Source organism: Bemisia tabaci, chromosome 5 (genome assembly GCF_918797505.1).
Source record: "Bemisia tabaci chromosome 5, PGI_BMITA_v3".
In the NCBI taxonomy this organism is placed as follows: Eukaryota; Metazoa; Arthropoda; class Insecta; order Hemiptera; family Aleyrodidae; genus Bemisia; species Bemisia tabaci.
In genome coordinates this window covers 16,111,119-16,399,476 of record NC_092797.1, presented here as the reverse complement: position 1 = coordinate 16,399,476, position 288,358 = coordinate 16,111,119, and the positions used below count along the sequence as shown (strand labels likewise).

The 288,358-nt window shown below is 40.0% G+C and overlaps 3 protein-coding genes and 1 non-coding gene across 7 annotated transcripts in view; all 4 read right to left on the bottom strand.

Moving 5' to 3' along the window:
• Positions 1–69,413: 69,413 nt before the first annotated feature.
• LOC109042198 (uncharacterized) lies at positions 69,414–267,423 on the bottom strand. 4 transcript variants are annotated; one of them, XM_072300351.1, is made up of 19 exons: positions 267,090–267,423; positions 227,630–227,703; positions 211,118–211,148; positions 189,111–189,140; positions 144,500–146,911; positions 121,472–121,559; positions 117,600–117,703; positions 85,206–85,409; positions 82,769–82,908; positions 79,672–80,125; positions 78,621–78,827; positions 76,307–76,522; positions 75,779–75,961; positions 74,941–75,112; positions 74,047–74,251; positions 73,292–73,551; positions 72,474–72,615; positions 71,433–71,637; positions 69,414–70,522 (listed from the first exon to the last, which is right to left on the bottom strand). In XM_072300351.1, the coding sequence occupies exons 5-19, from the start codon at positions 146,811–146,813 to the stop codon at positions 70,353–70,355; spliced, it is 5,064 nt and encodes a 1,687-aa protein (XP_072156452.1). In that variant the 5' UTR covers positions 146,814–146,911; positions 189,111–189,140; positions 211,118–211,148; positions 227,630–227,703; positions 267,090–267,423; the 3' UTR covers positions 69,414–70,352. The 4 variants fall into 4 exon arrangements, with proteins under 4 accessions (XP_072156452.1, XP_018914371.2, XP_018914373.2 ...); XM_019058826.2 differs by lacking the exon at positions 227,630–227,703; XM_019058828.2 differs by lacking the exons at positions 85,206–85,409; positions 227,630–227,703.
• On the bottom strand, positions 221,651–221,722 carry TRNAQ-UUG (transfer RNA glutamine (anticodon UUG)). The gene has a single exon. It is a non-coding gene; the product is annotated as a tRNA-Gln (tRNA).
• A 4,675-nt stretch (positions 267,424–272,098) lies between the features above and the next one.
• Positions 272,099–278,203, bottom strand: LOC109042197 (uncharacterized). Its single transcript, XM_019058825.2, has 2 exons — positions 277,830–278,203; positions 272,099–276,659 (listed from the first exon to the last, which is right to left on the bottom strand). The coding sequence occupies exons 1-2, from the start codon at positions 278,200–278,202 to the stop codon at positions 276,358–276,360; spliced, it is 675 nt and encodes a 224-aa protein (XP_018914370.2). The 5' UTR covers position 278,203; the 3' UTR covers positions 272,099–276,357.
• Positions 278,204–288,127: 9,924 nt separating this feature from the next.
• The window catches only part of LOC109042195 (uncharacterized), a 4,829-nt gene continuing 4,598 nt past the window's right edge, over positions 288,128–288,358 (bottom strand). The window contains exon 3 of the mRNA XM_019058824.2: positions 288,128–288,358. This exon is cut by the window's right edge and continues 170 nt beyond it. Coding sequence (XP_018914369.2) covers positions 288,245–288,358 — 114 coding nt within the window. The 3' untranslated portion in view covers positions 288,128–288,244.

The window sequence follows — 288,358 nt, the reverse complement described above, 5'->3', positions numbered from 1 at the left end:
TATTGAAGGAAGAATACCCGAGACAAAAGGGGTTCTTAGAGGGTGCTAAGGGATCCTAGGGTCCTCCATTATTAACAACATGTATGTAAAGACCAAGTTTAAAAAGTACTAACCAAGTCTTACCGGCTACCCTAGTGTCATTCATTTTTTTCATGTCACTTTACAACACTGCAAATTAGATTGCAGCACTCAGAGTGGGTCTTCACAGCGCGTGAGCGTTTGAGTTGCGGAAACAACTTGTTCTATTCTTCTCAGAGAAAGTGAATTTCGGCCGAATTTCGTAGAAGTCAGCCGAACTCTACATCCATAGTCATTACCAATTTACCAATGATGAAAGTCCGGTGATAAAAGTCATAACGAGGTGGTAAAATATAGTGCAAGGTCCACACTAGTTTGCATGGAAACAAGGCCAAAAATTTCGATTTGAGTAAAAAATTTTGAGCTCTAATGAGTACCAGCACAACACAGGAAAAAAACACACTGGATCTAGAGTCCAGACTCTTAAAAACATCGACAAGAAAATATATTCTTGATTCAATCAGATTTAAGCTTGAATCAAGAACCAAGCCTCTTAATTTGAGCGGATTCCCTTTTGATTTAAGCTTAAATCTGATTGAATCAAGAGTATTTTTTCTTGTCAATGTTTTCAAGAGTCTGGACTCTAGATCCAATGTATTTTTTTTCCAGTGAAGCACCGAAAAATAGTGTGGACGTGGACCCGGCACTATTTTACCACCTTGTTACTTTTAGTTCTGGCCACGTCTCTCAGTGTTTTTTTTCTCGTTTATACTTATATCAAGAACGTGCCAAATTTTTATGGACCGAAAAAATTTTTACAATTTTTTTAGTCTCTATGAATTTATTTGTACGTTTCTGTCGAATACAAATTGATGGAGGCATGCGAGGTCACACTAGTTGTAAGACGTTGCGGATCGGGCGAGAGATTGGAGGAAATCACCGAAGCGCGTAGAATTGAGACATGAAGGAAGTTGGTCCCTTTAAATTTGCACCTTGCCAAGAGGAAGGGGGCCTCCCCCGCGCTGTCGTACCTTCGTTATTCGGGCGCGGCGGATATACGTTTACATACAAATCATTGCATTTGATTTCCCGCAGCATTGTTGCCGGACCGTCTCTCCAAAGCTCTCATTTAGATAGCAAATTTTATACTAATTGTAAGAGAGCTTTAAAGCCCGCGGTTGGGTTGTTTGAGTCTCGGCTTTTTATTTTGATGGTTGTAGCTGTGAGTAGAGGCTAAAATTGTTTCTTCGGAGAAACAAATGTACGGAGACAAATACAAATTAAAAGTTTTTTTTTTTTTTATACTTACCATGCGGACCAAGTGTTGAAATTGATAGTCAAAGCAACAAATAAAGCAGCCACACTGGAAATGAAGCGATCTTATGGGTTGAAATGGGTGGTTGCTACAGACTGATGAGGGGAAAATGATGGACTAACTATATGGACTGTATTTTGCAATTTAGAACTATAAATTCTGGCTCCTCTGGAAAAACACTTATGCGCGTAGGGAAACTAATGGCACATACGTTGTTTTTAAACCGGGCTAGAATTTATAGTTCCAAATTGCAAAATGTAGTCCATATAGTCTGTCTTGGTTCGCGCTTAATTTCTGTCATCGCAACCATCCGCTTCCGCTCCTTTTGTCCTCTTTGTCTATAGCTGCGTCTATTGATTTCAATAATCAGCCAGCTGCTTGCCAAAGATAGACGGATAAGCGGAAACATAGACGGATTTCACCAGAATTTGGCTAACTACATCTGACGTTGCATAATTTCTTCTCGCGTTTTATTTTATTACTACAAAACTATGCAATGTTTTATCTTGAAATTTTGTTAGAACATTTTTCATAATTGAAGAACTATATCTAGAGAAAGTATTGGCATTGTGTTGTCTAGCTCTCCTTTAAAAAAATAAAACTTGAGAAGAAATTATAGGCAACGTGAAATGCAGTTAAGCCGATTTTGGTTACATCCGTCCTTGCAAATTTAAAAAAAAGCAACCTGAAAACTTTACGGATTTTTTCACGTTCCCGTCGAAAGATTTTCCGTGTGACACCAGCCGAAGCTCCGACTCTCCGACACGGGTTGGACAATGAAGTGGCGGTAGCGGCCATTTTGGAAATCGCTTGACGACCGGTCGCCCTCGCCACGCTCGGGCGGTGCAGCAAGCTCCGAAAACGCAAAGGCCATCGGTACGTATTTCTGCCAAACGGAACTACGTGCATCATGACGTGAGCCCTGCTATGCCTATATTCTTACGGGTCTTAGGGCTCATGTTTCAACGCACATAGCTCCGTTTGGCGGAAATACGTCCATCGGGAATCCGCTGACTCACGGGAGAAAATTGAATCGAAATTTAGGCGGAGGTCCCGTCGTGGAGAGACACGAGATAGCGCTGCCGTGAAAAGGAAGAACGCCGTATGAGTATTCGAGAGTTGCCAAATTTCCTTCGATAAAATGTTTATTTCTTAGGAAAATTTTGAATATTTTTCCCTCTAATTTTCAGACGTTTTAGATCAAATCACGAACAAAATTATCCGCGAAATTGGTAGGCAAAGATTCAATAATTTTCCTGAAAATTAGTGACTTGTCAGAGGGAATTTGGCAACGTCGGAAGGTTCATACGGTGTTTTTCCTTAGCACGGCAGAGCGAGGCACGGCGGAAGACCCCGTGGCAAAACCACCTAACTGCACCGAGTTACGCGCGCAGTTGCGGGGTTCCTGCTCACGCTTCGGTGGCCCGGGCGATTTCTAAGAAAGTTAACGCCGGCGATGGGAGGATGGTCACGGCCGGATTCGACTAATGACCGGCCCGGAAGTATGGACTCCCGACTGCATTCGGAAAGCTCATCAGTCCGAAATCATCTGGGTCCGGATCGAGATTCGAGATTGATCTGCCCGGTTCCGCCGCCCGTCCGAGTCGGGCCCGGCGCCCGGGAATCGCAGATTAGCCTCGATCTCTCCCTGGATCCCCGTCGCCTGCTCCTCGAGGAAATGCATTCGTTAGCTTTATGAAACTTTCTATTTTACCCGTCCAATTGGATCTAATTCGACGAAAAAAAGCCGATCCTTATTCTGCCGTGCTAAGAAATAACGCCGTATGAGCCTCCAGGCGTTACCAAATTTCCTCTGATAAAATACAAATTTATTGGGTAAAGTGTAAATATTTTTCTTCCGATTTTTCAGACTATTTTGTTCGCAATTTATTCTAAAATATCTGGACATTTTAAGGAAAAATATACAAAAATTTCGTCACAAATACATGTTTTATCCTGGTAAATTTGGCAACTCTCGAATGTTCATACGGCGTTCTTCCTTGGTCCTTTAGCTCTGATGCAGTGTCTGAGAAATTGCGATGAATATATGATCCATGAATTTTTTTCAACTGGTGGGCGATTGATCTAAGCGCTCCATGAATGAGGGGGAGATGAGTATTGAGGATGTCCTGCAACCTGGAAGAATACCCCCGAAAACGTTTGAATATTTAGAAACACTATGAAATATTTACTGCATTAAATGCTTTCTGTTTCTTTGTTTAAATCTTTTGTCACAATCGTTTGTTGTCTTTGTTGCGATCTTTGCCATTAGGGGAATATTACACTTAAAAAAAAGGTTGGTAGAAGAAAGGAAAACGTTACTATATACCGGTACAGGTAACCATTCCTCTGGCAGAACTGACATTGAATTCACGCTGTGTGAAATGCAGTGTGAAGGAATGGTAAATTCTACCAATCTTTCTTTTCAGTGTATTAGAGGTAGCATCAGTAGGGGAAAAAATTCTTGGAAAGTCGTTGAAAACCTGAAAAAGTCCGGGAATCGCGTTCCGAAACCTTTGACATTAAACCACACATTTGACATCCACCTTGGAAAAATTGACATAAACTCTACGGCACTCACACGCTCTAATGACGAAAATTAGAATTCGGAAATTAAAAAATTATAATCAATTGCAGCATTTGCTTTTGAACTCTCACATTTTGATCTTTCCCCCCATTTTGCTCTACAAAATGTTTGTGAATTGGGACCTTAATGAGAAATCATGGCAAACCATCAAAAAGCCATGGAACAGTCAGGGAATTTTATGTTCGAAAATTGAGATCCAACCTAAGAGTTTCATTTGACGTGAACTTTGGGTCTCTAGCACGAATTTTTTTTTCTCCGTGTTGCGCAGTTTTGTGCGCGTCTATTGAAAAAGTGTTCCGCAGAGTTGGCCCCTTTATAAGAAAGGGTTCAATTACTCACCAATGTCAACGTATCAATTGAATGTTGAATGCAGTTTTTTCCGGTGCATGTCGGAGTTACTCATCCATCTATTATCCACCCTGAAACAAATGATGCGCAGTGTCTGTACCATCTTTTCCGAGACCTCACAATCAGACGGGTTATCCACCGTTATTACTCCGTGCATCAAAGCTGCTGCACAAGCTGAATCAACCTCATGATTCATTGGTACCCAGACCCAAGTCTACTGAGATGCATCGTTAAAAACGCATTATTATAGACCACCGAGACTTTTCAGCCGACAACCTCCTAAAACCTCCCACATCCCATGCTTTTGAATCGATACTCTAAATACGCTATATTTTAGAACGTGAAGTGTGTCTTAACATAGATACTGCCATGCTAAGGATAAACGCCGTATTAACATTCGAGAGTTGCCAAATTTCCTTTCGTAAAATGTTCATTTTTGAGGAAATTGATGATTATTTTTCAGGAACTTTGGGTGAAGTCGCGAACGAAATTATCGGAAAAATTGGAAGAAAAATGTTCATATTATAAGTTTAACGGGAATGTGTTTTATAAAAGGAAATTTGGCAACTCCTGAAGGTTAATACGGCGTTTTTCCTCAGCACGGCAGGATAGCTGACCTCCTATTTGCTGAAATTTCTCCAATCGGAGATTTTAACACAGATCTCTTTATTCAGTGAGATGTACATTAGGAATATTACACTGAGCGAGAAAATTACTCCCGACAGCAATGGTGTTGTTCTCTTGTCGCTGATAAACGCGTAACCATGAATTTCTCTTAGTTTCTCAGTATGATTACTTTTTATGACAATGCGAACAAGTGAGAAGGAATTAAAGTCTCGGAGATTAACGGTTTCCGCTCTAAAAGTATATAGATGTTCGTGCGAGATGTAGAACATTGACATGCTGTTGCGACTCCTCTGCATGGCACGGTAATAATGTACTCAGCGTCATTTTGATCGCTAAATGCTGAAAACACGTAACTCAATTACAGCGTTTGGAAACCTTCCTCATTGCCCCCCCCCCCCCCGACCACTCCATCTTTTCTGAAGAATATCATGGTTTGACATACTTACGGGATAATAACGAGTTGTGTTCCTCCAGAAAATAAAATTCGAGAGGAAATTCGCGACGTCATATTTCAAGTTGCGCGTTTTTTTAGTATTATTTTTTAGTTACTATACCATCGATTGCGCCCTAAAGTGCAGTCATGATATTTTTTCTAGAATTTACCCTCGAGTCCCTCGTTACCCACTTTGTGAAGACATGTCCATACATGCGATCGTATTTTTCCCCGGTTAATCTCCCAAATCTTCTAATCGAAAGTTTTGAAACTTTCAAGCGTGAATTAGATTTTGAAGGAAAATAATTCAACCTTACTGCATGGAATTTTTCAAATTTTTCTGTATTCACCCCATGCCGTGGTCCACAGTCATCCGTTAAAAATTCCAACTGGTTTTACAACCCTCCGACAGATACTATGATATGCGTCGGAATGTTGAAACACTGCAATGGAGAAGACACCTAACTGTGCAGACAAACTATCAATTGAACTTAATTTTACAACACCTATGGACTTACAATTCATGGCTCATACCTAAAAACACCTATCTGCATAGGAAAACTAATGGCTCTGTTTTTTCTTGAGTAAACTACAAATTCTAGTTCCCAATTGCAAAATGCAGTCTAATTTTTTTCATATGTGTCTTATCAGTGGGAAGACTCCGCGACCAAAATCATCAATGGACTATATTTTGAAATTTGGAATTATTAATTCTAGCCCAGTTTAAAAACAACGTATGTGCCATTAGTTTCCCTATGCACATAATTGTTTTTCCAGACGAGCCAGAATTTAAAGTTCCAAATTGCAAAATGCAGTCCAAATTGACATCAGTGAAAAAACTGCCTCGCAATTGTAACTTCATTCGGGGATGCCACGCATGAGGACCCGTGTTGTTGGACGGCGAGTTTTTTCTTCTTTCGCAATGGCACACTCACTCATGCACCGATGGGTTATTCGACGGCGCATGTCCTCTCCTCGGAGAAAGCACCGGTCAAGAAGAAACTAGGGGTGTCATTGACTGAGTTCTCTCGGTCTTCTGTCACTCGTCTAGACGAATGTCATAACTCAGCTCCGAGGCGGAGGACATTGCCTTCGCTTCGGGGGCAAGTTGCAACATCGGCCAGCAAGTCCGCCGTGCTAAGTAAGAACGCCGTATAAGCCATCAGGCGTTGCCAAATTTCCCTCGAAAAATCGTAAATTTCCTGGAATATTTGCGAGTATTTCTACCACGATTTTTCACGAGATTTTGTTCGTGATTTGATCAAAAAAGTCTGAAAATTGTCATGAAAATTATTCATAATTTTCTTCACAAATAAATATTTTCCAAGGAATAAATTTGGCAACATTCGAATGTTTATACGGCGTTTTTACCTAGCACGGCAGAAGTGTTCGCAGGTCTACGTCGCCGCCGTTCACGTGTTCTCGCTGTCAGTCCGATTTTTTTTCCTTCTCAAAAAAAGAAGGAAAAAAACCTAGACTTCACGGTCATTAAGTTAAATAAGTCTGAAATTTTGTAGGCGGTAGCTAATGAAGCTTTTAGCACTTGGAACCTAACTGGAGACAGTATATTTCTAAGACCCCGCACTAGCAATCGAAGCGATCGGGTGCGGTGAAAGTTAGGCTCGGTGGTCACCGTTACTTGATGATTGATGAGCAACTTTTTGCGCAAAAAGTTCGCCTATTAATGATTGATTGATTTGGCGGTAAAACCTCTTCTAGGCTCTTGTTTCTAAAAATGTGGTAAGGATTGCTAAACTAGTCGCTCAGATCTTCGGTTATCAATCATCAATATGCATTGCCTTGAGGCAACAGTATACCTTAGTTATCGGGAAAAAAGGGATGTGGGGTTTCTGAAATATATATATATATATATATATATATATATATATATATATATATATATATATGAGATAGCCCTAGATGCTGATCGTCGTTAAATAAAATTAACTAACTAACTATATAATAATACATAATATGTATATATGCCTGCGGGCTGATTATTGAAATTGATAGATAAAGCGATGGACAAAGAAGACGTAGGGAGTTTAAGCGATCCTGTTGGTTGAAGCGGGTGGTCTTCAAAGACTAATGAGGGAAATGATGGACCAACCGCACGGAGAAAAAAACTTCGTGCATGCGACCCGAAGTTGAGGTCATATGGATCTCTGAAGTTTTTGGATCACGCATCCGAAAACTTGAGGTCCAACTGCCGAAGTTCAGGTCAGACTTCTGAAGTACATCGGTATATACCGAGGGGTTCAGGTCACACATCTGAAGGACTCCGGTACATACCGAGAGCTTCAGATGTCTGACCCGAACTTTGGCAGTTGGACCTCAAGTTTTCGGATGCGTGATCCGAAAACTTCAGAGATCCATATGACCTCAACCTCCATATGATGGAGTTTTTTCCTCCGTGTGTAGGGTCTCTAGTCGATTGGCGTTAGTTTATCTATTACTTTCTTCCTTTCTAATTTGCAACCACTCGCTTCCACCGATAGAATCGCTTCATTTTCCCTCTGTCTTTTATGTCTATCAACTTCAAAATTCAGCCTGCTGGGTGCTTTTGTCTAAATATTTCGGCAGAAGTTAGCTGTTTAAACATTTTCGGCAAAAGTTTACTTGGTGCTTTTGTCCAAATATTTTCGGCCAACGTTGGCTTATCAGACCCATCGATCCGAGCCCTGTTCACCGAACGCCCTCTCAGAGCCACTTCCAATACCTCGGATCCCTGCGCGTGCATGCACTTTTCATCTCATAACCGCACCAAGTCCGAGTATTTGATTTCCAGCCGGGCGTAATTGACTGAGGTGAACCGCGGCTGGAGTTCTATTCTAATTTTTTCCTGCCCACAACCGCGTGCTCTAATAGGTCTCTCTCGTGCTTGTGGCTAATTCGGCCACTTTGCCGACTCAAATTAGCGCACCGATGCCGAGCCGCCGACCGTTCCCTCAAGAGCACCGGTAACTCCGGGGCCATTCCGCGTGGAAGATGGCAACGCTCGAATGGCCCGATATCGGTGACTGATAAATTGCTCATGCAAATCAGTGTTTTCCTGATTTGGTCTGGCCATGCACTTTCCCTCCTCGGCTCTCATGTGCCCGCTTCGTGCTGTCATCCTTCTTTTCTCTTTTGTGTCCGCGCATGCGCATGCGCGCACTTATCTCGGGGTTGCCGTTTTTTGGAAATGGTTCCCTTCAGGAATGACGTCACTGTTATGCTACCGTGCTAAGGAAGAAAGCCGTATGAACCTTCAGGAGTTTTCATATTTCATTGGATATAACACGAATTTATCGGGATAATGGAGATGTTGCATATGTGAGGAATTTGCGATTTGACTGTTGATTCCTATGTAAAAGTTCGCGAGAAACACGATGGTCCCACTGGTTTTCTCTGAAACCAACTCCCAAGCTCAAAAAAAGCTCTCAAGTTGAGGCTAAAATGGAGGGGATATCCCACGCTATCCTGAGAGTCCACCTCTACATCAAGACATACTCTCCATGCAAAGATAGGGAGCAAATACATTACAAAGGTCAATTGTTTTCAATTTTAGAGTCCCCAAATAAAATGGCAGCCCTGTCTATGCATTTGCTCCCTATCTTTGCATGGAGAGTTTGTTTTGATGGAGAGGTGGACTCTCAGGATAGCGTGGGGTATCCCCTCCATTTTGGCCTCAATTTGAGAGCTTTTTTGAGCTTGGGAGTTGATTTCAGAGAAAACTAGTGGCACCATCGTGTTTCTCGCAAACTTTTAAATAAGCATCAATAGTCAAATCGCAAATTCTTCACACATGCAACATCTGCATTTGTAAACACTTCCCTTCCAATTTTTCAGAGAAATTTGTTCCACATTTGATCTTAATAGTCTGAAATTTTCAAGGATGATGAACACGCATGTAAATGCAATGCAAGGGAAAAGCTTAACTTTAAGAGCTTGTCAGATTTGTTACAGTTTCATTTGTCTTTTCATAATTCAACGAGGAAAAGGAGGACAAATATGAGTAATTTGGGGACAAGAACCAGAGTCATGAATACAGCCTGATCGTGCGCAGAGGCTCCTACTTAAGTGGGGTCCAGTCGTGGTCTTAATGATCACCTGATTGCCGGTGCTCTGTACTGCCCGGGTCCGGGGTTCGAGGCCCGGGATCCGCCCGCGGGTGGGACAATCGGACGTGTCATTAAGTCGTAATGAGGCCAGCTAAAATATAGGGGACGACACAGTCGGGCCGCAAAATTGAAAGCCAGCACCGCCGCACGGTGGATCGAGGTCATAGGAGAGGTCGGACAAAATTTGGAAACTTTAAAAGCTTATAACTCCGTGCGTACAAAATTTTGAGGTTCTAAAAGTGTTTCCATTGGGTGAAGTTTTCTTTTAGAAACACCTCTTGAAGTTTAAAATGTGACGAATTCAACCTCAAAATTTGCAGTTGTAGTTAAAATTGTATGTCCGACCTCTCTTAATGACTCGATCCACTGTGCGCCGCGGATCGCGGAGACCTGCTGGCCAAAAATCAGGTCTCTCGGCAGCTCTTCGTGGTCACGTAATCAAAGTTGTCAGGATGTCAACTTCCCCATGCATATGGACTACATTTGGACGTATTTCTGCCAACCAGAACTATGTGCATCGAGACATGAGCCCTGAGACCCATAAGAATATATGCACCACAGGACTCACGTCATAATGCACATAGTTCCGTTTGACAGAAATACGTCCATTTTTCAAAAAGAAACCACTATGTCTGGCAACTCTTGGAACCATCGTATGTGCCATTAGTTTCCTCATACAGATAGGTGATTTTATGGTATAGGCGGATAGGGGCGTTGCGTGAATGGGGAGAGGGGGCGTAAGCCCCCGTTTGCCCGGAAAGAAGGGGGACGAAATAGAGAAGGAAGAAAAAGGGAGGAAAGAAGAGGGAAACACGTTTACAATTGGCAATTATTATTAATGACAAAATTGACTCAAACTGCACATTAGATGCTTTAGGAATTCAAAAATTTTCTGGAGGAGGTCCCCGGACCCCTCTTTCCCCCTCCCCCTCCACGTTAGGGTGTCTGGATCCGCCTATGGATGATGTTGCGTCACCGTTACCATAGAAATGCAGTTTTGAGCATCTTTTTAGTATGTATCAGAGTAGAGGTTTAAGTGGTTCATGGATTACCCTTGTTACGTACATTTTCTACCCTTTCATCCTTCTTGAGTCAAGATATCTCCAGTCTGTCATGTTTGGTATTTGTCATTTTAGTTTCTGTCATTAAACTACGTGTGTTTCTGTAAGTCAATTGTAATATTTCTTATGGTATTATAGCACTAAAGCTCTTGTTCTTAGCATGAGATTGGAAATTGGAGGTAACCGCATCTTTTTGAAATAAAACATGGAGAAACAGATGAATTAGAAATAGTATATTCCTAGTTAGATGAAGAGATGCTCTCTTTTTTGCAAATTGTACTTCAAGGACCGCTGCTCAGCGTTGCGAATACCCATATTCAGTTTTAAAAATACGTTTTAGCACGGAAATCGCCCAAATATATAAAATCAAAAAAATGTATCAGGAGTGGTAAAACCACAGTAAACAAACCTACTTTTGACAAAAAGCCATTCCATCATTGATGTGCCATAAATCATGCCTCTTACTCGTACAAAAATGAATGAAGCTGCTTGCAACTCGTTGTTAGTAAGTGATACATGAGTGACTATTATCCATCCGAAACTCAAAGTCAACCTTGCAATCCAATTTGAGATTTCTGTCCTTTGAAATTCGCCAATCAATGGTGTCAACCCAGCAAGCCTCAATGGAAGCGGCCAACATTTTGTTTCCTGTCCATAATTGTCAACTCCTGAAATTTCGTCATGAGAACGCCAACTCCGGCTTACTGTTCGCCGCACTGTCAGAATCAGACAATGGACAGCCAGCGAAATTGCCTCAAAGAGGAGGGGGGGGGGAGTTTTGGCTCCATACCTCGACCGCGATTCGACCCACTGAAATTCGAGTTATTCTCCACGATGGATACGCCTTCTATCGAAGGGAACATCGATAGCTCGCTGTCGATTTGCGCGGTCATTGCTCTCTCAGCCGCATTTGGAAAGCCCTCCTCCGGCCTGGCCCAAAAAAACCATCATTTACCTTTTGGTTTCAAAACACTCAGGATGTAACGAGTCGTTCTTTTTTTTGGAACAAATACATGGAGTCAGTTGCATTACGGCGCCGCCGTACTGCCCATTGTGGGTTTTGCAACGAAGAGTGAGGTAATTTGTCGCTGATGAGGCCCATGTTGCGTTCACATTTCTGTTTTGAAAAGTGACATTCAGGCAAAGTGTCCTCCACGAGGACTTTCGACTGCACTCTCTGATCCATGTGTATACTGTCTGCATGCCAAGGAAAAACGCCGTGTGAACCTTCAGGAGTTGCCAAATTTCCTCTGATAAAATACGAAATTTATTGGGGGAATTGTGAATATTTTCCCTCCACTTTTTCAGACTATTTTTTTCGCAATTTGATCGAAATTATCTGAAAATTTCAAGAGAAAATATGCATAAATTTCGTCCAAAATACATGTTCTATCTGAGGAAATTTGGCAACTCTCGAATGTTCATACGGCGTTCTTCCTTAGCACGGCGGTACTGACCTCCCTTGATCGTGGATGGGCCCACATCATCGTTTCTCTGGCGTAAGGGTGTATTTCAAGGGTGCGTCAGTGTGTCACGGGGCAATCCACGTGAGCTCCAGGAAGCAGGGAGTTATTTTGGACAATTTACCCAAAATAGAGTTGCGAATTAAATAAATTATTACCCCTTCCCCTTCCCCCAGGAGTTACGCTCTGACGTCAGAGAAGAGACTATCGCTGTTTTAGCGGCTCTGGTGCTTGCACTAGAGCTGCTATTCCGGACGGTCCCAGCTGGGGAGTATCAATGCAGCATGTTACATTGTAGAGACCGCGCGTTGGTTGATGGGAATCGGCGCCATTTTCGGCTATGTTCCTTGTCATGACTTTATTTTATTGCATACTGTTTTATTGTTAGTCAATGCTATGTTGTGTATTGTATTTTTGGAATCATGGTGATACAGTCAACAATTCAAAACTTGTTTGTGCTTTTATCTCGTGATGGAAAAAATGTACTTTACGTTCAAAATTTGAAAATTTGAATTTTAAAGTTTTCGCGGTTAAGGAAGCTTTAACCACTGGGTTGGAGCTTCCTAGTCATTTACTCGATATCAGCTGATAGCAAACAAAGGTTACCAGGGAAACCGTAAACGTCTAACAACTATCGTGGCCATTGGGGCGATTATTGAAATGATATCGACTTTATGTCGCCGCTTACGACAGGACATAGCCCTATCTTAACTGTGTAATATATCGCAATTCGATATTGTTTTGATTTTTAAAAGGAGCAATTCATTCATACAGTTCCGATTAGTTTTGGCGAACGGGCCCTTAGCCTGCTTAGTACGTATAATCCCAAAACGCAGGAAAATAGATTGTAGGAAAATATTTGCATCGGAAAATCGTAACAATTTTCCCCTCGATGTCTTCCATTCCGGGTACATATTTATTGAAAAAGGCGACTTTTTCAACAGTCCTATTTTTATCTACAACATCTGAGTGGCCCTTCATAATCATTTAATTTTGGCCCCTGGCCAGAAAAAGGTTCGGAAATTGCAGTGATTTTGCCGAAAATGCTGAAGTAAGTAAATTTGGGCATTTTTTTTTCCTTCTTCAAACTCTGTGGAGAAGCACTTCTCCTCCAGTACATCTATTTTTTTACTTATCTCTCGCAAGGTACATTTACAGAAGGTGTGTTCCAGTATTAACAGTTCAGATTCGTTGTTTTTTTATTATAACGCTTATTTCGGAAAGCAATTATTACATTGTTCAATTCTACTGACTTTCAACACTCGATTATACTCCCGGCAAATTCTGCAGCAGCGTTTCAAATGTTGACTCTAATGCTTCCAACAGCCATCCGATGTCTAAGAGTTTATTCCTAGATTTAGGGATTTTCCGGAATTTCCAGGGATTTAGGGATTTTTCAGGAAATCTAGGGATTTTTTTTTGATGAGGTAAAGTTACCAAAAATCAACTTTTTAACCTCAATTCTAGCTTCGACAATCGAAAACATTTTTTCATCTATATTTTGTAGGCCTTTTTGGCAACACTATTTTCCCCGCAAATAAGCCGGAAATTAAAACGATTGCGTCCTTCGATGTACTTGACATTCAACTGCATTCAACCTGTTAATAATAAGAAATCAACTAATATTCTTTCATTTTATTGGTCTGGATTAGCACTGCTTTCAGAGAGCGCCAAAATTCAAACGAGCCAATCAGATTTAAATATTGCAAATCGCTACATCGAATGACATCATGATTCTTCATAAAAAAATGGCGCTTTTTGCAAAATCTAGGGATTTTTTAAGTATATTTGAGCAAATCTGGGGATTTAGGGATTTTTAGCGAAATCTAGGCATTTTTTTTCTTCCCCGCTAGGGATTTAATATCGGAAGACTGGCTTCCAGTATCGTAGCGTTGATCGTCGCTGATGTCGAAATGGAACCTAATGCCGGACTTACTGTAACACCTCCATTCCTCAATTCCGGTGAGGAATACGTCTCTACCCTTAACTCAATATAAATATACAAATTGATAAGTCAGTGCTTTAGTCTCCTGAAAACAGAATTGCGAAACTTAAAATTGGAGAAAAATGATGAGTAAATGAAAAAATGAAACCAATTGATGGGATATGTCGCATGCCATTCTGACACAAAATATGGCGTCTATCGAATCACCTTAACTAAATAAAATAACCAAATTTTCAACTCTCAAACTATCAACTATCAACTATCAAATTTCAAACTATCAAAATTTCCAACAATGACAAAAATGATTGTAATATACCTATAATGTAATGAAATATACACGCTCTAATCATTTAATTTGTATTACCTTTATGTTATGTACCTACATGTTATACTATTTTTATAATAAATTTTGCCAACATGCTTTTCAATTCAGTCTACAACATTTCATTCCGACGTGGCAATAATGATTTATAATGCCCCTAATCCATTAAAATGAATTACAATAGTAATGCCGCATTATAATGTCGTATTATACATCGCAACGATTCATGTCCTACTGATTATTGATTATTGTAAGATGAATTCTGTTTTCTCTGATTGTATGTTTCATACGTGCGAAGCAAGTACGGGTCACTAGAAACGTGGTTCGTACGGGTGGCTGATGAAATTGATCTTCGAATACCTTTTGATGAGCTAGGGAAATGGAACCATCTGCATCTCATGGACAATAAATAGTTGCCGTAATTAAGGTCATCCCGTGATTAAGGTGCCGTGATTTAAGTCATAAATTCTTCATCTAATTCTTGATTCATCTCCAAAATGTCTGCTAAAGCTTTCATGCGCTTCTCCTTGAATGCATGAATGAGCAAATTGGGTATCGAACAAGCGGACACTTTTTGAAAATTTAGATGATTCTGGACAATATCGTACAGAAGTCCACGAGCTGCAGATAGAACCATTACCTCTAGCTCATCAAAAGTTATTCGAAGATCATTCAACAACCTCTTTGACAAGTTGCAAAAACTTTTCGTTAACTATAGTGTCACACGGTACTAGGAATATTTACTATTTAACGAACCTTATATTTCCCTGATTCAGTCCTAAATTATAGAAGTATGCGTTACTTTTCCAGCAATCCAAAAAAACAATTATACAAAAAACCAATACCTACACTTTCAGATATAAAAATGCAAATTTTTTGCAGCCTCGCTAAACGACTTATCAACCAGAGATTTTTTAGGAAGCGGACCTCCAAAGAGCTTTCAAAATTAAAAGTATATACAACAAGTGATAATGCCATGTATTCGCCATATCAAAGCCCAATACACATTTATACACCGGCTACGTAAATCTGCTAAGTTACAAAACATGAATCGACAGTTGTCGGATTGTACATCAATGACAAAATGTGTCTAGGCCCTCATTCTTGACTACAACTACTGCCCCCAGAGCCGCTCTCCGACGCCAATGCGTTGGAGCTTCCTGCTTGTTTTTTTTTTCAATTTGGGGAGTTTGTAGTGGTGCGGACGTGATGCGTGACGAACAAGACAAAGTCAATCCACGGTGACTTTAGTGGTTTCTATTTTTAAACTCTTGTCGCGTCGTTCATTAAATTGAAGAGAGAAAAAAAATCAAATTTGACAATTGAGATTGAAATCAAAAGGGCGGAGGAGAAAGGAAAACTGGACGAAAATCGAGTCAAAATGTGAAAATATGATGTATCCCCCGCACGTTTTCCCAATTCTCATTATTTAAATCACAGACGCCAGAAAAAAAGAGAAAAAAATCTAATCATACATATTGAGACCATTTTTTGACGCATTCGGAGGATTGAAATTAGTTTTTACAGTCATGTGCATCATGATTGCGCATTCGATTTCAGTTCCGATCCTCCGCTTTGGTGACGTTGCGTCGTAGTGTAGCAAGTTCCTGAGGGATTAGTTCAGAGCTTTCGAATAATGGAGGTATCCTATTGGTTGAAACGGGTCGTTGCTAGGGGTGAAGGGGGGACATGAAGGACTAACCATAATGCCGTGCCAAAGAAGAACGCCGTACGAGCGGTCAGAAGTTGTCAAATTTCCTCCAACAAAAAATGAATTTGGGGACTCTAAAACTGAAAACACGGCATCACTGCTAATGTATTTGCTCCCTATCTTTGCATGGAGGGTTTGTCTTGATGTAGAGGTGGACTCTCAGGGTAGCGTTGGATATCCCCTCCATGCTGGCCTCAACTTGAGAGCTTTTTTTGAGCTTGGGAGTTGATTTCAGAGAAGACCAGTGGAACCATCGTGTTTCTCGCGAACTTTAAGAATCAACAGTCAAATCGCAAATTCCTCACACATGCATCATCTCCATCATCTGAAAAATTGGAAGAAAAATATTCACAAGTTCACTAGGAAATTCGTAGGCTTATCCAATGAAATTTGGCAACGCCTGAAGGTTCACACGGCGTTTTTCCTTAGCACGGCAGCCTAGCGGGATGTGGATAGGTGCGATCTGACACTTGGACGCGGTGGCGGTCTTGAGTGACAACTTTCACTCGCATGCAACCCGCTGACGTGTGCGTGCGGCTGGTGCGCCCGCCGCCACCGTAAGTGCACTTCTCTATGAGCCATGCCCAGCACATACTCTTATGTATCTCGAGGCCCATCCCAGATTCCATTCACGCTTCTCTTCCGACCTTGCGTCCGTTCGTCCGAGTCATTGACTCCGAGGCCCCCGGAGCACCTAGAGCACCTTTGTAGAGAGAGTGTGGATACCGGGTGCCTCCAGCCGGCTCATTATTGGCATTGATAGACAGAGTGATAGACAAAAAGACGAATGGAATATGCAGAAATCCCTCCAGTGGAAGCACCTTTGTAGAGAGAGTGCGGGATTTGGGTGCCACCAGCGGAGTGACGATTGGAATCGATCGACGAAACCAGGGTGTCTACAATCCGGAATTTAAAGTCCGGAAATAGTGCTGATTTTTTCAGGGCGGTTCGGAAGTACTGAAAAAGTGCGGAATTTCCGCAAGGAGGTCCGGAAGTTTTTCATTTTTGTCGCAATTTGAGCGAGAAATTCAAAATTTCAAAATTTTCCGAAGTTCGTCCGATGGCGATACTGACAAAGTCCTGAATTTTTCTGTCGAGGAGGTACTGAAGTTTTTGGGAATTCGCTGAAATTGTAAAGTAAAAGTACTTTAAGGACTAAAGGACTTAAGTACTAAAGGATCGCTCCATACTCCCTATGTCCTCTTTGTCTATCGCTTTGTCTATCAGTTTCAATAATCGGCCCGCTGAGCGCGAGTAAGGGAGATCTCCGCAACGATCGACAAGTCTTTCGTGTTCAATCGAATTGCATTGCAGACAACTCTCTTCCGTGCGGCCGGAAAAACGCCGCATGAGCATTCGAACGTTGCCAAATTTCCTCTCAGAAAATACTTATTTTCGAGGAAAGTAAAGAATGTTTTTTCTTGACATTTTCCGACACCTCAAATCAAATTACGAACAAAATTCTTTGCGCCACCGTAAGAAAAACACTTTAAAATTTCTTCGAAAATTCGTTATTAATCAGAAGAAATTTGGCAACGTCTGATGGTTCATTCGGCGTTTTTCCTCAGCGAGGTAGCTCTCTCCTCGGATCCGCGATTGCCGTTGGCCAAATTCCACGGTGCCGTGCTAAGGAAGAAAGCCGTATGAACATTCGAGAGTTGCCAAATTTCCGTCGATAAAATGTTTATTATGAAAGAAAGTTATGGATAATTTCCCTGGAAATTTTCAGGAACTTCAGCAGAGACTGCGAGAAAAATTAGAAGAAAACTATTCAAAAGTTTACCAAGAAATTTGTGATTTATCGAAGGAAATTTGGCAACGCCTGAAGGTTCATACGGCGTTTTTCCTCAGCACGGTAGCACGGTGCGGTGTGTCCTAGAGCAGAAGTAAGATTCCGGCAGCGGGAGCGCAACGGAGCCGCGTCTAATTTTAACGCTTCCGTGGAACCGGAGGGGAAGGGTCAAGGTTGATTGTCTCAAAAAATCAGCGAGTCTGAGGAGTCTAATCAGTCCGGCAGCCGACCTGTTAGTCAGCATTTTTCGCATGACTTGCTCATCGCGAGTCTGCCATTAAGTGCTGCGTCGCTAATTACTCTCACCTTTTCGTCTGGATCGGAATATCGGACCCTTCGCGATTGACACGGAGGTTCCGAGTGATTCCGGAGGTGCCGTCATCTCTTGGGTTTGCACTCTCCAGTCTTCTGGTTTAGTGGTGAGAGCGATGCGGTTGGCGTGAGAAAATCACAAGGGGAGTTAGTTTGGCTGGATCACTATAATCAGATGCGGAAACTAAATTTTCAAATTAGGGACATTAATAAAATTAATAGAAACAAACCCCACAACACACAAACGTACGCGGATCCGAACACTTTAAACGGGATGGTGGTGAGGGGTGGGGGTGGGAGGGTTTCTGGGGTTTCTCCCAGAAAATTTTCGACATTTTAAAGCAAATGCTAAGCGGTTTGAGTCAATTTCGCCATGATTAATTACCACATATAAGCGTCTTTCCTTCTTCTTTCCTACGTTCCTCCCCTCTTTCTCTCTTCCCTTTCTATCCGCCTTTTTTTTGGTCCGGGGGGGGGGGGCGTACGCACCTTACGCCCTTCCCCTTGAATACTCCTTTTTTTTTTTTAACCGCGATTTAGATGCCTTAATGGGTTCATCTTAGGAAAAGACGAGGAGGTTGCCCAGTAAGAGGGCGAGGCCAAGGGGTTTACGAGATTTGAGAGATGAGGGAGTACCAACTCCCTGATGAGCTGTGGGAGGATTTGACACTGTGGCGGTTAAGCGTCGCAGAGCGTCAAAGATTGCTATGATAGCGGCTCTTTTGTATGTAATTTGAATACTCCTCCAGGAGTAATATGCCCCCAACGTTCACATTCAAAAACGAAACTCGAGCAACCTTTTTTTGAGACTATCAAACCTGGGAGTACCTTGGACTCACGGATCTTAGAGCCAGCGCTACGATGATGCTTTTAAGCTTAAAAGCTATCCCTTAACAAATTTCAAACCGAAAACCGAAAAATTGTCGATTCGAAAACTGGAATGATATTCATTGTTCGCCTCGCCGTTCAACTATTTCAGTCATGCATTTTTCGTCAAAGTTTTCTGGAGTTTATTGCAGAGCAGTGGCTTTTAAGCTCCAAATCCAAATTCACCAACACCCGTGTCATTTTTATCTGCATTTTTTATCGGGGATTTTTTGCCGTTTTCCTGTGCAATTATGGTCGAGTGAGCCCGAAATGTAGTTTAATGCTCGTCTGGCTGTGACAAGGCCAGACGTAGAAAAAACTGTTCAACTTTAAAAAGTCGCGGTTACCTATAACGACTGTTTTTTCTTCCAGTTTTTAGAGTTAATTTAAGGTGAGAGGTCTCACATTTTATCGAATGCACTAAGATTCTGAGAATAGAGAATGCGTTATCTGTAATGCATTTATATAATGAGGACACTTTCATAGTGAATTTTGGAAGCGTTGAAAAGTATATCAATGAGATCCACTCTCGTTGTTTTTTTACACGCTTTGGTTTTTTAAAGGTGCGCTATTTTTTTGTTCTACTCCGGGCATTTTTATACCACCACATGAGCGCATGACCCATTAATTGAGCATACACAGACGAGAAATACTAATTTGAAGAGGCAGCATGTACGAAGAAAAATTGCATTTTAACGATGTAAAGATTACAATGAAATCCTTGGATTTTTTCCTCTTTCCGCTGACAGATTTATCCGTGGATTATGGGGGGAAAAAGAAATACAGACACAAGAAAAAAATAACTGGCCTCGATCCATGATCAACTAAACTTTGAAATTCCTTTTTTTTTCTTTTCTAAGACGCACATTTCGTTAAAGAAACGTTAAATGCCAAACGTACCCGCAGATCTGCCCGTAAATTAAAGAGAAAGAGAAAAAATTCACCGAGGAAAAAATCTGCTTTTGAGTTACTTGCAAAGATGAGAGTGTCAGAGTAATACCATGATAGTAAATTACCAGGCACAGGGTGGGAAATCACCAAACATTTAGATGTGGTGACAAACTGTTTAATAGCAGTCACAAAAAATGTGTCACTGCAACAGTAACACTTTTTCAGTAAATCTGTACAACCCGAAAGCATTGAATCATTCAGGGCTCACAGTCCTTTCATAGCTGTAATTATTTCTTTTTCCTTGCCAGGGCATTTTTAAAAAAAATCGTATGGAAGAAAATGAATAAAAACTTAAGAAAGAAAGAAAAAAAAAACCAAAGTAAAGAAAACAAAATAAAACCCCTCCACAGTTACAACTTAAGACTCTTTTTTACCTTAACCCTTTATTGTATAGCGTTGCATGTAGGCAGCAAATGGTTTTCAACTTTATTTCCTATGCTGGAGTATTAAATTGAAGCAAAGCAAGAAATGATTTTTGGGGAACATTTTAAGTCTGACCCCTTACTTAAAAAAACCCATGAAATCGATTCCAACCGACTCTATTGTCGAAAAAATACTGCACAATGTAGATTTTCTCTCCGTAATCAACGATTAGCTCATGCAACAAAGGGTCAACATTTCTTAATTCATACAGAGTCTGGATGACACTCTTTTAATTAATTAAATCGAACCAAAATTCATTGTGCTTTCTTCACCTTTCAAGTCTGATCTCCTTACTTAAAAAACCTATAAAAATCGATTCCAACCGACTCTATCTTCGAAAAAATACCGTACAATGTAGATTTTCTCTCCATAATCAACGATTAGCTCATGCAACAAAGGGTTAGCATTTCTTAATTCATACAGAGTCGGGATAACACTCTTTTAATTAATTAAGTCGAACCAAAATTCATTGTGCTTTTTTCACGGCGACGTAATTCTTTCCTGGAAGAGCTGGAGTCTGAAAGGCACTTAGGACATTTCTACAGAGAGCTTGTGATTCAGCTCATTAGCTACTTAGTAACTGGACCGGGGTGTGGCGCCTATCCCAGGAGGAAGGGGGGGGGGGGGGGAGATGGAATTAGACAAAGAATGGTCGCGCGGCAGAGGCGATTAGTTGCGCGAGATGACCCTAGGAGCCTGCCGCCATTATACGGAGGAGGAAACTATTTCGTCATTTACAACATTGCATCCACTTCCCATTTCCGCATGCCGACCAGCGCCGCGCGCCGCGATGCCGGATTCACCGCCAACCGTCACGGACCGGTGGAGAATGTTCCTCGTGACGATGGCGGACGTATTTTCCATTGCGAAGTTGCATTTTTCCCGCACTGGAAAAAAAAATAAAAATAAAAACCGCATTGAATCTAGAGTCCAGACTCTCGAAAACATTGAAAAGAAAACTGACTCTTGATTCAATCAGATTTAAGCTTACCTAAATCAAAAGGTAATCCGCTCAAATTAAGAGGCTTGGTTCTTGATTTAAGCTTAAATCTGATTGAATCAAGAGTATTTTTTCTTGTCGATGTTTTTAAGAGTCTGGACTCTAGATCCAATGTGTTTTTTTTTTCCAGTGCGCCATGGAGGCCGTCTATAAGCGAACTAAATTTTTAAAGTTCTGAACCTCCTCGGGAAGCTTTGCTCTAGACCATGATACGGAGCAGGGTGTCTACAACTCCGGAATTTCCGGAAAGTCCGGAAATAGTACTGATTTTTTAAGGGCGGTCCGGAAGTACTGAAAAAGTGCGGAAATTCCGCACAAAGGTCCGGAATTTTGTTGAAATTTTTTGTCATTTTTGTAGAATTTTGCACTTTTTGAAATTCTTCTAATTTCATCAAGTGGAGGAACTGAAAAGTACTGTGAAAGTACTGATTTTTGGTCAGTCTGTTTTAGCAGACACCCTGCGGAGGATAGCAGTGCGGCGTCTGAAATGGACTGTATTTTGCAATTAGGAACTTCAAATTCCGGCCCGGTTTCTGCAACAACCAACAAATTTTTGCGAGGCTTGAAATTTTGGGAAAAGATGAGGCATTGTCTGGTGAATGAATAGGGCAAGTCTCAAAGGTATCCGCCCCGAGCCCCAAATGGCCCGTTTTGTACTTACCCCTTTCTGCAAATATGAATTCAAATACGTGCAATACTTTCGACGAGTCGTGACAATTGTAAATTCTCCTGGATAATTTGAATGCATAGGTTGTCTCTCCTTTTGGGCTTTAAAAGCTCTATGACCAAACCTCAAAATTACCTTCTGCTCGTACCCTCCCCACGTAGGTATTATATCGAAATGGGCTTTAAATGACGCGAAGCTTCCTTCAGCGGGGGTTGGACCGTGAAGCGACCACGGGGGAACAACTTCCCTAGTTTTCTCTGTCTTTAGCGTCGATTTTTTCTATTTTTCAGCCGTCAATCGGCGGTATTTCTCCGAGTCGGCCTGGCAACCGGGGGTTCCCGGCGGCAGATCGCGCTACGGTCGAAGTAATTAACCAACTGCGACCGTTTCCAATTACATGGGCGGGGACCGGAGGAGCATCCGCGAGAGATCCGAGCCGCGTTTCGGCGGAGCGATTAAAACTGGCTCGCTTCCCGGTCCCCAGCCCTGCGGTCCCCGGCCCGAGTCGAAGGGCCTCCCGAAAATTCCCCGGGAAACGACAGGAATTCGGGGACGGAGCCTCGGAGCTCCCGGAAGAATAACCGTCTCCATCGGGAGATTCCGTGGCGTCGTCAAGGATGAAGACTGAGAGCTCCGCGCTGCCGTGCTAAGGAAAAACGCCGTATGAACATTCGAGAGTTGCCAAGTTTCTTTCGATAAAACCTTATTATATTGGGAAAATCGTGTAGCTTTTTCTTCAATTGTTTTTCAGAAAATTTTGTTCACAATTTCGTCTAAAATGTCTGAAATTCTCAAGGAAAAAGAGGCATAATCGTACTCAAAAATACACGTTTTATCCGGGGCAATTTGGCAACTCACAAATGTTCATACGGCGTTTTTCCTCAGCACGTCAGCATGGCACGCTGAGGGAAAACGTCGTATGAGCCGTTGAGTGATGCCAAATCTTCCATCGTAAAATACGAATTTTCCGGGGTTTTGAATAATTGTCTGGACGATGGAGCGTAACTCCATTCCAATGTTGCAAAATTGACCCGATTAATTTTAGTTTTTGCACGGAAATGACTGTGCAATTTTTCGTTTCCCGCACGGAGGAACGTAATAAAAATCTTTTAAAAAAATACGATTTATGAACGAATCTCGTAAGTTTTTATTCTTGAACGGTTCAGAAATATTAATGCGCGGTTTAATCTAACGTATCTAATAACAAGGGGAACATTGAGAAAATTCCTAGAACCCAGTGGAATGTCAAACAATAATTGTTCTTCTTTTTGTGGTAATATGCTGAGAATACTAGCCACTTTTACATTTATTGCATTCTAAAAAAAACATTAATCTCCATAGTCATCCAGTGCGCCTTCAATTAAGAACGTATACTTCCCCCGCTCCTAGACGTTAAAATAGTTGCATGGATCGTATCTTCGCGCCGAGGAAGACGCTACACGTGCCTAGGGAGTGGACGCGAGTGAACTTTAGTAGTGACAACGAGAGTATTCCTATTGTGATGTTATTTGTATAATTGTGCTGAACTAACTGAAACAATTCGAAAACTAACAGACGCAGAAATTCGATGAGATATTAATTTATCACCTTACGACTGACCTGCAAATCAAGCAGCTCAGTCATCTTCGAGGATACAAAATTCAATTCAAACCATCAACCAAACTGAAATAACAATGAATTGTACGTATTTCTGCCAAATGGAACTATGGGCATTAAGACATGAGCCCTAAGACCCTCAAGAATATGTGCATAAAAGGGCTCACGTCATAATATACATAGTTCCGTTTGATATAAATACATCCAATGGAGAATTTGCACGCAATTTTTTTATTGCTTCATCTGAAAGTGCCTAATGAGCTGAGTTCGCAATATTTTTCATAATTTTTTTCTGACATGGGAAATTGGAGAAAAATTGATTTAAAAGTGAGAAAATGCGCCGCCTTGTGACGTCATCTGGCGGCATTTCCCATTTAAACACATGTATTTTAGCAGAATCGGTTATTTTGTCATATCTCCTCTAATAATCGCTCAATTTATGAATCAAGGGTATCTTCGTGTTCAGTTCACTCAGAGGATTCCACTTAAACAGGAAATTCATCAAATTTCAGACCCTTGCAAATTCTCCATTGTTGAACAATCACTTCGCGGCGTCCTCAGTGATGTTAGTCTTGCATGTTTAACCAAAACGAAAAATCAGATACAGACATACGTGGGCGAACGCTAAGTGGTGAACCACCTGCGGGAAGCATCACTTATCATTTTATCCATCGCGTAAATGCATTCAATGACTTTTAAAATGTGAAGGCATGGCCTCTGAAAAGTCGACTCCTACTTGAATGACAATGGCTACATCTATTATATCGTTCAACTCGATCAGTTTACCTTTAAAATAAAGGTCTAGAGCCCGTCTCGCACCGTACCTCGTTGAGGTTGAGTAGGTGGACGTCTTCTCGTATGTACCTACTTTGTTTAAGAGTGCAGTGTCGGTAATTTGTAATCTAAAGGCATGATGATTTTACAGGAGGTTAAGGTGATTCATCGAGGCTTCTGGTGTGGTCGAACTTAATCTAGAAAATCTAGGCAGATTTTGAATTTTTAGCCCGAAAAATATGACAGCCCCTGCGCGTGTCCGTGAGCCTGAAGAATCATTTTAAACCAAAAAATGTCCAAAATTTAAAGAAATGAACGCAGAATCCTTTTTGGAAAAACCTCGCATTCGATACAATTATAGATTTTCATTTCGAGGGCGAGGTTTTTTCCCAAAGCGATTCTGCTTTCATTTCTCTGAATTTTGGCAATTTTTTGGAATGATTTTTTAGGCGCATGCACAGATGTTGTCGTTCTTCGTTTGGATGAAAATTTAAAGTCTGCCAAGACTTTTGACATAATCGATGAGATATAGCGCACATGTACAAAGACATGATACATGATGCATGTACAAAGACAGTTATGCACACTTGTGGATGCATGTACAAAAACAGTTATGCACACTTGTGGATGCATGCACAAAGACAGTTATGCACACTTGTGGATGCATGTATAAGTGATTTAGACCGTTGTACATAAATAACGAATATACTGCCGTGCTAAGGGAAAATTCCGTGTGAGCCTCCAGGCGTTGCCAAATTTCCTTTGACAAATCTTTAATTTTCTGAAAAAGCTATGAATAATTTTTCTCCCAATTTTTCAGGTACTTTTGTTCGTAATTAGGTCTAAAATGTCTGAAAATTCCAAGGAAAAATATTCACAATTTTCCTAAAAAATAGACATTTTATCGGAGGAAATTTGGCAACATCTAATGGTTTATACGGCGTTTTTACTTAACACGGCAGCGTAATGTTGCATCGAAGGTTTTATCGATTTTTCCCTGTACTTTTATTGAGAGTAATGTTACATAAAAATTTATATTGAACCTTCGGTTTCTGTTCGATCAAAATCATGAGATTCGGAAATGGTAACCTTTCTCGATGCCTACACTGAAAAAAAATTCTCGGCGTTTTTACCACGGTCAAGTACCATCTCACTTTTTTTCACCAATTATTGGTAATTTTACCAAGACAGACTGGTATAAGCTTACCTAAAAACCGGTATTTTCACTGTTTTTTTCAGGTAAGAATACCACTTTTATTGCTAATCAATTCCCGGTAACTTTGCCATTTTATCTCAGTAATTCTACCACAGTCGATAAAAAATATTGGCGTTTTTATCAAGGTCCAGCAAAATTACCAAGAAAGTTCAATAATTTTACCGAGATTTCTCGGTAAAATTACCAATTCCATAAATGGTAATTTTACTAAGAAAAAACTGGGATCAAATATAGAACCCTGAATTCTTGGTAATTTCACGCTTTTCTTAGTAAATACACCAATATTTTTTCTTCAGTGTAGCACCGATCCTGACGTCAAGATCGGAAAAACGTCGACGAATGCACGATGAAAACAAACGAAAAAACGGAATGATCTGACGCAGGAACGAAGGTCAAAGGGCACGTCTTCACCTCCTCGGACGGGGACTAATTCGGGACAAATTCAAATTTATAATTGATTGTAGTGGTGGGCGCCAGTGCCGCGCCGCTGGGTCATTTTTCCTTCCTTGATTAGCGCAGAAATTACAAACGATGTCGCGCTTGATTTATGATAAGACCGCAGCACGGGGCGCGGTGCGTAGGACCTCCGAACCCTCCTCCCCCCCCCGTCCGTCACCGCGATTACGATTAAATTAGGGTTTAAAAATGTATTTGGGGCCTAGTTGCCGATCGTCATCGAAATTTTTCTAATTACTACTAAATCTAACCCAAATCTACTTATCGTTTCCTTCCAAAACTGAAAACTGGCTGCCATTCTCTAATTTCCCGGAAATTTTGCACTTTCGGCGAAGAAAAAATAAAGGAGACGGTCGTAATAATCGACCTGCTTGATGGTATGAAAAGTAAATTTTTTTCCTCCTTTTTTTTGCTGAAGAAATAATGAAATCAACAGTTCGCATTCTGGGTGGGACGCAGATGTGGTATGGGCGGAACTATGAACTTTTCTTTGAGGGTGAGGAAGGCTGAAAGGTACATCAACATGGGAAGGGGAGGTCTAGGGGGATACTAAAACATTCAACTAAGAGGGCTCGGCCCGAATCTACGGAGCTATCCTTTCTCCAAATGAGAGTTCAAAGAATTTTAGCTTTACGGGGGGTTCGGAGCGCAATTTTTCTTTGAAAATTCGAGTCGTCTCATGAGCAATTTTAAGCTGTTCTCACCGAAAAATTGATCCAATTCCAATTTCCAAGATGCAAGATGTGTCATGCACTCACCAAGCAAAGTCCCTCACATTTTTTAGAAGGGGCCAAGCAGATTTGTGGTGGGGGCCAAGTAGATTTGTGGTGGGGGCCAAGTAGATTTGTGGTGGGGGCCAAGTAGATTTGTGGTGGGGGCCAAGTAGATTTGTGGTGGGGGCCAAGTAGATTTGTGGTGGGGGCCAAGCCCCCGGTCCCCCTATTTCCCCCCGGTTGGACCCCCAAATGTAAAAGTTTCCAACTGTCGCCAAGAGGTTAATCTATCTCGTGCAGATGATCCCCAAACTGACGTCATCCCGGCTGAACCACCATATCGAAGCACAACTTGACAGCCGCACTGCGTGCGATACAGAATGCACGGAGCCCAGAATGGGGGGGGGGGGGGGGCTTTTGATAAATGAAGCGTGGTCCGATGAATAATAGATTCGGCGTTAGCGTTCTCGCGTCGCTCGACGGCGCTCTTGCCTGGCGGGTCCCGAGCCCGCTGGGATCCCGCCTGACGTCCGGATATTTTCCCCGTCGAATCGGCAACCCCGCATGGCTCATATGCCGTGACGCCTTACGCACCAACTTGACATTGTCTCCGCCCGGGTGGTGCGTGTGCGTGCGTAAAGCGGGTGAGCTGTGAGCATCACTCAAAAATTTCATCAAGGCCCTCCCGACGGAGGCGCCGTGAGGGCACCTGAACGCCAGCCAAGACGCTCTGTACCGACGCGGCGCGACGCAACACACGCGCCGCGGGTGACAAAAGATTCGCCGTTTGAATATTCATGCCCTCGTCGGATTTCCTGGCAGACACGTCGGTTTCATCCAGCGAGAGATGAAACAACCCGAAAGTCCGGTTGATACGCACGGAGAAAAACGACTTTGCGCTGAGCCCTATCACTTTAGGTGAAGCAGCGCCAACAGGGTGTCTACAAGTCCGGAATTTCCGGAAAGTTTGGAAACAGTACTTATTTTTTAAGGGCGGTCCGGAAGTATTGAAAAAGTGCGGAAAATCTGCTAGAGGGTCCGGAATTTTTTCCATTTTTGACGCAATTCGAGCGAAAAATTCAAATTTTTGAAATATTTCGAATTTCGTCAAAATTGGAGGTACTGAATAAGTACTGAATTTTTCTGTCGAGGAGGTACTGATTTCTTGGGAATGTACAGAAAAATAACTGTAGAAGTTCTGATTTTTGGCCAGCCTGTTCTAGTAGACACCGTGTCGTTGAGATCGGCAGACGAAGCCATAGAAAGAGGTGACAAAAAGGACATGGAGGGATCCGGATCCTTTTGGCGGAAGTGGGTGATTGTAATGGACAAAGGCTAGGTAGTTAATAAACTAACTAATGGCAACCCACGAGAGAGCTTTTAGTCAGTCCATTTTCTCTCTAAGTCGACAAGAAGCATTCATTTCAACCATGGGATCGTTTCGTACTGCCCATGTCTTCCTTATCTATCGCTTTGTCTATGAATGTCAACAATCAGCCTCCTGCAGGCAGTAGCGCTGAGCCGCATGTTCGAATGTTCGTACGGCGTTTTTCCTTAGGACGACAGCAATGTAGAGGTAAATGCGTCTATCCACCCCTGCAGTCGACGAATCCGTTGCATAATTTCCTTCAATCTGCCGGTTATGCAACACGCGTGCATTGATGTTTGAATTGCGGTATCACATAGTTTCATCCGAGAAAAGACATGATCTCAATTTAACTGTCTCCAACTAATGGAGAGCTGTTCAAAAAGGAACTAATGTATTCATTACGACTTTTATATTCATAGAGTACGACCATTACCTTCCAGGACGATTACGCTGTGCGGAGGACTGTATTTTTCTTACACGACAGTAAGTTCTGATAAAACATTCCGTGTCAAACAACATTGAAGTGGCTGAACTTAACAATGCGAACTGTAAACCGTTTAACCAATGATAACAATTTCCTTGTTATTAGAGAGTACGAAAGTTTGACAACTTCCATCAAAAATTGACTGATCGGTAGGACACCGAATTATACCCTGTATCGGACTTTTAGAGCAGAATTTCCTGGATGCGAAACTTGGAAACCTTGAAACAATAGAAGGTCATTTGATCGAGTATTCAAATCATACGCTTCTTCGAAGGGACTTTCCTTCTTCTTCCTCCGAGAAGAGTTTTCCGTTCAATTCGAGGAACTTTCCCCGGTTCGTGAACCCTGTCTTTATGCAGCGTTGCCAAGATGATCGGGAAAGCATCCCCATTTTAAATGTGCGATTCAGGTCGGGGGTTTTCGAGGAAATCGTGCGATTGCACCAAAGGGCGGGCCTTATTTTGACCGCTGCGCGGTTCATCATTCAAAAGGGCTCCACAGTCAGCGGCCGTAAAGTGCTTTATTGCTCTCTCGAAAACTTTTCACTCAGGAGAGATCCGTTTTCACAAATCCGGTCGAAAATGCACCGTGCGGGAGTCCTCTTCTGTGGCGAGGAAAAGCGCCGTAACCTCACTCAGACCTTGCTGAATTTCTCCGTTAAAATATTTGATTTTGCGGAAACTCATGATATTGTCTCAGATATTTTCCGACATTTTGGATAAGATTCTCTGAAGAATTGAAAGGAACATATTCTGAAGTTGATGGAAATTCGTTTATTTTATCGCAATAATGCGACAACGTCTGAAGGCTCATGGAGAGTATGGATTCGTCTGATGGCCTGTGTCACACTATCAAAACTAGCCATAAAAATATCAAGGTCAGGTGTTGTGATTGTTTTATTTGATGACTCGGACCAATCACAGCACTTGACTTGGACATTTTGATAGAGTATTTTGATAGTGTGACACAGGCTGATCGGATCATGGGCTTCTTAGGGTCCGAAAAGGCAACCAACCCATGAATTCCAATCGCCCATATTTATAACAATTGATACTAGGTACCTATCGTTTCAAAAATTATTAAAGCATGTAGCACTGTATCAAAACTCATTTCTTGCGTAAATGTCCTCGATTTTGCAGAAAGACACGCGTTGATAAACATTCTTGGCCATCTCGGTTTGAAATTTCAATTTGAAGATTGTCAACTGCATTTTTGTGGTGTTTTTCGTGCGAAAAGGTTGATTGGGCAATGAAAGCTCCATGTTACAAAATGTCCAAGCTAGACTCATGTCGTGCTCTTCTTCCGCACAGCAGACTCAGTGCATGGCGAGGCGTGAATGATCGATTATCAATATTATCCCATTAGAAGCCGTGGTTAAGAATCGATTTCTAAACGAACACCCTGTTTATCGATTATTTCCCATAAGTTTAAATGGCAGATCAATCAAAATATTGCAAAGCACATCACGCCCAGGATTGCAATTTTTCATGAAAAATAAAATATTGATATTTCACTTGAAATTTTTCATGAAATTTCAGTAAAAGGTGAAAAATATTTTCCGAAATTAAATGCAAAATTAAATGAAAGGCAACTGGTTTTTGCTTGTTGGTGGTTTTTTACTGCTTGTTGCATACCCAGCCCCTGAAAGTGTGTTTCATATTTTTCATATGATTTACAACTTTGTGAAATTTCATGAATTATTTCAATATTTCGTATTTTTCATTTCACTCGTGCAACCCTGACCACGTCACTGACCACGATCGAACTCCGTGGACCAGTTTGAGCCTTGTAGCAAGTTTAAAAACAACCGATTCGCAGTCAGATCCCAACTTCAGAGGACTTACCCAGGAGACTCATGATTTCCACGAAACACTTCCGACTTTGTTGGCAAATGGCAACGTGGCACTTATCCAGAACCCATTGTTCCTGCTTTTACCCACAAAACTCACTCAGCCAGACAGGTCTGCAGTCGCGAATGTCAAAACTTTTCGCCCGATTCGTTTCGACCGGACATCTATTATTGATGCCGATCAATATCCAGCCGTTAGTTCGAATTTTTCCGCCGACCCGCCTACTGCCTACTTTGAATGGGGACGTCTGGCCCGGCGAATCGCCTGCACATCAATTAGGAAATGAACGGAGCAACGGCTTCGAAATGGGTCGAGTCCGTCGGAAAGGAATCAGCCCACCCTAACAATCCATAAACATTTTATCGAAGGAAATTTGGCGACTCTCGAATGTTCTTACGACGTTTTTCCTTAGCGAGGCAGAATACGTTCTCATCAGGCTGGGCTACATTTTTTCTGTGCCCCACCAAAGCCATGTTGTATTGTAAAGCAACGTCAATTTTATTACCCTTCGTATGCAATTAGACTTCCTTCAGAATAAAAAAGAATCCATAAATTAAGGGACGCAACTTCTCTCTCGCACCTCGATTGCAGACCTCAGATTTGAACGCGAGAAACTTATCGAGTTATGAGACAAAAAATTCGAGTACTGACGTCGATTATCGCTGCAATTAGCAATTGCTGGAATGGTCTCAAACCGGGCGTGAAGGACTCGAGAGAAAGGTCAGTGTTCACTGCACACTGCTTGCACACGTGCATTTCGAGTAACGATACGTTCCCTTAGTAATCAGACTCTATTAGTTCTATTCAGTGTAACGCATTTGCATAATCTGACAGACCAGTGTCTTTCTTCAAGCACGCTCGTTTAGATTTACGGCCGTAGATACATAGCAGGCGACGAATTAAACGCATTCCGTAAACGTTAAGGACAGGAAGACGAAAAAAAAATGATGAAATAATAATAATAATAATAAGCATATCGACGGTGAAACTACCAAACCACGTATCTCGGTTTGCGACGTCGCAGACTTCCTGTCATACTTTATTTTTTAAATGAAAAACTACTCAACGTCCAGTCTTGAAAATTTCTGTGATTTTTCCTCTTCGCGCGGAGAAAATTCTGTGAAAATTTCAAGGAATGATATTCATTTGGTCTACTGCAAAAAAATAAAATGCGAGCGTAGATTTTTAAACACCGCAAACGAGATACGTGGTTTGGTAGTTTCACCGTCGATATGTGAGACATGACAGAATAATGTGTTGGTTTGAATCAACTCGAAGAGAGAGGTGAGACATGAAGCGATAATGCACATTTTTACCTACAAATAGAATGATCTGACTGATCTGAGGGAATCATTTTCCGAGGATTATAGTGACTTCTTGATGTTTGATGACTATTGTATGTAACAATTGTGTGCATGAAAGGGTCAAAATGATGTGTTGGTTTGAATTAACTCGATAATATAAGTAGAACATGCGAATTTTTCGCTGCATAGCACGATTTGAGGAAATCCGAGGATTATGGTGACTTCTTAATTTCAGAAGACCGTTGTTTGTAATAATCGGAGTCAGTCCAGAGAAAAAGTGAATGGATTGCGGATGAAGAAGAGACTTGAGCTCTGTTTACTTAAATGGAAGGTTTTTTCTCTCCGCTTCGCGAATGAAAGATAAAAATAGGTCGGTTAGTGGGTTAATGGTCAACCACAGAGTTTCAGTTTATACCAAGTTCGACCGAGAGTAAAGCGAAATGTGATTGGCTCGTAGAGTTTTAACTCCCGTGTTGCAAATTTTGTAGGTCAATTTATTTTTTGCCAAAATTGAATATCTTTGTAGGTAGTATGTAAGTTTAACCGGCTTTAGAGCTCAAAATTTTTGACTCTAATTGAAATTTTTGAACTTTTTTGCCTTATTTTTGTCGCAAAATAAAGCGATCCCAGCTCTATTTTACCACCTTGTTACATACTGTTGAGACTTGGCAACCCCTTATCAGCTGATCTTCCAAGCTCAAAATTTGCATACGTACTTGCTATTCAATAACCTGTTATCCAGTTCAACTTTCAGAAAATGGTATGAAAAACTATTGATAAAACGATTTCAGTTTTATTTGTTTTATATTTGAATCATTTTATTATATGATTTAAGTATTGTTGAGCGTAGCTTAACACATACTGTTTGAGCTTCGTGTTTTAGAGTTTTTTTTGTAAGTTTAACCAGTCCTTATAAGTCAGGGTGTCTACAAAGCGGAATTTCCGGAAAGTCCGGAAATAGTACTGATTTTTTAAGAGCGGTCCGGAAGTACTGAAAAAGTGCGGAAATTCTGTAAGATGGTACGAAATTTGTTCATTTTTTGTCATTTTTGTCGCATTTTGAGCTAGAAATTCAAAATTTTGAAATTTATCTAATTTCGTCAATAATTGGGGGTACTGAAAAAGTACCGAATTTTTCTATTAAGGAGGTACTGGATTTCTGGGGAATGCACTGAAAAAGAACTGTAAAAGTACTTATTTTTGGTCAGCCTGTTATAGTAGACACCCTGTGAGTGGTTATTGGAATTACTTCTCTGAATATAACTCAGCATTTATGATAATTATTATTGAATCTCATCTTCGGATGAATAGCGGAGGATTTTCTAACGGATAAAATCTGTGTTGCAGGTCCATGAAGTGGAGGATTGGGGTCAGCTGCAGTTATTGGCGGAGCTGAGCGACTACGCGGTCTACGTCTCGCTGAACGCCAAGAACCAGCTGCGGGCGCCCACCGAATTCGGCCTGTGCTTGCGCCCCAACCGCGTGCGCGCCCACTCGGCTCCCTCGACGCCCCCGACGCCCGGGGCCGCAGATAACACGGAGGGCCTTCTCTGTCTCGCCTGCGAATCCGAGAGAATTCGCACTTGCTGGGCCACGGCCATGCGCCTAGCTAAGGTAACACCAGACACCACCATTCTCCTATGCTATAAGGAAAAACGCCGTATGGAACCATCAGGCGTTGCGAAATTTCCTCTGATAAAACATGAATTTCCTGGTAAACATACACCGGAAAAAAAAACACATTGGATCTTTCCCATGCATTTCTCCCGTCGTGGAGGCCGTCTATAAGCGAGTTAAATTTTTAAAGTTCTGAACCTCCTCGCGAAGCTTTGCTCTAGATCATGGTACGGAGCAGGGTGCACTGGAAAAAAACACATTGGATCTAGAGTCCAGACTCTAGAAAACATTGACAAGAAAATTGACTCTTGATTGAATCAGATTTAAGCTTAAATCAAAAGGAAATCCGCTCAAATTAAGAGGCTTGGTTCTTGATTTAAGCTTAAATCTGATGGAATCAGGAGTATTGTGTCGATGTTTTTAAGAGTCTGGACTCTAGATCCAATGTGTTTTTTCCAGTGTGGGACAATTTTTCTTCCAAAGTTTCAGATAATTTTGTATGTTATTTCACCTAGAGTTCCTGAAAATTTCAAGGAAAAATATGCATAACTTGCCTCAAAAATAAACATTTTATAGAAGGACATTTGGCAACTCTTGAATGTTCGTACGGCGTTCTTCCTTAGCACAACTGCACTCACCGTTTCTCCTGCCCTACTAGCGTACCAAAAAACAAGTTTTAAAACTTTACATTTTGAGCTTTTAGAAACAAATTTTTAAGAATCCATGCATGCAAAAGTAGTTATTTTCTCTTTAGATGCTCTAGTTTTTCCCCGTTTTGAAAGACTAACCCTTGATAAAATTTTAGGGTGGGTTTTTCTGTGGCTCATCCATACGAGATTGTGCCGGCATGGCAATTTTGGTTCCGATGGACTTACCTCTTTTTGTAAAAAAAAAAAAAAAAAAAAAAAAAAAAAAAAAAAAAAAAAATTATTCAAATCAGTGGAGCTGTCTCCAGCATCAAATTAAAAACATTAACGCTATTTCTGTGATAATTTGAAGTGTTGAATCTAAAATTTTTCTCGCAAACATTTGCCAGCTTTGTCTTTAATGGGCTCAGCGATCCTACTGTACATGCATGGATTCTTTTAACCGCGGTATTATCAACTCTTGATACTATGTAACGAACCTGAAATTTTAAGATGTACGATTCGAAAAGTTCAGAGATCTATATGACCTGAACCCCTCGGGTCCCAATCAGAAAGATTTTTTCTCCGTAAACTTACAAGTATGATTATTGCCGCGCTGAAATCGAGAGGAAGTCTGGTTTTTCCATGCAGTGATCACGCAGTTGCGCAATACTTTTAAATTATTAAGGGCCCTCCCAGCCGCGCAACCATGCATGTGCCAAAAATAACCCTCGGATTTTGCAGAAGTGGTCAAGCTCTATTTTAAGGAAAAGGATCTGGCGCGATGCAAAGATGAGAGCATCCGTAAAAGGGGTCGGATTTACTGGTTTGCATTCTCCATTCGCGCGAACAAATTTGCATGGATAAAATTAAGCTGATTTTCTCAATGAAAATACGAGAGCTCATCGGGTGATCAATCTCTACAGGTTCACCACCTGCTCCGATGAGACCGAGAATCCCAGTCGCCAGATTTCGCTGAAAATCAGCATTATTTCCGCAAGACTCAATGTCATAAATGCTGATTATTCAGAAATACCCGGTAACAATGCCCAGAATCCGCCTCTGCGGTAGGGTACGATTCAATCTAAGTAGAAAGATTTATTGGCTACGTCATTCGATGTGTACCCCTGTTCGATGTTTCAAATGTAAACAAATACATAACCTCAGTGCATTTACGCTAGGCTGGTGTATTACGCCAACGCCAAGTGTTCTCGCGATCAAAATTCCCCAAAGTTTAAGGGGTCATAAATTAATTTATGATATTTTATCAATGACAAGTTTGCCGTGAAGTAACATAATGATTATTGAACCCAGAATTTTGATTGGAAGTTATACAAAGAACTTATCTTTCGCTTTTGGTTCCTGCTCACACTTCTCTTACCCTTCATAACGAACGCACACACGTAGACTTGAATAAAACATTAAAATAATTCATCTAATCTTATATTATCTCGGAAAAATCGCTGCAGTTTTAAAGTGCTCAATTGGTTTACCCGCATTAAATAGGTTGTGGAAAACTTGCAACGTCGCAAGTTTAGGTATGAATATTTTTTATCTCACTGTCGGTAATGAGAAAAGGTATAACTGCGCTCAAGCTAAAGTGTAATTTCAGCGGTAATCGTGACCTTCCGCCCTCAAGTCGAAGCCATACTGTAAAAGGCGCTCCGAGCAACTATTCCACCACAGCAGTATTGCACAGTATCTGACGAAAATGAAGGCGCACTAACGTGTTTAATTTACGGCATCGTTTACCACCGTGCTGAGTCCTAATGATCCTACGATACGCGCTTCCTGTTTGATCGATTTTCGTGAAACTTGGTACCAGAAGGTATGTTTTGACGGGAAACTTGATTCTCAACTCAAAACCTCAAAATTCTAAAATCCAAGATGTTGGATGTGGTTTAAAATCCTATTTCTGCTCCTATAGGATCTATCTTTGTGAAACTTAGTTTCCATGGGTATTTTGACGTGGAAGTCGAATTTTCAAAATTCAAAAATCCATTGAATTCAAAAAATCTGCATAGCATGGCTTTGAAGCCTTAAAAACTGCAACTTTATGAAGATGACACGATGTTGCTTTGCTAAGCACCGCGTTGATTTTCGTATTCCTATTGATATTTTCCCTGCTGATACTCATCAATTATTAAGTTCCATCAAAAGTTTTCAATTTCTATACGAACTTGAAACATTGAATTAAAGTGATCCTGGTCGTTATCACTCAAATTTTCTCCCCACAAACCCGCAGTTCGGATCTTTGACGTTTTTCGGCTCGTATGCCCGAGAATTGGCGCACGAGTCAATAGTAGAGGTCGGACCAAATTTGGAAACTTTAAACGCTTATAACTCCGTTCATACAGAACGTTGAGAATCTAAAAATATTACTTTTGGTTTCCTCGTAAAATTTTCTACTAGGAGCACCCTTTGAACTTCAAAATGTGACGAAATAAACATGAAAATTCGCGGTTTTTGTCAAAAATTTCATGCCCGACCTCTCTAATCGACTCGGTCCACTGTGTGGCGGTCGAGCTGCCGAAGTTCGGGTCCTACATCTCAAGTTCCGTCGTTCTTTCGGTTGAAACGTTTATAAAGTCAACCGAACTTCAGATATGTGATCCACGATACGGGAGCTGTGCTTACCGTAAGTTTTTGAACGCATAATCCGAAAACACGGGGGATCCATAAGACCCGAACTTCGTGTGTCACGCATATTTTTTACGGAAACTTAGTAATTTTACGGAAACATTTTGGACAGATCTCGCCCTGAAATGAGGTTAAGTCGTCCGAAATATTTTTAAAGAACAACATCACACCATTGAAAATACAGACAAAGATTGGGAAAATGAGACAACTCAACTGGATTCGGCAATACCAAATACAACCCATCAATCTCTTTCAGCGCTTAAATGACACTGGTCAAAATTTTAGCGCTGAAGATCATTTAAAGGTCGAAAATATGTCCAGAGTGACAGCAATAAATAGTCGTTCACAGCAGTAATTAAAATAGATGACGGAAGGGCTCGAAAGACGCATTCCTGTTGCCAAACTTAGTGTAAAAATCCCTATTTTCAATGCTTCAGATCAATATTTTCATCCTAAGAAACAAGAAACATCCTGAATCAAGGGGGCTCATTCTGCGTATTGTACACTTCAGGCATGCAAGTAGTGGCACATGGTCTAATTTCCATGGTGAACGGCCAAGCTTTTCCTCTTAAATTGAAATGACTCAGCCATTCAAAAATCCGTTATGTATAATCTTGTTCTCAGACGCTCTAAATTTAGTGATTTACACTTGAAAATTCGCAGAAGAAATATCGACGAAAAAGTCGAATTCATGAATCGAAAGAGCGCTAACGACGACGTTAGAGTCTCATTCGAATTTCAGATGCTGAAGCGAGCCTGAAATTAGTTGTAGCGGATACCAAGAATGGTACGCTGGCTCCCGGAGGTGTACGCCGACAATTCCTCGAAAACGTTTCTGGAGGTTTGCATAGAAACAACCGTTTCATTTAAATCATCATCCCCTGGAAAACGACTTGCCCGGAATGCTAATGAAATTCTAACTTTATTGCTCCATGCTCGCGCGGAACCCCGCGCCGAAGTGTCTTGGAAGATCGTTTCCCCAATTCCAGCGTACAGCTCATCGTTTTTCAGACGAAAGGACGCAGCCACATCCAAACGTTGCAAATTTTTCACTCGCAAATTGTGAATTTTTCACAGAAAACTGTTGGCAATTCGTAATTGAGTATTCATTCATTAAATGTTTGTTCTGATGAATCAGCCGTATTGTGGATGGGATAATATTTACTATTCAGTCATATTCTCGTTAAAAATTGAATCCTATTATGCCATGCTAAGGAAGAACGCCGCATGAGCTTCCAGACGTTGCCAAGTTTCCTTCGATAAAAACCGCATTTACCGGGGAAATTGTGAATATTTTTTCTCATCGTTTTCAGACAATGTTGGACAAAATTTAATCTAAAATATCTGAAAATTTCTAGGGGAAATATGCATGAATGTCGTCAAATATACATGCTTTATCATGGGAAATTTGGCAACTCACGAATGTTCATATGGCGTTCTTCCTTAGCACGGCAGTATTCAAGTCAATTTTGCAACTTTGGAATGGAGCGCGTTCCTGCATTTGGGAAACGAAGATTTTTGCCGTGCCAAAAAACGTTGTCGCAGATAAAAATGAGGTAGGGGCTGTTGGATGACAAGGGCATTCCTAGTTAATTGTGATAATACCCTGATAAATTAGGTTACTAACCCAATTTAGGTTACTATTACAATCAGCTGGAAATGCCCGTACCACCCAACAAATCGGGATGGTACCACCATTTTAGGGGATGTCCCCCAACACTTTTTTGTCCGTGCGAATATTCGGGCGTTGCAAAATCTTTTCGGACAAAATATTTATTCACGATTGAGATAATACTTATTTCTTTACAAGAATTTTAAATTAAATTTTGAATTTAATTCTGTGAAAAAATTAAAGATAAACGCTCATAAATTCGCAGAAACCCCGTTTGGTACGCCAACAATTTTTCAAGAATTAAGAGGTAATAATACGGGGTTTTCCTCACTCTGAAAAAAAGTCCAGTTATTTATGAACGGTAATTACGGTGTATTATATCGGCTGTTCTATTCGGTTCATGGAACCATACTCTCAATTCATGCAACCGAGCCGAACTTAAGCTCGATTGCATGAACCGAATACTATGGCTGAAACGCAACACCGTTAGTTACGGTTCAAAATACCAATTTTTCCCCCACTGCAGTGCAGAAGAATCCCAACCGGTGGCTTATATGTAAGCTTCCTGTGAAAAGCCAACAAGTTCCAGCCCAACCCGAGCTTTCGGTCCAGCGTCAAGCACACAGGGAAATGAATCGGTCAAAAAACTGTCAAGACGAGTGCAGAGCAAACGAACTCACTCTCTCCGCGATGAAGCATCTGCGTGTAGGTCGATGATTAAAGCTCAGAAGTCCATTTCGTTATGAGCCTTGAACCTCACAAGAATGCTCTCACCGTAGGGCTCATGAGATTATGGACACGTTCGGTTTTAAATATAGACGGATTCTTGTATGGAAATGCTCTGTAAATTCAATTTCTTTCGGTCGTTGGAATAAATTTACCTTTCGACGGAAGGCGTCTCTGGACCTGAAGATAGTTTGCCCGAGATGAATCTCTTCGTGACAAGCGCCCTAGGTCACGGGTACGGTATCCTCTGAGCGGGTCCTCCCGAGTGAGATATTCCGACATCTGTCGCCGCTATTTTAGTCAAGTGAAACAACCCTTTCCATTCGTCCTTGCCCGGTAAATTGGACGTGTTTCTACCAAACAGAACTATGTGCATTAAGACATGACCCCTGAAACCCATAATAATATATGCATAACAGGGCTCACGTCATAATGCACATAGCTCCGTTTTCCAGGAATAGTCCAATTAGAAATGCCAAGTCGCCGGCTCCGCAACACGGAAGCACAGAACTGCCGTGCTAAGGGAAAACGCCGTATGAACCTTCAGGTGTTGCAAAATTTCCTTTGATAAAACACGAATTTCCTGGCAACTTATGAATATTTTCCTTTGAATTTCTCAGATAATTTTGTTCGCAATTTCACCTAAAGTCCCTAAAAACTCAAGGAAAAATATGCATGACTTTCCTCAAAAATAAACATTTTATTTACGTAATTTGGCAACTCTCGAATAAGGCGTTTTTCCTTAGCAGATTATGACGCAAAAAACACTTTCAAAAAATCTTCTTAGGAGGGGCTGTTGCTCGTTCGTTTTCATTCGCGTCAAATTCGCCTTTTTCCAGCCCAAAGAACTTACGTAAATTTGTTTCAATGCTGCAAAATTTACACCCGCAATGTATTTTCACCTGCAAATTATAAAAGGTAGTATATTGCGAATTTATCTGAGTTTTCCACAGATTGCAGGCAAAATTCATCAAATTTTTCCCATGAAACAGTTTGAACAGTTATAAGGCGGACCTACCCCTTGTTGGCTGTCGAGTATGCCTGATTACTGCTTTAGAAGCTCCGGATAAAGCCGTGCGCCAAGCAAGCCTATCAAACACCGGCTTGTTTGCCAAACAAATTGTTCGGCAAGTCGCTCAACAGCCAACAATGAGATCGGTCAACAGATGAATGTCGGTGTCGCGAAAGTAAAAGCTTTCGCCGTCACCAAGATACCAGGATGAAGGCTATTTCCATTTAAATCTTCCGTCACATTCATACGGCACAATGATACAACTATTTGAACTGTCCGAAATGCGCGAGGTATCACGCCGCATTTGAAGGCGTTTTCAAAATAGCTTAATTCCGATACCCGGATTATCGTTTTGCATAGTTCATATTCTTTTGTTATATTCCGTACCACTCGTTTATCCTTAATCCCCGTAGAAAAACCACCCATTTGTAAATACAATTCTAGCTGAAGCGCGCTTCAGCTATGCATTCACCACCGCAAAAATTTCAGAGGAAATCGAAAAGCCCAGCGTGCATGGAGGCTATCTCCATTTAAATCTTCCGACACATTCTTACGGCGCAATGATACAACTATTTGAACTCTTCGGAATGCGTGAGGTATCACGCCGCATTTGAAGGCGTTTTCAAAACAGCCAAGTTCCGTTATCGGAATAATCGTTTTGCATAGTTCATATTCTTTTGTTTACATTTCTAACCACTTGTTTATTTATAATCCTCCTATTAAAATTACCCATTTACTATATACAATTCTAGCTGGAGCGCACTTCAGCTATGCATTCACCACTGCAAAAATGTCAAAGGAAGTCGACAAGAACAGCGTGCATGAAGCCAGGGGAAGGTCTTAATTCTAAGTCCCATCTCAATGTTTTAATCTAATTTTGTTTTTTTGGTTTTTTACAGTATGGCAAGCAATTACGGAAGAATTATCTGGCGTTCAGAAATAAGCAAGATCCCATTAATTCTAAGGAATACAATAGATACACCGTGCCAAATGTAAGTATTTATGCATTATTGTTGTAACGAACAATGTGGCTAAGAAAGTTCAACATTTTATAATTTTCTTTATACTGCCGTCCAAAGTTAAAACGCCGGATCTCCATTCAACACTTTTTCAATTCTTTTCTGACAAAATGCTGTTTTATAGAAAACCTAAGAAATATTCATCCTCCATATTTTCAATACAACTCTGCCACGCCATTAGGAACTAAAAATGAAAAAATGATGCCTTGTCGCAATTGCATTTTCATGTAAAAGAGCAGTAAGTGCTAGAAAAAGGAAAAAATGTTGAGTGGAGTCACCGCGTCTTTGTGGGCAGCAGTTTGAAGTCCGGAATTTCCAGAAAGTCCGGAAATAGTACTCATCTTTTAAGGGCGGTCGGGAAGTACTGAAAAAGTGCGGAAATTTTGCAAGAAAGTCCGGAACTTTTTTCATTTTTGTCGCAATGTGAGCGGGAAATTCAAATTGTTGAAATTTTTCGAATTTCGTCAGTTGAAGGTATTGAAAAAGTACTGAATTTTTCTGTTGAGGAGGTACTGAATTTCATCGGGAATGTACTGAAAAAAGTACTATTAAAACACTGATTTTTGGCCAGCCTGTTTTAGTAGACACCCTGGAAAGGGGTGCTAGTTAGGTTTTCCCATGGTTTTCTTATGGATCTCGGCCTTTTTGAAGAGATTCGTCGAAGCATCTCACGAATTTACACGATGAGTTCGGGCGGAATTGCATTGAGTCGCGTCGAGGTTGAAGGGGTGTCCTTGAATTTCCAATTTATCGGTTCACTCAACTCGTCGAAATCAGCTCGGCGATGGTGGAACTGTTTTCTGCGAGTCATCAAAGATTTATTCAAAGCCGGAAAATTTACGAGCTGCACTCGGGAGACCGAGATGGAGCGGCAAGGCTGTCGCTCCGGCTCGAAGTGGGCCACCGCTCGGCGCATCGCAACGCTGCGCTGGAGAGTATGAGCAATGAGCCTCGCGCGTTATCTCCTCCGATAACGGCATATCCGAATGCAATTGAACTGCTTCAATTGCCTCTTTGAAAGAGCTAAATTTAGCGCCACACACCTGTGTCTTAGGTTCAAAAATCAAAGATCTCTGTGAATGAAATTCTTTTCCCGGAACCTCACAAATGGACTACATTTTCAGGGTGTCTACAAGTCCGGAATTTCCGGAAAGTCCGGAAATAGTGCTGATTTTTTAAGGGCGGTCCGGAAATACTGATAAAGTGCGGAAATTCCGCAAGTAGGTCCGGAATTTTTTTCAATTTTTGTCATTTTCGTCGCAATTTGAGCGGTAAATTCAAATTTTTGAAATTTTTCGAATTTTGTCAATTGGAGGCACTGAAGAAGTACTTAATTTGTCAGTTGAAGAGGTACTACATTTCTTGGGAATGTGCTGGAAAAGCACTGTAAAAGTACTGATTTTTGGCCAGCCTGTTTTAGTAGACACCGTGGATGCAATTAAGGACTGCTATTTCTGATTTGCCCACATAAGCACCTATCATGCCTTTTTGTTTGTGAAACGAGCCAAAATAGCACTTCCACATTGCAAATTGTGGTCCAAACATCTATCAAATACATAGGGAGGGGTTGTAAAATAAGCACTGCACGTGATCTCTCATATTCTCACGTATGCAACTTTGACTTTCCTCGAGCAGGAATAGTTGCATCATCGAGGCGTACTCATGCCTAACAATAAGAGAGAACCCTATTTTGTCTCTTAGAACCCCCTTTGTTTCATCGAACATCAACCTAGACTTGAACTAAATTTTCAGAGAGCTCCTTGGTAAAAATTGGCGATAAAAGCTGCGTTTCAAAATACCATAGGAGTTCTTATGCTATTGAAAATCATATAGCTGGCTTTAGAAAGCGGAGCAAATCATATAGCCGGGCTACACGAAGCTATAAAAAAGTATACAGTCGGGCTATAGTTCCTATCGCCGGGCTTTACACTTTATCGCCATTGGCTAAAAAAGGCTATAAGAAATTGTGTAGAAATTCGTGTGCTTTGGAAATCGTTAAGTTTGATACGGAACTACCTGCATATTTACAAAACGCACATTATATTTTCCTTTAAAACGTAGTTTTTTTTCCATCAATTTAAATGAGAAAAGTCCATACAGAGTGTGCGAACATTTCAAAATCATGAGTTGAAAAACGCTGACTCCGCGAGATTAAATATTAGAGCCTAACACAAAGCGGAGCGGCGACACACTGGCGCCTACAAACCTAACAGGGACACTTCACGCATTGCGCAATGCGTGAAGTATCCCTGTTAGGTTTGTAGGCGTCAATGCGCGTTTCGTATTCTCTGCCCGCCCGCCCGTCGCGCCGCGCCGCAGCGTGCCACGGCGTCTGAAGCAACTATTTCACACCAGAGGTATTGCACAGTATCATAACAAATTGAAGGCGCTCCAACATACTAAGAATGACAGGCATCCTTCAAAAGTACGGAGCTTTCCTCGCAAAATAAATCAAGATATTACGGCACAAACAGAGAGCGGTAGTCCAAAAACTAGCCAAGTCCTGATATCCGTATTTAGTAACGTTTAGTATAAACTTTATCGTCTGGCTGTTGCTTAATCGCCATCGGCTATAAAAGGCTATAAAAGGCTATAAGAAATCGTGCAGCCGGCTACAGAAGCTATTGGAAATCTTACAGCCGGATTTAGGTCTATGGTATTTTGGAACACAGATTCTACTGCCAATTTTTACCAGGGCTACTATTTCTGATTCTGTCATAAAAGCATCTATCCACGCCGGAAAAATAATGACAAACTTAATGTTTCCAAAATGGGCCGAACATATTTGTAGTAGCTTCTTATTGCACAATATCACCCAATTTCCCGTCAGATTGATAATTTGCGAATATTATCAATAGACTTTTATCTAGAATCACCGCCTCACGGGCAGGTCCGGAATAATGCACCAAAAACTTGAAATGTCGTGATGAAACGTCATCAAAATCAAGGCTCAGAACTCAAATAACATACGTCAAAGTTATAAAATGTTAGTGTAAATTCTGAGAAATTCTGAGAATCTTTCGCTGCATCAGAGGAAATTCCTCTATACAATTAGTGTTAAAACTATTTTCTAAATTAAAATACAGAGCTTGGCAGTAAAATTCCTCTGAAAGGATTTCTTTCTACCAAACCCCTCAAAGATTCATAAAAACTCATCCGTCAAACATGTTCGAGGGCTTTGACAACTAGCCCCGAATCTTGAAATTAAATCTACCAGAACATGCAGTGCGGCGTGGATGACCACATCTTTACCCAGTGACGTCACTGTTGTAACAATCTCTGTTGGCAACACTATCCGAGTTGCCAGATTTGATGGAAATCAAGTGAATCCCACAAAGATTTGGATGAAAAGACCCGCGATGATGCAACCCCGCGGAGGGAAGAAAACGTTGCAAGAAAGAGCCTCCGTGCATCCTGCCGTGTTACGGAAAAGAGCAATAGTCCAGTCTGGAATGAGCCTCGAGACACATCAAAGCATGTGCTAACTATGGCTCATGCAGAAAACGCACTTACGGCTCTCCTCAGTAACACAGCAGCGTCCACGGCCTCGAGATGATAGTCCGTCAGCGCAGAGCCTAGCTGCCAACCTCGTGAAAATCATCCGATAGGCGCCTCCATCCACAAGCGCAGAACCGCTCAACTCCAAAAGAAAACTTGCGTACGTACGTGATTTTGACCCAATGGGCGTCTCTCATCGCGGCTGGCAACACTCGCGGGTGCAGTGCTGCGGTGTGGGTAGGAAGTGGGTCCACGACTTAGCTACCTCTGACGGAAGGATGTAACTCTATCTCCGCATGAGCCGTGGATAGTGTGGAGGTACATGGACAGTAGGGCTCTTGTGTAAAATCAGTTAGGTTCTTACGCCAGAGGAGGGACGACAATGGGTCGTGAAATATTATCGTTAATTATTCGGACGTTAATGGAGACTTCACGATCTGATCTGTTATGGAAGTGCTGGCCTCTCGGACTGCAATCAGCGCCCTTTGCAGGCGCGTCACGGGAGATCAGACCGAAATTAAGGCGACAGAAGCTGTGCATTCTGCGATGTCCCCCTTCTGACCCTCCTCCTCGCGTTCTATTTCTTCTTCTTCCTCTCCTTCTTCTTCTTCCTTTGGATTGTGCCTTGAAATTGCGAGACGCGGATGGACAGAGGCAGTTAGACATTAGCCTGATTAAACTGATTTTCTTTTATTCTGTAGCCGGATGTGTGCTCTGTCTTTACAGTGCTTACGTTAAAATCAGATTCGCAATACTGCCCTGCCGCGCTAAGGAAGAACGCCGTATGAAAATTCGAGAGTTGCAAGATTTCCCATGACAGGGCATATATTTTTGACGGCATTCGTGCACATTTTTCTTAGAAATTTTCGGATACTTTAGATCAAATTGCGTATGAAATTGTCTGAAAATTTTGGAAAAAAATATTCAAAACTTTCCCCGTAAATTCGGTTTTTATCGGAGGAAATTTGGTAACGTCTGACGGCAGAATACCGTCGTGTTAAGGAATATAGCCGAATGAGCATTCTAATGTTGCCAAATTTCCTCTCGATAAGTATTTACTTTTAAAGAAAGTCATGCATATTTCTTATTGAAATTTCAGATGTTTTAGATCAAATTACAGACAAAAGAAATGATTTACACATTTTCTCGAAGATTCGTGTTTCGTCAAAGAAAATTTGGAAATATCTGAAGGCTCATACAGCGTTCCTTCTTAGCACGGCAAAATAGATAGATGTGAAATTGAAAGTAGCCCCAACGTCAGAGGTATCATCTGTTTGACGTCTTTATAACATTAGGATATAGTAGAGGGATTTATTACTCCGATCAAAGCTTTCATCATATTGAGGTAATGGCATCATGATATAGATCAAGGTCAAATGAAACTGCACGTGTACGATGATAATCCGAAATCGCGTATGTTTCCGTGTCCGGCGCCAGATTATTTTAAAATACGAGTTGCCAAAATGTTCATTGCTTCTTAAGTTCGATCTGGAGGAAACGCATTTTCTGTTTGGATAGCATCTCACGATCGTGTCAGAATAAAACCTCCTCAGAATTGGCAGTGTGCCCGTAAATACATTCAATTTCCATCAAACCTGAAAGACCTTTTTACAATCAGGAATATTGACGTATAGTGGTCAAAAGTATATAGTGAAATTGGGTAACCCCGCTAAAAGAACAGTCTCCGAAATGGCAGTCAAAATCAAATTAAAATTTTCCTCGGAATTTTCAATTAATGCAGCCCCTGACCCCCCTTTCAAATTTCGAAAAACTCGCAGGTCTTAAGCACGGTTGGTTAGCCTGCACTGCAATTAAAACCTTGGGCATTAATTTAAAAAAAATAATGTTGCACACCGATCACTAGATTTCTGTTTACAGATAATCCCCGGGAAATCAAGTAGCTAGCATTAGGTTATTCTGACAGTGCATTTCACACGGTTTTGGTCGCTTCAACGTAAAGATTTGGTCGATTTGAGATTTGACACATAGAAAACTGACTCAAAAAAATTAACCAACTGCCTGTGTTACTTTGTATTTACCTACTCCCCATATTAACACACAATGCTGGTTCCTTTTCCTTACTGTGCACTTCCCTTTTACTCTTACGATGATCTTTCTGAGCTCGTATGCCCCACTATTTTGGCGCGTATACGTAGTATACCGCCTTTGCGATCGTTTCGAACCCTGCTCGATACAATAACCGAGTCCCTTAGTTCCTTACCGAAAAGTGACTACCGCGAACTTCTGAGATTTTCCAAAGCGTGTAAAAAGTTTATTTATCCATCAATAATTATGATTTAAAGTTGTTTCTCATTCTGGGGGTCTCTAGTTTATGTGCAGTGAATACCAAGAGTCTACGTTACTTGGTTTTTTTAAAAAAAGCCTAAGAATGCGACGCGCTGATTTAAAATATGCATATATAAGAAGAATCAAGCGAATTGATTCGAGGATGGCTGAGCAGGTCGGCACTCTCGGAATGAGAATTTAACTCCTCCGTTTTGTTCAAAACGTTGCTTTGACAGATCTGTAACCTCGGTTATAATTTTCAAAAGTTGGTACCCGTGCTCTGATAGTGCAATCTGTGTAAGTGCAATCTGTGATGAGCCTCGAGACTCATTAGACCATTAGCTAAACGTGGCTCATACAGGAATCCACTTACCCTTCTCTTCCCCACGCTCCTGCTCACTGCGTCGGCGTCTCGACGAACAATAGCTAATGACGGTCGCCAAGCGACGATCCTCAGCCCCTCGCCCAATAGATCGTATTCGATACATCAAACGGGTGAGATTGTATCGATATCGATTGGTTCAAAACATAAACATAGCCTCAAAAGTAAATTCAGAAATCTGAGAGAACGGATCTTTTGAAACAGATTTTTTATTCTTTTGAGTACCAAATGCCAATGCAAAGTGAAATTGTCAGGAAATTTCTCATTTTCAGCTTATCCAATTAAAATCCTTGCAGTTTGGTTTGAGGTTATGTTCTATTGTTTTGAACCAAACGATACATCGAACCGTTATCGAATACGGTCTATTACTTACGCTTCATTAACCATTTCACCGTCACGCTAGGATTCGTCCAATTTTCAAAGAAAATTGTTTCGCGAGTTTTTAGCAATTTTTTCCTTCCTCTCCGTTAAAACACGAATTAAAAGAGGTCTCATTCATGAAAATCGGCCAAATAGAAGAGAAGTTACAGTATTCGAAATCCGAAGAAATCAACAAAACTTCTCCAAACAAAAAATAAAATGAAGGGGGAAAAAAGAAATGTATAAATTACAATTTAATATGATTGACCTCAGAATGTGACAAGCAATTCAATTATAAAAAGGAGAAAAAATTGAGTGAAATTACAAAAAATTAGCCTCTTGCACGGGGCTTCCTTGTATGAGTTTTGACCTGAGGACAAGTAAATCCCGTTATATTATTAAAACGAAATTGACTCCATAGTTTAATGCCTTAGTTTCTTGAATGCAATTATTTTAAGCACTCGAACATTTATACCAGCAATTTTACCCATGGGGTGATTTCCTAAGAGCCGATAATATCACGAATTTCTCATAGAGCCCTTCAAAAATGGCTTGCTTTTTGGGCAGCCGATTCGGCCATCAAACCGGAGTTTAAATGGAAGCTGATTACAACACAAAGCTCTGAGAAAAATTTTGAGATGAGTATAGGAACGGTTTGTAAATTACGAGGAGATGCGAGCATTCTGTTCAGCGTATCGATACATAAGTATTTTCACACGTAGAATTTAATTTTCACGTCAGGGAGTCGACATATTTTGATTTTTTCGATTTTATACGGAAAATTTATGGTTTTTCGGGATTGAAATTACTAACAATTGTTTCATGAAAAATGAATGCACCCAAAATGACTATAGCATTTTGACTTTCACATACGTGTACTCACTAAATTGATTGGTAAATTCAAAGAGTGCACCGAAAAAAATAATATGCTGTTTTAGCACCTAGGATGCTGAAAATGTGTCTGGTGATCTCAAGATGCTGCCTTAACTGCCTACAGAGTTAAAGTTGTATTCACAGGATGTAAAGTTAACTGCGAGGCCAGTAAGGACAACAACTCCGGATCACCAGACACATTTTTAACATCCTAGGTGCTAAAACAGCATATTATTTTTTTCGGTGTGGGTACATCGACCTGGTATATCAAGTTTCTGCGATTTTTTACGGCAAATCGGTATATTTTCGGGATGTGGATTGCTTACATTCAATTCATGAATGAATAAAGCATGGACATGGTTGAGCTTCTTTGCATGAAAAGGCGTTTAAAATAACAAAATCAAGACATATTTAATACAATTGCATTTATATCGAGTCAATTTCTTTTCAATAATATAACGGGATTTATAATACCGGTGATTCTGGTATTTTAGCCCCAAAATACCTTTAAATCGACTTTACCTTCTAGGAGTTCGACAGAATTTTTCCTTTCTTCGCTTAAATTTTTCCGTAGCACTTTTCTTCAAGAATCTGATAAGATTTTGCTTGAGACAGATCAAAAAACTTAAATTTGTTCGAATAGCTTTCTAGATTCACAATACACGGTCTCGTCAAGGTGCGTCGTTGACCTTGCAGTGTTGGATCGTGAATTCTCTTGTTGTGCTGCTTGCCTTTTTTTGAAATCTCTGTAAATGAAAACTAAAGGGTTTGATATGTGCGAGTTAATGACGCGCCTTATCAACACATTGTGTTGGAGTTCACTGCTTGTTTTGGCTTTCATTTTATTCCATTTTTGTATTCTTAAATTATTCAAACCACTTCCTCAACCCGCTGATTTTTAAGACCTACAATGGTAACCTTATTGAGTTCACCAAGTGGGTGCCTCTTGTCTCCGTTGAGGCTTACGTTAAAGTGTGCCCTCAATTGCACGTAAAATAAAGACGGCAGATTAACCATCGTCTCGAGCGAGGGAGAGGGAAAATAAGTTGTGGGAGGTGGTAATGGTGAAGGGGGGACGAAGGGAGGGGGGGGGGGGGCTCAATGCCACACTTCCAGTAGCCATGGAGAACTTGAAGGAGTCGTATATTTCCATGGACTGGATTGTGGTTACAGGAACAGGTTTCTCTCCGTCGCACTGTGGGAGAAGATTCTATTGTTGCAGTGAAAATCGTTCTCAAATCGTTTTTCCGTGTCTATTTTTCGAGCAATAGTAAAAAAATGAACTTTGGGGTGCTTGTTTGGACTGAGTAGGTACCGAAGGAATTTTAAAGAATCTAATTTTAATGCTCGTTAAAATTGACGACTTCTGACGGAGGTCCCAGGTATGTCCCTCGAGCCAAATCGTTACTCTGCTGAAGCCGCTAAACTTTGAGATAACATGTATGTTTTACCCGCAGAATATCATGCATTTATCAAGAATGTGTTCAGTCCTCTCTAGAAATATTTGAAGTTCTTTGATTATAAGTATTATTTGCCAATTCAAGGGACTAGTAAAGGAAAGACGGAGGGCACAGCATTTAGACCCGTCATCTTTGCAACCTTGCGCGGCAAATATCTTTGCAGCGACAGATGAACACTTATATTCACACAAATGTACTCAAATCGATCAATGAACAAAAATACTCCCAATTCTCACGAAAAGTCCAAAAATGTCAATATTCATTATATAATACATAACATGTCTCCGGCCTTTGTTAAGGCACCTTCGCAGAACAGAAATTTACCTCCTCCCCCTCTCCTTCTTGATTTTTCATCTTCAGAAGTACATCTTTAGGCATGTTTGAACGAAACTTTAATTTCGTTTTCGAATCGTACTTTTTGTCCAATATCACCATCATGTAATCATAATCATGGAAACCACTTGCCATTTCTTGAGAAAGTAAAATGTGACCGAGTGTCTGCAATTCCGAAAACCGAGATTCGCGGATCGGTGGTTTCTCCATATGAAACGAGTCCATTCCGCCGTGCTAAGGAAGAACGCCGTATGAACGTTCGAGAGTTGCCAAATTTCCCTCGATAGAACATGTGTTTTTGACAACATTCACGCATAGTTTTCCTTGAAATTTTCAAATATTTCAGATTAAATTGCGTACGAAATCGTCCGAAAATTTTGGAAAATAATATTCACAATTTTTCGAGTAAATTCGGTTTTTATCGGAGGAAACTTGGCAACGTCTGAAGGCTCATACGGCGTTCTCCCTTAGCGCGGCAGCATTGCGGAACTCTGTGCAAAAGCTCCGAAAGCTCAAACGCAGCCACCTCCGCCCTGATCGCTCCCACTGTGCAAGATGCCCTCTTCTGCCTCTTCTTTTTCTTCTTACTCCATCTGATTCCTCTCCTCCTTTTTCTTCTTATTCTTCTTCTTGTGGCTCCTCTCGTACTCAGCTTCACGTGTCGGTTGTACGAAGTCGCGCGCATGCGCTCGTGCCCTTCTCTGACGCTCCCGCTCTCTGACCTACGGCTCGTTCGTCCGATTTGAGCTTCTGCCTTGTTGCCGTTTTACGTGCAGAAAAAAGTGATATCCTGATGCAGTGGCGATTTTTACAAATTAGCAACACTGCTTTTTCTCCGCATAAACCCATTTCAAACAGGGTGTCTAGCATCAGGATTTTCCCGATTCTATCGAGATTTGAGGTCAATCAGGATTTAATCCCGATTTCATCAGGATTTGAGGAAAAATTGGTCGTAAAATCAGGATTTGAGAAAAGTCGGCCGTCCGATGGGATTTTATTTATCGAGCTATTTATATGAAGTTACTTTCGCAAATTTTCCTCCAATTTTTCTCCGCAAAAAATCAGGATTTGGGACAATTGTGATATCAGGATTTTGCATTCAAAAATCAGGAAAAATCAGGATTTTCCACAATGAACCCTCTGAACGCGGATCCGTTCCTTTTGAAATTGTACGTTGTTGAATCGCCATCGAAGTTGTAGGAGCGACTTCAATGTATGTATGTCTATATGAATCGGATAGCCCACGCTCGTGCAGGGACATAATAGAGAATTTGCAGGTGTTTTAAATTTTGTGAATTTCATCTTTAAAATGATACTACTAGGAAAACTGGTACGAGGATATCCTTGGTTTCTAAATTGGACAATTATAGGATCAAAATCGAATTGCATTCTTTTGTACAGTGCAATAACGTTTCAGATCGTCTGATACTGCCGTGCTAAGGAAGAACGCTGTACGAACCTTTGTGCGTTGCCAAATTTCTTTTGAGAAAATACGAATTTTCAGGAAAACTTGTGAAAATTTTCCGCCCAATTTCCCAGAGAATTTTCTTCGCAACTTGATCCAAATTATCAGCAAATTTCAAGTAGAAATATTCATTTTTTGTCTCAAAAATCATCATTCGAAGAGGAGGAATTTTGGCAACTCTCGGATGCTCATACGGCGTTTTTCTTCAGCACGGCAGAATAGACATGCAAATTATGCCCAATTTTTAGCCAATTTGACAAATGGCCTCGTCAAGCCGGCTATAGCCTGACAACCGCGCCAGTCGCTCAAACAAGATGCTGGGCGTGAGAATATTTCATCCGTTTGTACTCGTTTTGTGGCCCACGCAAAATAGCTGAATGTGTTAGCGACAGACTGTTTGACGTGTGACGAAACTCTTGCCGCAGTGAAACACCGTCGCCACGCCGCACTCGACGTAAAACAACTCGACTTTTAATGGGAACAGTTAAAAATCCGACGGATCAACCTTAAAATGAACGTAATTCCATCAAACGGAACTGTGTGCATTGTGACGTGAGCTCTGTTATGCACATATTCTTATGGGTTTCAGGGGTCATATCTTAATGCACATAGTTCCGTTCGATAGAAATACGTCCAAATTACAGGCTTATCGAAAAGAAGGAGCACAGTAATTACGCAGTTAAAGTCCTCCCGCACGAATTAATTGTTGATGACCTTATGTCGGTGTGTTTGATCGTAATTAGGTCGATAAAGCAGGAAAATTTGATTGAATTCAAACGCGGGAGCTGTGTACTTATCAATCAGTTCAAGCACATTCCGGTCGGTAACTCAAGCAGCTTGAACTGTGCAAAGTGAATTTTAAGAATAATGAGGATGAGAGATTTAGTTATCACCCCAATTTGATTGCGAATCAATGCGGCTGTTCTCATTTGTATTTTGTGAAGATACGTGAAGTTTCAAAGTCATTCGAAATTTCCACGCCCAAGTAAAGTTTTGCGACTCTTAAAAATTCATTCAACACGTACCGAATGTGAATGTCATTGTCAAGCCTTTCAAAACTGAAATTCAAGAGGTTAAATTCTGCCGCGTAATTACGAAGATTGTACGGATCACTCGGTCTACCACTTAGAATGGAAGTTTTAAGCGATTTGTACAGATCTTCAAATTAAGCGAATTAAAGCCAAGAGAAAATTTTTCCCCATGTTACTTGTTGAACGCTATCATATGAATGTAGAACTTTGTATAATTAAGGTCAATTTGCTCCATAGCTTTTCAACACTGCTGTGACATTTTTTATTTTATAGGCCCCCAGTAGGTAATATCCTAACATTTTATAATGAGCAGTGCTAGTTGTAATCCCATGATTACAGCTGTGGTATGATTTACGGGGGGCGATTTGTTTTTATGTCGTTCATTTCTCAGGTTTACTGCCTCATTCATTTATTCCATTTATGTTTTAAGTGCAAGATTATGCTTTAATACACACTGTTCAGCCGTGGTCTAATTAAACATCGCGCTGGCTAAATAAGTCGGACACAGTTCTCAGATGACCTGTGGTGCGTTATCTGAGTCGTCGACTTGAGAATGCAGCCTGTAATTACCTCCTTGCATAACGCGTTTGACTTTCAAGGTAGCCGAAGATAGCACAATCAATTGTTAAGATACCGCGGTATTCTCGACGAATTTCATTGTGAGTACAGCTCTCAGGTCGAGATCCATCTGGGATACTTTTTTCCGCAGACTCACAATCAGACTTGTCAGAGCTTAGTCATGACACAGTGCACTTTGAAGTGGTGGCAGTTTCATGATATGTGAGGAATAAAATTAAACTGAAACCAAAAACTAAACCTAACGGTGTTTATACAAAAAAAAGTAACTGACAACGAAAATGGTTACTATTCGCCTTTTTAAGGATGAAAAAAGACTCTATAGGTTATTTTAAAGAAAAGTTCCTTTCCTCCCAAGAAGTTTTCCCAGATTCGAGGTAAAGTTTCCTTCAAGAAATTTATTTCTACAGAGCAAAAGAACTTTCCTTTATAGCGCAAGGAGAACATTTTTTTTCAAAAGTAAAGCTGCGTTTTTTAAACAATAGTTTCTCCCCGTGAACGTTTTTCTCTGTTTAGATGCTAGTTGACGAAATGGTTTAAATCCAAACAGTCAACTATTCGCACATAGAGGTGAGGTATTTTGCCTATCTTACAGTTTGAAGGGTCCTCTCCTATCCGTCTGCGTTTCTCGGCGGCTTTTTAGTACAGTTCTGTCAAACTTATTATTAGTGCTCTAGATAACGACACCGGCTGTAAATGAAACATATCTCACGGTGCCCATCGCTTACTGATAGTAAACATGGTGGCTTTAATGGTGCAAAAGAGGTTTTGAAAATTTTCGTAGTGTTCTCCATAACTTTGAATGAGGAAATGTCTTGCTGTGCAAAGTGAATCTAAGTAATCCAGGGACGAGATTCGTTAGGAGTGCAATTTACTCATTTATGCAGAAGGTTTCTCGTAACAAAATATTCCTGACCATCTTGCTTTGATTTTGGAATCTAAAGATCGGTCGCGCCATTTTTCTAGCGTAATTTGTGGAAGAGGGTTGGCTGCCCTTTTGAACCCCAAGAGCTCCATATTTTGATGTATCCGTTAGATACTCTAAGCATGAGTACGTCTACTTAATTTACCTTATTTTACCTTAGTTCACCATAATTCTCATCCTGCCCTGCGGGCTGATTATTGAAATTGATGGACAAAGCGATAGACAAAGCGGACATAGGGAGTAGAAAGTGATCCTATTGGTTGGAATAGGGGCTCCTATAGATTAAGGGAGAAAATTGTGGACTAACTATCGGTTCCCTAGTGGTTTGCCGTTCCATAGTCTATTACCCGCCTTCTTTGTCCATTGCAACCACCCGCTTTCACCAATATGACCCCTCCATATCTCTTTTGTCTTCTTTGTCCATAGCTTTGTCCATCAATTTCAATAATTGGCCCGCTGTGGCTCTTGGTTCGGGCTATCCACGATTTTCAGTTGTCCGCGATTGATCAGCGGGCTGATTATTATTGAAATTGATAGACAAAGCTATAGACAAAGAGGACATAGGGATTAGAGAGTGATCCTGTTGGTTGGAATGGAGGCTCCTATAGATTAAGGGAGACAATTATGGACTAACTATCGGGTCCCTCGAGGGTTGCCGTTACTTAGTCTATTATCTACCCTCTTTGTCCATTGCAACCACCCGCTTCCAACTAATATGACCCCTCCATATCTCTTTTGTCTTCTTTGTCCATAGCTTCGTCCATCAATTTCAATAATCGGCCCGCTGTGGCTCTTGGTTCGGGCTATCCACGATTTTCAGTTGTCCGCGATTGATCAGCGGGCTGATTATTATTGAAATTGATAGACAAAGCGATAGACAAAGAGGACATAGGGATTAGAGAGTGATCCTGTTGGTTGGAATGGAGGCTCCTATAGATTAAGGGAGACAATTATGGACTAACTATCGGGTCCCTCGTGGGTTGCCGTTACTTAGTCTATTACCTCTCTCCTTTGTCCATTGCAACCACCCGCTTCCAGCAATAGGACCCTTCCGTATCTCTTTTGTCTTCTTTGTCTGCAGCTTTGTCCAGGGCGTCTGGAGTCCGGAATTTCCGGAAAGTCCGGAAATAGTGTTGATTTTTTAAGGGCGGTCCGAAAGTACTGGAAAAGTGCAAAAATTCCGCCAGAGGGTCCGGAATTTTTGTCATTTTCGTCGCAATTCAAGCGAAAAATTCAAATTTTTGAAATTTTTCGAATTTCGTTAAATGAAGGTCCTGAAAAAGTACTGAATTTTTTCGTTGAGGAGGTACTGAATTTCTCGGGAATGTACTGAACAAGTACTGTAAAAGCACTGATTTCTGGTCTGCCTGTTTTAGTAGACACCCTGTTTGTCTATCGATTTCAATAATCGGCCCGCTGTGGCCGCTTCTCCGCGTCCTGGCTCCCGTCGTTTTCCCCTCCAGACGGATTTCCGTCAAAATTTCCAACGTCAAAGTGCGGAGCGTGCGTCTGGTCAAGTCACGTCATGGCCGCGGGCAGCGACTTCGCGACTCAAGGCTGCCCGCCGCCGCCGCCGACTCGGATTGACCCGTTCCACGATTTATTTCCAATCAATTTCATAGCCGTCCGTCGCTCGTCGTCCGTCTAGCCGCATTTCCTAGACAGCCGCTCGCACGCGGATCAGGCTCCGGCCCGGATCGCAATAATCCATTTTAACGTCACATTATCAACAGTAAATCTCGACAAAGGGGGGTTTTTTCCCCGCAACCTGCAAAAAAGGCGACCGCAAGTTGCCCGGGCAGTAGGCCTGAGTCCCGATGCCCTGACGTGACAAATTCCCCATTGTTTTTGTCAACGTGATATGAGCCGTGGAACCGCACGGATAAAAAATTGAAAAAACAATCGTTGATGTTTGACGTGTAGCGGGCTGGTTGCTGAAATCGGTGGATAAAGTGATAGACAATGAAGACAACGAAGACAACAGGGATATGGAGGGATCCTATTGGTGGAAGCGGATGGTTCCAATAGACAAAGGAAGCAGCTAATAGTCTAACTGACGGCAATCCAAGATACCAGATAGTTAGTCCATCATTTTCTCCCTCTGTTTAGAGGAACCACCCATCTCAACCAATAGGATCGCTGCATGCTCCCTATGCCTTCTCTGTCTATAGCTTTGTCTATCAATTTCAACAATCAGCCCGCAGGATTTGCAAAACTCGCTAATGTTCGGGAAGCATCCAGGAATGAAAAGTATCTAAGAGAACAACATAGGCGGATCCAAACAATTCGAGCGGGATGGGGTTGAAGAAGGGGGAGGGAGGCCTCCCTCAGAAAATTTTCTGGGATTTCAAAGCATCTACTATGAAATCTGAGTCCAATTCGACATGAATAATTTCCAATTATAGGCGCCCTTCCTTCTTTCCTACATTTCTTCCTTCTCTCTTTCTTCCAGTTTTCTTCCTCTCTTTTCTCGGGCGAACGAGGGGAGCTCACGCCCCCTACTCTCCCCTCCCTGAAACCGCCTATGGAGAAAAATTGGGGAATTCGTCGTGAAATCAGAGTCAAAATCCGGAAAAGTCATAAACGTTTCCTGTAAACTGCAGAAATATGCTCTGAACAGGATCTCTTTCTCTTCCTCTATCGTACCAAGGAAAAACGCCGTATGAGCATTCGAGAGTTGCTAAATCTCCTTTGATAAAATGTCGATTTTTGAGGAAAGCTATGAATATTTTTCCTTGAAATTTTCAGGATCCTTCGGTGGAATCGCGAACAAAATTTTCTGAAAAATTGGAAGTAAAATATTCACAAATTTTCCCCTCAAATTCGTGATTTACTGAGAGAAATTTGGCAACGCCTAAAGGTTCACACGGCGTTTTTCCATAGCACGGCAGTCTTCGGTTTTGTCAGTTTAGTATTTTCAGAAATCAAACTCATTCTCCACCTTGGCAATCGTCTCGTAACGCTAGGAGTTTTAACGACTTTCTTAAGTCCCATAGGGCTCTCATTTTTCTCCTCTCTGTCTTTCATAAAGATTTTGTTCATTCTCTCCTCTTCATTTCAAGGGAGCTGCAGAAACAGGTCCTCGCCCCCGCCGTTCAGTGATTCCGTCATGGACTACATTTTGCTATAAGGAACTACAATTTTTGGCTCATTTCAGAAACAACCATTAGTTTACTTGTGCCATTAGTTTCTCGATGTAGATAGGTGCAGAGGTGCTATCCCACTGAGGGGCCAGATTTTTCAGTTCCTAATTGCAAAATGACGTCCATTCCTGACGTTATAATTTATGATTTTTGGGGCTTTCGGCCGCGAGTAAAACCCGATATCGATGAAGCCGACACGATAGAGATGACTCACGGAGGTAAATATTGTTCCATAGACTCGCTGAACCACACAATACACACAGCGTTGCTATTATGCCTGGGAAATTGCACGTTTCCCTTTTAATCATCTGCAAACTTACGCAACACGAAATCGGAATGAGGTATGGATGTGACAGCATAGACTCAAGGTCTTATTTCGCAGCCGGGCCAACTTCTGCCCCCCTCCTAAATTTACAAACGGCTCCTCTTACCGCATTATATCCGCTGAATGTCTATGCCGAATCGCCGATTATGAGTCTCGTCATGACATTCGCGATGCATTTTCCCCTCGCTCTCGATGCGTTGATGTATCGTCACCTTCCGGCCAAAGTATCACAAGCGCCATGCGACGTTTAACAATTTCCGCCGCCATTTTATTTTGTTACAGAGAAATTTTTCAACGAAGCTGTCTGAAAATTTCATTGAATTTTCTTTGTGCTGCCTACACAATTCAGTGAAATTTTCACACGGATTAAATCGACAGGAGGTACGGCAAGGAACAAATGAAATGTGATTGGTAATGGTAACGGAGACAGGAATTCGGGAATGGGTTGATCAAAGATTACAGAAAACGTTCAATTTGTGTAATCTTTATTCCCGTTTGTGACATCCTCAAGCCGTGTTGTCTAAACTCTCTCTGTAAAGGGACTCCAACCTCGTCGCTAGTGGTCCATTCATAAGATACTACTATTCGAACTCGGAAGCACGCTTGGTGCATAACCGATTAATTGAAGGAGTTTCGACTTGATACCTGGAAATCTATGAATTTCACTCAAGTGGTCCCTGTCATAAGATACCACTATTCGAACTCGGAAGCACGCTTGGTGCATAAGCAATGAATTGAAGGAGTTTTGACTGGCCGTCTGGAAATCGATGAATTTCACTCAAGTGGTCCATTCATAAGATACCACTATTCGAACTCGGAAGCACGCTTGGTGCATAACCGATGAATTGAAGGAGTTTTGACTGGCTACCTGGAAATCGATGAATTGCACTCAAGTGGTCCGTTCATAAGATACCACAATTGGATTGCATTTTGCAAAAAGGAACCACTAGCAATACAATGATGCTAAGATTGTGCAACTTCATCCTCTACAATAAAATTACGGAAATCATGAAAAACTATGAAATTTAGATGGTAATTTTTGTCTTAAATTTACAGTTTTTAGCGAGTAAAATCGAAACTATTAATGTATAATCGGGTTTTTCCTCCAAGACGAAAGAAGTTGCACACTCTCAGCAACATTGCAATGCTAGTGGTTCCTTTTTGCAAAATGCAATCCAATTCGAACTCGGAAGCTTGCTTGGTGCATAACCGATGAATTGAAGGAGTTTTGACTAGCTACCTGGAAATGGATGAATTTCACTTGACTGATGGGTGGTTCTTGTGTTGTTTCAGGAGAGTGTGCGGTCTAGGGTGGCGATGGACTTCACGGGGAGCGTGGGGCGGATCGTGGAGGACCCGAAGGAGGCGAAGGCCATCGCGGTGGCCGAGGGCAACAGCTGGCGACGGCGCTGGCGGACCAACCCGCGGCCCTCCGTCTCCCGCTCTGGCTCCGGCCTCGGGCAGGCCCTCGAGCCCGGCATCCACGTCACGCAGCCCTGGTTCCACAGCGGCATGTCCAGGGACCACGCCGCTCAACTCATCCAAACCTACGGCACGGTCGATGGGTAAGTCTCACCAAGTTAACAGGTTACGCGTAAAACGATAAACAGTGGAGTCTCCATTATCCGCGGTGACCGGGACCAGAGCTATCGCGGATAATCGAAAATCTTGGTTGAAAATACTGTATTTTTAAACTCTCTACTAAAACATTCATCACATATTAGACGTAAGCGTAAAACCATAATCAGTGGAGACTCGATTATCCGCGGTGACTGAAACCAGAGCTATCGCGGATAATCCGAAATTAAGTTATTCAGAGAAAAATGGTTGGAAATACTGTATTTTTAAACTCTCTACTGAAACATTCATCACATACTAGACGTAAGCGTAAAACGAAAATCTGTGGAGTCTCGATTATCCGCGGTGACTGGGACCAGAGCTATCGCGGATAATCGAAAATCGTGGATAAACCGAAATTAAGTTATTTAGGGAAAAGCGGTTGAAAATACTGTATTTTTAAACTCTCTACTAAAATATTAACCACATATTAGACGTAAGCGTAAAACGATAATCAGTGGAGTCTCGATTATCCGCGGTGGCTGGGACCAGAGCTATCGCGGATAATCAAGAATCGTGGATAATCCGAAATTAAATTATTCAGGGAAAAGTGGTCGAAAATACTGGATTTCAAACTCTCTACTAAAACATTAATCACATATTAGATGTAAGCGTAAAACGATAAACAGTGGAGTCTCCGTTATCCGCGGTGATTGGGAGCAGGGGGCCGATTATGGACATTGATAGACAAACCAGACATGAGGGTTGTGGAGGGGTCCTATTGGTAGCAGCTGGTGGCTGCAATGGACAAAGGAGGGAGGTAATAGACTAACTAAAGGCAACCCACGAGAGACTCTCCAGTAAGTCCACCATTTTCTCCCTTAGTCTATAGGAGCCCCCATTCCAACCAATAGGATTGCTCCATACTCCCTATATCCTCCTTGTCTATCGCTTTGTCCATCAGTTTCAATAATCAGCCCGCTAATCAATCGCGGACAACTGAAAATCGTGGACAGTCCGAAACCAAGTTATTTAGGGAAAAGTGATCGAAAAATCTGTATTTTAAAACACTCATCAAATATAAGACAGAAATGTGATTATTAGTTTAACATGAAAAAGTTATACTTGAAAAAAGTTATTTTTGCAAATATGACATCTCTTACTTTATCATGGATTGTAGTGTTTCCGAAGTATTTCTGTGACAGGTCACAAATATGCCACCGAAAAAAGCGCGGATAAACCGATTCGCGGATACTTGAGACTCACCTACACACATATGATCAAAAAGTCCAAATTTCATCTAATTGTGAAAATAGCCACACGATGATAAGTAGAACTCTTCAAGTAAATACAAATAAATTGTCTATAATAAATGTTGGGGCTTTAGAGGGAGAATAATTTACCCCTAAAATTTTGGGGAGTTTTTAAGTAACAGACTAAAATGAGAAAAATGAATTCAATATAAGATTTGAGCAGTGAAACTCCACTGAGCGTTCAACAATTCGCTGTTTTTCTAATTAAATGTGTCCTCCCGATAAACGTATGAAGTTACAGCATTAAAGTGCAACAAAACTCATCATTGATTGTATCCGAATGCAGTCACAGAAAGCGTCATCTGGTTCTTTCTTGAAATTTTTGGAGAATAGAACTAGTATGAGGTTGAAACGATACTACATTGACTCATTTTCCTCACAACTTCCATGGAATGAAATGGCAAAAACTTCAGAATTGCAACTAATTAAGAAGAAAAGAAAAGAAAATCATTTCCTCCCAGAATTGGACGTATTTCTATCAAACAGACCTATGTGAAGGTGAGAAATATGGGGTGTGCGTATTTCTCGGTGGACGTAAGAGTGAATGAGAATAATAAAGCGCCAGTGACGTCAGCGGCAATGATCGAGCCCGCGGGCGGAGGCGCGATCTTCGTCGGGGAGCATTAACTCATGAGCCTTGTTCACAACGCTCTCGTGCCATGCCCGCGGCTCATGAATTCCGCATTCAGATGGCACATAGGTCTGTTTGATAGAATGTAATATCCCGCTTTTCCAATTCTTCAAAAGGAATCACGCCCACTGACCACATTGCTTCCTATGCAGCTTCGACGAGCACACCCCATATTCCTCACTTGCATATAGGTCTGTTTGGTAGAAATACGTCCAATTGAAGCTCACCTTTTTCGATTCAAGATGTATTCGGAAAAGTTATAATACATTAATCTCTTTTATGTTTTCAGTGTGTTCCTAGTTCGTGAAAGTCGCAGTAGTCCTGGTTCATTCGTTTTAACTTTCAAGTGTGGCTCAAAAGTGATTCACTCTCACATACAACCAGTCAGGGTAAACAATGTAAGTATTTACAAGTCTTATCCTCTTCGCACCAGAATGTGTGTCTGTCCTTATTACTCTGTATGACCCAATTGTATTCATGGGTGTTTGAGAGAATATTAAAAATGAAGATGATATTTTAAAGAACTTTCGAAAATTGAGGAAGCCTGCATTCTCCAAATCATCGACCCCTAGAGAAATGATTCCTGAAAAAACTTGAAAATTTTAAAAAGACAGCTCATGAACAGGGCCGGATTTAGGTGGTGGCCACATAGGCCGCGGCCCCTGGCAGCAAATTTTGCAATTTTTTCAAATGTAGGTATCAAAAAAAAAAATCGGATTCAGAAAAAAATTACAATCGAGAAAAGGCGACAAAATCTCTCATTTCCTAAAAGTTAAAGTATAGTAATTTCTAATTTATTCATCTTCCGGTAATACAAGAGACAGCACCTTTCATTAGTCTAGTTGAGAGGGAAATCAAACACGCAATTTGGCCTGGAGCGGCGCGACGTAGAGAGCAATGATGACGAGGACTTGAGATGAAAAGGAGAAACCCGCGGTGCGGCGGTCGGCATGTAACACATATTAGCGCCTACAAGACTCCATGAATACTTCACGCACTGCGTCAATCGTGGTGCGGTCAGCAGCGGTTGGCGTGAAACGCATAGCGTCTACAAGACTGCATGAATACTTCACGCATTGCGTCAAAAACAGTGCGGTCAGCAGCGGTCGGATTTTAAAGATAATATTCTCTAGTATTAAATGGTCCGCTAGGCTGCCAAATTTTTTTTGTATTTCACATCCTAATTTTTAAGGAAGGATAATTTTCTAAAAACTTAAATCAAACGCAACAGTTTGAAAAATAAAATACTGCCTGAAAATGTACCCATCTCTTCAAGCTATATTTCATGTATTAATTGTTTTGTTTCAGACAATTGATCCTTCCTCTGAGGCGGTTTGTTTCTCCCTGGACAATGGAGCGACCAAATTCTATGACTTGCTGCAGCTCGTTGAGTTTTACCAACTCAATGCTGGGTGTTTACCCACGAGACTCACACACTATATTGTGCAGTCCTCTGCTGGTCCACGTTATTCAGATAAATCCAGTACAGAATCTTTTTAGTCGGCATGTGTTTTTGATGTTTACTTAGGTGACTTTGATTTTGGAATCCATCCGCCATACTGTGGGAAGAATAGTTCATGAAATTTGATCCCTCACTCTCATCAGAGTTCGATCTATTTGTGTCCTTTTATCGATGTCCGATTGAGAACTCTGTAATGATTAGGAAGGATGCACACAGTGAGTTCCTCAAAGATACCCAGCTAAGGAAGAACGCTGTGTGAGCCTTTGAACGTTGCAAAATTTCCTTCATGAACCTGAGAATTTTCTAGGAGACTCGCAGATATTTTTCTTCCAATTATTCCGAAAATTTCATTCAGAAATTAGTCTAGAGTATCTGAAAATGTCAAGGAATAAATGGACGTATTTCTATCAAACGGAACTAAGGCCATATGGCAATATGGAGGAAGGGAGAGGGGGGGCTTGGATTGGCGGGTGTTGCGGAACGCGATGCTCGTTCCGTCCTGTATTCGCAATGCTTTTTCCATGGCGCTTAGTTCCGTTTGACAGAACGCGCTATCCGGGATCCTAAAATCCGCAAAAGGGACTCGATATGGCGCTTAGTTCCGTTTAACAGAAATACGTCCAAATATTCCTAACTTTTTTCAAAAATTAATATTTCATTGGAGATTAGACAACATCCGAAGGTTCACACATCGGTTTTCCTTAGCATGGCAGAATGTGACAGAACACCATAAATCAATCATTCTAGTTATCTGTCATGCTACAACAATATATTTTTTGAATATGCCTGATCTCTGACTATTGTGATTGACTTATGCTATTGAAATTTCAGAAAGTAGCTTTCTGAAATCATCCTAAAAAATCAGTGTGTATTAAGCACTGCAGGATCATAAGGTTTTCTTCGGGGGTAAGTGATAAAAGAATCTTGTCAGAATGTCCTTGGTGATCATAGCCTGGAGATTCTCACCAAAATTTGCTGCATCATTCGGTCAGCTCATTGAGCCCAATTTAAAATTTTCAGTCATCCATGTGTGGTATGAAGTTAAGCACGGTATTCATTACAAAAGCAAAAAAAAAAAAGGAAAAAAAATTAGAAAGTTGTAAATATTCACCAAAGTTACTTTCTCACACTTTTCTGATAATAAGTAAGGATTGTTGAACCGTAAAATTATACTGAAAAATTTTCAAGCCATTTACTCTGGTAGCAACAACTGTTAAAAAAACCCTTTAAAAACTTGTAAATTCTGAAAAGAAAACTCTTAAAAAATTGTTAAAATGTTTGTTTTAATGAATCTTTTATTGAATTTTTTAAAGTACGAGAGGCAGTAAATGGGCCTAATTGACTCATGAAATATCAACTGTAGCTTTTCAACACCAATGTCTGAACTTTTTTATAAGAAAAAACTTTAAAAAGTAGTCATTTTTCTGAGGACTTTTTTTAAATTCAATCTCACAAAGATTTAAATTTCACTTCATTTTAACAATTTTATAAGAGTTTTTAAAAATTGCCACTTAAGTGTCATTGCTTATTAGGGTAACCCATACTATCCTTCGTATAAGCTTTATATTGTAAACGTTTAAGTGGCAGGGAATATAAATTGTGTGCAGCAATTTTGGTGTGCTTTTTATGTTGAAAACAATAGTTTTGTTTTAGCATTTAACTGGAGTCATACCTACCCAACACGGGAAGGCAGGCTAAAGAAGCAATGATATTCATTAAAAATCTACGAATGGAAGGACCACAATTTCATTTATACCACCTATTGTGGATAAATAACTTCCTGTTTTATCCACTCCCCCTTTGCCTGCGCATCTGCTTTGCTTATAATTACTCAAAATATACCTTTTACCTAAGGTAGTTTTCTACGGAAGTATTCTTTCTCCTTTTTATCGGATAAGATTTGATGGTGATACATAGGTACATTTTATTTTAAATGTTATTTAATCTATCGGTGATATTAATATACAATACTAAGCAACCATAAGTTGTTTGTCAATTTTTTTTGCAAGCAATACGCTATTTTCTAATTATTTCTAACACTCATCTTTTTGTGTAATTTATGATTCTGTTTGAAGTACCCCTATTCTCCTCATATATATATACTATCTTTCCCTCTCTATTTTCTAACGATCACAGATATAACTCAGGAAAATTTAAAGTATGGGAAAGTGGGACCTAAAATTATGACGGAGCCATTCATAAAATCAATTCATTTACATAGACTTATAAAAATGTTTTTAGTTCCTCAGCTCAGCTCCTCTCAATTTTATTTTTTCAATTTGGCGACGCATACTATGCTTCAAAATTTCCATTTAAATTTTGTCCAAGGGTGCTTATTCTCATTTCTTCCATGCTATTAGGCAGGGAGATAGTATCTTTCATCACCTGCCTGTTTTTTATTTTTCTTTTCAGTCTAGTCTCATTTTTTGGCAAATGCAAGTATGAGAAGCTGAAGTCCAAGATAGCTAGACATTCTGTTTTGTTTTACAACATTTTTCACCATGAGCATACACAAAAAAAGTAGGATGTCATGTCGATGCATCCAAGTGTAAAAGCATGTGGGAAAAGTAACGGCACATGCTTGCTTGGTAATCTCTGATGGTAAATTTTATTTACGAACCATGGGTGTCTGAAACAAATATGTAATTGTTTCATGGAACTGTTAAGATCATGTTCACTTGAGTGTGTTGCAAAGTTTTCCTACTCAGGTACATTGAAGCAATGTGCTCATTTTTATTTTTATGTGTGGAAACAAAAAAATATCTCCTGGAAACTTACCTTTTAACTTCACGTCCTTACCTGGAGCGAAAACTTTTGTCATCCACAAAATGAGAAGTAGTTTTTAAGAATTATCCTCTAACAGAGCTATTCATTGTTATTTATTGGCTCATAGTTAATAGTCTTAAGAGTTTCAATCAGTAAAAACTTGTCTCAATGTAACAGAAATTTTTGAAGGACCATGAACATGTCAAGACTGTTTTGTCTTGATACAGAGTAGCATTGAAGTTTTAACTTTTCAGGATATAGGTACCTTTTTTCTTCTTCTTTTTCCCCTCTAAAATGTAATTAAAGTCAATGTAACCAAAAAGTAACATGGCCTTGTTCAGGATATAATCTACGAAATTTTAGATTGCTCTTGAACGGTCTGTCAGAAGTTTCAGTTAACTGGCTTAAAATTGTGTTTTGTTGGTTGCGTTAGAAGGAGCACTGATTTGACGGTCTTTAGAGATTAAGTGGCAAACTTTCAAATGCACTACAAGAATGAATTAATGGGAATTGCCTTCACCCATTTCTAATTCTTGCAAAGATAAAAAAAAATGTAGCAATAACAAGAGGAAACGAGGAGGTGTCAAAAAGTAACTTTTTCAATTTCTCTGGTCCGTTTAGCTGTTTTCACCTCTGTTAACCATTTGATTTCTACCTGCCAAACTATATTTTCGTGAACCTATTTTTTTCTTTTTTTGTAATAAAAAAAAAGAAAGAAAAGCGAAAGAAAGATAGAGAAAAATTATGATAAAATAATAATATGATAATAAGTGTCTCTGTAAATGTCTCTGTGATTTTTTATTATTTATAAAGTTTATTTATTATATTTTAGTATACGAAAGTATCTCAATGTGTATGTGTGGTAGAGCGAGAGCTAGTTTGTAAAAAATCCAAAAAGTAGCCATAATAGAGCTGGTGTGTTTATTTTTGTATTTTTTACATTGCTATAATGGTGAAAGAGTATTGTGCTGAAGGTATTTTCTGACCAATGCCTTTTTAGTAGAAATTTTGTACATGCCCTTATTGGATTCAGTAAGGTTAAGTTTCAGCAGTAGTAGTACCACGTGTTAAGGTTGACATAAATTGGGAGTTGAAAGACTGCATGAGCAGGTCTGCTATCCTTTAAATCGATTTACTCCAAAATATTTCATGATGTCTCATCGCTTTCTTCTCCAGAAAAAAATTTGCTCTATTAATTAGGGCTAACTAAGCAAGTCTATTCAGGGCTTAATTTTAAAAGGAGTCAGTTACATGGTCGTTTCTCATTGCTTGTTAGATTACTTTTTTCAATTCTGCGATCGTTTTTTCTCAAAACATTTTTGCATGCTTACGGTTAGAATTTTTGTGATTTTTTAGTTTGTATTTTGAAAATATGAAAACCCCTATTTGTTCGACATTCTACATGTCCCTTCTTCATCAGAAAATGCTTCTCATCTAATCAGAACAGAGTGAAACAATGAATTCTGTCCCCTAATGATTCTTCCAGCAATGATATTTTGAAATTCATGCCAAGGCATCAAGATGCTTGTAAGCAATTTTTTGTGACAAGATATCGATTGTATAATAGATAGTTTTAATTTCAAAATTATGAAAACTCAATTACATTGGAGTAGAATAACTATAGCATGGATATTAAACTGGGTATGATTTGGAGAACTTATGAAGAAAAATCAGGATTAAAGGGAGAAAAATTTCTTAGGAAAAAAGCAAAGTGAAAATAGAGGAGTTAGGTATTCATAAAAAAAGTTGTTGAATTTTCAGTTCCTCCAACGAATTATATTTTAACTGGCCTAGTTTTCCCATTTTACGCCTTGAATTTCAAAGGTATTTTAAGAGTAAGGGCGGCACCCAAAAAGTAAATTATTGAAGTAAGTTACAACAAGGCTATTTATCTCATTTTCGATACTTATGCAGTACTGAAAAGAGAATAAAACTAGAGCTGAAACAGAGAAGTTTTTATCCGTGTCTTTTTAGGAGTTATAGTCGTAAAAATTTTGAGAGGCTTCTGAAGCACAATAATGATTTTGGCATTTTATGTTGCTGAAAAAGTTTGATGTGTCGAGTTCAGCTGCTTAAAACACTCTTCTGATGAGAACTTGAATGGAGCTCTTGTGAGTATCAGAAATTTGCGATTTAGGCACTTCCTCACATGTAAAATTTTGCAAAAAAATAGATCAGTTCCACTGGTTATCTCTGAACTGGCAAGGGATCCTCTCAACTTTGAGAGCCTTTTTGAGCTTATGAGTTCAATCAGAAAAAACCTGTGATTCCATTCTGTTTTTCGCAAAATTTTACAAAAGGATAAATGCTTAAATTGCAAATCCCTGACACGTGCAGGAGCTCCATTTTAACAAACCATCTTACATGCTCTCTCTTGACCGATCGATTTTAGAGAAGAGGGATATGTTGGTCTTATTTCCAATGGCTTGATTGTTATTGTTATTATAATTGTTGTTGTTGTTATTTTTTTTAATTTTATTGTCATCATGCTAATTTATTTTGGATCCTAAGTCAGACTGTGACAAGAGGCATGCATGCCTCCAACGATTGACATCGCATGTGATAGGTGTCGCTTGTCAGTTGCTATTATTTCTCTGAATTCAGGAATAGCTCTTTGAGGTTTGCAAAGACTCTAAATAATCATTCAGAGATATTGTTGCTATCCTGACGTGAGAGAGGCTCTTTGATCGGAGCCTTATTGTCCATGCAACTCCATGTGTTTCGAGGTCCCTTACGTCACAGTAGCAACAGTATATCCTTTGCTGAGAGTCAATCAACAAATTTGAAGTTGAGGTGCCAATTATGAAGTCTCCAATTATCACTTCTAACAGTTAGGAGACGGTAAGAACTTTCTTTCCTCAAAAATTATCACGCTTCAAACATTAACCAAGCGCAAATTTGCTCGAAAGAGCTTTTTTTGTCGGACTTTATGAATGTGACACATGATAACTTTTTGCTTGGATACTTGTGAGTTTATTTTTCATCTTTAAATGCTGAAAAATTTGTTGAAATCGTTTATCCTCAGTTTTACAAAAAGTGAATGTAATTAATTATTATTTTTTTTTTATTTTTTCAATGCAGCCAAGTTTGAAATGCTGAGATAAAAGGGAAAAGAGCTAATGTAGCGCAGACCTAATTTAATTCCACCAAATCACAAGCCGATCATTAGAATTTGTCACAGCAATTTAGGACCTAGATCTTTTCTCAATCATTCTGATTTCATTTCCATGATCATGTGGTCGAAGATAAGCCATCGATATTTTATAGTCTCTGTCATCATTTCTTTTTGTACTTTCTAATTTTAATTCACTTAATATAAGTATACTTTAACTGTCCAAAACAAATTCAGTCTCATCTCTCCACTAACTTTTAATTTTATTGGGTACCAATGAGATTTAGTGTAAGAAAATTTGCACTCTTTATATGTTAAAGAACATTCTCAGTATTATGAAGCAACAACCAAAAAATGTACGAGTCTTTTAAGTATATTTAGCTTAGCACGTTAGAATATCTTTTTTGTACAGATCTTTTGAATTAAAGGCTGTAAGAATTTTCTCCTTCCTCTTTGCGTAACGAGTAGAGAATTTTCAAGGGCCTTTCAAACCTTGGCTTTCAAAATATTTGTTTTCGGAGATCTTTAATTTTCTCTGCTTCTATTTGTGTTTCTTTGCCACTCTCACCCACAGCAATTTCATCCAAATTTTTAATTTTTAACTTATTTAGGTGTGTAATTTTCCCCCTCTTTTTTTAAAAGAAAAAAATAGATGTTTAAGTTTAGAAAATTTATCACTAACAATGTAAAAAATTTCTATGTATGACAAATGATTAAAATTTTGATCTCATAAAACTTCGTTTTGTTGAAATTACATTCTATTTCCTGAAAATGTATGAATTCATGAATAAGAGCTCCGCCAGCTCAATAAATCCAGTTTTTGGATTTTTTCTTTTTTCGTCATTAAGATAATTCTATGGGTTAAGTATTTGCAGTATCTGCACGTATGGATGAAGGATACTTCACAGGTTGAGTTCAATACTTAATTGGAAATGATAAAAGAAAACTCCAGAGTGTTAACAATGAATACCCATCTGTTATTCTTTAAATTCAAAGAAAGAATGCTAGAGTTGACACATGATACTTTACAAAGAATTTACAATTATTATTTCTATTCATTACAGTGTTTATTAAAAAAGGCTTGAAATTTAAAATGCTATTCAAGATGCAAAAATGAAAAAAATGAATTAAAAAAATTGAAAGTGTAATATATTGACTTAAAGCTGTCAGGAAACACATAATCCAAATAATCGCACTTTCGGTATGAATGTTCCTTTTATTACCGGAAGGAATGAATAAAATATGGAATGGATTTGTTTGTTCTGTGGAATTTTTACTACTTACTGGGTAGGTACTTCTTTATAAAAGTTCATTGTATGCAGTTGAACATTATGGCACAAACATGTGTTCTTGATATTCTCTTCAATCTAATCAGCTAACTTCTAATCCCACAAAAATCCAAGTACATTACAGGTGTTTTAAAAAAAACCAAGCACTTTCAAGGCCTTGAAAAAAAAAAAACTTTTGAAATCAAGCAGTGAATTTTTCAACGCTGTACAAACCATGTTTTTTTGTGAATGGATCCTTCATTAATCAACTGAAAATTATCAGAGGGGTTTTTTCCCCCTTTTTAAAATATTTTCAAAGGAAATAGAAAAGCAAGTTTGAAAGAGAGACCATCGCACACCCTGTAGCTTAGTCTGATTGTTGTCTCACCACAAAAGCCATACTAGAGACTGCAAAAAGAACATATAAAAATAACTTCAAATTTAAATACAAAATGACTTGAACAGAAGGTTTATAATTTAAACAATTTATAAGTTTCTTATATAAAACTTAAATCACAGTATCACAAATTAAACATAACAATAATTTAATCTTCATTTTGTCTTAAAAAGAGTAGACTAAACATTTGAAAAAAGAAACAAAAACAAAGAAAAAGTTTTGGCGTTTTACTAGGTCTTTTTCCGTTGCATGGATTGTAAATAATTCCCAGATAATGCTAGCAGTCGATAGCGAACTTTCAAATTCCTTGCCCGAGTGTGGGCTGACACTATCTCTGAGGTGTGATTTGCTGGGAACCATCCTTTCTCCCCATCACGAATTCTTTCGCCATGGTACCATCCTGAAAAAGAAAAAATTAAATTGAACATTTTCAAGGGAACATGAGAATTCGAACACATGCTTTCCATTGTGCTTTCCTTCGAATTAAAAAGAAAATATATTTTACAGTGAGTTTGAGACCTGCATTTTGCCACAGATTCAATATAGAAGCACTAGGTACGAGTCGGGCTCTTCTCGGTTGCAGTGTTTTGATTGGACTCTCATCCCTGCTAATTCATGTCTTGGACACAGTCGAAAAGAATTTTACTCATCAGGAAAAATCACGAATTGATTTTTCCAGAATTTTTTCTGACTGAAAACATATTGCAGGATAATAAAAGATTCAGTAAAAATTTTAATTAAATGCATGGGTTCACTTTCCTAACAGAAATTGAATTATTAGAGGGGATTCTGAAATACTGCAACTAGGAAAGGCACTTCTCCCACACAGGGCATTGTAAACATTTATCTCACCACATTCTGAGCTAAGGAATCGGATTTTTAAAGCTGTTTTTTCTGCCTTATAATTCTTGGTCATTTCATAGGACGCAGCTGCTTGGAGGAAGGTGACATCTTGGTGTCGCCTGAAAAAATACGTCCAAGTTCAGTCCAATCCACTGATGAGACTTTACAATTTTTAAGGCAAAAATTCCGTCAGTAATATAACTGGCAATTTCTTTTTCTGCACCACTAGTAGAAAAAAATGGAGAAATGAATGTCTGTAACATGTACCAAAAGCCTCACCTACTAGGTACAGTCCAGAAAATCAAGACACCTATATTTGAAGGCACTGCAAGCGGATGGATTTGAAAAGTTATTTTTCTTCATAGAGACAAATACACACCCTTGTATTAAGATTTTTTGCATCACTCTCTTCTTTGATCTTAAGCTATGGGAAAGGAAAAAGTGCACCTATATGATAAAATTCTTACCATCGGCCGTTTTTCGGCAAACGTTGACAATGTCTCCACTTTGGAGCGACAACTCATCCGGCTGATCGGCAGCATAATCATGAGTGGCAACTACTTGAGGACAATCCCACTGTTCGTAAAGGGTTTCCTCAGGATTCGAGGATTGAGGACTAGAAAGAGCTTCCAGCCACCGCTGACGAGAAGATTCACTATCACAAGCAAGAACCTGAAACATAAAATAGGCCCATGAAAATTAAAAAAATAAATAAAGAACTTAACAGTACCAATATATCATAGAATTTCATCTATTCCAATTGTGAAATTGGAAAACCAGGCAGGTATCATGGTTTGCAGAGGAACCCAATTAAGCATCTTTTTTGACAGCCTCTCTTCTGTCATCCTATTGACATGACTGTACCAGACAAGCGGTTTGATCATAACGTCGAACACGATGTCATTTTCGACTTCCATTATCTGACACACTCTATCATAACGGACCCGATCATCTCTCCTAGAAAGTCCTGTTGACCTCCTCCAAAAATCCATCTCTGTTGCTCTTAGCTTATCCTGTGTCCGTTAGGTAATGTGTGTTTTTCAAGAAATTTGTGCTAATATTTCTCTGGCCGAGGTATACGCTGTTTAAATATGTACATTTGGAAAGATCAAAACGTGTTCACTCGCCTATATTTTTCAGATGAACTCCACCATCCAAAGACTCTTGTTTCCAAGCCACTATTCCCTCAATTTGCTTAGATAACCAAGCTATGTAACCTCAGCTAGGTAATGTACGAAAATTTTGAAATGTATGTACTACTTACCTAAGTAAAATGTTCATTTGGGGTAAAAATTGCTCTTTTATGGCATGTTTGTGAGGAGAAGATAATTACAATTAAAATACATTTCGTAGCAATGAATTGATTGAGTATGGTTAATAACTAACTTGTTCACCCCTACTAATTGGGCCGTAAAAGGTCATCCGAACCTCCTTCTGAAGTTTTTAAACAGAAATATTACAAATAAAGTGGATCATGGGTAAAATTTGAGATTTTAAGAGTATCTTACCATTTCTATAGTCTTGCCTTCATGGTTCTCGAGCATGGTGAGCATGATTAAAAATTTTGAGGAAGGCACGAGAGGATCTTTTAACTCAGTCATCTGGATCAGATTTCGAGCGCAGTAATCAATCACAGAATAATTCTCCTCGCTGAAATAAAGCACAGAGAATGATATTGAGTCACGGAAGGTGAATACAATGCCATCAACAATTAAGAGTGTTACAAGTGTTCTCATTATACAAATCTCACTATTCAAACATTTTTTGGACAAACAGCAACAAGAACTTATGAAAATTTTGGCAAGTTTTCATTCTTTGATAGGTTGATATGAACATTCCCTACGTAACTTTTGATTCATTATTGATTATTCAGATCTGACTGTGCACAAATAGTACGAAAACTGCTAATATCCAATTTACACCAGGTACATCCATGAGTTTTAATTTTTCAACTTTCTTAGAAAATATTGCAGTATTTTAGTCTTTTCAGGAATTTCGAAGATATCAAATAACTTTGCACGTAACTTCGAGATTTTCATATGTCATGCAACAACAGATACTGTTCAGTAACTTTTGTTTGAATTTCTCTATTCGAGCTAGTAGAGGGGATAGAAACGTTTATGGATCCTTTTTGACAATTTACTTCTGTTATAATCAGCCTTTAAACACTTTTTAATCTAGTAACTAAAAGGCCTGTAGAGTTTTTGCAGTTTTCTCAAAACAACAAGTAACAGTAGATTGCACTTGTTTCAAACAGTGCAATTCCAATGAAATGAAAATGAATTATTCATCACTGAATTATTCACAGTTGAATATAATTGCTCACCTTTTCTTCTTGGTGATAACAAGAAGATCGGTGAAAAGGAACAGATGAAGTTTCACATGCCGATTGAGTTTCCGGCTAAAAGTAGTTTTTGATTCCACGTTGATATGCATCATATGACCAGACCGGACAAGCCACCGTGAACTGGATACGACAGGGAGGGCTTTCATGTCTTTTCTTGAGAAATCCAGCTGCCGACTTAAGAGTAACATTTCTTCATAACGCTCAAACTTTCGAGCACCTTCATTACACTCCTCTACGATCTGGCATGAAAAAGATGGATAGGAAAAATTAGAAAAAGTTTAAAAAATTTCAAAAGAGGAAGACCTTCTACTTCAAAATTGAATAAATTGAGTATTTTGAAGCTTGATTCATTTATTTCAACTTATTAAGGGCATTGTAAACTTGGTCAAGGCATCATTTTTTCTTAAAAAACATACATACCTATTTATTCAAAAGTAAAAAACCTAAGAATCAAGCTCCATGCTTTAAACTTATTACAGATACTTTTCAAAGAAATTTTTTTCTGAGGATGGTTTTTATCATTTACTTTCTACATTCACATCTCATACATTGAAAGTAAAAACTCATTTTCACTCGTCTTACCGTAATTTTCATGGGCATGAGCTAACAAGGTAAAATGAGAATATTTATGTCTGGAGGAAAAAATGACTAGACTCAAAAAAGGTAAAGAGCATTATTTGGGATATTCAGAGATGCGCTCTGGAATCAAAAACAATGGATGCTTAATTGCTTACCTTATTTAAAGTTGCTAAGGTGATTTGAACAGTCTGAAATTCTTCATCATCTGATTCTATTCGAGATAGTATTGCGTCTATTAGAAGAGGTAAGCGCGTTATTCGCTGCATTGGTAACATGAGGAAAGAGTGTAGACTCAACGATTGACAAATCGGATCACTTTCTATCTGACTGAGAGCTTCATTAAATCTAGAATTACGTTCCCTGTAAGAAGATAAACCATTTAAAATGAGTTCCATAAAACTTAATAAATAAAAGAGCATGACTGATTTATCGCGAAGGAAAAAAAATTCTAGCAACCACACATTCATTTTTAAAAATGAGTATTGTTTAAATGTGTTTCTTCTTTGTCTGAAGTTTTAGATAAGGATTTTTTTTCAAACTTTTATAAGGAGAAACATGTTTGAGCCAATAACTTACATTGATAAGACAAAGTTCAACATGTTCTTTGAATGTTTTTATTTAAAAAAAGAAGGGTATGGACTTTTTAATTTTCTTTTTCACAATTTTATTATAAATTTTAAAAATCTTTAAAAATCGTTTTTGTCATTGAAATACTTAAGCTTCATGCTGTTTTAAATTTCTTACTTTGTGTTGTGACATATTTTGAAAAGTTTTAGTACTTATTTAGTTAATTGTTATTTTTCTAATTTATTTTCTGATCATGAGTGAAAACTCTTAGATGAGTTTTCTACTGAGAAGACCATTATTATTGGTATTTCTTCAAAAAATGACCATTGAGGACCATAAGTTTGTGAACACTAAGATAAGAAATTTTGCTGCTTTTCGATTGTGAAAACATATTGACGACAAGAAAAAGAGGTAGCGAGGAAAACTTCTTGGATTACTAGGTAATTAAGAAAAGACAGAACAAAAGTGATAGAGACACTTACTTCAAATTTTTTAAAGTACGATCTAAGTAAACTTGATTTGAGCAATATTTTATGTAAATACTGAAGTTTTTATTCGCATGATGCAATACAGCATCACAAACCCCATTCATCATAATACTTTCTTGCCAGCAGTTTTCCAATGATGCTAAGAGCTTTTCTGAACATTTTCGCACTGTAACATAAAAGAGAAATATTTGCGATCACTTGAAATGATAAAGTAACTTAGCTGCGATACCTTACTCAGCAGTGGTTTTTCTTTAAAAACTTCTTTTTAAAATTTTCTCATAAAATACCTTAGGTATTATCCAATATTCCACAAAAGAAAGATAAACACAAGGACATACAAAAAGGTACTCTGTCGGTCAATTTTATATAATGATTGGTAGCTAATTCAGGAAAAATACAATCCCTCTATGTACGCATAGAATAGGTTTCTGCTAAAAAAACAAAAATATGACAAGAAGTCAGGAACCTTACAAATCAAGATGACAGATTTAAATATGGGTTACAATTATGTATCAAAAATAAAAGAGAGCAAAGGCAGACTTGTTGATCATAAAAAAAGAGAATCCTGTTATTTTCACAGGAATTCGATTTTTTACCCTAATTTTTTGAGGAACTTAATGTATCTCCAAGATGTTTATTTTAAGCCGAAACCTGAATTTTTGGGGACACTTTCTTTTTAATAAGGAGGACGGTTTTGCATATTTCACTATCTCTTTGGAGGGACCCTTGTCAACCATTATTGGCAAGTAAAGCAGTTGAACCTGAAAACTGAATATACTTCCGAGAAGCGAGCACTTATCAATTAATTGATATGCGCTGAGTGTGAATTTACCTGCTGCAACATTCCCAAAAAGAATTCTGCGCTCATTCTTTGTTAGCACAGCTTCATCATTCAGGAGTGGACTCTGAACAAAATGCTTGTCCAGAACAGTCAAGGATTTGAAGTAAGATGCCTCTGACTGTATAACTTCAAATCTGGCTTCTTGTAATTTCCTCTGAGCAGGTTCTAGGGATCCTGGAAAGGGAGAAAAAAATTAATTAACATGGATTGAACAGGAATAAATAATAAAAAACACGGCATCTTGTCATGGGCTGCAGAGCATCTACCATATCTCAGGAATAAATAATATTGAGTCAATGATGGAAGATGGCTTGTTAATATGAATCAGATATTAAGGGGAATGGTAGCTCTAGACCTTGTAAAATTATAAAAGATGTCTATCGATTTTGGGAGGAAAAAAAGACACATAAGGAATTTATTTTGATAGCCTCGATTACCATTTTTATGATATGAGAGATTAGAACTGTAAGAAAGCAACGAAAGTAGGTGATTTGAATAGACATGTTTTTAAGTACATACCTAAAATTCCTGAATCCTGAACTTCAGGTAGTTCACACCAAAGTGAGCGATGTTGAGCAAGTTCTAGAGCTGTCGGTCTTAAGGTTCCAATTTCTTCGTAACCATCAAAATCATCATCCAAGCCTTGCCTGGCTAGTTCAGCTATATCTGCAGTGTAAAACTGATACAGAGGCTCATCTGCGAATCTCAGGTGCAGGTCTGATCCTGGGCTTGATCCTACACCAACAAAAACGCCGATTAGAACAATGCCGGTAAGAAAATACAAAAAACAAAGGATGTAAAAAGTTACTAGAGCAAGTACGTCATATTATATTTAGTGTATGGAAAAAACTCATAGCAAAACCATTGGACCGATTATTCCACCCCCTGCTTGCTGGCAAAAATAAAAAAAATTGTGCAGTCAGTGAAATGATTTTACAATTTGAGACACCCATTAAAATATTCTCCACCGTCTTAAAATATCAATAAGAAATTGAAACAAATTTGATTAGACTACGGCTGGATGCATTAAAAAACAGGTTATCAATGTATTAATTTTCTTCCAAGTCCTTGGCTTAATTCAGTTATCAGACCTTCTTATTTTCCTTTAGTGGTCAAATAAGGTGTATTTAACCTTGTTCTCCTTTTAACATTACTTCATATAAATGTTGGTTGATACTAATAATCACAAATAATTCATCTTTCCAGGGCCGGATTTACTTACTTCCCGCCCATGGGCCGCCTGTATTTTGCCGCCCCCCTTCTCATTCGTTTTGAAAAATCAATAACGAACGTGCCGAAGGGGGAGGGGTGGAGGGGTGCATAAGACGCGTTTACTCGTGTTTGACATATTTTTTGCAAAAGCCCGTCAACACTACTGGCAAAAGTTCACAGAACTTGGCGCGAAAGTTAAGTTCCATAAACCTATCTCTGTGTGGACGAGGCCTTCCATGTATATGAAATGAACGAAAAAATTATGAAAAAACAATCATAAATGTGGTTTAATTATTTTAACTTCCGCCGCCGCGCCGCGCTGACCGCACTGTGTTTGGCGCAACGCGTAAAGTATTCCTATAGTCTTGCATGCGCTATGCGTCCGCTGCTGTACGCACTCCGTTAGACGCAATGCGTGAAGTATTCAAGCAGTTTTGCAGGCGCTGTGCGTTTCACGCCGCGCGCCGCCCGCTGCTAACCGCAGCGACCGCACTGTTTTTGATGCGATGCGAGAAGTATTCGTACAGTCTTGTAGGCGCTAATAAGTGGTACATGCCGACCGCCGCGCCGAGGGCTTCTCCTTTCCATCTCAAGTCCTCCTCATCATTTCTCTCTCAGTCCCGCCGCGCCGTTCCTGGCCAAATTGCGTGTTTGGCCTCACTCTTAACTCGATTAATTAAAGGTGCTGTTTCTTGTATCACCGAAAGACGACAAAATTAGATATTACTACACTCTCAGGAAATGAGAGATTTTGTTTTTGTTTTTTTTTTGTAATTTTTTTCTAAATCCGATTTTTTTTTGTACCTACATTTAAAAAAATTGCAAAATTTGCCGCCTCCTAGATTTGCCGCCATGGGCCGCGGCCCATGTGGCCACCCCCTTAATCCGGCCCTGAGTAGAACGATATCCAGTGAAAAATTGGAGGAGAACTATTCACGAATTTTCATGGGAATTCGCGATTTTTCAAAGGAATTTAGGCAACGCCTGATGACTCATACGGCGTTCTTACTCAGCACGGCCGTAGAGACCGCTGCACCGTCAGATTTTAATTGCAGGAAGCCGAGTTTTTACATTCGATCAAATCAGAAGCCCATTATGCGCAGATTATTTTGGTAATTCCTCTCTTATGACGCAACGCGTGAAGTATTCATGCAGTCTTGTAGGCGCTAATATGTGTTAAATGCCGACCGCCGCGTCGCGGGTTTCTCCTTTTCATCTCAAGTTCTCGTCATCATTGCTCTCTGCGCCGCGCCGTTCCAGGTCAAATTCCGTATTCGGTTTCTCTCTTAGTCTTCACTCGACTAATTATAGGTGCCGTGTATTGTATCACAGAAAGACGACAAAATTAGAGATACCCTCTCAGAAAATGAGAGATTTTGTCACCTATTCTCGTTTGGAATTTTTTTTCTGAATACGATTTTTCTTTACAGCTACATTTAAAAAAAAATGCAAAATTTGCCGCCCCCTAAATTTGCCGCCATGGGCCGCGGCCTATGTGGCTACCTCCTAAATCCGGCCCTGCACCTTTCACGGGTATGTGAATCACCGAGTCCTAGTTTGTTGTTTTCATTCTTCAAATGGGTTAAATGGTAAAATCAACAATCAAAAACAAACTATTTACCTTGGTCAGACATGGAATCATGAATGCTGTTGGAGTTTGAGGAATCCCATAGCTTTGAATCAGAGTATATATTTGAATAAATCTGATTATTTTCAGAAAATCCAGAGAAAGGCTTCATTGACGGATCAAAAAGACTCAATTCTGCATACCAAGATGGATTATTGGCCTCAGTTTTATTGTTCTGCAGCTTAGTAGCAGACTTTTCGCCTAGAGCAAAAAAAGAAAGAGGTTAGTGATTGGTCACAAATAAGGTTTTTAAAAAACTTAAAAAACCATTCAGGTGCTTCAGAAAAAAATTAGAACTTGAAGGTGCTTTAATTGCAAAACATGATGGATAGGGGCTGATTATAAAATATGTAACGCTCTGAGGTGGGCCTGCATTACGGGTACGTTCAGGGCTGGGCTGCCATTGGTAACGCGAGAATGGGCGCGTGATGCCAATTTGTCGAAAATCTAGGGTGAAAAATTGACTCGAATTGGTAATTTTTCATCCACAATTAATCAACAAACGTTAATTTGAGGGTGGTCACTTGGTCAGACAAAACGTTCCAATGGCCTTATGACCATTTGTCCCTGTTTTAACCATGTTTGTCAAGAAAAAATACTCAAGAAGGGGTTGAAAGCGGGGTTGTGTGAAATGAAATGGCAGATCTTAAAGATTGGAAATTTCCGAAAAATATTTTATGGAAATCACAAAGTCGTGAAAATATGAAACTTACTTTCAGGGGCTGGGTATGCAACACGCACTAAAAAATGCCGATAAGCAATTAAAAACTATTTGCCCTTCATTTAACTTTGTATATTTAATTTCAAAGAATATTTTTCAAGCTATTTCATATCTGTCAGAAATTTAATGAAAAATGTCCCTTGAACAGGGTGTCTAGTATTTTTTAGTTTTGAAAAATCCCGAGATTTTCCTGATATTTTCCCGATTTTTTTGAGATGGGCCAACATTCTTGATATTTTTCGGTTTTTCCTGATGCTAGACACCCTGTTGAAATTTCAAGATTTTATTTTTCGTGAAAAATTGAAACTCCGGTTGACCTCTTACCTCTTGCCGGTCTAACGGGCGGAGGGGGTGGCGGCGGGGAGCTGGGCCTGGCGGTGCTGAGGCGACGAGGGTCCGGCGGGGGCCTTTCGGCGGGGAGGGGGAGCTCCTCGCTTCTGGGGGGCAGGCTGAGGGGGAGGGGCGGGGCGGTGGCGTCGCTGGGCTCATCGTTGAGATAGAAGGTTGAGGTAGAGTGCGTGGGGTTGCGGAACTTGCTCTTGAAGGAGGACCAGCGACGGCGGTTGAGGCCGTTGCCGTTGGCTGCCCCGTTGGTGGTGGCGCCCGAGGTGGGCGGGTACGGGTCCTTCGGGGGCTGCGGGAACGGCACCGCGCCGATGCTCATTTTCCGGATTCGGTTGAGCCCCAGCGAGCTCAGCGACCAGTGCTTCCGCATTCGCTTCCCGGCTTGCTTCACCAGGCCGTAGATGTTCTGCGTCGCGTGCGGTGGCTCCGGCAACTGAAACAAACCACAAAATGAATGGTAAAAAATAACAGGATAACAACATCAGGGTGATATCATGACCAAGCAATTGGTATGATATGGGCATGTGCAGAGAATGGCTGATATACCAGGTTGCCGAAGAAGGTGTTGGAGTGGGTCCCCCCAGGTAGGCGACGGAGAGGGCGTCCAGCCAAACGGTGGGTAGAAGGCATCCGTGAAGAGATGGAGAGATACCAACTTCCGGAGGATCTCTACCATGACAGATTCCTGTGGAGAGTAGGCGTCGCAGAGCGCCCTAGCGTGCCGTAAAAGCGGCTTATACATACATGCATACAACATCAGGGTGTCTACTAAAATAGGCTGGCCAAAAATCAGTACTTTTTCAGTACATTCCCGAGAAATTTAGTGCCTTCTTTACAGAAAAATCCAGTACTTTTACAGTACATTCAATCAACGAAATTCGAAGAATTTTAAAGATTTGAATTTCTAGCTCGAATTGCGACCAAAATGACAAAAAATGAAAAAAAAAAATCCGGACCTTCTTGCGGAATTTCCGCACTTTTTCAGTACTTCCGGACCGCCCTTGAAAAATCAGTACTATTTCCGGACTTGTAGACACCCTGGTTTAACACGTTTGGCGTATGATTTTCAATTTTGATGAGGAATCATGTGGTCAGTCTGTACAGATCCTTGTCGTGTCTAGATCCTTTATGATCCTTTGGGGTGACCCTATCTTATACCAGCATCTATTTTGGTTTTTTGGCCATCCAGAGATTTATGTTCTTATTTTACCAGGGTGTGGTATTGTGTCTCATTTAATTAGTAGTGAAGCCGGGAAACTGGAAGTATCCGGAAGGTTGGGTATAATTTATGCTTTTTAATAACTATTGGTATTTTAGGTTTTATTGTTTCATTGTTTGTCTCGTTGTCAGTTCAGTGAGACTCTCAGATTGCTGGAGATTTTTTTTTGTTGAGAATTTCAATACTCTAGAATATTAAAGATTCTACAAGTTAATCCGTGGAGCAATCGATATAATTGCAACAGACTGTTTGCTTCCAATAAATTTGCAATATTGTGACGAGAATAGCAAAAACTAATTAGACTCAGCTTTTACTGTGACCGAGCGTACAGAAATTTCTTTTTCTTTATTCCTTCACTGGACGGCGTGAAGTTGCACCAATGAAAAATTCAAAGAATTTTGTAGGTATTTGTTTGCACTAGACAGAGAATTCAAAACTTTCACAAGAATATCAACTCAGCGTTTACGAGTGTAGATTGCGCGCTACAATATTCTAATTTTCTCTTTCGCTCTGCATGAGCATATTAAATTTCATAGCACAGCTCGGTGATGGTTGTGAGCCGGTATTCAACTAATTCAGTCGGAAAGATAAAGACTTTACCTCCGACGTAAAATATGTAGGCCTTACATGTTCACAACCACGCAGTGACATATGGATGTAGATAAGACGCCTTCTTTCATTCCCATGCACTTTCAGGTGTCACACGTTGACATTCTGGTCTGCTTCACTTTGCATTCGTCGAATGTGTCCGATCAAAGTAAAGCAGCCTACTACATTTAGTTTCCTGACAATCCTTAATATCTAGCACTCCTTAAGTGAGGCACTAGAATGAATACCATTCATTTGCCTACGTAAAACGATAACAAAAATAATTGAAAAAAAGAAAGAAAGGAAAAGAAAACTCTCCTCGACTTACAGCATACTTGGTAATTTTTTCGTCAAATTGTATTTGATGGGGATAAAAATGATCAACATTATCTCTAGAAATTTTCTAATTTGATTTTTTTGTGCTTTAATCATCAATATTTTCATATCGAACCAAAATTGAGATGACAACTTTTAGGGAGCCACAGCTTTGTCTAGATTGGAAGGCAAACGACAAATCAATGGCTACATGCAGTCAAAAACTGCGTACATGCGATTGCAACGTTGCAAGTCTCCGTTCATGTTTTATATTTTTAGAAGAAGAATAATCAACAGCTGTGTCTTTTGCTGTTTCTACCAAAAAAAAAAAAAAAAAAAAAGTCAGGATGAAAGTTTAGTATCTCACCACACAGTGGATCGAGTCAAAACTAGGAAAGGCCGGACAAAATTCGGAAACTTTAAACGCTCATAACTCCGTTACTACAAACTTCTGAGGTTCTGAAAGTAGTTCCACTGGTTTCTCCGTGAAATTTTCTTCTAGGAGCTTCCCTTAAAATTTGAAATGTGACGAAATAAACATCAAAATTTGCTGTTTCGGTCAAAAATTTGATGTCCGACCTCTCTAATTGACTCGATCCACTGTGCGCTGATCCCGAAGGTTTTCAGTGATTCAGGCGCCATGCACTGGGAAAAAAACACATTGGATCTAAAGTCCAGACTCTTAAACACGTCGACAAGAAAAAGTACTCTTGATTCAATCAGAATCTAGCTTAAATCAAGAACCAAGTCTCTTAATTTAAGCGGATTTCGTTTTAATTCAAGCAAAAATCTAGAGTATTTTTTTCTTGTCAATGTTTTCAAGAGTCTGGACTCTAGATCCAATGTGTTTTTTTTCCAGTGTGTTTGAATAGAGCGCAGAATTTATTCGAGATATCCCTGACCTATAAGACCGAGGAGAGGAGTGAGTAGGTTGAAAAGAATGGGATACGATACCTTCTCGGGCAGTTTCTGATCGCTTTCGAAAGAGGAGTCCGAGTCGAAAGAGTCATCGTAATCCTCTTCGCTGAAATCCTCCTCGAGGGTCTCCACATTCACGTACGTGTTTTGCTCGATCGAACCATTTTCGTCTCCAACTGAAACAGATCGACAATAAAATTGAAAACGGATGGATTCAAAGGGAGATTGAAAGAAAAAAAATTCACCTAGCCTGGACGCGCCACCCTGATTAAAAGGAATGACTTCAAGGAGCGCCAAAAAAGGGGAAAAGTATACTGGGACTTTACAATCATCAGTGACCTCTTTGAACCTGAAGTAATGAGACTAAGTGCGTTAAACTATGTTGCCGCATTTCATCATTTATCGCCGTCACTTTTTCTGGGTCTGTTTCCTCTCAGAATTTTTAAATGATTTGGCTATCAATTTTGGATATACTTTTTTACTCGGATAATTTATGTTTTTGAAATTATTTTTGTTTCTCTGTTGGGCTTAGATCACTCAGTTTTTCATTGATATCGTATGTTCATCGGTAGCTTAATTACTTTCGTGGGTGGTACTAACGTTGACAGGTATTGTTTCGACTCGATATACTTACAGTTTACTAGATAAGCCATTAATGGATGAACATGCATGAAATCTATTCAACTTCTCAGACCAATTTGAAAGGTAGTACTTAAATAGGCATTGAAATACGAAATTACCGGATACGAAATTCTTTAGGCACTAGCAAATTATACAATTTTGGCACAAAATTAAATTTTTACTTAAAATTTAACAAGAACTACAATTTTTTTTAATAAAAGGCTTGAGCAATGACAAAAATTGCAGAGTAAGCAAATGCATCGGTACGCAGATAAGCAATGACGTTTCAAATGGCTTCCTCTAAAGAATCCATGCAATACTCGCCTCGAAAAATGTTTCGAGTCTTAAGAATTAAATTACGCAGAAGAGATCTAACTGCAGGAAGTTAAAAATTCGTAACTGAGTGTTATGGATGACGTTTTTTAAGTGGTTTTTGCGAACTCTCCTCGTCTCTCTCCACGGCACATCGTTTTGATCCTCCTTGTGCCGTATAAGTTAATTTTTATTAAATGTTAATAGTCATGAACTATTGCGAATTATGTCTTTTTTTCGAAAATTTCAATCCAGATAGACTTTTTTTGCATAAATGCGTCCAAATAACGTGCAGGTACCAAAAAATACAAGAAAATCAAAATAGATAGTCTACGGCTTGCAAGCTATCTAACGAAGGAGAAAGCCAGCGGATAGTTGTTAATCAATAAACATGCTATCATGCAAAACAAGCGGTCCAATAGGACGAGCGTGCGATGAAAAAAAAGCAAGCACGGTGTAATAAACAGACGTGCAAAGGAAGATAGACGTACGAGCATCTGAGTGTTGCCAAATTTCCCAGAATAAAGTATTTATTTTCACTTGACAGGTAATCATACTCAACTTGTTATATACTGTGAGGTAAAGTACACCGAAAAAAAAGATGCTGTAGTAACATATCGGATGTTACGGTTGTTAAAAAAATGTGCGACAACTCTGGGATGTCGCTATTAACACTCTGGCAGTTAACGTAGCATGATAGCATGATAGGATGTAAAAGTAACATCCTACGATGTTTCTTCAACAGCCAGAGTGATAATGACAACATCCAAGAGTTGTCGCACATTTTTTTAACATCCAGGATGTTACTACAGCACCTCTTTTTTTTCGGTGACAAAAATTGTCACCTTCTGGCCAAAGTATCATAAGCACCATTCGATGTTTCAAAATTTCCGCCGCTATGTTAGTTTTTTACAGAGAAATTGTTGGTTGAATCCGTTTGAAAATTTTCACCGAATTTTATCGGCAGCCAAAAGATTTCAGGGACATTTTCGGACAGCTTCGTTGAACAATTACACTGTAAAAAAATCAAATGGCGGCGGAAATTTTGAAACGTCGCATGGAGCTTGTGATACTTCGGCGGGAAGGTGACGAATGGCGATAAGGACCGCGTCAAACAGAAGGGAACCAAGCCACATCAGCTATGCCAAATTCAAGTGGGCAATTTAATTTTTGACATGGAAACGATTGTATGCGGATTTTCGAGCAAATTTTAGTAAATTTTCTCCATAGTACGAAGCAAATTCCTTACACATTTCAAAGAAATCCGCCTAAACGTTCTCTCGCAAAAAAAAAAAAAAAAAAAAAAAAAAAATCCAGTTAAATATAGCGACAGCTGATGTGGCTTGGTTCCTTTCTGTTAAACGCGGTCCATATATTCCTCCGTAAAATGAAAATTAAAGAAAAATACAAATCACCCTGAATATTCGAATTTTATCCAGGGAGATCCGGCAACGTCAGGATGCAGATACGACGTTTTTCTTTCGCACGGTGTAATAAAGCCCCGAAGGTGAGTGCGTTGTGTGGTGTTGCGCGGGATTACCTTCTTTTTCGCAGTACACGGCGAGCTCTTGAGCCTCGTACTTGTGGTCGCAGCTGTAGGCCGATCGCGCGAGCACCATGTTGTAGTTGTGCACTTCCGGAAGGCGGCCCTCGGGCGCGCGGGCAGGCGCATTCTGGTCCTCCCAGGAGCATATCCCGCTATCCCGGTCCGAGAAGTACACCGATGAGCAGGATGAGATCCCGACTATAACCCACAAACACCGGCAATTACCTCATCGGTCAACAACTGTTACGTTGATTCGTTGCAAGCAGAGACAATAGGTTACATGCACCCCGCTTCACTGGAAAAAAAACACATTGGATCTAGAATCCAGACTCTTGAAAACATCGACAAGAAAAAGGACTCTCGATTCGATCAGATTTAAGCTTAAATCAAGAACCAAGCCTCTTAATTTGAGCGGATTTCCTTTTGATTTAAGCTTAATCTGATTGAATCAAGAGTCCTTTTTCTTGTCAATGTTTTCAAGAGTCTGGACTCTAGATCCAATGTGTTTTCTTCCAGTGTTTGCTAATCTCATGAGGCCTGGATACACGCTTCAATTTCCGATCAAATGGTGACTGGTGCGCACCATCGACCACCAAATTTTTGCAGCCTGCAAAAATTTGACCGCCATTTTTGTCATCATTTTGATCGGAAATTGACAGCTTGAGCGTGTATTCAGGCCTAAAGGGTTGGCAGAGGTGACTGGTGAAGTTCGGAAGTCGACACAAATTTTCGCCACATTATGCTTGATGCAGTGGTGATTCTTGAAAGTTGGCAACGCTGTTTTTCCTCTATTTAAATGTAAATCGATTTTTGGTGAGCTTTCCTCGCCCTAATCGATATTTTTAATGGACTTAAAAGATTTGATAGTTAAATGATAGTTAGTTTGATCAAGCATTTTGTCACGGCATGGTCACGACAATGGCGTGGTGTGCTTCACGATACATCAATTGATTAGCCATTTGAACCGATTGAAAAGGATCGATAAACAGGTTATACCTTAATAATCGATTCTTTGCCACAGCTTCAAATAGATAAATATCGATAATCGATCATTCATGCCTCGCCACTGGGTCACGAGCAGTATTTGCGAGAGCGCTAAGAAAATGTGGAAGTGGAATATTGAGGCTACAACGGAGGGATTACTACCTAAAACCATCGGAACATCTAGGCTCAGATAATGGACGACTGATTAAAGATGGATTAGCTGTCGGGCAGTATAGCAGCTGACACGCTGACGTAGAAGAAAAGAGGCGATTGTAGGTGCACTCGTGAGGGGGGAAGGTGATGAAGGGGTCAAATAAGCCCGCACAGGAGTTAAATAACACAGGAACATGATATTTTCCTAGGAAACCTTTTAAATGTTCTCGACGGAGTCTGCTTTGTGGACTGTAATGTGAGGGTCGATTACGTGTTAGTTAAATTCGAGTTTTATAATAGACCGATTTAGTGGTTACGTTGCTGAGTCCATCGACATTGTAGAGTGTGGCGCCCTTAAAAGCGTGCCGATCGATATCAAAACAACCAATTTTTTCGGGTGGAACCGTAAGTCGAAAGACGTGGTCACTGAATCAGTCCTTTATCAAGGGGTCCTACCCTGAACCCCTCACCGCTGCGCAACTCGACCAGTTTTCTTCGACCTCAGAGACCAAGGCAATTAAGAAGAAATCTAAAAAAGAGGGCACGATTTTACATGAATCGAGTAAGCCGATACAAATCGCAAGTATTTCTTTTGAGTTTTTTCGTGTTCAATGACAATGATTATTTTCTCGTATATTAAATTCAAAAGTAAGGGTGTCTACTAAAACAGGCGGGCCAAAAATCAGTACTTTTACAGTACTTTTTCAGTAAATTTCCAGAAAAGTCAGTACCTCCTCAACAGAGAAATTCAGTACTTTTTCAGTACCTTCCATTTGAAGAAATTCGAAGTATTTCGAAAATTTGAATTCCTCGCTCAAAGTGGGACAAAAATGCCAAAAAAATGAAAACAAAATTCCGAACTCCTAGCGTTTCCGCACTTTTTCAGTTGTTCCTCCAGACCGCCCTTAAAAAATCAGTACTTTTTCCGGACTTGCAAACACCCTGAAAGTTTCAAATGTTTCACTTTTCCGAATGACAGTTTCAATGTTCCGACCAAGCTTGGTACGTTAATCTTTGAAAAACGGTGCGGACAGAAAACCTGATGGATTTGCCCATGATTTACCGTAATTGAATCGGTTTTTGTTGGATGGGCGTGAGACGTCCGTAAGTCTAAAAACTCTTGAGCCCTGGCTTTCGCAGGACGCTATGGCTCCTGCATTTCTTGAGATACGCCCGTCTAACAGAAACCAATTCAATTTCAAGAGCTACATTTATTGCATAAATTATGGGCATTCGATTTTTCAATTCAATTCGAAGTATTCTTATCACATCTACAACAGTTCAGATTTTCTGAGCACATACTTGCAGACTTGTACACACCTCAATGATATTATTCTCAGCTAAAACCGTTGAATTGCTGGGCGGAGAAATGGGTGCCCTTCCTGGGTGGGTAGTCCCTCTTCTTTATGCAGGTATTTACATTCGGAATAATTGCTCTTGACATGTTCGCACGTAAAAGGGCTACAAACTCGGTTATTATTCTACACCACGTCGCGAATAAGAGTATATTGAGTTACTCTGATTTCGATCTTGTTAATCGCTGTAATGATGATGGACCGACTGAGGTGGAAGCCCATTAAAGCACCGGTTTATCTCACGTCTAACAGGGGTACCTTGTAAGAACGCAGAGCTCCGAGTGACTTTAATTTGTCTGGTTGATAAGAGAGGAGCTCTATCGCTGTTTACTATCCGCTTAAAAAGCCATTCGCTACTTTTCAAAATGTTTCAAAAGCATTTCACACGCATTGTGTTTTTTCAGAAAGCTATTTTTTTTTTTTTTTTTTTGTATTTTGGAGTGTTATCTACTTTATTTACCGCGGCGTTTTAAATTTAAAAATAAAAATAAAAAACACGATAATTTATTGACAAAATAACCGACTTTTCAAAAACTTTCTGTTGGCGTATCCTATTGTGAATATCCAGTTATAAAAACAAATTGAGAGTTTGTCTAAAAACGTATTAAACTTGTGTAATTATCGCCCAATAAATTGTAAAAATATAACAAAGATATTAAAGTTCGGTTCGGTGTTGTAGAGCGCCAAGAAGCGCTGAACCGAATGTAAAGCAAACTTAAATGTACGTATGCATGAGTCCCCCCCCCCCCCTCCAAAAAAGGAAAAAAATTACACGGTATGGATTGTAATAGGGGGCTTTAAACCCGAGGAGAATAGCCTCATTAAATGTTATTACGCAATACAGAGGCAAAGGTCATTTGCTACTCTGTCGGAAATCGTAAGTAACGATTTTGAACCTTAGCCTCACTAAATAGCATGATATTGCATGCACAGACCATTCATTCTCGAATCTGTGACATTTTATAGAGTTGAGCCTAGTTTTTCGGTGTTCCATACTTGGTTTTAAAAGAAAATTCACTCGAGTATGCAGCCAATGGTAGCCCTATACGCTGAATAAATAGATAAATAAATAAAAGGACAAACAAACTCGCTTACTTTACTCTGAATCTTGATTGATAGATGAGGAGTACACGCGCAAAAGTGTAACATAAACATGGCAACACTATTTGGAAAGGCAGGTGAACTGCCATGCCCGAACGTGATTTTTAGACCCCGCTCGTCTCAGCGCGGGAAAAGGCAGATTTTAATGGATACTGGAGCCCCGCGATAAGACGGATGATTACTGGCTAGTTCCTCGTTGTGACGGTTGCCAACTTCCTGCGGAACATGAGCCGAGTGTCCGTAGCTTAAAATGGGCTAATTCTGAGCAAAATGGCAACGCTGGTTCATGCACGTTCAAATGGCGGCTTCTCGTGCAAGCTCAAGCTCACCTGCCGCATTTTCTGTGGCTGGAACTCTAGGTCGATGTTGAGCTTGGATATTCCGAGCTCCAGGTTCCCGCAGAAATGAGGATATAGAATTTCTTGGCTTCTCTTAAGTTTTCGTTGCCGATTTTTTGGAGCAGCTGTGCATTTCTGAGAATGGGCTAAGCGATTTTCATCGAAAAAATATAGTCTACCGAAAATAATATTGAGGTCGGGGGGTTAACAATTTGGTCATACATACATCAGTTAGATCTACAAAATTATGGTTGTTTTAAGTGACCCCACTCATCTACTACCGTACCAAGGAAAAACCTCGTATGAACATTAAAAAGTTGCCTAGATAAAAAGTTATCTAGATAAAACATGAATATTTGAGGAAAGTTATGCATATTTTTCCTTGAAATTTTCAGATACTTTAGATTATAGCGCGAACAAAATTTTCTGACAAATTTGAAGAAAAGTATTCAAAATTTTCCCAGTAAACTCGTATTTTAATTGAAGGAAATATGACAACGTCTGAAGGCTCATACGGCGTTCTATCTTAGCACGGCAGTCTACCCTTAATAATTTTTTACGATTCTTCATTTTATGGTGCGTGAAATTGTTGGAAGAAGGAACCGAGTAAAGTGGAATTTTGAGCACGAACTTTCGCGAAATATTTCCGGCAAAACTATAGAGACACTTTGGTCACATTTAAGTTTAGTGCCATTAAATATTATGAATATGACGTACGGTCTAGAATCTATTTAGAAGAAATTTTAAGAAGACAGTATTGGTTGGTTTACACAATTTATTGTGCCCTAACATTAGAATCAACGAGTTCCACACATTGAGAGAAGTTTTAACGATTCTGTCCGCTTCAAAGAACCTTAAACTACCATTGAGGAATTCTTTCCCTCTAAAAATATACTTCAAAAATTGTTCAATAGTTATATCTTTTTTAAAAGATGTTAGGCGTATAGACGCGAAATGTTCACTGATCAGAGAGTGTTTTGTAGCCATAACTAAGTGAGCTCATCTCAACATGTTGTTATTTTTAAAAAAAGGATTTCTTAAATTTTTGACAGTGTTAAGGCTCAATTTTGAATTTTTTTGCTGCGCAACAGCGAGAGACAGTAGTTTCATCTGTATTTTTGAAAGTTCAAAAAGCTGAATATCTGATTTGGCAATGCTGGATGATGAGGAATAGGAGAAGCTGACAAATTAAGACAAAACCTGCCTTGTTTTGCATTTAACTGAATGAGAAATCAGGTTATTTAAAACAAATGTAATATTGTGTCTCATGCCGTATGCCAGCTTTACGCTTTATTCGCGCATGCAGAACTTTGACTCCGAGGAAAAGAGAAGAGCAACTGAGTTACGGAGTGAGGTGATTGAGAGAAAGCCCGCAAAAAATACCCCCTTCCCTCCGTCAGTCAAGTCACCGGTTACATTCGGATTTTTTTCTGAAACCGCATTCGACATCATTTCTGCGATGCATGCCTTGCCCTTGTTGTTCGCTTGCATGATTTTTTTTTACCTCACCAGACGTTTTTTGGCTGCTTGATTTAGACAGCGTTCGGATACGTGCCAGAAATAACTTCTGCTCGAAAATTTCAGGATTTCACCGTGTCACCTACAAAATACCTTCTCGGGACCTTTAATTGTTCAAAGCATGGCAGGCATGTCCGACAAAGGAATTAGTAGATTTGAAAGTGAAAACTAAAGTAGGAAAAAAAGTATACGGTAAATAGCATAGTACCATAAAAGGTACTTTCCAACTTTAAGTTGAGTCGGCTTGAAAGTTCATTATTTGTGTGTTACGAGTTCATATACATATACAAGAATACGGGCTAAAATAACGAGGTGAGCGAAACCGCAAAATTGGCACTCGTTTCGGCAATTACATTGCTACTCATTCGATGAACATGGATATTTGATATCGATTTCGCCGGTATTTTAGGAAACAGTTGTCGCATTTTTATTTTTATAGCTGTGTCAGCTCAAAATGTTGAATGGGTAAGTATAGTTGCGTTACAAATTGAAAATACCCCATTTGAAGCGTTAAGGACAAAATATTGATTTGATTGGCGGTATTTTGGCGATGCGGACGACGCGGTGGGGAATGTCGACAACACGTAGCTGAAATTAGCATTTTCGGGGCATGACGTTTCAGAAAAGGTTGGAAGAATTTTATAGTGCCAAGGTGAATTTACTAATGACGTCACGTTCATCTCAAAAAAAATTGGTGGGAATATAGTCACCAACATCATGTTGTTACATCGCTTTGTTAAGCGATGATAAATCCTTCATCATGAATAACCATCATCGATGTTGAGGAGGGCCAAAGAGGGAAATTTTATTCTGCACATACTTAGGATACTCTAGATTCACGAACAGCAAAAACATTGACTGAATTCTCACTTGTGTCCTTGATTCGGTATAGTTTTACAATAATTCTGTGAACACACCTTTTTCCCCTTCATTTTGAAAAACTGGCAGGGCATTGTACGGCAGTTTCAGCCTCTACACCTAGGCGTCCATGAGTAAAATGGGCTTAAATTGCGAAAATCACAGACTGTAAGAAGGTATCATCTGCAAAAGTGCACATGTCCTGTCCCAGTCTAATTCTTAACCAGGATTAGGAAAAATAAAAACTATCTCTTGTGACGCTTTCTCAGCCTTCACTGAATACTTTTTTAAAAATTTAAACGAATAAAGCTATTTAATACTCAGTTTCACCGAAGCATTTTCTATTGTTACGAAATATATCAATTCAATCAATAAGGTTATTTTCCAGCTGCAACGTCATATAGACAACGACGGTTGGCGGCACGGAGCTATCCTGATGCCGTGCAAAGGAAAAACGCCGTATGAGCTTTCAATCGTTGCCAGATTTCTCCTGGCAAATAACTAATTATCAGGAAAATTTTTGAATATTTTTCTGAACAATTACCCAAATAATTTTGTTTATAATTTGATCTAAAACTTCTGCAAATTTCAAGGAAAAATATTCACAATTATCCTCAAAAATGAAAATTTTATCGAGGGAAATTCGACAACTCTCGAATGTTCATAAGATGTTCCTCCTTAGCACTGCAGTATCATGCAGCGCACCCCTGAAACTGATACTAATCCATCGAAATGACGTCGTGTTAAGCAGAGGTGCTATGAACGATTAGACTACCAGAATTGGCAACAGCGTTTCGGATCGGCTCGGTGCAGAGGTTGAGTAACCGGGAATAACTCGAGCGAATCAAGGTGACAATCAAGAAGTCGGATTAGTGACGTCATCACCCACTTTTATGAGTCGTCGCGGCGGTGGACGTCGAGCGCCAGACACGAGCCCGGACTCACGTCTTCGTGTTTCGGACCGAAAATGACGATTTTGACTTCACATACGCGAGCGATTGCAACCGGCGATTGTCGGTTGCGGGTGACATTGTCTTGCGGACTTATCGCCGAAATTCGATTGTCTCTACCAGCCCATTGAAAGCGGTTTCTTTGTTCCAATCGCATTAGTTGCACGTGTCTATGAGATATGATCTACTGGATGATACCAACAAATTATCTAAAAATAATGGCAGTGGCGATTCCAGCAAGTCGGCAACACATTTAATCCTCCATTGAAATCCATTGAATATATCGATTCTAGGTGAGGCAGGCTGTCTCGGCAATACTCGTTTTACATTCATTTTAGGGGAGGAAAAAAAGTGTTGCGAACTTACAAGAATCGTCACTGAAAAATAGCGTTCACGTGAACACACGAGTTGCATGGTTGGTTTCCCGACATCATGGTTTATATGGTTAACGGAATGGATAGCATTATTCATCAGGGTCTCACAGGCAATACCTCCGTAAGTAAAAGCTGTGGTGATTTTCATTTTGAGAGAATTGTGCAACTTATTGGCTAAGTTGCCTTAAAAATAGGGCTGAATTTAGCGTAAGGACTGGATTTTGGAGGATGATTAATTTGGAGAGGCAATGGTCCTCTCATCAGAAATGGTCCATGTGCTTTGTGGAAAAAAATATTTTCCAAAGCCTTCATTTAAATACAAAAAAGTAACGATTAAAATCACAAAAAGTCGCTTCAAGCGAAACCACCGCTGAACTGTTATCATCATAAAACGACAGTAGAAATTCAATAACAAATTAAAATAAGTGTGTGTGGAGGGGGGGGGGGGGTTAGTGAACGAGAACTCAACTTGAGGAAAATGCAGACATTCAAGTATTTCCAATAAGAAATCGTTAGAACTTTTCTTTAAGCCCACTCACGATAAGCGCCGACTTCATGAATAGCCGCGGAGACTTAAACGCAAGGCTAGAAAAGTAAGCGATACGTTTCAAGGAGAAAGGGCGTTATAGCGAGATACGACCTTCCTAGGAATGATGCGAAAGGAAAGAAAACGAGTGAATCAACATACAGATCAATACAAACCAGACAGAAAATGATCTGGATACTTCAAAGGGAACTAATGTTTTGTAGAAGTTGGTATCGAGGAAGTAAAGATCGCTCGAGATGATGGCATTATCACAGCGAATCTTTTCTTTCGAAAATGAGTAGACGGTTAAAAAAAGTTAGACGAAATAGTAGGTCTGAATCATCGATATGTCCTTGAGAGGCTACCCCCGCTGATCGAACAGGAGAAAAGACTGATTGTTTGAACATAGAACTGAAAGATACCACTATTCGAACCTTGAAGTGCGCTTTTCGCATAACCGACTAATTGAAGGAAATTTAGTCCCCTTGCAATATTTAGCATCCTTAAAACCATTTATAGTCCTTTTAAGACAAATTACCCCACATCCCTGAATACATTTGCCTCATTGCCTCATTTTCTTCTTTGTCTATAGATTTTTCTATCAATTTTAATAATCAGCCCGTGGGGTCATATAGACGTTGTAAGCTACACTGAGAAAAAACTATGGTTTATAAACCTATTAGAGGTAAATATGGAACACCACTAATAGTAGTACCTCTACATATAATAATAGCACATATACCTTAGTTATGGTCTCTGTACCTTAATTAGGTACAGAGACCTTAGTATGGTTCACAGACCGAGAATCATTAGTTTATTTACGACTATTATAGGTGTTCCATATTTACCTCTAATAGGTTTATAAACCATAGTTTTTTCTCAGTGTACCAATATCCGCAAAAATCCTGGAATTCGATAACGTGAATCGTTCACCCAAGAGTTTACCCTGATCCACGAATCCTACTTTTTTCTTCATGGTTTGGAATACCAGAGAGGTCGAGCTCTCTACGCAGCGTCCAGCCCACGTATGTACCAGAGGCTTCAAAGAGGCTCATCAATGACTTTTCCGCCTCTATCATTGGCCAGCGGTGCAAGGCGGGGTAATCGATGAGTCTTTTTGAAACCTTAGTTCGTACGTGGGCATTTGTCTCTGCTGTCACCAGTGACGTGGACAAGATGTCCGCGAGGAGATAACGGACACCACCTTGAGTTGCTTCCTCGTCCTCGTGCGCGCGGGAAGAATGTCAAACACCTATCCCGTTGATGGCGGCGGGGAATGCGACGCGGGTAGTTATTACGTGGCTCCGTAACCAGCGTCCGTTGCTCGCGAGGAGTGTAATCTCGTGACGAGATAAGGGGCGACGCCGCGTGGATGCGGACGCGGATCGAGGATCTTCTTCTGTCCGCGGTCCGTCTTCATCGCCGCGGTCGGGGCACGCGGAACGGACGGACCCGGACGGACCCAGCGACTCCGGAAACTTGCGCAACTTTCCACGGACGGCGGCGGCGGCGGCGGCGGATCCGCGGCAACAGGATGCTTTCCGCCGCCAACTACCGCCGAGGTGCGCTGCTCAGATACGCATAACGCACCGAGCTCCAAGACCGCACGGCGCCGTGCGAAGGGAGATCGCTGCGAAAATGTTTGCATGTTGCCAAATTTCCTCCCATTAATGGAGAATTTGCGGGTGTCTGAAATTTGATGAATTCCGTGTTTGAATAGATGCCACCAAATGAGCTGAACACGAAGATACACTTGCTTCATCAATTGAACAATTATTGGAGGAGAAATGACGAAATGAAAAATGATCGAATCTGCTAAAATACAAGCGTTTAAATGGAAAATGTCGCCAGATGACGTCACTAGGCGGCGCATTTTCTCACATTTAAATATATTTTTAGAGTGTTTGTATTTCCCACACGGAGAGAAAAACTTCGTGCATGGGACCCGAAGTTGAGGTCATATGGATCTCTGATGTTTTCTGATCACGCACCTGTAAACTTGAGGTCGAGCTGCCGAAGTTCGGGTCAGACCATCGAGGCACTTCGGTACGTACCGGAGTACTTCAGATGTGATCCGAATCCTTCGGTATATATCGAAGTACTTCAAATGTCTGACCCGAACTTCGGCAGCTCGACCTCGAGTTTTTAGATACGTGATCCGAAAACTTCAGAGATCCATATGACCTCAACTTCGGGTCCCACGCACGAAGTTTTTTTCTCCGTGCACAGCGGAAAAGTTATAAAAAGTACTGCAAAATCAGCTCTTTAGGCACTTTCAGATGAAGCAATAAAAAATTTCCGTTCAAATTCTCCATTATTTTTACGTATACATAATGGCGGTTGTTCATAAAATGTGACCGGATCTGTGAAAATCGACCTTTTTCCGGGTGCAAATTGTCCAGGAGAGCTAAAATTATTAAAAAAAATTGGCGGTTTTGGATTCTTTAGGTGCGATATATCGCATGACAGTTCGACCACGCAAGGAACCGTGACGAATCAGCTTAACGAGAAACGCTTTCTAGAGGCACTGAAAACTCCTAGAGCCTAGCACTCAAAATCGCCAATTTTTTGTTTTTTTCTGAATTTAGGTATCTTGGATAATTTTCTTCCGGAAAATGAGGTCCTTTTTCACAGATCCTGTCACATTATATGAACGGCTACCAGTATAATTATAAATACTCGATCGGAGAAAATTCTCTCATCACACAGGGCGTTGGTTGCTCCTTTTTTGTGTTCCTCTGTGCACTCATGTCAGAATTCTTAACCTAATTTCAATCTGAAAAATGTGACCCGTGCCGTATGATTGGAGGGTCAAATTTTAAATTCAAAAGAAAATCCTAATAATCCGATCATGAAGCTAAGCACAGAACAATTTCTCAAAATCATCATTGAATTTGGTTACTGCCGTTTTGGATTGAAAAATGTTCGATGAAAATAGAGCATCAAAATTTGTTCAACCGCCAAAACTACGGAAAAATCCACATTCGCGAGGAGGCCGGATAACACTGATATTTTCCGGCAGGAATTCCAGTCCGCTAGATCACACAGATCCCGCGGTTGGTTACTCACAGCACAGTTGTCCCTAAGGTCGCATGATTCTGCACAGGTCCTTCATCTCACGGTTGCTGTTCACACGTAATCAAAATTTCCCGCTTAGAGTTAGAAATTTACGTTGCATGTCACTGAATCGAGCTTGAAATGCAATCAAATCAGAGAAAACGCTACGTTGACGCATGAAAGTGAGTTGAACTGACTGACATTAATTTATTGCTAAGAGATGAGAAAAATGACTCATCGCTCATCCACTCGGTCAAATTTTGCATTGATCGCTTTGTGTCATTTTTTTTTCCGTATCGCGAGACCAGTCTACATCTGCTTCTCATATTCATGTCTTCTGCCGGTTTTTTTCACTTGAAGGAGATAGAAAGAGAGAGAGGAGTAAGAGTATCTTGTAAGTTGTAGAGTGAGTAAAATGAAAGAAATTAAAATGTGTCCCCTAGAACTTTTTATCCTTCGTTATGTCGAAATTAGCTCTGATTATACCATAACTCAGATGTAATTTTCTTCAAATTAGATTTTAACACTCAAACAGTTTTATGTATTAATACACGAAAATGACGCCACATTTATAGGCAGAGATACTGATAAATTTCATTAACCTAACAGTTACGGTAAATTTGTTTACATCAAACTTTCGTTAAAAAAATGCGTCAAGACGAAAATTCATAGGATAACCATAAATTCATCGAGAAGTAATACATGCACTGCCGTATAGGGAAAAACGCCTTGTGAACATCCGAATGATGCAACATTTCCCCACCTAATAAATTAATTTTGGAAGAAAGTTATGCATATTTTTCCTTGACATTTCCAGATATTTTAAATTAAACTGCGCATAAAATTGTCCAGAAAATTGTAAGAAAAATCTTTACAACTTCCCAAATAAACGAGGAAAAAACGCTAAGAAATTCCGAATGGGTTCGAATTATGTATCTAACAAGGTAGTAAAATAGTGCTAGGTCCGCACCATTTCGCGTAACAAACACTTACTGAACTTGCGGAACTCTCGGAAAGCACATGCTTTTAAGCCTTAATACTTTTGTTTTTCCCGCAAAATAGTGTGGACCCAGCACTAATTTCCTCAATATATTCGTTTTTATCGAAGAAAATTTGGCTGAGGGCTCATACTATGTTTTTTCTTCGCACATTAGTGTAAAGCTGACGAGATAGAACACGCTTTCGCTACGTCAAGTAGTCACGTGGGCGGCTTATACTAGAAGGATGGGCGTGTTAATAAATGGTGTCTCATAATGTATTCTGCCCCCGTCTCCAGCGGCTTCCAGTTCAAAAGTAGCCAACATTATTCGGTACCAGCTTGGTATCCTGGTCTCGTGCGTGGTTCTCAACTTCAGCCAAAAACATTATTAAATTGCAAAGCTTAGAGCGCGCACAGAACGGCCAAATTCTAATGTACTCTATGACTTAACTTAAATACATTTTAAGAAAGAAACTATTAATGAATCGGAACGTGCGAAAAACGCTAATGTCCATGTTTCCAGTCTTAAGTTTTTGGAGTTCATAATACTTTTCGGAGTTGGTTGCAATCACGAAAGAGGCGTAAAAACTCGTCTTCGGGTTTCCTTCATCCAAAAACCAGTCCTTTCGTCGCTTTTATGGTTGTATCAACTCTTAAAAGTATTATGAACTCAAAAAAACTTAAGACTGGAAAAATGGACATTAGCAATTTTTGCACGTCTCGATTCAAATAATGTCTGATCCAAAAAAAGGTAAATTGTTACTGAAATTTTTTAGAAAAATTGAATGAAACACTGGAAAAAAAACACATTGGATCTAGAGTCCAGACTCTTAAAAACATCGACAAGAAAAAATACTCATGATTTAATCGGGTTTTCTCTTAAATCAAGAACCAAGCCTCTTAATTTGAGCGGATTTCCTTTTGATTTAAGAAAAAATCTGATTGCATCAAGAGTATTTTTCTTGTCAATGTTTTCAAGAGTCTGGACTCTAGATCCAATGTGTTTTTTTTCCAGTGAAAAACATGTGTGTGTATTTTTTTTAACAGAGGCGCTATCAGAACATATCACATTAAAGGTCAGCATTTGGGTCATGTCTCGGGTGTAAAAATTACATAAAGGTTAACAGCAAGCTTCATTAAAGTCGAAGACGAAAACGAAATTATTCAATCGACTTGCCACGAACACGCTGCCTAGTTTGGCAACCACGTTATTTCGTGTTCCTCCCATTCCCCCATCTCAAAATACGCTCATTGCACGTTTACCCGTACTTCAGTGCTCTAGTTCGTCAAAGCCAATTATTCCGGCCACACAAAATGTGCCGACAGGTAAATATTTGAATGGGTATTATATTCTTCCAGTATTTTCGTCGCCTGTGCGCTTCTCATCGCGTACCGAGGAACACGCTTAATATTCTCGTTACGTAATATTTGCACACAACACCCATGTGCAGAGGATATTTTTCGCGGATTCTCATTAAAGCAGTCGAACTGAGTACTAAATGAGCAAGAATTTTAACGTGTCAGGCGCATCTTTTCATACGCATCCGCTCGTGTGGTACCTATATATTTGTATATGAACGCGAGCTATTCCTCACATTTCTGATCATTCATTATTAGCGGTAATTTTTGAGGATCAATTAGACACGATACTGCCGTGCTATGAAAAATGCAGTATGCACACTCGATTGTTGCTAATTGGTCAGTTGCGCTGGTCACAGAATTGTGTTTTGGTGTTTGATTCTTGAGGATTAGTTGTAAATAAAAAATAAAAAAAACCCCGCAACTTTCTACGTTCAATATTAACAGAGGTATCGGGCTTTGAAACATTCGGTTTATGATGTCATCCACCGCGATACCCTGGGTTTCTTCCACTTTCCTTTCATCAATCAGTAAGACATACATTTACTCTAGTTACTTAACGTGATAATGATGATAATATTCAATTTTAGAATTTTAGTGTCATTACGGTCTTGGAACCCTTGATAAAGGGTCAGAATTGTGTTTTGATGCTAGATTCTTGAAGATTTTGAAATCCGAGTTTCACATTGAGTGACAAGTGCAAAAGAGTGTCTCATTGTTAGACGGAACCAAGGTGGAAGAAACCAAGGGTGTCAATGCCACAGTGGATGACGTCATAAACCGAATTTTCCAATACATAATATTTTGGGTATTATTGAACAAAGAGAGCTATTTTTGGGCAGATCTTATTATTTTTGGCAAATCTATAAGAATATATCATCAAAACACGATTCTGAGACCAGCGCAACTGACCCATCACCAGAGACGTTTAATTTGATACCACTCTGCCTTCCACAATTAGACATTACAGACTTTAGATCATTGTCCGGATCACACATCTAAAGTAATTTTCTGTTTTGTTCCTGTATTTTGACTCTAACTTATTTCGATATAAAACCAGCCAGAACACCGACCTCTTAAAATTTCCCATGTTTAACGAGCAAATGGCGTGACCCCTTTCGACACCGACCGTAATCCATTCTATTAAGAAACGAATCGAAAGTAAACGATACAATCATATTTCGAGGATGCTCAAATGAGAGGCTGAGCCTGATTGCTGAAGGACTCGCCGGATGCGGCAAGCGCAAGACGACTTTCACCTCGAAAACAATTCCTATCAGTTCTCCGCTCCCCCAACTATAAAATTGGCCGCATCAAAACTGCCAGGCTTCGGGAGGAAGGGACGGATAATTGCGGTGCTTGGAAGCTCAGCCACTTTGGAGAAATGCTGTTCGCCCGCAATCATACTCGTCGAAGTTTTTCGAACATGATTTGAGGTTTATTAACGGAATAATTATAGGGGCGAAGCGCTTTTTTCTAACCGGCCGCATTTCTTAATTGAAAGGGACATTTGAGCCTTGGATATTTCAGATTTGACCTGGTGGGGAAGTAAGAAGAGCTGCGGGCTGATTGTTGAGGCTGATAGACAAAGTCTACAAAAAGGATATGGAGGGATCCTATTGGTGGAAGCGGGTGGTTGCAATGGACATATGAGGTAAGCAATAGACTAACTTAGGGCAACCCACTAAAAACCCTACAGTTAGCCCAGCATTTCCCACCCTCGTCTATAAAAACCGCCCATTTCAACCAATGGGATCGCTCTATACTCCCTATGTCTTCTTAGTCCATCGCTTTGTCTATCAATTTCAAAAATAAACCCGCAGGTCCTACCGCCAGTCAATTCGATTATGAAGGGTTAATCTGGCAGTAAACTTTCACGAGCGATCGAAGAAATCCATTGACCACGGGGAGAACAGGTGGTCTGCCTCCGCCGCTTCCATCTTCCAAACTTTGAAACTTTCGAGGAAAAATATTCATAACTTTCGTCAAAAATGTACATCTTCTGAAAGGAAATTTGGCAACATTCGAATGCTCATTCGGCGTTTTTCATTTGGACTGCATTTTTAAATTTGGAGCTATAAATTCTAACTTATCAGAAAAAACACTTACAAGCATGGGGAAACTAATGGTATACATACGTTGTTTTTAAACCGGGCCAAACTTTATAGTGCTAAATTACAAAATTTTGTAAGAATGGTAGAAAAGGTATGATGAAATAAAGTAGGGTTTATGAATTGGACTCATTGTTGAAAGAAATCCAATATTTTCTAAAGAAATATTTTCTCTCAATCCCATCATGAAATCATGAAACTGGGTCAATTTGTTTATTTTCTAGGGAAATGTTCCTTATCGCGGACTTAACAGGGTCCCGCAACATGATCCTCGGCACGAACAAGACATCAAATGATTCGGACTGCGTGCAAGCATCGAGAATAATAGGATCGCGCTAAGATAAAACCGCGTACATACTTCGAGATTCTGGTGGCGTTGCGTGGTTCTTTTTACGCATGCCATTGTGCATGGATAATATGAGCTTTGAGCTTGATGCGCGTAGTTGCTCACACACTTCCAATTTCCGACTCGTGATAACTTGATAACGATCCGCCCTGTTTCAGACACCTTCCTGAGACGTGCTTTAGCTCGCTGATTGTGAAGCTGCGTCGCTCTTAAATTAGTTCCTCGAGTGGGCTGCGTGTTTAATTGTCCGTTTCCAGATGGAACGCAACGCAATCTCGATTCATTCAGGTTTCTCCCCCATCGAGAAGGTGTGGATTTTGGTTCGTGTTATAGATTTTAGAAACTAGAGAATATCTCGTTGTGTTGCTTGGACACTTCTTTGAAATTAACGTCTTCTTTCATGAGATGCGTTCGTGATAGTTTATGGTGCACGCTTTGAATTTTTAATTGGGGTTAAAATATAACGTATGTGTCTTCCGCCGTCTATGGTCCGGGGCAAAATTCATGCCAGCTCGAAGTTAAAAATTAGAAGTCATAAAAATATAAATACTCAATTAACTTAAATTAACTTAACTCACTTAAACTCAACTACCTCATTAACTCATTCCTATTCCATTTCAACCAATTTCCAAAGATTATTACTGAAAAAAGTGTTCGTAAATAGAAATATACTGACAAAAAGAAACCAAAATCATTAAGATAATCAAAACCTTCAAATTAAAACAACTAATAGGAACCTGCATACCCGCAACCTACCGTAAGATTTTAGAGGATGGTTATTTTGAAAGTGCGATAGTCTGCTCATTGGAAATGATCAGCGAAGCCTCTGCGTTTAGGAGCGTTTTGGGGGAAAAAATCTGCCCCAAAACCTTAATTATAATATGAAACTAACGATACCTTCAATCAAAAGCACCTCTGAATTTTGTTACTATCATAAAATGACGATAGAGGAGGCCCGAGGACAAATAAACATAAGTGTGTGTGTGGCGGGGGGGGGGGGGGGGGGGGGGGGGAGGGGGGGTGCTAGAAAATGAGAACTTAACTTTCAGAAAAATTAACGTATTCGCTTGTTTTTAATGAGTAATTGTTAGAACTTTTCCATTTTCACTCATAACAAGCGTGAGTTCATCAATAGCCTTGGAGACTTTAACGCAAGGCTAGAAAAGTAAGCGATGCGTTCCAAAGAGGAGAGGGCGTAATTGGAAGACATAACCTTTCGAAGAATGATGTGAGAGGAAAGAAAAAGAGTAAATCAGTACATAGATCAATAAAAATTGGGGAGAAAATAATCTGGATACATTAAAATCCAATAAAAATGTTGTAGAAAATGGTATCGAGGGAGTAAAAACCTCTCAAGATAATGCTTTCAAAGCGGATTTTCACTTTTGAAAATTAGCAAACGGTTAAAGAAAAAAGTTAGACGGTCTTTGTCATTTTTTCCCCTTGACGACGCCTCTTCGATCCCTCACGCTGATTGAGACTGGAGGACGAGGTGATTGTTGGAACATGAAACTGAACGATACCACTATTCGAACTTCAGAGTACGCTTGTTGCATTACCGACTAATTGAAGGAACTTTAATTCCTCTTCAATCTATAGCATCGATACAATATATTAAAGTGTGCTTTACGCTTTTAAAGTACTCTCTCACCCGCGGCAGCGGCGCAGCTAGGAATTCTTTAAGGGGGGAGGGTCCATTCAAAAACGTGACGGTAAATTTACTTTATTTTGTGTACGTTCCTAAAAATATTTTATTTCTGCCCTCCAAAAGTAAAAAAAAGGTACACTAAACGAGGCTGGGAAGGGGGGTTTGGTCCAGACCCCCTGGACCCTTGCCCCTTTGTCTACGCCACTATCACCCGGTTTACTTCAAAATTCGCGCGAATTCAAAGAAACATTGGATCTTGAAGGTGCAGACCGAGCGTTGCAAAGGACCGTTCGTGCCGCGCCGCCGTTAACATACGTCCAGGTTATACAACTGCCGCATTCACATCCGTGACTAGGAAATGTATCTCTCCCACTCCCCCCTGCCCGGGTCAGGGCATGAACGGGCCATTTCGCCCACAACCACATCCAACGTCCAACGTAGTTACGGTGCACAGTGGACCGAGCCGACAGGAGAGGTCGGACAAAATTTGGAAACTTCAAAAAGCTTACTACTCCGTTTTTACAAAACTTTGAGGTTTTAAAAGTGGTTTCATTGGTTTCCCCGTATACTGCCGTGCTAAGGAAAAACGCCGTATGAATATTTGAGAGTTGCCAAATTTCCTTCGATAAAACATTCATTTACAAGGGAACTAATGAATATTTTTCCTTGAGTTCTTCAGGACCTTTAGGTGAAATTGCTAAAAAAAATTATCCGAAAATTATCGGAAAAATATTCATAAGTTCAATGGTAAATTCATGTTTAATCAAATACAATTTGACAACGCCAGAAGGTTCATACGGCGTTTTTCCTCAGCACGGCAGTATAACTGTTTTCTCAAAACTCCCTTTGAAATTTAAAATGTGACAAAATAAACATCAAAATTTGCAGTTTGAGTCAAAAATTTTATGTCGGACCTCTCTAATTGACTCGATCCGCACTGTGCGGCGGAGAACCGACACGAAGTCTTGCCCGCTCGCTGCCGTCGAGATAAAAATCTCTCCTCTCGTTTTCTGGAGCCCAAAACGAGCTGAAATCCGTGGCCTCCTGTACTTACTAGAACCGAGCAACGGATCGCGGTGACTAGGATTTGTGGGTCCCAATCGGAGCGCTTAAAATCGGACGTAGAGCATGGATTCGTGATGAGGGTTTTTAAGAGGAGTGTTCAAAAAATTGAACTACCGCGCGCGCCGGTGGCAGCGCGGTTCTCCAGCACTGCCCTCCTGAAGAAAAACACCGTATAAACCTTCAGACGTGGCAGAATTTCCTCCGATGAGACACGAATTTCCTAGTAAAATTATGAGTATGTTTCGCAAAATTTATCAGACAATTCGTCGTTCCCCACACGAAAGAACATAATAACATTTCATTATTGCCACATTTACCAGCACAGATTGTATTTTAACCAGAAGGATCTTGGACATTTCTAACTGAGAATTTGACCGATTCTTCTTCTGATCTCATACAAAAATCAGAATAAATTGTGGAAGAAAATTATATGGATACATTCTAGTAAAAAATTAAATTGTTTGATTCAATTCTGCAACCTCGGAATGGAGTTATGTTCCTTCGTGCGGAAATCGACGAATTTTTTTCGCAATGTCTTCTAAAGTTTCTGAAAATTTCAGGAAAAAATGTTCATAACTTTTCTCAAAAATAAACATTTCATCGAAGGAAATTTGGTAGCTCTCGAATGTGTTTCCAGCGTTCTTCCTCAGCACAGCAGTGTAGCTCAGGGAGCCAAATAAACTACATTTTGTAGTTCGGGACCACTATTTTCAGCTCATTTCACAAAGAACATTTGTATGATAGTTTGCCTGTGCGGAAAGGTGCTGTTACTGATGAGCTAGAAATAGTGGTGCCTCGTCAAAATATTTAAAAACCATAACGATAAGCAGCACAGTGCCGATCCTCGAGAGTTGGCAACACTGGAGTCCGTCCAATCAAACGCTTGTAAAGTAATCGATAATTTATAATGGATTTAAATGGAGTAAAAATCAGCGTTACCAACTTGCAGCGATTGCCACAGGCGCGGTGATCTATCGTCAACGACGCCACTCAAGCTGAAAATTAAGTGGCCCGTGAACTTTATGGATTCATCGATGGTGTTAGGGCTCGGACATATTTTCCTCTTTATCCCGTGGCTAGTGGCTGGCCGTTTCTGGATTTGTAATTTGATTTGTTTGATGTGAAATTTTACGATATACGTTGAAAATTCGCTACTTAACGGTTTCAAATTTGGGGCCATTATGGGCTCCTTATACCGTTGCAATATAGAAGGCTCGCTCCCGCTATAATTGGTCACGTTCTATGCAGAATATGAGCAGGGTTGCCATGATAATGAATTTAAAGAGCTTTTTAGACAGTTCTCGCCTAGGAGCAAAACTCTAAATAAGATTAAATGTTTAAAACAAAAAAACTAGCAACAACAATAGATCTGATATTTTAAAAATATTCATAAAACTGTAAGCTTCTAAATCATTCTCGTTTTCTCAGTTTCGAAGTTGTATTTTGTACTTCTCCTTTAATTTGCTGTGAGATGTACGCAAGTATAATAATTTGTCTGTATTAATAAAGAAAAGGTACGATTTTGATCGACTTGATGTAGCTAACCAACTCAACTTAGAACGACTAACTTAGATTTGCTCTTAGAGGGTAAAATTTTGAAATTCTTCAGTTTTCTTTGCGTTGAATGAGACAGAATTGGATTGAATTTTGGAATTAAGAACTAAAAGTTCTGGTTCAGTTAAAAAAAACAACATACGTAACATTAGTTTCCCAATGCACATGAGAGTTTATACCGATGATCCAATTGTGGTCCAGATAGCAAAATTCAGTCTAATTAGAACTAGGGAAAGAAAAGAAGATACAAAAGTCACATCAGCCTGGATGCATCAATCATCAGTTGATCCATTGGTTAGCATGTAAATATCTGTTGAATGGTACAATTTTTGGATGTGACATTTGTCTCTTCTTTTCTTTCCCCAGTTCTATCTCTTCTGAGCTGAGGCTGAGTTACCACACACTGGAAAAAAAACTCATTGGATCTAGAGTCCAGACTCTTGAAAACGTTGACAAGAAAAAGGACTCTTGATTCAATCAGATTTAAGCTTAAATCAAAAGGAAATCCGCTCACATTAAGAGGCTTGGTCCTTGATTTAAGCTTAAATCTGATTGAATCAAGAGTATTTTTTCTTGTCGATGTTTTTAAGAGTCTGGACTCTAGATCCAATTTGTTTTTTTTCCAGTGCAGTTCATTTTCTTCCCACCTCATGAACCTTTTTGCCTGATTCTACACATAATTTTCTTAACAGACAAGGTCAGCATTGAGTCACATTATTACCTACGGCCCACCATGTGATACACATAACCAACTTTCCCTAGCGAGCGGAGTTCCGCCCTCCATCATACACTCCGGTAGGGTGTTTCCCCGTAGACAGGGTCATAAACTAGGAACTAAAGACAGGGGAAGTCAAACCTTGTTCGGCGCAGGGGCGTCTCCTCCTGAATCGGTAGAGAGAAGTGTTGGTGTTGTTGGACGCCGACGACACGGAGGAAGAGGATCGGGAGGACACCGAGTTAGGTCGAGGCGGGGTCGGCGGTAGCGGAGGCAAAGGGCCGTTCATTGCTCCGGAACGCCGCCAGGGGCGCGCAAGTCGAGGCTCCCAAAAGTTCCCCCTCACAGTTCCGCACCATTGTGCACGCACCCCCCGCAAGCACCATCCACCGTTCCACTCGGGTATCCACACAGCACTGAGTCGTATCCGATTTGAAATGGGATTCCTTCGGGCTTCCTTATCGTTCTTGGAGCACTTGAACTTTTTAGTGAATTAATCCGGATTTTAGCTAGCTCTAGGATAGGAGAAAACAAATTTTAATCTTTCTATTTCTGTTTCTTGTTTAGAGCCTCATCTCCCCCGCCACGTTTTGAAGGCGAGCACAGATAATCAGTCCTCCCCCCGAAGGTAATGGAGATGTTGCATGTGTGAGGAGATGTTGCATGTGTGAGGAATTTGCGATTTGACTGTTGATTCTTAGGTATAAGTTCGCGAGAAACACGATGCACTATGGTCTGGGGGCGCCGAATGGAGAATTTGCACGCAATTTTTTTATTGCTTCATCTGAAAGTGCCTAATGAGCTGAGTTCGCAATATTTTTCATAATTTTTTTCTGACATGGGAAATTGGAGAAAAATTGATTTAAAAGTGAGTAAATGCGCCGCCTTGTGACGTCATCTGGCGGCATTTCCTATTTAAACACATGTATTTTAGCAGAATCGGTTATTTTGTCATATCTCCTCTAATAATCGCTCAATTTATGAATCAAGGGTATCTTCGTGTTCAGTTCACTCAGAGGATTCCACTTAAACAGGAAATTCATCAAATTTCAGACCCTTGCAAATTCTCCATTGTGGCCATAAATCAGGAAATGATCAGAATATCATGAAATTTGGTGTACTTATGTTTTTTGGGTCGCTGAATTCAAATTTGACCTTAGTTTTACAAAATTCTTAAATCCAAGATGGCGGCAGGCCCTTGAAACCAAAAAATTAGAAGAAAAGCCAAAATATGATTAGAATACCAAATTGAATGTCAGTTTAATGTTTTGAAGGTTGTCTCACTATAATATGAAATCTATTTTTCAATGATCAAGAGGTTATCAGGGCAGAAGCCCCAAAAATACGTATTTAATCCAGAAAAATAAGAGGAGAAGAAATGATTGAAATTGAATCAAGTCAGTACTATGTTTTTCGGTCTATTGATCCTGACTGGAGCGTAAGTTAAAAAAATTGCACATTCAATATGGTGATATTCGTGTTAGCAAGACATATGGCATTAGCCCTTTAGGGCGCCCCCTCCCCGAACCAAAAATTGTCCCTAAAAATTTTCATTTCTAGCGATTTTTTAAAAATAATTTACTCTTTGATCATCAAACCCTGCTAGCAAAGTTTTCTAGATATACTCAATACTACTTAGACCTAAATAGCTTTGACATTCTTATACTCATTGGAGGCTGTCAACCATTCTGCGCTGATTTTCATGGTTAGAATTATTATAAAGATTCTAGGCCTAATGAATCGTGGCCAAAAATCCGATTTTTGAAAGTACTAAAATCTGGCAATCGAGCATATAATCCTTATCTACATCCTTTAGTAGGTGTGAAATGACCTATCAAATCTTATGTAATTGTTTTTACGATCAGATATATGGTGGCGAACTTCACATCCTCCGAGGTAAGTAAACAAACGTGAGAATTTAAAGTGCACGTTATCGTGTATTGCCTTGTGTCGTTTTGTGATAAGTTGGCGTAAATCCCCGATCAAATATGGACAAGAAAGGTGAAAGTAAGTACTTTTTGATGGTTTAATCGTTTTTATTATTAAGATTAATTTTATGACCACCATGAGACTCCAAAGTTTTGTCCTAATTTAGGCAAAAAATTGCCTTCACCTTAAGTTTTAGTTATCACTAACACGAGCTAACACGTTCTTATCAGTGCAAGAATGTAGCTCATAATGTTCCTCTAACAGCATATCATAGGTTTTTTTGCATCTTCTTGCCTCTGGGGCCTTCAGACCCAGACCCAGATCAGACCCTAAAACCTTGCGGATTACCATTCTCGGGTTGCCTAGCCAGAAATTGAACTCGGAACCTATTGATCTTAAAGCCAGCACTCCAACCACTACGCACCACAGCGGGCCGAGTTAATAAATTTGTATTATGTATACAGGCTAAAGAATAAAAAAAAAACCTAAGTTTTATCCACCATTTGTCGTTTTTCCGGAGAAAATATTATTTTGCTTAAAAATGAGGTTTTTTGCAAAAAAAATTTATTTTCCGGAAATCTGGCAAGTGCTGGAAAAAACTGATATCATTTTCGGATTCAGCAGCCAAAAATACATATGAATCACCCTATATCAAACGTTGACCTTGTCTCATCTCTCTTATCTCCTTCTGCAATGAAATCAGATTGCGCAGAAAATCGTATAAGTCCTTCACTAAAATGACCAAAAAAGGCCCCAGACGCAAAAATACGCAAAAAAACCTGTGATATCCTGTTAGAGGAACATATGAGCAACATTTTTGCACAAATGAGAACGTGTTACCTCGTGTTACTGGTAACTAAAACTTAAGGTGAAGGCAATTTTTTGCCTAAATTAGGACAAAACTTTGGAGTCTCATGGTGATCATAAAATTAATCTTAATAATAAAAACGATTAAACCATCAAAAAGTACTTACTTTCACCTTTCTTTTCCATATTTGATCGGGGATTTACGCCAACTTATCACCAAACGACACAAGGCAAGACACGATAACGTGCACATTAAATTCTCACGTTTGTTTACTTACCTCGAGGATGTGAAGTTCGCCACCATGTATCTGATCGTAAAAACAATTACAGAAGGTTTGATGGGTCATTTCACACCTACTAAAGGATGTAGATAAGGATTATATGCTCGATTGCCAGATTTTCGTACTTTCAAAAATCGGATTTTTGGCCACAATTCGGCGCCCCCAGACCATAGTGCGATGGTGCCACTGGTTTCCTCTGAAATCAACTCCTAAGCTCAAAAAAAAGCTCTCAAGTTGAGGGCAAAATAGAGGGGATATCCCACGCTATCCAGAGAGTCCACCTCTACATCAAGACGAACTCTCCACGCAAAGATAGGGAGCAAATACATTGACGGGGCTGTCACTTTACTTGGGGACTCTAAAACTGAAAACATGGCATCCTTGCTAATGTATTTTCTCCCTATCTTTGCATGGAGAGTTTGTCTTGATGTAGAGATAGACTCTCAGGGTAGGGTGGGATATCCCCTCCATTTTGGCCTCAAGTTGAGAGCTTTTTTGAGCTTGGGAGTTGATTTCAGAGAAAACCAGTAGCACCATCGTGTTTCTCGGGAACTTTTACATAAGGATCAACAGTCAAATCGTAAATTTCTCACACATGCAACATCTCCATTAGAGTCCTGTGGAATATACTTTACTGCGAGAATAAAAATAATCATCAAGACTTTAATTAGCTTCGCCAAAATTCGACCAAGGTCGAAATTTAGGTAGATTTATGGTGAACCTCTCCGTTCTACCTACTCCTTCCCCTTCTACTGGTTTTCACTTATTGTTAGACTCGAAAATGCCCTAGGGCGGGGTGGAACCTGTGCTCTCCTTGGTATACATAAAACAGGCTTGGAGAAGAGAGGCCCTAATATTCCAGAGCGTGTAACAATTTTTGAAGACCTCCGATTTTCTTGCTTTTTTGGCTGGCGTTAAAGTCTCTGGAGCAAGATGCGCTCAGTTCGGGCTGAAGGTTAGAAGCACCGGTTGCTTTCGTAACAGAGTTTTCTCACAGATCACAGATGCACAGGGTAATTATGACGCATTTGCGGGGCTAATGACTTTATCTGATCGAATCGCTTTCGCAACTTCACCGTCGCGTCGCCGCTCGGATGATCTTGACCGTTTTGCTTATTCCGCTGCTCATGATGAGTGTGAGAGCCGGAGAAAACCACTCGACTTGCCCGACGAGCAGAGCTTGGATCGTTCGCGATGAAGTCCACTCTGAGGTGCCGTACTGATTGTGAGTCATGAATTTAGAGGATGGAACCGAAATAAAGAGAAAGAAAAGAGATGGAAAGATCAGTCCGCTTGTGGGCAGACAACTTTGCAGATGTCGAGAGCCAAATTCATGGAAAAAGGGGGTCCGAGCAGTGGTGCTTTTTACGTAACCTAGGAAAGAATTGTTTTCCAGAGAAAGTAGAGATGGTATTTCTTAGGTTTATAGTATTGTATATTATATATGGTTTGTTTATAGTATTGTTAGGTAGTAGTTGAGGAAACAGTTTTTTCTAAACATTTTAAGAAGCAAGTGCATTAAACTTCTTCTTTAGCTCAATCCTCAGCATATATCTTCTACAAATCGTATTGATTATTGATGGCAGAACGATTATTGGTAATAATTGGACTGCATTTTGTAATTAAGAATTATAATTTCTGGCTCAGTTTAGAAACAGCGTACCTATGTTTCTCCCTTACTTGCAGTTTCCCGAGTACGTACGTACAGTACGTACTCAGTTTCCCAATGTTTATAAGCGTTTTCACAGACAAACGAGAAATTTTAGCTCCTAATGGCAAAATTTCGTCCAATTCTTCAATTGAAATTTTCGAAGATTGCATGGAAGGGTACTTCTTCAGATTTACATTTTATTAGGGCATCACATTTTAAAAACTGAGAACTATTACCATTGACTTCTCTGGTGTAAGCTAATTTTATAAGACCTGACCGAACTTAAAAGTAAGATGATGCGAAGGTTTTCCTTTAACTCAACATGGCGTTGATTTAGCATGCCCTATGAGGATGTTTAGTCTTTTTCCATTGACATTGCTAAAGAAAAGATTGATATGTATTACATCTTTAACCTCGGTTTATAGTCAGTGTGAGGCTGTCTTTTGCAATCTGACTTCAATGTAGGCGTGTGTACATGGACACTCCTCATTACAATATTTTGACTGCTCCAATAAGGAAACCCGACTCAGAGGTACGAGAATAAAATGTCGAGTTTTCCCATGCCATTTAAGGATAAGAGATCAACTGGGCGTTTAAAGCTTTCAGCGTCACGAGACGAAAAAGGGAAAATGGGGGAAAAAATTAGGTGCAAATAAACACGATTCGGTATTATCGCCGCGAATTTTTCAGTATTGATCATCCTTTGTGAATAATTAATTTCAACGAGACAATGTTTTTACTCTTCCTCTGCAGCTCTAGTCAAATTTTTACGTATTCCATTTTCCAAGAGCAACTTATGCACTTTACTGATGAGGGATACAGAGGCATGCTGGTTTCTAAGTATGCCAACTAACTACTGGGTACTGTTCACACTCTGCTTGTCACAATTTGAGTCAAGGACATTTAAAATTATACAGAAACCGACGTCTTTAAGGTCAAGGATTTGGAATTGTAAACTCATTAGAGAAACAATCACGACACGAGTTGGTATGTCAACCTGATTATTATTTAATTGTCTTCCACAGCTAATTGCAGCCCGGCATTGTTGACTGTCATCAAAAACCCATTTTTTTTTTATCTAAGACTTCAAAAGTTAAATTCGCAGTCAAAAACAAAAGCTCCTGCACATGTAAGAGGAACAAAGATTAGAGCTGGAAATCGTTTAGTCCACTTAGGTACTAACTGATAGAAAGTCATCCCACGATAGTTTTGGCATATCACACGATACTTTATCCTAACCTAATCTAATCGAACCGAACCTAACCTAACCTAACCTAACCTAACCTAACCTAAAAGCACCTCAGAGCGGACTTGCGATAGAATCCAACACTTTTCCCTCAAGTGGGCACACGAAACAGACGCGGTTCTTTATTTTAAGTGATGATACCACTAAATTGATGATTGCACCAAAAATTCAAAAAAAAAAGAAGAAACTCCAAGCAGTTGCGCTTACGATATGATGATAATCACAACAATGGGTAAATGAATCGTGCTAGGAACAGCACTACCGAAAAAACTTGCAAACTTCTACCGTATCCACGACTAAAATCGCACTTTTTTCAGGTGCACAACACAAACCGCAAAACCAAAACCCACGAACGGAAACTGCAAAAACTACAATACGGAGGAATATGGCGTCGGAGGCGGCGGCACAGGTCTTCCCCGGTGCGCAAGAGCTCGCGAACTGGCATCTGTCGCGGGCGCGCCGCACGGCGACCTTGGCTCGAAAAAAACAACAACAGCGCGAACCGACACCGGGACTGAGTTACCGCGGCAGGCGGGAGCGGAAAACCGCGGGGAACCCGGTAAGCCACGGCCTGGCACGAGCGGAGGGTGTCGGGCGACGAAAAAAGCGTCGGGAAAAGGGGGATAATCGAAGGAAACCCCACTAATTCGGGTCGGATGAGCACCGCGTCGCGGGGAGGGGAGGGGGGGCGCCGCGGGGAGGGGAGGGGGGGCGCCCCGGTCTCCGACCGTAATCCAACTTTCACTTACTCGGCTCGAGATTACCCAACAGACAATAAGCCCCCCCCCCCCCCCCCCCCGACGTCGTCGTTCGCACGCTCTCTTTGCGCTTCGAGTTCTCTGTCTCTCTTTCGCTCCCCCTCTGTTTCTCTTTCGGTCTTTCTCTGCGCCCTCGCGAGCGAGCGTTGCCGTTTTGATGGTTTCGGATGGTAATCCTGGTCTCCTTAGGTTTTAGAAGCGACAGAGATGGACTTCTGGCGTAGATCCGCTAGTAACTTACATGGTAAGGTCATGTTCAGAGAATGGTAGGAGATAGGTTGCCGAAAGGTCCTAAATTGGGTCCTCTTAGGAGAGGGCCCAGCGAAGAGAGCGCCTCTAGAAGGTGGAGGGATGGAATTGAAGTAGAAATGTCAAGGTGCTTGATGCCCGAAGGATTATGGTTCCATAGGGGACAATGGCAGTGAAGTATCGTAAAACGCAAGTAGAGCGATATGTATGTACATCATAGTTTCATAGACTTGCATCCAAGATAGTTGCGTTGTCTTTATCTTCTAAACCGGAAGACGGAACCGAGCAGGTGCAATGAAAATAATGAGAGGAGGAAGAAAAACAAGAGACAGAATTAATTAGAGAAAGATGGAGGAGGGATGAAAATGGATAGGAGAAGATTGAGAGTTGAGTGGTTCTTATATTTTTCTTTGATAATAAGAAGCCCTTCAATTTTGTTTTAAATTTAGTAAAATGATGTTATAAACCAAAAACTAGGGCCTTTTTCTGGAGCTATTGACTTTTTCATCGTTTGGCTTATTCTTCAGCACTACTTAGACGTAAAAGCTTAGTAGGAACTCCTGAATTTTACGATCAATATCTTAATCTGATCCTGCTGCAGATCCCACTTTTCTGGATTTTTCATCCCCGCGGAAATCCTTGTATTTTCTTGCTTTTCCCAGATTCTAGGTTTCATGCACCAAATTGACTTGACCTCTGATCTTTCTAGACCACCGCACACGCAATCGCTCTCTAAAAGCTTGTTTTTCCTCAAAAAGAAAGCTCTATTTGCCGAGGAGTTTGAAACATCGCAGTGAAGATTTCCAAGTCATCAATTCGTGTTTCCGTAGCTACGACTATTATTTACCTAGCAAACGATAAAGTTGACCTGGCAGTGCGGACTGGTAATCGGTTCGTGATCGCGGCATGACCAAAGTTCGGCACCGCTCCTCTGCAATTATCGACACTGCCAAACCGTCGCATGATCCCTGCTCATTCCGCCCGAAAAAGTAAATCAATCCGCAGAACCGACAACAGCGGTGTAAACAAAGTTTGCAAGGACCGGTTCCATCATAGTCGAATTTGAGGAATATTTCAGTCGGACTCGGTAGTAGAGTACGTAAAAAAGTCGATTCGGAGCACAACTTCTCAACGGTGACCGGTTGCTGTTTGGCACCTCTCGATCGGGCGGTGGCCTTCCACCTCGGCGTTTCGGCGACCGGTTTGAGTGTTGACTTACTTGACGCCCACCAGAATGCGCGGGCGATGGGCTTACCATGGACGCCGGCTCTTGCTCATACACTGGTTCTTATTCGGCGTATAACCCCAAGTTTTGCATGAGCATGACCTTCAGCAGAATCTGAAGAGAGCGCGGAGGCCCTCGCGAGAATGGAGTTTAGCCAAGAATCAGGGATCTAAGACTTGATCTTCGCTGATAGCTACATTTACACCAGGAACCCGATGGTGACATTGGTTTTGTCTCATTTACACACTAAGGCTTATAAAAAGCTCCCGATAGAGACAAAAAATAAAGAAAACTTTGGCTTCATATTGTCATACGAAAGAAAAATGTTGAAAGAAAACTGAGAGATTGAAAATTTTTTTTAGCGAAAATATGGACAACCGGAAGGAACTATGAGTCCCTTTCCATAAATTTTTCAGGAATTTTGCGGATTGAATTGCGGAGGAAATTTCCTGTCGAATTCAAAGAAAGGAAATTCATAAATTATTTGAAAAGTTCAGATTTCATCAGATAAAATTTGGCAAAGTCCGACTGTCTGTATGGCGTTTCCTTAGGCACGGCAGTGTGTTAGGTATACCTCTGATAATTCAAAATTTAACGCAAGAATAAATGGTTGAATAGAAAACCCCCACATCTTGCACCGAGGGACGTCATGTGTGAGAAAAATAAAAATCACTTAACTCTTCAGAAAGATATTGAAAAAAACATAGTTATTTCAAAAAATTTACAAACTGGGTCATTTATGTTTGCTCCGTTTGTCTTTTTTTTTTTTAACCTGGAAGCACATGCAAGAGCGTTTCCGATCGAATCCATACGATTTAAACTTCCGAACTAGATTGGTAACATCCGAACAGAATTAGATAATCACGCTTGACAAGAAAAATTCCTTATCGTTTCCTGATTTTTCCGGTGGTCGTTACTTGTAAAGTAGGTATCAATGATCGAATCAGGGGCGGATCCAGCAATCTGGCAACAAAAACTTTCCTCCATTCAAACCTATGTTAAATGATCGATTCTTGTCGGAGCACCTGGCCCCTTCAAGAATCGATAAATTTCCAAAAGTTTAAATGGAGAAAAATAATGTTGCCAATTTGCTGAATACGCCAATGGATCGAATACGGTCATGCAATTTGAGGCACTGATCCATTTTTAAATAAACGTATTTTTGTCAAACGGAACTAAGCGCCAATTCGAGTTCCTTTTGAGGAATTTAGAATACCGGATAGCGCGTTGTATCAAACGGAACTAAGCGCCATGGAAAAGCATTGCGAGTATAGGACGGAATGAGCCCGACGCCCGGTTCCGCCGCCAATCCAAGCCCCCCTCTACCTTCCTCCTCCTATGGCGCTTAGTTCCGTTTGACAGAAATATGTCCAAATTTAATTTACATAGCCCGGCTCAAAACCCTCGAGGGGCCCCAGAATCCGGTCAATCGAAAAAAAGCGATTAGGGAGCGCGCGAGTGAGTAAAAATTTAGGCGAGTGTCTTTTACGACCGATGTAACGTTACGACACCCGTAATTTCTCATTTCATTGTGAAAGAAGCCTCACTCTCCGCGCGGACAAACCGATTCTCCCAGAACAGCGAGTCATCCTCAAAGAATGAGAATCCCCCCGCATGGTTGCTCGATGAACGACATATTCGCTTTTCACGCCGAATTCGAGGCAGCTCTACTGTTTAAAAAATTGGTCTTTCATCCTGGATGGAGTGATAACAGCGCTGGACTCCCCGGAAAATGTACGATCAATCTATTTATTGCTCTAAACTCTTTGCCTGCTCTTAAAAATTTCACAATTTGTAAGTCACGTAAAGCGATTTATCCGTTTTTCACGGTTTTTTTCTGATATAATCATGCAGTTTCTAATCTCTACATACGCCAGCTTTCTTCAAATTTTTAACATTAATTCAAGGTTTTTCTTCATTATCACACAATGGCCTTCCTAGAGCGGCAGGGCCGGATTAAGGGGGTGGCCACATGAGCCGCGGCCCATGGCGGCAAATGTTGTAATTTTTTCAAACGTAGGTATCAAGAAAAAAATATGATTCAGAAATAAAATTACAATCGAGAAAAGGCGAAAAAAGCTCTCATTTTCTAAGAGTTAAAGTATAGTAATTTCTAATTTGTTCGTCTTTCGGTGATACAAGAGACAGAAGTTGAGAGAGAATCCAAACACGCAATTTGGCCCGGAGCGGCGCGGCGCTGAGAGCAATGATGACGAGGACTTGAGATGGAAAGGAGAGGCCCTCGGAGCGCCGCGCCGGTCAGCATGAAACACATATTAGCGCCTACAAGACTCCACGAATACTTCTCGCACAGCGTCAAAAGTAGTGCGGTCAGCAGCGATCGGCGCGGCGTGTGAACCGCATAGCGCCTACAAGACTGTAGAGATACTTCACGCATTGCGCCAAACACAGTGCGGTTGGCGCGGTGTCGGAAATTAAAAATATTAAACCACATTCATGTTCATTCTTTCATACTTTTTTCGTTCTTTTCTTATAAATGAAAGTCCTCGTCCACACAGAGATAGGTTTACGGAACTTAATTTTCGCGCAAAGTTCCGTGAGAGCTTTCACCAAAACTGGGCCTTCAACATGTAGAATCAAGAAAAAGAACAACTTCGAAAAAAGTTGAGTAAGATGCACTTACATTAGCGCGAGAGTGGACCCTTGTATAGGACACCAGTTTGTTATTTATCATGTCATGAATTAAAAGTTATTTTACAAAAAGTGTTCTGATTTTGACGGGCTCTAAAGTTATCTTGTAGACCTACCTAGGAATACCTATACCACAGTATTTTCACTAATAGGCAACTTTAAAATTACCGAAGAAATTGTATTTAAATCCTGTACAAGGATCCATTTACAGGACACCAGGGCACCTGGCTTGAATTTTTCTGTACATTTTTTTAAATTAATATTTTGCTGATTCGTAATTACGGACGTTTTTAGACTTCCCTTGATCACACATATTAAAAAGTAAATGGGACTGAGAGAAGGAGCTGTGCGAGGAAATACCTAATTTAAAAAAGAAAACACCAAATTCTCGTGGCCGCTAAAAACAAATATGGCAAGCTTAAAAAAATGTAAGACAGAGCGAAGGAAGTAAATTGAGAATTGTCCACCACCATTTGACAACAGGACCGCCACCCGCATGCGCGGAAAATTAGATGCGATTCGCATGCGACATGGTTTAGTAGGAGCGATCGAGGCATACACGAAGGAATGATGGCCCCTGAATTATGCAATTTACTTACAGGCGGAGTGCTTGTGTTTGCGGACGGACTTGCGGCACCGAATTCGTCTCATCCGCACGGACCACCCGGTGACGCTGGGTCGCCGCCGGCACCGCTCCCGCAACCTGCAACACCAAATTAAAACCCCGTCAGATGTTCTGACAAAATTCGTCACCTTCCAGCCAAAGTATCACATGCGCCATGCGACGTTTCAAAATTTCCGCCGCCATTTTATTTTCCCGCAAAGAAATGGATCAACAAAGCTGTCCGAAAATTTTACTGAAATTATCTTTGTGCTGCCGATAAAATTCAGTGAAATTTTTAAACGGCTACAACCAACAATTTCTTCGTAAAAAAATAAAATACCGGCGGAAATGCTTAGACGTCGCATGGCGCTTGTGATAGTTTGGCAGGAAGGTGACAAAAAATGCTCCTTTGCAGGCGTAGCTAGGAAATTTCTCTGGGGGGCCATGGGACCTCCTCTCGTGGTGAGGAGAGCGGGGGGAGGGTGAGGAATGAAGGATCCCGTTTTTCTGGGGGGGGCACGAGATTTCTGGGGGGGCATCCCCCCCAGGACCCCCCTAGCTACGCCCATGCTCCTTTGTAAAAATTTAATTCATTTGTTTTAGTTCGCGCGAGAAAATTCGAATGAAGATATAGCGCTTAATAAATCGCGCAATGCGCATCGTGGAAAACGGTCACCAAGGTTAGCGCTGTTGAATCTGCCCAAAGGAAATCAAACAAGCCAGCAGGTTGATTATTACATTTGATAGATAAAGCTATAGATAAAAAGGACAAAGGCAAAATGCAGCGATCCTATCCTAAACCGGTGGTTCTTATAGACCGAGGAGGAGAGATTGTTTCGCACTAAATATTAGGATCTCGTGGGTTCTCGTTAGTTGGTCCATTACTTACCTCTTTCCTCCATCACACACACCCGCTTTCAACCAAAAACCGCTCCATTTTGCCTTTGTCTTCTGTGCCTATCACTTTCTTTATCAATTTCAATAATCATCCAGTTGCGTCGAAGGTTTCACATACTACTACCCCGGATTGCTGTTCTAGTAACTAGTAGATACATTCCACGGCTCCGCCATAATACAACTTGCTTCTGATAACGGTTGTTTAAGATTGTGATTTTATGAAACTTTGAAACTTGGCCCTATAGCATAATTGATTTGACACTACTCTCTTCATTTTATCTCTTCTGTCTTTTTTGTTGTTGTTTTTGTTTGTGTTTTTTTTTTGTTTTGTAAAATTATGTTATTTCTTTATTATTACCATCATTACCATTTTTGCAATTGAAATCATTTCAAAAACAACGAAGGAGGAGTATCACTGAAAAAAAGTTCGATTTGACAAACCGAACTTCGGCACTGGAGGGAACTGAAGAACCAGTTCGGTCGTATGAACCGAACATTCGGTTACACGAACCGATATTTTGACTTGACAAACCACATAGTTGGGATGATGTGGGAACACGCGAATGTTAGATTCGTAGGACCGACATTTTTTTATCAGTGGCGCGTAGGAGTGCACTTCAAGAATTCATTCATTACACGTGTCTATAGAGAATGCTTGATGGGATTTTCGAAAAGAAAAAGTTAAGCCGCACGAATCCGACAGTGGCGAGGCGTGAATGATCGATTATCGATATGTCCCCATTTGAAGCTGTGGTAAAAAATCGATTATTAAGGTGCTTGTTGCGAACACTCTGTTTATCGATCCTTCACATAGGTTTAAATAGCAGGTCGATCGATATATCGCAAAGCACTCCTGGAATCGGACACCATGGACAGGAAATAATTCGGAGCAACGACTTCACTCAGCTCGGAGAGCCTCAAGGGTCAAAAACATGTAGAACAATGCACTCAAGTGACGTGTCTGCCTCTAATTCCATCCAAGGGCATCCATCAGAGAAAAGAAACCAATCAACGATTATTCCATCCTCAGAGAGGCATGCTCAAAGCCGATCGCCGACGGAGAGATATATTCAAGGGATTTCAAAACGTGATGAGGTATTGTTGACGAATGACCTTTAGAGCTTTATCGAATTTTGAAAGTGAAACGGACCCTTTTTCCTGAGATTAACTTTTGATAAAATGTAGATTAATGTTGCTGCGTTAGAATAGAGCGACGTGTGACCCTTTAAAGGTTGCCAATTTCCTTAAGGCGAAGTAATTATAATACTTGAGACAAGCTGTGCATATTTTCCCTTAATTTTTGGGATACACTGGATTGAATTGTGTTTGATTACTCAAGAAATATTATACTATTCTAGAAAAACCCATATATTTTATCAGCAGAAAGTTGACGGTCTACGCACGTTCATAGTATTCTTCCACAGTAGAGCAATGTTTACGGCAGTAGCTCGAGAGTAAATTCTAAGTCCGATAGAGTTTCCTAAGTTCCCATTATATAAGCTACTCATAAATGTACTATAAAGACAAAACAATTAAACTTATGAACAAATAATTAAAAGGATATTAATTTAAAGGAGAATCGTACCTAATTTAAAATCAGGTTTGCTAAAAAATAACGATATTTAATTTTTTACGAGGAATTGAGAAAGAAGCTCGAGAATATTGTTAAACGTAGTTAAAATCAGGGATAAAAAATAGTGCAGGAGACTGATGTGGTACGATAAGCAGAAAGTATTAATAACGATATTGAATCAAGTGTGCAAAAATATGGCGTGATTGAACCACAGCTAAAGAAATTAAATGTAAGCGTACAAGTGAATTCAGTCAACCCGACCCGTCGTCATCGCAAACTTTAATCAAAACAAAACTCCTTCAAAAGGAGAGCTATGCAATGATGTATACACAAATCGGAAGCATCCGCTATTGCTGCGGCCAGTTGCGAGCGTGAACTCCGAGGAGGAAAGCGCTCGACTAAAACGCCTTCAATAAGTAAAGATACCACTTGGATGTCTTGCCTTCTTGAATAAAGCAGCTATGACGCGTGTTCCTTAATGTGTTTTAAAGCTTATCACATAGTGTCAAACATTGACGATTACAATGTTGGCCACAACAATACAACGGCTCATATATAGTACCTAATTCCGCTGTTAAAGAAATTTATACTTGGATTTTAGGGAAAAAAAGTTAAACTCTACGTGACATTGTAAAACAAGGTCGATAGTACTGATGAAGAAGAAAAATGAAAGCCCAGGTTTTGCCTTTATCTAAATTCGGGATATAATTTTAGGAAAAGCAGATTTTTGAAGCAAGTTTTGGAAAAAAGAGGGGCAGCATACAACGTGATTCAGTCTTGGATCAAAGTAATATAATAAGAGAATTCTGACGGTTTGATTTCGCTGAACTTTTAGAGGCTAATTTAGTATAAATATCTTTCAAGTGTTTGTCACCACTTAAATCACTTGGGACCTTAATCACACGCATTAAGGAGAAAAAACGAATTGGTATTTGCAAAGGCAAATCGAAAAACTGTGAAACGGATACAAACGGTCTAGGAGTATACAATGTAAAGGAATAGCCCAAATAGCTTACCATAATTAATTTTGCATTTATAGTTTCTTGCGATCTCAAAATTAATTGAAAAGATATAGGACTTGTTTAAGTATTAACAAAAGACTATGAGCAGAAAAGAAAAATATATTTTGTATGCTAGAGAGTCAAGGACAGTCTATACTTTAAATTCCTGGTTGAACTAAAGAGCAACTTATAATAAAAAAAAAGGATGGAATGCATGGATTCAGTGGCAATTTGCGCGTTTGCAGTGCTACTTTTTACAGACTCGAATACATTATAAATAATCGATATTAAGCAAAACAACCGGTTTCGATAAAGATCGATTATTCTGAATGCAATTAAATGGACAAAATCAATGTTCGCTAACTTGTGAGAGTCGCTACAGGATGAAGTACTTACACAAGGATTTCTTGCTGTTCATCGGAGTGCTCCAGATCCACCCATTCATCGCTGGTCTCGCTTTTTCCGGCTCTACTTCCCCTGCCTCCTGGAAAAAACAAGAGTAAATACTTGAGAATTAATGCATCAAATAAAAAATGAGTCAAGATTTTCCTTACGATTCTCACTGCCGTATTTATAATTCCGTTCATAAAATTATTATTCTGAAGAGATGAACAGCCCAACCTAAATGAAAATACTGTTTTTTTCCTGCTAATGCCTCTTTAAATATCTGACTCTTCTTTTTAAGATGCCATATTTTCTTTGAAGAAATAACTTTCCGGATTCCATCTTAAAAAATTAAGAAAGTCATTCTTGGATGAGTCAATATATTTTGAGTGGAATATTTTTTCAGAAGTTGTTTCTCCAGAATCTCAAAAAAAGTTGTCGCACATCACTAAAATGTTCGAGTTCAAGTCTACGACCAAACATCAACCATGACGATGTTAAACATTCAATGAATGAAACATACCGTCAAATACCGTTTGGCGGCAATACTTTTTATTTGTTTTAATTGAAATTCTTAATACTGCCGTGCTGATGTGAACGTTGTATGGGCCTTCGTGCGATGCCAAATTTCTTTTTATAGAATACGAATTTTATGGAAAAACGTGTAAAATTTTCTCATAATTTCTCAGAAAATATACAACTCATAATTTGATGCATAGTAAGTATCTGAAAATTTCGAGGAAAAATAGTCGTAGCTCTCATTTCATCGGGGAGAAAATATGAAAAGTTCATGCCTCCAGTGTCCTCGGCACGGCGGACAAAATATTCGTTTCTAGTAAGCAACTCAAGAACCGGTTTAAAACTTACTAATAGACATGTTCCTCTTCACTTAAAAACATTTTCCCTGATTCGCTTGGACCGCGTTTAGCAGAAAAGAACCATGCAACATCAGCTATTGCAAAATTTAGCTGGGAAATTTAATTTTTCACGAGAGAGTGTTTGGGCGGATTCCTTTGAAAAAATTTAAGGAATTTACTTCGTAGTATGCAAAACATTGATTAAATTTGCAAAAAAATCCGGGCAACAGTTTTCATTTAAAAAATAAAAACGTCCAATTAAAATTGGCATGGTTTCTTTTCTGCTGAACGCGGTCCATTTAAGCATCAAGCTTTAAAATAAATGTTAGAAAGTTCATACACGGTGTTTCTAGATAACAGATTAATGAACGATTTCACAGATAATATCAAAATCTTTATAACCGCAATGAAAGAGAGAAATCCTGACACAGAAGCAAAACATTTACCGATAGCTATGTGGTGCGAGTCAAGTCTCATTTTCCCCGCGAGGATGGAAACCATGTATACGTAATTAAAGTGCGGTGGACTGAATTAAGGGTTGTGTTTCACCCTGTGTTACCACGCAAAGGGATAATCGGTTTACCGAAGGTGAAGACCCTCCCTCAAAAGTACATAACCACTATTGGAAGTTCCGTAACGGCTGGGTAACAGTTAATAGTATAAAATTACCCAGAAAATGGCACCTCTCGTCTCGGACAGGAGTGAACGAATGGAACGAGAATAAAATGGCTTCCCTAATTTCGCATCGGATTACAGTCAACAACTGTTCTTACGTATTCCGCGACCTTCAAGACCTCTGCAGTTGAGTACGCCTGGTGTGTGTTTAAACCATCCTCTTTCAAGCACTGGGAAAAAAAACACATTGGATCTAGAGTCCAGACTCTTAAAAACATCGACAAGAAGAAATAGTCTTGATTCAATCAGATTTAAGCTTACTTCAAGAACTAAGCCTCTTAATTTCCTTTTGATTTAAGCTTAAATCTGATTGAATCAAGAGTATTTTTTTCTTGTAAATGTTTTCAAGAGTCTGGCCTCTAGATCCAATGTGTTTTTTTCCAGTGCTTGAAAGACGGTGGTTCCAGTGAGAGACGAGAAAACTCAGGAAAAATCATCTTTGAAAGTTACTTAACTTTTTTTTTTTAGCAGCACTCCAAAATTTTTCTGTTTCAGATATCAACTCATACGTTAATCAGCCGTGAATCATTTGTCAAGTATGTTTTTAAATTCCAAACGATCTGGTGCAACCTATTAAGCACTGAAAAAATGTCCCCTACTTTTAACTTGAAAGTAAAGTTTTTAGAGGGAATTTTGTTATTTGGTTCGGAAGGAATATATAAAACTTTGAAACACGGTAAGAAAGCTGAAATGTAAGGCGTAGATACGATATCCTTATGAGAGACTACCAGATATATACAGTAAATCCAAAATTACAGTATGAATGATGTGACTAAACTTTCGAATCCTCGGAGAGGACTTCTTCACTCTCATTGCAAACATGAAAAAGGCGAGATTAGAGGGTCAAAAAATTCAATTAACATGCTCGCGCAATGCAAGAAACAACTTTCGTTCGATGAATTTTTCAAGTTCAAGAGAGAGAAAGAGGTTCGGTCAAAGCTACTGAATGAAAGGGCAGCGAATGTCACTCCATTTCAAACGATAACGTCCAAGGGCCATAGTTTTTTCTTTCGAATTCCAAATCGACTAATTGCACCCGGGAGCTCAGAATTTTGATGTCCTCATTTGGTGCAATTATGACGTGCGTTCAGCATTTCTCACCTTATGGCAGCAGATTGAGGGGAGATGAGACACGCATGATTGCCAACTGGAAATATGAGTTCATTCTACAAAGCCAAGGGGTCGCCCCAGATGGTTGCTTCGAATAAAATTTTCGAACTTTTCCACGTTTTTCGGCTCCGCCTCAATCCTTCTTTTCTTTTTCTTCCTTTTTTGGAAAATCCATCAAAGCGTTGCCGCTACCTTTTTCATTTGACTTTCATTTTTATTTGCAGAAAATTATCAGGTGGAAGGAAATGGGACTTACAAGACTCATACAGCTCAGAAAACTCAAAGAATTCTTGCAGTTCCAGTATACTTCTTTCCCAAAGAAAAAATACTTGACTCTATTTAAAACAGTAGAGATATATTTGCTTCCAAGATTGGTAGTATCATACTTTAAAAAAATAATAGAGCTCTAATTTGTAGTAATTCTTTATGCTCGGTTCATAATATTTTCAAACTCTCTTTTGTTCTCGTTCCGGGAATTCCTTTGAGTTTTCGTGAGCTGTGAGTCTCGTAAGTTCCATTTTCCATCATTTTCTTCGAACAAAAATGAAAGTCAAATGGGATATTTATTTCCTTCGTCAATAATAATTACATTCTTTGAGCTACAATTTTTACGTTCCATATAATTTTCTGAAATCTTAAGTCAAGCAATAAAGGTTTCAGCTGGATTAACGGAATTTCCTTCGTTTTCAAAGTGAGAGAAATCGTTGCTACCCTTTTTGGCGGATTATTAATTCATATGCTACATCAATACAATTTCAGCGTTCTGTTTTTCTCATCAGAAGTCGAACTTAAAAAGAAATCTTGAGCAAGAATAGCATTTATTACCAGATCAACTTGGCTACGCGGCAAGCATTTTCTGATCCCCAAGCATGTCGAGAGCCTTCAGGAGAAATTGGAATTCAAATATGAGTTGAAAAAACCATCAAATCTTCGTGAAAAAATAATTGCTCTTTTTGGAAAAATCGACGCGTCATAAACCTGACCTTGCTGCTGTAAGAATGCGCGCCAATCAGCGTAAAAGGTGTGAACTGCAGTCGCCGAGACGAAATTTAATTTTTTTACGTGCGATGACTGTAGCCAAAAATCTCACTAATTTTTGTCCGGTGGCTAAACTGTTTTTCGCCAAATTGAGCACCAAGGCGCTCGGGGGGCAACAAGCGTGTTCAGATGTGGATAATATAAACCCTCTCAAGATTTCTAATTTGCCTGGGATTTTTTGTCTTATCAGCTACTCTTGCGCTTCCTTTCAGAGGATACTCTAAAAATGAAGAAAGATAAGTTTGATTTTAGAGCCGTACACGGAGCTATGAAAAGAGGTTGAAGGTGTCTAGATTGACATTCTTCTGCATGGTTTTAACAAATTTATGGTTCCGATGAACATGCGAAGGATTTCCGACTGCATGTAAATCGAGAACTTTTCATTGACATTTAGCGAAAAACAATCTTTAGTCTCAGTTTTTTGGACATTCAGACATTTAATCATCCTTTTGCAATTCTCCATGCCATCTACAATTAGAAGATACATTTTAGTCTAATTTAAGCTTTCCCTTTAGAGCACATTTGCGCACGATCAGAACCGTTCAAGCATTTATACGTACAACACAGACGTCTATGGTTTGAGAGCAAAATTTTCTAATTATATCTCAAAGTTTCACAGTTGAGTAAAGTTTTTGAACTTTTCTAGGTTTTCTCTTCACTATCTATCAACTTGCTTCCTTGGAAAAGATGGAGAAAAAAAATTAATCCCTCCTCTGTGTAAAAACTCCATTAAAAGAGCTCAGTTGCAAACGAATAGTCATATCCGACATTTAGCCAAATGCCTAAACAATTATAGACCGATTAAAAGACCTACCAAACTCTGCGAGTTTTTCATTATTTGTTCAGAGTATTTTTAAGCACTCGAAAAAAAAGTTGAAAAAACACTATTTTTCGACAATTTCGATGATCAAACTTTTCCTGTGCCTTTCCTTGACAAAAAAAAAAATTACCGTCAAAATTTTTGATAAGGTGTACTATATGAGGTACCAGGCAATTTGGACGCTAATGAAAGATGAGCGTTAAAAACTCGGGAAAAATTTCGAAACAGAAAGTAAATGTTCACACAGAATCAGAATATGTTGAACATCAATCATCAAACATTTCGAAAAACGTCAGAATTTCAATCGAAGGAAGAAACATTGATCTCCTATCTGGGCATTAGACAAAATACCTGCTTTGGAGATTAGTCTAAGAGCTCTAATGTATAATTCCCAAAAGTTGCTCCTACTCTATAGAGGACTGATAAAGTGAGGTGGGGGGGGGGGGGGGCGTCCTTAAACAGACACTACTAACTAGGTGACGGTTCCTTTCCGGGCGGCCAGCACTTCCGATCCGCCTATTGTGGGGTCCGTGCGCCTGCGCAGCCGATGAGTGCCCGCGGCGAACCGGGTGCAGTCGGTGGCCATCGCAACATCTATACGGTCAATCGTCTATCGACAACTTTCAATTTCCGTCCGCGCCACACGTAACTTTCCCAAAATAAATGAGTCATTTCGTTGGCCGGGGCACCCGATTAATTAGCGGACCATCGCCGCCGTGACGTCGTAAATCACTTGCACTCGGAATTCGATAACTCGCTTTATTGCCTGTAACACTCCCGTCCGAGCTTACGTCGATTCTCCTTTCTAGTTTTCCGTGGATTTATGGCCAGGCGCGCCCAAAAGTTGCTTTCTTCTTGGGCGGCTACCGCTCCCCTTTTTCTACGCCGATGACTTCCTACGTCACGCCCGGGCCTAGTCGCGTCATTAAAAATGTGAACTGTTACATCGTGACGTCACTCAGGGTATCTGGATGATTTCGGAGGATATTTGTAAATCCGCTCTCTTTACTTGCTTCATCCTAGGCGAAGGCGCTAGTTGAATGTTCAGGCATTACATTATGATTCGCCATCGAATGAGAAGTTATGATTAGACTATTCAATTTTGTAAAAAAAAAAAAAAAAAAACATCATATAGATAGATAGTCTTCAGCGAAAAGAAACCAGCGCTCTTAGAATGGAGGTATATGGTTGGCAGAATTTGTTATACATTTTCCTAAAGAATATACTTAAGTGTAAACATTTTGATTAGATTGGTTTTTAATGTGCTTCCTCGCATGTTTTGGGATGCATTTGGTCGAAAGACATTAGTTATAATGTGTCATGTTGGTTCAAACTGTGCAATCCTCATTCCGACGTATGCATTTGGTCAAAAGACATTAGTTATATTGTGTCATGTTGGTTCAAACTGTGCAATACTGCAATCGTTATTCCGACGTACGGCATATATGACTTGGACGTATTTCTGTCAAACGGAACTAAGCGCCATCGGGGTAGGAAGGGAGAGGGGGGCTTGGATTGGCGGCTGAATCGGGCGTCGGGCTCATTCCGTCCTATACTCGCAATGCTTTTCCATGGCGCTAAGTTCCGTTTGACAGAACGCGCTATCCGGCATTCTAATTTCCTCAAAAATAACTGAAATTGGCGCTTAGTTCCGTTTGACAGAAATACGTCCACTTAACAAGCCTTGTCTTAACATTCTTTATGAAAGGACCCCAGGCGAGACTTAGTTCTTCTTTTCTTCGCTAAACACTGTCTTTTGGAAAAAGTTGGGAAAATGTGATTGAACGACTCGTGGAGCTGGATTTGTCCCACTAACAGACCTGACACCATCAGTCCGAAACTCTTGCCTCTTTCACGCTAGAGGTGGGCAAAATTCAATTCTGAAAGTATGGCCTAGTAGGTCTGAATTTCGTCTCGCTGACAGATCTGACATGATCCTCCCATCAGCTCGCTTCTCGGTTCTCACGAAATTTTCGCCTCGCATTCCCAGCGCGGGCCGCGGGACCGCCAGACCAAAATCAATCAATGCGAGCCAATCGCAATCGGCTATATCCCCTCGAAATTCGCCGCTTTCACAAATCAACCTTTCAATGAGCGTAATAATAGAGCTGATCCCGGGTCGCACTCCGGTTCCGCCGCGGATGAGGCGGATCGAAGCGCCATCTGGGGCCGACGATGGGAGCTCGGATATCATTGAGCATTGTGAATGAGCGGTCGCCTGGCCCATCTCCGCGCCGGCCCCATTTTACTGACCTTATCCGACGCCGATCGCCGAGCAAGATCACCGTGCTTTCGTAGCTTTTACTTTTTTCGCGCCGTATATTTTCACTCCTGAATCGGTGTGGCGGTTTCAAAAGAACGTCTAAGATTTGCTGGGTCAATAATCTGCGAAGAAGATTTGTTGGTCTGAGTAGGAGGGAAAGGTTTAGGTTTTCTTTTCACGTGTCAGTTTAGCATAGAGTCCCTTTATACCCAGAGTTACGACAACTCACTTTTGGTTGGGCTGAAAGTGGCCTAAAAAAATCCAAATCTGATTGGTTCTCGCTCATGGAGTCACAAACGAGTGCACCAAGATGGCGGTGACTCGAATATGAACAAAAATAATGAAAATATTACCTAATTGTGGTTTATCAAGAGTAAATTGTTATTTCCATCGGTCCAAAATGAAAATAGATTAAGAAATTATTCACAAACCAATCTCATTTTCTTTTTAATTGATCAATTTTGAATTTTGTTGATGTTGTTGTTTTTGGATGACAGACATCGCAGGATCCCTTATCCTTATCTCTCAATATCTTTCGTTTGGGTGCACTCGTTTGTGCCTCCATGGCTAGCCAAGGCCGGCTGCCTGTCAGCTGATAATCGAGTTGTCTTAACTCAGGGTATAAAGGGACTCTAGGTTTAGCAGGGACAGTTAAAAATTTCGGTGTAAATGGTTACTTTGACTTACTTGTTTCTTGATCACATCAACCAAGGACTTTGTTAACCGACCAAATTTTCTTACTGTGTGCATTAACAATTAACAAATAGTTAAATTTAACTGACTCTCTTAATTTTCAACCAGAAAACGCCATAATGTACGAGCAATAATTCTGACAAGCTCACTACGTACATCGCTCGTTCCATATGTTGTCCAAAGAGATTCTGAAATTTCAAGACGGCAACGTTGTTAAAAAAATTTTATCATCCCAAAAAGGACTGCCGCACAATGAAACGCGCCTTTCAGAGAGGTTTGACATGAAATTTTCGATTAAAGCTGCAAATTTTTTTTATTGATTTCTTCGCATTAAAAATTGCGTAGGCTGCTTTGTTGAAGGAGATATTATGAGAAAATCGATGAGCTTTTAATGTTCCCACCGTTTGTGTGACTCCTCTCACTGATTCGGTGCACTGAGCACCGCTGGTGAGGTGATTAGTGTCTGAAGCCAGAACGCCTTCAACTCCGTGCGTATGCAGCACGGACATCCACGGAGCGCGAATAGTTGCATCCAGGCGCTATGATAAGATCCGTTGGGTAGCCTTCGCATGGGGCACTAAGTTTTTTTTTTTTTTTTTTTATTAATTAAAAAATTGTACAACTAGCCCCTGACGGGGCTATTAATTACATTATTTTTAAGTTTTATACTTATAACTAAAATTTAACTAAAGCTAAATTTTTTTGTATTAGCAATTAACCATTCATACCGAACATACCAAATGTCTGTTTCTTTGACCCTACGCTATTTCCTTACATTCAAACACCATGCATACTGTAATATGGAGTACTAGTATGGGTAAAATAAAATACAAAAATGATTATGCAAATAAACAAAATTACAAAAATTAAACAAAAAGAAAGAGAGAGGACTTAATATAGGTTAATTCCGTTACCTATATGTATGTTTTAATGGTCCTACGTTACTCTAAGTGGTTGAGGCACTAAATGAAGCTTTTTTTTGTTTCTTTTACACCTGAACTTTATTCCATCGTTGCCTATTGTGCCGAGGAAGTATTTCGTTGCTGATTTTAATCGAGACATAGTCAATTTTCCGAGAAATGCATCATTTCAATGTATTGCGACGTTTCCGGTCATTAAACGCAAAAAATTAGGTATTTGAGCATAATATGAAGATATTTCTAACACATACTGTGGTTGGTCGTCCTTTCTTGGATTTTTTGGTTTTTTCTCCTTTAGGTAAAATAAATTTGACGTTTAAGTGCACAGTTTTCAAAAAACAAACCTGATAAATGACACTCTATTTGAACAGAATGATGACCATTCGTCTTTTGAAAAGATGAAAAATTGTAACATCACAAACTTAAATACACGCATGAATATAATTTCCGTATAAAGTCCGTCCAATGGAGAATTTGCAGGTGTCTTGAATTTCGTGAATTTCATCTTTATAATGATACTGCTAGGAAAACAGGGTGAAAGGATATCCTTCGTTTCAAAATTGAACAATTATTGGAGGAAATATGACAAAATAATCAAATTTGCCTAAATACATGTGTTTAAACAGAAAATTCTGCCAGATGACGTCATAAGGCGTCACATTTTGTCACTTTTAAAGCTATTTTTCTCCAATTTCCCATGTCAGAAAGAAATTACAAAAAATACTGCGAACTCAGCTCATAAGGTAGTCTCAGATGAAGCAAAAATAGTGTGTGCAAATTCTCCATTCATGCTATGAAAAAGGCAACAAGGCCAGAATTTTGAGTGGCTTACAACCAAGAGGATGTCGTTGTCTTTTCTGAATGCACGCGAGAGGAAAATACGAGATTGCAGCGTAAGCGTACATGCTCCGATCAAAATCAAAGTCAAAATAAAGAGACAGCAATGATGGGCTCGTTGGTTAGGCCCGACGAATTGTGTTGAAAATCAGCGAAAGCTGAATGTTTTGTTGACACCGTGACCTGGGTGCCGAGTAAGCTGACACCCGCGTTGAGTTACTAGTCGCGTACGAGAAGCTGGGCCACTGTTGCCAAAAAGCGTGCGAAATCGCCGCGTTTCACCCATTAACCGGCTGAAAAAGTGGACGAAGTACATCATCCGGCGGCTTCCAGGTGGACTAATAAAGTTCGCGAGCGAGATAAGGAAAGCTGGCGCGGCTCCAATAAAACTACCCTCCAGCGAGACTACCTTCGCTGCATAACATGCTCGTTTCATTCCTTCATATTCATGTTCTGAATTATTGTTCGGGCTCATATTCGACCCGCGGATGCCATCAAAGTCAGGCCGCGTTTCTTGTAGCTTTGACTCGTTTCAACGAGGAAAATCTCTCGAGCGTATGCACGTTTGCACAATGGACAATGGGTCAGTTGCGCTAGTCACAAAATCGAATAGAAGGAAATTAAAAATTGAATTATTGATCGATTAATTTGCTCGTTGAGGGAGAAACTTTATTTTGTGTACCGGATAGTGCGTAAGCTGAAGATAGCTGAGCCAATGGACCACAAGACAAGGTACGAATTGAAGCATTCAGCGGGCTGATTCTTGGAATTGACAGACAAAGCTAGGCGAGAAAAGAGATATGGAGAGATCCTATTGGTGGAAGCGGGTGGTTGCAATAATGGACAAAAGAGGTAGGTAATATAGACTAACTAACGGCAACTCGCGAGAGACACGACTGCAATGTAGGTATAAAAAAAAAAAATCGGATTCAGAAAAAAAAATTAAAAACGAGAAAAGGCGACAAAATTTCTCATTTCCTGAGATTATATTAATTTCTATTTTTGACGTATTTCGGTGATATAAGAGGCAGGACCTTTAATTAGCCGAGTTAAGAGAGAATCCGAACACGGAATTTGGCCTGGAACGGCGCGGCGTAGAGAGCAATGATGACGAGGATTTGAGATGAAAAGGAGAAGCCCTCGGCGCAGCGATCGGCATGTGACACATATTAGCGCCTACAAGACTGCATGAATACTTCTCGCACTGCGTCAGACACAGTGCAGTTAGCGTAAAACGCATAGCGCCTACAAGACTGCATGAATACTTCACGCATTGCGCCAGATATAGTACGTCCTTGTTATGAGTTACTTTCAGGAATTTCTGTTGCACGAATGAACGCTTAATGTGCTAAAACGAACTAAGTTGCACGGAAAACCTATGCAAATACTGCCGTGCTAAGAAAAAACGCTGTATAAACATTTGAGAGTTGCCAAATTTCTCCAGATAAAGCAGGTCTTTTTGAGGAAAGTATTTCATCATTCTTCTGAAAATTTTCAGATCTTTGAGATAAAATTGCCAACAAAATTATCTTAAAATTTAGAAGAGAAATATTCACGATTTTCCCAGTAAATTCGGTTTTTATTGAAGTAAATTAGGCAACGTCTAAAGGCTCATACGGCGTTCTTCCTTAGCACGGCAGAGTTCCTTTCGGCATAAATACGCCCAAATCGTGTTCCACGTAAAATGATGAGAAAATGCATCGCAAATGCTGAAATTCGCACTTTTTCTAGTGGTCCATTAGATGTAGATTCCCCGAGTCCGAACTCTCCCTTTAAAGGCACTCTAAAATGTCACCCCCGGTTGAAATAAAGGCACGGAGGAATTTCATTGTGTCTAGACTGAGTTGCGGGCGAGGGAGAGAGAGTGCGGGTGTGCTAACTCGGGAAATAACTCATCTTGTCGAGCATACTTCACATATGCATAATGCATTGCCCGCGCGCGGCGCGACGCGATCTGGCCTGCTCCGAAGTGGTCACGCGAGCCAAGTCGAGCGTGACGGTAGCCGAGCTGTTGATTCCGAGGAGCTTTCCAATGATCCACTCACTCGTTAACACTCTTTTAATCGTCTCCTCACACTGGACCAGCGGGCCGATTATTGAAACTGATAGACAAAGCTATAGACAATGAAAAAATAGGGAGTGAGGAGCTATCCAGGCTATCCTATCCTATCTTTGATACTTTTCATTTCTGGATGCTTCCCGAAAATTAACGAGTTTTGCAGGTCCTGCGGGCTGATTGTTGAAATTGATAGACCAAGATACAGACAAAGAAGAAATAGGGGTGAGGAGCTATCCTATTGGTTGAAATGGGTGGTTTCTACAGACAAAGGGAGAAAATGATGGACTAACAATAGGGTCTCTCGTGGGGTGCCGTTAGTTAGTCCATCACTTACCTCCTTTGTCCATTACAACCACCGGTTTTCACCAATATGATCTCTCCATATCTCTTTTGTCTTCTTTGTCTATAGCTTTGTCTATCAATTTCAATAATCAGCCCGCAGAGCGCTTACCACGACGACGATCGCGAAAAGCGTTCTCTAGAACTAACAAGCGTCTCCAATTATTTTTAATTCATGTTTTCGCTGGCATATTAAACTTAAGGCTCATCGCATTTCCACATTTTCAATCTATATTATACAGCTACAAGCAAAATCTTGGAAGCACTATTTCTGACGAACTGCCGGACCGATAAGGATGATCTTTACATGTATGTCATCTGTAGTAGATGTAGATGTGCAAAAAATTATGAAACCCCGAACTTTTAATGTTGTAGAGCTTTTAAAGCTCATTTCACTTAAGTCCAATGTTAATAGCTTGAGAGATATGTCGTTTCCGCTAGAAACATTAAGGTGTGGGATTCTACCTGAGTAACTTGAATAAACAATAAAACAATGGAAAAGCTCGTGAAGGGCTCCTCATTCGAAGAGTTGAGGAACGGTGCATCGCTCAGGGTTCAAGGTTCAAAGTCCAAGGTATGAGGTTTAACTCAATTTTTCCTGCATTCTTCCGGCTTCGATTTGTGGCATTGGTCAATTTACTTGATTGCTGAATTTCTATTAATATTTACAGCAGATAAACAGCAGATACAAAGTGAGAGGGCAGGCGCTGCGTCGCGTCGGGACGGACCAAATATTATTAACTCATTAACGGTCGAAATCTGATTTTTTTTTTTTTAAATTAAGTATTTAAAAATAACATAATAAATGGAAATTTCTCCAGTAAGTGGACTGTGAAATTATGTACATCCAGGTATTCCTCATCATTTACAAATCTGAGTGTTAAGTCAAAAATTTTGAAATCGATGCAGCTCAAACACAAAATGGTGTATTAAAATGGAAGAACATTTTTGCCTATACATATGCGTAAAGGGCCCGCGAAGCGGGCATGAGGGCGCAAGGCGCCCGCCCGGGGGTTGGGCCGCGTAGCGGTCAGGGGGCAGGGCCCCCTAGTATCACATATGGACTGCATTTTGCAAAAAGGAACCAAGAGCGTCACAATGTTGCTAAGATTGTGCGACTTCTCTTGTCTTGGAAGAAAAACCTGGTCCTCTATAAACATTTTCTATTTCACGCGCTAAAAACTGTAAATTTAAGACCAAAATTACCATGTAAATTCCATATATTTGCATGATTATAGTAATTTTATTGCAAAGGGCAGTCGCACAATCTTAGCAACATGTCAATGCTTTTGGTTCCTTTTTGTAAAATGCAATCCATATTTACTTAGGACATCTAAATAGTAAGGTCTTATTGCAATTTCACGCATTCTGTTGACATGAGAATGAATTAAACCCATCGAGACTTTTTCAAAGAGATTGAAGGGGTTTTATCTGTTGAAATCTCAAAATCTGATTTTTGACCCGACTTGACAAATATCAGTCTAATATAATGACAGTTGAGGAGCTCGGCTCGGAGGACAAATCGAATAAGTGCAGTTTTTGCTATTTCAAGAAATACGTGGTTGAAGTTTTGAAATTACACGGAATCTCATAACGGGAGGAAAGTTCGAAGTCACTTTTTGATGCTTAAAAATTGGATTTTAGTGGTAGATTTTTCACAGAATATACTTCGAGACTACATTTCGTTGAAATAATGAATATCTCAAGATTGTCAAAAACTGAACTTATGCGACTCCATAAGATCCTCAATTTTGCTCCGTGGACTTCGAACCCTCTTCTGGTGGACGGTTATACAAAATGCATTGTTTATCGTTTTTTTATGCTCACTGACTTTCCAACCACTTATTATGATCAAATTTATAGCGAAACAGCTATTGGACCGATTTCCATAAAACAGGGAATGGTCTCTAGATGAGCCCTCCTGCGCAGCCCTGCCTCCCGCAGTCTTCAAAATTTTGAGTAATTACGGCACTTCTTTATTGCCGAAAATCTTGCTTCTTTACCTGTCGGTGTTCGTAAAGCCACTTAAAGGTCAAGAGGCCCCCTCTGGTTTTATACTTTATGGTCTTGAAATGTTATCTATACATCGGCACAAAACTACTGAAAACCCAAAATAAAGCGACGGATTAGCTCTTTAAGAAGGCTATTGTCTTGAGAGGCTCTAAGTAGGTTGCAAAAATCTTGTGGCGCAAATATTGACGTTCTGCAAATTTTCGTCTCAGCGCTGCAAGCAGTAGCTAAAGATTGTTCATTAGAGCGGTCTTTCGGTCAAAAATGTTTCATGAGAAGAGTCAAAACCTGAAAACTTCTTAAAAGTCACGAAATACGACGTTTCCGAGGGAAAATTTTTCCGCTCATGAGTTTAAAGGCTCCAGGAGGTCTGGCCTGTGGATAGCCAACACCCCCTCCCCCTCCCCGACCTGTCCTACGTCCCACAATGCATGAAATTTTTGACTAAAACAGCAAATTTTTATGTTTATTTCGTCACATTTTAAATTGCAAAGGGGTGCTTTCTGAAGAAAATGTCTTCGAGGAAACCAATGAAATCACTTTTAGAACCTCAAAGTTTGATGTAAATGGAGTTATAAGCGTTTAAAGTTTCCAAATTTTGTTCGACTTTTCCTATTGACTCGGTGCTTTCCTTACACTCACGATAACATTACGACAAATGGACGTATTTCTTTTAAACGGAACTATGTGCATTATGACGTGGAGCCCTGTTATGCGTGTTTTCTCATGGGTCTCACGGCTCATGTCTTAATGCACATAGTTCCGTAAGATAGAAATACGTCCAAATATTGTCTGGTCTAACCTTGGAGTTGCTTTTCTCTGACGTCACCACATTCTGTTTCTGACCGGGGTGGGTTGAGGCACTAACATTATTTTTCCGTGCTCGGTTCCCCATGATTAAGCCTTCGTTTTAAAACGTGTGAAACGTCATCACTGCTGGGTGCACCATGCGTTACATACCTACATCTACACTGGGCAAAATTTAAAGGTGAAGGTTGCATAGCTCTGACCTTTCGAGTGGAAAGGAATGGTGCGTGCATTCAAGTTCTTACGCTGCGCCGCCTTCCAACTCAAACCGCTCCGTGCCGTTACAGCTCACAATCAGCACAGACGGGAAATGCAACACCCAGTGCTAAGTTGCCAAGACATTGACAAATTGGAAAAGCATCATTCTAGACTTTTCCATGTTTAAGGCAAATTTTTTAATACTTAATATTTTACATGTTGACTCTTTTGTGACGCAGGTAATGAGACGGTCATCCACATTTGGTGGCATAGTAGAATATTTCTTTTCAATCAAACAAGAGAAAAGAATCATCCATAGATCCATGGTAGAATTTCATTTCCTTACTATTGAAGTGCCCTTGATAGCTTAAATTGAGAATGGTTTATCATACAGGAACAGAGGCATGCGTCTTAAAAAAAGCTTCGTGTAGAGTTCAACAATATAATTTCCTTAAATTAATCTTCGTGAGTGATTGCAGTGCTTCACCACTGGAGATATAAAAAAATACCACGACCCAAAAATAGAGGTTTTCGTGAAATGAAAAGTATAGGTTAGTGGACAGTTTAAGATTTATAAAAACATAGTATTATTTTATATTTAACGTATTTTTTTTCTAATTTTGCAGGGGCAAAAATCGAAAATTTCGCCCCGAGGATTAATTTAAAAAGTTTCTCGACCAAATTCTAAGGAAGGTTTTTCAACTCGAATACATTCTTATAAATCCTTCTTGATCCCGCTGTAAACTATTAAGCCGTTCTTAGGCAAAAGAAATGTGTTTACAGAAAAAATATCGATACAGTACTTAATCCATCAAAATCTATCGGGATTTTAAACTAATCTGCGATTTCTATTCAGTCCACGTGCACAATACATTTAAAAAAAATTAAAGGTCGGAAATGCGTATAAAACAAGATTATAGGGGATTACCGGACGAGCGCCGAAAAAAACGTGGAATAAAAGCGTTCCTCTGACAAAATCGAGATTATACAGTCACTTTCGCTCATTTACGCAAAATCATTCACGCGGGATCCGTGCGAAACTTTCTCAAAGAATCAATTCCGGCGGATGAATAACTCAGTGTTTAATTAAGAAACGATTAATACGGTGAGCCGGGTTCAGAGTGAGGTATATAATCGCGGAGTGACTTTCGGCGCAGGTGAACTTTTAAAAACCCGCAATTTCGCATCATTTAAAGTGTAAAAGCTTTCTTTTAAAATTATGGGCAGCCCGGTGAGAAAGTCACTGGATTTGTTCGAGGCATTGTACGCAAGTCAAATTTTTTCCTGCCGCGGCCCTTAATATGATGTTTCACAACTATTGTTTTATAGGTAATTTGAGATGTAAACGGAACCTAAGCCGGGAAAAGTATCTAATTCATTGTTTATGCAAAGGATTTTACGACCGTCCGTTCCAGAACATATGGTCACCAGTCGTAAATCATGTTTGGCGACAAATTTGAATACTGGTGACTTAATTACTAATGGAACGTAAAAAAATGTTTGAAGTTGTCGAAGTTTCAAACTCTCTCCTGTATGCGGAGCTGTAAAAAAGCAACAAACATTTGTAAACGTGATAGGAAGTGGAGATTTTCCTGTAGGACAATTAAAGATTCCCAATATCCAGTTCAATTTATCGGAACCATTTTCTTCAGGGCTAGGGGGTACGCTCTCTGACCGCTTAGCGGTCCACCCTCTCGAAGCGCTTCGTGCCTCAGTCGTTGTGCATTATACGCGTTACGCAAATGAATGTATATTATAGAGGACGATTTAAGCGTTTTACGGTAAGAGCATCGGATTCTACGGTCTATTTTTCATTAGAGCACCTTCACGGCTAATAGAAATGTTAGGATCAGGGTGACAAAATATTGCGTCAAGCATATTTTCGCTCAGAGCTGAGGTGAATAAACATTAAAAATTAAGGTACATAAAAGCCAGAAATCGGTTGATCATTTTTAACATTCCATTTGTAACAAACAGGAGTTGTGATGAGGGGAATGTGAAAAATGTCGAAGAATCAGAATCATCCAGCACGCTATATCATAACATTACATTCTTTCGGGCTGATCTCATAAAATAAATGGTTTAAGACAACAGGTTAAACGATTTCGCTGAGTATTTTAAACGAGGAGCTATTAAACTCGATATTTAAGGTTTGAGCCATTATTTGAAAAAAAAAGTTTAAAGTTGCATCTCTAAACGGCACAAGTTATACTTAGGTATGAATAAATATTCAGAAGACATCTCGATAATTTTCTACTTCTGTAATTAAAATAATAAACATTTGGGCATATTTTGCAAGCGCAGATGTTTGAAACAGGAAGGATCCAAAAAAAAAAAGGAAATAGTGCCTCTAACTGGAAGCAGCTAGGCTTGCAGAGTAACCAAATTTACTTTGAATAAAGTGCTAATATTTAAAATAATCCTGGTGCATGGAAGAGGGAAGAAAAAATAACACCGGATTTTATATTTATGGTTGGCTCGGAGGATGACTTATGGTTGTCAAAAGAATTAGAGAGCAAATTATCCGAGCATAATGCAGCTTAAGTATTTTTTACCTCTCTTTAAAACTGACAAACCTCAAACATTCAACATTTTACGAAAAAACAACATTTTGAAGTTTGGTATAATATTTATTTCTAGCAGCATTATACCGTGACTCCAATTTGGAAGTGTGAGCTAGACAGTGAAGTTAGCAACACTTTTTGCACTTAAATGCATGTAAAATAATCGATTCTGGGTGAGGCAGAATGCCTCTCAGAGAATATGGCTACAGAATAGGGCTACAATGAAGGAAAATCCAACTAGCAAGAAAGAAATCCCAGGCAGAGCAAGCCTTGCTCTCAACTTGCAAGAGTCACCTCTCAGGTAAGGGCTATACCAGTGAAAGTCCCTGTATTTTTAAGTGTCTTCGTATCCCACGGAATGATAAGGTTAAATTTAGCATCCTCAGTGATCCAACCGCGTTACATTTTGACGTAACGAAATGAAAGAGTTTCACGCAAAAGGAAGAAATTTCGCTCGGGAGGAGGATCACACAAATCTTGTCATAATTTGCCCATGACTACAAGTCACAAGTTAAAGCACTCCGGCAAGTCGCAGGGATTCGCTTCTTTCACCCGCTTGCATAAGCTCTGATTCAGTTTTGAAGAACTCCATTAAGTCTCGTTGACCATCAATCTGGATTAAGAAACGGAGACCTTTCGGAGCAAGCCCGAAGCCCGCCGGACTGCATAAATAGCGGTTTATCTGATCCGGTTCCAAATTTACCGTATTCCTCCTCTGTAACATCGCCATTCATATGCTAAGTCATGTTGAAAAACAATTGCTCCGCCGCGGTGAAATGGGAGTGCCTGCAAACTGCACTTCAACTCGACGGCCAGTTTTGATTCACTTCCGCAACTACACGCGACGCGGCGTCTCGACGTGTATGTTTTTGCTGTTTACACCCTTCGACGTTGCCACTTTTCGAGCGAAATTCTTTCCATGTTCCGAGAAGCATGTGACTTTCTCCCAAATGGACTGTTCGATGAACACGGAGGCATGAGGACAGAAAAAACATGTTTTCCTCATTTAATAGCGATAAATCAATCGAATAAAAAATCGGCGGTTCTCATTGAAGCGAGTTGGTTTTTTTCGGACGATTTTTTATGTTATGATGAGACACACATTCTTACGTGTTTTAACCGCACCTTGATACTTTATGCAAGTGAGAGTACATCTTCATTGCTTCGTCGTTGTTCGATGCTAACATTTTCAATTCAGAGAAAAATGTTGAACTTTCTTGGGGGAAAAAAACTGCACCGGCTTTGATTTTTTTAGTCAATTTTAGACAGTGTATACGTCAGTAAAAAATGTGATAGTCTACTGAGTAAGGGATTATAATGCATGGACGCAATTTGTTTGCAGAGTGATTGTCGTCTGGTGCGGCCAAAAAATCTGAATTTCATTATTTGACGGAAAAAAAATTCCCTCTACCTCCAAGATGCGAGCAGGTTTCCGGGGGTATAAGTTGTATTATAGTCCAACAATTTTGAGGTTTGAACATGGCACATTAATGTTTCTTAGGACTTCATCTTAAAACTCGCTTTTCGAACTATGAGCTTTAATCCGTCGGCTTGGTTCTTTCATTTTTGGACATTTTTTTTCGTCTGCCAAAACATTTGTAAATTACCCTTTCACGCAGTGAAGCTGACAGTTGAATTTCGAGTTTGTTGGGACTAATTCTTCTGTTGCAACAGATGATCACAATTATTGGTAAAAAAAACTGCTTCGATGTTGTATTAAAGTTGTTGAATGAAAAAGTAGCTTTAGGTAGTACAATCTAAAGTGTCAAACCACTATTCGAGTGACCTCACATTATTGAGCAAACGTTCTTTAAATTAGTACCTCAAACTGTCCACATGCAGATAGCATGGCATATAAAATACTTCTTTTTGCAATGTTACGCAGACAAATAATGCAACAGTGGAATGAGGGGAAAAGAGAGAGAGAGAGTTCAATAGGGAAAACCTCGCCCACAGACTAATAATTATCGACGATATTGAGTTTCGGAAAAGTAAGTAATGTAAACTACTCACTTACGTGCTGATTTTTCTCCCAGATAAACACTGCTCGTGTAATTTGATCATGGAAAAATATCACGATTTGACGCATTTTCCGGTGCGCAGGTGGAGCCAATATACATCGATACGACGCGACGGAAGATGTCATATCGACTGCATGGATTTTGTGCCTTTTTTTGAATTTCTGTTTCCGCGTTGCAAACTCTTTATTTTGTCACTTGTGAAGGAGCCTTAAATCATTTAAACATGTGGAGCAGATGGGCAGCGGCAGCATGTGATTTGGAAAAAAAAAGTTAAGGTCCGTGCGCCCACCTTCCTTAGGAAGGGCACTTCGTAAATTTTGGAAGGGTCGAAAAGTAGCACTTTTGACCTACGAATACCTCAAGAGTAATCCTATTCGATATCAGTACACAAGTTTTTGGAGTTTTACAGGACTTCTGAATTTGTGGAAACAAATGAATTAAAACGATGATGAACCCCGAATTGATATTGAAAAAAACTTTTTTTCTCCACCGCGCTTGAAAAGAAACCTGGATTTTCGACAAAACAAAACAATTCGTTGAAGTCAAATTGGACGATTTTTTACAGAATCGGCATGACGACAACTCAAGCAGCCTATTTTCATCTTACACGGAGAAAAAAACTTCGTGCGTGGGACCCGAAGTTCAGGTCATATGAAGTTTTCGGATCACGTATCTAAAAACTTGAGATCCAGCTGCTGAAGTGCGGGGCAGACATCTGAAGTACTTCGATTTATACCGAAGTGTTCGGGTCACACATCTGAAGTACTCCGGTACATACCGAAGTACCTCGATGTCTGACCCGAACTTCGGCAGCTCGACCTCAAGTTTTCGCATGCGTGATCAGAAAACTTCAGAGATCCATACGACCTCAACTTCGGGTCCCATACACGAAGTTTTTTCCTCCGTGTATGCCTCATTTTTTGACGGCGAACCAAGTCTCATGACGCCTTGAAGCTTTCTGTGAGCTTCCTCTTGAAAGTAAAGTACATTATGACAAAATTTCTGTTAACAAATGAGAAATGCGATGAAACTATGCCGAGTCTGATGCAGTTAAACTGATCCCTGTTGAATCCGTCATCAGTCCAAACCCGACCGCTCCGAAATCGGATACCGTTCACTTCAAAAGCTACGGTAAAAGCCTCAAGACCTACACCACGCGCCTCTCAAAAAGAATCAGCCGGCTAATTGACACGGACAGCGCGTTAATTTATGCACGAGCAGAGCCGAGCCAAAATCCCAAGTTTCCCTCAAAACCCGATGCCAAACGCCAAGCGGCGGCCCCCGGAAATCCGCCGCCAAGTGGCAATGACAGAGTGATCACTCACCTGTCGCCCAGGCCCGCAGCACTTTCTTTCGCGTCCGAAAAAGTCCTCAGCCGCGACCCCAGCAAGGTCAGGACGTCTTCAAAATCCCGGCCCTCGTTTCGTAACCGTACTGCCGCCGTGCTAAGGAAAAACGCCGTATAAACATTCGAGAGTTGCCAGATTTCCTTCGTTAAATGTTTATTTTCGAAGAAAGTTATGGATATTTTCCCTTTAAATTTTCAGAATCTTTAGGTGAAATTGCGAACAAAATCATCGGAAAAATTGGGAGGAAAATATTCATAAGTTTACCAGGAAATTCGCGTTTTATCGAAGGAAACTTGGCAACGCCTGAAGGTTCATACGGCGTTTTTCCTTAGCACGGCAGCGTAGCCGTCGCGTCGCGTCGACCAAGAAGGCTTTTTGTCGTTAGCGTCACGCCAATTGCGCGTTACATTTGCATTCGGACGGCTCAAAAGTCCAGTCCGTCGCCCGGCTGTCTGAGGCGCTGAAAGTGAGAGTGATCTAGTATCGGTGAGAGCCGCCGGAGGAATGCCAAGGTTAGCCCTTTTTTGCGGGTTCACGCCGCAGGAACGGTGCCAATCCCGACCGCCAGAGCGCGATCGTGGCAGGGATAAAGGGTCACGAATGAATCTTCGGAGGGCCGTTGTAATTGACAAGTGGATCGAATTTCACAGAGAGAGACCCGTGGGTATTTCGAAATAATTTAACCGAGCGGAGCTGAATAAAAGAGGGGAAAAAACCAAGAGCCACGCAATCTTTACTTTTAACCCATTTGTACATCGATCTTTTAGAGTCAAATAGTCAAATTCGGAACGTTTGGTTGCGCGTACACCTCGCTGCAGCACAGTAAAAGCACAAAATATAAAATAAAAATTTAAAGTGCCTTGGAAATCATTAAATTTGACACGGAACCACCAATATTTAAAAAACACATTACATCATTACTCTCCTTTAATAAATTGATACATATTTTTTTTTCATAAATTTAAATGAGAATAATCAATGCGGAGTGTACAAACATTTCAAAATCATCAGTTAAAAAACGCTGACTATGCGAGTATTAATAATAAAGCTCAACAGAGCGGAGCGGCGTGCTGCCAGCGCGAGAGGCTCACTGGCACCTACAAACCTAAGTGGATACTTCACGCATTGCACAATGCTTGAAGTATCCACTTAGGTTTGTAGGTGCCCATGCGCGTTTTGCGCTGATAGCCGTGCGGCGGCGCCTGAAGAAACTATTTCACAACAGAGGTGACAGTATTATACGAAATTGAACGTATTAAATATGACAGGCATCCTTTAAAAGTACAGATCTTTCCTCGCAATATAAATCAAGATACTTATCGTACACAGGAAAAATCTAAGAGCCTTTAGCTAAGGCAAATCAAAAGGTTCATCCGGTTCAGGTAAAGCAAGGTGGGCATTTCTTGAAAGATAATTAAGTCCTGCTGCACCAAAGAGGTGTAGAGAGTTTTAGTGAATTTTATCTGATGGAATTGACGCTCCCTCATTTTTACCAAAAATCTCAATTATATATTATTCTCCGTTGGATCAAACAAACAAAAAAAAAAAAAAAAAAAAAAAAAAAAAAAAAAAAAAAAAAAAAAAACAAACCCTCATTCGTCCAAGACATTATACATTTTCTTCAAAAACGTCGTGAGCGATTGTCGTTTGTATTTACATGTGGACCAATGAACTTTGGGTCTCAACTGGCACGTGGACCAAAACCTCCGTGCCGAAAAAACGCGTGGATGTAAATTACTGGAAAAAACAGGTGCGCGGACAAAAAATCGTTGACGAGATATCCTATAACCAATATTGGTATTACAGAGGAAATTTCTTGAAAAGATGCAACCGAAGGTGCTTCTGGGCATTACGGATTCGTTTTCAGCAAAAATTCAACATGCGGCCACGGGGCGGTACACTGCCGTGTAAAGGAAAAACGCCGTATGAGCCTTCAGACGTTGCCGAATTTCCTTCGATAAAAACCTAATTTACTGGGGAAATTTTAAATATTTTTCCCCAAAATTATCAGACAATGTTGTACGCAATTGAGTCTAAAATATCTAAAAATTTGGAAGGAAATACGCTTAAATTGCGTCAAAAATACATGTTTTATCAAGGGCAATTTGGCGACTCTCGAATTTTTATACGGCGTTCTTCCTTGGTACGGCAGAACATCCTATAGAATTTCATGAGAACAAGGTGTCTACTAAAACAGGCTGGCCAAAAATCAGTACTTTGACAGTGCTTTTTCAGCACGTTCCCAAGAAATTCAGTCCCTCCTCAACAGAAAAATTCAGTACTTTTTCAATACCTTCAACTGACGAAATTCGAAAAATGAGAATTTCCCGCTCGAATTGCGACAAAAATGAAAAAATTCCGGACTTTCTTGCAAAAATTCCGCACTTTTTCAGTACTTCCGGACCATCCTAGAAAATCAGTACTACTTCCGGATTTGTAGACACCCTGGAGTAACATGCGAATATAAAAGGGACTCTTACCTGAGTTGAGGGAAAGCGACGAGGTAGAATGAAGCGAGGGCGGCCGAAGAGCGTAGAGACTATTATTATGCTCCCAAGAACTATCCGAGTCGGAGGTCTGGCTCGACGACTTGGTCAACGTCCCCTCGCGGATCGACTCGTAGCAGTTGGACGCGTCCCCATCGTCGGCCCCCTTGACGTGGACGATGTCGTCGTAGATGTTCGACTCGTAGTCGCTGATCAGCGTGTAGTGATCGTCCTGGTTCAACCGATCGAACTTGTCGATCTGGTCGTAGAACGATTCCTCCTCTTTGGATTTGTTCAGGGCCAAAATGTTCAACTTGTCGATCGAGATCTTGTCGTAGTAGTCCGTCCGGGCTTTCCCGCCGCGGTCGTCCTTCCGGAAGACGATCTCCTCGTAGAGACAGGACTCGGTCGTGTGGTCGCCCTCGAGCCCGCCTTTGGATTCGCGGATCTCGTGCTCGTACAGGCTGTTCTCGGTCTCTTCTTCGTCCTCGATCAACGGCAAGGAGAACCTCTGACTCTCCAGAGAGCTGTCGATGCCGGAGTCTTTGGAGTTGTGGATTTGGTTCTCCGAGTAGGTCTTCTCCAGAGCCGAGTTGTTCATCCGCGTCAACTCGGTTTGGGGCAGCGAGAATCTTTGACTCTCGTTCGAGGAGTCGATCCCCGAGTCTTTCGAACTACTCCACCCCAAGGACCGGTTCAAGTCGAAGAGACTACTCGACTTTTGACCGGTTTTGTTGACCGTCAACTCCGAGCTGGCTTTGTTGATCTCGTTCTTCTTGATCAGGTTCGACGAATATAAGGCGGATCTGTTCGAGGTTAGTTTGGTTTTCAGGTACTCCTGGTTGGTTTTTTCGGGGACGGTGAGAGGTTTCAGGGGTGGTTCCTGTTCTTCCTTTTTGTCTTCCGAGCTGGTGCTACTTGTGCTGGTTTGCGTGAGTAGTTTTCGGGCGGAATGCAAAGAGGATTTGTTCGAAACGATTTGTTCTTTTATTTCCGAGGAATCGTTGGGTTCCGAATTCGATTCGGTTCGACTTACTCCGGAGCTTGATTCGCACGACCGCGTGGAGCCGTCTCGACTCAAACTTTCGGACTTGGAGGTGACGCTGAGAACAATCTCGTTTTCCTCCTTGATCGTTTCTTCCTTCTTGTAGGAGCACTGCCTCCATAAGAACGAATTGTTCGGTTTGAAATTCTTCTGCGCTTCTTTGGACGCGTCCAGATTATACAAACGATCAGTCTTGGGGGGGATTTTGAATTTTGGAACGCTGGTTTTTTCATCGACATTCACGTCCTGGTCTTTGGCCGTGAGCGGTCGTTTGCTTTCGTTGAGGATGAGCTTTTCCGAACTTTGCTCTCGCGCGCTGTCGGCCTTGACTTTGTCGATGGATTCCTCTTTGGAGATTTTCGCCAAGTCCGGTTTTGGTTTCAAGTCGGGTTTGCTGGGCAAACTCAAAGTTTTGTACCTAAAATAATTCTCCTTCCCGATGTCCAGTCGGTCGGAGTTCTTTGGCAATCTGCTTAAAGTCGAGGATTTTTTCTCGGCGCTATCCGGGACGTCGACGGAATTTTTATTCACCTCGCGAATCCGCCTATCGGTTCGGACCTCTGAGCCTCCCTCTAGAATAAAAGTTTGTCTAAGTCTATTCTTGGCATTTTTTATAATTTCCTCGCACGATTGAGAACCTTTAACATCGCTACACGAGTTTTTCCTGGTTTTTTGAAGGACCGGCGAGACCGGTTTTTCGGTGCGGTTGCTGGAACCCTTCCTGGTCAGGGCTGGTTTTTTGGGGGCTGTAACTTCCCCAACATCAGATCTTCCGGTTTTAGCGGGGGGTTTCGACGTCGTCTTGGTCGCCAAACGCGCTATGGACGAGTTTTTGCGGATCAAGACGATTTTCGGGCGGTCGCCGCTCTTCTTCGAGGCTTTCTCGCTTTTGTTCTCGAAAATCTCGATGGCAGCTTTGACGGAGCCCTTCGTGGTTTTGAGGGGTTTGCGGTGGGGGTTCTGGAGCTTCTTGACGAAAGCTCGTCCTTTGACGTCATCCTGGACGATGACCGCGTTGAACTTGGAGGCGAGCGCTGCGACGTTGCTCGAGCATATGGTGATTTTGGTGGCCCGGTAGGTGCGTGGGCCGCCGTTAGAGGTCGCTGAGGCTAGCCCGCGGGTTTTGAAGCTTGGTCGTCGTTTGGGGCACTCTTTGACCGCTCTGAACCGCGGGGCAACCTTCTCCGGGGGAGTCTCGGTCCCCAGGGACTTCCCTGCCGCCCCCTTGGTCTGCCCGTCGGGGCTGTGCATCAGTCGTGCCATGATTTACGGTACTTTTTCACCTGATGTGCTTGCGGCGTCGCTTGGGCTCATTTTGAGTCGCGGCTCTGGAGTGGTCCCTAGTTGCACATCGCAGTACCCTGGAACAGAATAAACGAGGCAAAATTAGCATTTTTAACTTCAGAGCGCGATAATTTTACAAACATTGATACTTAGGCTCAAAAATGAATATGAATATGCCGTGCTAAGGAAAAACACCGTATGAACATTTGACAGTTGCCAAATTTTCCTCGATTAAATGATCATTTTTTTGGAAAGATATGGATATTTTTCCTTGAAAATTTCAGGAAATTTAGGTGGAATTGCGAACAAAATTATCTGAAAAATTGGAAGGAAAATATTCATATGTTTATCAGGAAATTCGTGTTATATCAAAGGAAATTTGGCAATGCCTGAAGGTTCATACGGCGTTTTTCCTTAGGACGGTAGAGTCGATCTATCAATAAACGCACACGAATGTCCTAGATCACAGTCATATATATTTCACAGGAGATCCACTGGCTACCAAACTAAGGTCTAGAATGTAGTACTTGTAAAAGGTTTAAAGATGTAAGCGCCCCCTGAAATATTCAATTACACATTTAGACTGATCTTAAGAGTCGTTTTATGAGAGTCTTAGCACATTTTAAATGTTTTGACGAACCCTGGATACAATTTGGCAAGAGTACATAATGGATAATGGATGAAAGATTTTTTAAATATTTGAGCATTGAAAATCACATTTCTCGAGGAAAGAGATTGTTTTAATGGCTGTGTAATTTTCCGAATGTGATAAAAGGATTCTCGGCAATTTTTACAGAAGCACAAACTGTGGACCTTTCATTAAAATAGACTTATTTCACTACAGACAATATTTTAGTAGTCATTCCTGGAGGTAAAAATTGACAATAAGAGCTGCATTTTAAAATATCAGGAATTATTTTTGCCGGCTATAGAATGCGATAGAAAATCATACAGCTGGCTGTAGAGAGCGAAGAAAATCAAACAGCCGGGCTATAGGAAGCGATGACAAATTATACAGTCGGGCTCTACAGTTTATTGCCTGGCTGTAAGTTTATCGCCATCGGCTGTAAAGGACTATAAGAAATTGTATAGCCGGCTATAGAGGCTATAGGAAATCTTACAGCCGGCTGTAGGTCTATAGTATTTCGGAACCCAGATCCTACTGCCAATTTTTACCAGGGTTTTTTTGCAGACGTTTCGCCAGGGCTAAACTAAAGAATAATGCAATTTTTTACCATCTTGTACCTCCTTTTGAAGATATTCTGTCTACTTTATACATTTTTGTGGGGTATAAGACTTAAGATCCCCCCCCCCTAGATTACGTAACACACTTTATTGGCATTTCCGACTCCCTCCCTCCCCCTCTCCCCTTGTAACGCTTCTGGGACGCAGGTCCCAGGTCCCTGGTCCCTATCCTTTAACACCGAAAAACAAAATGGCGTAACACACTCCTCGACCACCCCCCCCCTCCCTAGAGCGTTACGTGCTTTTGGGACAGCTCCTTAAGGATCATGCTTTGTAGAGTCAGAGGGGCGAATCTCTTATCGACCTAAAAGTACCCTTGAGCATAAAATTTTTATTGTTTTCCCAGCCCACTTCTTTCACTTTTCGGCGAATAGGAAGAGCGATTCCGCCTCTCACTCAGATCTACGGACGATTGGATCTAATGAAAGTGGTGTCTGGACCAAAGAAAGTTCGAGCTCTCAAAAAGAGCCCAACCGTAATGACCATTGAGACGAAGGCATTAAAATCATAAGCTTCGGAGAGTGATACGGCTCCTTGGTATAAAAAATTGCAATTATTATAACATCCCAATGCTTGGAGAGAAATTTCATGGCGGGCGAAAATAATTTTCCACGCGACCGTGATGGTCCGAACCGTAGGAGTGCAATTTGTGACATCGACAAAGCTAACATTGGTGCGGCGATGCCTGAAAAGTTCGATGTAAAAAACCGAACATGTCTACCATCTGATGAACCCTGGAATTTGAGCATTCATATTTACCTCTAGGCTCATCATGAAATTAACTCGTTAGGCTTTAACATCGACTGATTCATCTCTTGCTTAATGATCTCGAGGACCAGTCTTGCCAAGTTGCGAACTTTGAAATCTGATCCTCTTCCTCAGACGATTACAAATGATTTTTTTTTTCTGATTTCTTAAGTTGAAAAGCTCACTCTTCGACCAAAAATTGGGATTACTGCTCACCCATTCAACGAAGTTCTCATAATTCGCCCGGTAGAATTCTAGATATAATTGAGAAAACAAATTGAAATTTGGGAAGTCAGACAACTGAAGTAATGACAGAGTGTCTACTAAAACAGGCTGGCCAAAAATCTGTACTTTTACAGTGCATTCCCAAGAAATTCAGTGCCTCCTCAACAGAAAAATTCAGTGCTTTTTCAGTACCTCCAATTGACGAAAGTCAAAAAATTTCAAAAACTTGAATTCCTCGCTCAAATTGCGATAAAAATGAAAAAAATTCCGGACTTTCTTGCGGAATTCCCGCTCCTTTTCAGTAATTCCGGACCGCCCTTAAAAAATCAGTACTATTTCCGTACTTTCCGGTAATTTCGGACTTATAGACACCTCGAATGATAACATATAAGTGGAAAATCTGGTTAAAAAGTGAGCAGTAAAAGTGAAAAAAAAACTCCTTAGTTTTGCCAATTATGCAACAGTGGCAACGGATGGTCCTCCGGTGAGCGCAATGGAGTCGCGTACAGGCCGCTCGCTATTTTGATTGTGCCTTTCACGTAGCTATTAAAGTTTAGCCACGAAGCAGCTAGACTCCCCGCCAGGATCGTCGTCTGCTAGGCTTTTTTGCTCTGGTTCGTGCCGGCTACCGACCGAGAGCTTTGAAATCAGGAAATGATGAAAGTATCGGCGAGTCAACTAAACGGCCGCTAGAAAAAATCGCGAAACTTTCCGTAGGCCCTAAAGAAAGACAAATAGAGTCTCTTACAAACATCTTTTTAACAGCAGGTGCACTGGAAAAAAAGTCGCTTGGATTTAGAGTCTAGACTCTTAAAAACATTGACAAGAAAAGAAACTCTTGATTCAATCGGATTTTTCCTTGAATCAAGAGGAAATCCGCTGAAATCAAGAGGCTTGGCTCTTCGATTCAAGGAAAAATCCGATTGAATCAATAGTATTTTTTCTTGTCAATGGGTTTAAGAGTCTGGACCCTAAATCCAAGGGACTTTTTTTCCAGTGAGCTTTTAATTTCCAGGATTCAACGACCGTAATCTACTTTGTTGTACAGCGACAGAATGTGACTCAAATTTTTTCGCAAGTAGATGGGCTCTTGTTAAAAACGCAAAATTATGAGGTCTCAACTTATTACCATGTATCAACTTATCAAAAAAAAAAAAAAAAAAAAAAAAAAAAAAAAAAAAAAAAACAAGCAGTGAACTCCAACACAATGTGTTGATAAGGCGCGTCATTAACTCGCACATATCAACCCCTTTAGTTTTCATTTACAGAGATTTCAAAAAAGGCAAGCAGCACAACAAGAGAATTCACGATCCAACAGTGCAAGGTCAACGACGCACCTTGACGAGACCGTGTATTGTGAATCTAGAAAGCTATTCGAACAAATTTAAGTTTTTTGATCTGCCTCAAGCAAAATCTTATCAGATTCTTGAAGAAAAGTGCTACGGAAAAATTTAAGCGAAGAAAGGAAAAATTCTGTCGAACTCCTAGAAGATAAAGTCGATTTAAAGGTATTTTGGGGCTAAAATACCCAAATCACCGGTATTATAAATCCCATTATATTATTGAAAAAAGATTTACTCGATATAAATGCAATTGTATTAAATATGTCTTGATTTTTTTATTTTAAACGTCTTTTCATGCAAAAATCAAAATATGTCGACTCCCTGACGTGAAAATTAAATTCTACGTGTGAAAATACTTATGTATCGATATGCTGAACAGAATGCCCGCCTCTCTTCGTAATTTACAAACCGTTCCTATACTCATCTCAAAATTTTTCTCAGAGCTTTGTGTTATTATCAGCTTCCATTTAAACCCCGGTTTGATGGCCGAATCGGCTGCCCAAAAAGCAAGCCATTTTTGACGGGCTCTATGAGAAATTCGTGATATTATCAGCTCTCAGGAAATCACCCCATGGGTAAAATTGCTGGTATAAATTTTCGATTATTTTTTTTTAAAATAATCGTATTCAAGAAACTAAGGCATTAAAACTATGGAGTCAATTTCGTTTTAATAATGTAACGGGATTTACTTGTCTTCAGGTCAAAACTCATACAAGGAAGCCCCTTGCAAGAGGCTAATTTTTTGTAATTTCACTCAATTTTTTCTCCTTTTTATAATTGAATTGCTTGTCACATTCTGAGGTCAATCATATTAAATTGTAATTTATACATTTCTTTTTTCCCCCCTTCATTTTATTTTTTGTTTGGAGAAGTTTTGTTGATTTCTTCGGATTTCGAATACTGTAACTTCTCTTCTATTCGGCCGATTTTTATGAATGAGACCTCTTTTAATTCGTGTTTCAACGGAGAGTAAGGAAAAAATTGCTAAAAACTCGCGAAACAATTTTTTTTGAAAATTGGGCGAATCCTAGCGTGACGGTGAAATGGTTAATGAAGCGTAAGTAATTGGGCGAGGGGCTGAGGATCCCGGTCTAGCTTGGCGACCGTCATTAGCTATTGTTCGTCGAGACGCCGACGCAGTGATCAGGAGCGTGGGGAAGAGAGGGGTAAGTGGATTCCTGTATGAGCCACGTTTAGCTAATGGTCTAATGAGTCTCGAGGCTCATCACAGATTGCACTTACACAGATTGCACTGTATTTCTTAGTTTTAATAAGAAATAAAATATAATTCCGTGAAATTAGTAAATAAATACCAAGACAATTATTCAGGATGTCAAAGACTGACTGAAAACTTTTTATTAACCTCATATGAAAAAAATATTATTATCAGCTGACACTGACATTGTTGTCAGATGAACAGCACTATCAGAGCACGGGTACCAACTTTTGAAAAGTATAACAGAGGTGTGGAGATCTGTCAAAGCAACGTTTTGAACAAAACGGAGGAGTTAAATTCTCATTCCGAGAGTGCCGACCTGCTCAGCCATCCTCGAATCAGTTCGCTTGATTCTGCTTATATATGCATATTTTGAATCAGCGCGTCGTACTCTTAGGCTTTTTTTAAGAAAACCAAGTAACGTAGACTCTTGGTATTCACTGCACATAAACTAGAGAGCCCCAGAATGAGAAACAACTTTAAATCATAATTATTGACGGATAAATAAACTTTTTACACGCTTTGGAAAATCTCAGAAGTTCGCGGTAGTCACTTTTCGGTAAGGAACTAAGGGACTCGGTTATTGTATCGAGCAGGGTTCGAAACGATCGCAAAGGCGGTATACTACGTATACGCGCCAAAAAAAAAAAAAACCATTGTGTAGGGGTGGGCTGCTTTGTACAACATCCTCCTCCTTACAAGAGACCTTACACAATATAAAATACAATATATTACACAATATAAAATGCAAATTTTTGCATCTACATTCATTCCATTTCTAGATTACCGGGGGGGGGGGGGGATTCCCATGCATGGGGACATAAAATGTCTTAGGTTTGATAGACATTTTGTTTATGTCACACATATTTCCGTTGCTATGAGCGACTGTAGAGCTTCTTGAAAATGAAGTATTTTTTTATTGGATTTTCAAAAAAGTAATAACTACCATTACGAATGGTCCCTGGTACAAACATTTCAAACCCAACAAATTTCCGGTGTTTTTCCCATCAGAAATTTTAAAGAGCCCAAAGGATTTCTTCTGCCCATTACATACATTACGAGGATCTAATTTTGCATAAAAACTTGCTTTGTTTCAAACACTACAAAGTGCCTCTCAGCCTCTTACGGCCACTTTGTAAAAAGGGAATTCACAGTGCGATTAACAAAAACCGGTACACTTAATACCCTCTAAATAAGGGATTTTCTTCTGCGTTTCTATCTTCGTCCGTGCACAAGAAACCGAGTGTTCTGAAAGTCGAACGATATTTTCTTTTTGGACTGTCGCATTAGTTGAATGGAATTCAAAGCGCCGCGCGTTAAGAGAAGAGAAAACAAACCCATGATGAGAGACACAGAGACAGACTACCGAATTGAGGCACAGGATCAGCATTATACTTTCGGTAATCTTGGCACCCGCCATTTTCGTAAATTACCTCAAATCCTCTCTGTATAAAGAAAGATACGCCTGATGCTTAAGTGGACGTAATCCATGCGCAGCGGTTAACGAAGAAGTGACGCCATTGACGACTTTGGATTTGGACATTAAGCCGCTGGCTCGTTTACACGAAATGAAAATAAAAGTGGCTCTCTTCATTTGATAATCCCGCGACCATGTTAATCGGAGGATGATACCTCAGCTGTTGGTCGTCGTTTTAATTTTGATTGCGCGGTTGCCATTCAAATTATGCACTTTTATAAAGTTTGGGGTGAAATCTGGAACGGCTTTCATAATGGAGAGCCTATTTTGCGCTGAGAAAACTCGAGTGATGTGGGAGAAAGTTCTTGGTTAGCGCGGGTGATTAAAGAGGCAAAAAAGGTTAAGGTTAAGGTTTAAGAGAAAAATGAGAAAATATACCAAAACACGCAATGTTTATGTTATCAGTGGCGTGGCGTGCTTTGCGATGTATCGATTTATCTACCATTTAAACCTATGGAAAAGGATCAATATACAGAATGTTCGCAACGAACACCTTAATAATCGATTTTTTACCATAGCTTCAAATGGGGAAATATCGAAATATCGCAAAGCACGCCACGCCACTGTATGTTATACTTTATTATGCACTTGAATGCATTGCATTTATTGTGTGTTCCGGTAATTTTTCTTATTTCATGACAACAACACGCGAGATGCGCTTTTCTAGTTAATAAGGAGGAAAAATTGACGGAAATAAATCGATGAGCCAGGTCTAATGTTTCGTAAAACTTTCTTTCTTTTAGCGTTTGCTGATTTTTAAAAGTAAAGATTAGCTTTGAAAGTGTCATCATTTCTTGATTTACAGCTGTCTTTGCTTCCTCGTTATCAAGCCAACAAAATACGGTACCCTTTGAAGGACCCAGATCATTTTTATTCGTGGTTTCAATTGATTTATTCATTGATTTACTCGTTTTCCTCCTTCTCAAAACATTCCTCGAAAGGCTATGTACCCGTACCACCTTTCCTCTTCGGAACGTATCGCTTACTTTTCTAGCCTTGCGTTAAAGTCTTCGTGGCTATTGATGAACTCAGCGCTTAATAAATGGGGAGCGAAACGTTTTAACGATAAATCACTAAATACAAGTGAATGCTTGAATTCTTCATCAAGTTAAGTTCTCATTTTCTAAACCCCCCCCCCCTTACATACACACACACACACACATGCGCAAGAACTAACCGTGAAAGGCCTTGCGCCCTCGAGCTGGGAAACCTGGAGGTTGCGCGGATTAAAAATTTTAAAATGTTGTTTAAGCCTCATTACTGCCGAGCCAGGATCTCCGTTTCGGATAATCCGTTTGATGCGGATTTCAGCCGCTGCCCTCGGGGCCCGTGGTGAAAACAAAGTCAAGATCGAAGTATACCGACCAAACGTAGAAGTTCAAATCTAAATGGGGATTTAAAGGTGACTAGCAATCAAATATCACTGGTCTCAGACTTTTCCGAGGCTCTTAAGAAAAAATTAGCGTCTCATACAGTAGAATTCTGCCGTGCTAAGGAAAAGTGTGGTATGAGCATTCGAAAGTTGCCAGATTTTCTTTGATAAAATGTTCTTTTTTGAGAGGAGTTATGAATACTTTTCCTTGAAATTTTCAGGAACTATGGATATAATTACAACAACTACTCAACAAAATACTCTATACAATTGGAAGGAAAATATTCATAAGTTTACCAGGAAATTCGTGTTATACCGAAAGAACTTTGGCAACGCCTGAAGGTTCATACGGCGTTTTTCCTTAGCACGGCAGAATTATAAATATACAGTGGTTTGACGGTCCATTTTACTCTCAGCGATTTAATCTTAGGTTTAGGCTTTTACGGGGTTTTTACGTCAATTTAAGCAAGCTCGCCCTAGAAGTCTTCGAATATTACTTGGACCGAAACCAGACCTTTCTTAGTAGAAAGGAACCAAGCCACATTAGCTATTGCCAACTTTTACTCAGGTATTTATTTTTTACAAGGGGACGTTGGTGCGGGGATTCTTTAAAAAATTTAAAGGAATTTGCTTCATACTCTGCAGAAAATTCACTGATATATGCACAAAATTCGCACAACCGTATTCAAGTGAAAAATGAATTTGCCAATAGCTAATGTGGCTCGGTCCCTTTCTGCTAATTACGGTCCACTTGAATTTTAAGAGGTAGAAACTATCTAACTAAAAATACGTTTTCATCTATTATTTAAAAAGAATGAAAGAATGAATGAACGAATAAAAAAATATACTGAGCTCAACATGGAGCGTTGATACATACGTGTTTTTCCCCCATAAAAAAAATAGTTTTTGTGGATAGTTCCCATATGCTTGGTGGCGTTCATGTTCAAAATGTGTACTTTTGAGGGAAAAATTACGAACGAACGAGGCTGAGGGCCTTACGGAAAGAATTATTCTTCAAAGATTGTTCGGTATATTTCGGAAAGCGTTGTAAATAAAGACTTTTATGCACGTCGAAAATTCAGCCGCCATTATATTAAGTCCCTTTAATCTCTTTGATAGCCTGTGAGTGGTGGAACCTATGAGAGAGTGGCATGCATATCTTCCAAAGAGAGGGGTACGGTACAGATCGCTATGTTCTGCTGAGAAAGGGCACTCCTGTTATTCTACATAAAATAAACCACGGAGTGGCGAAAGAGCAACAGTTTTCACTTTCAAACTGGACGCTCAAGGCAAACCCTGTTCATCGCATTTATGAGTGCCTGGATTTATGGCCCCAATCACCGGCCCGTGCGAATTCATCGTTCGATCCTTATTGCCTCCAATTCTGAAATTTAATTATCAAATTTGCAAAACCAGAATGCGCCACTCGATAAGAACGGCATGCTCTTATTTCATTCATCGATATGTATTCTGCCCCATCGAATGAATTTACGCGTTGCAAAATTTCCTCTGATAGAATGAATATCTTTTTTTGAATGCTTGATTGCTCTCTTTCAAAATGACAATAAACCTCACTGATGATTTTACGTAATGTATGTGAAAATTAGACGCGGAAAAAAATCATAATTTTTCTCAAGAAGACGCAATAATTACGGAGCCCGAAATAAGGATCACAGAGCAAAGAATGCGAACAAAATGAGTGAGATAAAAAGTAAATCACGCTAAAAAGCAGATCGTTTCGCGCCATTACAGGCTCCTTAAATCGGCAAAATACCGAGCGAAAAAACATTAAAAAACACTGAGTGGCAGAGTCGTTAGAATGATCCTGAGTGGTTGCGTGATGAAAAACGTATGACAGGTCTCTACTAGACGTTTTTAAAAATGCTACATTTCATTGGAGCAAAGTCGGTTCCCATTAAAAAAAAAACTTTTAAACGACTTTCTTTATTTTCAACACACACTCATGATGACGCGAAAAGACAAGTATAGATTTGAATCCTCAAAATTGCCAAGGGTGGAGGTACAGTTTCAAAAGCATGCACTGGAAAAAAAAAAAAAAAAAAAAAAAAAACACATTGGATCTAGGGTCCAGGCTCTTGAAAACCTTGACAAGAAAAAGGACTCTAGATTCAAGCAGATTTAAGTTTAAATCAAGAACCAAGCCTCTTAATTAGAGCGGATTTCCTTTTTTAAGCTTATATCTACTTGAATCAAGAGTCCTTTTTCTTGTCAATGTTTCCAAGAGTCTTGACTCTAGATTCAATGGGTTTTTTTTCCCAGTGTGGCGTTATTCAAATAGATATTCCATCACAAGAAATTTGCTAACATTCGAATGCTCATACGACGTTCTTTCTCAGCACGGCAGTATTACAGCATCATCCAAGCGCTTTCGACGAGAACACGCCTCTCGTTCTTGACGCGTGTTTTCGCACTTTGCGAACCGATTTGTAGCTTCGCACACCCGAACTTTCTCACTTTCGTTCAGGGCGAAGCTACGGAGCCAACCGACGGAACTCGACGCGATAATCGCGTTTCGGATTGAGGTGCGTTCATCACCTGGATACGGTCGGATCCTCGCGGGAGACACATCTTAAAACCGATCATTTCAAACGCCTGATGAGCCGTAGAACACAGACTTTTATATACGGCTCAGGGGTCATCAGAAAATTGATATACTGGTGCAGGGTGCTGTCCCGCCCGCCTTTGGACGAGGAGCGCACCTCGGTTGGACTTTTAGCGCCTGGCGTTTATTGCCGATCGCACGCACGCAACAAAGACGCGTCGAAAAGCGTCCTCCGCCGCGCCGCGACGACAAACGAGCGTGATTGCTCTGCCTTTACGACCCCTGATTTGTAGCGTCGAAGGGTCCGTTGCTATTAAACGCAAGTTGGCGTTCCACGCGATTGTAGCTGGAGCTTGCACGGAGATGTCGGATTTCGTGGACGGAGAGAACTATTTGTGTTCCTGAGTTACTTTTGGTTAATATCAGAGGTGAAACACAAATCAATTCAAATTTTGTGTTAATGGACAGTTTGTAAACACAAATATTGTATGGCTGCGTCTGAGAGTGCCTAAGAGCTGAGTTCACAGTATTTTTCAAACAAATTTTCTGACATGGGCAATTGGAGAAAAATAGGTTTTAGAGGGAGAAAATGTGCCCCCTTATGACGTCATCTGGCGGCATTTTCCATTTAAAGACGTGTATTTTAGCTAAAATGTACCTCCAAGCGCAATGGATCGCAGTTTTTTTGCCAAAATCTAGAAAAAAAAGCACTGTGGCAAATAATACCTTAATATTTATCCTTTCCGTTAGACATTACAATACACCTTAAGTTGACGAGCAGATGTCAGACTGAACTCCCATTTAAAGCAATAAATATTCGATTTGTTCAAAAATATTAATTAAGAAAATTTCAGTGAAATAGATGCTCTTTTCGAGGATATCCGGCATTCTTGCTGCGAAAAATTAATTTATAAGCGTTGTCGAGCACAATCGACATTATGACTGATTGCGGCTGGAAAGAAAAAAAATTGTGGAAAGAGACAGGTGAAAGTGAAGTGCCACTGCTCGGTCACATCTCAAGGATAATTTTCTATCAGACTTAATACCTCCGATATTATACGAGGAGCTCTTCTGATGGCTCAAACTGGGAGAACTTTCCTTCCTATCACCGCAAGAGCTCAACTCAACGACAAGATGATGAATGGATCGAACTTTACAAACGCATCAGGCACAGGTTGCAGGTTGCACAATGCAGGTGCGGTTAGTTCTGAGGTATTGATGAAAATATGTACTGTTAAAGAAACAATTTGATCAAGCTTGCCTTCGATGCATGGGTATGAATAGTTAAACCGTGATATTTATGTATCATTTGCGGCAGATTTTCATTCTATTATAATTGATCTTATACCTACATTCTTCCTTTCAATCCGATGAAGCTGCAAGACAATTTGTTTGATTTCCTCCTGGAACTCTACACAAGGACGACTTGACGGTTTATTACAAAGATGCTATACGTGATGAAAAAGAGCTTGATGCAAAAACGGCTTTTTTCGCCCCCCTCTGGAAATTCTTCAGACTTTGTCTATTGATTACTCATACTTGAGCGCTTCTTTTCCCAAATTTTCAGACTCCCAAAATATTTTGGGGGGGGGGGGGGGGGGGGCTAGGGGGGTGGAAGTCAAAACCTGTGAACCTCGATATCTCTTGAACAAAGAAAGATATCGAGGTCCGGTTTAGACGAAAAATCGTCTAAAATTGCATACTTTAAGATTCTAAAGGTCAAAATCCCAATATCACATTTTTAAGTCAACATATGTGCTTTTTTCCAGTTTTTAGGTCTAGAAAATTTCTTTTAAACGAAAAATTTACAAAGATCTCAATTTTTTATTTGAACCAAAACCAGTTTTTTAAATTGTTCGTCTTTTTCCGCATCCAGCGAGTGGTCCATTAAGCTGGGGAACCAAACGGTTCCGGAGTTATGATCGATTGAAGTTTCCGCTCAACGCGCGCCGACCGATTTTCGCGCGCAAAAAAAGTCGGATTTGACTGTTATTAGATAAGATTGAATGTTCAAACTGAGCAAAATGCTTTATTAGGGACTCTTGAGGGTCGCTGAGTTCAGAAATTACAGATACTTCCAAAAAATTCACGTTTTTAAAATTGCAGCTTCGGACAGGACCACTGAGCGGCCGGTCGGCGCTCAGTGGGCCTCTAAAATAGCGCTGCGGAGCTGCAATTTTAAAAACGTGAATTTTTTGGAAGTATCTGTAATTTCTGAACTCAGCGACCCTCAAGAGTCCCTAATAAAGCATTTTGCTCAGTTTGAACATTCAATCTTATCTAATAACAGTCAAATCCGACTTTTTTTGCGCGCGAAAATCGGTCGGCGCGCGTTGAGCGGAAACTTCAATCGATCATAACTCCGGAACCGTTTGGTTCCCCAGCTTAATGGACCACTCGCTGGATGCGGAAAAAGACGAACAATTTAAAAAACTGGTTTTGGTTCAAATAAAAAATTGAGATCTTTGTAAATTTTTCGTTTAAAAGAAATTTTCTAGACCTAAAAACTGGAAAAAAGCACATATGTTGACTTAAAAATGTGATATTGGGATTTTGACCTTTAGAATCTTAAAGTATGCAATTTTAGACGATTTTTCGTCTAAACCGGACCTCGATATCTTTCTTTGTTCAAGAGATATCGAGGTTCACAGGTTTTGACTTCCACCCCCCTAGCTCCCCCCCCCCCCAAAATATTTTGGGAGTCTGAAAATTTGGGAAAAGAAGCGTTCAAGTATGAGTAATCAATAGACAAAGTCTGAAGAATTTCCAGAGGGGGGCGAAAAAAGCCGTTTTTGCATCAAGCTCTTTGTTGGCAACCGTATATTAATTAGGGAAATTTTGTGTATAATTTGATGATGTACTCTTGGTGGAATTTTAAAAAAAAAATTCAAAATTTTAGGCAAACGTTGCTCAAAAAATGCGAAAGATTCGAAAATGTCGCAAGGGATAAGCATAAATAGTCGACCAGAACCTTCCCTAACATATTTACATGAGATTCGACGATATTTGGCCAACAAATTTTTCCTCTTAAGCAAAACTTTACCTCTATTGATTTTACTGACAAGGAACACTATGCTCAAGCATCCCTTCCACCTCGTAACATATGCACCGTAACGCACTGAAACCCACACTGAGACACTCCCCCTCTTAGCAGAGATTCTTGAAATTAGGCATTTGGCAGCTCCGATGAATTGTACGTAAATATCGAATCGATTCTAGGTGTGACAAGCTGCCCCTTCTATAGAATCGATATTTATACAGCCCTGGATACACGCTCAAATTTCCGTCAATTTCCGATCAAAATGATGACAAAAAATTGATGGTAGATGGTGCGCACCAGTCACCATTTGATCAGAATTTGATGGAAATTTGAGCGTGTATCCAGGCCTTAATGGATTCAAATGGATGAGAAAGTGTTGCCAACTTTCAGAATAGCCACTGCCCCCTCTTTGGAAGTGTGTTACGTAATATATCGATTTTATTGCTTCTTAGGACGCGTTACCCCTTTCATTGAGACTTTGAAGTTGTACGGCAAGCTTTTAGAGTCACCGTAAGCCAACCGTAATGGCTCTACATTTTCGGCGTATAAAAAAGGTACTTTGTCACGGTACACCTAAGCCTCTCACTCAAATACATATTGATGGGCCTCCACTCCACACGGTGCGCGTGTTGGCGCTTTAGTGCGGAGGGGCCGCTTTAATGGCTTCGAGCGAGCCTTTTATGTCCCAGCTCGCACGTGAAACAATGCGAGATGGCCCGCGCGGGAATGTCGAATACAAAAGCCATGTGCGCATCAATTGTAGCGGTTTTATCGGCACTTCAACGGTGAACACTGGGGCGCGACGCTTTAGAACGCCGGGGGACTCTTTCCTGCCAAGACTGTAATTTGTTCTATCGACTGTCGATTAGGGAAGAATGTTCAGTGTTTCATTTCGTAGCTCGTCCTTTTCAAGTATGAATTTATATTAGTTCCTGAAGAAAATCCTAAAAGGCCCCACACTGCCGTGCCACAGTGGATTGAGTCAATAGGAGAGGTGGGACAACATTTTGAAACTTCAATAGCTTATAACTTCGTGTATACAAAACTTTGAGGTTCTATAAGTGGTTCCATTGGTTTCCTCGCGAAATTCTCTTCTGACAGCACCCCTTGAAATTTAAAATGTGACGAGTTAAACATCAAAATTTGCGGTGTTAGTAAAAAAATTTATGTCCGGCCTCTGTAGTTGACTCGATCCACAATGCGTGCTAAGGAAAAACGCAGTATGAACTTGTAGGCGTTGCAGAATTTCTTCCGATAAAATACGAATTTCCTGGTAAACCCATGGATATTTTTCTTCTAATTTTTCAGAAAATTTTTCTCGCAGTCTCGCCTGAAGTTTCTGAAAATGTCAAGGAAACATATTCATAACTTTCCTTAATAATAAACAATTTATCGGAGGAAATTTGGCAATTCTTGAATATTCATACGGCGTTTTTCCTCAGCATGGCAGCATTTTTACGATTTATTTGTGATTAAGGGATGATAGAGGAGATCCTAGACACCGCACCTTAAAAAAGACACATTGAATGATTCTCAAGTAAAATTCAAAGGTAGGTATAATTTGGAAGATAGATCATTGCAAAGGATAATGATGATTCGCTACTGCAACAAATAAAAAATACAGAAGAGAATATGCTATTTCGGCGGACATTAAGGTTGCAATCCTACCATAAATTTTGTAAAACGTTTTTTGTGGTATTTTCAATTCGTCAGAGTGATTTTGTTGAAATTAAGGACGCAGTGCTCTGTTGTATTGTGAAATTAGTAACGTAGTGTCCTGTTGTTTTTTCCCCACCTTTTTTACAACATTATGAGTTTTGTCGCTATACTGATGAAAGGTTACAAAAGCCATTTTTAGAATCGCATCAATTTAATTCACTTTGTTAGGAACTTATGTGAAATTAAGCTGCGTTATTATACTGACTAAGTGCCAATTTACAACTTGATACAACATTCACAGAGGGACCCAAACCCAGAATACTATTTCTATCGAACTACCTCCAGTCTAAAATATTCAAATTCGTTGGATAAAACAAGGAAAAGAAGAGGAAGGCAGAGGAGGAGAAAAAACAGAAATAGAAACAGTAGGAGGAGGAAGAATCTAAAAAGCCAGGGGCATTTCACTTGAAACAAAAGTCATTGCAAGCAGTGTCACACCGAACAACGAAGACGTCAAAATAACGCGGCCATAGGACGAAGATCGGAAATTGTATTGACGGCTCAAAGAATAGAACAAAGAATCGAGGCATAAAAGCCTCACAACGTAATAACAATTTCTCCGCGGCAATTTCAGTTTGCCAAGGTTACCTAGTTTCGGGTGAAAATCTCCGAATCGATTGACACCTTGAAGTAAGATCTGAATAATTTTGGCAACTTTCTGTGTCTGATCGGTTCTATATTCCTGTAACTCGGGTGGTTCCAGCAATTTTAGCGCTGAAATGATATGCTTCGTTTCGAAGTCTTCTTTTCTGTGTGTCTACGAAACTGTTCTGTGCAGTGTGCAAGCATGCGTGAGGGGGAGGAGGGGTGCCTAGATTGGATTACCTAACTCTACTCAGTGGCTTGGTTTGCGTCTTTGCGTGTCCCTTCCCACCAGCAATTGGTTATGAGCACGAAGAGCATGGCCTTCATTTCTCTTCACACGACATCTTACAATCATACATCGTTCATTAAATAAGTACATTGTTCTGGCGATGCATTTTTTGTAAACTTCAGAGTCAACGCATTGAGCTTTGAATGATTTTTCGGGGAAATTTCACACATTAACACTTTAGGCACTTTGTATTTATGTAACTTTTTATAAAAACTTTAGTGCAACCCTTATAAGTCTGCATATAACTTTTAAGCACAGTGTAGGCTTTTTCCTGGAGTAATTGAAACATCAGTGAAATTTGAGACTTATGCACAAGTTGCTCTTACGCGGAAGAAAACTATATTCAGTAGATAATTTTTTTTAAATTTTCGAAAAAAACCTAATAATTCATAGATATGTGTGCATCTCATGACTTTTTTAAGCTTACTTATTTTGACCTCTTTTCTCTCCGTTAAAATTCCAAATTCTGAATCTTATACCAAACCCACCCATCCTTTCCTCGGGCTTTCAGACAGATAACTTGCATTTTAGCTTTTGTATGTACGGTAATTCGTAAATATGCCAATGTTGTACATTCCTTCTGTTTGTTAGCACCGCAGCACATTATCCAGATAAACAGCTTAACATAATTAGTATACCATCGATAACGCCATGCCAGTTTCATAAATTTATTATTACTTTTTGACCTCTTTTGCGTCAATTTAGAACTCCTAATACCTTCCAATGAGGTCAAAATAAATATAAAAACAAATGGAAAACACATTTTTGCCTTTCACTGCCTAAATATTTGTTCTACTTTTTTTTAAATAATCATCCTCCTTTCTTGAGACTAAACACCAGCTTCGGCTCGAAAGGCTCTTGGCTTTTGAGACTTAGCCTTGTAAGAACAAAAGCAATAAACTAGCCAAGCTTAGAAATGTCTGCTAAGCTGGAATCAATCAATTTTTTTTTTTTCTGACTATCCCGACATCTTTGTATACATTTCATTAAAACTGCAGAAAGAACTTAAAATAATCTGTCAATTTTTCCAAGATGGGATCAATCGCTAATGACGACGAAAAGGAGACGTTCAAGTGTCAGCACGGTGAAAGATCGATGTTCCAGGGTGACATTTTGAAAACTCAACATTCACTGTCTGCGTGAATGTTTGACACAGGCATCTCCCTCGTTAGGATTAAAATGCCTTTGGATTCTGACGGCTCATCCGTGTGTTGTTTTGATAGCATCAAACTGGTTTTCATGACACCACTGAGGTGCCTTGTACAGGGGATCACCGTGAAGAGAAACTTAAGTGTAGGGAACGAAGATCCAGCTGATGCGTATATGCGTGATAGTTCACAGCGATCTTCACGTTTAACCTATGTAGATAGGAAGTGGCCTCCAGGTCTGCCTTGGTGAGCGGAAAAGAGCAATAGAGCAAGTCCCAAAAAGCATTTTAACACGTGCCAACCGCAGCTCTTACCCTACGGGGACTTTGTTTTGCGATTGGGAACTACAATTTCTGGCACATCCGTAAAATCAAGAATGTGAGCAGCGAGGTAATGGTACATGCATTGTTGTTCAACTGAGGCAGATTGCAGTTCCTAATAGTAAAATGTACCCCAAATACACTTACTGCTCTTAGTAGAGGGGAAATGCCGATCTACGGCCACCTAGGGGAAATGGCGACTTGCGGCCACCTGAGATATCGAAATGTAACCTAACCTAAGTTCAGTGTTGCCGTGTGACCTAACCCAAGTACAGCGTTGCCGTGTGACCTAACCTAACCTAACCTAACCCAACCCAACCTAACCTAACCTAACCTAACCTAACCAAACCTAACCTAACCTAACCTAACCTAAGTCAATTTCAGTCGCGGGTTGCGTGCCTCGCCGACCTAAGGTGCAGATATGCGGGTTGCATACCTTACGGACGGGAGGCGTCCTATGTTGGTCGCGCACCTCGCCGGTGCTCAACGATGATTTGCGATGTGCATTCCTCACGAATCTCCGGAAATGCGGGTTGCATACCTTACATACTCCAGGCGTTAACATGCGGGTTGCATACCTTACGGAAGTAAGGCGCTTGTATATGGGTTGCATACCTTACGGCGAGAGTACGGCGTTTACCTAGCTTAACCTCTACACCCCCTCAAATGGATGACGTCATCCCACCCGCACTTTGATGTTCCCGCGCCGATTCAGGTGATCCTCTGTCAACTCCTCCTCCGGCCGCCGTTCAGGGTGCGACCAAGTTTAAACCGGCGTGGCCCGCTTCGCGATTTATCGATTGATCTGTCATTTAAACCTATGAAAAAAGATCGATTATCAGGGTGCTCGCAGCGAACACCTTAATAATCGATTCTTTACCATAGCTTCAAATGGCGAGATATCGACAATCGATCATTCACGCCACGCCACCGGTTTAAACCTGCATCAAAGGCGCAGAGCCGCGCTCGGATCGAACGCTGTCCGAACGAGTCTGAGCCTGCCGGGACAAGTCTGAACCTGTTCGGGTCTCTTTTCCTTCGAGCGACCGGGAACAAGTTCCGAACCTGCCCGACGTTGCCACCTCGTGACTCCTTCATCTCTGCGACGTTGCCGCTCCGTTCAGCCCCCCGGGTGTAATTTCACGGTTTTCCTAAATAAATAAAAATAAAGAAAATAAGAAATGAATAAAAAATAAATACAAATAAAAAACAAGCAGAAAAATCCAACATGAATATGTTGGAAAAGCGTGCCGAATAACTAAAATGTTGGACACAAACCTACTATTTTCACGTCTTTGTTATTTGCATCAATTGGTACTTTTTGCTAAATTTGGGAGAAAATATTGATTCATGAACGTTGAATGTAAATTGATTTTAAAGATTCCGTCCAATTATCTTGATTTTAAGCTGATATGCGGCATTTCGCACGACCGTGATTTGGGCGAACTGTCGTGCATCGAAATCGCGTTGAGTTAATCTCTTTGGATTTCGAACTGTAACTTCTCTCCTATTCGGCCGATTTTTACAAATGAGGTCTCTTTTTATTTGTACTTTAACGGAAAGTAAGGAAAAACTCGCTAAATAGACGGAAAACAATTTTTGTGAAAATTTGGTGGATCCTGGCGTCACGGTGAATGGTTAATCGGGCGTGGAAGATAATAGGTTCGACGAGGCGACCCTCTCCTCGCCGTCTTTTATTGCCTTGCTCGAAATCTGACACCCAAAGCTATATCGGGAGATAACTGCAGTGGTTTGAGTGGATTTCTGCAGGGGCCACGGTTAGTACATGGTATAAAGAGTCACGAGGCTCATCACAGATTGCACTTGCAGTGCAAGACGCTCATTGGCTAAACAGTTTGGCGGGAAAGAAGGTTCTAGAGTTGAGTCCTCCGAGCGTAAGAAAGCTTCTATGAGGTTTTTGTCAAATGAAATAATACGGTTTTGACAGGAAAATGTTCTCAAGGGTTCCCAATTAGCAGTTCATTCGGTTTTTTGGTAAGAGACCATCAAGGCTTGACAGTATAATGGTTCGAAGACAAGAAAACGGGTCCGAGGAAAAAAATATTTGGACGGCCCGTTGAATAGCATTGGTTGATCGGTGTGCTGTACCATGGTACATCCGAGTGATTTCAAAAAGCGAGCCCTACTGGCACGCTTGATAGATAAAATGAAAAAAAAAGAGAAAATAAACTTTTGTGTCTTAATGGACGAGACGCCGTTCAAATTCATGAATAAAATTTCAAAAACTTAAAGATAGACTCGCCCGTCTTAAGAATCGAACCCGGACCGTTCTGATAAGAACTCGATTAGAAATCCGGGCTTCTACCGACCGAGCAAGTCTATCTTCGGAAACGTAACGGTGAAAATACTCCTACAAATAATTTCCTACCCACCGGTGTTGGAGCTTTAGACACCACCCCTAACCTTATATCGACCCAGTTGAACAGATAAATAAACGTAAAAACAAAGTGTTCCGTTTGCAATTTTTATTTCTAAAACAAAAAAGATTACATGGATTTAGCTAAAAGTAAATAATAAACATTTTAAATTCTTGAAAATTATAAACTTACATTCGTTAACGTATTGAAGTCGTGAAATTATAAACTTACATTCATTAACTTATTAAAGTCTCGAAAATTATAAATTTACACTCATTAACGTATTAAAATGATAGGTACAATTGAAGATGTTATAGGTTACACGAATCCAAATAATAGTCTTTACATCAGATCTGGGAGGGATGAGAGTGACAGAGAGAGCGGTGGAGTGGAACAGCATCGTCCTACAGGAGGCTCGCGGTATAATTGTTCAGCAGCCGGTCAAATTTTACATGAATCGGGAAACCCAAGTTTAAAACCACTGAAACCAGGTTTAAAACCAATGAAACCAGGTTTAAAACCAATGAAACCAGGTTTTAAACCACAAAACACATTTAGGAACCACCATATTTCAGTTTGAAACCCCAAAAACTGAGTCTAAAACCGATATAACCACATTCCAAACCGGAGAATCTCTGTTCAGAACCAGGAAACTCGAGGTTAAAACCATTAAACACAATTGTCATCTCCGGAACCTTGTTAAAAACCAAACCGGGAAACCCAAGTTTAAAACCACTGAAACCAAGTTTAAAACCACTGAAACCAAGTTTAAAACCACTGAAACCAGGTTTAAAACCAATGAAACCAGGTTTTAAACCACAAAACACATTTAGGAACCACCATATTTCAGTTTAAAACTGAGTCTAAAACCGATATAACCACATTCCAAACCGGAGAATCTCTGTTCAGAACCAGGAAACTCGAGGGTAAAACCCTTAAACACAATTGTCATCTCCGGAACCTTGTTAAAAACCAGAATAACCACATTGAAAATAACCAAATTTGAAACCGAAGGAACCCTGTTTCAAACCAGGAAAACCACATTGAAAACCGGGAAACCCAAGTTTAAAACCACTGAAACCAAGTTTAAAACCACTGAAACCAGGTTTAAAACCAATGAAACCAGGTTTTAAACCACAAAACACATTTAGGAACCACCATATTTCAGTTTGAAACCCCAAAAACTGAGTCTAAAACCGATATAACCACATTCCAAACCGGAGAATCCCTGTTCAGAACCAGGAAACTCGAGGTTAAAACCATTAAACACAATTGTCATCTCCGGAACCTTGTTAAAAACCAAACCGGGAAACCCAAGTTTAAAACCACTGAAACCAAGTTTAAAACCAATGAAACCAGGTTTTAAACCACAAAACACATTTAGGAACCACCATATTTCAGTTTAAAACTGAGTCTAAAACCGATATAACCACATTCCAAACCGGAGAATCTCTGTTCAGAACCAGGAAACTCGAGGGTAAAACCCTTAAACACAATTGTCATCTCCGGAACCTTGTTAAAAACCAGAATAACCACATTGAAAATAACCAAATTTGAAACCGAAGGAACCCTGTTTCAAACCAGGAAAACCACATTGAAAACCGGGAAACCCAAGTTTAAAACCACTGAAACCAAGTTTAAAACCACTGAAACCAGGTTTAAAACCAATGAAACCAGGTTTAAAACCAATGAAACCAGGTTTTAAACCAGGGTTCCTTCGGTTTCAAATTTGGTTATTTTCAATGTGGTTATTCTGGTTTTTAACAAGGTTCCGGAGATGACAATTGTGTTTAAGGGTTTTACCCTCGAGTTTCCTGGTTCTGAACAGAGATTCTCCGGTTTGGAATGTGGTTATATCGGTTTTAGACTCAGTTTTTGGGGTTTTAAACTGAAATATGGTGGTTCCTAAATGTGTTTTGTGGTTTAAAACCTGGTTTCATTGGTTTTAAACTTGGTTTCAGTGGTTTTAAACTTGGGTTTCCCGGTTTGGTTTTTAACAAGGTTCCGGAGATGACAATTGTGTTTAATGGTTTTAACCTCGAGTTTCCTGGTTCTGAACAGGGATTCTCCGGTTTGGAATGTGGTTATATCGGTTTTAGACTCAGTTTTTGGGGTTTCAAACTGAAATATGGTGGTTCCTAAATGTGTTTTGTGGTTTAAAACCTGGTTTCATTGGTTTTAAACCTGGTTTCAGTGGTTTTAAACTTGGTTTCAGTGGTTTTAAACTTGGGTTTCCCGGTTTTCAATGTGGTTTTCCTGGTTTGAAACAGGGTTCCTTCGGTTTCAAATTTGGTTATTTTCAATGTGGTTATTCTGGTTTTTAACAAGGTTCCGGAGATGACAATTGTGTTTAAGGGTTTTACCCTCGAGTTTCCTGGTTCTGAACAGAGATTCTCCGGTTTGGAATGTGGTTATATCGGTTTTAGACTCAGTTTTAAACTGAAATATGGTGGTTCCTAAATGTGTTTTGTGGTTTAAAACCTGGTTTCATTGGTTTTAAACCTGGTTTCAGTGGTTTTAAACTTGGTTTCAGTGGTTTTAAACTTGGTTTCAGTGGTTTTAAACTTGGGTTTCCCGGTTTGGTTTTTAACAAGGTTCCGGAGATGACAATTGTGTTTAATGGTTTTAACCTCGAGTTTCCTGGTTCTGAACAGAGATTCTCCGGTTTGGAATGTGGTTATATCGGTTTTAGACTCAGTTTTTGGGGTTTCAAACTGAAATATGGTGGTTCCTAAATGTGTTTTGTGGTTTAAAACCTGGTTTCATTGGTTTTAAACCTGGTTTCATTGGTTTTAAACCTGGTTTCAGTGGTTTTAAACTTGGGTTTCCCGATTCATGTAAAATTTGACCGGCTGCTGAACAATTATACCGCGAGCCTCCTGTAGGACGATGCTGTTCCACTCCACCGCTCTCTCTGTCACTCTCATCCCTCCCAGATCTGATGTAAAGACTATTATTTGGATTCGTGTAACCTATAACATCTTCAATTGTACCTATCATTTTAATACGTTAATGAGTGTAAATTTATAATTTTCGAGACTTTAATAAGTTAATGAATGTAAGTTTATAATTTCACGACTTCAATACGTTAACGAATGTAAGTTTATAATTTTCAAGAATTTAAAATGTTTATTATTTACTTTTAGCTAAATCCATGTAATCTTTTTTGTTTTAGAAATAAAAATTGCAAACGGAACACTTTGTTTTTACGTTTATTTATCTGTTCAACTGGGTCGATATAAGGTTAGGGGTGGTGTCTAAAGCTCCAACACCGGTGGGTAGGAAATTATTTGTAGGAGTATTTTCACCGTTACGTTTCCGAAGATAGACTTGCTCGGTCGGTAGAAGCCCGGATTTCTAATCGAGTTCTTATCAGAACGGTCCGGGTTCGATTCTTAAGACGGGCGAGTCTATCTTTAAGTTTTTGAAATTTTATTCATGAATTTGAACGGCGTCTCGTCCATTAAGACACAAAAGTTTATTTTCTCTTTTTTTTTCATTTTATCTATCAAGCGTGCCAGTAGGGCTCGCTTTTTGAAATCACTCGGATGTACCATGGTACAGCACACCGATCAACCAATGCTATTCAACGGGCCGTCCAAATATTTTTTTCCTCGGACCCGTTTTCTTGTCTTCGAACCATTATACTGTCAAGCCTTGATGGTCTCTTACCAAAAAACCGAATGAACTGCTAATTGGGAACCCTTGAGAACATTTTCCTGTCAAAACCGTATTATTTCATTTGACAAAAACCTCATAGAAGCTTTCTTACGCTCGGAGGACTCAACTCTAGAACCTTCTTTCCCGCCAAACTGTTTAGCCAATGAGCGTCTTGCACTGCAAGTGCAATCTGTGATGAGCCTCGTGACTCTTTATACCATGTACTAACCGTGGCCCCTGCAGAAATCCACTCAAACCACTGCAGTTATCTCCCGATATAGCTTTGGGTGTCAGATTTCGAGCAAGGCAATAAAAGACGGCGAGGAGAGGGTCGCCTCGTCGAACCTATTATCTTCCACGCCCGATTAACCATTCACCGTGACGCCAGGATCCACCAAATTTTCACAAAAATTGTTTTCCGTCTATTTAGCGAGTTTTTCCTTACTTTCCGTTAAAGTACAAATAAAAAGAGACCTCATTTGTAAAAATCGGCCGAATAGGAGAGAAGTTACAGTTCGAAATCCAAAGAGATTAACTCAACGCGATTTCGATGCACGACAGTTCGCCCAAATCACGGTCGTGCGAAATGCCGCATATCAGCTTAAAATCAAGATAATTGGACGGAATCTTTAAAATCAATTTACATTCAACGTTCATGAATCAATATTTTCTCCCAAATTTAGCAAAAAGTACCAATTGATGCAAATAACAAAGACGTGAAAATAGTAGGTTTGTGTCCAACATTTTAGTTATTCGGCACGCTTTTCCAACATATTCATGTTGGATTTTTCTGCTTGTTTTTTATTTGTATTTATTTTTTATTCATTTCTTATTTTCTTTATTTTTATTTATTTAGGAAAACCGTGAAATTACACCCGGGGGGCTGAACGGAGCGGCAACGTCGCAGAGATGAAGGAGTCACGAGGTGGCAACGTCGGGCAGGTTCGGAACTTGTTCCCGGTCGCTCGAAGGAAAAGAGACCCGAACAGGTTCAGACTTGTCCCGGCAGGCTCAGACTCGTTCGGACAGCGTTCGATCCGAGCGCGGCTCTGCGCCTTTGATGCAGGTTTAAACCGGTGGCGTGGCGTGAATGATCGATTGTCGATATCTCGCCATTTGAAGCTATGGTAAAGAATCGATTATTAAGGTGTTCGCTGCGAGCACCCTGATAATCGATCTTTTTTCATAGGTTTAAATGACAGATCAATCGATAAATCGCGAAGCGGGCCACGCCGGTTTAAACTTGGTCGCACCCTGAACGGCGGCCGGAGGAGGAGTTGACAGAGGATCACCTGAATCGGCGCGGGAACATCAAAGTGCGGGTGGGATGACGTCATCCATTTGAGGGGGTGTAGAGGTTAAGCTAGGTAAACGCCGTACTCTCGCCGTAAGGTATGCAACCCATATACAAGCGCCTTACTTCCGTAAGGTATGCAACCCGCATGTTAACGCCTGGAGTATGTAAGGTATGCAACCCGCATTTCCGGAGATTCGTGAGGAATGCACATCGCAAATCATCGTTGAGCACCGGCGAGGTGCGCGACCAACATAGGACGCCTCCCGTCCGTAAGGTATGCAACCCGCATATCTGCACCTTAGGTCGGCGAGGCACGCAACCCGCGACTGAAATTGACTTAGGTTAGGTTAGGTTAGGTTAGGTTTGGTTAGGTTAGGTTAGGTTAGGTTAGGTTGGGTTGGGTTAGGTTAGGTTAGGTTAGGTCACACGGCAACGCTGTACTTGGGTTAGGTCACACGGCAACACTGAACTTAGGTTAGGTTACATTTCGATATCTCAGGTGGCCGCAAGTCGCCATTTCCCCTAGGTGGCCGTAGATCGGCATTTCCCCTCTACTGCTCTTTTACGTAATGCGAAATTGGTGTGATAGGATTGAATGGATATGGAACCTTCAACGGATCCAGGGATATTTTGAGTCAGTAGCTCCAGTGAAGTTTTTCCGTAGGAAATTTCGTCCAAAAATTTCAACGTCTTCCCGGCCAATAGAGTTTGCCCACTCATTTTCACATCAAAGCCCAATAGGGAACTTGGTCAGCTAAAAAAGGTTTCGTCCACAGCGAACTTATGCTTAGACAGAATTCTAAACACAGGGTTGCCACAAAATTTAGAAAATGAAATTTCCTGTCATTTTCTTGATTTCCCTGACAAATTTGAGTGATATGCTCTAACAGTAAAAGTTATACCAGAGGGTTAGAGAGACATAATTTGAAATAGTTGTCATGCCAAATTTGTTGTTCGAACCCATTCTAGAAAACAATTTTAGGTGAATTATCAATTTTTCCTTGACACTTTCATCATTTCCCCTAACATTTCCAGATTTATCCTGTCGCTTTAAAATTCCTGTTCATTGGCGGATCTAGCAAATCGGCTACATTGCCTTCTCTCCATTTAAACCTATGGAAATGTATCGATCCTTGGAGGGGCCAAGTGCTCCGACAGGAATCGATTATTTAGCATAGGTTTAAATGGGGGGGGGGAAATCCGGTGTTGCCAAATTACTGGACCCGCCTCTGTTCCTGCTTTTCCCGGTATTCCCTGACTGTGGCAACCCTGTATACACAAATACTTTCAATTTTTCCAGTGTGTTCTCACTCCACCTGAACTGCTGAGTTCAAGTAGAAAAATAAAATAAAATTGGTCTCATTTTACACGCGCATATTGATTGATGTGTTTCGTTACGATAAAATAAACAAATCTCAACAGCTGACTAGAGGAAGGAAGGAAGAACGAGATACATTACGACTGCCTTTCCAACTCCAAACCGAGTGGAGTGCCGAGTCGCGTGTTGCATAACCACAATCAGAGCTTCAATAATGATCCGGATTTGATTGATTGTTTGGTTAGCGCTCCATTTCAGCTCGGTTATCAAAAATGCAGACAATTTAAGGCGATCTTAGGCGCACTTTTAATTTTATGTTTCCGCTTGCCGACGTCTGTCTCACTCGAGAGCCCCAGCACGCGGAAACAGATACAGAAACGAGCGGATGGTGGACCGTTTTGGGAGATAGGCGCGGTTGTGAGGTTGTGTTTGAAAAGAAACCGGCATGGAAAGTTAAAAAAAGTTGAAACAAGCTGTGTGAATTCTAGCAAAGAGGTCTATAAACACATTTATTTTAACTACACGGAGAAAAAAAAACACGATTTTTCGACGGTTACACGGTAGTAATGTCACACGGGATTCCACGGCAGTAGAACCATGGATTTTGGTAAGATTATTGATGAGCATATAGTAGCATAACCATGCTCGTGGTAGCATTATTGTGCTCACGGTAATATATACGTCGAACACAGTAACAGCACCGTGCTCATCATTAGAGTCATCAAAATCCACGGTTCTACTACCGTTGAATCCCGTGTGACATTACTACCGTGGTAACCGTCGAAAAACCGTGCTTTTTTCTCGGTGTAGAGAGGCACACATTATGTGTAACTCTGAATTCTACATGTATTCGTGAACGATCGTCACTTCAATGAGTTTTGCCTTTCTTCAAGTCGCGGATATTACCCGCATTATAAGACATTTAAAACCGATTAAGAGCTAATATTCGAAAATTTTATTACTTAAAATAGTTGATCTTATTTTATTTAAGATAGATTCTATGAAACAGAGGTAATGAATAAAAGAGTGATTTACTTTATATTTTCTCAAAAACAACCATACTGACAAAAATCTCGCACAACACTTTATTTCAGAGGCTATTTTTCTTAAAAATTCGAGTCAAGTTTACGTCGGAGAGAACTTCGGTGATGCACGAAGAAATGAACTCTTTTGTGGAGTAAACCGCGTCTCTTATTCAGATTTTATTCCAATGTTCCTGATAGTGCATGAGTAGTGTAAAAAATACTAGCTAATTACTGGTTACTTCACCTCGAATGTTAGAAGTTACTGCTTTATGCTACATGGACTCATGGTGGTAACTGATACACTTCAGTTTAAATAGGCGTTTAAGAAAATTCAGTAACAATGAATGCAAGTTTCTAAAATTAGGATCACGCTTTTGCAAAGTAAGGAATCATACACTTTTTTCCACGGTGAGAGATAGAGTGGTGGTTTTGTTACTCAGAACATCAAAAGCATGATATCGGCTTAAAACGCCTTCGCTTTCGTTTGATACTTTATGCTCCGCCGCTAGGTTGGTTTAGTTGCCCGTTGAGCCTACACCCAACAAAAATAATCGATAATTTCTTAGTGCTTATAAATAGACGGTGAAACTCCCAACCACGAATTCAAGTCTGCAACATTGCAGAATTTTTGTCATATTTTATTTTTTGAAATGGCATGCCACTCGACTCAATGGCAATTCTCAGATTCTACCGTTATATATCTTCTCCGTGCGAGGAAAATTCTGTAAGAACTCTAGAGAATGATGCTAATTTTTTCACCTTAAATAAAATAAGATGGGAGCGGAGACTTCAAAAACCACAAACGAGGTACGTGGTTTCGAAATTTCACCACGTCCATACGCTTCTTTCCTTCTTGCCACTACCAGTTTGAAAATCGCCAAGGCAATAAAGCATAATTATTGGTGAGTCAATTTGCCCGATGACGATTAGTGATCAAATGGCGTGAGTATTTTCCTGCATGGTGTGGCAAATGAGTAACTTGGTTGCAGTTTTAATCGGAAGAGAGAGGCGAGAAAGGCTCGCTGCATTTCGTGCGGAAGGCCCCACCACAGCACTGATGAGTTGTTGGCGGGAAAAAGCTCGCAGCACGTCGTCACTCACTCTTGATCTTGAGCAACTTTACAACGGAAACGGATCTAATTTGAAGTTGCGGACAAATTAGCAGAGACCAATTGCAGTATCCGAGCATGGACGGAAGTTTCAAACTTGGATCTGAGTTTTTCGAACGAAAAAAAGGTAGAGGAGGAAGAAAAGGAAGGTAGAAGAAGAAGAAGAAGCAGAAAAAGAATGAATAAAAAAATTAGGAAATAGAAGAAATGAATAGACGTATTTGGACTGCATTTTGCTATCCAGAACTATAATTTCTGGCTCATCTATAAAAACACGCATGTGCATAAGGAAACTGATGGTACATACGTTGTTTCTGGACTGAGTCGGACATTATAGTTCCTAATTGAAAAATGTAGTCCATTTAATGATCTGATTTCGCTAATTTTGAGTCTCCATGTTATTGATAAACTGTGTTCTCTGATCATCGTTCACCTGATGCAGAAATGCACCGAAGAATTTTAAAGCATTTTATGATCAGATTTTAAGAAAATATGTCGTTCTTGACGGAATGATACCCACTCATACGTATGACGAAATTGTAGGTTGAAGTTATTTCGTAAAATTGCAATTTTAACTGACACAGATTCAAAGTAAAATTAACGGAAACGTACGGTAAAAATGACGGAAATTTTATAATGCTTACATGGGAATCTTGGTACGATTTAATGTAAATCATTATTTGGTACAGTTTTCTATTATACATACTACTTTTACCCCACTATCACATTAAAAGAGAGGATTCCAAAAGAGATAAATTGAGTCTTGTTTACTGAGGGTAAGCCATTTTTAATTTTGATTAATTTTTGTTCATGTCATAACGATCTCTTGAGATTTACAAACGGTAGGAGAATAGAAGGGTAAAGAAAAGAAATTAAGTTGTCTCCTGCCTCTAAAATTTTCTTTCCCTTACATATCAACCGTTGGCTTTAAGGACTTGGAAGCGTTAACCGTCTACGACATCAAAATATCATGAAACAAAATTGAGTGAACTATTGTAAAGCAATCACTGCGGAATGAACCTCACACAGAAACAAAGCGGAACTAAAAACGACTCGAATGACATCCTCTCACGGCAAAAAAAAAAAACAAAAATAAAAAAAAAAAAAAAAAAAAAAGTTTGATTTTACAGCCACGAACACTCGAAAGCCAATTTCTCATCGAGCTCATTCGTGCATGCGACTTACGAGATTTGATTTTCTCCCTAGGATCGTGCTTCACGCTCGATCGCAGTAATCGATGTTTGATGACCGATGGATACTCGTTGAGGATGATGTCATCACTGCGTTGGAGGTCATTAATTACACGGTCAACGATGACACCCCCCTTTTCTGCCCCGCTCTCCACGATTCGACGGATAGCAGTCGTGCGTCGCTACTTCATCCAGTGGCGAGTTGTGCAGTCGTGCTTGGCTATGAATCGATTCATCGGCCATTTAAACTTATGAAAAAGGATCGATTCCCAGGGTACCCGCGATAACGAACAACTTAATAATCGATTCTTTACTATAACTTCAAATCGGGAAAAATCGATAGTCGTCATGCCTCGTCACGTATTTTTACGGTCAGCGGCGGGTTTTTTAGCGGTTACGGCGGTTCGTGACCAGTGGCGTGGCGTGAATTGCGATGTATCGATTTTTGATCCATTTAAACCTATGGTAAAGAATCGATTATTAGGGCGTTCGCTGTGAACACCCTGTTTATCGATCCTTTTCCATAGGTTCAAATGGCATAACAATCGATATATCGCAATTCACGCCACGCCACTGTTCGTGACACCGCAAGGGGTACAGAGCAGAAAAGGCCCCAAGGGCGGTCTTTGGTCACTTTTGCTGATTTTTTTTACGCTTCTACTTCTTAGGGACAATATTCCGCCGCTGACTTTAAATCACGCGTTAACCAACGACTGAAAAATCTACAAATGCGAGAAAAGCCCCGCGCGCCTTCAGTTTTTCGAATATGCAATACAGACAACATTGGAGCATGAATAGTTGCATGACAAAGGATGCTTTAGTGTGTTCCATTCAGCGCACCAAAATGGAACGATTTGTCCTATCCTTCTGCTCATTTCTCTAACCATTATCAAAACCCAAAAGGCAAATCTCAATTATGAAGGTGGTATTTAGTGTGTCATAAAAATTCAAATATTTGGCTCGTCATTAATATCTCATAAATTTATCTCAATGTAAGACATTGCGATCAGAGTCCTCTTATGGAAAAATAAAACTCTGGGAGACTTATAGATCAAACGTAAGTATGTCAACAATGGACCAGTAGACAAGGTACGAATTGCCACATTCTGATACATGGTTCTGAACCAAAATTTCACGTAAAACACAGTGCGCACAGCGAAAATGACTGAAATCAACTCCTTACGAAGATAATTAATTATTCTTGACGCGTGAATTTAAACCACCCGCTCATGAAAACTCACAAATACTGTCAATGCTCTACGTGATTCATATCGCACGCTAGACGTTATCATGACAGTCTCTGCGATATAATAATCTGACAACCTCAATCTTGACGCTTTGGCTCAGCTACAGCAAATTGCTTACAGTAGTAACAACACACGGTGGAAAATGAACATTGCTCGTTTGAGAAGCTTGCTGAAACCGTTTTAGTGCTCGATTTGACTCACGTAGAGCTTTGAGTTTCACGTGAGCGGGCAGTTCAAATTCTTCGTAACCAATGTGAAATAAAAGCGTTTATATCTTCGTTAGGAGTTGATTTCAGTAATTTTCGTTGCGTGAATCGTGTTCTACGTGAAATTCTGGTTAAGAAACTAGAATCAGATTGCTTAAATTCGTACCTTGTCGAGTGGTCCATTATGGAAAAGCGTCATGTGTGCGTAGAATCCAGATTTCTCACTTCTACGCACATTTAAATATATTTTTTAAAGCCATGCAGACTATTTTGTTCGACTCTCAGAGGCATCTTTATTGTTTTGCGTCACAGGTGAGTATTCGTGTTCCCTGGCTAGCGGCAAATCTTCAAAGTACGATAAAGAGACGCCAGATTATCCCGGCAATAAAAATTAATCATATCCGTTTAGCTACGCTAAATCTGCAGAGAGCAGTCCTGTCGGATTTAAACACAACAGACTCAGTGGTTGAATTTCTGGAACTTTTGTTCAACGAAATATTCAGTGAAAGTGATCGTAAAAATCTCTTCGCAAGTGCATTCTCACTGAGACGGCCGAGGATCAGCTGCTGTTGACACGGATTCGCTCGGATGGACTGTGGTCCACTAATCTAACACCGCACAGTGGATCGAGTCAATGGGAGAGGTCGGACATAATTTAGAAACTTTAAAAGCATAAATCTTCATTAATATGCAAGTTTGATATTTTAAAAATAAATTCATTGGTTTTCTCTTAAAATTGTCTATAAGAAGCACCCCTTAAAATTAAAATTGTGATGAGATAAACGTAAAATTTTACAATTTTTGTCAAAATTTTCATGTCCGACTTCTTCCATTGACTCGATCCACTGTGCACCGGTTGAACTTTAAGATCGTTTCGAAGCTCTGGAAAAGGAGCATTGCTCTGATTGAAAGTAGGTATTAAAAAGTAAAATTAGTTGGATTTTATTTCTTTTTTTTTTGCACTCACTGAAATTTTAAATAATGCGTAGAACATGATGACTGAAAGAAATTCTGACTCGTAGATTTATGTAATTAGCAATACATGTTATATTAAAGAAATTTCCTTGGTTAGAAATAGAAAACAATAAATTTTGTTGCACTAGAAAAAAAAAAAACACATTGTATCTAAAGTCCAGACTCTTGAAAACATTGACAAGAAAAAAGACTCTTGATTCAATCAGCTTTAAGCTTAAATCAAAAGGAAATCCGCTCAAATTAGGAGGCTTGGTTCTTGATTTAAGCTTAAATCTGATTGAATCAAGAGTATTTTTTCTTGTCGATGTTTTTAAGAGTCTGGACTCTAGATCCAATGAGTTTTTTTCCCAGTGAGTTATACAGTTATACTACTTTATTATTCTCACCAAAAGGAAAAAAATTAAAATAAGAGTGCTTCAAACACTAGAAATTTTTGCCGAGTTCGACAATTCTCAAAAAACTGAAACAACTTTTTTTTAAAGGAATATGCATGCATGTAAAGTCATGGTGCGACCTTATAGAGATTGAGTTGACAAATGTTTTTTCCCCCAGCATCTGCATGAGATTTTCTGACTACTTCGATACCACGCCTGTGACAGTTCATTGTATCTAGTTTGCGTAGGACTACCATTCATCAAATGAAAAATAAATTTTTTTAGAATCCTGCGACAGAATCATTGAGGGGGCCTTACTACTGCAGCTTAACAACGTTGTCACTTTTATTTCGATGCCAATTACAAAAACCATTTGATAAAAAATGAATGATTATGACTTCTTTCCTCATAATTTGTTTAAACGCATTTTATAATCGAAGTAGGGTCAACTTCAACTCTATCAAGCCTGATTTGACGTATCTATGTCCATTTTTATTTCGAAATGTTTTTTGAACACGCATCTAAAGTTCAAACTAAAAACTCAATTTTAATTGTCAATGAAGTGAGGTCCTTTCCTCCGTAGATAGTTACATTTCGACGGTGTAAGTCGGCAATCACATAACTCGGTTTGCGACGTCGCAGACTTCCTGTCATACGTTATTTTTTTAATGGAAAACTACTCAACGGCAATTCTTTAAAACTTCCGTGATTTTTCTTCTCTGTGCGAAGAAAATTCTGCATAAACTTCAAGGAATGACGTCAATTTCTTCTCTTTTAAAAAAATAACATAGAGGCGGAGATTTTCAGACACCGCAAACGAGTTATGTGATTGCCGACTTACACCGTCGATTTGCTTCACGCTCCGAATCCCATTTTGGGGTCAGACTTGAATTTGGATCGAAAATCGCGGAATATAGTAGTCCAGGTTCTTGTAGTATTATAGTATAGTTAGTCAATGTTATTGTAGTACATTATAGTAGCATGTCTATGTTATTGTAGTATATTATAGTAATCTATGTTACTGTAGTATATTACAGAAGTCTTTAATTTTGACGAATTCGTCTGTTATAAACATAAAACCAATTTTTGAGGTTTTGAGGTTTTGCCCCCAAGCAAAACAACCAAACCTTTAATTTTTGCGGAGTTTCCATGATTTCTTCATTACCAAATTCCCCGATTTTCCCTGACTTTTTTCTCAGACTTCAAGATTTCAAGATTCCTTGACTTTCCCTTTACTTTCGTCCGTAGTTTACGGAAATTTTAAACAGTATTTGGGCTCTTAATTTTAAAAGATCATTTCCTCTACGGTTTGGCAACGCTGATTACATCTCATTTTGAATTCTGGAGCCTCGACTAATTCGTTTGTCACCTCGCCCACGCACGCGCACCTTGTAAGTAGATTGTGCGTGTGCAACGAGCACTGCGTGAGCACGGTCACTCTGTGGCTACGTTGCCACATGTATCAAAAAATGGGATCAGTATTGGGAAAGTAGGTTTGTGAGGTGCTAAAAACAATCCTTTAACACAGAAAATAGGCAAACTGAAGGGGAAAAGGTGCGTACGAATGACTTGCCGAATTCGAGTTAAACACGATGCATGGGCGTCTCAAGAATCGAAAACAAGCGTAATGCGTCTGGCGCAAGCGTTCAAAGGTCCACACTGGAAGATCTGGGACATTTTGAAATATCCTACGAGGAAGAGAAATATTGGTAAATTTGAAACGGAGAGAAGTAAAAATTTAAAATTTCTCACTTCAGACGCGTTTTAAAAGACACCAGTCAAGTCGTCAATGCAATTTTGGAGACTTGAATCATAGACGGATCCGGGGGGCGTAATGGGTGTACCGCCCTCCGTGAGCGAGCCTACCACGATTAAAACTACCAAAAATGTGATACCGGATACTTCGTTTTCTGGAGAAGATTCTTCGGCCGTAGCCAGGTATCTACAGTGATGTATAAATATAAGAAAAAAATTCACCCCCCCCCCCCCCTCAGCCCGAATAAAAAATATCAGATGAACCGATATCGTGTTTGATATCGGTCGTGTCCTATTCAGTTCTGCAACTATGCTTTCGGTTCATGTTACCGTGTATAAGTACATTAAGGGCATGAAACTATTACTTTTGGCCCTACTTACTTTGACATACTTAGGTTCTGGCTAAGAGGCTAGACAAACAGGGTCACGGCCCTAGTCAAAAGGTAGAAGAAGAAGAAGGTTCTGGTTCGTTTCACTCGAACTCCTTCTGAAGTTCAGTTCATGGCAAAGTTCACTTAGATGCACCGAAAGTACGGTTCTTGAACTGAATATAGCGGTCGGAATACCGTGCTAAAGTTCCAAGGTCAGAACTTTGTCTCTCAGAGTATGATGACACGCACACCTTTCGCTCTGTGCAGTGTGTACCTGTACGGCAGAAATAACAAACGGCAAAATATTCCCTGCATGAGGTCGAGGGACTACTCTGCCGGGCTAAGGATGAACGCCGTGCGAGCCTTTAGACGTTGTTAAATTTGTCTTGATAAAATACAAAGTTTGCAACAAACAAGCGAAGATTTTCCTTCCGAATGTTCAGAGAATTTTATTCGCAATTTTATCTAAAATACCTGAAAACTTCAAAGGAAAATATAAAAATAGACGTTTTATCCGGGGAAATCTGGCAACTCTCTAATGTTCATACGGCGTTTTTCCTCAGCACGGCAATGCTCTTCCTCGAACGAGTAGAGGAAAGAGTTCGCAAAGCAAAGAAGCTCCTGGCGAATGTGTCACCGTTACGTTGAGCGACAACGAACAACTGTCGGAGGTCGGCGCCCGGGCCCACTGGTTCGTGGCCTCAAAACTGCTCCTCGTTGGGACTGTTATGAACAAATATCATATTTAATAGCCGCAAGGAGTTCGTCACTCACGTTTGTGGGGCTCAGTGCGACATGATTCGCAAAAGAAAAAAGAGAGAATGGGAAAAAAAGTTGGATTTCAACGAGGATGACTAAAAATAAACACTCGTGACTCAAGGAAAAAACTTGTAACTTGTTTATTCTGATTTCACTGACTTGATATTGGGGATGATTTTTTTAATTCTTCGAACTTTGAACTTACTGTTTGAGTTATCGTATTAGGAGTGGATGGGTTTAGTATTGTTTTGAGTATCATTTTATATTTTCTTTGAATTTTTTTTTTTTTTTTTTTTTTTTTTTTTTTTTTTTTTTTTGTATTCTTAAGAAATTGGGAGTCTCTTTGCGAGATGAATGACCTGAAATTCCGCAAGCAATTTTTTCTTGGAGATATTTAGAGGACATAAGGGAAGAATTCTTCATTTCAGACTTATACGACTGACTTGTTCTACCGTACTAAGGAAGAAAGACGTACGAACCATATGACGTTGCCAAATTTCCTCAAATTAAATGTTCATTCTATCGGAGAGTTATGAATATTTTTCCTTGCCATGTTTAGATATTGTAGATTAAATTGCGAGTAGAATTCTGTGAAAAATTGGGAGAAAAATATCGACAAGTTTTCCAGCAATTTTGCATGCATCGAAGAAAATTTTTCAACGCCTGAAGGCTTATACGACATTTTTCCTCAGGACGGCAGTATTGCAAATGAGTTGGTCGATGGACTTCCGGAGATGACCGGCGCGGCGGTAGATGTGCCGGGCGTAGAGCTGTACAGTGTACACGCTCACAGGCACATCAATAATGCATCGGCTGCAGCAAATCAGCAAATGGGCTGGAGTTGACATATTTTACGAGGCCTCATTAGCGTCGCGCCGCTGGCTGCCCGCTGGCCTCACAGAAGTGGAGCAAAGCTCCGCAAACAAGCAGCGACATACGATTCTTTTGAAAGCTCGACTCTCTTTCTGACGTCGAGAGAAAAACTTTTTTGAATCACAGCTGTACCGCTCCAGAAAAGTGCCTCACTGGGAAAAAAAAACACATTGTATCTCGAGTCCAGACTCTTGAAAACATCGACAAGAAAAAGTACTCTTGATTCAATCAGAATCTAGCTTAAATCAAGCACCAAGCCTCTTAATTTAAGCGGATTTCGTTTTGATTTACGCTTAAATCTGATTGAATCGAGAGTATTTTTTCTTGTCAATGTTTTCAAGAGTCTGGACTCTAGATCCAATGTGTTTTTTTCCAGTGTTTGATACTTGAATCTTATCATGAGATATGTATTGAATTTACAAATTTATTCACACGCAAACAATAGGAGAGTTTACAACGCTACCTATAGTAAAACGTATTCCAACATATGAATTTGAATGGATGTGAGATGGATAAAGAATGTTGGTGGTTTTTAAATTTCTAATTACATGTGGACTACAATTTGCGATTAGGAGCTACAATTTCCTGGTCACTTTCGAAACAACCTAAGTGCCATTTGTTTTTATATGCAGCTGAGTACTTTTTCGAATAAGTCAGATTGCAAAATGAAGTCCATATCATCCTCAGGCAATTTGGGAGCCAGTGCTAGATTCCTTACACAGAGCTCATCAGGCGACTAGTTATTAACGGAGCTAGCTGCATGATTGACACTGACAAAAATCGAGTACAGGTTACTATTAATAGATTCCCGGAGGATCTCATGTAGAATCCAGGAGCCACTAACATTATTTTCCCCTAAAAGTCGGACTAAATCAGAGGTGTGGCGGCGCGGTGGTTTGAAGCTTGCAGTTTTAAAATCGTCATTTTTAGAGAAAGCTTTTGTAGGTAATATGGTACGCTATGTTTCCGGTTTAGACTTGTCAAATAAATATGCATCATGTTATTTTACATGTAATATCATGTACATTGATGTACATATCATGTATACATTGATGTACATATCATTTACATATCATGTAAGTTAATTAAAATTTAAATTCTTACCCACATGCCCCATATCCGATCAAAAAACGATACAAAATAATACTCGATCGAACAGCTTCCCATACTTCTTCCGTGCACAGAAATAAAATATGCTGATGGGAATCCTGAAATTTACACTCATATCGTAACCATTTTTTCCCCAAAACGGACATCCGACTTCCAATCCGCCTGGGAACTAGGCCGGCAAAAACTGACGGATCATACTTAAATTCATAATGCTTAACATTTGAGGAAATGAACTTTCCACGAGAAGATGATCATTTCCACAGCTTCCTGATTTGGCCCAATAAGCTATAACCAGTGGCGTGCTTCGTGATATATGGATTTATCTGCCATTTCAACTGATGGAAAAGGATCGATGAACAGGGTGTTCGCAACGAACGCCTTAATAATCGATTTTTTACCATAGCTTCAAATGGGGAAATATCGATAATCGATCATTCACGCCTTGCTACTGGTGATGACCACTACGGGCAGAAGCGCGATCGATCGTAGAAATCGAGGAAATAAATCGATAGTCAATCACTTATGGACGGTTGACTGATCGAAAGGCTATCGGTTTCAATCGACCAACAGAGACTCGTCTCGATAAATTTCACGATTCCTGCGTCTCCGCCGGCGCACAGTGGATCGAGTCAATAGGAGAAGTCGGACAAAATTTGGAAACTTTAAACGCTTATAACTCCGTCCATACAAAACTTTGAGGTTCTAAAAGTGGTTCCATTAGTTTTCTCGTGAAACTCCCTGGCATTTGCACCCGTTGAAATTGAAAATGTAACGAAATAAACATCAAAATTTGCAGTTTTAGTCAAAATTTTCACACCCGACCTCTCTAATTGACTCGTTGCACTGTGCGGCGATCCTTTTCGATATCCCGATTTCGAATGGCTTCCAATCAATATATGTACACACTGACCGAGGACGGGTATCCTTTATGGGTATCCACAAGACAAAACGCCAGTGGTGAAGCATGAGTCATCGTTATTGATTATCGATATTTCCCCCATTTGAAGTTATGGGAAAGAATCGATTGTTAATGTATTCGTTGCGATCTCTATGATGATCGATTCTTTTTCATAGGTTTAGGCAGATCAATCGATTCATCGAATCACGATACGGTACTGATATTCACGAGACAAAACGCGAAGATACTGCGACGCCGCTTGCTTCTAATAAGCTTCCTCATATGTATCTCAGCCACGTACTGCGAATACTAGCCATTTGCATCATTGCCATATGTTTCGAAAAGGGACAGCAATTGGCTTCCCCGCGGTGGTGGCTTTAAGCCTGGATACACGCTCAAATTTCCGTCAATTTCCGATTAAAATGATGACAAAAATGGCGGTCAAATGCAGGCAGCAAAAGTTTGATGATAGATGGTGCTCACCAGTCACCATTTGATCGGAAATTGATGGAAATTTGAGTAAGTATCTAGACCTTATACAAGGGGGGAAAAAAACTTCATATAAAATGACCGGATCGAAGTTCCGGTGCTGAAAAGTCCGGTTGCAGAAACTGAACTACGGTTCAGGTACGCATTATCAAATGTCTCTACGGTTGCGCGAGTGTTCCTCACCATTTACGGTCGCCTCATTATAAATTCTTCTCATGAAAATAAATCCAAAATGTGTTGAGCTTTTTCCAAATAAAAATTAAAATTACTGAAAAGGCATTTAGGTTCTTTTACAATTCACGATGCAAAATCTTAGCAACACTTGAACCCGCCATAAAAATTTGAATTTCCACTCCTCGGGATCAGAACATGAGAAATTGAAGAAAATATCTAAAATAAAATAAAAAAAAACTGCATTGTAATGCCACAAGGCGGTATTACCTGCTTTAAAAATGTGTTCACCGAAAAAAAATTGTAGGCGGTTAGCCCCTAAAATTAAGTTACTACCTCGATTTGTTGGATGATTTGGACATTTCCGATTAATTGTGGTAGTACCGCGACATTTGGGTTGGTAACCTAATTTATTGGGATACCACTACAAGTGATTGGAGACCGCACAATTTATTGGAAATTTCTATATCATCCAACAAACCCGTGCTTTTTCCCCCATGTTTCAGCAATTTAGAGTATTCTGCCGTAATATTCCTAATAATCGTTCAAATAAAAGACCGAAGAAATCTTCTTACGTAGCTTTCTCAATATTTTCCAATTCAAATGAAATTAATCAAATTCCCACACTTGAAAAGTCCCTATTTAAAGACTTTCTTCGCCATTTGGCCTTAGTGACGTCACAACGGCCAGATGGCGTCCGAAGCAAAACCGGCGCCTCCATCTTGTAATTCCTCGCCAATTTTTTCGAGTGCACGGTCTGCAAACGATGGCCACTACTACGCGGCGACAGACGAGCACAGCTAAGTAAAAACGCTGTAAAAGCATTCGAGTGTTGCCAAATTTCTTCTTGGAAAATATTTATTATTGACGAAAGTTACGAATATTTGTCCTCGAAATTCGCAAATTATTCAGATCAAATTCAGGGTGTCTACAAACACAGGCTGGTCAAAAATAAGTAATTTTTCAGTATATTCTCAAGAAATTCAGTATATCCTCCAACAGAAAAATTCTGTACATTTTCAGTACCTCCATTTGACGAAATTGGAAAAATTTCAAAACTTTGAAATTGCGACAAAAATGACAAAAAATTAAAAGAAATTCCGGACCTTTTTGCAGAATTTCCGCACTTCTTCAGTACTTCTGGACCGTCCATAATAAATCAGTACTATTTCCGGACTTGTAGATACCCTGCTTTTAGATCAAATTACAAACTATATTCACAAATGTTCCTGCAAATTCATGATTTGCCGAAGGAAATTTGACAACGCCTAATGGCGCGTGCGGCGTTCTTACTTAGCGCGGACAAGTACAAGTACGACTCGGTACACAAATGCGCATGCGCATGCGCGGAGAGATCCGGGTTGCGGCTCGCCGGATCCGGGCGGCGCTAACCATGAATGAAAACAAAAAACCCGGCGCGAGCGTCAGATTGGCTCGCGGTCCGCACGGCTCGGACGTACGCTTTCATTCATAAAAATGAAAGTAGCGGCACGGTGGCGCTGTCACACCGGTGGCACCCGTTACGCCCCGGGTCGCGGGGTGTGCTTGCGCTTCCTCCCAGAAGTGCATAAATTATGAATTTTCGTGGCGCTCCCGGCTCGGGGACTTGTTGATTATGCAAGCGCCGCGGAGCTACTAAATCGTGTAATTGTCGAAATTAATCGCCCGCCGAGAACCCTCTGCCGCCACGCCGCTTGACCTTCGGTCAATTGGCCGCCGGACGCGCGAGTCGGCCTGCGGTTTCTCCTAAAATTTTTGAGCCGACTTGGTTTCCTCATTGGGAGTGTTCTAGCAATTCTAGTTAAGCTTCCATTTAGCAGCTTGAGTCAAGTGTTATAGTTTGTGTCGCGAGGATAAAGCTCGGTCCAGACCCTAGCGGTCGGTTAGGTTAGGTTAGGATCAGTCGAATTTAAGGTGATTCGACGGTTGCCATTTTTTGTGTTAGAGCGACGTGCGATATATCGCATCAATTCATTCCATAATTTCAACTACTTGTCGTTTTTTCTTAATTTTGAGATCGCACTTCTGTTGTCATGAGACTAAAGCAATCATGTACCAAATTTGACAAATAAATTCAACGTTTTAAAGGCAGGGTCTTTTCAGATGAAAAATATCGCATTCGAGTGCAGTTTCGATATCAATATGTAATGCGATATTTTTCCTCTAAAATAACCCTACCTTTTTTACATTAAATTTATTTGTCAAATTTGGAACATGAATTCTTTAGTCTCATGAAAACAGAAGTGCGATCTCAAAATTCGAAAAAATGTCAAGTAGCTGAAATTATGGAACAAATTGATGCGATATATCGCACGTCGCTCTGACACAAAAAATGGCAACCGTCGAATCATCTTAAGAAAAGTCAGAGTCAGTAATAGTATTTTTCCTGAGCTCTGTTTGTACGGATTGCAAGGTGTCATTGTAATAGTGCTTTCTTCGAATTTCATGGCAGAAAGCTCGATTGATTCACCGAAGTCAGTAAGAGCCTCATATGTACAGTGCGTGGTGAACACTTTCAAACTGGCTTAAAAAATCCACGATACAATATCGTCCCGTAGTCCCCCGCTTCAATGGACGCTGATTCTACTTGCAAGAAACCGGGAGAGAATCCTGCCACCTGATCCTTCGAGTTTCCTAACTTCGATCGGTGCTGGTCATTTACGTCATTTCTTACTTTCTTACTTAAGAGTATCAACGGACTCCAACGATCACAATCGATGAAGCAACAGTATCGGAAAGTCCGGGTCTGAGTCGCTCCGAAGGGACACCGGTCCGTTTCGATCATAATCCGAAATGACCGCATTCGGTTAGATCACAAAAAGAAATCGGCTCAAATGTAACTAACGGTCAACCCGACTGTTACGCGTCGATCGCACTGAGTCACACCCTCCCCCCTCACCCCCCGGTCCACGGCTCGGGAATTCTTTCTCCGGCTGTATTCAAATTGAGTTGATCAGACCAGATCACCGATCAGGTTGCTGACTCAAATTTAGGATGATGCTCCTCACAGTGGACTCGGACTCGATTTAGGAAGTTTACAAATTTGAGGTTCTACTGAAATAGCTCAAGGATTAAAGATAGCACTTTCCACGTATACAAAAGGTCTTGGACAAAGTTGATCGTAACTAAAAATAATACTAAAGTATTTGATTTTTTAAGGGAATAAGTGATGTTTAGCATCCTGTGCGATGCACATTAAAAGTGTTCATTGCATTTTACGTACAGACCTAGAATGACTGCCACGTTTAAATCCACTGAAATCATGAATGAAGGAAGTGGTACACGAAGAAAGATATGACTTTATTTTAGCGCAATATGTTGATGAGGCTCTTCTCAAATGATGTAAGGAGATTATAAGTTCAAAATACTCCAAATTTGGATATTTGATTGATTTAAATTTAAATATGCAATTGAATATAGATTTCATTACACAATAAACTGGATTAAACATTCAACAAACGGGGTTGTCTTCGTTTTAGTAAAATGGAATTTTGAGAGGCTGGTTTACTTTCGTCTTTCAGGGGTTTATTCTCCGTTTACTCATCTATTTGTTCATTTTTCTGGGCTGCACTCTTTACAAATTTCCTGAAACGAACTGGTCAGAGTAATGTCGGGTCTCAAATTTTCGAGTCAGAGGTCGAGTTTTCGACGAGTCCTAACTGTATTTACTTCCCATCAGGTCAACATCTCTCCCACTGTGCGCTATTCGGGATCCGTGACAAGTTGACGAGGTGACGTAAACCTCGTGGAAAGTAAAATCAAGAGAATAAAACAGGACTTACCAAAGCGTCTTTGACCTCTTCAGTTTCTTCCTGAAATCAGAAAATAATCTATATTATGCTTGAGAAAAATCTTATTGAATATATACCTAACAGTATTAGGGACCTATACGCAAACAAATTGAAAAAAAGGGTCAATTCTAATCTTCACGCGTGTAAGCATTTTTAAATTTACATCTACCAAAAATTGAAGAATTTTTGGGTCTATTGATCCAAGATTGATCAATCTTGTAAGACACACTAGACTTGAAAATACTGAGTCTTCAATGTTCGAAACTCACAGGCGCCAACGCGCCAAATGCGCCTAAAAGTCGGCCATGGCGATTTTCTGCGATCTGCTTTTTTATTAGATCTGGATGCAATCGCGTGATAATACACGGAGGGATTGAAGTGCAAACGCGTTCTAGCAGAAACTGTTACTCGACCAGCAACATGATGTAAAGTATCATTAAAGTTTTGAGATGAGCCCTACAGTGGATATGTCTTTAGGCCGTCCGAGGCTCAAGAAAAAATGAAACTTCGTTTTTTTTTCTGAACAGAGCGAGGAGATGTCGTGATGAATGATCCCACGATGGTACGACTAACTTATATTAAATAGACCTCCCCCCCCCCCCTTTGCCGTGCAACATCATCTGAAAGCGACCAGTTATGATCCACTTGTAACGGAGACCCTAAACGGGACACGGAGAGGAGACTTCTGCGAGGATCTCATGAAAAACGAATCAATCAGAACTTCCGGTGACTTGCTAACCTATATACATACATAGACTGACCGATGGTTGATTCATGTGAGTCCACAGTGGTTTGAATGTCATCAATTGTCATTACGCTGTGCCCGCATACTTAGTTACATAGTTCGTGAGTGTGTGGCATGGGAAAAAAAACATAAATCCCTCACACATTGTGCAAAACGTCTAGTTCTCAAGAAAAGGGGAAAACATGTAAATTAAAGTATATTTTTGCGTCATCAGGGTGTCTACTAAAACAGGCTGGCCAAAAATCAGGACTTTTAAGGTGCTTTTTCAGTACATTCCCAAAAAATACAGTACCTCTTCAACAGAAAAATTCAGTACTTTTTCAGTACCTCCGTTTGACAAAATTCGAAAAATTTCACAAATTTGAATATCTTGCTCAAATTGAGACAAAAACGACCGAAAAAAATCCGGGCCTCTTGCCAAATTCCACATTTTTCAGTGCTTCCGGACCCCCCTTAAAAAAGCAGTACTATTTCCGGACTTTCCGGAAATTCTGGTCTTGTAGACACCCTGGTCATGAAGAGGGGATTCAAATTATGGTTTGAGATTTTGATAACACCGTACAAAATTGAGTTGGAAAAAATTTGGCGAAAAGAGAGACAAGAAAATTTGGCTCAAACTAAAACTCAACATGAGTACGGGGGGGGGAGGGAGGGAGGGAGGAGGAGGTTGATAAGAAATGGTATCTTAAATTGCAGGTACATTTTCGCTTTCACTAGTTTCAGTGAGTAATTGTTGAAAGTTTTCTTTACCTTTCATTAACCTTCATTACGGGCGTTGATCAATAGCCACGGAGACTTTAACGCAAGGCTAGAAAAGGAAGCGGTAAGTTTCGAAGAGGAGGAGCATTATCGCGAGACATAATCTTTCGAGGAATGTTGAGAGAGGGAAATAACGAGTGAATCAACACAAAGATCAATAAAAAAAATCATCCGGATCCTTGAAAGGGCCCTAATATTTTGTATCAAGGAATGATGGCACTTACAAAGTGAATCTTTACTTTTGAAATTTTGTAAACTATCCCAGAGAAACAGTTAGATGAAATATTAGCACGTGGGTCATTGATTTGTTCCTGTCAATTTGTCTTCCTAACGATCTTCCTAACGACGACCCTTTCACCAGGAACGCTGCAAATAGAGATTAGAGCACTGGAGCAAAGATTGGTTTTTTGAACTTGAAACTGAATGATACCACTATTCAAACTTCGAAGTAGGCTCGTTGCATAACCGACTAATTGAAGGGACTTCAGCCCTCCTACGATATTTAGTGTCCCTACAACGTATTTTAATGTGCTTCAAGTTAGATTAACTAATTTAAAACAGGAACTTATACGTCTGAAAGTAAAAGAGTCATCAAAGATGCATATGGCGTAACAACATGAACGCTTAAACTATTGAGATTCTTCCGTAGTCTATTCATAATATTGGCCAGTAAAACTTTTTAGCCGTAAAAGTGTGCGAGTAGCATGCGGTTTTGAGTAAACTGCACTGGTATTTCACGCACTCAGCTTCAGCGCCACTACATTGTCCGCATCGTGCAGGGCATCCAGTCTCAACTCACGAACTTTCTACGAATTGCCGCCGGGCGTCACGCAGAAAAATCGACCACTTTCTTCCAGGCCCCGAAAAAACTCCGCGGCCACTTCGTAACGAAATATTACTCCTTTATTTATCGAAACGGCCAGGATACCCTCCCACGACTAGAGTCAAAAATATTACCGATTAACTAGAGAAAGCTTCGGCGTGTTTTGAATGTGAGAGGAGCCCTCGGGGGTTACTCGGGAGGAGATTTTTGCTCTTTGAAGGACAGGAGGGACAGAGGGTTGAGTTCTCTCAAAAGCCGATTAGGGTATTGTTGCTTTTAGCCTTTTTATGATGCAATGTATACACGTGTACGTGATTTCTATAAGAGTGCACTGCCGTACTAAGGATAAACGTCGTATGAACCTTCAGGCGTTGCCAAATTTCCACCGATAAAACACGGATTTCCTGGTAAACTCATGAATATTTTCCTTCCAACTTTTCAGATAATTTTGTTCGCAATTTCACCTAAAGTTCCTGAAAATGTCAAGGAAAAATATTCATAACATTCCTCAAAAATAAACATTTTATCGGAGGAAATTTGGCAACTCTCGAATGTTTATACGGCGTTCTTCCTAAGCACGGCAGTGCAGGAGTGTGTATCTCTTACAAAATTGCAGTAACAACGAATTATGACGACTGACTAATATAATCATGAAATATGATACAAATCTCTATTATGCCACAACTGTTGGTTTAACGTCTACAATGATTCCGAAAGCATACTTAAGACCATGCTTTTTTAAACTTTCTGAAAGTAAGATTTTTATTCCAATGCAGCTTAATTTTAGGTTCTAAAATAGTATAGCCATATCGTCGCTCCTCTGACGTTAGGGCGTATCTCGATTTCCGCACGAGCCCCAGAAAGCATGGGTCTATATGTAAAACAGGGCTCACTTGAGAATTGAGATACGCCATTAGGTACGTCAGAGAAAAGACGATATGGCCAATGGTGACCTTAAAAAATTCAAAATATTTTCTTCAAAGGGGGGATTTCATGAGAAGTACCATTTCCAAAAACCAAGTTTCTTGCCCTTCCACAGTTCCACCCATCAGAGACCCATGGCAACCTTCTGATTTACTCCTTTACTTTGAGACCTTGGGAGCATTAACGAAATCAGCGTCAATACTTGTTACTACATAGGTAGCCTTTTCTATAAATTTCAGCCCATAGTCACGATGCCGAAATTCAGAAAAAACTACGATTTACCATTTCGAGGCTTTAATGGAATTCTCACGTGGACTCATGGAATTCTTATTCTAAGTATAATTCCTAAAAATATCGTTTAAAGACCATATTACAGACATTACAGACCATTTTTGGGTCGTAATGCGGAAGGGGGGCGGGACGGACCCCGGGTACCCTCCACCCATGCTACTGCTTAATATACTAAATATTACTAAAATTACTACTAACATACTAAATGGTGGGTAGAGGGCATACGTGAGGAGATGGAGAGATACCAACTTCCGGAGGATCTCTACCATGACAGATTCCTGTGGCGAGTAGGCGTCGCAGAGAACGCCCTAGCGCGCCGTAAGAGCGGCTTATACATACACATACTAAATGCTACAGGGTTATTCAAAAGTCACGCACCACTGGTCATAACTTTAGTTCTAATTATGATATCGATTTGCGGATTAAGACGTTTTTCCTCATATCGAGGGGGGAACATTTTTTATGTACTTTCCAGTTTTGGATCCCCTCGGGGGGAGGAGAGCGGGGGCCAACTCAAAAATTTCAAATGACCACCCCCCTCATGGCCAGTGGTGCGTAACTTTTGAGTAGCCCTGTATATTATACACGATTCTGCAGCAGCCATTCTGCCCTGGAACATCCAGTACAAAAATTCCTCCTTCCTGGATCGTAATAAGAGGGGGAGACGACCCCCGTCCGCACCCTCTATCTTCACCACTGCTAAATAGTCTTATTATGACACATGTATTATCGCGCTTCTGCAGATTAGCCATTTAATTCTGGGGCACCCAATATTAATTCTTTTTACCTCTCCGGAACCCTTATCTGGGATTTCCCGATCGACCTGTCAACGCGGACGCGCATGCGATTAGCGCGGTAATGGGTCTGAAAGCCGGGCTCGCCGGGGTCCGCGGCGGCGATGTCGCAAATCCGCGCCGCGAACCCGCGATCCGCGAGTGCAGGTGGAGACCCGCCACTCCGCGAGGTGTCAAGGACCTGCTCTTGCTCCCGCCGCCGTCGCACAGTGGATCGAGTCAACACGAGAGGTCGGACAAAGTTCGGAAACTTTAAACGCTTATAACTCCGCACTGAAAAAAAAAAAAAAAAAAAAAAAAAAAAAAAAAACCCGCATTGGATCTAGAGTCCAAACTCTTAAAAATAGCGACAAGAAAAAGTACGCTTGATTCAATCAGAATCTAGCTTAAATCAAGAATCAAGCCTCTAAGTTTCAGCGGATTTCGTTTTGATTCGAGCAAAAATTCGATTGAATCAAGAGTATTTTGTCAATTGTCAATGTTTTCAAGAGTCTGGGATCTAGATCCAAAGTGTTTTTTTTTTTTCCAGTGCGTTTAGGCAAAACTTTGAGGTTCTAGAAGTGGTTTCATTGGTTTTCTCGTAAAATTTTCTTCTGGAAACGCCCCAGGAAATTTAAAATGTGACGAAATAAACATCATATTTGCAGTTGCAGTCAAAAATTCCATGTCCGACCTCTCTAATTGACTCGATCCACTGTGCGCCTCTACCACCCCGCCACCAATCCACCATGCGCTGCCGAGGAGTTCGAGGAGGCTCTCGCAAGGATCTCCGTTCGTGACTTCCACGCCGGCCGCGGCCGTCAAGACGCTATAACGCAGAAAAATATGAAAAATCACTCGTGACCGTCTCTGACTCTGAGAGGACCACGGCAATCCAACATGGAGAATCGAATCGTGGAGTTGGCAATCGTAGCGGGTGAATAACCATTTCCACGCAATAAGTGTCATTTTTCTTTCCCTCTGACGCTGCTAATTTAAATTTGCGGTAAACTCCCCCAACCCCTCCCCCAGTGTTGAATCGACTTTCATTTTTGTGCTCTACAACTTTGAAAAGAACCAAGCTTTCGAGAAAAAGCAGTTGGAACGAGTTATGGAGCAGAATACAACCTTCGGGTGGGGAATTCTCTACGGGAAGCTACACTAAGAAAAAAAAGTCCGGCGATGAAAGCCGTACTTACGGGCTGTTTACTGCCGTCCACAGAAAAAAGCGCCGAAACTCCATTTCAGATTTGGAACATTCTCCTCAGACAAAATGTTCCACTACACGACATGCGAAAAATCTTATTTTGTACTTTCAGAAACACCATGTGAATTGCCTTAAGGAATATTGATGAAAATATGAAGGAAGGAGGTGACCAGGTTCTCTTGTAACAGAGAATTTTGTTTAAAAAATAATTTTAACATCCGGAAATGGAGTTACGGTGTCTTTGCTGCGTAAGGCAGTCTAAGCATACCGTCCGTTCCGGGCTCAGAGGCCGGAAGTTCCGAATGTAGCACCGATTGCTCCGGCCACTGAACCCGAACCCAGCGCAGTCAAAGCTACGGCTCCAGTACCCGAGACTTTCGGACTCTGAGCCTGGAACATGAAAATTTTCCTCTCGGTGGATACCATACAGTCTCGCAAATCATAGAAATTACAGGAGAACGGCAAAATTTTGCAAATTACAGGAGAGCTGTACAATTTTGCAAATTGCGGCAACAGTGCAGGGTGTATTACAAAGACGATAAACTTATGATCATGTATTCACTACTCGAAGGATTCGAGGGCCAAAATTCGCAATTTGCGAGTTGCCTCAGCGACGGAAACCGCAAATATGCCCCATGTTCCTGGCACGGCGCCGCGTAACGACTTTCACTCATTTTTGGCCGAATTTGCTGGATTTTGCGGTAAATATTAGCGGAACACTCGCAATCCGCGCCAGGAAGTGTAGACATGCAGCGCGAGTCGCTCGCATAGGAGCGAGGAAGCAGCGATTACGTCCAATTACAGTTAACTTTCGGATACTACGGACGCGAAATGATAAAGCTCCATTCAATCGAAAATTATGACGCAAATGATGTGAAGAGAGAATCTTTGGCGCACTACATGCTCCTGGCAAATTGCAAATGTGTATACGGAATAAACGTTACGTATTTGGTAATTTATAGCTCGAAATGTCGTTGTTTTTTCTAATGTCTCCTAAGAGGAAACAATTCTAGGAAATGATGCAGCTATACTGCCGTGCTAAGGAAAAACGCCGTATGAACATTCGAGAGTTGCCAAATTTCCTTCGGTAAAATGCTTTTTTTAGGAAAACTATGAATACTTTTCCTCAAAATTTTCAGAAACTTTATGTGAAATCGCGAACAAAATTAAATAAAAAATTGGAGGAAAAACATTTACAAGTTTTCCCTGGTAATCGTGATTTACCAAAGGAAATTTGGCAACGCCTGGGAGTTCATACGGCGTTTTTCCTTAGCAAGGCAATTCTCGCAGCACACTCCTGAAATTCGTTTCGGGGTATAGGGTACTGGGACCAGAGAGATAAGTAAAAATCTACATTTCGGTATTAGAGGTTTATCTCACAACTAGTGTTATGCGACGACTAAACTTAAAGAAAATTGGGATTATTTTTTGTGTAGGTATTATAGATTTTTAGGCTGTACTTCGTCAAGAAACCTATGTATTGGCGACGGACGTCCTATGTTCCTTGCATCTTTCTTCAAAGGTGGTGCAAAAGGATCGTAACTAACATTTTTGGAGAAATCGAGTTAGTTGCATTTTTGATACGTACCGGAGGAGCTTAAGGTACACTGGAAAAAAAACACATTGGATCTAGAATCGAGACTCTTGAAAACATTGACAAGAAAAAATACTCATGATTCAATCGGATTTTTAGTTGAACCAAAACGAAATCCGCTGAAATTAAGAGGCTTGGTTCTTGATTTAAGAAAGATTCTGATTGAATCAAGAGTACTTTTTCTTGTCGATGTTTTTAAGAGTCTGGACTCTAGATCCAATGTGTTTTTTTTCCAATTGTGCATGAAAAATGTTGATCGTGATGTCGAACGCGTGAAGAGGGATGCAAACCTTCAAAAATTGCAAATTATGGAAAGCGATGGGGCTCCCGAGCGGCTACGCATTTTCCGGGACACCTCAAAACGGGAACACATTGTTAAGACCCTTTTGCCACAGGCTACTGATATCGACCGTGAGATATCATCATGAAGTTCATAATTCTTTTAAGGAATGTTCAATGTGTTATAGAATCATAATAAAGAAGTCGCTAATGAAGTTATATCTTTCACGGATAAACTAGCTCTCATGCTACTCCGAAGGGAAATAACCGGAGGAAATAAAAGACTGAGAATTCCATAAATTTATAGGTTTTTGTCTAACCCACCATGCCGGTAGAAAAAACGGATCGGAGTCGCAGAGGAGATCAAAAGTAGGACAGTGGATTTTCGTGGGATGTTCCGGTATTCGACACGTGCCTTTCAGCGCCGCGGAAGAGCCGCGATGAACACGTAGTTTGCGATTTCATTGATAATCTAGAATTTTTGATCGGGTTTTTATTAGTATCGACTGGCGTTAAAGGCCGCGTTCTTGAAAAAGAGAGGCGTTTTCTACGATTGAGGTTATCTTGAAGGGCAGGGGGGTGATATTTTAGTGCATTTGTGAAGAAAAGTACTGCCGCAGTTACCTGGATGCCATTAGATGTTACAATTTATTATTAACAAATTTGTTTCGATAAAAATTGCTGAGCTTCAGGAATCTGACATGGAAAAAAATAATTATAATCCTTGTACAAAAAGTGAGAAAATTACGATTTTTTGGGTCAATTAACCAACAATACTTATACACTTTTTCTCGATGTAGAATCACTATTACCATTAAATTTCATAATGCAGGCAGTTGACCAAAACTACTGTAAATCAGTATTATTCTTTACGGGCCATGAGAAGCGTGGCTACGAACTTAGTTCTCCCGACTATGACCAGAGCGACAAATTTACTCCAATTTCAAGATTCCTTGACTTTTCAGGGCTTTTGAACAGGAAATTCCCCGAATTTCTATTTTCTTTGATTCATACCTGATTTGGACGCGTAATTATTCTAAAAGGAACTATGTGCATAGGGTTTGCGGGCAACATAGTTCCTTTTAGCATAAATACGTCCGTTTCACAAAAAAAAAAAAAAAAAAAAAAAAAAAAAAAAAAAAAAATTCACAAGAGATTTGAATTATGAAGCCTCTTGCAAGGATCCAATTTTTTGTCCGGGAGAGAAAATTTCTAAGTTCCGCGGCTAAAATCCCTAACTTCTCAGGGAAAGGAAAAATTCCCTGACTTTCCAACGTTTTCCGTAACTTTTAAAAAACTTGCCACGCTGGTAAAGTATACGTACATACTTCAGAATCATCGAGACATCCGTCATGCATATGAATGCTTACGAACCAGAACACTACTTTTCCCACGTAAAACACATAACTCCCAATTTTCCATCACTTTGGCACCCATCCGCGTCGCCACTCGCTGGACTGCGGTAGACGTCACACCTGATGAGAGTGTGGGTAGGACGGTCAATCCAAGTCAAAGCTAGTGCCTTCTCGCTGCCGAACACCGAAGAAAACAGCCAACTCTACCAGAGACCTACTCCGGAAATGAAGTATTTTTCAGCTCGATGCGGCAACAAAGCTCGACAAGAAGTGGAGGCAGATTTAAGAGCCACAGGAGCTGGAGGAGCCTGGTACAATGACCTTGAGGAGGACAACGGTTTCTCATTTCGGAACATCCGACTCGATGATTGGTGCTTTTACAATCGCGGTCACACTTGAAAAATAACCCGCGCCAGACTGTCGGAGCCTCTATCGAGGTGGTGCTCCTATTCATCTTGACTAATAGTCGTGTTTTATTTCATTCAGGGGGGCCACTAATAGAGCTGTGGGCTGTAGGCCGGCCGCAAGTTTAGTATACATAACCTCCATGCTGAGTGGTAGGTATGGACCTATTGTATTATAGAGCTTTTGAAAAAACTACGCCGAGTGTTACCGGCAGTGGGGTCACACATATTTTGTTTCTTCCTCATCGTAAAAGCTGTCAGGATACACGCAGTTGTTCTCTGAATCCCCCCCCCCCCCCCCCGGATTGGCACTCTTTCGTTTGTAAGTGTTCAGCGCAATTGGAAAGCCTTCAAAGAAAGCGCATAAAACGAAAAACCGCGTTTGAGAAAAATGCTTTTGCGGTTTCTCTAATTACTTTTTGGCCAGTGACGGTGACCTACAAGAGAGCTTGGACGCAAATTTCCGATGTAAGTCACCGACAATGACCGGAATATAAAAAAATACATTTTTCCCAATCGCGATTTTTCAATGTGGGCCCTTTTTCCAAGAAACATCCTCTACTATGCAAAGTAATCAGTTATTGGATAGTTCTGAGACTGCTCACCAACATGCAAACCAACCTTTTCTCCAAAATTTCCCGAACTTTCATTTACCAAAAATTATAATGTATTTTTACTTTTTCCCCACTTTTGAATGATGTTCCGCTGGGCTCCAAGAATGAACAGGCATTAACCGAAAAATTCTAAACGTAACTTACTTTGACACTGTTAAAAGTTAAAGTCGTATTTGCTTTTCCGAAAAGAAAGTATCAGGTTTCATTCGCGTGACACTAGACAAGTGTTGAAAATTTTTGCTACTTTTATTGCTTGTGCTTTTGTCCCTTTGTCACACACAGAAGTTAAAAGGTCTCTCTGTATCTACATTATTCATTAAAATATTTTTCCAATAAAAATAGAATCATATGGGAACTGAGGAAACTGAATGGTGGATTCAATTTTTTCCCTCACCCCTGAACTTTGCTTTCGGAAAAATGAATGCATTAAATTAAAAGGTTGAGAGCCGGAGTAACTGCGTCATTGCTTTCAATGAGCGTTGCACTGGTGATTTATGTAAACATGTTTGTAGTTAAGAGTGCAGGACTGTTTAATCCGTTTGAAAATGTTCAGATTTTTTCTTCACGTCAACAAAAATGAACGAAAAAATATCCTGGTTGCATATTCATTAAATTGTTTGCTAAATTCCAATGCAACCTAAGCTTGGATTAGTTATGTTGAGGAAAACACCACCGACGGTACACCAAAAGGCACTACCTGTATGTTGTAGGTATAAGCACGGACTAGTGTCTACACGGAAAAAAGAGGTAGGGTTTGAATCCCAACTTGGACAGTTCCAACTAATTATGGTAGTGCCCCAATAAATTAGGTCACTAACCCACGTGTTGCGGTACTATCCCATCCCCAACTTGAGTTGCAGTACTAGTACTACACACATTAATTGGAAATGTCCATATCGTCCAATAAATTGGGGTAGCAAAATAATTACTGGGAATAACTCCTTAAACTTTCTTCTTCGTGTAGTCCCGGGAGGGTAAGACTCACACGAACCCAAAATCTCACTGAAAACAAATTCTCGGCGTTTTTACTAAAGTCCGTTGGTACCTTTACCATCTCACTTTTTTACCAATTATTGGTAATTTTACCAAGACAGACTGGTAAGCTTACCTAAAAACCGGTATTTTTACTGTTTTTTCAGGTGAGCATACCACTTTCATTGGTAATCAATTCCCGGTAACTTTGCAATTTTATCTCGGTAATTCTACCACAGTCGATAAATAATATTGGCGTTTTTACCAAGGTCCAATAAAATTGCCGAGAAAGTTCAATAATTTTACCGAGATTTCTCGGCAAAATTACCAATTTCATAAATGGTAATTTTACCAAGAAAAACTGGGATCAAATAGAACCCTGAATTCTTGGTAATTTTACCCCTTTTTTAGTAAATACACCGAGATTTTTTTCAGTGCAGAAGCGACAACGGCGCAGCTGCATATCTGCGCGGAAAAAAATCATGCGCAAAACCGAGAAACAGTGAACACCGTAGCCGTGAAAAACCTCGCTCTGCTCATCGGAATTTTTTAATTTTTCCAGCTGGAATCTTAATCGATCCTCAATTGGACGCATTTCTGTCAAACGGAACTATGTGCATTATGACGTGAGCCCTGGTATGCATGCATTCTTATGGGTCTCAAGGCTCATTTCTTAATGCACATAGTTCCGTTTGATAGAAATACGTCCAATTGGTGGCTTTCGATCCAGCTAGGCTCCTCTTTCTACAAATCGATCTCTTTTCTCCGAACTCATGCTAAACGTCCGAGCGCTCATCCAAGGTCAGGGAATTTAAATTCACTTCAATGAGAGGAGAGGTGTTTCGCTCTTTCATCGATGCTCAACACTTTATTCTATCCTCCACTTATACCACATTTTTTCACCGCCCATTTTATGATATCGGACCGATCGTCTTGTTAAGCCTTGGATAGGTAATTTATATGATGCACGTACGCAACAATTAATTTAGCAAGACGGATGTTTAACGTCCCATAATGTGCAAGTTGCCTTGTTAACTATAACCAGCTGAACTAGATTGATTGATTCTCATCGATAGAACAAGGACAAAAAGCTATGTAAAAATAATATTGAATGTGTCATTTTCCAAAGCGCTTTAAAAATCCTGGTTATGCATTACCGCTAATCTGTGGCCGTGAGACTACGGGTGAGGTAAAAAAAAAAAATGCGCACTTTTAATGCAACGTTTGAAAACCTTTGATTATGTCTGACTCATTTTAACGATTAAAAGAACTGATCTAAATATGTATTTGGAATTATCTATGAATGTATTTGCATGAGTGGAAAAAATTCACAGAAAAACCTGCTAGTTAGTTGATTGTTGCTGTTATGTCGTAGTTGGTGCTTTTTAAAAAGAAAATGCAACGCGCGTAGAAATTCACAACGCTGTAATCGGATATGCATTTTTTAAATTTAGGTATCGAAAAATAAATGATTGCAGTAGAGATCATCTATCGCATCAAAACAGAATAAAATAGTTATTAATTTATCCCGCGACTGCAGGCATTCCTAATTGAAGATAATTAAAAAGATTTTGAAGTTGAACTATTAGATCTCCCTACCTTCAAAATATTCTATAAATTTAATGCAACAATTTTGTGATTGAGTTTTTTTTAGGTTGAAATACAAGCACAATAATTTGATTATATACAAAATGTTTAGGAAATATGTAAAAGTATGAAAGACCACCGCTCATCACTGAGTTTTACATACAATTAAGGATGAATCAAAACATATTATTGAGAGATTTTATGAAAAACCAACGGTATTTATATTAGAATTTCCTTTAATCTTCTATCAGCTCCTTCCAGTGGCGTGGCGTGAATTGCGATACATCGATTGTTATGCCATTTAAACCTGTGGTAAAGAATCGATTATTGAGGTGTTCGCTGCGAACACCCTGTTTATCGATCCATTTTCATAGGTTTACATGGCATAACAATCGATGTATCGCAAAGCACGCCAAGCCACTGACTCCTTCGTTTCAAAAAACGTATGATAAAAACTGCAGATATTCCATTACCTACACGCACCGTCGCACCGCTTTTACTCTATTTACGCCTACGGACGTGAACTGTGGTGAGGACGACTGCAAACACAGTTACAGGGGAAGAATCGAATTTTTTCGCAATTGAATATATGCGGGATCGAGCTCCAACCTAACAGAAATGGCCACATTCATGCTAATGGCACCTCAGCGAGCACGGAATTTTGTTATTTCCCCTCCCGTAAAAACCAATGAACTCGCACACACCATATGCCATTGCCATGTGCGTTTGAATATGTTTGAAAAATCAAATTGATTTAAGTTAGAAAAAAATTCCTTAGTGCACAGTATGGCAAGCTCACACCGGTGTTGAGACTCGTAGGGGATAATGTTATGATTTTCCGATCGCTTCTACGCAAAAATTCGCATCGTTTCTCGTTACAAACGGCCACGCTGTCTTGACATTAGCGTTACGGTGTTAGCAAACAGAGTTCGCCGATCTTCGCAGGCATTTGTCTTTCCAAGTTCTTTCCGCGCTTAGGCCAGGAGGCATGGTTGCAAGCTCAAAGTATAAACCGCTGTCATTTCTTAGCGGCAAGAACACGATGTGCTCAATGGAGAGCAAAAGAAGCATGAACTTACAAAAAATTTTCGCTAATTTATTTCATCTTGTTTCTTCTTAAGTGCTAGTAGCTTTAGCTTTAAAAACAACTTTAAAATCCCAACGAATGCGTCTTGCGAAAATTAAAAGTTGGACTTTCGGAGACGTAAATGCACAGAATTTTGGCGGTACTATACTACCATCAAAATTTGCCATTTACACGAAAAGTGAGTTAGGGGTCCGTGTGTGATTGTTTGATGACATGATCATTCCTAATTATTTCCGATTTATTGGGGTTTGGCTAAAACTAGTCATCATTGGTCACAACGAGTAGAGGTGTGGCCACAATAAATTAGGAATGACCATTTCATCCAATAAAGTAAGATTCGATCTCAAAAATTGGGGGCCGGCCACAATTCGTCCCGTTTTCCCATACCACGTCGATATAAATGGACGTATTTCTATCAAACGGAACTATGTGCATTAAGACATGAACCCTAAGACCCATAAGAATATGTGAATAACAGGGCTCACGTCATAATGCACATTGTTCCGTTTGATAGAAATACGTCCAAGTAAATCATCCGTGAAGAAATCTTGTGACGGAAAATCAAGAGATTGAAAGTGATGTGGTATTTATATACGATGAATCTATGGATCTATAACACTTCTAACAAAATTCTTCATACACATTCCATTCAAAGGTCACGTTGGACTTCCCCCATCAAGGCTCACTCTAATGTAAAATAAATATGCGCAGAATAAAATCATATTTTATTTTTTTTTTATTTTAAAATCTTAGAATGACTTAATATAAGGTGAATTGTTTTTTCCCGTCGACTTGTGAGTCCGCTCAATCTGGAAACCATGGAGGACGACGCATGCGCGATCGCCGTCAGAAAGTCTGCGACAGTATTTACAACGGCGTTCGGCGATTTCTCGACTGCATTTTTTATTACGACTTATGACTTATTCATATTGGCAATTCATGACTCGAACCCTATACAATAAAGCTCATACGCGCCAAAGTACGGCATCCTTGACAGCGGAGATTTCCTCTAGTCGATTGCTTCTGACTGCCTTTCCTTTTGTTGTTAGCTGATTCAACGACATCAACCGAAGAAACGCAACAGAACTGAAATGAAGTACATCTGGACGTCGCATTTTTAGGTTGGTTGTGCAAGGTTAATTACTCGCGTGTACGAAAAGTGAATAAAAGATACGAGAAAATCCGAAAGCAACGAAACTTCCTCTGATCCCACTAATTGCGCCTTAAAAAACACTTCAGGCACAAAACATAGTTGGATTGCATTTTGCAAAAAGGATCCACTAGCATTGCAATGATGTTAAGATTGTGCAACTTCATTTTTTGCAATAAAATTGCGGAAATCGTGAAAAACTATGAAATTTAGATGGTAATTTTTGTCTTAAATTTACAGTTTTTGGCGAGTAAAATAGAAACTGTGAATGGATAATCGGGGTTTTCCTCCAAGACAAAAGAAGTTGCACAATCTTAGCAACATTGCAATGCTGGTGGTTCCTTTTTGCAAAATGCAATCAAGTTTATCTTTGGGAGGGGATTCGAAAATATGCGCCAAAAAGGAAAGAGAACAATGTTGCATTCCCTTAACCCCCTACACAGCGGTGCGAAAATATCAATCCATGGATCTCTGTTACGGTCTTTGAAAATGTTCACATGATTGTCATTTTTCATTGAAAATACTGTCCTACTTTTTAGCGCAAAATCTTTAGAGAAGTCTGTCCAAAAAACGAAGAAAAATAAATGATAAATACTGAGCGAAAACGATAATCAGGTTTTTCTGGGAGTTACAATGTGACAGGAGATTTGCAACGTCGCGAATTGAGATGCGTGGCTTGGTAATTTCACATTCACCATCGAATTCTTTTTTGTTTCCTTGATTTTCATGGCCGATGGATGCGCGAAAAGAGGCAAAGTTCTTCACAGCAGCGCCTGGATGCAACTATTCGTGTTCCATGGATGCGCGTGTTGCGTGGAAAAACTTGAAGGCGCTCTGACTTTTCTTGCTCGCATCGAAATTTGCATGATGCGTTGCTCGTCACGCCGCGTTATAGTACACACTAGCTGCTTCAGCTCGCTACGCTCGCTTGCGCCGCTAACCGGTGGCTTCGCCCCCTGGACCCCGAGTCACTCGCTCCGCGAGTGAATGTTGGCTCGCTTCGCGAGCCAAATATTGCTACTACGAATTATTAGTGGACTTCCTGGAGGCAAATTGATAAATTCAAAAACAAAGAATAAGAAACTAATAATGATAACCACCTACTTCTAGAAAAAGAAACATCCTTAAAAAATAAAAAACACCCTTGGAAAAAAAAATCAAACCACTTTGTGAAAATTTAACGGTGCGAAAGGGTGAAGATTAATTACCGATTCTCTTGGAGGAACACATGAGCTGCTGACAAAAGTTAATTATTAATAAAACCTGTGCTGCCATAAAAAGGAAAATTATCTTCTGAAAAATACATATCAAAATTAAGTAATTTTCATGTAAAAAAAAAACTAAAGACAAAATCAAGAAAGCAAAACTCTAGACGCACTAATAAGAAACCTGGACAAACCGAGAACTGATTATGAGCAATGCGACGAAGGAAATGCGTAGCGGGTGTTCCGAGTCAGGCGGCATAAAGAAAGGAGGTATACTGCCACAGGACCCGTGCCAGAGTAAAAGGGTGACTCGTGTTAACGGCAGGTAGGGATGGGTTTACCTGGAGAGGGAAACGGAAAATCAGAGGGTGGGAGGTCCCCCAACCATATGACTCGTCCAGCGTAAAAAAAAGCAAATATGTCGTTATCAAATGGAGGTAAATTTTGCAACGTCGGTCGTGCAAATCGAAAAACCAAGGAATGTTGGCACGTCTACAGCCTAAGAGCTTTCATTTAAAACAAATCCGAGGAAAATCGGTCCAGTAGTTTCCGAGATCGAATTAGCACAAACTGTCCAGCGTCAAAAATGCAAATATGTCGTTATCAAATGGAGGTGAATTTTGCAACGTCGGTCGCCCAAATCGAAAAACCAAAGGATGTTGGCACGTCTACAGCCTAAGAGCTTTCCTTTAAAACAAATCCGAGGAAAATCGGTCCAGTAGTTTCCGAGATCGAATTAGCACAAACTGTCCACGTCCAGCGTCAAAAATGCAAATATGTCGTTATCAAATGGAGGTGAATTTTGCAACGTCGGTCGCCCAAATCGAAAAACCAAAGGATGTTGGCACGTCTACAGCCTAAGAGCTTTCCTTTAAAACAAATCCGAGGAAAATCGGTCCAGTAGTTTCCGAGATCGAATTAGCACAAACTGTCCAGCGTCAAAAATGCAAATATGTCGTTATCAAATGGAGGTGAATTTTGCAACGTCGGTCGCCCAAATCGAAAAACCAAGGGATGTTGGCACGTCTGCAGCCTAAGAGCTTTCATTTAAAACAAATCCGAGGAAAATCGGTCCAGTAGTTTCCGAGATCGAATTAGCACAAACTGTCCAGCGTCAAAAATGCAAATATGTAGTTATCAAATGGAGGTGAATTTTGCAACGTCGGTCGCCCAAATCGGAAAACCAAGGGATGTTGGCACGTCTGCAGCCTAAGAGCTTTCATTTAAAACAAATCCGAGGAAAATCGGTCCAGTAGTTTCCGAGATCGAATTAGCACAAACTGTAGGAGGCCAAAAAAGGCCTTAGGATATTAAATATATAGAAGATAGATAGTTAGTTACCACCCCCATAAAAACTTTGTTATCTTTTCCGATAACTTTCTTTCTATGAGACTGATTTTTCAATTTTTGGAGCAGAAATCTCCTTCAAAGTTGCGAATAGACAACTCGACAACATGCGTATACGATTAGTTATCGTTGCAAAATGAGGATAGCTGCGGTGACTAAAGGTCGATTTGAAGTGCGTGAAGATGCAGCTTTCGTCAAATTGCAAACACTAAATATTGAAAGAGATGACTATCACAAGTTTTAAGCGTGTAGAGAGAAACAAATAAGGCACATAATGCGAACGGGAACGTACAAGTCGATTCTTACATAAATCAACAGGGTGTTCAGTTTTTTTTTTTTTTTTTTTTTTTTTTTTTTTTTTTTTTTTTTTTTTTTTTTTTATTTATAAAAGAAGTGTGGACTAACTCATTCAGACGAACTGACACAAAAATGAATTCACGTTGGGAGTTGTTATAGTGAAAATGTGCAATGAACGATGTACAACGGGACTACCAATTATTTGAGAAATATGAAAATTATTTTTCCGATATAATTAAAGTTAGATAAACCCGTGTAATTACTCCCTCTTTTATTATTCTTTGATAATGAACGAGTTAGGTATTTTAAAAAAACACGTAACGTAATCAATTCAGATGTGTTTGCTAATATTAACTCACATGTCTCCTCTTATCGAAACATGAGTCACCGATAATTAAAATGAAACCCATGTTGCTTTATTAATAGGCGAGTAAAACTGATGATATTAACAACCGGTTAACGATGTCGATAAGATTACTTGAGACAGACACTGCTGACTTTCATCGATATGCTCTTCTTCTTCATCCACAAAATCCTCACAGTAATTAATTATTGCTGGACTGTATTAGAGTTACCTGAACCGGCAGATTGGGTGTTCCGAAGGAGCTGAATTTCGGTCCATGGACGCCGTTCTTAAATTAGGATTGCTTCAAAATGTAGAAAATGAAACTCCCTGACACCTGTCTCACATATTTTAGTGAAACCTGACAATTGAAGTTGTGTCAGGTGGTTAAGAAGACATGATTTGATATTTGGATAGCTTTCAGGCAAATATTCAAAACGTCAAACCCATTCTAGAAAGGAATTGAAGGTGCTTTAACAATTTTTCCCTGACATTCCCCGGTTTTCCTAGTATTAATTCCCTGACTATGTGTAGCCCTGATAAAATGGATTACATTTTGCAATACGGAACCACTATTTCTGGCTCATTTCAGAAACAGCACATGCCGTTGGTTTCCCTCTGCAGATATGTGCTTTTATGGGAGAGCCAAAGATAGTGGTTCCTTATTGCAACACTGAAAAAAAAATTCTAGGCGTTTTTACTAAGGTCCGTTGGTACCTTTACCATCTCACTTTTTTTTCCAATTATTGGTAATTTTACCAAGGCAGACTGTTAAGCTTACCTAAAAACCGGTATTTTTACTGTTTTTTTAAAGGTAAGAATACCACTTTTATTGGTAATCAATTCCCGGTAACTTTGACATTTTATCTCGGTAATTCTACCACAGTCGATAAATAATATTGGCGTTTTTACCAAGGTCCAGTAAAATTACCGAGAAAGTTCAATGATTTTACCGAGATTTCTCGGTAAAATTACCAATTCCATAAACGGTAATATTACCAAGAAAAAACTTGGATCAAATAGAACCCTGAATTCTTGGTAATTTTACCCTTTTCTTTGTAAATACACCGAGATTTTTTTTTTCGGTGAAAATGTAATCCAAATACGTGTCGCTAATTTTTGGGTTTTTTACCCCCCCCCCCCCCCCCCTCTTGGCGGCTACGACCCAGAAAGGCATTAAAATAACGTAGAAAGAGCGAAATGGCGGGTTGGGACACGGCGGGCGCGCGTCACTGTTCCGTCATGAGCCCCTGACGCGATGAGTCACCGCGGTCAGGAGCTGGCGGCCCTCGGGCAGCGGGGTCGGCCCCGGCCGGCCGCGGCTCCCAGAGACCGAGTCGGCGTCTTCCAACCAGTTTCCGAGCGAAACGACTCACTCGGCCACCGCGTGAGTCGTGTATGTATAGTCGATGGATGCATTCCGGACTCGAACCGCGGACCCCGGAGCCGGAATCTCGCCGCCGATCCAGTGACGTGGCTTCGATTCCGCTCCCGCAACCATCGCCGCTTTGCCAAGTGCTACGGGGATACTGCCGTGCTAAGGAAGAACGCCGTATGAACCTCTGAGAGTTGCCAGATTTCCCCGAATAAAACATGTATTTTGGAAGAAAGTTATGCATATTTTTCCTTGAAACTTTCAGATATTTTAGATTCAATTGTGAACAAAATTCTCAGAAAAATTGGAGGAAAATTATTCAGAATTTTCCCAGTAAATACGGTTTTTATCGAAGGAAACTTGACAACGTCTGAAGGCTCATACGGCGTTTTTCCTTATCACAGCAGAATATATGCTATACGTCCTACCTGAGTGTGTGTGGACACTGTGACCTATTGCGACCCTTAGAATCTAGAGAGACGGCAACTCTTCTGATGACAGTCATATTCTGATGTTCGGTCATAGGAACCGTAAGTACGGTTTTACTTATCGGCCGAACTGTTCAGTTCATATGACCGTTGTGGAGAGACGACACCCCCAAACTGCTATGCGGGGAGGGACACCCACCCCACACCTTGATTTAAAAAAGGAGGGAAGGTTCAAAAGAGGCTACTTAAGGTCCCTACGAGATGCCTTAACAGGGTGTCTACTAAAACAGGCTGGCCAAAAATCAGTGCTTTTATAGTACTTTTCAGTACATTCCCAAAAACTTCAGTACCTCCTCTACAAAAAAATTCAGTACTTTTTCAGTTCCTTCAATTGACGAAATTCGAAAAATTTGAATTTCTCGCTCAAATTGCGGCAAACATGACAAAAATTCAGGACGTTCTTCCGTAATTCCGCACTTTTTCAATACTTTCGGACCGCTCTGAAAAAATCAGTACTTTTTCTAGACTTTCAGGAAATTCCGGATTTGTAGACACCCTGCTTAACCAGTGTACAGTGGGGCACCAGAAGTCAGCGAAAATGGGCTATAGCGGAGCCTTTTCACCGAAGTATAGGGGCTAATCGCACCTTAACCCCCCGGACCATCCGCCCCTGTCAGTTTGGTTTGGAGAACCGAATAGTACGGCCGATACACCGTGCTTACGGTTCATAGGAACCAACTTGTTTTCACAGTGTGTGGATACGTGGGGGTTGTTGATAACCTTTGAATAAGGTATTACCTCCTGAAATTGATGCTAAGATACCGAAAAAATCATTCTTTTAAAAACGTGAGAAGAATGTAAGGAATGTAGGATTCTGAGCCATACTTATACTCAGAGCTTTTAACACTAAAATGAATTCGCGGTATCGAAAAAACTAGCAGACTCACTTTTCGCGCTCATTTTACTTTGATTTTGTTTCTCCAAATGGTGTGTAATCAAAAACTCTTTAAACCCCCCCCCCCCCCCCCCCCGTGGGAAGGGGGGCAGTAATAGAGTAATACCTCCTCACGATCCGCTTGAAGTTGCACCGAGGCAGCATCGCGCATTGCTCCTAGATCGATTAACACGGATGACTCATAGTCATTCATCTAGTCCCCTGCAAACGAGATCATTTACAAGAAGACTTCTCATTCGTGCTCGTTTCCTTTTCTTTCGATCCTTTACCCGAGCCCCGGCTTTTGAACGACGCGTTTTCACGAAGCTTCACCTTCTGCCCCCCCTCCCTTCCTCAACCCATAGATATAATTTTGCAACGAATGAGTACCCCCATCCCATCCTAAGCCCCAGCTTCCGATGCACTGACTCATGAACTGCTATTCTAAGTGGCGTACCTTGCGCCCGATGCTGAATGAGAGATGAAAATGGCATTTGGCACACGGTGACGCATCGACATTTTGGCGCCACCGATGCGATGCACCGCTCGTCATTTTCGCTGAACTCCCCACGCGTGCTTCCGGTAATCGTGGGCCAATTTTTTTTAACCTTTACAGCTTCCGTGGGTGGAGAAAGTTAGCAATGGTGAAAAACGATTAAACGCGAAATGCAGTAATATCTGGAATAAGAGAAATTCCATAAAAATCGTCATGATCTGTATGACAGGGTGCATTTAAGGACATTTTTATGCTTACAGGAGCCATGTCCATCACGGAGAAAAAAACTTCGAGCGTGGGGCCCGAAGTTGAGGTCATATGGATCTCTGAAGTTTTCGGATCACGTATCTAAAAACGTGAGGTCCAGCTGCCGAACTTCGGCTCAGACATCTGAAGTACTTCGATATATACCGAAGGGTTCGGGCCAGACATCTGAAGTACTCCGGTACATACCGAAGTGCCTCGATGTCTGACCCGAACTTCGGCAGCTCGACCTCGAATTTTCGGATGCGTGATCAGAAAACTTCAGAGATCCATGTGACCTCAACTTCGGGTACCATGCACGAAGTTTTTTTCCTCCGTGATGCGGAGTTTGCGTGCAAGATAGTTCCTTTTAGCATAGAAAAATCCAAAAATGCTCACTAAAAAAATATGAAAATTACGATCCAAGATAAGATGAGGAAAAGAGAAAACGCAACGAAAATGGGCTGCGAGGGCCAGATGCGCTTTCAGAGGCGACTTACTGTATCTCTGCTCACCGTTCACTTTTTTCCTTTTCTTTCTAAGGAGGGAAGTAACCACCCCAACTTCCCTTGAAAGTGTTAAGTTTGATTAAGTCAGTTTTTGAGGGTTGTTTTGTACAGAGGTGCTCACACAAAAGAGGCATTATGTTTCACTGATTCTGATTGAAAAAAATTGAATGTGGAAGAATACCCGTTAACTAGACCATCAAAATGACTTTAATTTTCAATTGACGTTTAAAAGTAATGATGATTTGGAAAACACTTACGAAATATTGACACGTGTTTCGTGAAACAAATCTGCAATAAAAAATAAAAATACCTTGAATTAATGCTTTTACAAATTGAAATGAGTACACATGCAGGTAGCGCTACATGATGATAGATGTAATAGTAAAACGAGTATATAAAACACGCAAAGAAGACCAAGATGTTCCTTTGATTTTGCAAAAAAAAGAAGAAAAAAAATTCTAAAATTTTACGTTCAGTTCAGAAGATATATTCAATTCTCATCCCACTTTTTTTAAATGATTTTTATGATTCTTCATCCTTAATGAGTTGTCAACGAGTCGAGCATTTTTTGGAATGACTCTCGAATGAGCCGACTCGATTCGTCAATTTTTTCCAAGAACTACCAAAAACTTGATAACTCGTCGATGAGACGAGAACCTCGCGGGGAAATACGGTCTTTCGATAGCGCTTGAAAAACTTTCTCATTATGCGATAATAATGTCAGGTTTGCAAGATCGAGCGCTCAATTATCCAAGTCACCAGATTTTACTGGTCGACCAGCGTTAATGAGAAGTTGACCAAACCGAGTAATTAAGAGCAGAAAGGATGTAGTTTCTTTCCGATGATGCAGTATATAATATGATAGAAAATCCAACGCTGAAGTTACTCATCGTCATCAGTATTTGATAACGTGATCATAGCACAATCCTTCGTTTCCCGCAAGGAAGAACGTAACACCATTCCAATTTGACGTATTTCTACCAAACGGAACTATGTGCATTAAGACATAAGCCCTGAGACCCATAAGAATACATGCATAACAGAGCTCATGTCATAATGCACATAGTTTCGTTTGATAGAAATACGTCCAGAGGGAGACACTGATGATATGCTTAATTTGCGATTCTCGTGTCTCTCCTCCCTTAAAATTCATTCCTTTCATCCTGTAGCCCCATGACAAATACCGTCGTCTAGTTATAAGAAATTATCTCATGTTTTTGTTCTCAATTTTTAATTCTTTTCAGTAAAGGAACTCTCGACAATAAAAAAAAAAAACCCCCATTCCAAGGTTCCGAAATTGACGCAAACATTTAAATTGCTTTCAAGAAAGCACCTGGAAAATTTTTGTTTACAATTTTTCAGATTTCAGCATGAAATCGGGAAAAAAATTGGTAAAATTCTCAGGCCAGAACAAAAATCTTTTCTATCCTTATTTTTTTAATAGAGATATTTTTGGATTTCTCTTTTTTTAATAAGGTTTTTATTTTTTATTTGTTTTTTCCTTTTGGTTTCAGTTGGTCCAAGAATCTCCCGGTAAAAATGCAATTTGGAGATATAAATTCGGCAACATTGAGATTTTATTACGTTTGTTCATGAGGAGAACGACGAATCGCCAATTCGGTGGTGATACCTCCAACATCTTTCGACAGAGCCAATTTAAAAAGAGACATTTTACCGCAAAAAGCGGCGGCGTCGGATTATGCGGACGTCGAGCCGGTAAGGATTGCGAAACGTCAGGGCATTCACTTAATTACTCGACGGTGGCTCCGGAGACCGTGCGCTGTGAAATGGAGCGGTGGCCACTTCTCTTTTATTCGCATGCCGCACCGACCGATGAGTGCGGGACACCGAAGCGGCACCGGTGAGGTGAGTGAGCCCCAGCCGTCCCCAGCTCGCGGTAAACGAACAGTGCGCTTATACGAGGCTGGTACGGTTCGGCTCCGAAACCTTTAATTATTAATTGATTATTGCGAATATTTTCGGCTGATCTGTTCTTTAATTATAATCAAATGTTTCTGTGTGAAGATGTGTTTTAGTTTTCATGATTAAACACCACACAACTTTCAATTTATGGTATGCTTACATGAGCAAATTCTTGATGAACCGGGCAAGAGACAAGAATGATTATGTTCCGATGATAATTTTTAAACTTTGACTACATTTAGCCTTAAGGAACTACTATTTTGGGTTCATTTGTTTTATTACCTATCTACACAGGAAACTAATACACGACATAACAACGGATCATGAACTAATGGCACATTTTGTTCTTCCTAAAATGAGCCAGAAATAGCAGTTCTTCATTGAAAATTGTAGTCAATCAATTTCAAAATAGTGTTGTTTCAGTTTGTGATATTTATTTGTGATAAATGTAATATTAAGTAAATGCCCTTAGCATTTTGCTGAAAACATAGCATAAGTGCTGTATTTTTTTAATTTTATAGAGGAAAGTAAGGACATGATAAAAACTCATTTCATAGAATCCACTGCACTGCAATGTGCAGAAAAATTGAGGCACTGGGTGCAAGAATGGCACTTCTAGGTTGCGGTGGTTCAAAATCTCTACTAATATTTCATCAGTGAAGGAAATTCATGGATTTCGTTGAAATTTCTACTGAGTTATTTTACATGATTCTGCAATTTTCTGTGAAAAAATCCTTGAAATTTACCATTAAAAACTACTCCACTAAACAAATGTGAGCGACATAGATTCTGGATCATCGTTTAAAAGAAGTGCGTGCCCTTCTCGAGCGCAGCGACTTAATCACAGAGCCGCCTAAAAATGCAAAGGAACTAAGATCAATTACTTACCCACACTTTTTGAAAATAAACAGTATCCACGATCGCCAGTCATAAACAAGTGACTGAAGTATTGATTTTGAAATTTTTGAGTAGATTAAATAACATTAAGTTGCGACTCGCAAATTAGTTTGATAATAATGCTTGAACATTATCCTTTTCAGTTGGAATAATCTTAAATCTCGGTATTTTGAAACTGCCGAAATCGTTGCCCCTCTTTTTCAGCTTTTCATCAAATCTTTCTCTTAGATCAAGATGGACAATAGCTTTTAATACCTAACTCTCTCGTAACTTTTATATGCCTTTTTATGTACAATACATAACGCTATTCCTCGTGTTTACCCTTGATTTATATGATTGACCTCATTTTAAATCATTTTTGTACCTATTACAAAATTACTTCTTTTCCTCGCCGTCATCTTTACGCAAGCTGCACGCATTATAAGAACATCCGTCTGATACGCAGGTCACTTTCCTCATATTTTCAATTATGAAGCGTTTTTTCCAGTCAGTAATGACTGTAGAGAGACGAAAATTGTTCAGAATAATAGTAAATTTCATGCTTTTAACATGTGGTCCTTATAAATTTTGCCGAAAAATGAAGTGGAAACGAGTAATTCGCGAAAATCCGAGCGCGCAACTAATTTTTCCAAGTACGCGCAACGCCGGCTCATACTGCGTGGGGCTCAGTCGCGAGCTCCCACCCCGCCCGCCCATTACGGAGTCCCGCCGAAGTTGCCTCGCTCAGCTGACACGGCGGAGATAGGGAGTGCACGGTCTATTGCTCCGGAGGAGTTGGCAGTGAATTTTGCGGCCCTGCCCGCGAAATTTTCGACTCCGGCCTTGAATTTGGCAAACTTGATCTGCAACTTATGAACCAACGCGACGCGGATAGAACGCACTGGAGGAGCTTACAATTAGCATCGACTTTGCACTTAGTCGTGAGGAGTGGCTGACTTACGTGCAAAATGCGTCAGAAAGGAGCAGGGAAATAGTTTGAAGATGAAACCATAGGACCAAAATAATCTAACTGCGTCGTAAGCCATGGAGGTCAGTGAACATCAACCTTTCAAAAAATATCCCAAAATTTAAAAAAAAAAAAATGCATAAGACGACTTCCAAATTTGAGCTGCTGCAATCATAAAAATGCGATAGAAGTTTAGATTTTAAGGGTTCTGTAAAATTGGAATCCATTACGCAGCGCCGATCCCTTCATTCTGATGTCCTATATATTCAATTTATCGTTCGTATCTCAATCATTAGAATTTCTTCACCACGATGTGACAAGTATTCTTCTGAAACCTTTCATTTGAAATTATATTTTTGATCGGTTGTTTTATGATTCACTTCAAATAATATTGTGAGATCCAAATTCCATCTACCAACTTTCTTCCCGCCATTGTAGTAATTTTCAATTTTCTTGCAGTTAACCTAAAGCTATGTTGATTCCATGTTTGACTACCTAAAGCTCTTCGGAAGCTTGACTTAATTTTTTTCTATCAAGATTCATAAAATACCTAGCGCAGCCTCGCGCTCTGCGACGCCCGATCGCCATTGCCCCCTATCCTCCCAGAGATCATCAGGCAATTGGCACCTTCTGATCTCCTCCTCCACTCCTTGTCGCCAAACTTTCACAGGACGTCCACGCCGTCGCCTTCCGGGAGGAACCCAATCGAAAACCTGCTTGAGCAACCGATCGTCTGCCATCCTTCGCACATGTCCATACCAGACCAATAATTGCTTGGACCTGATATCGTGTACGATGTCATTCTCCACACCCATTATCTCGCGTACTTTTACATTGCGGATGCGCTCTCTTCTTGAGATGCCAGCAGACCTCCGCCAAAAGTCCATCTCGGTTGCCCTAGGCAAGTCCTCAGTCCTTTTCTTCAATACACTCAACATACATTTTAAATTTAAGGGGGGAGATGTATTGCACCCAAAAGGGCTAACTGTAACCATCTCTTTTTTTTCTTCATCTTTCCACGTAGCGAAGGTGCTGCCAATATTTTCATTGATTTATTTATACTTAACTTGAAATCATTCACTGGAAAAAAACACATTGGATCTAGAGTCTAGACTCTTGAAAACATTGACAAGGAAAAATACTCTTGATTCAATCGGATTTTTGCTTGAATCAAAAGGAAATCCGCTTAAATTAAGAGGCTTGGTTCTTGATTTAAGCTAGATTCTGATTGAATCAAGAGTACTTTTTCTTGTCGATGTTTTGAAGAGTCTGGACTCTAGACCCAATGTTTCCCCCATGCTTTTTTCCCCATTGTTTCCGTAAAAAACAAATCGAGGGAAATGAGAGGCAACGCGTAAAGTTTAGGGTGGACCAAAGATAGTCTTTAATCCTCTTTTAGGGCAGTGCCGGACTTTGACTTATTCCTCGTCCGAGCGACTCGAATCCGGCTGATACTACAGATGTCATTGCCGGTTTTTCCGCACGGCCAGGCGGGCGGAATTTCGCGACCTCGCTTCGACTTTAAAATAAGAGCCGATTCGCCTGGCAGCAAGGAGCTTCATTTGCCCACGCCAAACGGACCCCGCGCGTGCGACCATTGCGGAAGGGGAAAGCCCATGCTTGCGAAACTTGTTAACACTTTTCGTCACGACCAGAACGTTCCAACCAAGAAAGAGGAGGAAGATCGAAGAGCGTTCCGCCGCACAGTAGATCGCGTCGATTAGAGAGGTCGGACATTAAATTTTTGACATAAAATGCAAATTTGTACGTTTATTTCGTCACATTTTAAATTACAAGGGGTGTTTCTGGAAGAAAATTTTACGAGGAAACCAATAGAACCACTTTTAGAGCCTCAAGGTTTCGTGTAAACGGAGTTATAGTAAGCGTTTAAAGTTTCCAAATTGTGTCCGACCTCTCTTATTGACCCAATCCACTGTGCGCTGAGTGCGAGGAACGCGATCACCTAGCAAAACAACGTAACTATATCCTAGAAGAGCTTCGTTTTGGACATATTTTAATTACCTTCAGGGCTCACGTGATATTCAAGTTGAGTACGAATTTTTGGACAGGGCCTCTTTTGTCTTGGCCTGGTTGAAGGACGAAGATTCATCGTCGGGTCTTCCGCCATGCCCATGATGAGCACATTTTCGAGAAAGAGTTCAACGCCAACACCCACGAGTGGGAGTTAATTAGGTCAGGTGCAAGGTTTGGTTTTGGCTCGCCGTGCTCATGCTCGTGAAAAGCTGACAGTCTGATGATCTGAGACTCGGGATGCTTGAATAGTTTCTCCTTGGAGAGGTTCCGGTCTATTGGTGACTCAATGGGAGTAAAAGAATCGGCAGTCATCCTTTTTTCAACATTGTAGAGCAACGTGAGGTAACGCTTTTTGTGAAGAGCATTTGAATATTGATAGTATTTCCTTATTTCTAAAGTTTTTTTCCCTAAATTTATTTTGAAAGGTGATAAAATACACACAATCTGACATAATGATCAAAAGGGCCCAAAAAAGTTGAAAGTTCCGCGTGCAGGGCACGGGTTCAAGCAAGTAACACTTCGACGACAAGAAAAATTGGTGGTTCAATCGATAGCAAAATCCATTAATGCACTAATTATTTCTTCCAATACCATCATCATGGCAAATTTTTACATCGAGTCAATTTTTCAAGGCTCTGTTTGCGTGCGATGATAAAGTAGAGTCCTCTTTGACATGCCTATACATGCACCTCCTCTGCTACACAAGGTTTAGAAAATCAGTTCCTTCCGCAAACTCTAAGAGCGTACCGCAGAACACGAAGTTGAATGTAACGCCTTGATGCAACTATTTGTGCTCGATGACTGTCCGTGTTGCCTACGGATTAAATTGAAGGCGCTCCGATTTCAATGTCTAACCTTAGAGCGCCAAGAGAGCGACTCTTACGGCTGTAAGGATCTCTAGGAGGAAGTCTCGTGAGCTCTTCATTGAACTCTTCGGTGCTTAGTTGTGGGTGATCACACAGTTCAGCTAGATTTGTTTTCTCATTGAAAATTAGAGTTAAATCAGGATGTCTACTACAACAGGCTGGCCAAAAATCAGCAACTTAAAGTACTTATTCAGTGCATTCCCAAGAGTTTCAGTACCTCCTCAACAGTAAAAATTCAGTACTTTTTCAGTACCACCCACTAACGAAATCCGAAAAATTTCAAAAATTTGAATTTCTTGCTCAAATTGCGACAAAAATGACAACAAATTAAAAAAACAATTCCAGACCTCCTTGCGTAATAAACGCACTTTTTCAGTACTTCCGGATCGCCCTTAAAAAATCAGCACTATTTCCGGACTTTCCGGAAATTCCGGACTTGTGGACACCCTGGACTAAAATAGATATAAACAAAAATTACGATCATAGACATTGTTTTTTAAGGTGTGTAAACCAACGGTCTGGCGCGCTTTGTGTTTGAAGCCGCTCGACCGCTGAAGACGTGACCCAGGGGCTTCAAACGCTGCGCCAAAAGCAGCCCACGGGGTACCGTTAAATGCGGTTGGATGTGCGACCTTCCTTCGTCGCAACACACGACGGAACGTCAGATTGCTCATACGGCGAAAATAAAATTCGCCGATTTCATATTGAGGCGCGAGGGAAAAAGGCGAATTTTATCATCAGCTGGCTCACGCGCTCGCATTCGCACGCGGGTTCGCGAAATCGTTGCGCCTCGGGCGCGGACACTATCACCACGTTGGATTTCGCGGCGAAAATACGGATTTAATTCGTCAGGAATTGCGGATTTTATAAGGTATTTTGGCCTTCGAACGGCAACACTGCCCGGCCGAGCGTCACACGAACACAGTCCATTTGGCACGTTCGATGATGCGATAGGTCGCTCCTTCGAGGAATGCGATGTTTTTGACGGAGGTGCGATCATAGTGTTGAAAGAGTTGCCGAAAGCTTACGAACTTAAGAATTACGACTTTAGGTTGGCCCCGGAATTCTGGGGCCGAATTTTGTCAGTTCTTCCACTGTACTTAAATATACTTAGGACGGATCTCAACTGCACTTAAGTTCGGCTTAGTGCTTCTGATTGGCCGGTGGTGCGGTTTGAACTCATCGATGAATGTGGTACTCCGTGTGAAAAAGCCGACAAAATTCGGCCCCTGAGATCGCCGAAGAATAGCGTTTTTGGCCTATACCCAATCATTCATTTGATTTTGTTAGTTCGTATTGTAATTCCGGGGATGAGTAGATACATACATACATATCAAGCCGCTGCCTCAGCGCACTAGAGCGCTCTGCGACTCCAAATCGCAATCGGAATCGATCCTCCCACAAATCATCGGGCAGATTACACCGTCTGATATCCCCCTCTACTCCCTCTCGCCAACCTTTTACTGGACGTCCACGCCGCCTTCTTCCGGAAAATGAGTAGATACCTAGCAAAAATTGAGCAAAATTTAGCGAGAGGAAACGAACTTTCTGGTAAAAGAGGGCGTCTCCTTTTTGAAAGCAGTTCGTAGATTTTATTTTTCTTCCACATGAAATTATTATATTTTCTTGTACTTTATGGTAGAAAAATTGGATCTGGTCGAAAAAATGTATTTATTCAGTTTGTTCCGTCCGGTGATTCCTATCGCAAAATCAAATTAAATCGCAGAAAGAAACGAAATAATCAGTTGATCTTGTTTGACTGCTAACGAATTAAATGGTCGTGAAAAGGATCCGAGTAAAAATTGGTCAGTATTTCCTCTGATAGAGGATTTTTCCGATTGACGGACAAGCAAACACATAGTTTCCAAAACAAATTGGTTTCCTTTACACTAAACACTGCTGCACAGGTACTTATTTGAAGCACCCGCTGGATGGAGGTGGTTAAAAAAAAAAATAAAAAAAAAATAGAAACATTAGAAGTATTGGTGATTGAAAGAAAGGTGTTTGGTTTTTCCAAGTCAACTTTTTCCCACATAAAAAATATCAGTTTTAAACTTAACACATATGAGACAGTGGCCATAAGACAGTGGAATTTTTAAACTTGGAGCTCATTTTTTTCGACATCCTAAAAACATCTCTTACCTCCTTCATTCACAGAGGGTATCTCTCATTTTAATTTCAAAGCAGCAACGAAACGTAGTTGCTACTAAAATCTGGTTTAACCTGTATGTTGTTAAAAGAAAGTTACTTCAAGTAGAACTTCGACGCACACTCTATCTTAAACGAGAAAAGAAAAGTACAAAAATGTTAGGGGTACAGTGATGAGTGTCGATTCAGCGAAAATTATACCTTTCAAAATCCCAACAACCTAGTTTTCGTATGAAGTCTGGCAATCGCGCAAACTGATATGAAGAGAGACACAACACAAACAAAAATAAGGGAGAAAGAGAAAAACAAAAACACAGGCCCTCATGCGATAAGTCGCCGAAGCGATCCCCATAAACACTAATGGGCCCACGAAGCCAATAGCTAATGGCCGCAACCGAAATCGAATACCAATTAGACACGGACTCTTGCTCTGTGATTGGAATCGCTGATTCAACCGTGCCTCAACGAAAAATGATTCGGATCAGATGGTAAGCATAGTTGTCGCTTGAGGCTAAAACCCCTTTTTTCAAGGATAAAAAATAAGGAAATTTAAGGGTTTCGAGTGAAGAATCGCAGCGTTGTAGCAGCGTGAGCGACGGGTGAATGGGCTTTGGAAGGTGCAGGGCTCATATTTGCGAAAGTATCCACGAAAAAGTTGATGACCGTGAATTTTGTGTATACACGATAATGATACGGCCGGAGTAGAAATTCAAGCGTAAAGATGTGATGTCCGCAATCAATGGCCGGCCGCCCGAAAAGAGAGTTGAACGGTAATGGCGAAGACCAATGCGGAAAGGTAATTAATTTTGAGAGCCTACTATTCTGAGAGAGATGAAGAAGAATCTTTTTTATGGTATTGACAAAAAGTTGTCTAGAATGAAAAACAAAAATGCGTTGTATGTAAAAAATACGTTTTCTTTCGAATCAGGCGCAAAATAAACGCATTTGTATGCGTTTTTCTGCGTACATTCAATGTGAGCACTGCCACATGTCTCCTCTAAAGCATTCGGAAATTAAAAATTATTTGAATCGCGTTTCACAAAAAGGACCCAGTTTTTTTTTTTTTAATCAAGATGTTACTCTCTCAAACTGTTGAGAATCAATCAGGGAAAACTTTAAAATATTAGGATGAGAGCCTATATGCTGTGATAATACAAACACACACATATTTGAATTCAATAATCACAGCGTATTGGCCCTCATCCTGAAATGTTCAATATGTAATGCTGTTTAGCCCATCATGTTGCAATAGGGAAAAAATTGATTTTACTTTCAAAAACACAAAAATATAGAAAACTTTAGAGGAAAGAGGAAATATTTTGAGAGTTAAGTTTTACGTCTGAATTTGAAAAGTATAGAATGCGTTAGGATTATCTCTTTGAACCATCTGAACTTCAAGTGGAAATCCCCATGCGTGGAGAACAGACAAATGTAGCAACCAGAACACCTCTCGATATAATAATCCAGCATCTAATGGATGGAGTCCCCCTCTTCCCCTCCACACACGCACACCCGGCCACCTCTAGAAAGAATCAAACTTGTACCGAGCGGACAGCCGATAGGTGCCGTGACGATGACTGTAAATCGTCTCGATTTCTGTCAAAAATATGACACGGTTCCGCGAAAGCTGCCAGTCTTGCAATCATTTGGCAGACAACCAAAGCCTACACTGCTGCGCTAAGGAATAACACCGTATGAACATTCGAGAGTTGCCAAATTTCCTTCAGTAAAATGTTTATTTTTGAGAAAATTTCTGAATATTTTTCCTTGACATTTTCAGGAGCTCTAGGTGAAATTGTGAACAATAGTATCTGAAAATTTGGAAGAAAAATATTCATAAGTTTATCAGGAAATTCGTATTTTATCAATCGAAATTTGGCAACGCCTGGAGGTTCATACGGCGTTTTTCCTTAGCGCTACAGTACATGGGTTTAAGGTGCGCCCTCGGACCTGCGGCAACGGCGCAAAAGATCGAGAGGTTCCACCGAGACTCGAACTCGGATCGCTGGATTCAAAGTCCAGAGTGCTCACCATTACACCATGGAACCCTGCATGCGACTGCAAATGAAAGTATTATCTGTTAAATTTTGCTGACATCGAGCGTCAACTGTTCTATATTAAGAATTCAACTCACGTTAGTAATTTTACCGTGCTGAATACGAGAGCATTAGCGAGAATTTTCAAACTTTTAAAACGATGTTTGTAATCAAATCGTAGTCCTGCCGTGCTAAGGAAAACCGTCGTATGAACCATCAGGCGTTGCCGAATTTCTTTCGAAAAATCACGAATTATTAAGAAAATTTGTGAATATTTTTCCTTAAAATTTTCGGACAATTTTGTACGCAATTGAATCTAAATTATCTGAAAAATTCAAGAGAAAATATGCATGAAATTCCTCAAAAATGCATATTTTATCCGGGGAAAGTTGGCAACTCTCCGATGTTCATACGTCGTTTTTCCTTAGCACGACAAAGTAGAACAATCTATTTTGAGGAAATATAAATGTGTGGATTTGAGGTTGAAGAAATCGACTATATCCATCGACTATAAGTTGCGAGAGAGACTTTACTTCGTTTATAACATTCATAAATTTGTTAGATTTGGCTAACTCTGCGATGATGCAATATTAGTTGGGTTTCGCACTCGCGTGGCCAAAACAACGTGCCAAGAGTATCAAGGAGAATGAAATCAGTGCTACATGTTCTGTCCTCGTCTGTTTTACAAATAGGACACGACAGGACAAATAAAAACGTAACAATTCGTGTTGCGGGAGGTTCCTGCCGACACGAAATGTTTTGGAGATCTACATCGTCGAGTTAGTCCGGAAAATGCTACTTTCGGACTCGAAGATATAATCCGGAAGCGGGGATGCTGTCTAAAATAAATTAAAAATAAAATTACGCATCAGAAGTTAAGAGTGGTTGACAGTAATAACTCGTACTATGTATTGGGTAAATGAAAAAAAAAAAAAAAAAAAAAATATCATTATTAATTGAGCACAACGCCAAATTCTTGAACGTGTCATTCGAAGAGGAGCCGAATTTAAGGCCTCGCTGGAAAAATGACATCTGTTAAAGGGTGCTTAATGCAGAGAGGTTCTTTCATAATACATCAAAATTTTTGAGGAAACCACACTGTCTCATGCATAAAAATTTCCCTTTCAGAGCTTTAAGTTAAATTCGTCACGCATTTACTTTGGGCAAAAGGTTTAAAAAAATGTTGGCTAAATATATTTTATCATTTTTTTATACTTCAAAGGCTTCTTGAGGATTGTAACTTCAAACCTGCTGTTTTTGTAGATTTCAATTTCCCATAAATATGGAAGCTTTGTGTGCAATCTTTACGATTTATTTACCTACCAATGCAATGAGTTCTTCTCCTCTAAACGCAGCTTCCTGGCTTGACGGATATTGTTTAGTAATTAATTTTCCTCATCAATTATTTCCAAAGTTCGAAAGTGATCGGATCTAAACATTTTCGTGCATAACACGAGCCGTTTACAAAAATAAAAAAAAATTATTTTTATCTGTATGGACTCAGAAATTAGTGGAAGTGTAGACTGCGAGACTTCAAATTCTATGATGTTGGTTGCCTTTTTATCACACGACCCGGTTTCACATTTTCTTTTCATCCGTTTTCCACTCATAAACTGGGTTTTAGAATCAAGAGCCAGTAGCTGACAAGATTAAAATGAGAAGATTGTCACTTGGGAGCTCCCAAGGTCAATTTTTTTTGTGGTAAAGAAATCTCAGCTTGGATACCGGATACATACATATCAGGACGGCAAGTAACCTGTCCTTTTTTCTCTACTATTACATTCGAGTAATCGTTAGGGCCTGCGGGGCGCGGGAGCTTTTTGAAACCCCCTTGGAACAAAAAAGAAACATAACGAAGAGAAAGGCCGTTTGCAAAGGTCAGGGGTCGCTCCGCTGACACAATGCCGGACCTTTATTGTGATAAAAACCCTGGAGGGCATACCGCATGGAGTTATATGGAGAACACGGCTCATCTTAAAATGATTTTGCGCCATGCCGTCCATAATTCTTCGAAAGATGGGAGTACGAGGTGTATTCGGTTTTAAAATTGGCCACTAAACAAGGTGTTAGCCAGAGAAAAATATCACGTCTCTCCTATTTTAAATCTAACGTCGAAAACGATCCATGTAACGGGACGAAGGAACGTAACTCCATTCCAAGGTTGCCAAAATTACTCAAAAAATTTTATTTTTCAAAAGTGAATCCGTGCAATTTCGATGCAAAACTTTTCTGATTTTTGCGTGAAATCTGAGTAAAACTGAGTAGAATTTTCAGTTAAAAATGCCCAAGATTCTCCTGATTGATATGCAATTTACGAGAGGGAATTTGGTAACATTGAAATGGAGTTACGTTCTTTCGTGAGGGAGACGACGGATCATGAGAAAATGTTCTAGGATCCAGAAATTATCAACGGATCGATCGACAGCCAAAAAGTTCTCCTAAGTGCCAAAGATCCACCCCATACTCTTAAAACTATACTGCCATACTAAGGAAGAACGACGTATGAGCATCCGAGAGTTGCCTTTCCTTCGATAAAATGTTTATTTTTTAGGAATATTATGAATATTTTTCCTTGTAATTTTCAGAAGTTTTAGATCAAATTTCGAACAAAATTATCTGAGAAATTGGTCACCGGAAAAAAAGGTGCTTGGCTCAAGCATGATGATTATTGAATTTGCCGCTAAGAATTCTTTTTATCTTGATTTAAGCTAGATTATTCTTGATACAAGAAAAATAATGCTTGCGTTCAGCAAAAAAGTAGTTTATATTACGCAGCAAAAGTCTTGATTTAAGAAAAAATACTTCTTGACGGCAAATTTAAGATTCTTTTTTTCAGTGTAGACAAATATTCACAAAATTTCCTGAAAATGAGCGATTATCCAGGGGAAATTTGGCAACGCCTGAAGGCTCATACAGCGTTTTCCCCTTAGCACGGCAGTATGGCTGGTCTCAATTCAGTGTGACTCATTCTCACTCTCTAGGGATAAACGCTGAGCGTGAAAAAGTAATGGATCCGAGGTATAGTGGGGACCTCGTAAATCGAGTGTTTTTAACGGCACCAAACTAAACTTAAGATGATGAGTTATCAATGCGCGATTAGAGATTGTCCTCGTCACCGACCTAACTGTTTCGATAGCGGTGACTCGATTTAAAGAACGCAGGTTATGTTTTCAAACTGTCATCAATCATGGGAACGGTGCGCCTCGAACACTGCCCTACCCTCCTGTCTGAGACGAACTGAGAGAGGACAGCAGCGTCGCACAGGCATCAGAAATTGGGCCCTCACTTCGGCGCTTCTCTGACATAAAGGCGTATGTCTATTCCCACGTGAGCCATGAATATTATTGAGCTACATGGAGTACAAGGCTCACGTGGAAATTACGCTATTACGTCAGGGGAGCGATGACTTAGGTCCGGCTGCGAAAAAATTAACGGTTCACGTCACATTAGAGAATGACCATGTAAAATGGCGTGGAATTACAGGTCCGTCACATGCGGAAGGTGGGTGGATCTTCATAATTTCGACTTCAATCTATGTTATTAGGATTAGACCACTATATGTTTCCAAGTTAGGCAATTTTTTTCAATACTATAAGCTATTTGACCCCCTGACTTTTATTTTCATAGTTAGTTTTACCGTTCTGCAGCGCCGCAATTGTATTGATTGTTGCGGCTTAGGTGATATCGTCACTAGATGAGTTCTACCGATTCGGATTTTTGATTCGTTTTCTTACTATGTACCCAGGAAAAATACCAGGAAAATTAAGTCTTTTTTACTCCGACAGGATGCAAAATCGACTTAAACAAGTTTATTTCTTACAAACATACGACTTAGTGATTTAAATCCGGATTGAAGAAACTTTTAGGTAGAAATTCCCGACAGCTTCCAAGTAGAAATATTATTTGGACTACATTTTGCGATTTGGAACTATAAATTCTGGCTCATCTGAAAAAAACACGTATGTGCATAGGGAAACTAATGGCAAATACGTTGTTTTTAAACCGGACTAGAATTTATAGTTCCTAATTGCAAAATGTAGTCCAATTGTGCAATGTTGATACGTGGTTACGTTCTTTGGTCTAAAAACGACGATAGCTGGACAAACTGTTAGAATTGGCCTACATTTTGCAATTTGGAACTATAAATTCTAGCCCGGTTTGAAAACGACGTATGTGCCATTAGTTTCCCTTTGCACATAAGTGTTTTTCCAGAAGAGCGAGAATTTATAGTTCCAAACCGAAAAATGCAGTCCAATTGTGTTTCTTTTTTCCAAATGGCCTCTCTCTGTAGACTAAGGTATTTTTTTTGTTTTTTCGGCAGAGGTCGCTGATCTCCTCTTCTCTTTCTTTCCGCTCTTTCGTTTTTTTCATGCGGAAGTTGCCCAATTTTAGCCACAATGCAGTGCTCAAGATTCCGATCTGCTAAACTGAGCCCAATTCATCATCAGCGAATGACATCACGCGACACGTCAAAGCGCACCTGTCACACATCCGCGGGCCGAGCCAAAACGGCCCCTCAGCGAGCGCGCCGAACTTCCAAGCTCGACTTTCAGATCCACTCGCGGCCGGCGCACACCGCACAGTGGATCGAGACAATTAGAGAAGTCGGACACGAAATTTTTGACTGAAATTGCAAATTTTGATGTTTATTCCGTCATATTTTGAATCTCAAGGGGTGCAAATGGAAGAAAATTTCACGAGGAAACCAATGAAACCACTCTAATAGCCTCTAAGTTTTGTATAAACGGAGTTATAAGCGTTTAAAGTTTCCAAATTTTGTCCGACCTCTTCCCTTGACTCGATCCACTGTGCGGCGCAAGCTCTCTTTTCTTATCAGTGCCCACTTCCGGGCTCGCGGGAGTCTCGAAGCAAGTTCCGCGCCGGCTCCCAACTCCGAACTTTCTCGCGACAATGCGACATCCTTTGCCGGGGACATTTTGTCCAACGGGCACGGTCGCGCCGCGGCGATTTCACCGAGACAGCGGCCTTTGTTTCCGCCCGGCGAGATGACCGGGAGCTAAAGCTGTGATCCGAGAGATAGCCGCGTCCGTGATATAGACTATATTTGGACGCACTTTAACGAGAAGTCTATATACGTCGGCATACGGTATGCTCAAAAAGACAGTTTCCAAAACAAAAGAGCATCCTACTGCCGTGCTGAGGAAAAACGCCGTATGGACATTCGAGAGTTGCCAAATTCCCCTTGATAAAACATGCATTTTTGACGTAATTTAAGCATATCCCCCCCCTCCCAAAAAAAATTTTTATAGATACTTTAGATTAAATTGCGTACAGAATTGTCTGAAAATTTTGGGAGAAAATATTTACAATTCTCCCAGTAAATTAGGTTTTTATCGAAGAAAATTCGGCAACGTCTGAAGGCTCATACGGCGTTGGCGTTCTTCCTTTGCACGGCAGCATAGAGTGCCTACACGTAAAGAGTATGCGGACGAGCCGAAACATGGAGCTCTTCGATGTAGAAACTGCAGAAATGTGTAAATCGGTTTGCGGCGTTGCAAACTTCCCGTCATACTTCATTATTTACATAGAAAACCAATGAACGCCATTTCTTGAAAACTTCGGTGATTCTCCCTCTCTACGCGAAGAATATCCTGTGAAAATTTCAAGCCAATTTTTTGCTACAGTCTCCTTTAAGAAAATAAAATAGGAGCAGAAATTTTGAAACACCACAACTGAGATACACATTTTTGTTGCAGTTTTATCATCGTCGTGGGGCTCAAAAGGGCAGCCAACCTTCTGACACAAAAAAGTCACTGCCAATCTTTCCTTTTTTTCCCCCAAATCCTTTTTTTTTGATCTCACATTTTAATTAGGCTCTTCTTGCGTACAGGGATTCATCTTATTTAAAATGCCTCTGATGCTTAAATGATATTGTAAGTGAATGAAAACTTAGCTTACAAAACAACGAAATGCTCCACTCATCGTAAGCTGATGGAACTATCCAGTTTATGGCACCAAATGACAAGATTTACCTGCAACAAAAAACAAAGCAGTAGATTAGCACTATGACGATCTGGAACGTGCTAATAGGGTTAGACCAACTTTAAATTCTGTAAAATTGCTTACAGGAGGTATGGTAAACTTAAATGAATCTAACGTTATTTTTGAAATTTATGGGGCATTGATGTCCCCCCTCTCCCCTTTCACTTTGCCACAATGGAGAACTCCGTAAAATTGCATAAAATGAGGTACAATTTGACAAACATAACAAAATTCTCGAGATGTAATGGTCATTGATGACTCCCTCCCCTTCCAAAATGTCAGCGCAGCTGAACTCCAAACCAGGGAAAAATTCCCGAAACCAAAGGCAGTCGCAGTTTTGTCGTTCGGGTCCAATTTCTAGAGGCTGCCGGCGCACACCGGACCGAATCAATACAGGAAATCGGACAAAATTCGGAAACTTTAAACGCTTATAACTTCGTTTATACAGAACTTTGAGGTTCCAAAATTGGTTCCGATGGTTTTCTCGTAAAATTTACCTCAAGAAGCACCCCTCAAACCTTAAAATCTCATAGAATAAACATCCAAATTTGCAGCTTTCGTCAAAAAATTTATGTCCGACCTCCTCTAATATCTCGTTCCACTGTGCGCCGTAGCGTCGCGTCGCGACGCACAGTGGATCGAGGCAGTCAGAGAGGTCGACATGAAATTTCTGACCAAAACTGCAAATTTTCATGTTTATTTCGTCCTATTTAAAGGTTCAAGGAGTGCTAAGAGAAGAAAATTTCACAAGGAAACCAATGAAATCACTTTTCGAACCTCAAAGTTTTGTATGAACGGAGTTATAAGCATTAAAAGTTTCCAATTTCTGTACGACCGCTCGTATTGACACGATCCACTGTGCGACGCTCATACTGCATGCTAGAAGAAAACCGCGGATGCGCATTGAAGTTTCCATAGGAGTTAGGCGATTTCCACTTAGCATGACATTGCACTCTATTCGCTATCGAGTCGGCACAATGGGTCAGTCGGTTTGTTTTTAATTGCATCTGCCGAGGCGACACATCCTTGCTCGAGTTATCGCGATCGGCGATCGGCACGGCTCACCTTGGCCGCGCGAGCGGGCCCCAGAAACTACGAATTGCTCGATCGACTCTTTCTTTTTCTTTTCAGTGCTCGCCATGCAAAATCAAGGCGCCACTCCTCCAATCAATCCAGCCGTGCTCCACAAGGTTATAATCCCCATTTCGAGACGGCGGCGGTGCGGAGTTTCTTCGACTGTGCACCTCTAGAAACTTGCTTTCCACACGGAGAAAAAAACTTCGTGCATGGGACCCGAAGTTGAGGCCATATGGATCTCTGAGGTTTTTGGATCACGCATCCGAAAACTTGAGGTCCAGCTGCCGAAGTTTCGGTCAGACATCTGAAGTACCTCGATATGTACGAAGCACTTCAGATGTGTGACCTAAACCCTTCGGTATTACCGAAGTACTTCAGATGTCCAACCCAAACTTCGGCAGCTGGACCTCAAGTTTTCGGATGCGTGATCAAAAAACTTCAGAGATCCATATGACCTCAACTTCGGGTCCAACACGCACGAGGTTTTTTTTATCCGTGCACTGGGGAAATAAAATCTCATGGAACCAGAGTCCGGCCAGACTCTTAAAAAATCTTAGCGGAAAAATTACTCTAGCAGCAATCGGATTTTTGCTTGCATCAAAACAAAAATCCGAATGTATCGGACGAGTATAAGGGGGGGGGGAGGCCCGGGGAGCCTCCCCCAGAAAATTTGTGAATTTTTGAAGCATCTGATATGCGGTGAGTCAATTTCGTCGTGAATGATTACAAAATGTGAACGTCTTTCCTCCATTCCCATCTTCGTTCTTCGTTCTCTTTATCTTTCTCCGTTTCTTCAGGGGCACGACGAGGGTGTACGACCACGACACCCCCCCCCCCTTTATCCGCCTGTCATCATTGATAACTGTCACAACGAGAATGAAAATTTCAAACCCCTTTTGTTTTTTACGCAAAAACACGCAAAGCTAAAACCCCTCCTTCCCCCGAACTTTTGTTCCTAGCTTTGCTTTTGTTGCTTCTTTCCTTGTCAAGAAGGGAGTGCTTTTGGCACTTTTTCGGACTAAGTTTTTCTTACTTCTCTCGTAAAAATATCAAAACATCAAAATATTCTGAAGAATGGCTAATTCACGCTTGGTTTTCTATGACGTTACGCAGCGTCACTAGACGTCACGCACCGCGCATGATGTACAAGCTTTTCTCACTTCCCTCGTAAGATTATCAAAACATCAAAATATTCTGCATGAAGAATGGCTATTTCGCGCAGTTTTCTATGACGTTACGCAGTGTCACCAGACGTCATGCACCGCGTATGATGTAAAAATCTTTCTCACTTCCCTTGTAAGATTATCAAAACATCAAATATTCTGAAGAATGGCTATTCCACGCAGAGTTTTCTATGACGTTACGCAGCGTCACTAGACGTCACGCACCGCGCATGATGTACAAGCTTTTCTCACTTCCCTCGTAAGATTATCAAAACATCAAAATATTCTGCATGAAGAATGGCTATTTCGCGCAGTTTTCTATGACGTTACGCAGCGTTACAGACGTCACGCACCGCGCATGACGTTTCTCGTCGCCGGTTCCGGATGCCCTGGGGAGTGCGAGTTCGGATCTGCTGACGGACGAACGGCTAGCGAAAGTTCAGCGATTTCCGCATTAATTTGACTCGGACTTGGATACGTTACAACCTTCACTTCACATAGACACTCTAATGAGTGAACGTCTCAAGAAGTTGGTGGAGAATTAGTCGACCAATTATTTTCGTGCGCTCATTCACTCCCGATCATCGATTTCAGCGACCAAATGCCATTCTTCAAAGAATGAACTCCCAACTCCGGGACTCGACGTAAGCCAGTATAATTACAAATTTGATAGAATAGCAGATCGGATGTTAGATCGTTATCTAAAGGCCTTGATCGATTAATCCCTATCTTGGTAAAGATTTTGATCGAACAAGGTCGTTTCGATAACGAACCGACAATCGATCCGCTGCTAACATTCAATACCTTGACTCATTTTTACCCTATAACTTTCTTCGCAAATTATAGCCATTATGGGAGCAACTCTCCGATTAAAAAATGATCTCACATTACAACGTATCGAGTAATCAGTATGAGGAACCTGCCGTAAATTACATCACTCTAGAGGTAGACGAACTGATACAACGTGACGTCACGACTGATTAGGCGTGATGAGCTTAGAATTTCCAGAAAAATATCGACAAAAATTGCGATTTTCCACAAAAACAGGGTTCTATTAAGGCGTGATGTAATTTCTTTAAAAGGGTGTAAACTTATTCCGTCGCGATTGGGGCCGAAGGGGGTTCAAAATTTCAAATTTGAGCGTGATGTAACTTAAACGACCTCGGAAATTTTCCAAAACCACTTTCGGCTTCTTGACGATATTTACTGTCTCCCAAAATTTAAATTCAACTTGCGTCTTAAATTTTACGGATTTTACGGTAAAAAATTCATCCAACGGGTAGGGAGGGAGAACATTTTCAGACCAAAAGTTTGGGCATTATCGAACGTCATTGATAAAATATAGGGAGACTGGAACAAACATTATTTTCTTTGGCGAGGCTACAGTGTAGGTTTAAGGTATTCTGCGGTTTGATTGTTGAAATTGTTGGACAAAGCGATAGACAAAGAAGACAAAAAGGATAAGGAGGGATCCGGATCCTATTGGTGGAAAGCGGGTGCTTGAAATGGAAAAAGGAGGTAGGAAATAGACTAACTATGACGATAATCCAGGAGAGACTCTTCAGTTAGTCCATCATTCACTCCCTAAATCTATAAGAACCGCCCATTTCAACCAAAAAGATCGCTCCTACTCTTTACGTCTTCTTAGTCTATAGCTGTGTCTATCAATTTCAACAATCAGCCTATTTTTTGAGCTTTGGACTTCGAAAGGTGACTGAGTTCATGATTTTATGCAACAGGGCGATCGTAAAACCACTGAGCGGACGAACAGACAACACACTTAATTGGGCAACTCAAAAATTCACACGTTCCGTTAGAGTTCCCGTGCATGAAAGCCAAATAGTAAAAGAAACAAAAAAGAGAGAAGAAAAAAACTGATTAATCAACGAGTGACGCAACGAGAGCCCGAAGGTTTTAATCAGAAAAAAATGACGTTTTAATTTTCTTTTCACTTTTATTGGCCCGGCCGAGACAGTATAAGTTAACTATGTAACACAAGGAACCGTAAAGTATCTTGAGAACAATTAATTCAGCGGTCGTGCTAACAACGAACGGTCGTCTTGTTTTCTCTAAATGAATGACTGGCTGGACAAGCGACTTGGGGTCAAGAAAACGGTTGTCCGATGACAACGCTGCCCTTATAGGTCATGAGCCGGAGGCCTGGAACAGTATTGCACGGATGTTTGAGGAAGGTAAGTCTGTCTCCAGCACAGTTGTCAAACTAAACAACAGAAAATGAGCAGTGGTCCTTTTTCCATTTACTCTTTTTTCGGTATGCTTTCCCTTCACCTTCAGTCAAAAAACACTACTGGACAAGAATTGTCAATGCTATACATCAATGCACAAATCTTACAATTGAAAATTTCCTCGACGTTTGCGAGGATTATAGGGGAATTTTGGTTCATTACTTGTGTCCCGATAGAGCGGAGTTGACTGTAGATAAAAAAATTCATGCTCATGTGCCTAAGGAGTATCCTTAATTGGACGTATTTCTGCTAAACGGAACTATTTGCATTATGACGTGAGTTCTGTTATGCATAAATATTCTTATGGGTCTTAGGGCTCATGTCTTAATGCACATAGTTCCGTTTGGCAGAAATAGTCCAATTGAGGCACTGGATGCGAAAAGAGCACTTCTCGGTTGCAGTGTTTCAGAGTCTCCTCTAATATTTCCATTCATTGTAAGAAAAAGGCGTCCATTTCACTAAAAATTTCACTAAACATTTATTATGATTCTACAATTGTAAAGAAAATGCATCCATTTCACTAAAACTTTTACTGCTACAATTTACTTTGGAAAGAATTCTGGAAAAATCACTCATTAACTTCTTCTCCAAGCGATTAATTAGCAACTGAGATTATGAAACACCGCAATCGAGAAGTGCCCTTTTCGCATGCAGTGCCTCAATTATGCGTATATCTCAAGAATTTATGAAATTTCACACCTCTGTTTTGTAGTTAGTAGTCCATTTGACAGCGGCGCAGAGCCACCTGCAGCGCGCATCGGTGCTGCGAACAGGCTGCAGGCTGCGAACAATTCGCGAAATTTTCTCACAATCAGGCAAAACAGTTAAATTACAGTTTTATGACCTTTCTGAGGAGTCGGTCGTTACGAGTTCGCACACGTAACCGCTCTATTCGTGCAGCCAGAGGACAGCTCGGTGGACGGTGGACCTACTCGAAAAGGATGGGCATGCTCCAGGATCAAGACTCGACGAGACCCAGAAAATCCTTCGGCTGGAGACTGGATTTCCACTCGGTGGATAATGGAAGCCGATGAAATAACGAATGGAAAGGGTTAACTTCTGTGCGATGAGCTGCTAATGGACTGAATAACTGGTCTTACTCTCAAGATACCAGAGACTTCATCCAGTTGCGTGGCGTGAATGATCGATGATCGATATTTCCCCATTCGAAGCTATGGTAAAGAATCGATTATTAAGGTGTTCGATGCGAACACCCTTTTATCGATCTTTTTCCATAGGTTTAAATGACAGGTCAATCGATATATCGCAAAGCACGCCACGCCACTGACTCCTCTCAATGAGTAACGGAGTCGTGACTTGTGAGCTACATGCGTCGTCACCAATTAGTCGTCGATAAAATACTTGCAGCCTCGTGGGTGCCTTGTTCTTTTTCAATTCATTGTAGGTTGAATTCGTCGATAAAAAATACCTAAAATTTTTATTTCCTGATGAGCCTTAAACTTCTTCAAAATGCCACCATTTTAGGGCTCATGAGATGATGGACGTGGATTGGATTTGACATCGAACGATACAGTTAGGGACATGCACGCTACAATTTTCTGGATCGAGGGGGGGGGGGGGGAGCACCATAGGCACAGTGAGTTAATTAGATCATGGATCATTTAAGGTAAGAAATTCAGCAGCATAGTGCAGGTTTCAGAATTATGATTTCGCGTAAAATACGCCGGGCCCGTAAAAAATTCGTAAAAGTTTTTCTAGGTGTACCTAGTTATTATTTTGAAATTCCCAATGACCGAAAACCGATATTTATTAGCTAAGTGCAAGTGTGACGGAAGAATAATTTATTTGCATTACTTTTTCTTGTTATTTCTTCAATTTTCATAAATAGGTACTAGATACATTTTTACGAAATGTGCTTCTTACTTTAATCGAGTTTTACCGGAGACGCAGTGAGAAAAGTTCCCAGAAATTCCATGCAGGAAGTTTCTATTTTTTTTTAAAAAAGGAGTTCGGTTTGCTCTGGAAACAATACTTCAAAAGTCTACTATTTCGCGTATAATGCTGCGAGCAGACTTCGAAAAGTGTCCAGGCTTTATGGACAATAATTAAACCAATTTCCCGATATTATTAACACGTCATTAAAAATTTAACTTCATTCTTGCACCGATAAGGAGCACAGAAGTTAACAGCGCGATAACTGCCATAAAGAAAGAAAGAATTCACTACCATAAATCATGTTCACATTTCAGCGAAATCAATTAACACACCTATGGCTTGATTGTAAAACCGCACATACATCCATTTAGAGCCTATCAAAACTTGACTACAATCCTCATATAGACTCATTTAGATCAAAAGAAACTATATACATTCTGACATAAGCCCTGAGATCCATGAGAGCTTAATTGTAAAACCGCAAAATGTAGAGCCTATCAAAACTTGACTACAATCCTCATATAGACTCATTTAGATCAAAAGAAACTATATGCATTCTAACATGAGCCCTGAGATCCATAAGAGTACATACATGACAGGGCTCATGTCAAGATGGATATAGTTCCTTTTAATTTAAGGGTCATTCCACGTCAACTGTGCCAGGCTCGGAACCCGACCCCCTCCGATTTGGCTGAAAATTGGTATACGGGGTCTTTACATCATTATAAGAAACCAATTTGAAGGGTTTTCCCATCCGACGCCCCGTTCGCGAGATATCGACCCCCAAAGATGGGGTGAATTTTAGCGATATTCAAAAACGCCCGTTTTAGCGATTCTCATTTTCTCGACTTCCCTCTCTTTAACTCTCCATAGCGAGACTCTGTATCAATCCATCATACTTTGAAAGAGTGTTTCTAGACCAGTTTTTCATGTAGATTCTGAATATGCCATCGAAATTTAGCTAAAAATTATTCTAATGGCCGTAATTTAGGGTTTTTTAAAATTTACGATTTTTTCGCCATTCAATGTTCAAACTCAATTATCTAAAAAACAGTCACTCCGATTTTCGATTTTTTTTTTATACTTCAAGCTTAGGATATATACTTTTGGTTGATATACTTTTTTCGATAGTAATCGGACGGTTAAGGGCCTAAAAAAATTCAAATAGGCCAAAAAAGGTCAAAAATTGGTAAAAAAGGACGATTTTTCACATGTTAATCCACATATTTCGATAATGAACTCTTCAATTGTCGATATTTTTTCCCACTTTACCCTCTATCATGTATAAAATCAGACTGTCAACGCTTTCCATACATGCACCGATCGATTAACGGCCTGATGGAAACCGGAAACCGACCGAAAATCCTCGAAATTGACTCAAAAAGACGATTTTTCACACCGTAACCTACGCATTCCATGGATTGTAACTGCAATTTCCAATTTTCTCTCTCTATTTCAATCTTAAGGTGTATACTTTCGAGTAATAAACCCTTACTAACGTGCATCGATGGGACACGGAACCATACGGAAATGAAAACCGGCCGGAAATGCTCAAAAATGACGGGCGAAGGCGATTTATTACACGGGAACCGATGCATCTCATGAATAGTCACTGAAATTTTCATTTTTTTCTCTTTACTTCAAACTTATAGTGTAATATTCCTAGTACTTAACACTAATAAAGGTGCATTGATTTGTTACGGAGGTGAATGGAAATGGCAACCGGCCGGAAATGCTAAAAAAAGGCGGGATTTCCCACGGTAATCCGAGCATCTCATGAATAGTCACTGCGATTTCCACTTTTCTTTTCTGTTCTTCAAACTTAAGGTGTACTTTTAAAAAGCTTACATTACAAATTATCCAAACAACAAACTCGTCGAATCATCATGAGATGCTTCAACTTCTGACGTTAGCTCCCTCTTCTTGGACTACTGCGAAGATTGCATTGGAGTTTGGAGTCTCAGTTCGTGCCGTTAAAACGGCAAGAAACTTAAAAAACACTGCCGGCATTCTCGCTATCCCTCCGCCGAAACAAGGCAAAAAATTGGAGGAAGATACGACACGCCTCGTTATTGAATACTATGAAAGTGACGATGCCTCAAGAACAATGCCGGGAATGAGAGACCGGGTCAGCATCGGAAATAAGGTGTACAAGCAAAAAAAAATGTTTTAGCAAACTTGAGAGAACTTCACGCAGACTTCAAGCAGCAGTACCCCCATAACCCAATCGGGTTCTCAAAATTTTGCACTCTTAGACCTAGATGGTGTGTTCTTGCCGGTGAATCGGGTACTCACTCCGTGTGTGTGTGCACTTATCACCAAAATGTTGTTTTGATGTTCGAGGCAGTTGATTTGGGCGAAACCTATCAGGATTTCTTCAAGAGACTGGTGTGTGACACTAGTAATCGAGACTGTATGCTCCGGCGCTGCGACAAGTGCCCCAGTGTTGAGAATGCACAGCTCTATTTGATGTCGGCACTGTAATCGTTTTTTGAGGATGAAGCGGAAATCGATTTTTATCAATGGGACTCTAAAGCTAGGTCTACCTTAAAAAAGGTGTCATTACATGTGGAGGAATTCATTGAGCTTCTATTACAACAACTGGAGGCACTACTACCGCACTCTTACATAGCAAAGGCTCAATCTCTTCACTTGAAAAATGTAAAGCAGAGCCTTTCACAGGATGAAGCCATAGTTATCACCGATTTTAGTGAGAACTACGGCTATATTGTGCAAGACGCAAGTCAAGGGTTCCACTGGAACAAAGACGCATGCACAATTTTTCCCGCTGTTCTGTATTACAGAAATAGTGAAGAAGCTCTCGTTCCCGTGTCTCTGTGTATAATATCAGACGATATGAACCATGATGTGAGTATGGTCTATCAAATGCAGTGCCTCGTGACTGACTTTCTCAGAAGTAAACATCCAAGAATTAAAAAGCTACATTACTTTTCAGATGGCTGTGCTGGGCAGTTTAAAAATACCTATAACTTTCTGAACTTGTTGCATCACTTCAAAGATTTCCAGCTAGAGGCAGACTGGTCATTTTTCGCAACATCCCACGGAAAAACTGAATGCGACGGTGTTGGTGGGACTGTTAAAAGACTAGCCAGGAAAGCAAGTCTGCAGCGTCCGTACTCTAACCCGCTCATTTCTGCCAAAGAAGTGTTTGATTTTGCAACAGCTGAGATTAAAAATGTTGTTAGCTTTCATGTTCTGAAGTCCGCCGTGGACAGTCTGCGAGACACATTACAAAGTCGATTTTCAATTGCCACAACTGTTCCAGGAACTAGATCTTTTCACTATTTTGAACGTTTGTCGTCTTTCAAACTTATCACAAAGCGAATTTCAGCCGACCAAACAACTGCTTTAGTATTTGATTACGACAAAAATGATGACACCTTTTCCAAGGTTATGGAAGAGTTGTACGAAAATTGTTACGTTGCATGTTTTTATGACCAAGATTGGTACTTCGGAGTTGTTGAGGAATTGCACAAGGACGAACAGGATGTCAAAGTGCGATTCATGCATCCAAACGGACCAACAACTTTCTTTTATTGGCCTCGGAAGGAGGACATCTGCATTGTTCCCGTGTCATCGATCATTTCCATAGTTTGATCCACCAAGGACGACAACTTCTGGTAGAACATTTGTCTTTTCCCAAGAAGTTATCGACACTGTTGTGGAAAGTGTAGAAATGCTAAGAAATAGTAAAAATTAGTAGACTAGCCGATGACATGTGTCTACGCAGTTCGGTTCAGTCATCAATCACATCTTTCCCTTAACCCGTGGATGGAGGAGTGCGCAGGCTTGTTCACGGGTTAGTGTCTGTGCTTCGCAACTCGCGTTTGACCCTCCCCCTTTTAGGCTTGGATTCTATCAATTGTTCTCACTCGGTTAACTTTTTGAGACTTAAAATTTTTTTCATTACTTTCAGTTGTACTGGACAGGTTTGGTTTTTTGACGATTTTTCTTCCTTTTATTTTAGTCTGAGCTACTAGAAGGTGACTCAGAGTAACTGCCCCCGGGGTCGGCCTCTTCCTTCTCTTTTAATCATTGAGCTCATAAGTCAGGTGATTTGACCGTCTTTGGTGCGTCGTGATAGAGTGATAGCTTTGGTTTTTATCGCTCTCTGCAGTTTTTCTTTTTTGATTGGTTTTCGTGCAAGTTTTTGGCTTTGTATAATCTGTATTTGCACATTTTTTTTTGGTTTCCACTACGCATCAGTGTATGTGGTATTTTTTTGGAGAGGTAGATTCATATTTCAGTTCCTCCAATCTTCTCCCTCCTGAGCTATAAAAAAGAGAAGGTGACTCAGAGTAACTGCCCCCGGGGTCGGCCTCTTCCTTCTCTTTTGATTGAGCTCAGTGGATAAGTATGGCCTCCCATGATGCGGTCAGGTCAAGTCAAGACCTTAGGTTCCTCTTCTTTTCCTACAACTCTGGTTTCTATGGTTTCATGGTTTTGTTCTTTACTCAACTTCATTTATATCGTCGCTTTTTCTTTGGTTTAAATCCACTCTTCAAATTTGGGATTCTGAGTTTTCCAGCAAATAAATTATAAGGGTGTATGGAAAGGCAGCGTGATGTCTCACCCTTTTTCAAATTTTAGCTTTTACTTTTTTGCAATATTTATCGTCAATCTTAATGAAGGACATTTTCTTCTTGCACGTAAATCAGGTCCAAGTCAAACCTCCATTTCTTATTCGAACTATCGGCCTCATTTTATTGTAACTATTGCTGGGATTCTCAGTCAAGTCGAAGTCTAAGGCACACTTGGTCCCTAATTGGACATCGTCCGCCGACGGATTCCCCTCAACCTCCTCCACGTGAGAAAAAAAAAAAAAAAAAAAAAAAAAGCTAGGGCTTGCTGTTTTTCATCGCCTCTATTCAGAAGCCGTAGAGGTGTATTTCTAAGTTAGTTATCTTGGCTTCTAACTTTTTTGAAAGGAGTGTCAGGCTGCCTCCACCTTTAGAAACGTGCATACGGGACGTAATTTTTGAACGCATGCTCCCCTGACTATATGCAATAAATCGCCTTCGCCCGTCATTTTTGAGCATTTCCGGCCGGTTTTCATTTCCGTATGGTTCCGTGTCCCATCGATGCACGTTAGTAAGGGTTTATTACTCGAAAGTATACACCTTAAGATTGAAATAGAGAGAGAAAATTGGAAATTGCAGTTACAATCCATGGAATGCGTAGGTTACGGTGTGAAAAATCGTCTTTTTGCGTCAATTTCGAGGATTTTCGGTCGGTTTCCGGTTTCCATCAGGCCGTTAATCGATCGGTGCATGTATGGAAAGCGTTGACAGTCTGATTTTATACATGATAGAGGGTAAAGTGGGAAAAAATATCGACAATTGAAGAGTTCATTATCGAAATATGTGGATTAACATGTGAAAAATCGTCCTTTTTTACCAATTTTTGACCTTTTTTGGCCTATTTGAATTTTTTTAGGCCCTTAACCGTCCGATTACTATCGAAAAAAGTATATCAACCAAAAGTATATATCCTAAGCTTGAAGTATAAAAAAAAAATCGAAAATCGGAGTGACTGTTTTTTAGATAATTGAGTTTGAACATTGAATGGCGAAAAAATCGTAAATTTTAAAAAACCCTAAATTACGGCCATTAGAATAATTTTTAGCTAAATTTCGATGGCATATTCAGAATCTACATGAAAAACTGGTCTAGAAACACTCTTTCAAAGTATGATGGATTGATACAGAGTCTCGCTATGGAGAGTTAAAGAGAGGGAAGTCGAGAAAATGAGAATCGCTAAAACGGGCGTTTTTGAATATCGCTAAAATTCACCCCATCTTTGGGGGTCGATATCTCGCGAACGGGGCGTCGGATGGGAAAACCCTTCAAATTGGTTTCTTATAATGATGTAAAGACCCCGTATACCAATTTTCAGCCAAATCGGAGGGGGTCGGGTTCCGAGCCTGGCACAGTTGACGTGGAATGACCCTTAAATGAGTTCATATGTGCTATGGGTAAAGGATCAAACGGCTGTGTGAATGCAACCGAGTCTTTTTCACTGAAATTACACATTCTTTCACAAGTTGCAGTGTTTCTAATCATAGCACGATGCAAAACATTTAAAAGATTTTTGAGCATGTATCATTTCTCCCGAAAGCATCCTCAGCGCTAGTTCAAACTGTCTCATCAAAATTCCTTCGAGAAATAGTATCGTTTGATCGATTGAACTACATTTCGGGGGAATCAATTGAACTACATTTTCTACATTTCATAAGGAACGAATGTTTCTGGCCAATTTGAGAAACAACCAATGTGATATTTGTTTCCCTATTTAAACAAGGTTTTATGGATGAGTCATCAACAGTGAAATCCTCACTGAAAAATAGAGTCCAATCGTCCCATACAGTCACGCCAAGATAATGAAATAATGTACATTCGCATTTTTTTATAAGAAGTAAAAATTGAAAACAATTTTGTTGTGTTACAATTTTTGAATTTAGAATTTGACAATTCATGTGTCGTATTTTAAGAGCAACAAAATAAAAAGAAGAGGTAAGAATTGATTCCAAAATGTGTCAATTATGCACAGGCGAGGATTTTTAGATGACCCAGTGGCTGAAATTCATTGGCATCTGCTGTAGAGTTCCACGGACAAAGACAGCATGCAGCTGTTAAACCGGATGTGGTGGGTAAAGTCCTTTAATTAAACGATACATGCCGTGCCTGACTCAGATCGAGAAATAAAAATGCGCTCTCTCCATCCATTTCTCTTATCAGTAAGAACTAACAACTGATGTTGATCTTGAAGTAGAGAATTAGGTTTGTGTTTTGCTACAAGTGAGTGTCTAAAAATAAAAGATGTTTCATATTTTTGTATTGGCAAGACAGCCACGGCATGAACCCGTTCTTTTGTTCATCACTTTGCTCCGTTTAAAAAGCGCATTACTGAGTGCTTCGAGAGAAATAATGGTGTTTGAAGTTGAACGTATTTTTGCTAAAAAGTACGAAGTGCAAATGAACTAAATTTTAAAAAAAAAAAAACTACGTACATGTAGGATTTGTGTCCCTATAACTGACGTGCCTCATAGTTTGGAATACATACGGGCTTAATTTACGTTGATAACCGCACGTAAAACCCAATTTTATCATTTCCGACATTCAACATCTGAATGTAATTTTTTAAATAGCTTTTTGAATTGTGTCTGTAAAAAATACCAAGAAGATAAAAACGGAAATTACTTGAAGATCACATGTTGAAAAGCGAGGCAGGTGAAGTCTCCCATTATACGTCAGAGCGTCAGGTATATTACGTTTCGGTTTACGCGGTAAATAAGGCTGGACATCGGCTTACTTTCTGAGAAACATTATCTCTGGAAATTAGTGACGTTCAAAATGAGAAATTTAAACGTGTGCAACAAAATCGTTACCCGATGCTCCAGGCTTGCAGATCATGCGTAAAGATTGATATCCGTCGAAAACGTAAATTTGTACATCCAATATTTGAAGACTAAAATTCCCACTTTCTGTATAAATTTTAACTGATTGAAACTTTATTAAAAAGAGGTCCAAGTCAGGAAACAGATAGGGTTTTAGTTATTCATGAAAAATAAAATCATGAATTACATGTGAAATATTTCATGAAATTTCAGAAAAGTATGGACGATACCTATTAAAACATATTTTTCGAGATAAAATGTAAAATGAAATGAAAGGCAAACAGTTGTTCCTTCTTTGTATTTCTTAGTGCGTGTTGCATACCCCTAAAATATGTTTCATATTTTTCACAACTTAGTGAAAATTCATGAAATATTTTACGGGAATTTCCAATTTTTCATTTCACTTTTGCAAATCTGGAAACAATAATTCGCATTGACAACCCAATCCAGGGTGTCTAGTAGAACAGACTGGCCAAAAACAGTACTTCTACAGTACATTTTCAGTACATTCCCAAAAAATTCAATACCACCTCAACAGAAGAATTCAGGACTTTTTCGGTACTCCCACTGGACGATATTCGGAAAATTTCAAAATGTTGAAAATCTCGCTCAAATTGCGACAAAAAGGAAAAAATTCCGGACCTTCTTGCGGAAATTCCGCACTTTTTCAGTACTTCCGGACCGTCCTAAAAAAAATCAGTACTATTTCCGGACTTCCCGGAAATTCCGGATTTTAGACACCCTGCAATCGGTTCGATCGAAATTGAAGATTGAACGTCCGACGTCCAATTCAAAATCGAAAGTTTGTCCTCTTTGATTCATTTAGTTCCCGAACAGCAGGAAGGTGGCATTGGCAGGCACATAGGTCAATATTTTCTAACTCGTGAGTGTATAACTTTGAAGTTGTCAGTGCGTCCACAGTCCTCAACATAAAATTATGACGCGGCACCACTTTTTACTTTGTCTAGCGGTCCATTCTGAGAAGCGTTCGCAAGATTGGCAACGCTCCTGGAGCCCTCTTCATATTTAAATCCGAGTCACACAGTCACAACTCGGGAATTAAACATGCTCAACGATTAACAACTAACGCCGTAATAAATTACTCGCTTTTACTTTCTCCTCCACCTCGAAAACCCGCGTAATGTTTTGAGAGCGTCCTCGGCGCTGAGATTAGTGACCTTCCGTACCTTCCCGGTTGCGTTTTCGAATTTCCGAATGATTCAAAATCAGTAGCGACATATCTATTAAAAAAATAAACAAATCTCGACCCGAAAATCAACTACATTACGAGGTGAAAGTATAAAATATCGGCTCAAAAAGTTCGGGGTTCATCAAGACTCGACTAGAATCAAACTTGAAAAACTAGAGATATCGTATTTTAGAGACCCGGCACTAACGATCGGAGGAATGTAATCAAGCGAGGCAAAACTTTAATTCAGAGGTCAACGAATGATGGTTGATGAGCAACTTGTTGAGGAAACAAATCAAATAAAATTCACCTATGATGCCTGATGAATGTCGGGGTGAGTTCTTTGTTGGACAAATGCCAAACATCGGACTTTTGAAGTTCGCCTTCAATTTTTCCGCATAGGCAACAAATAATCCGGAGAGCGATTGAATAACCATTTAGTATACGTACAATCACATGGATTGCACTTTGCAAAAAGGAACCAGGAGTATTGCCATGTTGCTATTAACGGCGAGTACTATGAAATTAATGAGTACACTCAGGATTGAATCTTAGTTTGACTTACTACTATGTGATTTAATTATTTTCCCTACTTGATAAATGTATTAAAATATTAATGTATAACTTGACAGATTTGTATTAGCCTTTATGAAATTAATGAGTACACTCAGGATTGAATCTTAGTTTGACTTACTACTATGTGATTTAATTATTTTCCCTACTTGATAAATGTATTAAAATATTAATGTATAACTTGACAGATTTGTATTAGCCTTTTTGTGCAGAGACAAACAAATAAATAAATCTATAATCTAAATTATTGTGCAACTCCACCCGTTGCGATATAACTACTGTAATCATGCAAATATATGGAATTTCCATGGTCATTTTTGTCTTAAATTTACAGTTTTTAGCATGTAAAGTAGAAAATGTTTAGAGATGATCAGGTTCTTCTTCCATGACAAAAGAAGTTGCAACATTACAATACTCTTGGTTCCTTTTTGCAAAATGCAATCCATATGTAAAGCTCCTTGAGCTTTGATAGAACCGGAAAACAACTTTTTAAACAAAGTAAACAACATCATTGTTACCTTTACGGACAAGGCTGTTGGAGAGAACACTTTACAAGAAAATGAGTAATCTTTCCGATGAACCTTCCGAGGAACTTATTATTGTTTTAGAAATTCTCCTAAGAGGTTCAGGTTCGAACCCGGATAGGAGGTTGCAGAAGCTGTCGAGACTTATTCTTCGTACCATCATTGAAGGTCACAAGTGTACGCACACTTACTTGGCTCCTCTTGTAGATGGCGAACGCATTTCACTGTTAACATGAATTTACCGGCGATAATTTGCAGAGGTCTACGAGGATCCGTTGCAAAATTTACGCAATAAATGGTAAATTAGATTACGAAAGGAAGGGATTTTAGTAGTGGTGAGCGACATGTTGATGAAACTGGAAGTTTAGGGCGAACAGAGAGTAATGATAATGATTTAAAATATAGATTAATGGTTTGAATGGTTTTCATTCAAACTCACTCAAGACGTTCAAAACTAATGGGTTAGGTACTTAAACAGACAAAAATAGCAAACGAAAGAAAATGAAGTAAACCTGTTTGGTAACGAATGGATGTTTTTCCTGCGGCATGGTAAATTTTTCCAAAGCGTTTTCCAAAAAAAAAAAAGTAAAAACAAATTCAATAAATATAAGTTGAGACAAAGTAAACAATATAGAAATGATATCCTAAACATTTTCGAGATGCAACTTCAATCCGACTTAGTGCAATTCAAAGTTTTGCCAGTAGTCCCTAAGATTGGACAACAATGACCGAAAAGAAAGCATGATTGCACAGAGGAGAGGAAACTTTCAAATAATTCGGAGGAAATAGGATGTTTCACTAATCGCATAGAAGTTCGGCTCTACTGAGTCTTCTCCAAACGATCAGAAAGTCAGAAACTCTTTGTATTCATGAGATAACTTTACTTCCGTTCTACTGACTGCGGCTTGACTTAATTTTTAAGAGCACAACATGGCAACAGTGTTTGAAAGTGTCAAGAATCTGCCACGAAAGTCCTCCGCATATTTTCTAACCCCTTAAGAGCACTAGCGAGCTGCAGCAACACAGTCATAACTATATATTCTCCGTTGATAATTGTCCAGCTTTAATTATTCCCGCTGCACTTTTTGAAAGCAATGAGGGAAAAAGTGTTTTAGCGACAATATGAGATTTTGTAGGATACAGCCGTTGGATGGGTTCCAAGAGCAGTAAGACGCCAGATGCCCCAGCGATAAGGAGTACCAGTTCAGTAGTTGAGAGCTTTCATTCTGCACTCTTTGGCTCGGAGCGTTTACCTAGATTTCAAGCTTTTCGTGCTTACAATGAAAGGAAATCGAATGAAAGCTTTCGCGAGCTTGTTTATGAGCGATCTTGACTCAGGAAACCGAGAGTATCTCGACCGCGAAAGTAAGACTGATAGTGCATTCAGGAGTTGGAGACTGGAGCGTGAACCTGAAATTTGGAACTATAAGAGCAAAAATGGTAAACTTTTTTTGCTTCATTTTTTATTTTTTGCAAGGCCCATCCGAGACAGCCTCAATTCGTTTAGGTGTTGAGTCGCCAAGTTGGGAAACAATGATTCGTGATGGAGATGATCCGACACATTCACTTCAAGTATTTTCTTTTCGGGATGACATATACTGATAGTCTCGCAGAGACTTTGTAAGCAAAATGCTTTGGAGCAAAAAACCTCAAATTCCTGTCAAATACCCAACACTGAAAAAAAAAGTAGCTTGGATCATGCATGATGATTCTTGAATTTGCCGCCAAGAACTTTTTTTCTCTTGCTTTAAGCTGACTTTTTCTTGATACAAGCATAATAATGCTTGGGTTAAGCCAAAAAGTAGCTTATATTAACCAGAAAAATTTCTTGGCGGCAAATTTAAGATTCTCTTTTTTCCAGTGAACGACGATAATAATGTTTTCCTGTGAAAACGTTTGCTTGGGAACTTGTACATTACTAACGATAAGCGCAGCACGGATCGAGCCTTTTTAAAACGAACCTATTTATTTTAACGGATTTGACTTCAATTTTGTCGTTAGGGACTGCGTTAAAGCTCCAAATTGGAGAACTGTGAGTTGAGAAGCGGAGGTGGTCACATGGAGCGGATGAGACGTTTTTGCAGTTGGGTCAATTTAACTAACGGAAGTGTCTAAGTGGAAATAGTACTGAACAGGGCGGGGGGGGGGGTGTTTTCCTATCTACAAGAGGGTTAAAAACACTTGCACGACATCAAACTTTAATGAAGTTTTGAGTGGTTTCTAAGTGCATTTCATCACGACTATAGGGACTTCGTTCTCTTCCAATTTCGTACGTACTCTTATCTAAATTTTTTCTTAGTCTACAGCTACTGAATAAGTCTCTTTTATCAAAATTTTCATCGTAGTTAGTTTCAGATATCTAACTGAACTACATTTTGCAATTAGGAACTTTCTGACTCATTTCACAGACAACGTATGTGCCATTAGTTTCTCTATGCAGATGGTTGGTTTTGTGGATTCGCCAGAAATGGTAGATCCTTATTGCAAAATGTAGTCCAATCGATGCCCAAATTAGCAACTATCCTCATCAAAGCTATATTGCAATCAAAGATGTTAATAGCACACGGAGAAAAAAACTTCGTGCGTGGGACCCGAAGTTGAGGTCATATGGATCTCTGAAGTTTTCGGATCACGTATCTAAAAATTTGAGGTCCAGCTGCCGAAGTTAGGATCAGACATCTGAAGTACTCTGGTACATACCGAAGTGCCTCGATGACTGACCCGAACTTCGGCAGCTGGACCTCAAGTTTTTAGATACGTGATCCGAAAACTTCAGAGATCCATATGACCTCAACTTCGGGTCCGACGCAAGAAGTTTTTTTCTCCGTGCATGTTGCAATAAGGAACCACTATTTCTAGCTCATTCAGCAAAGTATATGCCTGCAGAAGGAAACTTCGCAGCATTTTTTTCTCTTAAATGAGCCACAACAGCGCGTCCCTCGCCGCAAAATTCAGTCCAATTAGCGTTGAAAACGTTGCTGAAAAATTTCCATACAGTTTAAAAAATCTGGATACTTTCTGACTTTAAACGACTATGCGATGTTATAATTTCCAGAGAGGCTTCTACACGGAGAAAAAAACTTCGTGCGTGGGACCCGAAGTTTATGTCATATGGATCTCTGAAGTTTTCGGATTGAGCATCTGAACACTTTAGATGATCTAGCTGTCGAGGTTTGGAACATCTGAACACATCTGAAACTTCAGTTCTTACATGTGAAGTACTTCAGATGTGAGAACCGAAGTTTTTCGGATGTGAGAACCTAAATTTTCGGATGTAAAAACCGAAGTACTTCAGATATAAGAACTGAAGTTTCAGATGTGTGATCCGAACCTCGACAGCTGGACCTAAAGTGTTCAGATGCTCAATCCAAAAACTTCAGAGATCCATATGACCTAAACTTCGGGTCCCACGCACGAAGTTTTTTTCTCCGTTCATACAATTTAAAAAATCTGGATACTTTCTGATTTTCACCGACTTTGCGATGTTTATAATTTCCAAAGAGGCTTCTACACACTACAGCTTAACCGCTTCCCAAAATTAAAAACTGCCTCGATAAAATTAAGAGGAGGGGGGGGGGGGCTAAGTACACTCTCGACACCGCACTCGCACGCATGACCCCATTCCTACGCTAAGCTCCTGGCACATCATACTCCGAGTACTTTATTACGACGTCCTAGGGATAACCCGCCGCGAATAGCGTCAAAACAGCAGGCAAACGCACACGAGACGAGCCCCCCCGATAATTGATTACAGCGGCGGGGATTTTGACAGCCGATCGGAGGTGTAGCGCTGCCGTGCTACGGAAAAACGCCGTATGAACCTTCAGGGGTTGCCAAATTTTCTCTGATAAAACACGAAATTCCTGATAAACTTATGGATATTTTTCTTCCAATTTTTCAGATAATTTTGTTCGCAATTTCACCTAAAGTTCCTGAAAATTGCAAGGCAAAATATTCCTAATCTCCCTCAATAATAGACATTTTATCGAAAGAAATTTGGCAACTCTCTAATGCTCATACGGCGTTCTTCCTTAGCACGGCAGAGCGCACGTCACTGATCTCTGACTTGTGACGCGGTCCGCGGTTACGGGGGTACTTTTCGACTGCCGCCTTTTCTCTCAACACTCATTAATCGACCCTAGAAAGTAACGCGACGCCCGCCAAACCCCAATCGAGAAAGCAAACAAGAGTTATGACGCGCTACACGATCGAACCGACTATGTCTATTAACTGGTGAACTCTAGGATACTTGCAAGCTTACGGTGCTCAAAGCTCATCAAAAGATGCACTTGTTGGCTTTTAGCAAGGATTGATTCTTATACGGTGTCCGATACGGTCTATTCCGTGCACATCGGTCGCACAGTAAAACGAGCGATAGGATAGGGCGGACATGGAGGTTTTTAAAAAAAATTGAAAATTTTTGTGTCTATTCCGTTATGATATGTATTTTAAAGGGTCTCTCTTGAAGAAAAGTTAAGAAGAAATTAAACACGGCGACAAGTTTTCTTGAAAACCAAAATTCTGTGTATTTTTGGACATGTTCTTTCCTGACCTTCCCATAACTTTAAAATGTATTTTTTGGCATAATTTCTCGTGAAAACGCGTTTTACAGTAAATTTTTGCGCGAAATCTTTTGCAACTAAAAAAATTCAAAATTCAGGAATTTCGAGGGAAAAGTTCTAATTTCCGTCAATAAGACGTGTGAGTGTGGTAGAAAATAAATAATTTTTTCTGCTGTAAAAAACAATTTCAATGTTTATTATGGAGTTTCCTTGGCTTTTCCCTAATTTTTCGGAGTTGGGCAAAGTTTCCTGACTTTTTCGGTTTTCAATGACTTTACTGGAAAAAGAATAGCTTGGATCTAGAAGCCAGACTCTTAATAACGTTGACAAGAAAAAATACTCTTGATTCAATCCAATTTTTCCTTGAATCGAAGAGCCGAGCCTCTTGATTTAGGCAGAATTCCTTTTGAATCAAGCAAAAAGTCTAATTGAATCAAGAGTTTTTTTTCCTTGTCAATGTTTTTATGAGTCTGGACTCTAGTTCCAAGCGAAGAATTTGTCACCCTGGAAACCTCTATCATTTAAATTAACGAAGATATAAAACTTTTAAAGTTTCCACATCAAGTCCAGTATCTCCCAGGGACTTTCTCCACTGTGCGTCGCGTCGCTCCACGGACGATGTCAACGACAATCGCGCTTAATTGAGGCCAGCGCGAAACCCATCATCGAAAAAGCCAATTTTTAAATGAGTCATAATTTTTTACTGCACGGATTAAATTATGACGCCGCGTCGCTTGATCGAGCTCCGTTGGAGACAGGAAGAAAAGAAAGTAATTAACGCCCCTCTCCCCTTCCTGTCCCTCCCGGGAGGGTGACGAATCGACGAATCGAAAGCTCTGACGACAGTCGAACGCATCTCACGTCCGTACTGCGCTTTGCACTTTTTCAGAAGTTTCCTCCGTGTTGCCGGATCGATTATAAATAATTTTTAGGGCTAGTGCACTGAAAAAAAATTCTCGACGTTTTTACCAAGGTCCGCTGGTACCTTTACCATCTCACTTTTTTTACCAATTAATGGTAATTTTACCAAGACAGACTGGTAAGCTTACCTGAAAACCGGTATTTTTACTGTTTTTATCAGGTAAGAATACTACTTTTATTGGTAATCGATTCCCGGAAACTTTGCCATTTTATCTCGGTAATTCTACCACAGTCGATAAAAAATATTGGCGTTTTTACCGGGGTCCAGTAAAATTACCGAGAAAGTCAATAATTTTACCGAGATTTCTCGGTAAAATTACCAATTCCATAAATGGTAATTTTACCATGAAAAAACTGGGATCAAATAGAACCCTGAATTCTTGGTAATTTTACCCTTTTCTTAGTAAATACACAGAGATTTTTTTTCAGTGTAGTGATGCGCAAATAAATCGGTAGTATTGTATGAAATTTAATGACCTCAATAAATTAAGGCACTACAGGATAACCCTAGTAGCATGATTCACTTTCCCCTTCCTAACAAACGTATAAGGAATTAATACCGGTTATATAATCACCATTTTAACTAAAGTTTATATATCGTGTATATAAGTTTTATATAAAATGCCCATGAAAATAATTATTCATATTTTCAGAAGATAACGTTTATATAAAATTTATATAATTGAGGAAGGGTTTTTATAAATTTTCTTTATACGCATAGTATCCTTTTGCTTAATTTGCTTATTATAACTGTTATATAAATGACCTGAATGACTTTAACGTAAACCTATCTCATTTTCATGAATGATGATGATGATCTCATTTCAATGAACACCCTCGACTCTCAGACTGCGTGGGATAGGTATTATTAGAGGTACTAATGGCTCCGAGACGAGTTAAAAGGGGATATCTCGGCACACAATCCGAGGAGCCCTGTTACCTCAGTTGGTAGCGTGTCTGGCTCATAACCCTGCCCAGTTAGACAGCAATATTTTAAAAATATTGAAATTTAATATATTTTTAAAATGTTTTTCATGTATTTTTAAAATATTTTCAAAAGTACTTTTGAAATACAATCAATGAATATTTTTAAAACATTTTAAAAAGATATTAAAAATATAAAAAATTAAAATTTTTAAAATAATATTTTATAATATTTTTAAAGTATATCATAATTATTTTTGTTAATATTTTAAAAATATTATTAAATATTATTTTAAAAATTTTGATTTTTTTTCAAATGTTTAAATTAATATTATAAAAATTTAAAAGAAAAAAGGAAATGATAATAATAATAAATAAATAACATAAATACATCGACATAAATTCAAACTAGAAAAAGGCCCAAATAATTAAAACTGGAAAAAGACGCAATTATAAAGTTAAAAAATAGAGAGAGAGAGAGAGTTAAAAAAATGAGAGTTAAAAAAAATAGAGAGAGTTAGAAAAAATGATAGTTAAAAATCATGATAGTTAAAAAAAAGAGAGAGCTAAAAAAATGAGAGAGAGTTAAAAAAAATGAAAATGAAAAAATTACATCATGAAATAAAAAACAATAAATAAATAAATAATAAATAATAAAGTCTGGTAAAATATCATAAGAATCCGTCAATAAACAAAATATTACGGACTCAGAGGCCTGCGATAGTTAAGAGATTGAATTTAGGGGCCCATTCATATCAAGCCTGGCTGGTCTGGTGGTAAAGTACTGGACTTCGGATTGCAACTCCATCCCGAGGTGTGGGTTCTAATCCCGACTAGGACGCCGCGGATTTAAGGTAAGTCACAACTCTACGATGATCCACCACCTGGTAGTAACGCATATGAAAACTTGCACACTTCATAACTAGAGTGCGCTACCAGCCAGAAAGAATAATGAAAATTCATTTTATACACTCTTTGAATTTGGTTATATAACTTTTATACTAAGGGTTACATAATAAAATAAGTTTTTTAGTAAACTTTTAACTAAAAAACTTTACATCCATTACATAAACAATGAATATTCTTTAGCTTGTGGTTATTTACGGTTTATACTTTTAAAAACAAATTTTTTATATAACTCTGCTACTAGGGAAGTTTTAACATTTTTTTGAAATGTGAGGGAATAGAAAAAAGGTACATGGATCGTCGCTGGCATAAGGGCGTATATCAATTTCCTCATGAGCCCCAGAAAGCATGGATTTATATGTAATACAGGGCCCACGTGGAAATTGAGATACGCCTTTGCGTCAGAAGGGCGACGAGGTGTTTGGGAGTACTAGTAAAAAAGAAAAATAAACTTTGAAATGGACGTATTTATGCGAAAAGGAACTATGTTACACGCAATCCCTATGGACGTACTTCCTTTTAGCATAAAAATGTTCAAATGTACCATGATCCGGAAAGTAATACGGCAATACATTGAAAGAAATAAAACCCAGAGGAAAGGAGATCTGCAAAATTGGTCACGTCGACGCAAATAGGAGAATAAGTCGGCACCAAATTAAACACAACATAGGTACACGCGAAAAGACGGCAAAATCCATGAAAATCTTAAATAAGTGGGGCAAAAATATTTTTTGGTTCTTTTCGTCGCTTGAAGTCAAGGTTTTGATAAATATTTGCGGGATGACAGACGACTAGTTTGCCGTTAACCAGTTATTCACAAAAATGGGTGATAATACATGAAATCTAGAACCGATCCTTTAAGAGAGTTGAAAAAGTTTTCTCAACTTGATTGCGAAATTTTGCATCCGTAGTTTTACTCACGCCAAGTCGTGGCCGAGTTGGCACTGAATCTCGACCGGCGACCGGCTTGGTGTTAGATCTGCCTTTTCAAAGATGGTCATTGGAAGTTCACGCGAACTGTGACTGGTGCCTATCAATTTATGACCGTGGCTCATGAATTTATGGCTAAGATCAGAAAATTAAGGATGAAGTACCATGCGTAGAAAAATAATAAATCGGCAGACGACTGTAAAACCATTTCACTTTGGTTCGATGAGTCAAGATGGGTTTTTTCCTATTAGGTATCTTCATTTTTTTATTCTTTCACAAAAAGACGATATGAAGGTAGATAACGGACCAAAGGCAAAATTCAGTCATGATGAAATCTTTTTTTTTCCTCTTTTTTTTTAAGCTGTGCGTCTTTCGGGACTTTTGAAAATCGCCACGAAAATCCAATTTCTGCGTGTGAATAGACTGACAAAAATTTCTTCATGAAAATTTTGCTAGATTGATCATAAGGGGATTTTTCTTTAATTTGTGAGAAACGTGATGAATCCATATATTTACAGAAAAATAATTTGTTCTCTGCAACTTCGTACAGTGGAACAAACAAACTGTGGGCAGTACACTTACAGATATTGACGATGCCCAGTGGCTATTGTAACTTTAAAAAAATTTAAATCTCAATAGGTATTCAGATTAACAAACGGGGGAAAACCGGATAAAGATTAAATGACCGTCTTTACGAAACGATTTAACTTGAAGAGCCAAGATAAAATATACATATAGAAAGAGGAAGATGATTACTCACGCTCAATAAATTCTGTGATGATCGCAATTATTTCAACATTAACGGAGCTTACCTGAAACAAAAAAGTAAAAATCATGAATAAAAATAACCTTGCATTCTACTTTTGCAAAGCAGAGACACAAAAACTGAGGAGGAATAGAAGTAATAAATCAGCTTAGTGTTTTTCCTTTTCCCTGTTTTTACTTTATCTCTCTCTGCCCCCACTCCCCCTCCCCCTTAAGACGGATAATCTGCTGAGAGATCGTATCCGCTACATAATCCTCAGAAATTCGCAAAAACGTTTGACATCGCAATTTTTTTCTAAATGGTACAAAAGAACAAAGCACTCTCCACAACGATAAGGGTGAAGGGAAGGGCCGAGTTGATCGAAATTCGAACATCTATAAGAAAGAGAAAGGAAACCCAATCAAATGCGGGTAACATCAGAATGGTCAAAGTCGATAAAATGAGTGTTGCGATGAAATTTGATAGTTTCACAAAAATTATAGCTACTTGCATAGAGAAAATTAGAAAATAATTTGATTATTTGCGGTCATTTTTCACACTTTAGGTACAACTTTGATCACAAGTATATTGGTGACGGTGAATCTGAAGAAGAAAATTTACACATTAGAAAATGCGTAAAATTGAAATCAACTCCGCCGAATAAAACGACTAACAATGAATTAGCTGATTTGCCTCTGCTCTGCATCCTATGACGCAAGTGGGGACAAATCCCTAACTCACGATCATCATTCATTTTTCCTTTCCTCCAAGAGCTAAGTGAGTACTTGGAATTAATTTTCTTCGAATCGTCTAACTTTGACAGTTCTCCCACATTGAGTCTCATTTGAGTATATCATAGCGTGATACACGTTCAGGGCTTCGGCTATGATGTCATAATGTCAACTCTAGAATTCGACCACAATCTACTACTTTACGGGCCAATTTAAGTTGGACCGATGGCGTCCCATCAAAATCCTCTATTGTGACTTCTAGCGTGCTCTCTCGCTCTCGAAGTTGTTTTGATGAGCGAGTAGCCATAACATAGACACCATCCAGTTCATAAAAATTAGGATGGTTCAAGTTCAAGGTGTTCGGTTTGAGGTATAATAACGTTGCGGTAACATGACCGAAGCTACTGTTCATTCGGTGGCCCAGTGACCAAACGAGCGAGATCTCTGTCTAGGATTTCGACGCACAGTGATACTCGAGTTCTTGCGAAAAGAGATTTGATGCTATCCGGAAATTAAATAGGTATTCAAGTGAAAACTAGGGGAGAAAAATGTGTTTAATTTCCCATCGGAATTTTGTAAGAATGTATGAATCTCGAGAAACTCTCTGAAAATATTGTCTACGGGAGCGACAAAAGTGATCACCTGCGGTAAAAGGAACCTCAGTCTAGAGTAGAAAATTTTACAGGAGAGTATTTACGACAATTTGAGTAGCAAAGAAATATTGGCCTCTAGGCAAGTTATGAATTAAAGCACAAGGATACTCGCTTCCTCATCAAAATATCTCAAAGAAAACGAATCACACAACGGAACTTCTGAAAATCAACTCCTTAACAAGGTATAATTTGTTTCGATTGACATTGGTTTAATGGCAAAAACACAAATGATGTCATTTGTATTATAAACTAACTTCCGATTTATTTATGTTAAAATTTTTTTGTTAATATCTCATTCGGGAGTTGATTTCCAAACTTTCCGTTGTGTGCATGAATCGTTTACTATGCAAGATTTTGCAGAGAAAACATGGGAAGTTTTCTATGCAAGATTTTGCAGAGAAAACACGGGAAGTTTTCTTCCGATTCAGACCTAAGTGGCCAACTGCAAAGCTCCTACAAAAAATGGCTCGACAGCAATAAGAAAATTAGATCGCCGTATCTTGCATACTTATCCTGCAAATTTACTGTGCGGAGCTCCGCTGAGATTGATGTGCACGAAACCTAGTAGAAAATATTGCTCGCTGTATTAGATCTGGATCCAGTGAAACCGCCTTGCGGACGAGCTCAGACGCACGAAACAACCAAATGAAGAAATAAAAAATTGGACATTTACGAACGGGCAAGATGATGAATGCTTTCACCGGGGGGGTCGCGGGTAGTTGATACAAGAGCATCGCTGTATGGTGTCTAGAAAAATAATCGTAGAAAGCTCAACGAGTTTAATTTCTCCTTTGCCCTTTTTTTCTAGTTTGTTTTAAGATATTTAAAAAAAGGGAACTGGAGACTCGTCAGAAGTTCGCGATATTAAAAATCAATTAGAGACCCATAGTGTCAAAGTTCACTGAGAAAAATGTCCTGAGAACGTGTCGTGAATAATTTCCCTTGTCGGATTTCGCTATGAGGCAACTGGATTCCCGTTCTTGTGAGACTCTGGTTGTCATGACGAGTATCTAATCGAAAAAATGGCAATTTTGGTTCCATCCCAAAGTGATCCGATGAAAAGTTTAGAAGCAAGAACATTTTTCTTTGTGTTAATGAAGCAACATAGATCTATGAAATTAGTTTAAAAAAAAAGTGCGTACTTTCGTTAGCAACGCCGCTATTCCACACTATCATATACTCTGTTAAAGAAAGAAAATTAACCGACAATATTTCTTGAAATTTTCAAGGAATTTCCATTATTCTTTCCAAAATATTTTCAAAAAATTTAAAAGGATACTTAGGTAATTTTCTTTTTCAAAAACATAAGTAATGAACAAAATTTTTAAAAGTTGAATTCCCTAACTTCAGCCGTCATAATGCCTCTCGCCCCTTTGCATGATTAATTATTTCAGATTTTCTCAACAACTCATGAAAAAAATTTCGAACAAGATTTATGGGTATTTGCCAAATGAATCCAAAAAAGCTTCTTCGGGAGGGGAAAAGGGGATTAAATCTTTAATCATAACTTGATTCAATGTGTAAAAGCTATATAGACGCTCTGTACATATTTTTCTTAGTCAAAATTTAATCCACAGTCAAGCAATCCACCATACAGAACATCCTTTGAATGGTTTCTCATCTGGATACTGCGAGTTTGCGTCTTGGACATCGATTGATCAGAGTGTTCCAGAGACTTGCAATAAGCTGCCTTAAAAGTTGCATAAATAACTGCATAAAACGAGTTTAAGTTCATCAATTGTTCCGGTTTTGTCCATTAATGCGATCGATTACTGATATGAGGAGAAAATGATGATTCAGTGGACTCAAGCAGAAGGTCAGAAGTCTGAGCAGAGCGACTGTTTACAAAATATCGGTCACCCGGTCAGTAAACACGAAGAGAAAAGAAAAGGAAATTCAACACGGAAATGAAAGCAAAAACTGACTCAGACTAAACAGTATTTTACTTTTCTTGCGATCTGGGAACCGGAAAATAAGTGCGTTTGCCACCCATGGAGTGAAGTATTTACAAATAAATAATTAAATCGGACCCCCTCATATCAAATGTGTAAGTAATATATGAGTAAAAGTATGAGTGTTTGATTCTACTGATAAAGTCTCTTTATTGAGTGGTGGTTCAGGAACGCTCAGTGGTTGCCCCTGGCTGCTAGATGGCTACACAACAACATGGCCAAAACAAAAAGGATTCAGATTGTAATCCTGAAATTTTGTAGGAGCCAAGTCTAAGGAACCGAATTTGCGATTCGCACTTGAAATATACTGGAAAAATAATATTTGACCATTTTGACGAAAGATTTTAGGGGTCCCATGAAGAATTTAACTTGCGGGTTGCGGACTAGATAGGGTTGATTAGATTCCAGAATGTTTAAACAGGAAGTATGGATGCATTCAGTATGGACTAGTTATTGAAATTGATGGACGAAGCGATAGACATAAATGACAAAAAGGAAAAGGAGCGACCCTATTAGTAGAAGTGGATGGTTGCGATGGACAAAGGAAGAGAGTGATAGACTAACTAACGGCAACCCATGAGATACCCTATAAATAGTCCATCATTTTTACCCTTACAACGAAAATAAAACGAAAAATCTAAAAACTTTTCGCCTTGGAGGCCGCACAAGAAAATGATCAAAATTTAAAAAAGACTCACTTGCACGTCAAACTATAATTTAGTTGCCAACTAAATTAACTACTAACTACTACTAAATTAACTAAACAACTAAATTAATTTGACGTGCAAGTGAGTCTTTTTTAAAGTTTAATTTTTACCCTCTGTCTATGAAAACCACCCAGTTTAACCAATAGGATCCCTCCATATCCCTTTTGTCTTCTTGGTCTATAGCTCTGTCTATCAATTTCAACGATCAGCCCGCGCTAGCTAACAAATTTCCTAAATTTCACGAAAATTTAAGGGGAAAAAGGCATACGCGTCACAGTAATGGATTTCTTGTAATTTACAGTCACATCCCGGTCTATCAAAATTCCGATAATCGAATAGCTAGCTAGGAACTTCGTTAACCGGTCTCGGTAGTATTTCCGTGATTCAACAAACTCCGACGACGGCTCACCAAAAAACTCTCCCGCTTACTTACAGAGAAGAATACTGCCGTGCTAAGGAAGAACGCCGTATGAACATTCGAGAGTTGCCAACTTACCTTCGATAAAATGTTTATTTTTGAGTAAAGATATGGATACTTTTCCCGAGATTTCTCAGGAACTTTAGATGAAATCGCGAACATAATCATCTGAGAAACTGGACGGAAAATGTTCAGAAGTTTACCAGGAAATTCCTATTTTATCGAAGGAAATTTGACAACGCTCGATCGTTCATACGGCGTTTTTCCTTAACACGGCAGAATAGTTTCTTGGATCTAGGAGTGAGGTTAAGCGTTGCGTCGTTATCGGCGAACGTGCTCTTTCGGGTTAGAGCAGCATGAGCGGAATGCACGGCGCTCTTGCTCTTCGACTTTCACTCGATTTCCGAGTCACCATCGCCGAGCATCGCCTCAAAATGTGCACCCAACATACGAACATAGTCCATGAAGGTCATGCCAATCAAAATTCCGAGTCTCCTGCTTTACGACCCGGCCGGAGACATTCGGAGCAAGAGATCGTGACGTCATCCTCATGAGGAGACATTGCTCATCTCCGGGTGTGTTACTAGTCTGGCCCTCTCCGTCTCTTATACGGTGCGGTGATGAACAACGATTTGGACGTATTTCTATCAAACGGAACTATGTGCATTAAGACATGAGCCCTGTTATGCATGTGTTCTTATGGGTCTCAGGGCTCATATCTTAATGCACATAGTTTCGTTTGGCTTTGGCTAAAATACGTCAATTTGTCTTCCTCCTTCTCTCCGACCCTCAGAGCTGAGTATTTAGTGGCAATTTTGCAAGTTGGCAATGGTGTTGCCGCAACACTGCTTTTCCCCCATTTAAATCCATTGAAAATATCGAGGCAAGCTGTCTCACCAAGAATCGATCGTTTTACATACATTTCAAGAATCGCCACTGGAGCTGAGTGACTAATTGGACTACTTTTGCAATTAGGAACTACAATTTCTGGCTCGTTTGTAAAAACACTCATGTTCATAAGGGGAATGATGGTACGTGCGTTGTTTTTAAACTAAGCTTGAAATTTTAATGCCGAATTGCATAATGTAGTCCAATTGTCGGATGAGAACAGCAGAGAGGCCTCTGAGGAGGACAAGAATTTCAATTTCGGATTCTTTGACGTCGATTGGCTATGAAATATTTTTTTCCAAGCATCTGCACCAATTTGGCAAACTTGCATTTTTAGAGGAAGGGCTCTGTCCCCCACCTTTAAGAGTCAGTATTGCGGACACGGATGAACCGATTTTGGATTTGTTCGTCGAAAAAAGTTAGAGTTTCCGTAGTTTTCCAATTCAGATTGAATAATTTCAACATTTTAAAGTAAACCCTTACTTTTGGAGTTAGAACCTCCCCCTCCCTTTATCTCCCAAGGGAAGTTAGGGCCAGGAGGCTCCGCTCACCGGGGCTATGAAATTCAGATTATTTGGGGTCGATTCCCGATCGGTACCCCCAGTCTGAAATTTGCGCGACTTAAAATAACCGAGAAAAAAGCCCAGTTCGTTAGGTCTACGCCGCCTCGTATTGTTAAGCTTCACTGTCTCCTGGTTAGAATGTTGCATATGTATGTTTTAAGTACCTGATATATTTTCATCAAAAGTCAAGCTTTTCAGGCCCAAAATTTCCTACCAAAGTTTTAAAAAAGTCATTCAGGCAATACAATTCACTGCACAGGCCCTAAAATCCCCTAAAACGGCATTTAAAGTTTGGCTTTGTCGAGAGATGGTGGGCCGGGGTCCGAGTTTACAATCGATCAAAACATTGGTTCATTCTAGAGGGTCCTAAATTATGAATCACCGTGTATATATTTTTGGGGAAAGAAACGCAAGAGGTAGGTAACTGGCACCGAATACCCGAAGACATAGCCTCTCTCGGTCAATCCGCACACGCGGTCAGTAAAAGCTGCCTTTTCAAGATAAAAGAGACAATGATTCCGATAATTTTATACGACTGTGTGGCTAAATATTTATTTTAATAGGAGTGTATTAATGCATTATTCTATCCTCGCAGCTTATACAAGTTGCAAGGTCACGAGGAGACATCGGAAATGCACTTAAGTCGTCTCAGTGCGCCTCCAGTTATAGAGTTGAGCGACTTCGAAATGCCTGAGTTCCGACAGCGGTGCCCTCTGCACAGCCATTCTCGTTCTTATACGACATTCCACACAATAGGGTTGCCGCGCGGTGCTTAAATCGAGGCATTTCCTCGGCATTTCAGCGGAAAATTCTCTCTTCAAATCGATCCTTGCAGCCTCGTTTGGAGAGCTTGGAATAAATTGAGCGGTAGAAAAACTTAAAAAGGGTACTAAGAGCAGCAACGTCCTAATCGATTACAGAAGTTTTAGGTTATTAAAATGTTTCTACAGATATTGGTACTATTGAGCTATGAAGCAGAATAAAGACGGAAAAATCTTCTATATGAAGGCAACTTGGTCTGCTGCTGGTTTTGCTGATCGAAGCTGGGGAACTAGTTGTTCATTAGGTGGGTTGGTATACGTTCCTGCTGAGACGAACGTGTGCTGATTTCGATAAAATGAAGGGAAAACTCAAGGTGTTAATAAAATCATTATGTCTTCCTGCTTGACACTGTGATGATTATTTGAATTTATAATAGAAATAGACAAAGCCTATTTTCAACTGCTGTACTACTGGCAATTACTGATGTTAGGATAACGTGAAACATTACACATGAGAGATTAAATTTAACTCATTCAAACAAGGATGGAGGGCCGATCAGAAGTTCCAAAATTAGCGAAGTGTTTTCATCTCTGTGACTACGTATACCCATTTATAAGTAACAAAAGCCTTTACAGCATTTTTACTGCTGGTATAGGCAATAAGTACACCAGCATGATACACATGCTTTAAATACTATGATTACCTTCATCGAAAAAAAGAGTCAAAATCTGTAAGTATACGGTAGGTAGAGAGGCATGCATTTTTCCAAAGGTCAGCCTTTCATCAAAGCTCTTAACACGCACATCAAAAGGAGTATACAAATATTCCACCCTGAAAGACATTCATCTTCCCTTACTAATGGTCAACGACAACTTTGATAGAACCGTTTACAGCGAAACTTGGTCTGACTGGATCCTGTTTGACAAATAGTTTATTCAACCATAACCAAAGTGGCCATTAAAGGGCAAGGACCAATCAGGATGGCCACAAAAATTTAAGATCGAAAGTTCTTGACTACTTCATTTCTTCATTCTTAAGTATACCTACTTTAAGACAATTCTCTGACTTTAAAGGCAACGCGGAATATTGAACGATACCATATTTTAAGATTTTCAGAGACAAGCAGAAACCATGCGACGAGACACGTACATTTCCGCGTCCGTAAACGTAATTTATCCAACTGGGCCACGCTGCCCTTTGTACCTGACTTTTCCTAGTTTTTAAGGTTATTCCTGACAGCGCGGAGAAAAAATGTTACAAAACGCCAAAATTTTACACTTCAGGTGACCGAGTAGTTTTCAGAGATAAAACTCGAAATTTAAATAAACTAATCGATACTCGATTCCAATGACCGAAAATTTCGATTACATGGACTGAAAAACTTCGGAGTTAAATATGAACCGAATTTCAGTTACTGTAACTGGACAAGATTCGTTTGGAGACCCGCACAAGATAAATGATCAATAAATTTTATTAAACTCACTTGCACGTAAAAAAGTGCAAGTTTTTACGTGCAGGTGAGTTTACAAATTTATTGATACTGTAACTGGATTTTGATCCAGAAAAGAATCGTTTCACAAACCTACTTCGGGAAGTCATCATTACATGGCCTCTTTTAGACTTGGTCTCTTGAAGCACCTGTCAACCGAATTACATTGTAGTACGGCCCAGTTGGGCGAGAGGACATCACGATCCGTACTCTTTTTGTGTGCACCTGATTGCTATGACGTGCGAGGCGGGGGCTTATTCTTCTCGGCTTACAAAACGATCCCGACATCGAATCCTCCGGCTGTATTGGCTTACTTCGGGCGGCTCTGAACAAGATTATAAGCAACGATACTGCATGTCTGAAAGTCAGCTGCTAGCTGTTTGATCAATGTTTCAGGAAGTGATAAGCGCTCACCCCACGAGAGATAAGAGACCTCCGTTAGCGCCGAACACAATAGCCCACTGTCCTAGTCATTTGGTTGAGACAATATTCATAGAGGCCCCGAACGACGACCGAGGTGTTTCCAAAATAAAACTTGGGATAATCATATCCCCCTTGGGATATCATTCTACCAGACACAGATGGTTACACTTCATTTCCGTTTGAGCCGAAAATGGCATAGAAATATACATGGCACCAGAGAGGTAACAGCAAAACTAATGTGAGAGTTTAAGTTTCGGTCAGAGAGGACTTTTCCTCACAATATGGCCCTCGGTCGGAGCTGAGGAAGTTTTCAGGGAAATTGTGTTTTTTTCGGAAATTTGGTGAAAATTGTGACAAAAACTCATAAAAATTGGTATTCCTCTTAAGTTCATGCGCTGAGTCAATCCTGGATCCCAAGAATATCAAAATCTCAAGTTCAAAAGGAATTTTAAAGGACTTGATAGGAGGATCTTTCGTTTTTTTTTACTATTTTACTTCATAATTAAAGGTGAATCATTTGGTTTTTACGTCATTGCTTTGAATTTCTTTATCAATTAATATGTCTGAGGAAAATATTTAACAATATTTTGCGAGATTATTTTACGCCTGATACAATGGATGCAGTAGCCAACTTGTTGTGTGTTTCATGTGAACTCTAGGAAAAGCTCAAATAAAATTTCTTTGTGTAAACTAAAATCAATTTCTATGTCCGATTTGTTGTGCCAGAGAAAAGAAAGCCAAAACTTCATTACCCTGAGAATATGAAGCCGAAGCGTGATTACAAATAATATGTTCCGGGATCATTTCGTATTCACCTACTTGCCGTTGATATTCTGTTCAAATATTATGCTCTGAATCACAAGAAGAGACTTCAAGACTTCAAAACGTAAATACTGATGACCTTAAAATGATTCATCAATAGGATCTTCGTACAATATAAAGTGCGAAATTCAAATTGCTCCGGCCTACCCCCTCCCCTGAAAAATCGCGAGATAAGCACATTAGCAATGTTCATTGAGTGGCTAAACCCTCTCATCGATAAAAATGAGTTGCCAAATATCGCACTTTGAGACATTGTCGATGCAGCACTATAACAAGTTGTGTGGAGTGATACTTTCACTGAATGAATATAAGTAATGATAATTAATTGGTATCGGCCCCATTCAAGCGATGTTTTTACATGCATTTGTACATTCACCCATGAAAATATTTACTTTACTTTCGAGAGCCCGATGATGCAACTGATAGGCTCTTGGAATCTCACTCACGGCGCTTTAAAATTTTTGCTCACATTTTATCAGCCATTGGTGCCGATTCAAACTCATCAAGAACTCTGCAGGAACTGTGTGATTGGACTTGAGCTCAAAACTTACTTCCCTCATACTGAGACCTGCAGGCCCTGCATAGCTAGAAAATTTTTCTGGGATTCTGCCTGGCTTTCTTTCTCCGGAGGGATTTTGGATCCCCTCAGCTTCAAAAGGAAGTCCCAGGGGCATTTCCGATATTTGTTGGAGAAATGGACTTTTTCATTTGAATTTTGAGACATTTTAAACCCAATTTGGTCCTCTGCAGGCTTTAAAATCACATAAATCCCTGAAAAGGGTTTTCTCTTTAAAGGAAGGGTTATTTTTTATCATCTGGATTTTTTTTTTGGGGGGGGGGGGGGGAGTAGATGATACTATTACTAATATATGGGGGAGGCAAGTCTCCATGGGCCCTGTCACGCCCACATTGGCCTCATCGTTCACTGAAAAAAGGGTTACGGGCTATGTAGACATACCGTCCATTCCGGGCTCAGAGACCGAATGTTCCGGGTGCTGGAGCCGTAGCTCATTAATCCGGGTGCTACGCCCGGAACTTTCAATACGATAATCGTCAATAGTTGGCAGCGGCCTTCCTGTCCCTCCCATCGAAAGTCACCGCCATCTTTCTGGATGCTGATGCTGAGGGTCTCCACGCGGTCTGTCGCGAATTTGCGACAATGTCGCAACAGCGAATCGCTAAAATTACGTCACTTAAATCATGAGTATTAGAGGTGTGAAATTAATTGAAGGCACATCGGATGGGTTATCGTGGGCTTTTCTCTGAAAACTGATTAGCGCGCGGTGAATGATTCTCTCAAGAATCCGGGAGAGTACCTAGACCTATCTGCCTGTATTACGAAAATAGCTGGTATCAGTACTTAGAGTATGGGAATCCAAGCGCAATTGAACCGGTGACTGACTGTGCACTTGACTTGATTGTAGTTATCCACCTATCGTGATTTTTTACGGCGGTAATTTGTTCGTTGTTAAGAGAAGACGACCGTCGCATAACAGTATTATTGTTGTTCTCCCAAGTTTTCAAAGTCAAGTGGCTAACAATCACCCAATCTGTTTTGATGAAAACGCTTCATTTAGGAGAGACTTTTTTCTAAACTTCATTTTTCACTGAGTCAGTCAAAATAAACGAGATAAATACACCCGAATTCTAGGAAGATAGTCCTGCATCTCTGGTTACTTAAAAGCACCCAAGGATTCAACATTTATTAGCTTTTTGACAGTGATTCAAAGTTTGAGGACGTAGAATGGGAAGAGCGAGAAAGACGAAAGGTTTCCCGGGGTTTGGTGGTGTCGCGGGGACGAAGGTTTGAAAAATCAGGAGTGCATAGACCAACGGCAGGCTACATTGCACATAATTTGCGGTTTAACAGTGCAGTTTCCCAATATGACTTTGGTTCAATCTTTTCTTTCCCAAGTTCTAGTATCCAAACTTCAACGGGGAGGAAGAGACACATTAAAGTCAACTTTGCCGCTTTTACTCTCTGTAGAGTATAATCTCTTCTATTCATGCTTTTTATAAAGCCTTCCTTGGCCTTTGGAACGAGAGTTAAAAATGATCCGACTTGAAAATCCGCCGTTTTCTTCACAAAAGAACGCAATTACATTTCAATGTTGCCAAATTGCTTCGCGCAAATTGCTCTCTTGCCAGGAGAATCTTGGGATTTTCTATCTGAAAATTTAACTGAGTTCTCTCCTGATTTCGTGCAAAAATTACGGAAAAAATGTTCAACGGAAATAGCGAAGACTGTTCCATCTAACAAATTGAATTGTTTGATTTAATTTTGCAACTTCGGAATGGAGTTACGTTCCTTCGTCTGGGAAACGCACTGAAAAAAAAATCTCGGTATATTTACAAAGAAAAGGGTACAATTACCAAGAATTCAGGGTTCTATTTGATCCCAGTTTTTTCCTGGTAAAATTACCATTCATGGAATTGGTAATTTTACCGAGAAATCTCGGTAAAATTATTGAGCTTTCTCGGTAATTTTACTGGACCCTGGTAAAAACACCAATATTTTTTATCGACTGTGGTAGAATTACCGAGATAAAATGGCAAAGTTACCGGGAATTGATTATCAATAAAAGTGGTATTCTCACCTGAAAAAAACTGTAAAAATACCGGTTTTTAGGTAACTTTACCAGTCTGTCTTGGTAAAATTACCAGTAATTGGTAAAAAAAGTGAGATGGTAAAGGTACCAACGGACCTTGGTAAAAACGCCGAGAATTTTTTTTCAGTGCGACGAGTAGCGCGGTGCAGCTGTTGTAATCCATACATTTATGCGCTGTCTAAATTATTAGTACTTATACGAACAATTTTCAGATTCATAGAAAATGCAGGATACAAAATGGAGTTGTGTTTCGGCGACGGATGGAAACTTCCATCGAAACTCCATCTCTCGACCCTTGACACGATACCGCTTTCTTAATGAGCTGAGTGTTAAGCAAGGTTTTGAGCAACTCGTTTGTCAAACAAGCTAATGTCGCAACACGTGTTGAATCCCAACGGCTAACAAGAGAGTAAAATGAGTGTTGCCCACGAGCTACCTACCAATGGACCACTAGACAAGGTACGAATTTAAGCATTCTGATACATGTTTCTTGACAAGAATTTCACGTAGAACACGATTCGCGCCACGAAAATTACAGAAATCAACTCCTAACAAAGATATTAACGTTTTTATTTCACATTGGTTACGAGGAATTTGAACTGCCAGCTCATAAGAAACTCAAAGCTCTACGTGAGTCAAATCGTGCTCTGCAACGGTTTCAGCAAGATTCTCAATCGAGCAATGTTCATTTTCCACCATGTGTTGTTCAAACTAAAAACAAGTCACGTATAGAGCATTGAGTTTTCATGAGCGGGAGGTTTGAATTCACGCATCAAGAATCATTAAATATCTTCGTAAGGAGTTGATTTCGGTAATTTTCGTTGTGCGCATCGTGTTCTACGTAAAATTTCGGTTGTGAAACGTGTATCAGAATTCTGAAATTCGTGCCTTGTCTACTGGTCCATTATTTTAATTTTGATACTAATAGCCAAAGTTTCCACCATTTTTGGAGTAAAAATAGAGGGATACAGCTTCTTTGATTTAGTCCCCAGGAAAATTCTTATAAAAGGGAGATCAATGATAGTCAGGAATAAAAATACGCGAGGCTCCTATCAATTTCTGACTGAGAAACTATGGAACAACTGAACGAGAGTTATGAATCAAACTAGCTTCGATTACTCTCGTTTGTCCATACATATATCATTTTTTACAGGATTTTTGACTGACTAATCTGACGTAGATCCTGCAGGGTTCAAGTCCGAACGTAGATAGAACGAGGGGGAGCCGGGATGCCTGCCCCCCTTAAAATTCTACTCCGTTCCTTCAGAGACTGGACATTGGACAAAGGGTAGGTACTTTGCGGGATAACTGTATGACATTTTTGATGCCTGCAAACGTATCTTTCTACATGAAAAGTAGGTACAAGATTGCTTCTGAGCACCGAGCTGATTCAAAATTCGTCGGGAGAAAGGCACCAAGAAGAGGATTGGAGCCCCTTCTAGTACCTAGAGGGGGCGAGGGTTCAGAAGCAGCTAGACCTTCGAAAGCCATGCGAAATTCCTGAAAAAGTATCGGATGGGCCCCGCAACTTCGGGAGAAGGATCCTTTCATGGAGCCCTCCTGGCTAAAGTTAGGGGAGCTATTGGACTGCATTTTGCAATTCGGAACTAAAAATTCTGGCTCATTTGAGAAACGACATAATGTACCATTAGTTTCCCTATGTGCACATGTTTTTCACGGACAAGCCAGAAACAGTTATTCCTAATAGTAAAATAAGCCCAGATGTCTTTCCAATCCTCGGTTCCTCGGAACCAGCCGGCCAGTCCACCCCATCCTAAGACATCTTAATCCTCGAGTTGGAGGAATGCGCCAGAACCCTTGGGTAGGGCACGGTATTTGTCTGGGCTACGTGCGTTGATCCCTCTAGATGTGGTATAACCCCCTGTGTCCCCCATATTAAAGTCCTGTTATCAGCCGCGTCCAAAATTAGATATTTGTCAATTCGTGATTAATTTCAAGACAATCGGTTTCGGAGCTAACATTTTCGATGAGTATGGTGAAGGGCCCAAATCTTGATGGTGCACGGTCGACCAAAAGTTGCGAAACCTAACCTCTGAATTCGACTTCAACTCGTGAAATCTGTACTCTAAATTCAAGATGTACATACGTAAGTTGAGCTTTTTCGACAGCATTCTCGAGCCACCCTAAGTCCCTCGACGGGTCAAACCAATAATCAGAGATCAACTAGCGAAGTCGACATACTCTTCCCGCAACTTTCAGCCGCGTCCACGTTAACACACCAATAAGCTTCGGGCTAAGAGCAATAACAGAGCTGAACTAACCTACCTGAAGCAAAACAAGAGACGAGACGAGTTGAGTAATCCAAACTGTCGCAAGATCGCGAAGTTCACACGAAACCCCACAGACGGTAAACACCGTAACGTAAACAACCACAGTCGCGAATCCACGAAACGAAAACGGAACAATCGGGACAGGGGCCGCGGAATGCGGATCGCACACTGATAAGTGATAAGAGCTCGGAGTCTTGGCGGAACAATGCAGCCGAAACGTGGGGCAAATGAGAACAATGCACTAATGACAGGAGCGGACCGTGGCACGCACTTAGGCCGGGACAACACTCGATGGCGCACTGAGGAGCCGAGCGGCCGCGGACCTGCGAGACGCCAGCCGAGCGACGGAAGGGGCGCCAGGCGGGGGGAGATCAAGAATTCCAAGAGCCGCGGGCCGCCCGCCGAACCGCACGCGTTATCTCCCGCTCAATTCAACCTCGCCGCCAGGGCCCGGGCCGTCCATCGCATCGGCCGCTCCGAGAGTCGAAGATCGGTCATCAGTCTTCAACTCCCGCCGAAGAAATCGGATTTTAAATGGACCGCGCACTGGGAAAAAAAAACACATTGGATCTAGAGTCCGACTCTTAAAAACATCGACAAGAAAAATACTCTTGATTCAATCAGATCTAAGCTTAAATCAAGAATCAAGCCTCTTAATTTGAGCGGATTTCCTTTTGATTTAAGCTTGAATCTGATTGAATCAAGAGTATTTTTTCTTGTCGATGTTTTTAAGAGCCTGGATTCTAGATACAATGTGTTTTTTTCCAGTGCTCCTGCTTACGACCGATTCAATTGCAAATAAAACTATCTAAAATTTTTTTGAAGAAAAGATTTCGGAAAATTCGTATTTTGTTGAGAGAGATGTGACAGCGTCTACAGGTTCATATTATGGCGTTTTCCCACAGGACGGCAGTACTGCACCCGAGTTTTCGGCACTCACCCGGATTGGATCATCAGATTTAAAAATCTGATTGAATCAAGAGTCCTTTCTCTTGTCAATGTTTTCAAGAGTCTGGACTCTAGATCCAATGTGTTTTTTTTCCAGTTCGTTTAACAGAAAGGAACCGAGCCACATCAGGTATCGCCAAATTTAATGGGGCAATTTAATTTAATATAATTTCAATTTTTTACGAGAGAACGTTTTGCGGGTTCCTTTGAAATTTTTAAGGAATTTGCCTCGTACTATGGACAGGCCCGCCACGTCCCATCTCGGGCCCTGGAACCAGTTTTAAGGTCCGGGCCCCAAGCATAGAGGGGGGGGGGGGTCCGAGGGGCATCCCCCGAGAAATTTTAGAATTTATACGACTAATCGGACGCATTTTAAAGCTTCCATAAAGAATTTGTCCATCAATTTCTGCGGAATAATTATGTTTTTTTTTCCACTTTCAGCACAAAATACTTGCGAATTGTTGCATTCAAAACATCTGATTTTTTTTTTTTTTGGGGGGGGGGGACGGCGGCATATGATACTATTTTCAGTTCTAAGAGGGCCAGGCCCCCCTGGACTCCCCCTTCGTTTGTCTATGGCAAGGGAGTTGAGCCATGAGCCATTGAAGTCGAGGATGCCTGGACTGGAGACTCTTAGCATCTGACGACGGAAGAAAATGAAACGCAGTTACTAAAAATATCCCTCTGTACTGAAAATCTAGATAATAGATGGAAATTTTCCAAGAAGTATATTTCTTTGAAAATTTAAGAAGAATTCTACAGTGCCCCAGCGTGTTTCTGAAAATCTATTCACCTTTTGCCAAATTTTTAGGGTAAATTTTTCACTTTTTCATTACGAAACAAGGGTTGCATGTGAATTCGTAGTGGTTTTTCACGGGTAACACGGGCCTCCTTCGGGGCCCGGGCCTTTTACATTTTTGCAGTGGTGAATGCATGGCTGAAGTGCGCTCCAACTAGAATTTTATTTACAAATGGGTGGTTTTTCTACGAGGATTAAAAATTAACAAGTGGCACGGAATATAACAAAAGAATATGAACTACAACGAAATTTGTAAGCTGGCGCGGCCCTCTATAATTCGAAATTGCGACGAAAATTCTCTCTGTAATTCGAAGTGTGGGAAGTAAATATGGTCCTCCCTCTATAATTCGAAATAAGACGGTACATTCCCTCTACAATTCGAAGTCAACTGTTGATGTACCTGGTGTCTAAAAGAGCTGATAGGATTGTCAAAATGTAAACATGTAATCAATAGTTTAAAAATTGAATAAAATTAAATTAATATTAAAATTGATAATATTATATTATTGATATTATATTTCAAATTGAAATAATACTTAATAATAACTTAGTGTAATTTTTACCTCCGTAAAGAAATAAACTGATATTTTTGGTTCCTTTTGACGTAAATCCGTCCACTTGCCTCTCTACATTCGAACCTCTCTAATTCGAAATTTCTCCACATGAATCTCTTTAATTCCAACTCTCTTTATTTCGAAACCTCGCTAATTCGAAGAAAAAGCCGATTCCCTTCAATTTCGAATTATCGAGAGTCCACTGTAGATAGGCAAAAAGCTAAGATTTTCCTTCGATTTCCCGTGATACCACACACCTACTCCGGAGTTCGAATAGTTGCGCGCTTGATTTCTGCGTGTGAAAAAGAGAGATATTACGCGAGGTTCATCTCAGTATCGCGGAAAATACGCGATATTCCCAGCGGATTCATTAAATCCTAAAAAATACCCCGCATTTCATCTCAGTATTGCGGCACAAACGCAATATTCGAGCAGTCTTAAAACCGTAAGAAGTTACGCGTAGTTAACCTCAATATCGCGGCAAATACGCAGGTTTTTCAAAAATTCAGTAAAAATATAGATTTTACATGCATCAAAGTTTTAGATGAAAAAATTGTATGAGCGTGTGGATAGAAATTGTGTCAAGCCAGAAAATTAAAACGACGTACCTTAGGAGAGGCTCGTAGCTATCAATCCTGAAACAGAAGATGAAACGATCATTATTATGACATGTTCCATGGAAATGGAGAAATATATTTATGACATATCGACGGTGAAATTACCAAACCACGTATCTCGGTTTGCGACGTCGCAGACTTCCTGTCATACTTTATTTTTTAAATGAAAAACTACTTAACGTCCAGTCTTGAAAATTTCTGTGATTTTTCCTCTTGGTGCGGAAAAAATTCTGTGAAAATTTCAAGGAATGATATTGATTTGGTCTGCTTCAAAAATATAAAATGTGAGCGTAGATTTTTAAACACCGCAAACGAGATACGTGGTTTGGTAGTTTCACCGTCGATATGTAACCTAATTCACCTCATATCACGACACAAACGCAAAATATCCGGCGGGTGCTTAGGAACGTGAAGGACCACAGTGCAATTGCCACGTTAATATCCCGGAAAATTCGGGAGTTTTATACAATTACAATTGAAATTGCCTTCATGCACGCTGGCCTTTTCGATTTCCGTTAACATTTTTGCATTTTGCGCATTCGCGCTTAACTGCGCTTCAGCTAGAATTGTATTTAGCTAATGGGTGGTTTTTATAGGAAGATTATAATTAAACAAGTGGTTAGAAACGGAAACAAAATAATTTGAACTATGCAAAACGATAATCCGGGTATCGGAACTTGGCTGTTTTGAAAATGCCTTCAAATGCGACGTGATACCTCACGCAATCCGGAGAGTTCAAATAGTTGTATCATTGCGCCGTAAGAATGTGACGAAAGATTTAAATGGAGATAGTCTCCATGCACACTGATCTTGTCGATTTCCTCTGAAATTTTTGCAGTTGTGAATGCATAGCTGAAGTGCGCTCCAGCTAGAATTGTACTTGCAAATGGGTGGTTTTTCTACGAGGATTAAAAATAAACAAGCGGCACGGAATATAACAAAAGAATATGAACTAGAGTACCTGTATAGGGAGAGTAGCGACAGATCGGTTCATGGAGGGCTTAGGGCCCAAAAGTGCAGCCACCCTTCTGAGCAACTTCTAACACACAAAATTTCACTGCCAGCCTACAGATTTCAATTCTAACCAAGATGGCTAAGAATGTACATAAATGAGCGTTCTTTCGCAAAAATAAGTAAATTTATGCAAAAAGTAAACCAAATACATGCTTTCTAAACGACGGTTCGTAACAATTGTATTTGTGAATCGCTCTGGACATTCGAAATTCATAGGTTGGCTGCCCTTTTGGGCCCTAACTTTATTCGCGGAGGCATCGGTGAAGGCCTGATGGACTTTCGGAGTTTCAGATCTGTCGCTACTCTCCCTATACAGGTACTCTAATATGAACTATGCAAAACGATAATCCGGGTATCGGAACTTGGCTGTTTTGAAAACGCCTTCAAATGCGGCGTGATACCTCACGCATTCCGGAGAGTTCAAATAGTTGTATCATTGCGCCGTATGAATGTGACGGAAGATTTAAACGGAAATAGCCTTCATGCAGGCTCGCCACATCCGCTTGATGAAACCGCCTCGGGGGCCCTCTTTCGAAACCCTGCAGCAGATTTTCGGGAGAAGATCGCTTCTTTGCCTTTCTAGCTAGACCGCCCCTGATTCTCTTGGATGTTGCATGAATGATCCTCTGTTTTTGGACTTCTGAAAGGCAAGGGTTTCTCGGCTCCCCGTTACGCAGGTGCATATCGACGGTGTAAGTCGGCAATCATAAAACTCGGTTTGCGACGTCGCAGACTTTCTGTCATTCTTTGTTTTTTGAACGGAAAACTACTCAACGGCAATTCTGTAAAACGGCCGTGATTTTCCTTCTCTGTGCGAGGAAAATTCTCCATAAATTTCAAAAAATGATGTCAATTTGTTCTCTTTTAAAAAAATAATATAGAGGCGGAGATTTTCAGACACCGCCAACGAGTTATGTGATTGCCGACTTACACCGTCGATATACTTTTAGTGAACAATGGCGAGGCGCGAATGATCGATTATCGAAAATTCTCCATTTGACGCTATGGTGAAGAATCGATCATTACGGTGTTCATTGCGAACACCCCGTCCATCGATTTTTTCCCCATTGGTTTAAATGGCAGATCAAATCAATATATTGCAAAGCACGCCACGGCCACGCCACCCCACTGTTAGTGAAATGGTCAGGATCAGATACCTAAGAAACGAGGAAATGTGCCATCTATAATCGATCGACTCAACAACCCAATTTAGATCCCTATACAAGGTGTTCAAAAAGTCAAAAAGTATGACCTTCTTACCATTTGGCTATTGCATCGTGATGCTCACGCACATGGTTTCTGTTTTCTTTCTATGTCCTGTTTCCTCTCTCTCGTTCCTCTGTCTCCCTTTACTTCTCCTCATTCTTACCTTCTTACTTATTTTTCATGTATCATGTTGCCACATTGGACAACCAAGAACTTCCCTATTTTGAAGTGAGCCCATTCACTCTAAATACGGCTATCTCACAATTTTGGAGTCTTTTTTAACGCACATCGTATAAAAACTAATCTCTATGGGCTTATTGAAGCAAGAGCTTAAGCATTCATTCTCACGAATGATTGGTATAATGCATTGGGAGCAAAATACGGTGGTGAAAGGAAAATGAGTTTTGAATTTTCACTCAGTTTCTTCAAGGAGACTTCCAGAGTGGTTATATTCTGACCCAAAGAGCAATACAAACTTCCTACAATAGCGCACAGCTTTTACGAGTATGCTATACTCTGGCGGGATGGAAAGTGAAGGATATTGCAGAAGGAAGTCAATACATTAGCTTGTGAATGATTTCCACCAAGGATCGATATCAGCTTCAAGTGTCCAGGATATCAGTGGCGTGGCGTGAATTGCGATACATCGATTGTAATGCCATTTAAACCTATGAAAAAAGATCGATTATCAGGGTGTTCGCAGCGAGCACCTTAGTAATCGATTCTTTGCCATAGCTTCAAATGGCGAGATATCGATCATCGATTGTAAAAGAACGTAACTACATTTCAGCGCTGCAAAATTCCCGCTTGTAAATTATTGTGCCTCTTTTAAGAAACCCTTGGGCTTTTCTAACGGAATATTTCATCGATTTTTCTTCAGTTAATGCGCTAAATATTGCAACCTTTTGGACCCAAAACGCGCAGTCGTATACTTGTTAAAAATTGTACAAAACTCTGAGCTCTTTTTTCCGCGGATGGCGCCTGCACTGCAATTCTACTCAGAAAAGTGCCTAAACCCTAAACCATAATTAACTTCATCCACACCGAAAGATCTTTTAAAGTACACAACGGCAAACAGGAAAGAAAATAATTAGTTCGTATGAACACTCGGTTCCCCTTCAAAATTTCATGATACAATTTTCCATGCAACAAAAAAGACTGCTTGTGTCCCGGCGCAAAGCAGCATTGCTTTTGGGAAATTCTCCATTTGAAACTTGAGTATATTTTTGATTTGCATGTTTTTCCGTAAAATTTGATTTTTTTTTTTTTTTTTTTTTTTTTTTTTTTTTTTCCGAATGGGAAGGGGGAGGGATGGAAAGAAGAGCCTCATCGACTCTGAGGCGGTTGAAAACAGGAAAAGCAAATCTAAAGTCCTTTCGTTTTTTTGCATGCTTCATTTACGCTTGTCTTGCGTTCTGTCATCTATGACATATTTTCGAAAGGCCCATAACAGGAGCACCGTTGCTTCGATGAACTCACTATCAGTCACGCTTTTGGGAATCAGGGGAACGGACTATCATTGTCCGAAAAATCTATTGGTAATAAAATGGCAAGTGGTGGCACAATTTAACCAAATTCAAAGTAAATGCATTCTTTATCAGTTTCGGACAAAATGAAGGACATTCTCCGTATTAATCAGTAATCTTAAAAGAAACTAAGTCCAAAATAACCTTGGTGTCAAAATGTATCGATTTGAAATTTTAAACATACTTAAGTGGAGTTTATTCCTCCATCCTGAGGGAAAATGAGTCACTTAACGAACAAAAATCTGTAACTTGGATCCATATTTTTGCGGTACGTAACTTTCTGAGTATCTTTCTTGCTTTATGAAGAAGTTCTGTGAATTTCGACCTGCATTCATTGTGCAGATATATGCCTCTCGTTTGCCCTAAAAATAGCGGCCAGACAGGGTATATTCGGAGAACGTTTAAACTAAATGGGTATTGAAAATTTGACCTCTTTTTTTCTGAAAAAAAAAGTAAACAAAATATTGTGCTAAAATGAATAAATACATGATAAATCCCTCCTTATGGCCAAAAAACGGGCAGATGGTAGCAAAAATTTTTGGGAAGGAGGAATAGCACGCAAATTTAGACTGTGTTGCCATTTTGTATTATGATCGTCATTTTGAGATCCAAAAAGAATGCCGGAATTCTTGATTTTCCCGTGGTATTTTCCCGAGTAGACAGAGGGAGATACCTTCAGAGTGTAAAACAATAAATATAGATTTTCCTCACAGCTACCAGTTTTTTTTCCGCACTAAGACCCATTTCCCTCTAGTGCTCGGCACTAACATTTAATCGAAAGTCCCATTTTCATAACTGTATCAATGTAAAATTTTTTCTTCCCTTTTTTTTTGACATTCGGAGAAATGCATGGAAAATTTTGACGCACTCATTTTTTCCACTCATTCATGCATGTTTCCAGCATGTTTGCCATCAATATCAACCATTTTTTACACACTTGTCATGAATTACATGGAAGCTGTGATTTTTAATTCCGTACTCTCCGCGTATGGAATTATGATTTTTTGACGCACGAATCTCGTAGCAAGGCCTACCAAAGAATTCTCCTTCAATTTACAATCTTTTTTCAGTATTCCGTTAAATTCTGCGAAACACTGAGTCTGACGCAACATGTAAAGTATGACGTCAGCGGCCTTCAAACGAAATTTTTTCCTGTCGAGGAAGGGGACAAGGACCTCAATTACTATTTACAGAAGACTAGCTTCACTTAGCACTGATATTCACAACTTTTCTGAAGGAGCATCTGTATTGTGTTCTTTCACACCCCCGGTAACTTCAGGGCACTTCAGCCATTAGGTCGCCAATGGAAGGATACTAAGGAGTTACTCGATGCTATTGAGCTAATAACATTTACTGATAGTTTACAAGGATCACAAGAAAGTACATTTATTGAATTTATAAAATATTACAAACGACAGTCGTAAAATACATCTAGAGCCACCTTTTACAGCATTATGATTACAATAAATTTAATTCTTACATTACTTCTCGTTTAGCCCTCGTATTCAATAAAAAAAAAAATAAATAAAAAAAAACTTATTTTAACGAAAAAAGAAAACAAAGGTTGCCCAGAAAGTTATTTTGAAGATTTTATCCTCCTGAACTATTTTGAATGGTAAAACTCGGTAAGAAGCACTTTAAGGCTACCGACTATTGGAACAATATTGTTCCCGCTTTTTTTCCCTGGGCACGAGAATGCGGCGAGGTGGATGACGACAGTTGTGGGTTTTTCAAAGAAGCTTTTACGCAAAAAGGGGCAAAATGCGACCAACCTACTCAATCTGTCAATCTTAAATTTTCTTTGAAAAAAAGAAAAAGGAAAAAATGCCGAGCTAACTCATAAAGTATCTGCATGGCGTGATAGAACGGACGAACTCTCGCGTCAGAACTGAATGATAAATCGTAGTATCAAACACGGTTTCTAAGAAAAAATTTGTAAGTAATATGTACAATAAAAAAAAGCTAATTGTATCTCTACCTTCCGGAGGATGGCAATTAAATTCATCGAGGGAATGGAAAATTCCAACTTCTCTGTTGTTATTCAATGTAGAAAACACTTATTTGCAAACAACATGGAGCTCATAAAAGTTTCATCTGGATTTATTAAAACATCTATTGAATATTCCCCACGCTGAAATTCTCATTGGGAAAACTCGGTATTTGAAATTTTGACGAACACGAATTTATCCCTCTTCAGTGTCCCAATGAATGAGCAGCAAGCGGTGTGGTTCATTTTCGTGCCTAGAAATTCCATTAAAATTCATTACGACCCGAAAAAATCGGACCTTGAAACTTGACTGCAGCAGGTCAGCATCCTAAATAACTCTTTCTCGATACTGCGTTTTTTTAACCACTTTTAAACTATTATAACTCCGGTTTGGTTTGACACGTTTGTCCCAAAATGTTTGTAAAACCCCCTCTTCACTTGGGGGAAAAATAATTTATTGTTAAATTTTCATATACTAGGCCCCTTTTTCCCATGGGCGGCTACACCCATACTCGATATGGTCACACGATACTTCTAATTTATATGTACATATATTCTAAGCTCATCAAAAGGCGGGCTTCTGACAAGGATGAATATCTGGCTATACGTGTATTAAAAATCATCATCATCCTCCTCGGGGATGAAGGTTGGTTTTGACGGTGTTCCACCCTCGGAGCTGGATAGTGGGATATTTAAACTTTTGCTCCTGTCGTAACGTATTGATCTCAACGTCAAGGGTGGGTCCATGGTCTTGAGCCAGTAGTCCAAATGCTCAATACGGGTTGGATCACAACAGATAAACGCCACCAAAAAATGGTTACGGACCCTGACAGTGCATGTCCACTCCCATACTCTGGTACTTCTCCTCTTGATGTACCGACATTCGGCGTCCAGAGGAATGCCTGAGCATGCACCTGTTAACAGTTATAACCGATAACTGAATTTATTCTTTGCGTAGTGATTTGTGTTTATCAACATTCTTGGGAAATAAGCGTTTCTCTAGGATCAAGAGTGAACCTCTGAAGAGGTCTGCTCGTTGCAGGAACAAAAACAACCCCCATTCCTATCTTAGCAATGGTGGAAGCTTTTACGAGAGTCGTCCAAAAAGTAATTTACTTATTCAATATCCTCTAAACGAAGATGATAGAGAAAATCTGTAAAAACACCTCGAGAAGCCACTACTTTTAGCTTTCTAATGCGCTATAGATTTTTAAATTTGGTTCAATAGCACGCTAGAAAAGATGGTTTTTCTAAACCCTCTCCTCTGCGCACGGGTCCAAAAGTTCAAGGAGCGTCATCCGCAAGTGAGCTGTCATATTACCTAATCTGCCGTGCTAAGGAAGAACGCTGTATGAACAATCAGGCGTTGCCAAATTTCCTTTGACAAAACACGAATCTCCTGGTAAACTTATGAATATTTTCCTTCTAATTATTCAGATAATTTTGTTCGCAATTTCACTTGGAGTTCCTAAAAATTTCAAGGAAAAATATTCATAATTTTGCTCAAAAATAAACATTTTATCGAAGGTTTGGCAACTCGAGGATGTTCATACGGCGTTTTACCTTAATACGGCAGTATTGTTGAAGGTGGTGAAAATCCTGTTTAATATAAATGAGGTCATTTCTCAACTAGGAAATTGCAAGAGATCGTGTTTATTTCAATCATTGGTGAGTTTGGACTGCAGTACCTGCACGGAGAAAAAACTTCGTGCGTGGGACCCGAAGTTTGGGTTATATGGATCTCTGAAGTTTTCGGATTGAGCATCTGAACACTTTAGGTCCAGAGGTTTGGATCACACATCTGAAACTTCAGTTCTTACATCTGAAGTACTTCAGATGTGAGAACCGAAGTTTTTCGGATGTGAAAACCGAAGTACATCAGATGTAAGAACTGAAGTTTCAGATGTGTGATCCAAACCTCAGCAGCTGGACCTAAAGTGTTCAGATGCTCAATCCGAAAACTTCAGATATCCATATGACCTAAACTTCGGATCCCACGCACGAAGTTTTTTTCTCCTTGTGGGAATGTTAAGCTACATTACGGTAAAATCGTAGAGTTGTGCTCCACACATGACCATACATACTTGTATTGTGGTGCCTGCTCATGAGGGTGTTGTAGGCGACCAAGGCACCCCTGCACGAGGTTTCAGCTAGTATCCATTCAGGGCTCAATCTATAATTTTCGCTCTCCTCGGGGGTAAAGCGTATTTTCTTACAAGGATCCTCATCTCTGTTTTGAATGAGAAACGCGAGTTGCGCATCCGACGATGGTGACTCGAACGTTGGCTGGGGGCTGCCACGTTGGGAAGTAGGGTGCGAATCCGCGGTGGTCGACATGGACCAAGCCCTCGGGGTGCCTCTGCTCGGAAATGTCTGAGATCCTGTGAGTGTTCTTCGCGGCCTCGAAGTAGAGGGAGCGTCGTTATTCGAGTATGAACGGCGTATTCCGCTACGCATCGCCGTTACCTACAGACACGGTGAAAAAGAGTAACGAATGAATGTGTTCGGCGAAACATAGAGTGCGATACGGCCGTGCCGAGGAAGAACACCGTATGAGCCTTCAGTCGCTGCCAAGATTACATCGATAAAGACCGAATTTATTGGGAAAATTGTGAGTATTTCTCCCCCAAAATTTTCAGACAATTTTGTGCGCAATTCAATCTAAAATTTCTGAAAATTTCAAGGAAAAATATCGAGGAATGTTGTCAAAAATGCATGCGTAATCGAGGAGAATTTGGCAACTCCGAATGTTTGTACGGCGCACAGCACTGGAAAAAAATCCACATTGGATCTTGAGTCCAGATTCTTGAAAACATTGACTAGAAAAAGGACTCTTGATTCAATCAGATTTAAGCTTAGATCAAAAGGAAATCCGCTCAAATTAAGAGGCTGGGTTCTTGATTTAAGCTTAAATCTGATTGAATCAAGAGTATTTTTTCTTGTCGATGGTTTTAAGAGTCTGGACTCTAGATTCAATGTGTTTTATTTCCAGTGAGTGGATCGAGTCATAGGGAAAGGTCGGATAGAATTTGGAAACTTCAAAAGCTCATAACTCCGTTTTTACAAAATTTTGAGGTTTTAAAAATGGGGTAAAAAGTGTCTAAACTACACCAAATTCGAATAATTTGATTGACTTTCAACCTCTGACCAACTTTGAGAGTTTCCGACAAACATTGGATTTCTCGAAAAATAATTGATAAGAATCATCCCTTTTTAAAATTTGACGAATCAACATCTTTTGCAGTTGTAGTAAAAAAATTAATGTCCAACCTCTCCCATGATTCGGTCCATTGCGCGGCGTTCTTCTTTAGCACGGCAGAATAGAGTCGCAATGAATGAATGGTGAGCGGCACCGATGAATTCACTTTTTAAGACTGTTTTGTTCAGTTAAGTGTCCCTAAGACTATATTGTGCGATTGTGCGTCGACTGGCAATCCTATAAGCGCGGGGCCCCAACTCCGGGCTTTGCTCAGAAAATATAGGTAGAAAATTTGCTTCAGAAAAACCGGGAGTTTTGGGCATTTATTTATTTTTCAAGACTTTGGTCAACATAATTTGCCAAAAATTGCGAAAATAATTATCTAAATTAATAAATCCCAAAAACCACTCGCGGTTCGCGGTTCTTCCATATGCCGCACACTGGAGCGAGTCAAAGGGAGAAGTTGGACAATATCTGGAAACGATGAAAGCTCATTTTTTCGAAAACATGAATAAAGAAAGTGATGTTTTTAGAGTGGCTCTATTGGTCCTTTTGTGAAATTCCCCGCGGCACATACCAGGGATAATAGGAACAGATTTTGCAAATCCGAAATAAAATTTCTGGCTCAACTGTAAAAACTCTTAAATCATGGAGGGACTAATGGTCCATAAGTTGTTCCTGAATTTGAGCTATATATTTTAGTTCCTAGTTGCGAAATTTTGTCAAATTCGGCAAAACTTTGTCGTCTTGGAGGCAGTTTTGCGCTGTTTTCGCCGAAAAATTGATCGCATTACAATTCAGAAATTAAGGATAGGTCACGCTCTACCCAAGCAAAATTCCTAACATATTTTATGAGGGACCGACAAAATTTTTGGAGGGCAAGCTCCCCCCTCCGTAACCGCCTACTCATTTTTCACCCGTGTTGGGCCTTAAAGTGCCCCAGAATTAGGTGACAGTTCACGATTGGTCTATATTGCTTACGAAAAATGACTAAAAATATCGGTGAACGCATTCAAAATTTCAAAAATCTACCTTAACTTCACAATCTGTATGAAAAATCTACACATGTTTCAGACTACTGCAAGTATGCATAATTTGATACTAATGAGTCACTGCGGTTTCATGACTCGACGTAAAATATAAAATGGCCGCAATGTGATACAAGCAGTTATTGCAGTTTCTCCAAATAAAATAAACAAAAAACTTAACTCCATTTATTAAACTGTACTTAAAGAGGAGAGTGAAAATGTCGGATGAATGGCGTATGATAAGTTGTTTTTTATATATTTTTTTTTTAAAAAACTGCGGCATTTGACTTTAGCGAATTGAGTATTGCGCAGAGTTGTGAAATCGCAGTGATTTGTCTGTACCAAATATCGACGGTGAAACTGGTCCAACTGGTGAACCGCTCAAATGCTCAAAAATAATCAAGGAAATCTGAGGCAAATCAATGAGTAAGAAAGCTGGGAATAAGATATAATATCTTTTCAACATTTTATCAGATTTTATACCTCAGATTTAATAAAAAGGGGACGCGGTGGATCTAGATTTTGAAACATTTTTGTGGGATTATCCTGGAACCCTCTCTGCTCGGGGGGGAGGGGGGGAGGTTATTACACTGGCACGAAAGGTCCATATTCTTCGGTATGCGTCATGATTTGGTTATTTTTGGTTGCTTTTTAGGTTAACACCGACCTGAATTTAGGTCTGAAGGCTGATTTTGGCGAAGAATACGGGCTTTGTACGTTTTGCAAGTTTGCGATCGAATGCCATAAAATCCATATTTTTCGCCAAAATCTGCTCTTAAACTCATACATGTAGGTACAGGTCAACATTAGACACAAAAAGGAACCGAAAATGCCAAATCATGATGCCCAGTGAGAGGTGAGCATACTCAGTCAGAGTGACCCTGAAAACGGTCTCTATCGATAATCCTCCTTTCAGAATAGTTCCATTGAATTTCAAACGGAATTTGAATGAGTAAATTTGCTAATTTCGTATTCTATCAAGAAGATTTTGGGTACCTATTAAGGTTCATACGGTGTTCAAGCATGGCGGTACAGTTTGCCTTATGACCAATTCCTCTGCAATCCCCTTGTTTGATACTGACCCATGATCAACATTGACGGGCAGCAACCAAAGAGAGAACATACAATACGTATTCAGGTTTTATTTCACAATAAAAATCGCCCCGTTTCGCAACCAAATTTTTCAGGTTTGATTCTTCAATGTTTTAAATGAACATAATGCCAAATTTATTTCATAAGGGATAAATATAGTAAAATTACATTGAATATTTGTTACAGACTCTCGCAATGACTTATTTTATCATTAAACATTTAAATAAATGAAGACAAAAAATAAGAATAACAAGAATAAAAACGATAACAATAAAAAGAAGAAGGAAAGTGTACTTACGGTTTCCGGATAAAAATATAAACATACAGCGGTGATGAGAAGAATACTAAAGTTAGGCATGATGTTGCTCATCGCAACATATTACAATAGTGTTTGAAGAATTAAGTTATTAGAATGATTTTCAAGTCAAATGCTTCACCATTTCCTAAATAAAAAAACCGAGTTGCACAGACATTCATAACTTGTATTAAAACTGAAAAAAATGCACAGTATATTAAATTAAAAGTTGCATAACGACGATGAAACTATCAAACTACGTTCCCCAATTTGCGACGTTGTAGAGTTCCTATCATATTTAATTTTTTAAACGAAAAACTCTCTTCAATTCTTGAAAACTTCCGTGTTTTTTCCTCTCCGTACGAAAAAAAAACTCTGTGAAAACTTCAAGAAATAATATTGATTTGTTCATCTTTAAAAAATTAAAATGGAAGCAGAGATTTTTTAACACCACAATTTTGAAACATGATCTGGTAGTTTCACCGGCTACACACACCAAACATTTCCTAAGACCGCGAGAGCTACGGATTGAAATTTGGAGGCTTCAATACTGTTATAACAATGATCAAACAGAAAAAAGCAACCTGCCTTAGCAAAAGCTAATCCAATGGGCAATGAGGTTATTTCGTAGTTTTACACGTGGGTTTCCCGCACAGGAAAGCTTTCTAAATGCTTTCAGACTTTCATCTATCGTCAGAGTGGTATCGTCGTAGATGAAACAATAAGTACGTTGCAGATTTTTGCGTAAAAAGTGGTTACATTAACAGCAAACCCGAAGGGAAACAACCGAATATCCAACCAACGGCGATACTTTTTATTCATCAAACCTTATTTGAATAGTACGTCAGTAGACTTTTTTGTATTCGTTTTTTGTCTCTTTTTGAAATGACACACAGTGACCTGAGTGCCGAAGGTGATTCAACGGACGCCATTTTATGTGTCAGAGCGACGTGCGATACATCGCATTCGAGTGAACTTCCGATATCAATATCGAATGCGATATTTTTCCTCTAAAAGAAACCCCTGCCTTTATTACGTTGACTTTCTTTGTCAAATTTGATACATGAATTCTTTCGTCTCATGAAAACAGGAGTGCGATCTCAAAATTCGAAGAAAACAGCAAGTAGCTGACATTATGGAACGAATCGATTCGATACATCGCGCGTCTCCCTGGCGCAAAAAAATGGCGTCTGTCGAATCACCTCATCGCTTTTTGTGACCCAAGTTCAATTTGCGAAATGTGTAATCGAAATGCATTAATCTGTTCATCATGAAAAACGGGGGGAAACCAGAGAACCCTAACAGACAAGAGTGCACTGGAAGGTCTTCCTTTTGCTACTTTGAAAGGAACACGCATAGGTCGAATGTATATTCTGGCTGACAGAAGCCCACTCTGAAGAGAGACATTTAATAATCTTCATAGCATTGCTCTTTATATTTTAATATAATAAAGTTGCAATTTTTCATTTCGATGGCTAACGAAATATACCGACTAACTGCAAACTGACGGTTTTGCAGAACGAAGAGAAAACTCCGACGTTTTTGTAATTTTAAGGCTAGATTTGCAATTTAAATGTTAAGAAAATCTCACTTGCACGTTTTTTATACCGATTGGATGCGTTTCGGTCTCATCGCGAGACCATCATCAGCGACTGATCCACCGCTGCTATTGAATGACTTCAGGTTGACAAATGTCAACCTGAAGTCATTCCTCCACCTCCCCTCCGATGATCATCTTGAACATCAGAGGCGGATCCAGAACTTTGGCAGCACCGGATTTCCTCCACTGGAAAAAAAAACATTGGATCTAGAGTCCAGACTCTTAAAAACATCGACAAGAAAAAACCCTCTTGATTCAATCGGATTTTTGCATAAATCAAGAACCAAGCCTCTTAATTTGAGCGGATTTCCTTTTGATTTAAGCAAAAATCTGACTGAATCAAGAGTATTTTTTTCTTGTCAATTTTTACAAGAGTCTGGACTCTAGATCCAACGTGTTTTTTTTTCCAGTGCAATTAACAAGTGAAATATTACTATTAAAAAACTACGGTTTTTTCCAGTGTCCATTTAAACCTATGCTAAATAATCGATTCTTATCGGAGCACCTGGCCTGGCCCCTCTAAGAATCGATACATTTCTATTTCATATATTTAAAAGGGAAAAAGACAGTGTTGCGAATTTGCTGATTCCGCCGATGTTGAACATTGGGTTTGAAATTCCCGAAAAATCAGTATTGAAGCTTATGTCTTTATATTGATGGATATAAATATTTTCCCAAGCTGTTACGTGGTGCTTGTTGTTTACTTGCTTTAAGAGGGGGAGAGAGAGAGAGAGAGAGGGGGGCGCTAACGTTATAGATTTGCAATTTTTTTATAAATTACAGCGTCATTGGAGCAACTCATTTTTGACAAAATTGTCAGTTATACGCGATATTGTTCGTTAGCCCTCGATTTCTTTATCTAAGTTGAAAAACGAAAGAAAAATAAATAAATACGATGAGAGCAAATAACTGTCCAATAACTGCAATAGCTCCTCGTGCTCGGGAATGTTCCGCTGCTGCACACGGAAGATACAGTCAGCCTTAGAAAGTCGTTAAATTGAAAGTCAAATCGGTGTCTTGAAAATGCTTGTAATGCTGGATTTTTTTTTTTAGTGATTTACTGCAAAACTTGCACGACGACTTGTATCGATATTTATGAATTAAATTTACAAATGTATCAAGAAAAATGAATAACATAAGATAATACAGGTGATCTAGAGGACCAGGAAGTTTGGAATTCTCTGTCGTTCGTTATCAGAAACTAAAAGAATAAATGGACTGGAATAGACATGGATTATAAAATCGTACGTAGCGGAATGAACCTTATAGGCTTTCCTGACGCAACGTCATTTTTGTACAATTTCACCAACACATGTTTAACTCACATGCTCAACATACCCATTCTAGATATGTTTTACTTTGTCTCTGATCACCGAAGAGCTCTGATAATGTCAACGCGCTTTTTTTCCGAGGCCGAAGTGTCACAAGCGGCTTACAACGATCAAAAATTTCCGCCGCCATTTTATTTTTTTACAGAGAAATTGTTGGTTGAATCTGTTTAAAAATTTGACTGAATTTTATTGGCAGCACCAAGAATATTTGGTGAAATTTTCGAACAGCTTCGCAATAAAATTACTCCTTAAAAAAATAAAATGGCGGCGGGAATAGATAATCGTCGCATGGTGCTTGTGATACTTTGGCCGGAGGGTAATGATGTGCGTATACATCCAAAGTTTGCGTGTTCAAGTATCTCCAGAATAACGAGTTCAAGGATGTCAAAAAGTCGGATTAATGGAGACAAGGCTCAGATTCTTTTCGTGCACGAATTTTGGCTAAAAGCGGAAAAGTTTACGGTAGTACCAAAATAGGCCCCCCTTCCTATTTTTCGTCACGCGACGGAAGATATAGAATCGGAAAGTAGAGTTCTGCGTAAAATTCATCACTGCGGAAAGGGCAAATGAAAAAATGAATCGCAATGTTTCGACATTGAAATCTCTGCATTAGGATAGTTACTATTATGCGGATCTTCTAAAATGAACAGATGAAAAGCATTGGATCCATATTTTCGACTGCATTTTTTACAAGGAACATGTTCCGTTATTTAGGAAAAATTGCACGATAGAGTAAACAATGAAAAATTTGCTGGAACAAGGTTGAAATACTAAAACACGAAAGGCCACGACCTCACAGGCTCATTTTTGGCTGTACAAAAAAAATCAAAATTAATAACAAATTAGATGGCGGCTGGCTACCATATTTAATTCCGCGATGTCCTTAAATTACTTTCCTACGGAATGGAAAGAAGCGGAAATAATAGTCATCCCCAAAACTGGTAAGCCACTTTACGAAGCTTCATCATATAGACCAATTTCCCTTCTTTCCATTCTGGGGAAATTATTTGAGAGAATTTATCTGAAACGTCTCCTACCACTAATTGATGAGAGGGGAATTATCCCAAACCATCAATTCGGGTTTAGGAGTCGTCATTCTACACTTGAGCAGATTCACAGAATAGTGAGCATAGCTGAAGACGCGCTGGAGAGGGGGAAAATATGCTCTTGCGTTTTCTTAGATGTTAGCCAGGCTTTCGATCGAGTCCATCACGAAGGCCTACTCTACAAAATTCGTAAACTTCTTCCAGCAAACCACCACACGTTTCTGGAGTCATATTTGAACGGCAGGACTTTCAGGGTACGTTTTGAAGGTTCACGCTCTGCTCTGAGGAACATCCTAGCGGGTGTTCCCCAGGGCAGCGTCTTGGGACCGATCCTGTACCTGCTGTTCACTTATGATATTCCAGTTAATCCCGATACTGACTTGGGTACATTTGCGGACGATACCGCTATCGTAGGAGTAGGTGACGACTTGCCTAAAGCTAACGCTCTAGTGCAAGGGTCCCTGGATAGCGTTTTCAGGTGGACGAAAATTTGGAGAGTAGCGCTGAATAACCTGAAATCGCAACATCTGATCATTTCAAACAGAAAGGTCGGTCGGAAGCCTGTCTTTCTAGATTTGAAGCCAGTTCCTCCCTGCGACTGGGCTAGATATCTTGGAGCAATCCTCGATAGAAAGCTCAAGTGGGGAGAACACATAAAGTCCAAGCTCAAACAACTTAAGGCAAAGCGCAAGAGGATGTACTGGTTACTAGGGCGTGGCTCTAAGCTATCCCTAGATAACAAAATTCTCCAGTACAAGTTTATTTTAAGGCCCGTTTGGAGTTATGCTTGCATGTTTTGGGGATGCGCCGCAGATACAAACATCAAACGGATCCAGACGTTCCAGAATGTAACACTGAGACAGATGGTTAACGCCGAGTGGTACATCATAAATTCTGATATCCACAAGGACTTAGGCATCGCGTCAGTGAAGAGTTACATTTGGGAGCTGACGGAAAATTATGAACGCCGCTTAGGATTCCACCCTAATGTCGAGGCAATTTCCCTCCTCGATAACTCTAACATAATTCGTAGACTCAAAAGACGTAAGCCTTTTGATCTCATTTCAGATTATATTGATTGCTAATTTTGTTTATCTACCACAATAAGGGTTAGTAACTCGCAAGAGTGAAATAAAAGACATTTTTCTGTATGTACATGGTTTATTGCTAACTTATCTTTTGTATGTACAGTTTTTCCTATGTCTTTGTAAAAATTTACCTAGTATTAAGTTATTAGGTAATTGTCTTCGTAGTTCTTAGTTAATTTTTCCTTAAGTTCTAATCTGATTCTCATAGACTCATTTTCTTCACCTCCACAGCATTTCATTAGTTAACTAACTCTAAGATATATATTCTTTATTATAAAGTAACAGTTCTAAATTTGTAACAACAAAGATGTGCTTAATAAATATTCAAAAAAAAAGATGGCGGCCTGATCCCAGTTTTTATCACGCATCAATTCCAAATTGAATCAAAACAAGGGTTTGGTTCCAACTTTTGGGCATTAGAGAGCGTTCACCGCACGAAACTTTTGAATTTGTGGTAGGTTACATGCTTAGTTAAACAGTATAAAAATCACATTACACATTCATAGATTTTTCATTTGACATTTGAGCGATAACGGTGGAATTTTACCTGGCAAAAACTTACAATACTCATTCTTTCAGTAATAGCATGGAGTGATGTATAGGGTTCATGTTGCACAAAAATTTTGAGCACAAAATGTTTGAACGAGAACTGGATATTGACATACAAAGTCATTAAGTCGAACAGTTTCTCGAGGAAAGAGTAAATTATGCCAAAGGAAAGTGTACACTGATTCCGTAGACTATACCAAAAATAACAAAGAAAAACGTAAGCAATATGAACAAACAAAAAATAAAAAAATAAAATATCTTCCCGCTGCAAAAAAATGTTGGAGATCCCCATAAAGCAAAGCGGGGATGCTAACATTATAGAGTGTAACACTGTTACCGTGCAACTTCGAAAATTTTCGTCGTTTTATCGAAATCGTAAAAAAGACGTTTAAAGCCAAATGGAAAACTAGCGGAATAAAAATATTCGTATGTTAAATCCGACCATTCTTCTCATTTTTTCCGCTATATTGAAAAATCATGACTTGTGTATAGTTACTTTAAAGTTCAATGTCAATTCATAAAGATTAACTCAAACAGTTGGGGAAAGAAAATAAATTGGTAGGGAGACAGCGCCTTTCTTGGTTTAAGAGGAAGTTCCATTTAGAATATTCCTCCAGAGAAAATCCAGTTTTCTGACTTAATCTAAAGTATCGGAAAATTTCAAGGAAAGATTCTTATACATTTCCGCCGAAATAAGTATTTCATCACAAGAAATCTGACAACCTTCAAATGTTTATACGTAGTTTTCCCTTAGCATGACAGTACTTTCACCTGGAGTCCCTTTGGGAAGAGTCAAGACATCGCGGCTCATGCCATGGATGTCACAAACGGAAATAAAGATTACACAAATTGAACGTTTTTCGTTATCTTTGATCAACTCATTCCCGAAGTCCTATCTTTGTTCCTTCTCTCATGCCGTTTGTTCCTAATGCCCCGGTCTATTCTGGCTCATTATCTTTGCAATCGGTGAAAATTTAATCTTTATTCCCGTTTGTGACACTGTGGACTGGAGACCTAAAATACGGGGACCACTCAGAAATTGACTCGTTGTGTCTATACTCTCAGTATAAATAAGGGACTCAACTTTCACCCAGAATGTTGCCTTCCCCCCCCTTCCCCTTTCCCCGCGTACCCCTTTTCCCCATTTCCCCATTTCCTCCGTTTTTTTCTCTTTTTTTCTCCCTTTTTTTTCTTTTGACCCAGTGCAGTGGCCAGACTCTCCTTGTAAAATTGCTCTACCTGAAGTTCCTGACCAAATTCACAGAAAGGTTTTAATCTTCTTCGGGGATGTAAGTTGGTTTTGAGGGTGTTCCCTCGGAGCTGGATAGGGAGCGACCCAAGTTCCTGTTGTAGTCGTAGCGTCTGGATCTCAAAATCACCGCCGG

What these genes read in the sequence shown, in the direction of transcription:
- LOC109042198 (XM_072300351.1), bottom strand. Translation starts at nt 146,813, where the DNA reads ATGGCACGACTGATGCACAGCCCCGACGGGCAGACCAAGGGGGCGGCA. An exon ending in GTTATCACCAAGAAGAAAAG is followed by an intron (nt 72,616 to 73,291) that starts GTGAGCAATTAT and finishes GCTTTATTTCAG; the next exon opens with CGAGGAGAATTATTCTGTGA. An exon ending in TTGCCGAAAAACGGCCGATG is followed by an intron (nt 70,523 to 71,432) that starts GTAAGAATTTTA and finishes TTTCTTTTTCAG; the next exon opens with GATGGTACCATGGCGAAAGA.
- LOC109042197 (XM_019058825.2), bottom strand. Translation starts at nt 278,202, where the DNA reads ATGCGTAGCGGAATACGCCGTTCATACTCGAATAACGACGCTCCCTCT. An exon ending in GAGCAGGCACCACAATACAA is followed by an intron (nt 276,660 to 277,829) that starts GTATGTATGGTC and finishes AACTGTTAACAG; the next exon opens with GTGCATGCTCAGGCATTCCT.